General features: G+C 46.7%; 1 protein-coding gene across 2 annotated transcripts; it reads right to left on the bottom strand.

Annotated features, from left to right (window-relative positions):
- Positions 1–46948: 46948 nt before the first annotated feature.
- On the bottom strand, positions 46949–262944 carry DNAJC14 (DnaJ heat shock protein family (Hsp40) member C14). Of its 2 annotated transcripts, none has more exons than XM_069653711.1 (7): positions 262845–262944; positions 166784–168497; positions 166145–166251; positions 94196–94315; positions 92435–92595; positions 92149–92251; positions 46949–47420 (listed from the first exon to the last, which is right to left on the bottom strand). In XM_069653711.1, exons 2-7 carry the CDS (start codon positions 168431–168433, stop codon positions 47186–47188), a joined length of 2376 nt encoding a protein of 791 aa, XP_069509812.1. In that variant the 5' UTR covers positions 168434–168497; positions 262845–262944; the 3' UTR covers positions 46949–47185. The 2 variants fall into 2 exon arrangements, with proteins under 2 accessions (XP_069509812.1, XP_069509813.1); XM_069653712.1 differs by having other exon boundaries at positions 262883–262932.
- Between the last annotated feature and the right edge of the window lie 25414 nt (positions 262945–288358).

Here is a 288358-nt window from a genome sequence, read left to right as displayed (position 1 = left end):
CATGTAAGCCGAAAATGTACTTGTCCTCTACGCCCTGACACCCTCGGGTCTGGTGCGTGTTACAAATAATAAAAACAAAATGTGTCTGTCATAATGCCTACCCCCGGGCATCCGGATCAAGCCCATCAGCCGCGGGAGCAGGCATCCAGACATTTACAAAAACCCCAGCTATAACAAGGGGGTTGTCCTACCCTCTATGAGTTAAAGGAGGTGCAAAAATGAATGTAATGCAAACTGGTTATGGACCCGTATGAGTGCCCATGTAATTGGGGCAGCCATCGTGGGCAACAGCACACTCACTGTTGTTAAACACCAGACTCTTACTCATATGGAAAGTGTCAGCGTTTTATTATTCATCGGCTGATGCTTTATCTTTATAAAGCTGTTAAGTACATGATAACATTTAATAGTGTACAAACACCTAGCTGTAATATACATTCAATGTTCCAGGTCTTACAAATGGCCTGCAGTGCCAACAGTACACTTGAATATTTATCAGGCAGTTTGTTAGTAGGTGAGATGTGCCAATATAGTTTAAGTGCAGAAAACACAGGGTGAAAAGATGCGGTTTGTGGGAGACGTTGGTAGTAAGTCTCCTGAGCCCGGCTAGTCTGACCTCATATATGGCCAAATGCCTAACCCCCTGGCATCCGGATCAAGCCCATCAGCCCCGGGAGCAGGCATCCAGACATTTACAAAAACCCCAGCAGCCCCAGCTAGGGGCTGTCTGGGTTCGGTCCTGGCGCCGTAGGCACCAGGCTCATAAAAAAAATCAGTCCTGGCGCCATAGGCGCCAGGCTCATAGACATTACTTACCTCATGCAGACCATGCTGCAAATAAATCAAAGCCAACGTGAGGCCTGGATGGGACTATTTTACTACAGGGACTATTTTTTACTTGGGTGTGGTCCTGGGGAACTTCTTTCCTGGGACTACTTTGGAGGCTATTGAAACCACGCCCGAACAGCAGCACATGCTTTGTGTTATTCTGCATCCAGCAGCGTGACTCTCACCGTGCCTGCAGCCAGCATCCAGTCTTCTGCCACGCCCGCGTGCCTACAGCCAGCATCCAGTCTTCTGCCAAGCCCGCCTCGAATCCGGAGCTCCTACAATAAAGAGGAAGAAAAGGACAAGGTTAGAAAACAAACTTATTTCAAATTCCTCACCCGATTCCGTGATCCATTTCATCTCCCGACCTGGAAAGTACATCAGTCCTGCACGCGTCGCTTTGCCAGCTCCAGCATGGCGCCATACTCACCAGTTCTCACAGCCTCTTTCGATCCGGCACTGTCTCCATCATTTCTTCGCCGTACTCCGGCACCTAGGGGCACAAGAATAACAAGGTGAGCCAAGGGAATCAACAAATACCTCTTACCACCATAGACTTACCTGATTTACCACCGGGGGTATTATTCTCCATATCTTCATATTCCGCATCTGTAAAGAGGGAGAAAAACAACACGTTAACGCATGCAATAGTTACCGGACAGCGTTGGGTAACACAGACTCTTACCTGAACGCCAGCAGCAGCTACGAGACCTTCTTCTCACAAACTCAGTTGCAATTTAAGGAAGGAAGGGGACAAGAATGAACATCGGCACATTGAACTCTTTGAACTTGATACTTACCAATCCCGCCTGGGACTTCAGAGTCAATGCTTACCGGAACTCTCCCAACGCCTTCAAACCAGTGAAGTAACTGATATCTACGCGCCCCTGCAAGACACGCAGGATGGAGAGCTAATCTTTTACAAACATAAGGTGAGTGTCATGATCTCTGCTTCCAAAGGGTCAGGACTTACCCAACTCCCTTGGAAGCAGACCCATAACCCCGGTTCCGGGTGCCGGCCAGTCCCAATTGGGACCTTTTGGACCCTGTCCTGGCGCCAGTGGCACCAGGCTCATAAATATGCCCAGTCCCAGCGCTGGAAGCGCCGGGCTCATAATGCTTGGGTGGACTTACCTGCAGCAGACCATGCTGCTTACTTACCTGCCAGTTGAGCCCCTGATCCTCTTCTGTTTGGGACTACTGTTCCTGTTGGGTGGGGCAGGAGCCACTCCCTAGGTTCAGAACACTGGAACTCTTCTGGAAAGCAGGAACTCTTTTCTTACCTAGGCGAGGCCGTGGAAGGAGACACCTAAGCACTACAGGAGGCTATTTAAACCACACCAGATGGATGAATCTTGCTTTGCGTTATTCTGCATTCTCTGCAGCAGAACGCTCACCGTGTCTTCTGATCCTGTGCCTAAGGGAACAAAGGCTTACCATCCTGGAATCCAGTCTTCAGCAGCACCTATAAAGACAAAGAAAGAACAGGTTAGCACTACGGTCTTCAGTGGCAGCGCATCTCTTACCTGGTCCAGCGGCTGTCACCAACGCCTCGCGCTGCATTCCGGCATCTGAAAGACAAAGGCTTACCGACTCTTCGCACGCTCCGGAGGTCTTCGCGTTGCATTCCGGCATCTGAAAGACAAAAGCTTACCGGCTTTACGCACGCTCCGGAGGCCTTCAACGCTGCATCCCGCATCTGAAAGACAAAAGAAGGTGCGTTTAGAGACATTGGGCAACTTTACTACTCACGTGCCATCACTCCTTCCCACGCCGAAATCAGCGGGTATCCCAGCACCCTTCAGCTTCTCTAAAGCTCCGAACTTGTACCTGCAAGGTAAAAGAGACAGTTAGTGCGCATCGTGAAGCAGGCAACAAGCGCTCACTTACGTGCTTCCAAGCGCTTCTATTCCTCACGCGGGTTCGATCCTCAACTCTCTTCAGCCCGCCATCCGCCATTGCCGGAACCCTGCAAAACAAGAGGTATCATTACAAAAGAACTTTACATAAGTCAAAAGCCATACTCACGTGCTCCTCGGCACCGCTCCACAGCAGCCACGCCTTACGCACTTAAAGACTTTTAAGACATTTGAAGTGCCCAGAACTTACCGTTCGTGCAGTAAACGACAGACAGCAGTCCTCTGAGGTCAAGAGGCCTGCACCCTTATCCAGTGAAGAAACTGGTTACGGCACCCTGCCCCCGAGGCAGATGGAGAGCTCGGCGTTCACCTACCTAAGGTGAGATCGTTAACCTTTGGGGTCCTACAGGAGAAGAGAAAGGGAAGAGGAGAGAGGTACCCAATAACCCCAGTTCATTAATCCCATATTTTCTATCTGCAGACATCTTACTCTCCGAGTCAGACACACAGTGCACAGAGGTCCAGCCCGAGGAACCAACCGTGTGTTACACATCACCTTTGAAGACACGGCATTCACCCAGTCAAGACCGGCGCCTCTGCGGGAATCAGGTGAGCGTTACAGAACGCAAAGCCCACCGCAAAACTCCCACCCAGGCGCTATGGAAACCTCGGATACCGACCAGCTAGCCCAGTTACTTGGGGAACTAAGAGCAGAAGTGCATGCAGCCCGCCAGGAAACGAATGCTCTAAGAAGGGAACTGATTATTTCCAAGGAGCGAACAGATGATCTCGCTAGACAATTGCTACAGTCACAAGCCGGACAAACTCAGTTGCCCGCATCAGGGGCAAATCATTCTTCAACATCCTCTACGAACCCAGTGCAGATCAACCTACCCGGGAATGAGCCTCTGGCTCCGCCCGAACGATTTTCTGGTGACCCAAAGAGGTTTGCAGTATTCATTAATCAGTGCCGCTTGCACTTCTTATGCCGGCCAGCAGCCTTCCCAACAGATCAAGCTAAGGTAGCTTTCGTGCTTTCGTACCTCAGTGGCAGTGCGGCAGATTGGTCGATCCCTCTAGTTAATCAGGATGATCCGGTTCTCCATGATTTTCAAGCTTTTCAGCTCAGCATGGAAAAACTGTTCGCAAGACATTCACTGGGGCAGGCCTTGGACAATGAGCTCCTTTCATTACGACAGGGTAATCAAGACCTTTTGGCTTATATTGCGTCTTTCAACAGACTGATAGTGGAAACCCAATGGCCTGAGGACAAAAGGATTATGCTGTTTTATGGAGGTCTATGTGGAGAGCTCAAAGATGTGTTAGCCCAAGTAGTGAATCCCCCGCAAGACTGCTCGGACTATATTGACTTAGTCGTTCAAATAGACCACAGACTACAGAACAGGAAGGCCGATCGTTCCAAGTTTGATGCTCGAGTGTTTTCCAAACCACCAACTCCTACCAAAGGAGCAGACTCCGGGGAACCCATGCAAATAGGGGGCCTGAAAGGACCACTAACCCAAAAGGAGCGGGAAAGGAGAAAACAGTTGCAATTATGCCTCTATTGCGGAAACTCGGGCACTTTCTTCGAGACGGTCCGGTGAAACCAGCCAAGAAGGCAGTAGGAGCTCCAGTTACCAGGGTCACAAACTCTGAGCAGGGAAACGACCTCGCCCGACAAGAATAGAGGTCCTCTTGCCGAGCGTTAAAACCAGTTCCGTGACCTCGCATTTCGTGATACCTATGGTCCTCATTAGCCCTGAACGTCCGGATCGATTACATGCGATTGAAGCTTACGTCGACAGCGGTGCCATCGGCAATTATGTGGATCATGAAATGGTATTGAGGATGAATCTGACTCTTTGTCCAAAGGCTGTAAAGGACGTCATTACTACGGTGGATGGTACGGAGATAGATTCCGGACCAGTAACGCATACCACCCAAGAAGTGACGTTAGTAAGTCAAGATGGACACTATGAGAAAATCGTGTTCGATGTGATCAAGGCCCCTCAGTTCCAGATTATTCTAGGAATTCCTTGGTTAGAGAAGCACAATCCTCAGATCGATTGGCGAGCAAGAACGGTTCAGTTTCCAGAATGTGTCTCCATTTGTTACCCTCGACCTGATGTTGCACTGGCAGCAATTTCTTCGGAGGTTCCCCAGTTACCTCCCAAATACCTAGAATTCCAAGATGTCTTCTGGAAGGATCAAGCTAACTCTCTACCTACTCATAGGTCTTATGACTGTCAGATAGACCTGATACCTGGATCTACCCCTCCTTGTAGTAGAATTTATGCCCTCACCGAGCCTGAGAATCTTCACCTCCGACAATACCTGGATCAATACCTAGCGAATGGGTTTATCCGTCCTTCCAAGTCCCCTGCTTCCTCAGCTTTGTTCTTCGTTCCAAAAAAAGAAGGGGACCTTAGAACTTGTATAGATTATCGCGCCCTGAACCAGATCACCGTTAAGAATAGATATCCGTTACCTTTGATCCCTGAACTCCTGGACCAAGTCAGAAAAGCATGCATATATACAAAGCTGGATCTTAGAGGAGCCTACCACTTGGTACGAGTAAAAGAGGGCAATGAATGGAAGACGGCCTTCCGCACCAAGTATGGGCTATTTGAATATCAGGTCATGCCCTTCGGACTTTGCAATGCCCCGGCCGCCTTTCAATATTTTATGAATGACGTCCTCAGAGAGCTCATAGATGTGTGTGTCGTTGTCTATATTGACGACATCCTCGTTTATTCTTCATCGGAAACTGAACATCGGAAACACGTGAAAATGGTCCTCGAGAGGTTGCGTCAACACAAACTTTTCGCTAAGTTGGAAAAATGTGTTTTCAACGTGACTGAAGTTGAATTCTTGGGATTCATATTATCACCTAGCGGAGTGCGTATGGATTCAAAGAAGGTCGATGCAATTCTCAAGTGGCCTTCGCCATCCTCCGTAAAAGGTGTTCAAAGCATGTTAGGCTTCGCTAACTTTTACCGCAGGTTTATCCCCGAATTCTCTCGAATAGTCCAGCCCATCACCGCCCTGTTAAAGAAAAACAAACGTTTTGAATGGTCTACCGAGGCGGAACAAGCTTTCCAGAATTTGAAGACTAAATTAATCTCTGCACCGAACTTAAAACATCCTCGCCCAGAACTCCCCTACATTGTTGAAACTGATGCTTCGAGTCTTGCCATGGGAGCAGTTTTATCACAAAAGGACCCAGTAACCAATCAGTTGCATCCCGTGGCATTTTGGTCCCGCAAATTCTCGCCTCCTGAAATCAATTACACTATTACTGATAAGGAACTTCTGGCTATCAAGTCCGCCTTTAAGGCTTGGCGGCATTATCTTCTGGGGGCCCGACACACCGTTACTGTGATCACAGATCACCGTAACCTGCAATATTTGAAAACCGCAAAAGCTCAATCCTCTAGGCAACTCCGTTGGGCACTATTCTTTGCCGAGTTTGACTTCATAATTACCTACCGACCTGGTACGAAAAACGGTAAAGCTGACGCCCTTTCTCGGATGGGAGTGGAAGAACACTTGATCAATCCTAAACCTGTACCTATCATTCCCGAACAAAGAATTCTGGGTGTAATCGCCACACAATCCATTGAAGAAGTTAAGGATAAAGCCAGGCAACTGGTAACTCCAGCAGACATACAGAATTGGCATCTGCAGGGAAAGGACTTTACGGTGAAGGACAATCTATTGTATTTCCAAGGACGGTTATACCTGCCCAGCACAGATTTACAGAAAAAGGTAATCTCCTGTTATCACGATTCTTTAATGGAAGGACATCCCGGTATGGCCAAAACCTCGGAAAAGAAGCGCTACTTCTGGTGGCCGTCTTGGAAAAAAGATATCAGAGACTTTATAATGTCCTGTGGAGTATGCGCCCAAAACAAGAGTCAAAAGGAAAAACCAGCCGGCCTCTTACGCCCTATTGACATCCCACCTCGCCCTTGGCATACGCTTTCTATGGACTTCATCACCGATCTACCTCCATGCTCCGGATACAATACGATCTTAGTAATCGTGGACCTATTCTCCAAGATGGCGCACTTCATTCCACTCAAAGGCTTACCATCAGCAGCAACTCTGGCCCGAGAATTTCTCGAAAACATCGTCCGACTGCACGGTTTTCCTTCGGTTCTAATTTCGGATCGAGGAAGTCAATTTATTTCTCATTTTTGGCGAAGTTGCTGTCGGTCGGCTCAAATTGATGTGAGACTTTCGACCAGCCACCACCCCCAAACCGACGGACAAACCGAGAGGACCAATCAAACTCTGGAACGGTATTTACGCTGCATGCTGCAACAAACTGAAAAAACTTGGAAAGATATCCTTTGGATAGCCGAATATGCCTACAATAACTCTGTCCACTCGGGAACCGGGAAGACCCCGTTCTTTCTTTTATACGGTAGTCACCCTCGAACCTCGGATTTGGATCCACTCCAAGATCTTGGAACACCAGCAGTAGACCACCTGCATTCTACAATCACCCAAGCCTTTAAGGAAGCCGTTTCTCACCTTCAAAGGGCTAAAGAACAATACAAGAAAGGAGCAGACCAACATCGGAAGGAAGCCCCCCAATATCAAGTAGGAGATCAAGTCTGGTTATCCACCAAATATCTACCTCTAAAAGGACCACGCACATTCAACCCAAGATACCTTGGTCCCTATTCAATCACTACCATAGTAAATCCGGTAGCGGTCAAGTTGGACTTGCCCCCTCATATGAAGATACACCCGGTCTTCCACGTCTCTCTACTAAAACCCGTGCAACCTAAAACCCGACTAACTAAATCTCCAAAACCTATCCTAGTTGATGGAGAACTCGAGTTTGAAGTCAAAAGTATCCTGGATTCTAAGATCTCCAAATCTAAACTATTTTACCTGATTGACTGGAAAGGTTACGGCCCCCAAGAAAGGTCCTGGGAACCTGCAGAATATGTCCACGTGCCTCGTCTAATCGAAAGATTTCATCGAACATTTCCTAACAAGCCCAAACCCCCGGAGAAGCCCGGTTTGGGAGGGGCCTTGAGGGGGGGGTGCTGTCATGATCTCTGCTTCCAAAGGGTCAGGACTTACCCAACTCCCTTGGAAGCAGATCCATAACCCCGGTTCCGGGTGCCGGCCAGTCCCAATTGGGACCTTTTGGACCCTGTCCTGGCGCCAGTGGCACCAGGCTCATAAATATGCCCAGTCCCAGCGCTGGAAGCGCCGGGCTCATAATGCTTGGGTGGACTTACCTGCAGCAGACCATGCTGCTTACTTACCTGCCAGTTGAGCCCCTGATCCTCTTCTGTTTGGGACTACTTTTCCTGTTGGGTGGGGCAGGAGCCACTCCCTAGGTTCAGAACACTGGAACTCTTCTGGAAAGCAGGAACTCTTTTCTTACCTAGGCGAGGCCGTGGAAGGAGACACCTAAGCACTACAGGAGGCTATTTAAACCACACCCGATGGATGAATCTTGCTTTGCGTTATTCTGCATTCTCTGCAGCAGAATGCTCACCGTGTCTTCTGATCCTGTGCCTAAGGGAACAAAGGCTTACCATCCTGGAATCCAGTCTTCAGCAGCACCTATAAAGACAAAGAAAGAACAGGTTAGCACTACGGTCTTCAGTGGCAGCGCATCTCTTACCTGGTCCAGCGGCTGTCACCAACGCCTCGCGCTGCATTCCGGCATCTGAAAGACAAAGGCTTACCGACTCTTTGCACGCTCCGGAGGTCTTCGCGCTGCATTCCGGCATCTGAAAGACAAAAGCTTACCGGCTCTTCGCACGCTCCGGAGGCCTTCAACGCTGCATCCTGCATCTGAAAGACAAAAGAAGGTGCGTTTAGAGACATTGGGCAACTTTACTACTCACGTGCCATCACTCCTTCCCACGCCGAAATCAGCGGGTATCCCAGTACCCTTCAGCTTCTCTAAAGCTCCGAACTTGTACCTGCAAGGTAAAAGAGACAGTTAGTGCGCATCGTGAAGCAGGCAACAAGCGCTCACGTACGTGCTTCCAAGCGCTTCTATTCCTCACGCGGGTTCGATCCTCAACTCTCTTCAGCCCGCCATCCGCCATCGCCGGAACCCTGCAAAACAAGAGATCATTACAAAAGAACTTTACATAAGTCAAAAGCCATACTCACGTGCTCCTCGGCACCGCTCCACAGCAGCCACGCCTTACGCACTTAAAGACTTTTAAGACATTTGAAGTGCCCAGAACTTACCGTTCGTGCAGTAAACGACGGACAGCAGTCCTCTGAGGTCAAGAGGCCTGCACCCTTATCCAGTGAAGAAACTGGTTACGGCACCCTGCCCCCGAGGCAGATGGAGAGCTCGGCGTTCACCTACCTAAGGTGAGATCGTTAACCTTTGGGGTCCTACAGGAGAAGAGAAAGGGAAGAGGAGAGAGGTACCCAATAACCCCAGTTCATTAATCCCATATTTTCTATCTGCAGACATCTTACTTTCCGAGTCAGACACACAGTGCACAGAGGTCCAGCCCGAGGAACCAACCGTGTGTTACACATCCCCTTTGAAGACACGGCATTCACCCAGTCAAGACCGGCGCCTCTGCGGGAATCAGGTGAGCGTTACAGTGAGGTTACTAAGGGGATATCGGAGGTGATTAGTGGGGGAGAGCGAGAACAGTTGGGAGGCCATCACTAAAACCCACAGGTGGCTAATCCCTGTCTCCACTTGCAGGAAAATACTTCTTCGGGTCCAGCAGATAAGACTAGGCGGGCCAGTCCAGACAGTCATCTCTGCACTACGCATCACGTTGACAGACACCGCAGCTGTCCGGGTCTGATCGACACCCCTGTAGGGTCCAGGTGAGCGTAACAGAACATGAAGCCTTTCTAAAAATACCCTCCCGGGTGTTATGGAAACCTCGGAAACCGACCAACTGGCCAAATTATTGGGGGAACTAAGGGCGGAAGTACATGCCGCTCGCCAAGAGACTAATGCCCTCAGGAGAGAACTGATTGTCTCAAAGGAGCGCACTGATGATCTGGCTAGGCAACTACTGGAAAACCAAGCTGGGCAAACGCCCCTACCTGGATATGGGGGAAACCCAACCCCCGTTTCATCAAGCAATCCTGTGCAAGTGGTTTTACCAGGAAATATTCCGTTAGCTCCACCCGAACGCTTTGCTGGGGACCCCAAAAGGTTCGCCGTGTTTATGAACCAATGCCGCTTGCACTTTTTATGCAGACCGGGAGCCTTTCCAAATGACCAAGCCAAAGTAGCCTTTGTATTGTCATCCCTTAGTGGCAGTGCAGCGGATTGGTCCATTCCGTTAGTCAACCAGGATGATCCTCTTCTCCGGGATTTTCAGGGTTTTCAAAGGAGCATGGAAAAACTATTCGCCAGACACTCACAGGGTCAAGCCCTGGACAACGAACCTATATCCTTACGACAGGGTAACCAGGATCTGCTAACCTATATTGCAACCTTCAATAGGTTGGTGGTGGAAACCGGGTGGCCGGAGGAAAAACGAATTACATTGTTTCATCGTGGACTTCGGGGAGAACTCAAAGACGTCTTGGCTCAAGTTGTGAACCCACCTCAGGATTGCACAGAATTTATAGACTTAGTGGTCCAGCTAGACCACCGACTTCAGAACCGAAAGACTGATCGAGCTAAGTTCGAGAATCGGGTATTGGTTAAACCCAACGTTGCCCCCAAAGGAACAGTTACATCTGAACCTATGCAGATCGGGGGGGTTAAAGGACCCTTAACTCAAAAGGAAAGAGAAAGAAGACGACAGATGTAGTTGTGGCTGTACTGTGGAACCTCAGGACATTTTCTACTGGATTGCCCTACAAAACCACCCAAGAAGGTGGTAGGAGTTGCTGATAAAAGCCACATAGAGCCTGATTCAGGAAACGACCACGCCCGACAAGCGTAGAGGTCCGCTTGCCGAGCTTAAAGAAGGACACTCAGACCTCGCATCTGATCATCCCAATGGTTCTACTTGATCCCAGGCAGCCATCACGTATGCACGTAGTAAGGGCATACATAGATAGCGGGGCCGTAGCAAACTATATGGACCACAAATTGGTGTCAAGGATGAATCTACCTCTTTGCAAAAAGACCACTTTGGATGTCATCACCACAGTTGATGGAACTGAGATTGCCTCGGGGCCTGTAACTCATTCCACTACAGAGATGACACTGTTGTGTCAAGATGGGCATCGAGAGACTATTGTGTTTGATCTAATCAAAGCCCCACAGTTCCAGATAATACTGGGGATGCCATGGTTGGAAACACATAATCCTTGTATAGAATGGCGAGAGAAGAGAATAACCTTCCCGGATTGTGCACACACCTGTTACCCGGAGAAAACTTTGAACAAAGGCCTGGCTACAGTCGTTAACCCAATCGTGCAGTTACCTCAGGAATACCAAGAATTTCAGGATGTTTTTCAAAAAGAACAGGCCAATACATTACCTCCTCACAGATCATACGATTGTCAAATCGACCTCCTACCCGGTGCAATACCCCCATGCAGTAGAATCTACGCCCTCACGGAACGTGAAAATCTTCACCTACGGCAATACTTGGACCAATACCTTGCTAATGGCTTTATTCGTCCTTCCAAGTCTCCTGCATCCTCAGCTTTATTCTTCGTGCCAAAAAAGGAAGGTGACCTTAGAACGTGTATAGATTATCGCGCATTAAATCAGATTACGGTAAAAAAACGATACCCATTGCCTCTGATCCCCGAATTACTAGACCAAGTAAAGGATGCTTGTATCTACACTAAGTTAGATCTCCGAGGGGCATATCATCTGGTACGTGTCAAGCAAGGCGACAAATGGAAGACTGCCTTTCACACCAAGTACGGATGATTCGAATATCAGGTGATGCCCTTCGGGTTGTGCAATGCACCAGCAGCCTTCCAGTATTTTATGAACGATGTCCTTCGTGAACTCATTGACGTCTGTGTCGTCGTATACATAGATGATATTCTAGTGTACTCCTCCTCAGAATCAGACCATGTTAAGCACGTGCGTGCAGTCCTTGAGAAACTACGCCAGCACAAGTTATATGCAAAATTGGAAAAATGTGTTTTTCATGCTACGGAAGTTGAATTTCTTGGATTTATCCTGACTCCAAAGGGAGTCCGAATGGACTCTCGAAAGGTGGACGCAATTCTCAAGTGGCCATCACCCAGTTCAGTCGAAGGGGTACAAAGCATGCTCGGATTTGCTAATTTCTACTGCAGATTCATTCCGGACTTCTCCCATGTTGTACACCCCATCACAGCACTTTTGCGAAAAAACAAACGCTTCTTGTGGACCGAAGAGGCTGAAAAGGCCTTCCAAGAGCTGAAAGCGAAATTCACATCAGCACCTGTTTTAAAGCATCCACGCCCTGAGCTTCCATACATAGTAGAAACTGATGCATCCAATTTAGCCATGGGAGCTGTCCTGTCCCAGAAGGATCCTGAAACCGGTCAACTTCACCCAGTAGCGTTTTGGTCCAGAAAGTTTTTAGCACCCGAGTTAAATTATGCGATTACCGATAAAGAGCTATTAGCTATCAAATCTGCCTTTAAGGCTTGGCGGCACTACCTTCTTGGTGCCAGGTATACCATTACCGTAATCACTGATCACTGGAACCTGCAGTATTTAAAAACAGCCAAAGCCCAATCATCGCGACAACTTCGATGGGCATTGTTCTTTGCCGAATTCGATTTCGTGACCATTTATCGACCAGGCCGCAAAAATGGCAAAGCAGATGCCTTATCCCGAATAGGAATGGGAGAAGCATATGCAAACCCGGAACCGGTGCCAATAATTCCCGAGCAAAGAATACTTGGCATAACTACTCTACAGACACTAGAAAATATTAATTAAAAAATCCAACAACTCTTCGATCCAGCAACCCTGCAGGACTGGGTAAAGAAAGGCCCGGACTACTCAGTCGTCAATGACCTACCTTACTATCAAGGGCAACTATTTCTACCACAGAAGGAAATACAAGAACTAGTAATATCCAATTACCATGACACCCTGATGGAAGGGAACCCAGGTATCGTAAAAACTGAAGCGAAAATTAAGAGACAGTTCTGGTGGCCCACTTGGCGAAAAGACGTAAAGTCATTTGTGATGTCTTGTGGCATTTGCGCCCAAAACAAAAGCCAGAAGAAAAAGCCTGCTGGCCTTTTACAACCTTTGGATATTCCACCTACACCATGGCACACCTTGTCTTTAGACTTTATTACAGATCTACCTACATGTAATGGATTTAACACCATCCTAGTTATTGTGGATCTTTTTTCCAAGATGGCCCACTTTATTCCTTTAAAAGGATTACCTTCCGCTTCAATTTTGGCCAAGGAGTTCCTCGAAAACATTGTTCGAATACACGGATTTCCTTCCGTATTGGTTTCTGATCGAGGCAGTCAATTCATTTCACAATTTTGGAAGAAATGTTGTCAATTGGCGCAAATCGACGTGAGGTTATCAACCAGTCACCATCCCCAGACCGATGGTCAGACGGAGAGGACCAACCAGACCCTTGAACAGTACCTACGTTGCATGCTGCACCAGACCGAAAGCAATTGGAAGGATATTTTATGGATTTCCGAATATGCATACAATAACTCAGTACATTCTGGAACCGGACAAAGCCCCTTCTATACCATATACGGACATCACCCTCGAACCTCAGAACTCGATTTGCCTCAGCACTTAGAAATGCCTGCAGTTAGTCATTTACACTCTACTATTACACAAGCCTTTAAGGAGGCAACAGAACATTTGAAACAAGCGAAAGAGAAATATAAGAAAAATGCTGATCAACATAGAAGCGATGCTCCACAATATCAGATTGGGGATCAAGTTTGGCTGGCTACAAAACACATACCTCTAAAAGGAACTTAGACTTTTAATCCTAGGTATTTGGGACCTTACACTATTAAGGCCATTATGAACCCGGTAGCCGTCAAGTTGGAATTACCCTCTAATATGCGGATCCATCCTGTCTTTCATGTTTCACTTCTGAAACCAGTTCAACCCGGGACAAGACTTGCCAAACCACCTGACCCCATCCTAATAGATGGAGAACCTGAATTCGAGGTAAAGAATATCCTGAACTCTAAGTTGGTTAATCAAGACTTTTTTATTTAATCGACTGGAAAGGTTACGGACCACAGGAAAGGTCGTGGGAGCCTAGTGACCACGTTCATGCACCTCGGTTGGTTAAGAAATTCCATCGGAACTTCCCAGACAAACCAGGGCCAAGGGGAAGAACAACTTTAGGAGGGGCCTTGGGGGGAGTGCTGGCATGATGCCTACCCCCGGGCATCCGGATCAAGCCCATCAGCCCCGGGAGCAGGCATCCAGACATTTACAAAAACCCCAAAAACAAAGAGGTGATGGCTGGAAGGTTTAGACTGAATCTTAACCACTGGCATTGCTCGGGACAATCCTCCAGACCATCGTTCTTCGCCTGCCAAGCCATTACAGAAGGGGAAAGACCATATGCAAATCAGGCTTGGCCCCACCCCAAAAGGGGAAGTCCAGCCCGAACTGCTAGGTCACATCCCTTCTGCACGAGACCACAAGCATCCCCAAACATGTTTCACCCTTGTTGGGGCTCATCAGTGAGGAGTAGCTTGGGTCTCTAGGCCCAGCAGGCACGGGACCCACGTCTGGGCATACCCGTCCCACTCGGGGTGACAAAGCAAAAACAAAGAGGTGATGGCTGGAAGGTTTAGACTGAATCTTAACCACTGGCATTGCTCGGGGCAACCCTCCAGACCATCGTTCTTCGCCTGCCAAGCCATTACAGAAGGGGAAAGACCATATGCAAATCAGGCTTGGCCCCACCCCAAAAGGGGAAGTCCAGCCCGAACTGCTAGGTCACATCCCTTCTGCACGAGACCACAAGCATCCCCAAACATGTTTCACCCTTGTTGGGGCTCATCAGTGAGGAGTAGCTTGGGTCTCTAGGCCCAGCAGGCACGGGACCCACGTCTGGGCATACCCGTCCCACTCGGGGTGACAAAGCAAAAACAAAGAGGTGATGGCTGGAAGGTTTAGACTGAATCTTAACCACTGGCATTGCTCGGGGCAACCCTCCAGACCATCGTTCTTCGCCTGCCAAGCCATTACAGAAGGGGAAAGACCATATGCAAATCAGGCTTGGCCCCACCCCAAAAGGGGAAGTCCAGCCCGAACTGCTAGGTCACATCCCTTCTGCACGAGACCACAAGCATCCCCAAACATGTTTCACCCTTGTTGGGGCTCATCAGTGAGGAGTAGCTTGGGTCTCTAGGCCCAGCAGGCACGGGACTCACGTCTGGGCATACCCGTCCCACTCGGGGTGACAAAGCAAAAACAAAGAGGTGATGGCTGGAAGGTTTAGACTGAATCTTAACCACTGGCATTGCTCGGGGCAACCCTCCAGACCATCGTTCTTCGCCTGCCAAGCCATTACAGAAGGGGAAAGACCATATGCAAATCAGGCTTGGCCCCACCCCAAAAGGGGTATTGGTTTCTGATCGAGGCAGTCAATTCATTTCACAATTTTGGAAGAAATGTTGTCAATTGGTTCTTCCCAGACAAACCAGGGCCAAGGGGAAGAACAACTTTAGGAGGGGCCTTGGGGGGAGTGCTCGCATGATGCCTACCCCCGGGCATCCGGATCAAGCCCATCAGCCCCGGGAGCAGGCATCCAGACATTTACAAAAACCCCAGCAGCCCCAGCTAGGGGCTGTCTGGGTTCAGTCCTGGCACCGTAGGCACCAGGCTCATAATAAAAATCAGTCCCGACGCCATAGGCGCCAAGCTCATAGACATTACTTACCTCATGCAGACCATGCTGCAAATAAATCGAAGCCAACGTGAGGCCTGGATGGGACTATTTTACTACAGGGACTATTTTTTACTTGGGTGTGGTCCTGGGGAACTTCTTTCCTGGGACTACTTTGGAGGCGATTTAAACCACGCCCGAACAGCAGCACATGCTTCGTGTTATTCTGCATCCAGCAGCGTGACTCTCACCGTGCCTGCAGCCAGCATCCAGTCTTCTGCCAGGCCCGCGTGCCTACAGCCAACATCCAGTCTTCTGCCACGCCCGCCTCGAATCCGGAGCTCCTAGAATAAAGAGGAAGAAAAGGACAAGGTTAGAAAACAAACTTATTTCAAATTCCTCACCTGATTCCGGATCCATTTCATCTCCCGACCTGGAAAGTACATCAGTCCTGCACGCGTCGCTTCGCCAGCTCCAGCACGGCACCATACTCACCAGTTCTCACAGCATCTTTCGATCCGGCACTGTCTCCATCATTTCTTCGCCGTACTCCGGCACCTAGGGGTACAAGAATAACAAGGTGAGCCAAGGGAATCAACAAATACCTCTTACCACCATAGACTTACCTGATTTACCACCGGCGGTATTATTCTCCATATCTTCATATGCCGCATCTGTAAAGAGGGAGAAAAACAACACGTTAACGCATGCAATAGTTACCGGAGAGCGTTGGGTAACACAGACTCTTACCTGAACACCAGCAGCAGCTACGAGACCTTCTTCTCACAAACTCAGTTGCAACTTATGGAAGGAAGGGGACAAGAGTGAACATCGGGCACATTGAACTCTTTGAACTTGATACTTACCAATCCCGCCTGGGACTTCAGAGTCAATGCTTACCAGAACTCTCCCAACGCCTTCAAACCAGTGAAGTAACTGGTATCTACACGTCCCTGCAAGACACGCAGGATGGAGAGCTCATCTTTTACAAACATAAAGTGAGGTTACTAAGGGGATATCGGAGGTGATTAGTGGGGGAGAGCGAGAACAGTTGGGAGGCCATCACTAAAACCCACAGGTGGCTAATCCCTGTCTCCACTTGCAGGAAAATACTTCTTCGGGTCCAGCAGACAAGACTAGGCGGGCCAGTCCAGACAGTCATCTCTGCACTACGCATCACGTTGACGGAGACCGCAGCTGTCCAGGTCCGATCGACACCCCTGTGGGGTCCAGGTGAGCGTAACAGTGTCAGAACATAACAGATTTCCGCTATGTGTTCCTCCACAGTTAAGCTTTTTATCAGGACATCATCCACATAGGCCAGGTTACCCCTTTCACCCAAGTCGGGATTGGCCTTATGTAGGAAGATGTTAAATTTGTTGCCGGAGTTGATGTATCCGAAGGGAGTTCGGGTCCAGGTGTACTGCTGCCCCCCAAAGGTAAAGGCTAGCTTGTATTGGTCCTCCCTACTGACAGGCATGGACCAGTACCCATTAGTCAGGTCAATGGCAGTGTATACCTTTGACTCCTAGATCTGGGCCAGCCCCTGGTCAATGTAGGGGAGAGGCCATCGGGAGATGTGGACCCGTTTATTCAGCTCTCTCAGGTCAGCACAGAGTCTCCACTGGCCGTTCCGTTTTTAAAATCCCCAGCACCAGATGATTAAAGGTGCTGTGGACTGGACAAATTATCCCACAGGACTCAGGGTTTTTGATGATTTCCGGCAGGGACTCAATGGATGCGAGAGGCAAGTGGTATTGCTTCACAAACACGCCATTCCAGGGTCTGTGGGAATTGTTGTAGTGTGGATTTCGGTGCGACCACAGTCATACAAGTCCACCGCAAAGAGATCTTGAAAATCTAAGAACAACTGTTTCAACTTTTGCTTCCGGTTTTGCTATCTCAGCGGCCTCCTCTAGCTGGGTGGAGAGGTCCCTGGTTAGAGTATTGACCTGGACAGAGGGTTTGAGGTAGGAGAGGCTGTCATTGTGGACCTGGAAGATCACCTCATCCTGCTTGATTTCACAGGTCACCTCTTCCTCACCATAAGGGCAGGAAGAATACACCAGTAAATTCCCCCCTTGCTGAGTGAAGATATTGTCTGATGGTAAGTCATTGTCACCATCATTGTCAAAACAGTCATTGGGGATTGGTCCTATCAGTTCATTTCCTAGATCCATGGAAAAATGTTGGTCATCAACCGCCATTCCAATAATGGTGCCTGCGCCCAGAGTGATACTCTTAAGGTCGCTGTTATCCATCAATATTGGAATGGTGTTGTGTTCTACATGGACTAATGGTGTTGGGTTTAACCCCAACCCCTGCTGTTGGAGATGGGCGTTGAGGTGCACATATGCGTCAGGATTTTGCAGATTCTGTCCTCTTTTAATTCTTAATTCAAGTGGGAATAGTCGGGTCCATCCTGGGATGGTGACCTCCTCCCCAATTTGAACTTCAACCGCATACAGCAGCAATTAGGCTGACCAAAATGCTTTTTCTGAATCATCAAAGTCCATGGGATTACCCCCTAGTCGGGACCAGGCTTTGTAATTTATCAGGTCCAAATTAATGGTAAAACAATTGAGAATGTCACTGCCTAAATAAAATGCAGCAGGGACATTTTGCACGACCCAACTGTTGTGTTCCATGCTTCTGTTACCTATAAAAATGTTACACCTGCTAGACAGGAGATGTTTGGAATTGGGAGTTTCCAGGCCCATTTTCCCACTTATCAATTTAAATGTGGGAATGACTCGATCCTTTGGGAGGTGCCTGAACGTGGCTTTGCTGATTAAGCTCTTACCATTGTTCCTGCATACTTGAGCATACTTGGGCGAGAACAGGCTCCTTCCCCTCATTTAACTGAATAAGGATGAACAACTGTTCTCTGATTTTCCGAATATCTGCTAAACTTTGCGCTGATTTCTCATCACTTTTGACTATAGAATTGGGATTTTCAGATGGTGAATCAGTATACAACTTCAAAGTGTTTCCTTCCAGTGTGGAATGTCACTTGAAACTGGAAGGTTGATTTTCAGAAATGGAGAGGAGTTCCCATCACCAGTTTGTTGTCCGACAGCAATTATTGTCAAGTCAGGTATTTGATTGTTCTGGAAATATAACTCAATATGATCAGGTTTTGGTTCAACCAAGTGTGGCATGTGCCATTTAAACAAACATGGTTGACACTCTGTTTCAATTTTATTGGCTTGTTAGTCTGAGCCCAGAGGACCTTGTTCACACAGTCTATTAACGGGCACAACCTGCGTAGGATGTCATTCCCTAGTAGACAGGGTGTGCCCACTGGAGTCACGACTATGACTGGGTGTTTCACTTTGTATTGCCCAACTTTTATTTCCAAATCTGTTCTCCCCTCGACAGGAATTTCATTCCCGTTGAAGTTTTGGAGTTGTCCAGGAAGAGGGGTGAGAGGGATCTGACATCTCTCCCTCCTTCCTGAATTTAGCTAATCAAAGGCCCATTTTGACAGAAGAGTGGCTTGGGATCCAGTGTCCACCAGTGCTGCAAATGTACATTGCCTTGCACTTGGACCGGGCATAAAATCTACCCTCTTTCTCCTCCAATGGGCAAAGGTAATTTGCATTCTGGGTAAGCTGGGTGGTCAATTTCTTTATTTTAGACTCCGACACAGGAGTAGTTTGGGCATAATCCTGTGTTAGAGTTTGGGAATCTGAAAGAAAAATTGGACATTCTGATATTTGGGAAGTTTTGGGCTCCCCTTTTTCTGATTCTGGGCTGCCCCACCCTTTTTGGAGGCAGTCACCAGAATTCATTCGGGAAGTTTGGGAATCCTCTTTTAATGCTTGATTCCCTGGATACTCATTCTGGGGGTCCAGGATGGGCGATTCTGAATCAGTCCCCACATCCACCCAGTCTTCATTTAGATCTCTTGGGACCCATTTTCCTTTGGGAGGAGTTCCCCCGCTCCTTGAAGCAGATGTATTTTTTCCAGAATCCTCTAAGGATTCTTCCCCTTCAACTGGAGGACACTAACTTCCTCCCCAAAATGGGCCTTTTGGCTGTCTTTATTTCGCCTAGCCACCCTCTGTTCCCTGGGTTGCAGATTTTCGGGGGCAAGAGATTTTTTGTTCCGGTTCCTGGGTGTCTAGGGGCTTTTCACGAGTAAGGAAGGAAGCTTCCCATAGGGCTTTACACCCCTCTTCCCCCGTGCATCCTCCTCTGGAGCCAGTGAGTTGTCAGGGTTCTCTCCCCGTCATTGTTCTGGGGTGCCAGACCCATGGTTTGTGGGGTTCTGAGCCGCCATGTTCATCTGAGGGTTCTGTTGAGCCCTCAACATGCGACCCAGATCCTGGGTAAGGTTTTGGACCTGGCGCTCCATTTAGGACACCTGTTCCGGCTGGTACAGGGGTCTCTGTTCAAATCTTGTTGGATCACGGGAAGGGTAACTATACCTTCTCCCTTAGGACCCTGGATATTGTGAATTTTGGTAACCCTCCACCCTTGGCCGCCCCTCTTCTGGATTGGCTTGTCTGGTTTCCCGAAAGCGGGGAAAGAAAGGAGGGTTGTCCTGGAGGTTGGGGTTTTGTGGGTACCGGGGAAAGAAACTTAACCCAGCATTTGGGGTTTACTGCCCCCCTGAGGGAAGTTAAGAGGGAAGTTTCCCGGGGTGGTACTTATCTGATTGGATCCCCCCTTGGGCTGGGGGAGTTCATACATTGGTCGGTTGCCCTTGTATCTGGGCTTTATATATCAGGGGAGTTAGGGGTCCATTGGTGGGATTACATCCCTGACCGCCACCTGTTTGCGATTGGCCTGAAGGCCTTCTGGGTCTCTGATTTTGCCGATTTTGTGTAGGTACATTTTTAGGCTTCCCCATCTCTAGGTCTAAAATGGGGGCAACCTTCACCTCCGCTACCTTAGCAGTAGCAGGGGTGTTAGCTGGCTCGGGGTTTTTGGTCTGGTTCTTGTTTTCTGCAGGTTTTTGGACTTCATAGATGCGGGTCGCCTGCTCTATGACCCAGTCCAGAGATCTTTTATCATGGAAGTCCCTCACCAGCTGGGTCATAATATACTTTGGGAGCGCATTAAATAAGGTATTTATTAACTCCCTGCTGTCCATGTGCACCCTCCTAGTGGTTTGTGCAAAGGCGCATTTTAGCTCCTGCACAAATTCTCGTGGGGCCTGAGCTTCCCCGCACTACAGATTGTAGGCCGCTTTGCAAGCCTCTTGGGAGTTTCTGTGGCCGGAAAAGTGTTTCAAGATGGCCGCCCTGTAAGTGGACCATCTTAAATGGTTCTGGTCCTCAAGTCCAGCAAAGAAGCTGGAGTACTCTGGATAGAAATTCCATTCAACATACTCTATGTAGTCTTGGATGTCTTTCAGGTGGAAAGTGTCCATCATCTGCTCATAGAGTTCCAAGTGTTCCCAGACAGAATATTTTGCGTTTTTGTGGTATGGGGTTATGACACTCCTAATGGCCTTAATCTGCCTAATGGGGTCTTTTGCCATAACTCTCTTGATTCTATTTGCCTTCTTTGGTTTAGTCACCAGAGTCCACTCGCCCACAGACTCAGAGGCGCTGCTACTTGAGGTCCCCTCATGATCATCTAGGCGCTCCCTGATTCTTTGAGCTTGAGAAGGGCCCGCAGAATGGTGGGGCCTAGTTTCTACTCCCGAGGCGCATAGGAGAGTAGTCTTCGGACTCCTCCCTGCTTCCAGGGTTGGCGGACGATCCCCCCCCACTGCCCTGATTGGCTGGAGGTCTTCAGGATGTTCTCATGGGGCCTCTTTTCCTGCTCCTGAGTAAATTGAACCAACTGGTCCCTTTGGAGGTAGTGCTCCTGCAGGTCTGATTCCCCCACTCTCTCCTTCTAGCTTTCCTGGTCAGAGACATCAGCCTTTACATTTATTTACCTGCATAGGGATGCCCTTCTATCAATTTCTGGGGCACGCTGACCTGTCAGCTCCATTATGCTAGTCCTATTAAATTCTGATGGCCTCATGGCTTCCGGCTCATATGAACCGGTAGCCATGAAGTCAGTAGTGCGCAAAGGATTAAATGGGTGCAAGTCCCTTAGTATAGAGGTTATCATACTATGATCAAGGGTTGCCCTGTCCCTCTCTACCTGTTCGGGGTCCCTACAGTTTGCATTAGATCTAGGATGCTTCTATGACCCGCTCTTGCACTGCCACTTTGTGAGCCCATCATTCTCTTCACAGAGGGCCTCGTTATCTCTTTGTTCTGCCTGTGTAGTTTGGACACTCTGAGCCCATTTTTGTTGCAGGAGACTCATCTCCTGAGTTTGTGCATTTTTCTGTTTGGGTATTCTCTTCCAGAGCACCTTATACCCGTCTGGCGCGCTCCAGTAGATTCCCATACTCTGTTTTGAGTTCAATTAGTTTCTGGAGGGCTAACTCACTTCCCTGTAACCAGTGCTTCAGATACGATTTTGAAGTGGGAGTATGTTACTCCCTATTTTTAAACTTTGAGAGTAAATGTGATTTTAAGAGAGTAAAAATGACTTTTCTCCTTTGCAAGAGAATAAAAATATATGTGAAATCCAGCGACATGTGCAAAAACTATGGAAATCATTACTATGCGGCAGCTTTCTGAATTGTGACAGAATACACCTTTCATTATTTCTCTAAGGTCTTGCCATTTGATCTCTCCTGTATATATTAAAATGTTGGACACACAAAAACCTAGCCAAAGTAAAGCAAACATGAATTGTATTGTGTGTTTTGAGGTTCGATAGAAGAATTGTCTTTTGATGTTTAATGAAAGTCCTCATTTCCTGGAGCTATTACTACCTAATGGTATGCCAATGTTATGATACAACAGTGCAAAGAGGCAAGGACTCCATGCTAAATTCTATACCTAATCTCATGGTCAAATGGTTATTTATATAGCGCTGTACATAGAACATATTTATCACAATCATCACCAAACCGAAGTCGGTACTCTTTTATCGACCTTGAAAGGATGAAAGGCTGAGTTGGTCATGCCGGGATTCAAAACCTGCAACCTACCAATCACGCAGAGATCACAGCAACGGGTGCTCAAACGCCTGAACTATCTTATTGTCCAATATCCTTCAGAGGTCAGTTAACGGAGTATTGACTGTGGTTTAAAACGGTTCCTAGATGCTGGACGAACCATGTATGAAGCGCTATATAAAGTTAAAGTTAAATACCTATCTGGATTATCACAGGAACAGGTTTTGCTGAGTTTCTATTTCAATTACAAAAAAACATTCATTTGTGTTTTTGAACAGTGCTTGCACTTCCTGGAGAGTAAGGTTTTGGATGTTTTAATTGTAGTCTTGAAGATTTGAGAGGCTAGAACACCTGTGACTGGTGTAATGACAACCACTCACCCTTGGGCAAAGACTCTGCTTCCACTGACCATTTATAGTAATGTACCCCATTGACTGCAAGGTTGAATGGATGCAAACTAGACCTTGCACAGCCATCATTTTACAAAGTTTTTATAATTGGAGTTTAAATTTAATTATGTGCGAACATGATCTGCCTCCACATGATTATGCACATAGCACAGGAACTCTGAAAAATACAAGTTGTGCAATACTGGTTTGCTTTCATGGGGGGGAAAAGCATCATTTGGTTTATTAATTCTCAATTGCAACTTAGTTTTCCCCATCTTATTAATTTTACAATCCTATAATGCTAGGAAACTAAATATGCACAGTGCTTCTGTTTGCTCCATGATCAGCAGCACAGCAGAAGCTGAATGGAAATGACCCATTCCTTTTATCGCAGTGTGCAGTTTCTTTTTCCGAAAGGCTTCAGAGAAATACATTCTGTTTCAGAGGTTTTTATCCATGGCTTGTAATTAAATCCATGTAGATAAAAATCAAAAGAGGTCTTGTGGTTTGTCAAGTAACCTGACCTTTGCACTGCCCTCTGATCTAAACTTGTGTGTAAATATACACAGGAAAATTATAAAGCTGTCGTAGTTACAAGATTTTCATGCGTAAAAAGGCCTAGTACGCACCTTATCTGGAGGCCTGCCTGTAACTCTGTTTTTAAATTGCTTACTTCCTGTCCTAGGGCGTCTTTCTCCTGATTTAGGGTGCTCCTCTGTTCAGCCAGGTCATCCCTTTGTTTCTCGATGGTATTTAATTTCTGGCGCGCCTCATCAAATTCTGATTGAGAGTGGAGGTCTCTCATAATTAATTATTTTCCTCTTTCAATTTCTCTATCTGATCTTTTATCTGCTCTGCGCAGATGCTATTATAATTTATTTGTTGATTTAACTTCTGTTGACTCTCTTGCAGAGTCAACCTTTTCCCTACACTCCTCTTTCAATGCCTCTAATTGGGTCTCTTCATCTGCATTTTTCTGCCTTTGGAGAGCCAAGTCCTCTTTTAATTTTATGTTGTAATTTCCAGATTCTACCTCCAACTCTTGTTTACTATTTCAGATTGATTCTGTGCAAGAGTTGCGTTTTCCTCATGCTTTTCCCGCATCACTCCCACGTGGAGATACACGTAGGCTGCGATTCTAGCAATTTTGATTTGCTCCTCTTTAATTTTTGGGGTCATATATAACTCACTCAATGCTTGGTGTAGCAGGCTGCCGTCCTACCAAGTGTCCAGGTTCATGGCAGTGACCTGTTGTGTTATTTCTTCTAGCCAGACTTTTTCCTCTTGTTCTGGCCATTCACCTCTGACAAATAACTTGTGCAGAAGGTGCTCCCTAGCCATATTGATCTCTACTACTGTCATTTTGGACATGTTCTTTCTTTATTAATGTATTTATTTATATAAGGGTAACCTGTATTCTATTGCTTTCTGTCTATTTTGGGGTTGATTTAGCTTTGATTTTAGACACAGGCCTGGTACTTAGAGTATTTGTTTCAGGGAGGCGCTTCTACAGTGTAACACAGTATTCCAACTACACAAAGCATCACTACCTTGCAGGTTAGTCTGCTGTGTTAGACTGCCACGGGTGGTAACCAAATTCAATCCTTGGCTATGAGCCCCAAATTTGTTAAGGATTTCAATCGGGTGACACACACCTTGGCCTCAGCCTAGTATGTAGCGCCCAACTGAGATGCCTTTTTCTTTATCCTATGCAAATTCAATTTGAGATGGTACACAACTCGTATCACACCCTCTTTTTCAAATACCCTGGATCCTAAATGGGCCATGAACCAGGCGGGTTGGTGAAAATGCAATATTTTATTTATTTTTAAAATTCAAAGGAAATCAGCCAATTTTAATATGGGGCAGCAATCACCATTGGGGGGATAATTACAATGGAAATGGAATCAAGGCACTCGGTTAACCTTCTAGTAGAACACGTATACAGCACACATGAATAGGAACACTTTTTGAATTAGGAGAGATAGCACATATTTTATGCAGACCATTGCAGTCCAACTCTGCAATCTGTGAGACCTTTTTTTGTATGTTTAATAATCTTTTGTCATTTTCAGTGTGAAATATTAGGCCTAAAATTCTGTAACTTTACACGTGCGTGCGTACATACTATCATAGGGCCTATTTCTGTTAATTTTTAACGTTCCATCATATGTCCTTTCCCCATGATTCACATTCTTCTGGCGTTCGTGTCCCATACATGCTATCGACAGCCAAGACCTGTTATTTGAAAGCTACAAAAATCACATGTAAACCGCTAAATTTTCATATTTTTGCAAAGTCCTGCTTCAAAGATAACAGTATTTAAAGTTTATTTATAGAATAGTCTCTGGAAACAGATGGCCGGTCCTTGGTCCTGTACTGGACCATTTCTTTTCTCTTCAGCTACCACCATAATTTCCTCCAGAGTAAGGTGGGGGGTTTCCCAGCTTGATTGAAGGTTTATTGCCCCTGCTCCAATTCACATTTCCGTGTCCTGGAATTTCCATTGTAGAGGGTTCAGCCCAGACCAGATTCTGTCCAACCTAGTAATTATCACTGGGGTGTTAGTATCTACTGAGAGGGCACCTTTTGTTTCTGTAATCCTCTCAGCAGAAACCTGTTTTTGACTGACATGCCCCCCTGAGGCAACTGAAGTTTGATTCAATGGTATTTATTTTTGTTCTGAATTGGAGGAAAACCTGCTGAATAGAACCATTTCATACATTGTATTTTCACAGTACAATCCGAAGAAGTTTTTGTTCAACATAGTACTCTCAAACAAGCATTTTTCTTTAGTTTGCACAGCCCATTTTTACACATGTGGTGCAAGCTGCTAGCACTTTGATTTCAAATTCGGTTTTTGACTTTCCATCTGGATTCCGACACTGCTTGGCAGCCATACCTATTGAAGGCAGTAGTTTATTTGAACCACCTATGCACTGAAATTGACATAGCCCAGAGCTGGAGTTTCTTTGAATTACTGACCATTGGCACTTTGTAACTTAAAAAGTGAAAATGTTTCTGTGCAGCAGAAAATGAAGTTTCTTTGTTGATTTTTCTCAGATTTGGTTTGACAGAGCCTGTCATTCAGGGGTCATACTTGGTTTTGCTGACGTACAATGGAGATCTGAATTGGCATGGCAGGGCCTTATTAATAACAGTAGTTTGAGGAAGAACAGATAAAAATGGCACCAGAGCAGCATCATTTTAAGGTAAAATACCCCCTTTTCAATGGGGACTTTGGGGCTGGCAGCAAAGCAGTGCTGCTTTTTCACTCTATTTCTTTTGTATATGTAAGAACACACTGCAGGCTTCCTCAGTGTGCCCCCTTGTTCCATTCAGCCTAATATGTGGTGGCTAGATGGTGCAGCCATCTTTTTGTCGCTGCAAAACACAGTTTTGAGGCCATGGTGTTCACAGGAGCCAGGGCAGCCATTTTGCAGGTGACTGCAGATGCGCAGCTTGGTGATGTGGGAAAGTACTGCTGAGTGGCTAAATATATCCCACAGTTGTTGGAGTGAGCAGCTTTTCCATGGGACTCACTGCATTATATACCGAACTCCAACTGCTGTGAAGGTGGAGATCAACACGAATTGGATTCACCTCAGTGATAGCGGAAGGTATAACTGCACCTCTCCATTGGTACAAGAGCAGGCATAAAGTTAAATACACCCTAGGGATCAGCCATTCATTCCAGTGAAAAGGGGTGTGCAAATAAAGATGTGGGACTTTAATTTCTCTGTCCAGAAAAAGAGAAAAATGTACATTTATAATGCGTGTTAAAATAAGCATTTTTATGGTCCTTATTGTTCTTTTTTCATGTCTAAAGATGGCAACAAAGGTAGATCTCGAAGGTTCAAATGTGTCTAGTTTTATAGAACTCAAGGACGTATTGTTAAGAGAAAAAATAAATGTTAACATTGATTTTTTGGATAATGGGGCTTATGAACTGGATCCCACAACAAATGCACATGGTTCTGCAGTGGCTAATGTTCGATATTGTCACACGAGGAAGGTTGGGGGAGAGTGATCAGTATCATACTGCTACATCTGCTCTCCCAAGGGTGTTTATCCCAAATTAAGTAAAGGTAGCAGATGCAATTTGCCTAGTGCACCTAACATTGTGCAGGGTCTGGGGGTAGTTTAAAGGGCAGTCAGTTATGGCATCAATTTTACCCATCGATGAAAAATTCAGTTGCCGATCGTAATGAGCAGAAAAATATATGTTGTATCCAAACAGCCCAATAGAATCTAGAAGGGGCTATTTGTTCGAGAGGAGGAAAGGGTGAAGCATTCCGCATTATCTATTTGGGCTTTTATCTTTATTCTAAGCCCAGTTGGAATACTTTATATTCTAATTTAAGCACACAAATATGTTATTTCAGTGTCCAGATGAAGCATATAAAATTGCGATTTTGCCAGTTTTCCTTTTTCCGTTAATAAAATATTACACTGGCAAAGTAATCCCGTTGTTCATTCAAGGCAGTGAAATCTGGAATATAATTGACCTGCCTAAGTGCAGAGTTTTGGAAGGGATATTCTGGATTAATAAAGGTACTCAGCATGGTGACTACCTTACTCCTAGTCCATAGTCCCCTTTCCTCCATACTTTTGGGACATTCTGTCCTGTGGGACGGGACCGAAGCACTTTTTGTAAAAAAGCATCTAATTGAAAAATGCGTCTTTCTTCTCTTTTTACACAGGGTACCGCATGCAGCCATAACCCTGCCCTCCTTAACTCCCCCCCAGGCATCTCCCTTCAGTCCTTTTCTATCGCCAGGTCTGAGACCATTTAAGCACTAATAGAGGATACTTAATAGAGGGAACAACGGACGGGCGTATGGAGGAAAGGGGACTATGGACTTGGAGTAAGGTAGTCACTACGGTGAGTAACTTTATTATACTCCTATGTCCTGTCCCCTTTCCTCCATACTTTTAGGAGATTACCAAGCACTCCTTACAGGATAACGGGCGGATGGAACTCCTTTACTGAAAGAGGTTTTTAAGAACAGCTTGGCCGAACTGAGCATCAGCCCTGGAGCTCAGGTCGAAGCAGTAATGCTTCACAAAAGCTGATGGGGAAGCCCATGTGGCTGCCTTGGCAATTGTTTCCCAGGCAATATATTTTGGGAAGTCAATGGCAGCTGCTTGCCCAGCACAAGATGGGCATACAGGAAGCAATCCATCGGTAGATAGTTACCTTCGAAGCCGGCTTTCCTTTTGGGTCCCCGAAGGTCACCAAGAGCTGGGAAGAGCTCCGAAGATTAGATGTTATGTCAAAATAAAACTTAAGAGCTCGCCTTACATCCAAATTATGCAGAACCCTCTCAGCATCTGAAGCCGGTTCTGGGATGAAAACTGGTAAGGAAATAGACTGGTTCAGATGAAAAATCAGATACTACCTTTGGAAGGAAAGAGGGATTGGTCCAGAGGACAACCTTATCCTTGTGAAAGGTGAGGAAAGGATGTTCTACCGACAAGGCCTGAAGTTCGCTTACACGCCTTGCCGAAGTTACCGCAATCAGAAAGGCCATTTTCCATGAAAGAATTTTCAAGTCTGTCGTAGCCATGGGTTCGAAGGGTTTATGACATAAAGCAGTAAGGACCACAATCAGATCCCACTTAGGATGCAGGGTGCGCACAAGTGGATACAGATGCAATAGACCTGCAAAGTGCCTTTTAATGACAGGGTTTGTTAAAGAAAAAGAGCAAGAGTCCGTGGACAGGTAGGTGGCAATAGCCGACAAATAAGTCCTACAAGACAAAACATGCATGCCTGAAGCTGCCAGATGAGAAATGAAAGAGAGCACCGTGTCAATAGCAGCTTCTCTGGGGTTCAGCTTTTTTTGCTAAACACCAGTGACAGAAACAGGGCCATTTGCTCCTATACTGAGACCTGGTCGAAGGTTTTCTAACCGCTTGGATAATACGCATATTATCCGCGGACAAATTGAAACTCTAAAGATTTGAACTCAGGCACCAGGCCGCCTGATCGGTGAGCAGACTGACAGATGCTGAAGCTCCGAAAACCAGAATCTGGCTGGCCACCACGGGGCTATGAACAGGAGAGTGCAATTCGACGTGTTCCTGAGCTTGCATAGCGCCCAGTGAATTAGGGGAAGAGGTGGGAAGGCGTAGGCCCTCATGTTGTGCCGCAGAAGCTTGAGAGTATCCCCCAGGGAAGAGGCTCGGAGCCAGTTCCTGGAAGCATAAAGAGGAAGTTTCCTGTTCAATGACGTCGCAAAGAGGTCCCCATTTGGAGTGCCCCAATGGCGAAAAAGTTCAGAGAGGTTCTCTGTGTTCAGCTCCCACTCGTAGCTGACCACCGCTCGCTGGCCGAGAGAGTCTGCCGTTACATTCAGCTGGCCCAGAATGTATACTGCCAACAACCAAACACTGTGCTGATTGGCCCATTCCCAAATCTGAATGGCTAGATCTACAAGGGGAGGTGACCTGGTGCCCCCCTGCTTGTTGACGTAAAACATGGATCTCGCATTGTCCGTGCGAATGTGGACCACCTTGTTCACAATCCCTGGCTTGAAAGCTTTGAGCGCCAGGAAAATCGCCAGAAGTTCCAGATAATTTTTGTGAAATTGTCTGTCCTGCAGCGACCACAGGTCGAACACCTGAAGATGATCCATCATCGCGCCCCAACCGATGCAAAAATGCTCTGCACTGTATCTATATATACTCCATGTACGCCTGTAACAAGTAAGATTGCTTTCAGCGCCACTATGCCCCTGGGCAGATATGCGCTATACAAATCCAAATAAATAAGGGAGGAGTCTGTCGTAATGGTCACCTGAGGCGAGGGCTCCTGAAAGGGCGCACCCACCGACAGATTGCTGGAAGAAGACAATTAAAGGAGATCTGTCATCATGTAGGGTGGAACCGGGATCATTTTGGTGTCCAGGTCCACCGCCTTAAGCAAGGAGCTCCGAAGAGCCAACTGTGTAAGGCACATCTTGAGACGCGCCAGGGGAAGAGCAAGCGTGCACGAGGCCATGAGGCCCAGAAGCCTCTGGAACCATCAGGCAGACATGCTCTCCGACTGAATGAAGACTTGACACGTGGTTAACAGATCCGCCATCCTGTGCACCGTCAAGTACACCCTGCAGTCGATCGTGTTCCAACGGAAACCCAGGAATATCAGGTCCTGAGAGATCATCATGGAGGATTTCTGCCAGTTCACCGACAGCCCAAAACTGAACAGGAACTGAAGGAGGGACTGAAGATTGCTGAGTCTTTCACCGGACAGGGACTGTGCAGAAGCCAGTCGTCCAAATATGGATACACATGAATACCCTCTAGCTTTAAAAAAAGACGCAATGACTGACATCTTTGTGAAGACACGCGGTGCAGAGCTGAGGCCAAAAGGGAGCACTCGAAACTGATACTGCTCCTCTCCCAGGGAGAACCGCAGATATTTCCTATACAGGATCCAGATCAGGATATGCATATGAGCACTGTGAAGGTGCACAACGCTGAGCCAGTCGCCCTTCCGAAGAGGACTTTATTTGGCAGCACGTAATCATCTTGAATTTCTCTTGGGGAAGAGAAAGGTTGAACTGGGAAAGGTGGGCAGGCCAGCCTGGTTGGGTTTTGTGACCGTAAACAGACGAGAGTAGAAGCCCTTCCCTCGTTCCAGTAGGGGAACGGGTTCTATAGCCCTGAGATCTAGAAGCTTCTGGACCTCGGCTCTGAGGGAGGGTGTGCTTGACTGCTGAAAGGGAGGATTGAAGGGTGGGGTGGGGTGGGGTGGGGTCTCAGCTGAAGCCTGCCCGAGCAATGGACAAAACCCACTGGTCGTCGGTGACGGTTTGCCACAACTCCAGGTGAGACGAGATTCGTCCTCCCACCGGAGTCTCGTGCGAGCGCCAAAAAATATAATTTTGCAGACTTTTCGGAGGAGAGAGACTACCTGCCCCTGAAGAAGAGGCTGCCGACTGAGAGAAAAACTGCCCATGCGACTGACTCCGGCGGGAGTTACCCAGCAGAGGATCAGTTCTGCGCGACCTGCGATCTTGGAACGCTCTAAAGCCTGAAGACGATCGAGATAGGAACTCAGATCACCGACCTTCGACTGGGGCCTTCACGAGCAGCGACAGACTTGGCAGTTTGCATGCTTGCCTTAGTCTTGGTGAGCTTGTTATCCGTTGAAGAATGAAACAACTCTTTGCCATCAAAAGGCAGGTCCAGAACTTTATCTTGACCTCCTTCGAAAACTTTGTTGCATGAAGCCAAGCCTGATGAGGTGTCTGTTACGCTCACCTGGTATCCCACGGGGCGCCACACGATACTGGATGGAGGTCTAAGCGCTATCCCGGACCCCTCTCTGCTTGGTTATGTGCCAGACCTTGGGTAGCGCCTATAACAGGAGAATGGAGGGTTAAAATACTGGTTCTGTGATGGGTTGTCTCCCACCTCCCTCTGGTCCAAATCCCTCCCTTGGGGTTATTGCTCACCTTAGGTTTTTGTGCATTGAACTCTCTGTCCTGCGTCTCTGTGCAAGGGTGCGTGGTTGGTGCGGCCGTTCTGTGGACCTAGTTGCATCACTGGTCCGTGTGCCCTTATGTTAGGTCCAAACCGGCTGCGATTCCGACTTGCTGGCTTCCATGCGAGTTATAATGTCTTTTCCGTCTTTATTCTGTCTCTTTCCTTCCCTCTGTTTTCTCTGTCTTCTCTGCATCTTGCTCCACTACGCTGTTCCCTGACAATGTCTCTTTGCTTTCACAGGGATGGTTGCGATCTTGGAGTTGCCGCGCTGATTGCGAAGACCACAGTGAGTTATTGATGCGCAGAGCGCTGCGCTGTTTATTGGTGTTAATTGCTAACCTGTGTTCTCTTCTCTTTGTACAGGTTGCAGTGATGTTCCGGAGTGATGAGCGATCGAAGCGCTGCTTGCCCAGGTAAGTGCTTTGTTAATGCAGACCTTGTTCCTTCTCCCTTGCAGGTTGGGGTGAAACCCAGAGATGGGCGAGGTAAGAGAAGCACAGGATGGATTCAAGACCGGTTACTTCACAGCTAAGTGTTCTTGCTCGCTAATGCTGTTCTTGTTCTTCCAGGTTATTAATGGAATCCGGATCTAGGGCTTCAGGATCTGGCTGCTGGAGAAGCAGATGAGCAGGAGTTGGACATGGTGAGCGTTACGCTGCAGGAGTGCAGAATAACGCGACACATGTTCTGCTGTTTGGGTGTGGTTTAAATAGCCCAGGCCAAGTAGTTCCAGGCCCAGCCAAACCCAAGACACTACACCGCATTGCTTGGTTCTAAAGAACTGAGCTGTGTAATAGGCCTCCATGTTGGATTAAGGTCCAAAACTGGTATTGCTTTATTCCTGATATTGAGCCTGGTGCCAAAGGCGCCAGGACTGACTCCAATTATGTTTCTGATGGAGTTTTAAGGCCCTTGGGGCCAGTGTGAAGGGCTTTAGCCCCACTGCTGGCAGGGGGCTGTTATACCTGAGGGGGTCAGGGGCATCGATCGTGACAGTGTCTACCCTCAGCATGAGGCCAGGGGCAGAGGTGTCAACATGATGCACAGCCTCCAGCATATCCTGCGCCAACACTCTAGCATCTGACAAGCCGCCATTAAAGTCTTCTAACCTGTCGACAGGAATGAACTCCTGGAAGTCAGCCAGATATCTCCAGAGTTTCATATTCGCCGCTGCCAGGATTAGCTCTGCATTGGCCTGATGCAATTACAGCGCCGAATTGACAAAAGTCTTCTTGCCCAAGGATTCAAGCAATTTGTCCTCCTTGGACAAAAAACTTGAGCCGCAGCTGCGGAAGACACAGAGGCCAGCTTAGATTGCAAAGTTGCGGCCGCTACCACCATCGAGGACGGGAGCAGGCACGACGACAAGGCTTCCTCAGAGATGTGATGCCTGTTACAGGCTTCACAATTCTTTTATTTATGTGCAGCCTGGAGTGGGGTTTATCCCAGACCTTGCAGGCCTCGGCCAGGACGTCTCTCAAAAGGAATAGGTCGGTGCGCTCCTGTGGAGACAAGGTCAGTGCCCCCGAAAGCACCCCTTCCTGCGGAGCAGGTGCTTCAGGCACTGGTATGTCAAGGAGTGACATTATGTCCAGTACCCAGTTGTGAAATTCTTGTACAGAGGGGCTGGTCCTCACTGTCCTGATCTGCCAAAGGGTCGTCTAGAGCATCCAGATGCCCCGACTGCGACAGGCGTCAGATTGACATCACGCTCTGCTGAAGAAATGTCCACTGGTGAAAAGGGAGGCAGAGGCGGAAGAGCCGGAGGAGGGCTGGGCGGCAGAGGAGGTGCTACCGCCAGGGCGACAGGCGCCATGACAGGAACTATCGGGGCAGGTAACGGAGTCTGAGTGCAGATTTCCCTAAAGAGGCCATTAAAGTACTCCCTCATGGGATCAGAGTTCATTAGACTATGAAATGTCCCTAAAAAGGCATCCTCTGCCGATGCCTTAGGCACCGGAGTGGACAGAGGCCTCTCATGAGGAACATAACCCCACGAACGTAGAGAGGAGGGCTGCCAAGAGGGCCCACCACCAACCCGGGTCTACATAGACCAATAGGTAGGAGGAAGCAAGACCGAATGTGGTAGTGGCATCCGAGCACACTAGTCATAGGAAGGGCGGAACAGATTCACACTGTCGTGTAGATAAGGTTGTCCACCAAAAAGAAGGTTCCCAGCACCCGCCGACGATAGCGTGGGTGTGAGGGAAGAATCCAAAATGGCAGCCATTTTGTGAACATCTGAGTATTGCGTTACATGTGTAGATGAGGCAGTTGACTCCACAGATTGGCCAAGGGACTTGACTGAAATTTTGGCCTGGACACAAGGATCCTCGGCAGAGCCGGTACTTTGGACGTTAACTGGACATCCTGTCCCTGGAATTAGCCTCCAAAGGAGGAACCTCAGCAACGCCGGTAATAGAGGAGTTATGGTCGACGACCTCTCCCTCTGCCCCCTCAACAGAACCGGTACCACCGCGAGCACGGGAAAGTTGAGGAATCCACCTCACAGACAAGACCTTTACAGGCCACCTTAGCCTTGTTAAGAGGAACCTTGGAACAGAGTTCTCTCTTACTAGCTCCCTCGAGAGGGTCCTCGAACCGTGGTTTGGTACAGAATACCTCAACCGAGGCCTCAGGGCGCACCCCGGTGTCTGTGTGGAAAGCTCCTGACAAGGAGACCTCGGAGCGAACTCTGGTACCCAACACCTCAGCTTGACTATGCTGGCTATTAGCACCTGATCGGTGAACCTCGGATCGCGATCCGGGATAGGCAGGCCCCTCGCGGAAACCCTCTGAGAAAACCATGGTACGCGTATTAAGCCTGTGAGGCACCTCAGGGAAAACCCCGATAGCAGAGCTTCTGAAGCCCCTCCTGGATCTGGATGACCCCGGGAAGTAGTCCCCCGGTCAGGGTGCCCTGAAAAGTAAGGCACTTACCAGGTGTCTTCTTTCCATCGATGAAGAGTTGGAAATGCGGCAGAGGAACCTTCTGGAAGTTCTTCTCCCACCGAAGAAGACAAAGTGCTCGGTCCGAAAGGGAGTCTCAGAAGAAACACGAGTCCCAATGGTGATCCGGTCCCAGACACTCAAGCAGAGAGAATGGGGATCCGCCCTAGCGAAGCGACGCTCGCAAGAGGTATAAGTGGCAAATCCCAGAAGCTCCGGCATAGACGGAGGACTACGTGACCGCAGCACCAGAGCAGGAGAGAAGGACAATGTGAAGGAAAAAGGCTACCCGGTGATGCTAGTGCGTCCAGCCCCGACTGCGCGGAGAAAAGGACTGAAGTGAGATGCGTGGGGTGGAGCTAAGGAGGGTGGGGTTACGGCTGCGTGCAGTACAAAAAGTGCTCCGGTCCCGTCCCACAGGACGAAATGTCCCAAAAGTATGGAGGAAGGGAATAGTTTCTTACCTGTAACTCCATTTCTCCAGCATTGGTATCTTTCATGGATTCACATGCTTAGAATGTTCCCCGTCAACAGACTGGGAACCCTCGGTAAGCTTATAAAGCCTTTTCCCCTAGGAAAACGTTTGACACTTTTGTGTCCTATCTACGTCGTTTTGGGCCGCGCGCACACACCCCACTAGGACGTAAAGGTATAAATGCCCCGCCCCCGTGGCTCCGTTCAGATTTCGACCCCTCCAAAGTGGAACGGGGTGAAACAAAAACTACAAGATGATTGCATTTTGGGGAGGCCGGAGGGCGCATGTGAATCCATGAAAGATACCAATGCTGGAGAAATGGAGTTACAGGTAAGAAACTATTCCCTTCTCCAGCATTGGATCTTTCATGGATTCACATGCTTAGAATAGAATGCACAGCAGTGAACTTGAAACAATGGAGGAGGTGTAAATGCAATCCAGCACCCACCCCATCCTGCAAAAGGCGAATCATGATCACATAAGATTCAAAATGAACAACATGCCACAGTACTGCACCGAGTAATATTCATATAAGCCAAAAAAGCATACATAAAACACACGCGTTTACCTCTATGCGTATATTCGTACAATATATATATATATATATGCATATACAAATACATATCCAAACCAGCATAGACCCTTCTCGAAGAAAAAGGGCTTACCTTACTGAAAAAGATGTCGCAAGACTGCTCGTCCCATTTGTATCTCGTCTGCATGCTGTCATTCGAGGCAGTTGTGGCGGGTGAATGTATGGGGCACTGACCATGCTTCCGCCCTGCAAATGTCCGTCAGTGGAATTGACAACGAAGTCGCCCATGTCGAGTGAGCTCTTGGACGTCCTTGTAGCGGTTTTCCCGCTTTTGAGTGACAGAAGGTAATCGTCGACGAGACCCATCGGGCCAGTCCTGGTTTTGAAATTGCCTTCCCCTTTGCCGAAGGCCCATATGCAACGAAGAGTTGCTGCGTAGATCGAAGTTGTTGAGTTCGATGAAGGTAACATTTTAGAGCTCTCTTGACATCCAGGGTATGCAAGACCTTTTCTGCAGCTGAGGAGGGAGTCGCGAAGAAAGTGGGCAGGACAATGGATGAATGTTTATGATAAGTCGTAGGAAATTTCGGGCTGAAACGAGGACTTGTTGACAAGATCATTTTGTCTTTGAAAAATCTGAGATATGGAGGGTCTATGACCAATGCCTCCAACTCTGAGATCCGTCTGAACGATGTTATGGCTATCAGAAAAGCCACTTTCCATGATAAAAACTTCGACGACGTGGCCATTGGCTCAAAGGATGGTTTCATTAACCCTGCAAGTACCATGTTAAGGCTCCACGTCGGTGGAAAACGTCCAGAATAAACCTCTCATGAAGTGTTTCACTAACCTGTCGCTAAACAAGGGCGTTGATTTCTTCCCTCTTGTGAACCTAGAGATGGCTGCCAGGTGAACCTTTAGTGATGAAAAAGACAAACCACTTCGCCAAATGTAGTAGATACGGGAGAAGCTGTTTCGGAGTAAGCCTCAGAGGTTCCACTCCTGCCTGTCCTTGGCACCATGTACAGAATCTCCTTCACTTACACCTGTAGGACTTGTTGGTGGATGGGGCCCGTGCAGCCTGTAATATCTTCCGACAGTCCGAGGGAATGTTCAAGGCACCAAATTCTGAAAAGGCAGGAGCCAAGTGTGAGGTTGAGGCTGCTCGGGTTGTGATGCCACACCGTTCCTTCGTCCCGGGACAAGAGGTTGGGCACCTTTGGGAACGTTATCGGGTGATCCGCTGACATATGAAGCAGGTCGGAAAACCATGGTTGCCTCGGCCAACACGGCGCTATCAGGATGACTTGGCACCTGTACCTGCATATCCACTGCAGAGTTTTCCGTATCAGAGGGAATAAGGGAAGCCGTAGAGGAACTTGCCCGTCCACGGGAAGGAAAACGCTTCTCCCACCGAATCTTCCTGTGGCCACCTGCTGGCGAACATCACACACTTCTTGTTCGCCTTTGTGGCGAAGAGATCCAGCGGAGGTCGCCCCCATTTCTCGAAGACCTTCGACAATTGATCAGTGTCTATTTCCCACTCGTGAATCTGGTCCATATTTCTGATGAGCGAGTCCGCCTGCTCGTTCCTCACTCCTGGAAGGTGATGAGCTACGATGGATACATCGTGTTTTAGAGCCCAGTGCCACACCTTCTGAGCCTCGATGGAGAGGGTTCTGGATCGTGTGCCGCCTTGCTTTCTTAAGTAAAACATTGCTGTGGCGTTGTCCGTCAAAACTCTCACTGTGGATTCCCTGATGTGAGGTAGGAATGCCCTCAGGGCCCAGCGGACCGCTCTCAATTCCAGAACGTTGATGTGCAGGAGAGATTCCTTCTGAGACCAACGGCCTTGTGTCTGCAGAGTGCCCATGTGCGCTCCCCAGCCAGTTAGGGACGCGTCCGTCACCACAGTGAACCGGAACTCCGGCTCCTGCAGGGGTACTCCTTTGGAAATATTCTGAACTCTCTTCCACCACCGAAGAGTTGATAGGAGCTCGTCGTCGTCGTCGACGGTGAGCCTGTCTGACCAGAGGCCCTGAGCCTGCGTCCAACAATCCGCCAAAAACTGTTGCACTGTCCTCATGAAACGACGGCAGTTGGGCACCAGAGGAATGCAGGACGCCATAGCTCCCAGGATTGATGTATATTTTCTCACAGACAGTCTGGAATTGATTTTCAACTGACTTGTCAATCGACTTAGCCTGGTGATCCTGTCGAGGGATGGTCTGACTAACCCCAACTGGGTCTCGAACTGTGCCCCTAGAAACACCAAGCTTTTTGACGGCGTTAACGAGGATTTTTCGAAGTTTATTGCAAGAGGCTCATGGTGTCTTGTAGACTCCTGTGCGTCAACGCCGGGGAGGACCCCCTCACCAACCAGTCGTCGAGATACGGGTATCCATGGTGGCCTTGCCTTCTCAGCCAGGCTGCCACCGGAGCCAGGCATTTTGTGAACGTTCTGGGGGAAGATTTCAGTCCAAAGGGAAGAACTGTGAACTGGTAGTGAGTCCGCCCTACCACAAACCTTAGGTACTTCTTGTGTCGCCGACACATTGGTATGTGGAAGTACGCGTCCTGCAGGTCCAGAGACGCAAGAAAATCCCCTTCTTGAACTGACCTGATCACCTCCTGGAACGTGAGCATCTTGAACTTTGTTTTTCAACGACTTGTTTAGCTCGCGCAGGTCTAGGATGGGACGGCACTTTCCATTTGGCTTTTTCACCACAAAGAATCGGGAATAAACCCCTTGACTCCTTTGGGACAACGGGACCAGTTCTATAGCCCCTTTTTGTAGCATAAGTGCTACTTCCTGCAGCAACACGCTCAGATGTGATTGAGCTACACACGCCGGTGGAATATGCGGAGGGTTGCTCTTGAATTGCAGGGAATGTCCGTATTTTACAGTGTCCAACACCCATTGATCTGTTATTAGCTCCCATTCATTGATGTAACATGATACTCTGCCCCCCAGAACGTTCCGTCCGTCATTGCTGGCCCTTGCTCTGTTTATCCCTAGTCGATGACGAGTAACCTGCTCTCTTCTTGGGGGTCTGCTAGTCCCGGCGACGTTTAGCTGCTTGCGAAGCTCGCCTGTATCCCTGAGAGGAATATGCTGGCCTACCGAAGGGTCGGTCCCTCGATGCTGAAAATCTGGAATTCCCTGATGCTCCTCTGAAGGGACAAAAAGACCGGAAACTCCGACCACTCTGGGGGGCCCCCAAGGAACGCGCCATGTCCGAGTCCTCCTTCATGCCCTTCAGGGCTTCATCGACCTTCTCGCCGAAGAGGAGGTCTCCTTCAAAAGGCATATCCAGTACCTTGTACTGCACCTCCGGTCGGAAGTTGATGCATTTTAACCATGCCTGTCGTCAGAGAACTACGCCGTTGTTCACCTGCTTAAACCCCGACTCTGCAAGGTCTACTACGATGTTTATGGCATGATTTGAAGCCTCCTCACCTTCCCTGACCAGCAACATAGCTGCTTTTCGATGTTCATCCGGAAGGTGTTCGAGTATAGGCGCCAACCGATACCACATCTCCCTGTCGTATCTAGCAACTATGGCGAGAGAATTGGCCGCCTTCACTGTGGTAGCGCCTACAGACAGGACTTTTTTGCCGAAAGCATCCTGTCGTCTAGCATCACTTTCCAGGGGGGTTGTACACTTGTGTTGAGCCCTTGCCTTTCTCGCCGCCGCCGATACCACAGAGTCAGGTGTTGGTTGTGAGTAGAATCCGGGGCTTTGAATTTTTTCTCTAGGCGACCCTTCATCGCTGGCTCTGAGAAAGGGTGACGCATGGTTTGAAGACCTTCCTTCCACACATGATCCAGGATGGGCACTGAAAACAACGACCTTTTTTCCCATGTGGTCGAAAAGAAAACAGTCCTTCTTTTCTTCTTCTAGGGCCAGCCCGAATTCCGTGCAAGCCCTGGCCATCATGTTGTGAAATGACCCGATATCGTCTGGGGGAGACGGCCGAGCCAGGCTCCTCTGGGTTTCCAATTCTGCATCGGACTCCCAGGTCGGATCCCTGGAGGGGGAAAGGGAGACCACCGACGACGCTCTGCTACCCGATTCCAAATCCAACAGTTCCCCTTCCTCGTGGCGTGGGGCCGAGAGATTTGCTTCCGGAGGCCCTGCCGCGGGGGTTAAAGGTGGTGGGCGGCGAGACGGGCCCGGGTCGTCGACGACTGACCTTGCCAGAGTTGTTCGAGGCAGTCTGTCATCCAGTGTCCTCAGCAGTGTTTGCAGCGTGGATAAGACCTCCAATGATAAAACTGATTGCGGATTGAGCAGGGGGGGCAGAACCCGGAATGCTCCCGGAGAAAGGTGTGGTAACTTGTAACCCCAGGTCTGCAGGGGCAGCTATCCTTTCACCCTCGTCTCCCGAGGACACCGACAAGGCCTCTTGCTGTAGAAGTGTGTCTGGCAAAATTGGGTCGTAGACCTCTCGACGCCAGGCCTCTTGCGGGATATCCGTCGACGAAGCGATAGTCGGCCCAATCCAGGAACGATTGATGTCAACTGCGTCAGCGGCAGAGAAGTAGTTGACGACTGCCCAACCGTCGACGACGATGGTGGTCGCGCAGGCTTATGCGTTGCTCCCGCCTTTTCTGAACTCGACCTGCGTTTCTCGGTCTCTCGACTCAAGGTCGATCTATGACGATCGCCCGAGGAGGATTTCGATTTTTCTTTGTCTTTTCTCGCTGAAGATGAGGACGAAGAGGCCTTCTTCGAAGAAGAGTCCCTGGAATGGCCTACCGTTGATTCCTTGTCCACGAGTCGAGATTTCTTTACCGGGGGTTCCGATGACGATGAGGGGCCCCTGAAGATTTAGACACCGAGGCCGCGCTGCATGTGGAGCCCACTTCCGAAGGCGGGTATGCAACAAGTCTGCGACACCGATCCTTAAGAGTCTTCTGGGAGAAGCCCTTACATATGTCGCACTTGTCAGCCGAGTGATGAGGGTGCAGACAGTAAATGCAGTCCATATGTCCATCCCCCTCGTACACCTTCTTTAGTCCGCACGTAGCACACGGGCGGAACAGTGCTTTTCCCGACATTAGGAGAAAAACCGCAACAGCACAACCTAACCAAGTAGAAAATACACAAAGTGTTCCCACTTTGGAGACAGTTGAAATCTGAAGGGAGCCGCGGGGGCGGGGCATTTATACCACTACGTCCTAGTGGGGCGTGCGTGCGCGGCCCAAAATGACGTAGATAGGACACAAAAGTGTCAAACGTTTTCCGAGGGGAAAAGGCTTTATAAGCTTACCGAGGGTTCCCAGTCTGTCGAAGGGGAATATTCTAAGCATGTGAATCCATGAAAGATCCAATGCTGGAGAAAGGGGACGGGACGTAGGAGTAAAAGGTTTTAGCTCTGCCAAACAGCATGGCACTTAGATATGAACTGGGTCTCATCTCTATTTTGTTGTTCGCTTGTTAGGCGCTTATAAAGGAAATATATTCTGTTTCAAAGCACCCACAGGGCAACAGGGAGGGAACATGGAATAGCAGTACAATTAAATACAAAAATTACAGAGGGGGACGGGACGGCCAGACCCACTAGGCCTCGTGGGTTTTCAGAACATGCAAGTGCAGAAACGAAGAGGGCAGAGGGGTAAGTGCTGTGGTGTCCTTGCTCGAAGGGTGAGCCGCAGAAGAAGTGCAAGGTATGGTGCTATGCGGGCAGGAGCCGCATTGGGTGTAAAGACCGAATCTCCAAGGCTCGCATTCAATGGAGCCAACTACTGTCATGGTTCTATGTTCATTTATTGACATGCTTTTTTATGGGTTTTTTTGCTGAATTTTGTTTTCTCCCAAAAAAAAAAAAAATCATCAACATTTATTTCCTTTTTGGGGTTGGGGGAAGTTTGCCCCCACTCCACCACAGCCCCATCAATCTAACACTATTCCCGACCCCCCACCTCTTATGAACCCTTGCAGACAGCCCCCAATTTTATTTTGATGAAAAATAATCGGCAACAAACATCCAAAAAAATGTATGTCAAGGAATGGACGTCATACCGCTATCATACCATAAAATGTTGACTCCATCACATTTGTCTATATTTGAAGATCATAATTGAATGACCCAAAGAGGTCTACATGAAGAACAATGTCCTAGTGGTGCAATGTGAAGCCACCTCAACTCGATTTTCCGTTACCACAGAGTTAAACAAATTATGGGAAAGCGATTGGGTGGACACCAGGGATGACCTGAGTAAATGTAACCTATCTAAGGAACTGTGTCTGACTGAAAAGAAACACAGTCGCTAGTTACCATGTAAAATTGCCCAACAAGAGCTTTAGAAACACATATTTGCGATTTCGTGTACACCTACTTCCCATAGGGGAATTTATAAAATGTATTTAACAGAATGATAATCGAATTCTTGAGGACAGTCCTGTCTGCAGATTGTGTAGCCTTTCTCTGAACGAGGCCTGGAGGCACTTACTATTGGATTACTAAGACGGTTACTTTGGTCCATTCATTGATAGGGAGAGAGCCTTTTCCAGAAGGTGTCACAATTGAATGCTATTTGTGGGTAATTACCAGCCAATGCTACAAGCTGTAGTTAGATTTTTTAACATAGTTCTGGAATATCTACTCTCACTCGAGATGGAACGCTTAACCAATGAAATACAATGAACTCTTATCAACAATAATTGAGCGTGATGTATGCACGTATTATAGATGCATGGATTTATCTACTTAAACCCACAAAATTAGATTCGTCGTCTGTGTTCTTTGTAGGACGTTTAATCAATTCATATGCATTGTTTTTAACTTTTCTGTTCATTTTTATAAGATAATGTATATAAGGTATTAAAAAAACCTAAGCAAGGTGGGTCTGTCTGTAGACACGGGGGGGACTTCTATTTTTCAGGTAGTGCAGTCAGAACTGATAATCGGTATGTTTAGTGCCCTGTTCTCTCCCACCAACCCCGATTTCTCTTACACTATGGTGCTTTGAAGCTGTATTACAGCAGTAATAAACACTATGGAGAAACCGACATTCTTTCATTGTCTATTAAATGCAGTTGATATTCACTACGGCATGCTACCTACAATTATCTGATGTTGCTCGGATCTTGTGGTTACCTTCTTGCATGCACCTTTCTGGGTTTCGGTACAACACTCGCGCAAAAACCTGCAGCCTTTCTCCTGAGCTTGACGCTTTCAGTACAACTTTCAATTGTCCAGATCTTAACTGGTCGTCAAGAACTATATGGATCACAACCAAGAATCCAGTTACCTACATGCACAGCAACACCAGGCCCCTGATATAAACTAGGCTGCCACCACAATTCTACAGCCTTAGGTATCCCCATCGAAACCACACAAGGCAATGAAATCAATACACAGACGTTTCTCTTTCCTCAAATCATAGAACTTTGTTTTTTTAATTTAACAAAAGTGATCAGAAAAGCGGTACATGGTCATTTAAAAAACCTATCAAATGAGATCCATGAATACAAAATAGATGAACGCTGAACAAAGCCCACAGACAAGAGGACGCAATCAGCACTGTAATAGATATCTTTAAAAGTGATTGTCCAAGATTTATAATCTACGTTTTAAATACATTTTAAAGGCTGCTGGAGGCTTGCAGGGTCTCCCAAAAGAAGCTGAGCGATGCTGGATCTTTCTGTCCAGTCGCTGAACATCTTCCCTGAATACTAGTCTTTGTTGGCATGGTAGAAGCCTGTGCAATCATGTGGCAACATTAGGTGATGGATCTTCTGAGTGATTGTCATCAGCCCAGATGTTCCTGGTCTCTTGATCATGGTTCCTTTTTATCAGCCCACAAACACATTGGTTTTTATCTTGAGTGAAGGCAAATAACTCTTTCAAACTGTATGAAATACATGCAATTTGGTACAATGCCCACAAGCACAAGTACAGGCCTGGCAATTCACAGGGTTATCATTCCACCTCAAGCCACAAACTCTTGCTTCATAAAAATCTACAGTTACAATCCCCAAAATGAAGCACACAAACAGCCAGGAAGCTCCCTGCCACTAGAATTTCTGGAAATTTGGATGACCAAGATATCCAGTGTCTCATATCAGTTTCCTTAATACCCAAGCCTCACTCCTCAAAGATGCCCTGGAACTAGTGGACAGAGGGTGAAGCTGAAAACTGTAGTCACTATGCCAACAGTGCCATGCACTCTGTACCCCCCCCCCCGGACCCTTTTGAAGTGGGACAGAAATTTGAGAATGAAAGTTGAAAATGACCATGAAGAGGGTGTAACAAAAGCCTTCTCTGCCCACATACCTGTTGAGTCGCCACATTAAATTAAATACCATGCTCCCAACAAATTCTGGTCAGGTTGGTAGAGGCTACAGCAAAGCATACACCTTTAGGCAAATCAGAAGACTTTTCTGCAGCTGTATGCCACTGGAAATCCTGTGGGGCCTCTATAGTAGTCATTCCAAGCCCCTTTGGCTTCATGGACATCTCCCCATTTCATTAGTCTTGTACTTCAGACATCCGCAGGCTCACCACGGCTGTGACGTGAGACCAGTGGGGAATGATTTTCAGTGCAGTTCCCCTAACCTTATTCTCAAAGTACAACACAGTCCCCAACTGCCTCGGGTTGCACGGGCCATGGTCTGTATGCCGCAGGATGGAGATTGAGGCAGTTTTACAATTAAGTAGCCATGTGAAGGGCACTCTACTAACAAAAGCATGTGAACTCCCTCAATTGCAGGGTATTCTGATGGTAAATGATGTACAATCTGCAAATCCACCTTCTCAGAACATGTCACTGAGTAGGGAGCCTCCCAAATATTGTGCATCGATAATGCTCTCTTACTGGTTCTTTCACAAAAACAAAAAAAGTAAAATGTATGGGTTCAGCATTGTACAAAGCAGATAAGTCTCCCCAGGCCATAAGCAAGTGAAATTAATAGCTGTATATCAATGATGCGCTCAGCCCCCCTGAAGCACAAAAACAGAAGACAGCAAGGGCACAGCAGACCCAGAGGGGAGTTAAAGATCAGGTAATGAAGCAGGGAAAGATTAGGGACATGGAATAGAAAGACCAATGTAACGCTGGTAAGCAAGTGTATATAGAATCTGGTCAAGGTGTACACTAAGGTCCTACTTCAATGTGACCCTATTAGCCATTAAGCACCAGTGCCACTCCTCTCCCAAACAGTTAATTTCTCCTGGTTCTGCTCCCCATTCGACGAGATTTGCTCCACACTTGGTTAACTTTGCACCACCCCCAGGCAGTAGCTAAAGTGGGATTTCACTCTGCTCACACCGGTCTCTACTACAGAAAGAATAATTCCCTAGCTACAAAATCAGATTTACTTTTAAAATGAGTCTTTACTTGTAGAATTCTTAAAACCAGGAAGTAGTGGATTCTCGCGTTGGTACCATTTTGAGGCACTCCCTGCTTTGTTAGCAACCCTAACGCCATGCCTGAAGCAGACATGACCACACAAGTGTTCGATTTTAAAAGTAAATGGTAGTTTAAACCAGGAAAGTTATTGCCCTTCAGCTGAAAACTAATTCTGACACTATCCAGCAGCATTCAGACGCCAAGCTACGGATTAGCAGGTCAGGCTCATGCATCACAGAGCATCTCTCTTCATAAATCCCTGCCTGAATTCAAATCAAGCATGTTGGGAAAGCTTGGCCTGAGGCATGCCAGGGCATCTTGGGCCTATGGCCAGCAGATTCCACCCAATCACAAAGAAGAAGTCCCTCTACTTGTAGCCTGCCCCAAATGTGTTGCACGCTCTTTAAACACTGAGGGCAAGCACACCAGACTGGTAGTATTAAGCTTAAGTGGAATGCAATCTGGGAATTGATTTCTTGCAGAGCAAGGGTGTGCACACAAACTTGCATGCCGTACGTTCGTGGGTGTACCTCAAAATGCACTCAAGGTGGTCAAAAAATAAGAAGGACCTGTTGGGATAGGTGAACACAAATACCGAAGTGCAAGGGGTTTGCTGCTAATCCAGAGTGTCTACACGAAGCAGCTCTGGAACAACCCATCACTGGCCCATCAACAAAGATTACCTAGTACGATAAGCAGGCTGGTGGTGCCAACCCTCAGTACGAGTTGCAGAACTTGGTTTTCCTCAGCCATTCATCACTGTGAGAGGGAGCATAAACTGAATGGGAAGCATTCTTTCACAGCATCAAAAATGCAACTTCCCAGAACATAACCATGGCAAAAAATCACACTGTTTTCTTATTAAGTCAGCAAATTCAACAGTTGCAGAGAACAAGGGACTAGAGCACCCAACTCCCGTGTCCATTTCAGGTCCTGTGATCCATACCTCTTCAAAACAAGGCGGAACATCAAACTGAGTATGGGGTCAGGGGGATTGCTACACAGATCATCAAACGTAGGGATGCACTTCACTATTCTGCAGGTGCGTGCACATCTGTCCTGCCTTGCTGCATTGGTTTCATTTCAGCTTGAATACCTGATCTGATTTAGAAGGTAAGCAGAGTGCTAATGGTGTACATTCTGGGCAGGTTGTCTTGAAAATGGATGCTACGTTAAACGTGTATCACTCATTTGTAAATTGTAAATGTTAATTCTTTAAAAACTACAATATTGTATATATTCGTAGATTAATAATGTGTAGGACTGTTTCAGCCAATGAAGAGCATTGAGGAAGCAGTTGAAAGGGGGTGGAGGGTCTCCAACTTCAAAATGGGGGGAGGGGGGATTTGATTCACACTCCAATTTGACAAGTGCTGGAACACCCAGGATGTGCTCAGGCCATGGGATCTTTATTCAGAGGGCATATTGGGGTCTATTGCAGAGAACCCGTCATGCAGCATTGACTTTCAGTTGACTTTCGCAGGACACCTGTAGCATGGCTCCAGATCTCAAAGGATCAAACAAACATTTGCTCCCGGCATATCTACCAGCTGCCAAAACATATTACAGTTGAAGGCAACCAGTTGGGCGAGGAACCACCTGCTGGGTACAAGCAGGGCTGGGGCAGAGATGGCTGAACAGGCAGTGTATGCCAGGCCTTATTCTATGTACAGCATACACTTGCTTAGAGAGCATCTCGACTATAGAAGTCACAAAGCATCGCCAGTTGGAATAACTTCACCCCTTTGCCCTTAGGACAGATATATACCCTAAAAAGAGGGTATTGTCTCACAAAGCATATACATACATGTGCTAATCTGCAGGGTAGTGGGTCTGTTCCCCCTTGCCTTCTAAAATCCCTGCAGAAAAAAGACTTGATTTGTCCTAGAACATACCCATATTGAAAACCAGCATGTTCTGCAGTGGAAGCAGAGCTAGGGATGTGCCATGCTTCATACTGTGCTCTTTGCTGTCTGAAAGGAGTGTAGCATCCCAGCAGCAGATTGCTCATAAACCCTCAGCCCGGTGGGATCCAAGTCCTAACACCAAGGGACTGACACAACAGACTGTTTAAGATGTTTACCAGACTAACAATCCCTTTATATGATCAGGGTCCTTCATTGTCCACTTCACATGTGTACACACTATTTAGGGCACTATGGAGAGCTTGTACCAGCTAATTCTGCATCAAAGCCTTTGAAGCACAACCCCCTTTTTGCCCACCATCAACTTCAAATGCACTTTCTAGAAAGATCCCATTCTGGACATTCTTCAGAAATTCTTTGGTACAGAGAGAAAAGGAAGTTGTTATTTCAAACTAGAAGTAATTGATTTAATAAACTTAAAACTTCATTTCTTCTTCGATATGAAAGAGGAGGGGGAAAATCGGACCCTTCCGAGACAGCCCTTTAAACAACACACAAACACGCTGTTGGTCAGCTGGAAAGCCACTTTCTCCTTTTTGGGGATTTGATGTAACAATAGTGCTTTTGTCCAGTAAATAGTCTGACTTAAAAGAATCATGCCACTGTTTGATGACTTCTATCTCTGAAACGGACGCCTGACTTTCTTCCTCCTTTTGGGCTTGGTCTCAGTTTTCGGCACACTTTCTGGCTTAGGTGGGGCTGGTGGAGATGCACCATGGGGTGGTGGAGTCTGTTGTGGGGTGGTGAAAAGGCCTCCTCCATTGGGCATCGGTCCAGGAGGGCCCTGAAATATCCTGTTAAAAAGGTCCTGAAGGTCTGCAGCTGAAGCAGGACTGCTCTCCGGAACAGTTCTAGCAAAGAAAAAGAAGAGAACTGTATTAACAGAAAGCCATGGTATCACAAGTATGACACTGACACAAAAGGTACAATTTGAAAACCTGTATTGAAGTTTCAATGGGGTTGGAGAAACTTCTACTTTGCCCTATAGCCAGGAGGGGAGTAGTTTCGACAATCAAATATTAACAAAACAGTCCTAGTTGAGTCCGTTAAATCAAAATGGCTCAGACTAACAAAAATCTAATGCCTGCCCTATATCTAGTACAAAAGTGTGAATCTGAATATATTTATGTAAAGGAAAGTCAGTGTTCAAAAGAACATATATTCAAACTAAAAATCAGGATGGGAGACCCACACTTTTGAGATTCAGGATAATTTTAGTTTAATCTCTGAATTTTGGTGATGATACATATAATACATCAATTGTTAGCATAATAACAGACGGACGGACAGTTGTACATTTGATATGCAGGTGTACCACTAGGTACCACCCTCAAGAGTGTGGAAGGTGCAAGCCTTCTGATTGTGCAATATCTCTTGGATACACAGTTAACAAGGGTTTACAACACAAGAGTGAATGCAGCCCAGGACCTCAGTTGGTCCATGGGTATTGCCATAGGGAAAAAACACAACAGGTGCGTACAAGTATGCAAGGGGTGGAGTTGTGTGATGGATCGACACTGTAGTGTTTCGGCCACAGGGTACGAAGACTGGACATAGGTGACTGGGATGGCCTTCTTCAGGATGGAGGTGAAGGGATTAAACACTGTCCGTGGGGTATCGTGAACCTACAAGCGGTGCGCCGGTAAGGGCTTCTGAGAGTCTTCAACCATGATTTTTTGTTTGAATATACGTTCACCCTCCTGGGCAAATCAGGACCTAGCCAGGCGCCCTGTATTATTACAGTGTTCAAAAGAATAAATGTGGCTGAGTCAGCTCTCCTCCCCATGTTGGACAGCACAGAGTAAGGCGGTCTCTGTAGACCAGATGACACTCTGGCTCAGGCTCTTCAACACAAAGGCAGTTTTAAAACATGGATCGAGGCCCGCCTGGCCTTCCACACTTTCTTTCCAATTTCTAAAATACAGTTCACCAAAAGGTACACAGTGGTCCCCCTCTGTCGGGCTCAGACCTCTTCAAATCAATAGCTCACAACACTTGCAAGGGTTAACTTCCCCAAACTTAACTCATATCCTTTAGGGGTTTCCCTTCCCCTAACTTATTACACTTTCGAATGTGCATGTCCTTTTTCTATAAACCTCTGCAGGACCACTTCGACTTTTCAACTTTCAATGCACACTCCCATGTTATTTGCCCCAGTGCTTCCTCGTCTGGGTAGTTCACTATATCATGCACCAAAGTTCAGCATTCAGCTTTTTTACTTTCCCGTTCTCTCAGGATTAATTTGAATCACCTTGTTTTCACAGGTCATTCACTTTATCGCTACAAACACTTCACTGAGCCTTTCGAGTGGGCTACTTCCTTTCGCCAGACCACTGCGTTACTCAGTATCGCTGCATTTACAGCTGTTATTTCTAGGTTCATTTGCAGGTCTGCCTTTCTTTGCGTCTCATCCACACACGTGCATCCTTCAATTATGCGATATAATGTTGCCAGTTCAATCTTTCTTACATGTCTCTCACGTCGCTTGCCAACTTACCGGCTGTGTGATTTTCTTTCTTGCCTTTTCTGTCTTCCAGTTTAGGAGTCAAGGTTCGTACCACAGGCTTGGCCTCGCCAACTCTGCAGTTCACCTGGGAGGGTCACTAGCGTTGTTGAAACACAATGCAGTATTCTTGTTTGGGATTTTCCCTTCTCCGTGTACCTTTCACTGCCTTTTGGAGGCAACACTGCCTGCAAGGGAACTCCTGGGGTTCTCCACCCTTGGCTCTCGTCCCTGGGTCCGTTGCTCTGCTCAAGTAGGTTCGTCTTCGGCCCATAAATTCTGCTCTTACTCATGTTCCTCCTTGCTCAGAGTGTCTCTCTATGTTCCGCCTTTTATTCGTGAGAGTAGATTTATCCCTGTGAGGAGAGCTAATTGGTATTAGATATAGACACTTAAAGTCAAGTGCCTGACTTTGCCTGACCCAATTAGCAGGACATGTACAATGCGATCTGTAAGGGTTAGCATTGTTACTCTCAATCGCCCTCTTCCTCGGCTCAGTATTGGAAAGGGGGGGGGGGTGTTGGGACATCGGAGAATCCTATGAAATAGGAGGCATCATGGGTACAGGAAAGGGAGGAATACCGTGTCACACCATAGGTTGGCTCACCCTCCACTCCCTGAATCCCCCTCACCCAGGTGATCCTTCCACACTGGTCCACGCCCAGGGTCTGGGTCCAAAGGTGATGGCCGTGCACTGGCCACCTGCGAGAGAGATCCCCGGGTCTAGTAGGTGAGATACTCCTTGGTTTCTCCCCACACACACACAAAATAAATGCAACAATTTGCCACATCACACTCAAAAGCAAAACATCACAAGACTCTGAACAAACCGAGGTTAACCATACAGTTCATTGAATGCTGACCACATTTCATATAAGTGAGAATTCTCCCTCTTCATGTACACGACTTTCTCATAATTTGAAAGCATAAGCAAATCATTCAGCCAAGTATCTAACTGAGGTTTTGACTTGCTTGTGAGCGAAAAACAAGCACTCTCACAATCCAAAATGTAGTACCAAAAATAACCCTGAAGTCATGTCCCTCTAAGGTATTACCCACTATGCCTACCGTGTCAAGCACACCCATCCAGAAATCTTTAACCGTCAAACAGTCCCATAGTATATGTGTCGGTGCCCCCCCCCCCCTTTCCTTCCCACATGCCCCCCCCTTTCCTTCCCACATCCAAGCGTCCAGTAGAAACTACCCATAATTTGTTTCTGTACAACGCGTAGATTAAGATCCAGTTTTGCCAAAGCTTCAGTTTTAGTCACCTTATCCCACTCGTCCGGGGACAAATCATAACCCAAATCAATGCACCATTTCTAACACAGTCTGTCCCAACCATCGTTTCAATTCCAGTTGGCATTAGCCTAAAAAAGACACCTTTCGGGCAGAGTATCAAACATCACACATAACCTTGGTCTACCCACCAAGGAAGCATTTGTTACAGCAATTCTCTCGGACAATAACTTGCATATGTCTAAAACACTTTTTATCCCTTGCTTGCAAATTGTATTTATCACAAAAAACAACAAAACTAATCAAACAATCATCTTCTAAGAAGTCCTTCACTTCTAGAATGACCTTACTGATCTACCTTTTCCAACATAACGTCTTTTTATACATTTGAAGAGCTGGATTGTACCACACAGTTACCATTCTCCTTCAACCATTCAACCAATATCTTACATGTGAGCGACTTGCAACTGGTTTATAGCTGTGGATGTAGTTGTGGATACCTCATTAACCGAAATCTCTTACTCCAAAAATAAACTATTGTCGTCTGACAATGTTGGTAACTCAGTTTTACTTAAGAACCTATCCACGTTATTATGAATTGGATTAAAATCTTCAGTATATCAAGACTCGTAAACCTTAAAGAAATCACATATTTCCTTATTAGTTATAACGGTGGACCCATCCTCTTTAACAATATTTGCGACCACAGAATGGGTTGCATAACCCTTAAGAGTACTAGCAAGTTACTCCCCTCCATCCCCCCCCACTTCACCACTCTGCCAGAATGCTTGCTTAACAAAGAACAAGCCTTTCTCCACCTCTTGTTCTAACTTACACTCAAGAGACCCCTTCAGTCTAACAGGGTCCAGTCTATCACTCTCACTCTTTGAAGTGCATATGGGTTTTGAGCCATCAACAGCGCCGTTTTCTCTGCTGAGCCTAGTTTCTTAAGGTGTGAGATCCGACTGATCTCACCCCTGATGGTGGCTTTAAAAGTGTCTAAAACAAAATGGGTATCAGCAGTACCAGCATGATCAAGAATAAAACATCTCTATAAATTCCCCAAGGCCCTTAGAGGCACTTTCATCTTTCAGGGCATTGGCATTCAGATGCCATCTCCCGTATCCGAAATTAAGTGCTTTGATGGTTAGCCTCAGCATGACGCTTGCATGATCCGAGATCCTCTTCTTTTGAAGATCTACTGTAAGAACACCATCAAGAAGTGATCTTGAGAGGAAGAAAATATCCAATTGTGTATGTGAATCATGCACTGGCGAATAGAAGAACAAGTTACTTTCTTACCTGGTAACGTTCTTTCGATGGGATGGTCTGACGACGTATTCCATACCTATGACAGGTAATGGCCACAGCTGGGCTGCTTCTGAAAATCTTTGGCGTCTGCGTCCTGTGTCAATGACGTCGATGTGCAGTCCCCGAGGACCTCCTCCGATGGCTGACGTCACCCGATGTGATAAGTAGGACGCACAACGCCCATAGCCTCAGTTATAGTTTTTTCCCAGAACGTGTGCCACCAGTTTTCTGCCAGTCAGACACACAAGGCCTTGCGGAACGCAAAAGAAATTCTGCAGCGGGGAAGGCAGGGAGGGAGCGCTATGGAATACGTTGTCGGACCATCCCATCGAAAGAACGTTATCAGGTAAGAAAGTAACTTGTTCTACGAGGGGATTGGGTCCTCCGACGTATTCCATATCTATGACAGACTCCCAAAGCAGTACCAAGCAAGGAGGTGGGAAAGAATTTAGAATACAAATTTTGCATGCCCAATCAAATTGCGGAATAGAGAACTGCCTTGCCAAAGGCCAGATCTTGCCCTCTGATGGAATCGAGGGAATAGTGACGTACAAAAGTATGTACTGAAGCCCAGGGGGCTGCATCACAGATGTGACGAATAGGAACTCCCCTCTGCAGGGCAGTAGATGCAGCCACTCCTCTGGTAGAATGGGCCCGCAAGTCAGCCGGAGGGTCCTTACCCGCCAAGCGGTAACACTCGGAGATAGCTAAAATAATCCAACGAGACAAAGTCTGTTTCGTCACAGCTTGTCCCAAACGCTTTCCAGCGTAACCAATGAAAAGTTATCGTCCACTCTGACCCGGGACATGCGCAAGATATAAAAGCTCAACGCTCTCCTAGGATCAAGCATATGGAACCTCTCCTGTTCCTTACCAGGATGTGGAGGAGGATAGAACGCCGGAAGAACAACCTTCTGGCTCAAATGAAATTCTGACACCACCTTCGGAAGAAAAGAAGGACGAACTCTAAGGACAACCCTGTCCTTGTGAAACACATTGAAGGGTGGCTTAACTGAAAGTGCCTGTAACTCACTCACTCTGCGAGCGGAAGTAACCGCAACCAAAAACACAGTTTTCAGAGTTAACAGCCTCAAAGGGCAAGAATGTAAAGGCTCAAACGGAGCACCCATAAGAAACTTAAGAACAAGGTTCAAATCCCAACCTGGCACCAGAAAAGGTGACGGACGGAACATATTAGTGAGCCCTTTCAAAAACTGTGAAATTAAAGGAATTTTAAAATAGGAACACTCTTCAGACAAGCTCTTAAATATGGACAGCGCCGCCAGGTAACCTTTAATGGTCCCCACTTGCAAGCCCCTGTGGACCAAAGAAAGCAAAAAAGACAGAACCATGGGAATGTCACAATCAAAAGGATCCACATTCTGAACTCTGCACCAGTCGCAGAACTTTCTCCAACGGCAACGGTACAGAGACTTAGTTGCCGGCCGCCTGGCCGAGAGCAACACCTCCATCACGTCTTCAGGGAGGTCCCAATCCTTATACCTCAACCTTTCAGATTCCAAGCTTGAAGATTGAGGGATCTGACATCTGGATGGAGAACCTGACCCCCCTCCCGTGAGAGCAGATTGTCTCGGTAGGGAAGACGACGTGGAGGGCAGATGGACAAGTCGAGAAGGTCCGGGTACCACGTCGGAGCAATGAGGATCATCCGGGAACCAAACCTCCGCAGCACTTGCGGGATGACGGGGACTGGAGGAAACGTGTACAGCAGTGGGAATGACCACTCCACCACGAACTCGTCTCCTAAGGCTCCTTTTGGAGGAAATTCCCACGAGCAAAACCTTTCGCACTTCCGGTTGACACTGGAGGCGAAGAGATCCACTTGAGGGGTCCCCCCAAAGGGCAAAGATCTCCAGGAGAATCTCCTGAGCCAGCTCCCACTTGTGAGAGATCGAACTCTGCCTGCTCAGAGCGTCCGCAGTCTCGTTGTCGTCTCCGGCCAGATGAACAGCCGAGATCAAAACTTCCTGCTGGATGGCCCAGAATTCGAGCTGCATCGCCTCCATGCACTGCGGAAGCGACCCTGCCCCCCCCTTTTTGTTGAGGTAGTGCATGGCCACCGTGTTGTCTGTTAGAATCAGGACACTCTTTCCGCGCAGAGTCGGCAGAAAAGCCTTCAGGGCTAGCCTGACAGCCCTCAGCTCCAACAGATTGATATGGAGTCTGGAGTCTGGACTCCGACGGAGACCAACGACCGCTGACTGTCAACTCGTTGGCATGAGCTCCCCATCCCGTGAGGGATGCGTCCGTCACGATCGTCACCTCCGGCCAGGGCAGCCAAAATGGGGCCCCTTTCATCAGATTGCCCTCGACGGCCCACCACAGAAGGTCCCGGGCAACCGAGGGCGGCACCTGAACAGGGTCCGACAGCCTGCCGGAGGACTGCGACCACTGGAGCTTGAGTGCCCACTGCAAAGATCTCATCCGCAGACGAGCCTCTGGCACCAGAAGAATGCAGGATGCCATGAGGCCGAGCAGTCTCAAGAATTCGGATGCTGGGAGATTCTGGGCAAACTGAAACTTGTGCACCATCTGCTGAATGTGAAGAGCCCTCACCTGAGGAGGAAAACACTGCCCCAGGGACGTGTCGAGCACTGCTCCGATGTACTGGAGCCGCTGCGTTGGTGTGAAATGGGACTTCTTTAAATTGAGTGAGAAGCCCAGCCTGTGAAGGGAGTGGCAGGTGACGGACAGATGATCCAGGACTTGCTCAGGAGAGCTCCCCCTGATCAACCAATCGTCCAGGTAGGGGTAGATGTGAATACCCCCTTTCCTGAGATGCGCTGACACCACCACCATGAGCTAGGTGAAAACCCTCGGGGCGGAGGTCAATCCGAACGGCAGGACCCGAAACTGAAAGTGCGAGTCGCCAACAGCGAACCTCAGGTACTTCTTGTGCTTGGGAAGGATCGGCACATGGATGTAAGCATCCTTGAGGTCGAGAGACACCAACCAGTCCTGAAGTTGAAGGGCCTGGAGGACTTGAGAAAGAGTCACCATCTTGAACTTGTCCTTCCTGAGGAGTTTGTTCAAACCGCGCAAGTCCATGTGGGTCTCAATCCCCCGTCTTTCTTTCAAATAAAAAAATAAGGGGAATACCATCCCTTGTTCCTCTCCGCTACAGGCACCAGTTCTATGGCGCCTTTCTCCAGCAGGACTTGAATTTCCTGCGCAAGGAGCGGATCCAGACTCTTCAAAGAGAGGTTCCCTGGTGGATTGTCGCGAGGCCTCTGCCGAAAAGGAAGACAGTAGCCGTGGGTTATGATCTCCAGAACCCACACATCCGAAGTAATGGCTTGCCACTCTACAAGATGCTGCGCCAGCCTTCCCCCAACCGGCGAACCATGGGACCTGGCCTCATGACTGAGTGGTAGCGGCTGCGGCGTTGCCTGAGGGCAAAGAGGCAACTGCCCGAGCGGCCATAGCACCTCGAGTACCTTTGTTTCCACCTCTGGCACTCTTACGATGGCATCTTTGACTGCTAGCTCCTCTAGCTTTACTGAAGGAGTAATAGCGAAAGGAACCTCACCTCCATTGCTGTCCCCTAGGACGAAAAGGCGGAGGTTGGCAAACTGCAGCGCCCAACGATTTTGCTGCAGCTTTGGAGGTCTGCAACCTCTCAAGGCTCTCGTCAGCCTTGCTGCCAAAAAGGTGTTCACCGTCAAAGGGCATGTTGAGGAGCCGGGACTGAACATCAGGAGCGAACCCAGACTTCCGCAACCACGCAAACCTGCGCATTACGGTGCTCGCCGCCATGGACCGGCTGACACAATCCGCCATGTCCAAACCCGACTGAACGGCCTCCCACATGGCATCCTTGCCATCCTGAACCATAGCAAGGAAACCCTCCCCTTCGTCCCCTTCGGGAATATGATCAGCCGCTAAGGCAACACAGTTCCACAGAGTGTGTGTGAAACGAGACAAGGCACATATGGAGTTGGCCGCCTGAAGCGCCATACCCCCAGAAGAAAACACTTCCTTCGCCCAGCCGTCAAAACGTTTGTCGTCCCTATACGGAGGGATGATAGGATACGACGCCTGCTTTGCCGGGGCCGTAGCCGCCTGCACCACCAAACTCTCCGGGGTGGGGTGGCTAGACAAGTAGCAGGGGTCGCTACTGGCTGGACGGTATTTTCGCGACAAAGACTTGCCCACTGCCGGGAGACTCTCCGGAGCAGTCCAAGCCGCCGCCGCCACCCTTCTCTGCAGAGCCATATGAAAAGGCAAAACCGGGTCAGTGGGTGGACCGAGATCAAGGATGTCCGTGAGATCATCCTGAACGAACTCCCCTGGGGGAGCTGACCAACCCAAGTACTCGGTAACCCGAGACATAAGGCGCCGATATGACGAATCGGCATGAGTGCCAGGCTCCGGCCGACAAAACTCCACCTCCGGCGAGGTGTCCAGTCCACTGGCATCATGCAGTGAATGCCTCAGGTCATCAAACTGGCTATGGCCCGAGATAAGGTCATCTGGAACGTAACCGGAACCAGGCCGCCATCAAAGCCTTCATCACCCTCTGAAATGTACTCCAGGCGGGGAGAGGAAGACCTCTGCAACCAAAGCAGTGCCGGACCTTAGCCATAGCCTTTTTAGGGGCAAACCCCGTGCCACGGGGCCCCTCCTACACCACCACCTCAAAAGGCGTCGAGGGCGCCGAACGAGTCGGCGTCGACAGAAAAGGCATCGACGTCGAGCAAATCGGCGTCGACGTCAGCTGCAACGCCTCCAGCAGCTGCAGCGTCGACACAGTCCTCGAAGCCAGAGCTCCGAGCGTGTCTCTCGACAACCTGGGCGCCGACGACGACCCCCTCGAAGACGGAACCTCGAGAGAAATCGTCGACCTCTGCGCCACAGGCGTCGACGTCTTCTTCGAAGACGGCACAGGATCACGCGGTCTCAAGCGCGTCGAGGGCCAGGACCTGGAACGGGCATGGCGAGAACGGCTACCCTTGTCTGAGCGGGACCTCTCCCGCGAGCTGTGCCGACCACCCGAGTCTGAAGGCGTACGGGTGGTGTCTCTCGTCCGGCGCCGACCGACCCCACTCGGAGGCGCGGATGGACCGGTGCCCTGCGATTCTAGAATCGCTAGCATCTGCTTCCCGAAGGAAGCCCATTCCTCCGGTGTCGCTTGCATGGAGGGATAAGCGACCCGCCGACGGGCGGAGTCCTCGGAAGAGGACTGGGAAGGCGACCTATGCCGGCGCTTCCTGGAATGCCTAGAAGAGGCGGAGGAGTGGCGCGACCGACTCATGGAAGGAGACCCACTGGACTTCCGACGACGACGCAGAGAGTCACCCCTCGAGTCATCGGTCGAAAGCCCCGCAGACCTCGACTTCCGGGGCTTAGACACCCAGCCTACCGACAGCTTCTTCTTGCGCTCCCGCAAGGCCTTTGCAGTGAGCGACTGGCAGTCGACACAGTCGTCCGTATCATGGGCCTCCCTGAGGCACCAGAGGCAGGCGTCGTGCGAGTCCGTGACCGACATCTTGGACCCACAGTCCCCGCAGTTCTTGAAGCCCGGACGTGGAGTCGAAGATGAGAAAGACATCGCCACAAACAGGTCTTAACCAACCGAACAGGTTCAACGAACCGAGAATAGAAAACGGCAACTCCAACGAGTCGAGGCGTACCGGGATTCATGAAGCGAACACGTTCGCGGAAAAAACGGAACTGAGGCTATGGGCGTCGTGCATCCTACTTACCACATCGGGTGACGTCGGCCGTCGGAGGAGGTCCTCGGGGACAGCGCATCGATGCCATCGACGCAGGAGCCAAAGATTTTCCGAAGCAGCACAGCTGTGGACATTACCTGTCATAGATATGGAATATGTCGGAGGACCCAATCCCCTCGAACGTGTATTCTCTCTCCGCTGGGTAATTGATTTGCCAGATATCGCTAAATTAAGGGTTTCACTCAGTCCTCCTAGCTCTCTTGCCACCTGAATATCTACATGAAGCAGATTGATCTAATGCGACACCCATAATACAATTCATGTCCCCTCCAAGGATCATAACTATTTTCCTATTTCTGGAGTTGCAATGTCAATTCCTTGAAGAATGAACCAGGAGCAGAGCATGGACCATAAACCGTTCCAATACTCGCATTAAACCCTTCAGACCCTTCAGATTCCAAGTCAAACAATTAAAAGGATCTAAAAATACTCTAAAAGCAAGATAAAAAAGGGATGAAAAAAAAGACAACACAGCTCTACCTTTTTACAGACCGAAGACGGTAGACAGAAGAGATGAACAAAGGGTAAGGCAATGGATAAATCAATGCAACATGTAACAAAGGTCTGAAATAATAAGAAAAAAATAGGAAACAAACAAGAAACACAGAACTTAATACAACCATAGCAACCCTAACATACACAAGGCTGAACAAAGTACCGCTACATACACAATAAATAAAGGAGAGGCAAATCGTTCACTTCAGGTCGCTTCACCTGTTAACCACTATGACAATTACAAAACAATCTGGTAAGAGTACCATCTACTATGACCAAGAGAACAAAATGAAATTAATAAACAAACGTAAGGATTATCAGTAAATCAGTAAAGTGATTAACCGACAACTTAGTGTGCAGCCCAAGAACATAGGATAAGATATATCTATAGAGTTTAAAAGTTAAATAAACGTATGTATAACAAAACAAGTGATACATGTTGTCACCTTAATACACATCGAATCATTAACAACCCTTTTCAACAAAAACAAAAGTTATGGCATGCCATCAAATCAATGCCTTTTAAGGTCTGTATTACTCCACTGAAGAAGTTCAGCAGAATAAACCAAATGCGTTTAGGCCTTCATTTGTTTAGCCTGGAGTGGGTTTGAGACATTACACAGATACTGTGCTATATGATATGATATGGCATTTATAACGCGCCTATACATAAGGGTTCCATGGCGCGACGAGGCAAGGGAGGGGGAACAGAGGGAAGACAGACAACAATTTTACTAGGCCAGGTGACATTGAGATCGTGCAAGGGGGGGGGGGAAATGTGTGAGGGGGAATGGCTCGGGGGCATTGCAGTGCATAGGATAACAGTAAAATGAATAAGGACAATAAATAAAAAGTGCATCCAGCCAGTGGCAAGTACGTGGGTAAGTGCAGACATTAGGTGTCAAGTGCTGGAGGGGGGCTGTATGGATACAGAAAACAGTCTCTGAAAGCAAGGGTTGCCGGGGGGGGGGGCAGTGCAGTTGTGTAACTGGTGGGGAGGGGACCTGGGCCCGAGATCAGAGGGTAGCCAGGTAACCAGTGCAGTTTCAGTTTCAGCCAGGGGATCAGCAGGGGAGAGGAGGAGAGAAAGCAGAAGCAAACAGAAAGGTCTTGAGGTGCTTCCGGAACCGGAGATGGTTCTCCTCAAGTTTCAGAGAGGCAGGGAGGCTGTTCCAGAGGGAGGCTACATCAGATATGATCTACCACCATCCCGTTGCTTGGAGAAGCGAATGGCCCTGAGGGAGTTGGAGGCGGATGGGCGAAGAGCTCGAGAAGGAAGATATTTAGAAAGAGAGAGTTGAAGGTATTGAGGCCCCAGAAGGCCTTGTGGACAATGCAGAGGGTTTTGAACTTAATCATTGCAGCCACTGGGAGCCAGTGCAGAGATTTCAGTCCTGGAGAGATATGATCCCTGGGCTTGAGGCCAAGGACAAGTCTCACAGTCCTGTTTTGGATGAGTTGCAGAGGGTGCAGAGTAGAGGCAGGCAGATTTAGAAAGAGGCTGTTGCAGTAGTCCAGCCTAGGGAGAACCAGGGCTCTGGAGAATGTGAGCTTCTGGGGGAAGGAGAGGAAAGGAAGAATACCTCTGAGGAGGTGCATCTAGTAGTGTGACTGCTTTGCACTTTTCCCATAGAGGCATTTTCTAACGTTGCAACTGTCTCATTCTTCCTGTTCTGACTTTTTGAGGGGATGCCAAGCCTTCAACTTCACTTCCCCTACCTTTTGCTCATTTGTTATGGGGAAACGGATCAGTCCTTCTTACTATCCATACTGGTAAACTTGTTTCCTTTTTACCATTTGCATCTTTTAAACGTTGCACACAGCGTGTTAACAATACAGTGCACTGTAGATACTTTTGCATCCCCCTAGCTTTTCACACCTGGGGACCTTTGTCAAGCTGGTGGCAGAAGATGCATTTATACGTTTGCTTTATTTTTAGTGTGCACGTTCGAGTTTACCACATATGCCTACTAAACGTGACTGGTGCACCAAGATGGCCGTGCCAAAAGACTTTTGCTCGTTCTTTGGCCATATAGGTTGGCTTTCTTCATACCGTGCCAGGTCAGGAAATCTCTTACAAAGGCCATGCACTTGCCTGGCAAAGCGGCTGTTTTCACAGGCTAGTGATGCATTTGTGTGTGGCCCAGTAATAGCGGTGGACTGTCTAGTTCCATTCCACATCCGTGGTGCCAGAGTCTCTAGGTGTGGGGCATGAGTGACACCAGTTGTCCCTGATCAGACAACTACTGGCTGTTTGAATGCTGCAGATCCTTGCCATTGGTGGGCTTGGACCTCACTCCAGCCTGAATTTTGGCTAATAAGAGGACTGCTGCAGCCATTTCTTCATATCAGCGTTGGAGCCAAGAATACCTCATAGAAGAACAGCTGACTGAAGATCTGAGGAAGACTCCTGAAGAGGCTTGGCATCCCTTCCTTCGTCTGGCCTGGTGAAGCCCTGTTGGATTACCTGATCTTCAAAGACCCTCTGCGGTGCTTCAGCCTTTGGATGAACTAGTCTCGACGCCTTTGAGGATCCAGTCGTCCTGAACCTTTGGGAGTGTCCCTGGACCACCCAGTGAACTGACCAGCTCTCTGGCGGCCTACCTCTCTAGAAGGGCCGCTGTTCTGCTGTTGCACAGGGAGTTTTGGTAGTCGCTAGCTTGTGGTACAAGTAGCCTTCTCTCAGAGTCTCAGCATCAAGGGATCCTGTCCTAGAAGGGCTTCTGTTACCGTGACTGAAAGGACGCCAGTCACTGCCTGTGTGTGGAGACTGCCGCTGGAACTTCCCTTCCTCCATCCTGTGAAGTGTCCTGAAGAGGCCTGCATTGGTGAATCTTGCATATCTTCTTCGCCAGGGGTTGTGTCTTGCTGCTGTACCTCACCTTAAGAATCCTTGCACCCACAGCTCCTGGGCACCTTTCACTGGAATCAACAGCAGAAAATGAGACCTCCAGTGACGGAAAATCGGGGTCTGGGTGTGTGGGGGTTAAGTAAATGCAGTACATATGTTCCCCCCTGTCCTCCATAGGATAACATTTGGAACAAGTCCCTTTGTCCCCTAACCTTCCGTTCCACTGTCTTCTAGTCACTGAACCTGGGTAGCAACTCCTGAAATAGAAAATATGATTTATTTACCTTAATATTTTTGAAGAATATTTCAGCCCCTCATCAACACAAGTAAAATTATAACTTACCCGCAAAGGCTCCTGGTGATAAGCATTGTGGCTCCTCTGACCTTTGGGCACAAGGCCCAGTTATTCTTAAAGATTGGACTGCTTAAGTTAGGGAAATCACTTGTGAACTGGTTCTATCATATTCTGCATGTGTTGAATAAGTTAACTGAATGCATTTATGAACCCATGGTGAATTTATATGGCTTACATTACTTATCGTAATCATATTTATGATGCTTGTATCTGCTTAGAGTCACATGCTTTGCATAGGCCAACATCGAATGGTAGGGGCAAAGCATTGCACATGTTATTTTCAAAGTTCGAAAAGAGACGGCGACTAGGTGTTTTTGTAATAATATTCCTAGTATGAAGTCTACTGTACCCATGATCCCTCACACTCCGAGGTCCCTCAGATTGTTTTATTTCTGACACGAGGGAGTATGGAGTGTATGCGTGGAGAGTAGTTAAGTTGTGATGAGGTGTGCAACATCTATGATTTGCCTTAGAACCTTCAACTCCAAGAGGGGAGGAAGAGCGGATGCATGTGAATATACGCTGATACAAGCATCAGAAATAGGATTACTGCAAGTAATGTATGCCTTCTGAGGCTTGTGGATCTGCTTAGAAATCGCATGCTTTGCATAGATTAGTGAGCAGTACTTGGAGAAGGTGGTGGGATGTTTGAAGGTAGAGTGACAAAAAGATGTTTTAACACCGCCTGACCCACTTTTAGAATGTGTATCTAATCAGTAGTGTTGTGTGAAGGTATGACCAGAACTCCAAGTGGCAGATTTGCAAACGGCATCCAAGGGGACATTTGCAATGATAGCCCCTGTGCCCAGAGTTGAGTGTGCTCTGGGCTTTAAGGGTAATGTTCTCTTGGTAAAAGAAAAACAATGTTGGATGCATCTGACAATCCATTTGGAGATAGCCAATTTAGAGATAGGATCCCACTCTCCCTGCGGCTAGAGATACAAAAAAAGTCTGTTTTTCAAAGTGGTTTATTCTTTTGAAGGTAATACATGACAGCCCTTCTGACATCTAAGGTATTTAAACTCCCTCTGCTGCATTCTCTGGGTTTTGGAAGAAGGCAGGAAGCACCATGGATTGTTTTACATGGAACTTTAAGAATAATTTTGGAGAAAAGCATGTAATTGTGCGTAGTACCACCTTGTCAAGAACGACAAAAGGATTTTGCAATGAAAGGGCTTGTCATTCACGTACTCTCCTTATTGATGTGATCTCGAAAAGGATAGCAGTTGTATGATAGATTGGCTTTGTGCATTGGCTCAAAGGGGGCCCCCATGAACTTTGTAAGCACAACACATTTAAGTCCCAGCCGGGAGTTGGATTCGAAACTGATAGGTATACTTGTTTTAACATTCTCCATGAATGCTTTCGCCACAGGCACTTTACACACCAGTAAGCTTTACTTTCTGATGTGGCTGAGAGAGCCGCTGGGTACACTAAGGGACTTAAAGACTAATCTGGAGTCTAAGAGATATAATAAATATATACTATATATGAAGGTGAGCAGACAATTGGGTTGATGTTACGTGCTTTACACCATAAAACAAAGCGTTAGCATTTGTTAAAATAGCAGTGTCTTGTATTAGGCGTGCATGCTTCCTTTGGAATGTCCATATACCTTTGGTTTAGGTTTAGATAACCAAATTATGACCTCAGGAGCCAAGCTGCAAATTTCAGCGTCTGAGGGTTTCTGTCGAGTTTTGCCCCTTGGTTCTGTGACATCATATTGTATGGGCATGACAGTTTCATTGGCGGGTAAAGCCATTTTTAGTAGGTGTGAAAACCACATTTGTCGCGCCCACATAGGAGCCATCAGGATTAAGATTACTTGTTCCTGGTGTAGCTTGTGGCCTATCCTGTTGAGAAGCTGAATTGGGGGAAAAGCATACCCAAATCTCCCTGAACAGTATATTAACAGAGCATTCCCACTGGATCTTTTGTAAGGAAGGCATGGTATCAACAGTAAGACAGACAAATTCAAGGGTGTTTATTGAACTTCAATCGTGTTTGAAAAACGCCTATCTAATCTGAAATTTAAAGATGGGGGCAAGCTAGGACCATCAAATAATAACGCAGTCGTAGTGGTGTCTTGTCAAAATAAAAGGGCTTATACTAATAAACCCATTGCCAATCCTTACCTCTAAATACACATAGTGTGGGAAACAATGTTATGTAAAAGAAAAAAAGTGTTCAAGAAATCATGTCAGTATATTCAAGCCGTAGGCTTCCCTTCCCTATGTTTTCAGCATGGGACAAGGCGGCACGCTCGAGCTTGGCACAGTCTCGGTCTTCTCTAGCACAAGGGTGCAGTTCAAAACTTCAACATCATGGCCTTGTATGCCAAAGTCTCTTTGCCATTCAAAGTCTCTTCTTTCAGAGGGCCTGATGCAACAAAGTTATTTTCCTTTTAGTATTACGCATGTATACAATTTTCTTAGGAATTTCACTATTCAACTTGGATCCCACTCTGCCGGGCTCAGATCCACTTTGACACAAAAATCTTGAATCAGTCTCCCTCCGCCGGGCTCGGACCAATTTATCTATTTTAATACAAATTTGCTTTAACCCAAAGCTTTCAATTGAGGTATACAGTGTTTATATTGAATCTTTTATATTGAATGAACAGGTATCGAATTTTTTATAACGAAAAATTTTATGAATGCATTTAGGGGTGGGGTAAAGGTTTAAATATTTTTGGGAAACGGTCAGGGTGGGTTTTTAGGGGTGGTAAACATGGGTTGGGGGACCCCCCCCGAAAAAAAAAAAATAAAGTGCATTCTCTATACAAGTTTGTTATAAAATATTCAATATATGTTCATTATTTATAAATGTTTTCGGTGTAAAGACATGTAACCTCAATTCATCTCCCTCTGCCGGGCTCGGATCAACTTTATCTACTTTGCAATAAACTTTCTTTACTGTATCAACATCGAAGACTTTCAATGGTGCTTAAGTTTTTGTTTGACCTGTCGTAGGACCACTTAGATTCGCAATTCTTTGCCTTTCTTTCACTTTTGTCCCCTCTCAGCTGGATACCTTACAGAGACCTTCGACTGAGCACACGCTCTGTCGGACCACTCTGTCAAAGGTACCGTATCTTGGTTTCAAAGTTCAATCACTCATCTGCAGCACAACTTTACTTGAGTTGGTTATCACAAACGTTTCAAACAATGTTCGTTCCAGTGCTCGCTATACAATGTTGCCACTTGCAACCTTGGCTTCAACACAGACCAGTCCTGTATCGGTCTCCACAACTCAACGGCTGTGTTGATTTCGCTGTGGCGTTGCTTTGTACTTGGAGCCAAGGACAGTACCACAGCAGTTGGTGATTCTCTCAGTCTTGATTATTGATGCAGAAGGGCTTTGGTACCTCCGACACACAATGCAGAATTCTTCAGCCTGGTTTCCTGGTCGTATGCCTTTTATTCTTGAGGTTTCACGAAAGTGACGGTTCCCTGTCGAAAAGGTCAAGGGAACCTCCCTCCTTGCAACCCCCTTCTGTTTCGTGTTAAGTCTGTTTTCTCTCATAGCAGGCTGTCCATGAGAAAGGGTTTGTATTGTTAAACGGGGGGTTGAGTTTCTAAATATCCTACCTGGTAGAATGGGGGTAAAGGTGTTACAGAAAAGGGGATACCGCGTCTCACCATCTGATGTCCCACTTCCCTAAGACTCCTCACCCAGGTGATCCTCCCGCAGTGGTCCACCGCAGGAACATCAGTGATGGCAGTGTCCTGGCCACCTGGTTGACATATCCCCGCGGACTAATAGGTGAGACACCTTTTGGTTTCTCAAAACGTGCTTGGGGATACCTGGATGCTTAGTCGTGGCATTGTGCGTTCTCTTGTGTAGCAAAGAGATTTGTGCCTGGAAACCCTCAGTTTGTGAAGGACATCTGCATTCAACTACCATTCATGTTCCGAGGACATTTCTGCTTAGTACGTCTGCCAGATACTTGTGTTCCCTTGAAACATGTTGTACTAGGAGAAACCTGTTTTTTTAGTGCCCACAGCCAAATGTTCTTGGCTAGTTTGGACAGCACTGGAGAATGTGTTTGTTTATGTAGAACATGGCTGTGGTAGTGTCTGTTAGTATGAGTATATTTATTTTGACTAGCTGCAGTTTGAATGCTTGTAGAGCTTTGAATAATGATGGCAGTTCCAGATGGTTTTTATGCTTTTTGGCTAATGCTTGTGTCCACACCCTGTGCATACTTTGAGAAAATGAGCTCCCCATCCGGTTAGGGATGCGTCTGTTGTGAGAGTTGCTTCGACTGCTGGGGTGTTGAATGGCTTGCCCTTTAAAAGGTTCTCCTTTGTCCACCACTGCAGACATAGGACCAGAGGACACAAAACCACCACTATTGTCCCATAGACTGCTTGCTTGCAACCATTGCTTTGTTAACCACTCTTGCATTGGACGCATGCGCAGGCGGGCGTGCAGCACAAGGTAAATGCAGGAAGCCATCCTTCCCAGAATGCGCATGGCTTTTCGCACGGTTACCTGATGACCGACAGCATAGTGAGGGGTTTGAAACAGCATGTTTTGTACCCTCTCGTTGGAGGGGAACACCAGGACATCTCCTGTTCGAATGCCCCCAGAAACTGTTTGATTTGACTGGGCACTAGCCTTGACTTTTTCTCATTGATGGAGAAGCCTCACTGAAACAGCAGATTGACAGTTAAGTATTTTACTGACACAACTGTGGCACGTTTCCTGTTATTAGCCAATCATCTAGGTACAGCTATACTGGAATTGATTGCCTCCGTAGGTGTGCGGCCACAACTGCAAGGACATTTGTATTAGTGCTGAGGCAATGCCGGATGGTTGAAGCTTGAATTGGTAGTGTTTGTTTCCCACCTTGATTCTTAGGTATTTTCTGTGCGCTGGCAACATTGAAATATGAAAGTATGCATCTTTCATGCCTAGTATTGCCATACAATCTCCTTGTTTTTAGTAGGGGGATTACTTCCTGCAGCATTGCCATCCTGAATTTTTGTGGCCTAACATATGTGTTTGCAGGACACAGGTCTAAGAAAGGGTGCCTTGTAATATCTTTTTTGGGATCAATGAGGTACACTGAATAAATACCTTTGTTTTCTTCTGGAAGTGGAACCAGCTCTATTGCTCCCTTCTGCAGCAGTGTTATAATTTCATTGTTCTAAAATCAAGTGATGTTCTGGATCTTCTTGATAGAATTCCTAGCAACAGCTCGCCCCCATCCTCTATAGAATTTCCATTGGCCACAGTTGTTAGCACTCCAAACCCAGACTTTAAGGCCCTTGGCTCTGAAATGAACACAGAGTATTGTGTATTACCATTGTGTATTATTATAACTCGCAAGTAAAGTGGTATTGTTGTCTGCGCGGGTTAAATAGGCCCCAGAAGTGGTCCCTTTTACAGAGGGCATATAAAATGTTACTAGGTGGTGTCTCTGCATTAGACAATGGCACACCCAAACTTTTTTTTTGTGGTGGTGTCGACTGGCGAATCCGGCTTTACATGACCTCTAATGTAAAGTGGGTCTGATGGTGAGAAAATCTTTTCTACCCTGGGGTTAAGTGCAAGAGTTAATGAAGGTGTCAGTAATAATGGGCCAATTCTATTATTAATAGATTGCAAAAAAGGAATAGCCTGGGTGATTGCGTTCCTCTCATTTAAAATGTCCACAAAATCAGTATATTCCACTGTTTCTCGAGTTTGGATACTAAAATGGCTTGCCGTTCTCTTTAGAAGGTAGTTAAACAAAAGCTAATCATCAATGGGGAAAATGTGACCATCTTCTGGTGTAACATCAGGAGTCTATAATAGTGATATCTGGATCATCTTGATCATACTCAGTGGGATCATCTGGATCATCATACCATTTGTCCTGATCTCCCTTCCCTTGATCTTGAAAAAGTGGAATCATGAGAACCTAGTGTGTCATGAGGGGTCTGATCAGTAATGCCAATACAGGCATGCGTGGGAGAGGGATGATGCCTTGAAGATTTATGTAAAGGTTGTTCTATTTCTAAGTGTAGTGTATTGGGTCTAATTGGGTAATGTTCCATGAACGTGACAAATGAGGAATCTTTATCAATAGTGTCTTCGAATTGTTGTCTAGACCAGGATCCAGTTTTAGGGGTTTCTGGTAAAGGGAACACAATAGCTTCAGGGTCTTCAATGGGGAGGTTGCTCTAGTATATTATTCTACTACCTTCTGTGTGACAGGGTGTTTCCCTCATACTTTTCAATGGGGTTTTCCCTTAGTAAAAGTGTTTTGAGATTTTGACGTATGTTTCAGCAGTCGCAAACACCCATCGAAGGAGTTGGTTGCATGTCAAGTGGTGCATTGTAATATCGTTTTTGGGATTAATTAGGTACACTGAATAAATACCTTAGTTTCCTTCTGGAAGTGGAACCAGCTCTATTGCTCCCTTCTGTAGCAGTGTTAGAATGTATTGCTCTAAAATCAAGTAATGTTCTGGATCTTCTTGATAGAGGATGGTGGCGAGTTGTTGCTAGGAATTCTATCGAATATCCATTTGTGCCCGTTTTGTTTTTTCGCCTTGTGCTAAACACGTGCTGAAGTGCAGCAGGCTTGTGACGCACAAGATCAGCTGGCGGGAGGCGCTTTCCACCAGCATGCAGCCTTCTTTTGATGCATCCGTTAAAGGAGAGTGTGAGAGAGAGTGAGAGAGAGTGAGAGAGAGTGAGAGAGAGTGAGAGAGAGTGAGAGAGAGTGAGAGAGAGTGAGAGAGAGTGAGAGAGAGTGAGAGAGAGTGAGAGAGAGTGAGAGAGAGTGAGAGAGAGTGTGTGTGTCGCCAGGAGTGTACGCTAGGTTCCTTTAATATGCCTTTGACCTCAGAAATGGAGCAGTGACTGCCTTGGCTTTCTTGGTCTGATACAAAGGTGCCAGTAGTTGTTTCTGATTTGACCATCATAGCAAGGCCCGTCCACCATTTGGTGCGTGGTTCTTTTAAGTGTTTTGGGCCTAAACAACGTACATGTTGCACTACGCGCCCCTCTGGATGGTCCTGGGGAAGGCATTGGTTGTACTCTCGATAAGTGTCTTTCCACAGGTACTTTCTGTTGCAAGATGAACAGAATTTAGAAGGAATGCTCTCCATTGTGAAATGTAAAGAGAAAGGCAGCTAGACAAAAGCAGTGTATAAAGGATGTCAAAGGATGCATCCTCTAATAGATAATCAGTCCCCCAACTCTCCCTACTGCAAGGCTGAAGCCTGGTGCCGAATTGGAGGATTTGTAGAAATCAGCAGTCGAAAGGTCTTCAAAGATGCTAATCGAAACGTGCATCAAAGTGCAACTGTCAACAAGCCTCTAAAAGTTATTAACTATGAATGTAGCAGCGCTACGGACTCTGCGTATACAAGACTGAACCACAATGGCAGAAAAACACAATATGAGGGACCTTGATGCGTGAGGCATCATAGCTACAGTAGATGACACATTAGGGATAATATTACAAACACGCCCAGTCAACGTCCCTTTTCGAACTTCGAAAACAACATGTGCAATACTCTGCACCTACCAACCAGAACAGCTAAATCCAACTGCCTCCAAGTACCACGTTTCAAACTTTCCACCATCGGAGGACATAGCTTCCCAGTCAAGGCTGCGCAACTAACTCCCTACTTCCTGGCATTAGAGAACCTCAGTCGTTCTCTAAATTTAGACAAAATCTAACTAACTGGCTAAAAGAAAATGATAAATAATCATCTGATAACCATTCTCTTGACACCTTATACCCCCTACCACATATAGCCCTGTGCATATTGATTCGTTTACAACTTGTTAGTCCTTTGGGCCACCCTCCCTGAAGTTCTCGGATTATATTACTCTAACTCTACCTGCGCATGTAATTTACATTGCATATATGCGTTATACTTCTTGTACCTCATGTACCTACTGCTGCCTAAGCTGCCTAGGCATTTGTGCTCCTTGTAATTATACTGTATAAATGCCTGTGTATTTCATGTACTTATTGTTGCCTATACATTTCATGTACCTCTGTAACCAAGCTGAACGTATCCTTGATGCCGCAGGGTCTGGTGCGCATTATAAATAATAAACTAAACCACTAGATGTCGGCCTATGCAAAGCATGAGATTCTAAGCAGATCCACAAGCCTCAGAAATGTTTATTATTAAGTATTGTGCGATAATATAACCTACTAGTTTCCTTTTTCAGTTTGTTTAGAAGGCCTAGAATAATTGTATTTTTGCACATACCTGTTTAAATTGAATTATTTTGTGCTACATTGTGTGGTCTCATTGAGGGCCCCTCGCCCCACTCTCCTGTGAATAGCCTTGACTGCTCTTCCCGTTTATCTTGATTGGGTCTTGGCTAACCTCTGAGTTCCCTGATCATTACAACTAGGGTAGCCTCTAAAATCTGTCCACCAGGCCAGATTATAGAAATTCATCTTAACCGCCAGCTTCTCTCCGGTTTGGTCCAGAGGACGAATCAGCAATACTCCTTTCTGGGGCTTTTCCTACAGCAACCTCATTGTTGGAATCCTGCTCCTGAGCCCGTGGATGTCGTAGGAATCAAGAATCTTGGTGAGCACCAACGCATCTTAGAAGACCGACACCTACTTCCAGAGCTGTTCACTCAGACCCTTGGCTGAGTTTGCAAAGAATCTTTATTATTCCGTTCTCCCAGGGGACTGCTGGTCCTTTTTTCACCAGCGCTGAAACTTCAGGGACATCTTGAGTACCTTAGCCATAGATCAACCCAGGAACAGCACGCTGCACCCTGGGATCCATTTTTTATTTCCTCTGTATTGCTTCATCATCCCGATATGAATTTGGGTGCTCCTCTCTTTGGATCCTCAGGTCTCATTTATTTCAATTGAACTGCTTTTTCCAAATAGAGAGAAAAAGCTTTACTTACTGCTTAAAAGCTCTTTTCATCCTCAGAAAGACTTTACAGAACTGCTGTTAGGTTAGATTTTCATATTTATTCTAAATCTCCCTCACCCCGAGCACTTTTTGCCGGACTTGTGGATTATTGTTCTACTAGTGTGAAAGCCTGTGTACACAATACAAAGTGCATGAGGAAAGACATTTTCATATTGCCCATATATTGTGTGGTATACTTGATTGTAAATGATTTAATTCATGTTCATAGAAAAAAAAATACGTTTTAGGTTTTCATCAACACAGAAGGCCCACTATATATCCTAAGGCAGAAGATACAGTTGGTTTTCATTCACACTGTAGGACCATATTTTACTAAGGCAACAGCTCCCTTTAGCGATGATAACAGGCGAAGCGGGCAGTCTCTACTGCGCATGACCGCATTGGACAAACATACATTTGGCCTTTTATTACATAGGATGTTCTTGAGTGAGTGGGAACCTTTTCCCTCCCACTCACTCTTTCTTTTACTCTATCCATGGAAGTCATTTTTGTGACTCTCCATACTTTATTTTGGGAATCATACTTTCCTATACGTTTTTTGGCATCTACATTTTATTATTGCAATGCACAGCACTTTCTGTGCAGCATTGCTGGGGAGCCCATTGGGCTTCCCTTTTTATTTTCTCTTGAGTGCCTTGTGTGCACTACTGTTCCCAAGGATAGAAGGATACTTTTTATCCTTTCTACAAACCCCATTGTGAGATCAGCCCACCCCACCTTCTGTGGAGTGCTAAGGGGTTACATAGTATCCTCTTCTCACCGATTCTGTAACATTTCTGTTACAATCCTTTACTTACTTTGCAGAACACATGTTCTCAAGGATAGAGAGATATTTCTACCCGCTCTACATTTTATATTGCGAGATCAGCACATCCCACCTTATGTGGAGTGCTGAGGGGGGATCCACTGTATCCCCTTTCTCACTGCTCCTGCAACATTTTTGTTACAGTGACAAGCATAACTTTATGGCTGGTGGCAGTGGACGTGTTCTATCGACTCGTGTGATTTTTACTCGCAGCCTTTCAAGCCAGCCGTGGTAATATACAGAAGGGTCACCATTCATCTAGAAAGGTGGCTGCATTCTTTTCTTTGCCTTTTTCCATGTGCTTGTCCTTTCTTGGCCCTTCTGCTGTCCTGGGATGGGGATGTCCTTGTTTGATTTATGTTTCTGGCAGGAACCCTTTGTGTAGCCCACCAAGGTTCCAGAGTTTCTTAAGACAGCAAACGAGGGACGAGTCTGAAACTTTGCAGCCCTTTGTTTTCTGGCATGCCTGCCTCGAACCAGTCCTAACTGGGAGGCTGGCTGCCCAGCCGCCCTACAAGATTTGAATGTAGCATGTGTGCTGATTGGCTGGGTTCCTGGATAAATGGCCTTGATCTGGAAGCTGAAGATAAAAGTCGACCACTGGAGCTGGATCTGATAGGAAAAAGAGAAGACGGGTGTAGCTGATTCCAGCGACCGCAGATGCCTGCTGTGTAAGGGCTGCCTGTTCTGACCCCTTCTTCCATGAGACAGAGGAGTACCGAAGATGACTCCGGCCCTTAGACTGGTCGGACCAATCAGTCTTGAGAAGACCTGCATTTCAATTTTAAAATATTTATACCTAGATCTCAGTCCCTACCGATACATTTCTTGCCCTGTGTGTGAATAACGCATACCCATGCCTAGTTGGCGATGGTGCGCCGCCTACAAGGGGTATGTGAATTCTGGCCCTCAACTCTCTCACTACTTTCCTAAACTCTGGTAGTGGATGCACAAATCTTGGAGATCTGTGTCTTCGTTTAGTGGTACCGCCTCCAATCTATGTGTCTTATATTTAAAAACTATATATATGTTAAGACCCAGCCGGGTCAAAACACCAGCTGGATAGAAGTGTTTCTTTCAACAAGTAAAATAACTTCATATTATTTAGGACATAAAAAATGATGAAGTCTGATTTTTACAAGCCCATTCCTCAAGTTAGTGTAGGGTCTTGGAGTTGTAGTCATCAGCCTAACAGCTCTATAAACAAGTCAACCGGTTTTGGCGGATCTTATGACTAGCCGCCTTCTTCAGGATAGAGAATTATGCATTCTCATTGGCACCATGATTTCTTCAATAGTATCCACATCTTCAAAGATTTGTGGGAGGTGCTTCTGATTACCCACGGGCCTCTGGCTTGTGTCCCAATCCCTATAGGGTTACAAAAAGGACAGGGGGAAATTATAAGTGCGGTGTTGGACAAAGAATATAGGAACAGTCTCTTAGATTGAAAGGATATAACCTTAGTTAGAAAGTCATTAAATTGAAAAAGGACATTGTGGCTTTTTTCCCACGATAAAAAATATCCATACACCACCAATGAATACTATGAGGAAGTAGAAAAGAACACCAATGTCCCGAATAATAATGGCCCTACGAGAGGTAGACAGTTTCAATCAAAGAATAGACCAAGGCCAGGCAACTGGAATTTCTCAAGTGGGAGTTCCGATAAAGGTAGATCGAACAAAACACTACGCTTTGAGGATCAAGAACAAAATCGAGGGGGGAAAACACAGGGTTTTCAGGCCCCACAAGGACGCGGCAGATCCAGAGGGTGGTGGCAAGACCAGTCCCCCATAGTCACCAGGAACCGCGCCAGAGGGTGGTACGATCAACACCAACCCCAAGATTAAGTCCTAATCTAGAGAACTCAGAGAGAGAATCTCTAGTTGGGAATCTTTCAGACATAATGTTAACACAAGATCAACTACAGGTACTGGAGAAGGGGCTCTCATTTGTACCTACAGCAGCACATGACCCCTTCCAAACTAGAATAGAATTGACCCAATTGATGAGAAAAATTCGGCTCAAACAATATTTTGCTAAAAATACTCATGAGACAGCACGAGATGTTACACAACTGCACAACAAATCCACCTTCTATCCCCCTCCACATGCTATAACAGAATCTTTGACATTCGAGAAAATCATTTTGAAGAAACTCGGGACTATTGAGAAGGAGCAACGGACATACTATAATAACATGACCAAGAAAGAGAGAATAGCCCTGTCCGAATTAAGAACTAATGATAAGATCATAATAAAGTCTGCCGATAAAGGAGGAGCAATCGTCATCATGAACAAAATAGATTATAAGATGGTGAATGTCTTAGTTGAAGACGCTAACACATACAGAAAATTGGGGAGTGATCCAACAGAAAGATTAAGAAATCTGATAAACGCCATTATTGAGGAAGCAGAGGCAGAAGGCCATATTAGTTCCAAAGAAGCAGAATTTTTAAGTCCCAAACATCCGAAATGTCCCGCATTTTACGCACTCCCCAAAATTCATAAAGGGATATTGCCGATAGTATCGGGTATTGGCTCTATATTGGAACCTCTGTCTCAGTTTGCCGATTTCTTTCTCAAAGATGAGGTCTTAAAGATGCGATCTTACATAAAAGATACAACAGCAATTCTTGTGTACCTTGAAAATCTCATCTTAGACAATCCAGATCTATTCATTGTCACTATGGACATAGAATCACTGTACTCCAAGATTCCTCAACAAGAAACTTTGAGAGTCATCGAAAAGGTCCCGACAGAAAAAATAGACAACTTAGACATGCCAATCAATCTGATTCTACAACTAGCAGAGATTGCGCTCATCAAAAATTATTTCCTAAAAGAAGACACATATTATGAGCAAATAGCCGGGACAGCTATGGGAGCGACATTCGCTCCCACACTGGCTAACCTATATGTTGCCTCCTTTGAAGATAAATATATATACCCTGCGAATAATCCTTTTTTCAAACATATTGTCAGTTGGCGTTGTTACATCGATGACATTCTCATGTTTTTTGAAGGAGATCATAATACCCTTACCAATTTTATCACATGGATCAACGGTTTAGACCCATTCCTCAGATTTACTCATGAAGCAAGTAAAACTGAAGCAGCGTTCTTAGACCTTCGTATCAAAAGAACAGGACACTATTTTGAATCCACGGTGTTCCGCAAACCTACTGACAGGAATTCTCTGTTAGACTACTCCAGTTTCCATCAAAGAACCCTGAAGGAAAACTTGCCCTTTGGACAATTCCTCCACTTCAGGAGGAATTGCACCACTAAAGAAGAATATGATACACAAGCACAAATACTAACATCCAATCTGAAGGAAAGGAGGTACCCTCAGAAAATAATAAGACAAGCCCGTAAAAAGGGCCAGGAACATACCCAGAGCTGTCACCCTCACACAACACGGGAAAAGAGAAAGGAGACCGGATGTAATTACAGCAGTCTTTAGTCACTCACCCGTGGTCAATCTTCTCAAAAAGGAAATTCAAAAATCATGGCACCTACTCAATGTAGACGATGACAACACTCTACCAGAACCTCTCTTTGCAATAAAAAGAAGGAAAAATCTCAGGGATAGCCTTACACACACCTACCAAGAAATGAAACCCCCGGAGACTAACACCATCTGGAATACACCAAGAATGGTGGGACACGCCCCCTGTGGGAATTGTTCAGTGTGCCAATTCACAAAATGCACAGTTACAATAGATATTGGATGGAAACACCTGTGGGAACAGAGGACCTTCACTGATTGTAACACAACCAATGTGGTGTACCAAATTTGCTGTCCTTGCAAGATGAGGGACATTGGCATGACCACAAGAACCATAAAAACCTGCATTTGCGAACATAGATCCAATATCAGAACTAAAAGATGTACTGCCCCACTCGTGGAGCACTACATGAAAAAAGGACATTCAGAAAATGAGCTAACATGGACCATCTTAGAGAAGGTGTTGGTACCTAAAAGAGGAGGTAATATATCAGCAATGCTTTTGCGAAGGGAACAAATGTGGATTTTTAGACTGCAAAGCCACAAGACTGGCCTAAATGAAGAAATCTGCTGGCAAACCCTGGCAGTGCAGTGAATTACTTGGTGCACAATCCTTTTGCCAAAAACACAAACCACACAATTGGCGTTTGAATTTGATCTATAGCCATTGGAACCCTGGGTGACACCATATCTAACGCAATAAACCAGGCAGTAACTGCGTTAACCCAAGAATCAGCACTAATTAGAGTTACTGGGTACTCTATCAGCAGTAATAATGCCACAGCCCTTAACAAATCAAACAAAACCTCTGCATAGAGTCACGCAGCTTTACCGGACCTGTGGGGCTATTAGCCCATAACAATATAATGTCGGATTTTTAACAACCCCATGATACGAAAATCATTATTACACTATAAGAACAGATAAGAGCCATGTGTTCTTTGTTTGATGTAAAATCAAAATCAAGAAAATCCAGTGGGTTGAATCGTGGAATGTATGAATCTGTGAAACCACAGGATTGTAACATAATACACATCATGCACCCACAAAAGACACTTTCTTGTGTCCCATTTGTAATGCTGGTAAACTACACAAAATTAGGCACTGATGGAGCCAATACGCAATGTAACAATTCATTGGACTTAGAGTAGCGAGGCAACTACATTTCCCATCAGCCTTGGGGGATTGTAGTAGTTCTGCCCCCGCTAGCGATCTTAATATAGTCACCGTCTGTTGATGAAACAAAAGTAACGGACGCGTACTCATCCGCTCTATGAACACCCAGCTTATGAGAGAGGACTACATCTTCGATCAGTTGTTGGGGGGATTGCATTAGTTTTACCCCCGTATGTGATCGAATATTGTTTACAAAATAATAAAAATGGCAGGCACGAGACATCCACAATTCCCATCATCCGTAGGGAATCGTAGCAGTTCTGCCTCCATTAGTGACCTAAATACGACCATCGTCTGTTTATGAAACAACAAAGATGGCGGACGCGAACGCGGCCGCTGTATGAACAGCCGAATTATGAGAGAGAACTACATCTCCCATCAGTTCTGGGGGATTGTAGTAGTTCTGTACTCACACGTGATTGAATACGGCCCCCGTCTCTTCATGAAATAATTAAAGTGGCAGACGTGAACACGGCCGATTCACGAACAACCACATTACGAGAGAGATTACCCCGCAATTGAGAGGTAAGAGATCCTGGACTGTTCACACTTGGAACCGAGACTAGAAATCACTATTACGGCCTTTGCCCGCTATAAGTTCCGAATAAGTTACAGATCGGATCTATTTAATTGGCCACTACTAGAGCATTGCCCGAGTGTTTTTGGCACTGCTCTATGAGTGGCACGAATAGAAAATGCACTTGGCATAAAGTGGTGTGCACTCATTTCTCACTCTGATTGTTATGTCCAGCCACAGGCATTACATGCACGCTAGCCACACGGGAAAACCGGTGATTAGCATTAGGCGGGCACTGGTGCTGTAGAATGACTGGCTATTGATACCACTAACCATACTGGGAGACTATAATACATATGAGTGACTGGAGTTATATTCCATCTCCGCTGCTATTTACAGTGTGATCCCCCAGCACAATAGATTTTAAACTCTCCTGTGGTTTAACTCCACAGGGATAACCACGAGGAACAAATGGAGGAGACTGGAGATAGTAGACATCCAATACCTAACCACACCCGCCTCAGAGCCTAAGTTGTGGGACCCTGACCGGACAGGTACTTTTTCAGAAATACGAGTAACTGATATGCCAAAAATAGATATACACAATATCCGGTGAAGTATAAGACATACTAAGTTACCTTTCTTACAGGTCACCAACGCAGGAAGACGCTAAAAAAACATAGTGGCACCCGCCAAGACCTAATGATAGAAAGTGAAAACTATGGTAATATCCTTTCAATCTAAGAGACTGTTCCTATATTCTTTGTCCTTCCCCGCACTTATAATTTCCCCCTGTCCTTTTTGTAACCGTATAGGGATTGGGACACAAGCCAGATGCCCGTGGGTTATCCGAAGCACCTCCTACAAATCTTTAAAGATGTGGATACTATTGAAGAAATCATGGTGCCAATGAGAATGCATAATTCTCTGTCCTGAAGGCGGCGGCTAGTCATAAGATCCGCCGAAACCGGTTAACTTGTTTATAGAGTTGTTAGGCTGATGACTACAACTCCAAGACCCTACACTAACTTGAGGAATGGGCTTGTAAATATCAAACCATCATTTTCTATGTCCTAAATAATATGAAGTTATTTTACTTGTTGAAAGAAACAGTTCTATCCAGCTGGTGTTTTGACCCGGCTGGGTCTTAACATATATATCGTTTTTAAATATAAGACACATAGATTGGAGGCAGTACCAATAAACGAAGACACCGATCTCCAAGATTTGTGCATCCACTACCAGAGTTTAGGAAAGTGGTGAGAGAGTTGAGGGCCAGAATTCACATACCCCTTGTAGGCGGCGCACCATCACCAACTAGGCATGGGTATGCTTTACTAGGGGGGTATGAGTTATTCACACACAGGGCAAGAAATGTATCGGTAGGGACTGAGATCTAGGTATAAATATTTTAAAATTAAATAGATAATGTCTATTTTGTGTTGTAACTGTTTGGACACAGACAGAGAGCGGAAGCCCTCTGACTCTTACTGTTATTGACCTGCATTTCAAGCCATAGCAGAAATATCTGTGACCTTCCTGGGCTGCAAACTGTCAAAAACCTGGGACCTCCAGGCTGAGTGCTGTGCAATAACCACCGATGAACAAATCTCCCTGAAACTTCAGTGGACTCCTGCTGGACCTCGAAAAGTAAGAGTGCACTCTTTGAGGTCCCTTCATGAGGGTGCTGGACCGAGATAGCGAGGCGAAACGATCAGAGGACAACCATTCTGCATCTGGTACCTTGAAAAGGGTGCCTCATCCACAGAGCCGTGTGAAGCACCGAAGAATCTTCTGCTGGGAGTCCTTCTACCCGACGGCTGCAATTTCCCATCCAGTGTCCTTTCTTTCGTCACCACGGGCAAAAATCCAGAGTCTGCGTCTTGTGCTGCTGCATTGTGAAGGGTTCCATGAAGTAATGTCCCTGCAAAAATGTCTCCTGACAAAAAAGTCACAGTTCTTTGAGGAGACATTATTACATTGAACATGCGGGGAGCAGAGGACATCCCTGCAACCCGTCCCCACATATAATGTCGCCAATTGCTTTTCCCAGCAACATTATGTATGGGGACATTATTACCCGATACCTTGTGAAGGCATCTGTCTGCAAGCTCTTCTTCACTGCTGAGGTACTGTGTGGCTTTTGGGTAAATACTCAACTGAAGTTGTGTGGCTCCTGTGTTGCTAGGGTGGTGATTAGTGTAGTTGGGAGTTCGCCCAGGCCTAATGCTGAAACACATGTAGGGAGCCTTCTATGAAGTCCCTGAACTCTTCAACTAACTCTAATGTCTTACTTGTCAGATGAAAAAACTGCTGGAACTCTGACTCTCCTGCATTTGTGCCTTATCCTGACCTGCCTAATGTTGGCCACTGGACCACCAGTGTCCCCCTTCTGCCTCTGAGAACACTCATGCTCTAGATTAGGAAATCACTTCTAAAGTATAAGGCCTCTGTGTAGAAATTATAACAAGTGTTGCAAAGTACTTTCTTGCTATGCGTTAGTGCTGTAACTGCATATTCCTGAAATAGAACAAGTTACAAGTGTTACAAAGTTATTACTTACCTGTGAATTGCTTAGTGCCATTCTGAAAAGTAGGAGAGAGAGTGCCAGACCCTTTTTCCCACTCATGTATTTTAATGTGATTTGAACACTTTCTTTTGGTTGTGGTGTCTCATTTTCATAGGCATCATCTTTTTACATTGCGTCAAACAGCACCGTCCGTGCAGTGGCACAGGGAAGTCTTTAAGATTTCCCAAGGTTTAAATACCTGCTCTTGGATAAACTACTGTTTCCAAGAGCAGTAAAGTGAAATTGACTTTACTTACATTTGTAACTTTCTAGACCCAGCACACACTATCTTACAATAGGGTGCGGGAGGGGTTACTTATTATCCCCTTTGTCCAGTTCGTGTGCGTTGCTTTTTAGTTGGCCAAGAGCTCCAGGAAGATCCTCCGGACTCCCAGAAAGCAGGACTGACCGAGCTTCAACCACCTCAGAGTGCTGGACCCCCAGATGCAAGGAAAGACCATCTCGACAGCCAAGAGTCTGCAGTGATGCTATTTGCTTAGACGCGAGGTGCTGAAACCGCGAAATGCCACTGAATAGAAGTTGGTCCTTTTCTGTCGCCGACCATCCCACTGCAGGAGTCCTCCAGACGTCCTCCCTCTTGTCCCCACGACTGAGGCCTAGGAAAACAGGATCTGCAGAGCTGCACAGAAACAGAAGCCAGCCAAAGCCCTTTTCTTCTAACCAAAGGTACTGTAGTCTAAGAGAACTTACCTCTTGTTGTAACCTTGTTTGTCCTCTGCTGAGACTCATCTTGGTTGCTCTGTAGAGTTGCTGTCAGCTTCTTTACTTCATAAGCCTAATCAGCTTGTGGCCCTACTTTTATTTCTTATTTTCGACAAAGACTTCTACAACATTGTGCAAGACTTTGACCTACCTGCAAGAAGTGCTTCAGCTCACCTTGACTTCTGTCCAATTGACTTTGGCCTAGCCTGGCTCCCTGAATATCTCTTCTTCCCTCTGACTATGCGTTCAGCCGTCCTTCTAGGAAGGGGTTAACTAACTTTGCATTGGGGCGTGGGGGGTTATCAAAAGTACTCACCTGCTTCAGAATATTTGTGCAATCTATTGTGTTATTCTAATAATCTGTTTCTTTGACACACTCGTAAGTATTGCCCTAAATGCAACAGTGATAGATTAATGTCCCCAGCACCCTAACTATTGAAGTCACCTGAGGGTGTAGGCAGTGTCTGTGGGCCATCCCAAATGGTTATTTGCTGAATTAGAAAACTAAGAGTGTGTATTCTGAAGTGTATTTGTGTGTTGCTTTATATTGCTCCCTTCTGAGGAAGGCTTATTCAAACTGACTGTTAAATAATTGTTTAATCAAGAAACCTTATGTGTAAGAGTATATTTGAATACTTGGCACTGTGAAACTAACTCCCCTACAGTTCACATTGACCCCTCTTTAGATAAGCCTGGCTGCTCAAAACGCTAACAACCTGTGTAGTACAGACTTATACCAAAGGTTGGGTTCCTATTGCCAGGAGGTCAGGGTTGTTGTAGTGCACCCAAACGGTATTGCATTCAATCGTGTCCAACAATAACACTGGGTTTTACTCACCTTGAATTGCATACTTCTATGCTAAATGTGGTTATATACTTTGGTTTACTTAACATAAGTATTGTGTTGCTTTTTATATTGTGTTTATGACTTATAGTACTTATCTTTCAAAGGAATTCTCCTTGCCTGTGTATGTATAAAATAAACCATTATTTTTACAATTGATCTGTATATAAGTGTTTCTTTGGACCACAAGTATGCTGCAAGTTATTTGTACCTTCCTACAACCCTCTCTCCCTCCTAAAATAAGCCTGGCTTCTCTGTCATTGCTACCATAATATCAGGTGGTACAGTCCCTTACTAAGAGTTGGAATTTCTGTATTGCCCAAGGTATAGTTTTATAAAGTCCCTTTGGGCGGACTTTAGAAAAACTGTCCTAACAGCAAGTTGTACTTGCCTGTAAATGTAGTGATGTTTATCTTTGCTTTTTCTATATAAAAATTATATTTTTCATAGAACAGATTGTGCGGACATTCCCTTATTGTCTATGTATAAAAGTATTGGCTGTATCTTCTGAGCACCCTGCTTACTTCCAAAAAGTTAGGATTGGGCTGCTCTACCAGCCTAACCCCTTTGTGAGGCCGATATACTTACCCGTGAATCAGGAGAGTACCTGGATACTGGAAACACGCCCAAGGAAAATTCCCCTAATACCTTTGATAATCACTTATGTTTCCTTATTCCGAGTGGAACAAGCTTAACATTGTTTGTTGGCTAATTTCCATGAAGAAACAACCTAACAGGCGATGGTTACTCTAACTGCCTTCATCATGAGAGAGTCTACCATACGGGACAAAGAGCAGGTCTCCAAATAAAACAGAGTGCTTGGAAGCATCCTAAGGTCACGTCAACTAGACTGGGAGAAGCAAGTCCCAATTAATGCAGAAATCTGATAATGCCTCAGGACTAAAGGATGGGACTGTATGTAGTACTAAGTTACCCATGTGGACGTTTATATGATGATCAATGGCTAATTATGTTTGTAGCTTGGTTTCTCACTATGTTGAGCTGTACACAAAAGAAAGGCAGCTTTCCACGAAAGGAGATCAATATCATAGAATGACATACGCTCAAATAATGTATGCCTAAAAGAAGCCAGAACCACTGTAAGCTCTCACACTGAAGCAGTAATCCAAATTGTTTTGCTTTGAATGCATCAATCCACCAAAACAGTGATTAGAAGCCCAATTGTCCTACAGACAAAAGCCCAGGTTTATTGAGACACTTCACAATGATGGAAAGGAAATGTTAATAAGAACTCACCAAGATATTCATATCTGTCAAATAAGGTGGAGGCCAACACATTATTAACCGTCCTGTTGCTTCACAGTTGGGAGGCAGGGCAGGTGCGTGTGATGCTAAGCAGATACAAGCCAGAGAAAGACGACTACTGGGTAAGTAATATTTGTCTTCTGGGGCTTGCAAATCTGCTTAAAATTCACATGGTTAGCATAGATAAGCAAGCAGTACCTGAGGTAGGTGGTGGGCAGGCAGCAGAGAAAGCACTGCTTGACCCACTTGTGAATCAGCCCTTTTCTGTAGATCGACACATTGGTGGACATTGACAGGTGCACTGCCACAAGAGCAGGAAAGGAGGACAGGAGGGGTTGTGATGGAGGCTGGTTGAGGTGGGGGCCAGATGTGAAAGGGACCTTAGTGCAAGATGGGCCCAGATCAGGACAGAGGAGCATCAGGAGAGACCTCGCAAGCCCAGCACCTCAATTCAGGATAGAGATGCCAACTAACCAATTCTACTAATTTCCACCTCTGCACAGCACAAACCTCTCAAACTCCAAACCAAACACAACAACAAACCTACAGCACAACAAACCGCACAAGCATCGCTACACTGCAACACAAAACAAAAACACACAGACCTCCACAACAGTACATGTGGACTACCGGCTGCAAACACCCCAGGCCCAGCCAACTGACCCACCGGGCTGTGGCCGTCAACAGCACATCACTGCTCTCTTGCACTTTTCCTGCTTCCTCCCACTAACTCACCCTCCCTTCCTCTTTTAGAGCCGTCAGGGGACCACTCCGGTGGGGTGGTGATAGTGCGCGGTACAAATGTCCATTAACAGTAGTACATGTATATACTGAACTCCCGTTGCAGCTTTACAGATATAACGTCACATCACATTGGCTCCTATGCTATGTCATCATCAAGAAACTTTATTCGTCCATCAGGCCAAAGTAGATCCTAACATAACAGAATGATTACTTTAACAATAAATCATGTCAAGAAAGATTTTAAAAAAAGACACATTGGTCAATAAAGCATCAGCCTTGATCCCCAGAACCTACTGCTCGCCACAGGGCACAGTAATGGGAGAATCCCCTTTTCTATTTTCACAAAACAAATCAAGATCCCTTAAGTATAGAGCCACTATGGTTGCCATTTGTCCTTTTCTACTGTGGTGTTAGGTTATATGATATGATTGGGTATTAATCACGTTATAAATAACCTGAGGTTTCTAAGTGCAGACCCGGGGATCGAACCTGTGGTGCTCTGTGTTGTCTTGCATCCAAGGCGAGCACGTTGCCCCTGAACTATCCTCCCAAGTTTACACCAGATAAGACAGAGTTTTGTGGGAAATGTCCAGGTAGAGTTGTATTCAAATGAGGAAAGGAGCCAATTATACAATTCTGCTGTTTGCTGTCCAGACAGGGTTTCGAGCTCTGGCCAGAATACCAATGGCCACTCTTTGGTCCCAAAATTCCAGCTTAACGGATTTACAGAAATGGCCACCTCTATGGCAGCTCACTATAGCTTCTCTAGTCACCAAAGTACAGCCCCTTACAGTACGGGGCCAGGGCAAGCATTTATTAGAGAGAGCATCCCTTGTTTCTCACGCTGGTTGGGAAGTCATTTCAATACCCCGCAAAGAAATACTATAGCCCTCCTTGGCCTCCCGAAGACACAGTTACTGGTCATGCTTTCCCTTGGGAAAGGTCTATATTTATTTTAAAATGTTTTTATTGGCATTTCAAATTTACAGCAAACAGTCAAATTATAAATGCTTCTGGAGATTGTGGAATGGGAAGGGGTAAAGGGAGGAAGGGTACGGGGAGGAGGGAAGGGAAGAATGCCAACGAACAACAAAACCTTAAACAAACAACTGAGGTTGTAAGGTCCGGGTATGCCTCTGGAGCTTCTCTGGCAGCAGAGCGGAGTAGGTGTATAGTCTGTCTCTCGGGGGAGCTGCGTTTACTGGGTGGGGTAGATCTGGTAATCCTGGGTTTTAGTTCCATTTATATGTCCAGTTTTGCCGGCCAGCATGGTATTGTTCATGGGGGTTTGTCATCCGACGGGTGGAACATGTCCCCTAGCAGTGATTTCCAGGCTTCATATGTCATGACTGGACCTTCTCCGGTTTTTATTATTCCTTCTCCCCATAGCATGGTTTCCGCTTTGGACCAGTGTTCTAGTTCCTTAAGCCATTTAGTGTAGCAAGGGCCCGTTGGGGATTTCCATGTCATGGCAATTGCCCTTTTAGCTTGTATGCAGGCCATGTCCATGAGTTTGACAATGTGTCTAACCTTGCTTAACCGGGGGTAGGATGCTAGCAGGCATTCCTTAGGTGTCCACTTGTATCGGGTCAGACCGACTTTCCTGCACGCTTGTTCAACTTTGGTCCAGAAATTCTGCATCTTTGTGCAGCTCCAGAACATATGCGCCATTCCCGCATCTTCCAGATTGCATCGGGGGCATGGTGGAGCCAGGAGATTGCTAAATTTCGCGATTCTGCTAGGGGTCATGTAAGTTCTGTGAAGCACGTTCAGCTGAATTAATCTGAATCTCGCATTTCTTGACACTTCTCTGGAAAACTGTAGGGTTCTTTCCCATTCCTGTTCGGTAATGCTTGTTCCCAGGTCTGTTTCCCATAAGCTCTTTAGTGCTTCGCTCTTGATATTAGGCCCGTCAGTGAGCTGTGCGTATATCCTGGAGGTTGTTTTCCAGCCGTCACCAAGGTTGTGCATTAGGGTGAGGGACTGGTCCGGTTCTGGTTCCTGTGGCCATTCGCTCCATTTTTGTTTAGCCACTTCCCTGATTCTCCGGTAACGAAGGTGCTTGCCCTTCGGAAGTTCATCCTCAGTTACTAGGGAGTCTAGTTCTCGAAAGGAGTTTCCTTTGTACATGTCTCCCAAGATGTAGACGCCATGCCTTTCCCATAGTCTTATCAGCGCCAGTTCATCTCTATTAGAGCAGATGTCGGCAATGAGTGGTGTCTCCGTGGAGTATGGGTTCTTTAACTTCTGCAGTTTCAGCACTCTATCCCATACTTTGTGGACCAGCTGGATGAACAGGGGAACTTTCGCCGTGTATTTCCAGCGGACCCAGAGAATTTCCTTTAGTAGCACCGGTGCGATCAAGTGGCTCAAGAGGCCAGTCTCCGAGGTGGAGTCATCCGCAAGCTACCTGGCCACAAAGGTGAGTTGGGTAGCCAGGAAGTATCTTTCTAGATCCGGGAGTTGAACTCCGCCTGACTTATATGGAAGTGTTAATGTGCCAAGTGCGAGCTTGTGTCTGCAACTCCCCGACACCAAGTCCTTCAGTAGTGTGTCCAGCTGCCGAAAGAAGGTGGCCGGTATGGAATAGTGGATGTATAACATTGGGGAGAGGGGACATCCCTGCCTGGTGCTTCTCTGTATATCCCAAGGTGCAGACACCGTACTTCCGGTTTTTACCCTCGCCCTTGGTGTATTGTATAAAATCTCGACCAAGTGGATGAAGTAGCCGCCCAAGCTGAATTGTTTCAGGGTGGCTAGGAGCCACTCCAAGTATATGGAGTCAAACACTTTAATGGCGTTTAGGGAGATTACTGCGTAGGATTCTTGCAAGCCTGTTGTGTGTGCTATAATATGTTGTAGCTTGCGCAGGTTTGCTGCTGTGCTACGGCCCGGGACAAACCCATTTTGATCCTCGTGTACTAGGGCCCCAATAACCTTGGATAATCTGTTGGCGAGTACGGTAGTGAGGATTTTTACGTCATAATTAAGGATGGCTATAGGTCTATACGAGCCACACTCAGTGGTTGGTTTCCCGGGTTTGGGTATGGGAATCACTAGATTCTCATTCATACTGTCTGGTAACACCCCAAGTTCGAAGGCTTCCTTGTAGACTTCGTGTAAAATTGGGGTTAACTCAGCTGCAAACGTTTTGTAGAACTCTGGGGGTAATCCGTCGCTCCCAGGGGTTTTACCGGTGGACATCGCTTTAATCACCTCCTGTATGTCTTCGGTTGTGAGCTCCTGATTTTGTGTTTCCCTTTGGGTATCCTCTAGTGTGGGGAGGCCTATTTCGTCCAGTGTATCGTAGATGTCATCTTGGGGAATCATGGTATTGTGGCTGTATAAGTGCGAGTAGAGGCCTTTGAATGCCCCGTTAATCCCTGTTTGTGTAGTATGTGTAGTACCTGTCTGGTCGTGGATTTCAAAGATTGGGGTTTTCGGATTCTCTTTCTTGCACAGCCACGAGAGTAGACTGTTTGGTTTGTCTCCCTCCGAGTGGGTCTTGGTGATTTTTGTGGCATAGTCAAATTTAGCTAGTCTGGCCCACGCTTCTTGGCAATTCTTCCTTATTGTGGCCATTTCTCTTTCAAGTTCTGTGGATTTATCAGGCGAGGCTTCCAGTCGTTTGATCTTCTCCTCCGCGCCCTCTAGTTCTTCCTTGAGCGTCCTCCTGATCCCGCCGACACTGGCTATGACCCCCCCCCCTTACTACAGCTTTCAGGGCTTCCCAGAGAGTACTCCATCTGTTCACAGTTCCTACGTTGTTATCCATGTATTCCACTATTGTGTCGCGAAGCTCCTCTTTGAACGCCCTGTCCGTTAGGGCGTCCGTTGGCATCCGCCACATCGGTATGGGGGGCCTGGGGCCTTTCGGTTTCCATACCATAAGGAGCGGGGAGTGGTCAGATATGGTGCTGCCTAGGCAGGAGGCAGATTCTATTTGAGAGAGGTGTGCTCTGTCTATCAGCAGGTAGTCTATACAGGTGTAAACCTCGTGCAGGGACGAGTAGTATGATAATTCCCTACCTTCATGATGCAGTTCGCTCCACACCTACGACAAGTCCAGTTCTTGTATGTTTTTCCATAGGGTGGAGGAAAGTTGGTTCGTTGGTACCGTCGGAGGAGCGGATCTGTCGAGAGCAGGGTCACTGACGCAGTTCAAGTCGCCTCTCTGTAGGGGGCTAGCTTCGATTAAAGTTTGGTGAGGTACGCTGCAGTTCCACAATTGGGGAGGTACGTGTTGACCAAGCCCACCTCTTTCTGTTCGATACATCCTCAGAGTATGAGGTACCTGCCCTCCGGGTCTGCCTCCTTTGACCAGAGTTTGAAAGGCACCTTGCCGCTTATCCATGTGTGGACTCCCTGGCGTATTTGGAGTATGTTGTTCCAAAGCCCTGACCACCCCACCAGTCGGGGATACAAGAGTCTACCTCCGCAGTGAGGTGTGTTTCCTGGAGCATTGCGATGAAAACAAGCTTCTGTCTCAAAAAGGATTTTATTCTGTTTCTGCGCATGTAGGACCTCATTCCCCTGACGTTCCACATCAATATCTTGATGTCGGCTGCCATGTTTGCAGAGTTGGCCCCCTGGCCGGTTGTGATGTGCCCCTCAGCCCCGTAAAGTAATTGTGTTGAGGACTATAGGACCTTTTGACCTTTGAGAACAAAAAAAACAAACCAAACTTGTCCAAATGGACCAACTGCACCCAGCAGTCGTGCAGTTTACTGCTTTGCTTGGGTGCCCCCGCTTTGCCAAGGCCTTTCCAGGTCATCTTGAGCGGGTGTAATGCGTCAGCACCATGCTGTCGCGAGTCCGTTCGCTGGGGGGATGTTTGAGGTCGGATTGGTGGGCCGACTCCCTCCTGCCTTGTGTTATGTAAACCATGTCTTACGTTGCGCCGTCCGTTTGTTGTTGGGTGATCCTGTGCTGTAGACTTGGCGGGCGAGTCACGGTGTCATCTCCTCGCCGTCCGTCAGGCTATTGTGCTCTAGCCACATAGTGGCCGCCGCCGGAGATTCCAGAAAGATTGCTCTGCCTTCGTATATTATCTTGAGCCTCGAAGGATACATTAGCATGTATTTGATATTTAACTGGCGCAGTCTGGCCTTAATTGGAACAAAAGAATTCCTTGCCCTTTGTATTAAAGGCGTATAGTCAGGGTAGATGGCGAACTTGGCATTGCCTCTTGATTTCCCCCACCTTCCTGGGAGAATTTCCCTGTCTTGGAATTTCAGAATTTTGGCTATCATGGGGTGTGGGTAGGATCCCGGTGGTGGCTTCTTCTGCAGGGTCCAGTGCGCTCGCTCGACTGCAAAACATTTTGAGAGGTGGGCAGCACCTATTTCTTGCTGTAGGAGGGTTTCTATGAAGTTGGTGGGGTTGGGACCTTCCATTCCCTCGGGAATTCCAAGAAGGCGCACGTTATTGCCTCTGGAGCGCCCTTCGGCATCTTCAGCTCTTTCTTCCAAGAACTTGTTGCGTTTCTCAAGCTCTTGGACTCTTCCCTAGTATGTCTTTGAGGGACTCAGCCGACTCCTTCTGCGCTGCTTCCGTGGTGGAAACGCGGTCTGTGAGGTTGCGTAGGTCTTGTTGCAACAAAATCACGTATGCCCACTGATGGCCTCCAAGATTTGGTTGTCCTCATCTTTCTCCACAGATGCTGTAGGACCGGGGTCGGGTTCCTTGTCCTGTTGGTCCAGGTCTTTGGGTTTGCCTGCCGTGAAGGACTCCATAATGGTATTCTTAGTTTTGCCCTTGATGTTCGGCATAGCTACTTGTGGTGCACCGGCTCATCTGCTGGGTGGGGCGATCTCTTCGACACCTGGGATCCAGTCGAGGGTCCAGTCACCAATCGTGAGTCATAGGTGACTGCTGTAGAGAGAGCTCCCAAGTGCGGTAGTGGGTTGACACTAGGTTCACCTGGAGGCTGAGGCGGGAGGCAGTTGGCAGATGGGGGGTGATTACAGGTTAGCTTTCGCAATATGGCGTAGTGCCTTCGGTCCTAGTGCGGGGAATTCGTTGCAGTCTCTCTGCGCTTCCTTCTGTAGTGTGTGCCCCAAGGAAGGGGAAAGTAGACCCCAGGGGGTTCAGTGTGTCCCTGTCTGGTACAGCGGAGGAACACTAGCAGGGTCCGGGCCCACCAGCCAATACAGTGATCCGAGCTGTGCACCGTTCTGTGGGTCTGGGCTGTGTTCTTTGTGTGGTCGTAGGGGCCTGCCAGCTGCTGTAGCATCCTGGCAGCGGGGGGCCAAACGCCCCGAGGACCGCCGTGTCCCAGGTGCGTGCAGCTTAAGAGCAAGGCACCGCGGATCGGATGTGCTGCTGTGGGAGGCACCAAGCCGAGGCCAGTAGTGAGGGTGGCAGGCTGCCAGATCTGGCGCCGCTCGGTAATGTAGAGTTCCTTAGTATCTGTTGATATGCAGAAGCAGCGCGTATGTAGAGGTGTCCACCAAGACTTACAGGTGATAATGGGGTTTACCGGGTGCCCATCTTGAGGTGTGCTGAGCGCGCAACGTGTGCACAGAGTTCCTTGATGCAGTGATTTTCTCTGCCGGTATGTGATGTGTTGATGGGCACAGGCAGCAGTGTGCAGCCAGTGAAAGTTCTGGTGGCTCTGGAGCAGCGGGCAAACAGCTGCTATAAGAGCGCTTGGGCCAAATGTCAGATGAGCGAGGCAGCAACCAAGATATGTTTGTAGGACCAGGTTTACTGTAAACTGCCCACGGTCCCAGAAGCAAGGAGCCTCCTCGTTGGGCCGTCTGGTGAGCGGGTCCAGTTTGCGCGAGGAGAGAAGGTGGCCGGTGATGCTGTCGGGGCGCTCCGGGTGGGTGAGAAGCCCGACCCCGACAGTGTGTACAGATCTTCCAGGGGTGCTGATGCACTACCCCGCTCGGCACACTCGGCCCTCCTCCCACTCGCCGGGTGCCGGCGGCAAACTCTGGGTAGATAATGCCCGCGGGGGCCCAGGAGGGCAAGGGGGTGCTGGTACTGGGATTCCGGGGCCGAGAGACAGACCCGGCCGGGGCCTCCCACCCTGGGTCGCGGGGTGCCGCTGCGCTCTCCTTACGGCCCCTCCTTCCTCCGGGGCTCAGAGCCGGAGCACCGCGCCATCTTTGGACACGGAGGGGCCGCGTTTCAGAAGCCGCGTCCTTGGGTTCCTGCTATGTTTGTAGCCCAGCTCTCCCGTGTAATGTACATGGTATTCGTATTGGGGGCTTTAATACCTTCCCTAGGTCTGTTCTGGTGAGCAAGTTACTCCTCTTGGGGCAGTATCACATTGGGGTGCATATTGTCTCGCAGTGAGTAATGCCCTGGGAATGTCTCACATGATCAGGTTTGTTGGAGACAGATTGGTCTTCAGGGCTCATTTTACCTTGAATGTCCAACTTCTCAGGGGGTGCCAGGGGTAGTCGGTAGGATCCCTTTGCGTCCATTGGGCCATTCGAAGGCTCCCCCCATAAGACCCACCCTCATCCCTCCCTTGGTCTTCTGTCATGACCAATAGTAACTTTTTAATGTCTGCAAGTTCAGCAAACACTTGTTTACAGTTACATCCCTGAACACTGCAATCCTCCTTTACAGGTAACAGGATCGGGTATGACATGCATTACTTACGGTAATAGCATTTCTGATGATTATATTTGCTTAGATTCACATGCTGTGCATATAGTCAGACATTTAGTGGTAATCGCAGAGTATTGCATCTTGTCTTTCGAGGATCGAAAAGGGACAACATGGGCATGGCTGTAACACTATCCCTAACGTGACATGTAGTGTAGCCAAAATCCCTCACGCGTCGAGGTCTCTCCGATTGTATTTCTTCTGCAGTGAGGGAGCCTTATGACAATCGCGAGTACAGAGAGAGAAGTAGTAGTAGGATGTTTCATCCATACGAGCGGGAAGGAAGGGTGGGCTCATGTGAATCTAAGCAGATACAATCATCAGAAATGCTATTACGGTAAGTAATGCATGTCTTCTGATGCTTGTGAATTTGCTTAGAATCCAACTCTAAGGATGGGCACCATTCACACTGGCATGGGCTGTCCAATCCCTGACAGCTTCTGGCTGACACATATGCAGGGCAACAGACCAACATTGGCATGGATGTGGATTGGAACCAGACAGTCCCAGCCTCCAGATGCGGCCACAAAAACATTTCACACGAAAGATGGAGCTATCCATTAAAGGCAAATCTGGCCCTGTGAGGGCAGGAAGAAGACCAAACTACAAGATAACCAAGGAACCAGCAAAAATCTCTTGGAATGACTATTTTAGAGTACATGAAACTCTAAATGTCATTAGGCAGACAATAAAACAAAAACGATAAGAAATGATTAGCTGCCACTAGCCCGTCCCAGACACATCATGGAAACAACCACAAAGTTTCAAATAACAAAGTCATAGGAATAAAGTGCATCTACCGCAGATTACCTTACTGTGATGTGTGCAGGAAAAAAATTACAGAATGTTATAATGGAGAACAGAGTTCTCCTGCACCGATAGCCATAGGGTCCGATTAGCTCTCCCAAAACAGATGAGTTTAGCAAGGCAATCAAAATAAAAAGGCTTCACTTGCTTATAAAAGTCAGAACAGATAATATACAGTAGCAAAATGTTGGGGTGTCCCATTGATGTTTGTGGAGGGAAAGTAGCAAAAAGTAAATCTTTCCTGACAAGTACATTTTTAGTTCAGCTGCTCCAGTTGCCTGACTTACTGTTATTTTGGCATACATGCAAGCTATTAGGATGCTTTGAATTGCATGGGGGGAAGATCTTGATGACCCGATGGGGTCAGGAATTGCCGACTGGGGAGAACTGACATACGGAGCTTGCCATCTCTGCAAGACTTAAAACCCAAGATTTTTCAGGGGGAGACAAACTCCAAAAGTATAAAAGATGTCTGCCGTTGTCTAGCATTAGTCAACGTCGAAAAATTAAACTAAGTTCATGGGACTGTTGCAGCGCTTCTTAAGTACAGAGGACGCCAAAGGACCACTGCTGCTGTGGCAAAGCTGGGGCACAGCTGTGCTCCCTGGTTGCTATGAAACCTTTTATGAACCCCAGCTGCCCACGAAGAAGTTCAAAAATAATTAGGAATGTGGGAGAAAGGTGTCCTTTAGAAAATAAAGTTCTCTGTAAAGCCCTACCAACCGCTAGCATAGAAATAAACTCTGGCATTAACTGTGAACCTCCTGCCATGTTGCTATCAACCGAAATAATAGGCATGGTTAATGTAAGAGACACCAATAAGGTCAAGGGCAGAAAGGTGTAAAATGTGTGTTGCTGGGACATTCGCTCAATGGCAACAATTCAAATACAGTGGTGTGCAGAAATGGAAGGAGTGAGCCTCATCAGGTAGGGAATAGGGAAACAAGACCAAACGGGGCTCTAACATGTTTTAATTTCACTGTAAGGTAATCCTCGATGACAGTGATATTCTGTTTCCTATGTTAAAAAGTGTATGTTTTCGGAGGATTCAGAAAGCATGCATCTTTTTTCTTCGCTCAAATCCCACCTACCTTCCAATAAAAAAAATAAAAAAACACACATCCAACTCAGCTGTATCCAATCCTAGTGTTTTGAAGGAATATGCAAGCTTAAGTATCAATGGATGAAATGAGTGCAGGAGCTCATCCTCTACCTGGAAACATGGCATGGTTTGCCATCACATCTAGGTTTTACATGCACATTTCTCGGCTCTACAGAGACAGAAGTTCACTAATTCCATCACAGTCCAAAACTGAAGGCGTTAATCCATGTCTAATGTCTAACGGTATGAATCATACTCTGTGCAGTGAGGCTTTTATTCGGCTTGAAGGATGCAGGCCGAATGAACACCCTTCCAATAAAGGGCGAAGATCAATGTGATCGCTATACGAATTACAAGACCAATATTAAGTAAAATGGCAAATCATTCCACAAAATAAACCTTGTTCCAAGACCATGCAGACAGACCTCCATACAAACACAAAAAGAATAGGATGTGCTCACCTCGGACGCCCAGTAGCCCCTGAATTCTTAGAGCCAAACGAGATGTGGTATGGGACACGATGAGTATCTGGAGATATTCCCACACGTTGGCAGCCAGCCCACTCTGCGGAGACAGGAAAGAGAGGTCACATCACTAGTAGAAATGAGCTGCATGTTGCCAAAGTATATGACGATTCTGGACATCGGAATGTACACAGGGAACATGTGCAGTGCTTCCGAGCATTACTTTCGAATGACCAAGCACAGCAATCGTAGAGAATGACGTGCTGTGTTACAGTCTCTGTACCTGTTATGTCATACACTTTGCCATCCATCATGGCAAAGTAGGTTATCTTGAGCCCCAGCATGCTGGACTCAGCCCAGAAGTCGCCTTCTTCAGCAGGGTGGCTCTTGCTGCACTCAGCACAGTACCGAGCAGCCAGGGGGTCTCGCTCCATTTCAAACCTCCTAACACAAAGGTAGAAAGTGCTAGTTAGAAAAGAGAGCCCATCTACCACCAAGTACCCATTCAAACATTACTTTTCTTCGCACTAATGGTTATGTTGCATTAACAGCACACACATACACACTCTTCCAATTTGGATTGTAACAATATGCCCTTTATTATTCATTGTTATCCTCATATCCTACTGTCTAGAAACAACCTCAACGCATTACCACCACAGGGTTCCTCTGCCCCCCAGGGAAAATCTAAACTTGCAAGTGAGGTTTGATGTGGTTGTGTTTTCAAAGTGCAACCAGACATCCCAACAGGAAATTATGAAAGGGGATATGGGTGGAAAGGCACAGGTTTATCGTCTCAGTATTCAACATAGCACCTTTGTAGCTTGCATCAAGTTTAGTCAACCTGCCAAAAAAAGGAATCCACACATCCATATCAACGAACGGACCCCTGCAAAGTCACCTTGAACCCAGTAATAGGCCAGGCAGATAAATGCTAACAGTATCAGATTTTATATTGTGATTTATGCCAGATTCCTCCTGCTTCTAAGCACTGGAACAATAGGTGCAATTATTCAACTAAACAGCACTCACTTTATCAACTTCAAAAGGATGCAAGACAGTCAGCCTTGTCTGAATTTGACCATCTGATGGCAGGTTGTAAACAGGCTAAGGATGCGTGCGCTAAACTCAGTAAGCTATTTTACCAGCTCCAATCGGTAGCCTAATTGCCCAGTGCAAGGCCAGGTACAGTCTTTCGCACATTACAAACAATTCTTTGCTACACACAGCATCTTCAGCCCATGTAAGGTCTGGCGCACATTTTCGACCTGCATTTGGCCGGTCGTAAGGATACTCTGACCAAACCAAATAGAGCACTTTGGTTCATCAACATGCACACGCCACCCCAGCGATATTCCAGGCAAATATGATCATCCATGCCGGTGCTAGGCCAGGCATGCAGTATAAGCCGCATACACCAGGGCGGTGTATGCGGCTTACATGTCAAGCACACAGTATTATGTGCACCTCCCCACCAAAACATGCTATGCTATATGCTATGCCAGGATTAACACCCAAGCTGCTGGTCTGAGCACACAGGTTATTAGACCCCCATACTATTCAAAGCACACCGGATTGTCAAACCATTTCACCTTTAATACCTACTCTAGTCCTGGCCCACAGGACCTACACCTCTATGCTTGGCCAAGCATACAGGATCTTCAAACCCCTCGCCATATCAGGACGACATCATCTGTAACCCCAGAGCCAGACCAGTTATTTAATTTAAGTGTCCATGGAAGGCCAGAGATCGCATCAACAATCCTGTGCTACGTAACACACACAGATTAGATCATCCATCCTGCAGTAAGCCATAGACACCCAAAAGCAGACCAATCAGTTGCCAGTCACCCATGGCACAACTTTGTCTGCTTTCTTTGCAAAGTGCTCCTTCAATCAACATTTCATTCAACGTCACAAGAAGACACTGGTTTAATGCAAAAGCAGAGCTAAGCCATATCGTTAACTCGGGTGGAACATTGGTATTGCTGATCTGCCCAGTCTGTGCTGGAGCTCAGTACAGGTGGCTCTGCTGCAGACTTACTTGTGCTTGCCCTGACATTTGCTGCACATCATGGTGTTCATCGCCTCCTTCAGGTCATCCTGTAACTTGCTGAGCAGTTCATTCATTGACTTGGCCAGCTCGCTCTCCGACATTCGCTTTCTGTGGAAACAAACAGAAGTTGGTGAATACACACCCTACATCTCTTTCCTTATCAGGTTGCTGAAATCATGCTTACCTGCATATGGTAGAATGGCATAATTTTACTCCAATACAATTTTTGCTAAATACAAGCATTTTAGGGTTCTGCTTTAAGTTCCACTCCTAGTTGGTGATTCCACACCTCCCACCGAGCCAGAACTAATAGTATGCACTGGTATGGTATTGTTTATTTTTATGGCACTTATACACAGGCAAGTGTTTCAAAGTGCTCCAGGAGGGTGGGAACACAGGGAAAAAAGAATGTCAATCAGAGCCCTTGAAAATCTGAGACGATAATAGTCTGCACTGGCAGAGTAAGTGCATAAATACATTTAACAGTATGGGATATAGCAAATAGGCCAGACAGCGATTCTGCAATTTTAACAGTATAATTAGGCGTGAAGATCGGGGAGAACAGACCGACTATCTTCAGGCTTGGTGTGTACGATTGAGCAAGTGCACATAGGGTCAGAGGGAGGGGAGGGGGGGGTCAAGTGCACCTGGTCGGTTGAGACTGGGGTAAGTGCAGAGAGAGCCACTCTCTTGGGTTAATTTGTCAGAGCACCGAGTGTGGGTGGGGTGTAGGGCCCTGAGTCAAGTGCGAGAGAGGACCGACGGGGTGCCGGGGACCAGTGAGACTCTGAGGTACACCAGACGGCAAGTCAGCAATGCTGTAAGGAATAGGGGGGAGAGAGGGAAAGGACATAACTAGGTTAGCAGGGTAGAGGGAGAGAGAAGGAAGAGGATAAGAGCAAGGTCTTGGGAAGTTTCCGGAATTTCAGGAGATCCGGCTCCAGACAGAGGGCGGCAGGGAGGCTATTCCAGAGGGAGGCATCTCCCTTCAAATCTCTGCTTGGAGAAACGGCTGATTCGAAGAAGGTTGGAGGTAGATGAGCAGAGGGCTAGTGAGGGACAGTATTTAGGTAGGCAACATTGAAAGTAGGTGGGTCCCAGGCCCCAGAAAGCCTTGTGAACAACGCAAAGGGTCTTGAATTTGATCCTTGCAACCACAGGGAGTCAGTGGGGGGATTTTCAGCGCCGGAGAGAGGCGGTCCCTGGGCTTGAGGCCAAAAATAAGTCTCACAGTTCTGTTCTGGATGAGTTGCAGAGGGTGCACGGCAGAAGAAGGGAGGTTGAGGAAGAGGCTGTTGCAATAGTCCAGCCTGGAGAGAACCATTGCTCTGGAGACAGTGAGCCTCTGGGGGAAAGTGAGAAATGGTACAGTACCTCTGAGTAGGTGTAGCTGATAGTTAGACTTTTTAGAGATGTCTGAAATGTGAAAGGAGAAGGAGTGTGTGGAATCAAAGATGACCCCAAGGTTTCTTGCTTCGCAGGAGGGTGCAGGTGCAGGGCCAAGGGAGGCCGGCCAGAGTAAAAGTGGGAAAGAGGGTGCAGGGGTCCGATCTCAGTCTTATTGGTATTGAGGCAGAGGTTGTTTGGAGCACACCATGACTGAATAGCGGACAGTCAGATATGAGCAAGGAGGAGGTGGTGGTGGTGGCTGAGGGTAGCCTGAAAGATAGTTGCGTGTCATCCGCATAGCAATGGATGTTAGAGGTGAAGGTGGCAATCACAGCCATATAGATGTTGAAGAACCAGGAGGATAGGTTGGATCGCTGGGGGACACCAAAGGTTGAGAGAGTGATAGTCAAGTGAAAGGCTCACAGTTCCACCTGGGATGGGCGGTTCGAGAGGAAGAAGGTTAACCACGCCATAGCCTGCCCTGTGATTCCCATGGTGTCATGGGGACGTGCGATTAGGATGTTGTGGTTAACCGTGTCGAAGGCAGAGGAGAGGTCAAGGAGAATGAGGATAGATGGGGTGTTTGTGTCAAGATTTTAGAGCAGGTCTTCACGGGTGTTCAAACGAGCAGTTTCCGTGCTTCTGGATGCTCTAAAGCCAGATTGATGGTCATGGAAGCTACCAATAGATTCAGTGTGTAGGGTCAGCTGAGAGATAATCCGTTTCTCCAGGAGTTTGCCCAGGAAGGGAGTGATGGAGATAAAGCAGTAGTTTGCCGGAATGGAGGGGTTGGCAGAGGGTTTTTTGAGAAGAGGGTGCACAAGGGAGTGCTTCGGGTGCAGTTGGGAAAACTCCAGTGGAGAAAGATTGTAGAGATCAGCCAAGGCTGGGGTGAGGGAGTCGATATTGTCTTTGCTGGTTTTTGAGGGGCAGGGGTCGAACTGTTTAGATGAAGCCTTCATAGATCGGAGTGATCTGGTAACCTCATCCAATGTGACAGGCGAGAGTGAAGAGAAGGTAAGTGGAGGGGCTTGGGGGGGCAAGGAAGGCTACAGTGTTGGTGTAAGCTGTGGTGAGGAAGAGCTGGTAGAAAGGATGTCTTGGGTTTTTGTGGTGAAGTGCTCAGCCAGGGGCGAGCAAAAGTCCTGGGTGGGTGTGAAAGAAGAAGATGCAGCTGCAGGATAGGCCAGCTCCTTGCAGACTTTGAAGAGTTCAGCTGTGTTTGATGCAGCAGAGATGCGGGCTTGAATAAAGACTCTTTTCTTGGTTACCTTTGAAGGAGGCGGCAGGTCAGTTTGTCAGACGGCTCGCCCGATGCATTCCATTTCCGCTCAGCTGCCCTACACTTGCGTTTAAGGGCAGCCAGGTCAGAGTCGGACCAAGTGTTGCACTTTTTGGAAGGCTTCACTCTGACCCTCATGACAGGGGCAAGAGTGTCAAGGGTGTTGAAGATAGAGAGATTGAGGTTAGCGAGGGCTGTGTCAGGGTGAGAGTCAGCCAAGGGAGTAGTTGGAGGAAAGTAGGAGAAGGCAAAAGCAGCCACTGTCCCTTTTTTCATGGTTCTGGTAACTTTGAAGCCAGTGGCTGTGCCGAATGTATTGCTGCAAGAGGAGAGCTTAAGTTGTGTAGAGAGCAGAGAGTGGTCAGTCCAAGTGAGGGAGGTAGTGAGAGGGATAGAGAGAGGGATGTCAGTAGAGATGAGAGCATCCAGGGTGTGCGTGGGGCGAGAGAGTCGCAAAGGTTGCAGAAAGGACCCGAGGATTCAGGAGAGTCCATATGGATGTTCAGATCACCCATCAGGAGGAGTTGAGAGGAGGAGGAGTAGGGAGGAGACCAGGTCAGCCCATTCAGAGAGGAAGAGAGTGGAATGACCTGGTGGCAATAATGAGAGAAGAATTTGGGGATAGTGAGAGAATGCAAACTAGGCACTCGAAGGAAGAGTAGGCCCGAGTAAGGATGATGGACACAGGTATCCATTCTGGGAAGATAAGCGCCACTCCCCCACCTGTCTTCTTAGGCCTGGGCGCAGAGAGGATTTTGTAGCCTTCAGGGAGGAGTGCGTCAAAGCTCGTGACAGAGCTGTCCTTCAATCAAGTCTCGGTGATGGCAAGCGCATAAAGATCCATGTGGTTGAGGAGGTTGCAGATGTCAGTCGAGTGTTTAACGGCAGAGCGAGTGTTGAGAGTGGCAATGTGGAGCAGCTTGCCATCTTTGAGGGTCTTCCTCGGGTGGGCAGAGGGGGCGGTGGTCCCCATTGAGGGTGGCAAGAGGGCCAGGTGGATAGTGGAGGATGGTGAAGGAGCCAAGGCTGACACGGGAGCCAGGACAGTAAGGCAAGGCAGGGGCACCTGTACAGAGGCAGAAGAAGGCACAGAAGCCAAGGAAGCCTGTGCAGAGGAGGAAGGCACAGAAGGCAAAGGGAACTGTGCAGAGGAGGAGAAAGGCACAGAAGGCCAGGGGGATTGGACAAAGGCAGAGGTGAGGTTAGGGAGGAGCATGTCGAAGAGAAGAAGGTTGGGTCGAGGAACCTGAACCATGACGGTTTCATTGATATAAACATTAATGACTCCTCTGGAAATGGCGAAGAGGACAAGGAGAACCTTCCAGCGAGTGCCACCATTAATGGGAGAAGAGGCGATGTAATATGGAAGGTTGGAGGAGATGGAAGGTTGCGTTATACTTGCACTCTTCTCCAAATTCCTGGCATGGTCATTATTGACGGGCTTTTGTTGTCAAAAGATATTTTGCATGGAGCAGTTTTTATTGGTTGATTTTGCTGTTCATCTCAGCCTCCTGAGGAGTGTTTATGTGTCATTCTTTTCACACCTTTTTAGTATCACCTCACCTCCCTTTTCTTACAGCTTCATCGACTGTTATAATATATCAGTAGATGAGGAGGGTCGGCTTGCTTTTCTTTTCTCCTTTCTTGGAACCACTTGGGAAAATGATAACCGATGGTGCATGAAAGCTAACCTTACACACAAGTTTCCTCTGCTATGTGGTGCAGAATGGCCCCCACAGGGGGCACAGTTTACATCAATCAATTATTGTTTCTTAAAAGTGTTTTAAAAAACTCATATGTAAAACTCTGTACAAAATGGAAAAAAGAGCAAAATTATCCATGACACTCAGAAACCAAATCAAAACAGCCAGATCCAAAGGAAGGAAATTGAACAGGTCATACAATATTTCTTTGCAATGGCTCTGTAGTTGCACATTACACCACCATACCTGGCAATGGGGCGAGTAACTGACCATTTGGAACTATCGTACACATAGGATGAACACCTACCTGGTAATTTGTGGGCACGCTCTCGTACCACAGTATATCTGGCAAAAGATATATGTGCCTGAGAAGTCGATGCATTTTATGCCAATGTCCAGGTGATTAGCTCACAAGTTAAGCGGTTGCTTCATACATGGGCCAACCTGCACTTCACTGCTTCTAATCTCAGGGCAGAGGTGACTCAGCCCTTCATCATTCAAAGGGCGATACATTTAGTGCCATTATCTTCAGTAATAGGTCCTGCTGTAATTTCTTCAAAGCGGGAGGAATCCAGAATGAAGCACTTAATAAATAAACAAATTATGTTGAGGATTTATTTATTAACATTTATAAAGCACACAGCAGCCTGTGGGCATCGTGGCACTGTTACAGACAGTGTTGTTAATTGCATAAAAACATACTTAGTTACCAGAGAATACATAAGACATACTTGGTTACATGACAAACCATAAGAAATACTTAGTGACATGGGGAAAGCCTGAGGAGGGGGCGGGGAGGAGCAAGAGTGGATAGGCTGAGTTAATTGAATAGTGTGGTTTTTAGCATTTTGCGGAATTCTGAGAGAGAAGTCTCAGCTCTGAGTGCGTTGGGTAAGGCATTCCAAAGTTTGGGTGCTATATGTGGGAAGCCAATCCCCCCGGCTTTGGCCCTTTTGATGGATGTGATGCGCAGTAAATTGGTGCAGAGAGTTCTTTTGGAGCATGAAGAGGTATCTCAAGGCTTAAGCATTTATGCGTTAAGGTGAGGGTCTTGAAGGTTATCCTTTCCTTTACTGGGATCCACTGAGCAGCTCGCTGAACTTGCGTGGTGTGGTTTCTTTTGGGGATATTTAGTGCTGCTCTGAGAGCGTTATTTTGGACTATTTGGAGTCTGTTTAGGTTTTTTGCTGAGGTGCCTGCTAAGAGATCTTTGCAGTAATCTAGTTTGGCCCCAATGGTGGCTCTAGCAATAGTGAGGCAGTTCTGGTTAGATAGGAAGGGTTTTACTGCGTTTATTTGCTTTGTGGTCTGGGCAGAGGCAATGGCACTGACCTGTCGTGTCATGGACGGGGTGGAATCTAAGAATACACCTAGTGTCTTCGCTGATGAGGAGACAGGGATAATGGAGTTGTCTACGGTGAAGTTACAATATTGTTGGTCAAGTTTGGACAATATTTCCTTGGGGCCTTAAAGAATAATCTCAGTTTTGTCTCCGTTGACACAACCCATTAGCCCTCATCCAGGCTTTGATGTTGGAGTATATCTGGAGGAGTGCTGCAGCGTCTTGGTCGTACGAGCCTGAGAGTGTGAGGAGTACCTGCGCATCATCAGCCTTATTGGTATATGCTAGGCCGAGGGAGTCCAGTTTGTCAAAGAGCAGTTTAATGAACAGGTTGGATAAAGTGGGAGCTGTGCATGAGCCCTGGGGGACCCCGCAGTGGATGGTGGAAGGAGCTGCATTGGCCTGGTCTGAGAAAACCTTCATAACTCTACCTTCAAGGAAGGATATTATCCAATGCGCAGCACCGGGGAGATGGGAGGTGAGAATCTTGTGATCAACAAGTTCAAAAGCGTCCGAAAGGTCCAAGAGTAGGAGGAGAGCTGGTTTGCCTCTGTCCCTTATTTCAGTGATTCGATTTTTTAGATCCAGAAGGGCGGTTTCAGTGCCATTGCCTTTGCGGAAACCTGATTGCTTTTTTCTGAGGATGGTATTGGATTCAAGGAAGAGTTGGATCTGGTTGTGGGCTGCTTTATCCAGGATTTTGAGGAGAAATGGGATGGTGGTGATGGGACAGCAATTGCTAGGGGAGGTGGGATGCGTGGTGTTTTGTTTTTAATAGGGGGCAAACCCAGGCCTCTTTTAGGATGGAAGGGACAATGCCTGATGTAAATGAAGCATTAATGAATGCCGTGATGATAGGAGCCAAGGAATCGGCCCATTCTTTAATAATGTTGGGCGGACAGATATCTCCTTTGTACATAGAAGGCTTGAGATGTTGGAGGAGTTCGATGACTTTTTCGCTTCTGAGACGTCACGGAAGGAGAAGAGAAGGTCGGGGGGGGTTTGGTTTGGGTGACTGGGCTCAGGGAGATGGTCATGATTGGGTAGTGCTTTGAGTTGTGCCTGTATTTTTTGTTTTTTCGAGTAGATCTATTTTGTTAAGCAAGACTTCTTGTATGCTGGAGCACCATGCTTCATCTTTAGTGATCTCGTTGGGGCTGGTGGAAGAGGTGATAAGGTGTTTGAAAATGGAGAACATTTCTTTAGATTTTGAGTTGGCCTTCGAGATCCGAAGGTTGAAGGAGTTTCGCTTGGCTTTAAAGATTGCATCTTTATATTGTGTGGATAGCCGTTTCAATTCTTCCTTGATTAGGATTGGCATGCCATTTGGATAGTGCGTTACGTTTACTCGTAGCTAGGGCCGATCACCCGAGAACCAGGAGTTGGTGTGCATGGATTTTTTCTCTTTTTTGCATAGCGTCAATGGCTCTGTTAAGGGTGTCAGCGTAGATGTCTGCAAGTGTATTAGGTTCACTTGCGGAGGGGGTTTGGTTTTCAGGGACTTTGAGGAACGGTTGGAGGTTCTCCTTAGTTTTTGTTGAGCTTCTGAGCATAAGTGAGTGCTTGTGTACTGAAGGAATGATGAATTTGATACAGTTGTGGTCAGTCCATGGGAAGGCCGAGTTGGAGGTGATGATGGTCTGCCACCGAATCTAGGATGCAGCCTTTGGCGTGAGTTGGGCTAGTAACTTTTTGTAATAACCCTAGAACTTGGAGCTCTTTAGCTAGGGCTGTAGCTGCTTTTGTCTTTAGAGTCGCTAAGACCTAAATTGAGGTCTCTGAGTAATACGGTTTTGGTGGAGTTTTCAGCTTGTTTCCTAGTACGTGGAGCTGTCGTCCTTGGAAGTCAGGGGCTGTTCCTGGGGGCCTGTACATGATGTGCATATTTATGGTGCAATTAGGGGACAAATGAAGTTTGGCTGAGAGGAGGTCAGTGTTACTTTCCCACGGGTGGTTGCACAGCCTGATGGACAGCGCATCTTTAGTAATGAGAGCTACTCCTCCTCCTTTCATGAGCTGTCTGTCTTGCCGGAGAATGGAGTATCCGTGTGGGAGGGCTAGAGATGGCTGGGCCGGATGCCTTGTTAGGGAGAATTCTCTTATAAGGCTAATTTCCCAAACCTAGTGAGTCCCCCAGCAGCTTTGCTGGATTTTTGGGGTTTGTTTTTTTCTCCTGCTAAGAGTGAGACTCTCTCTCCCACTCTTAGGCATGATTTGAGGTATGTCTTTGACTCTTTGTGTGCTTATGGGCTATGGGGTTTTCTTTCTGCTCCATAGGGTACCATCTATTTTTTGTGTGTGTTACATATCACCCTCAGTGCAGTAACACAGGGGTGTCATAGTGACCCCCACTATGACACCCCTGTGTCATAGTGGGGGTCACTCCATACCCTGGGACTGACTACTGTCTCCCAGGGCATGTAAAGTCACCATTGACTTTACTGTCCTAAATTGTGAACAGAACCAGTACAAGCCATCATATTGTGGAAGTACTGGAAGGGGTTAATTATATTGCCCCTGTGTCTGTTTTCAAGGGGGCACTATCCAGTCCTCCCCTTGTCGAGTTTCTGGCTGGTGGCAGTGGTTACCACGTGAAATATTCCACCGGAATATTTCCAATGGGATTTTCCCATTGATTTCAAACGCACCACTTTTTGGTGCAATGTTAAAGATACCGCCGGTTTATTTATTTAATATTAAATTCACGGTTGGGTCTTTTTGCCAGAACTCTTTTCTAAAATGGCGTTCGTGTCCATCTCTAACTCTGACCAAGGTCGAGCCCTTTGTTCCACTTTTTGGCGGGCTTCTCTACAGAAGCCCTCCAAATGGTGCCACTCTGTCTGGGTTCCACAGGATGGGTGGGGAGGGGAATTGGCACCCTGGACTGCGTTGCCTTAGCAACTCAAGTCGCACTCTGTTCTGAATGGGCTACTGGTGAGCCACCCGGCTCACCACTTAGCATGTTTGAGTGACAGCTAGGCTGTTGAATGGGGTTTTTTCTGCATAAAAGCAGGGCCTTTGGGACTGGAACTTCAGAAGTCACCACAGGACCTAAGAATCCGAAGAGGGAAGAAGCTGAGCCATCCGCAACGACGACACCACCGGTGGAGCCCTGCTGCAACAAACTCACCACTTTCCCAACGACAAGAGAAGATCTTCTGCTGGACGAGTCTTCTTCCTCTGAGCTGGTGGGACCAACCAGTTTGCCCTTTTCGCCTTCCAAAGATGTCTCTTGGTCGAATCGCCCGTGCCAAGCACCCCGGCGGCCGGATAGCCAAGCTTCAGCACTTTGACCGCGGATAAAAGGAACACACCTTTTATCGACGAACTCTGTGGCTGGTTGCATCCCTGTGCAGTGCAACGACTCCAGTTTCCTCCTTGACGAGATCCTCTCTTCCCCTGGTCGAAACAACGAACTGCAACCACTGCCAGGAACAACTGCCACCGCTGGAGCTTCCTCTCTGTTTAAGGTACTGTGTCCTGCCTGGCCTCCCTTTCTTCGGTTTGCCCAAGGTGAACCTTAAATCCTTGGCTTTCCAACTGGGTTGGCCCCAGACCTAACTTTACCTTCTTGAATCGCCCCAACCTCTTTTGAACATTCTGCAAAGACTTTTAGTGCATTTTAAACCGTGTGATCCTGGGCACATTTTGCTTTGCCCCCTTTAAAGTGGGCCTGGCCTATGAACTTTGGCTCTACAGTCTATACTGCCTTTATTCCCTTGCTGAGAAAGTGTTGGGACCGGTTTTATTTCTATGCTCTGTCTTTTTCTCTCCCTTTAACTGAACTAATAGAGTGCCATCAGGTTATGCGCTCACATCTGTTTAACAAATCGTGGTGTTTTAATCCTGACTTGTCTAATAGTTATTAAGGGAGGTGTGTATACTTTACCTGACTGTGTTTTAACTTGCGTTTGATTTAGAGTGCTAGTATATTGCCAAAAGTGTGTTTTAAATAAATAATTATGTACTTTTTATACAAAGCTCTGGTCAGTGTTTGTTTGCTCTACTGTGTTTTCAGCCCTATTGTGTATACTCTATATACTGCCTTACTCTTCTTGAGAGAAGTCTGACTGCTCAGCCACAGCTACCAGGTAAATCTGGGTGATACAGACTTCTACCAATAGGGTTTACTACTTACTCCTGTAGTCTTAATCTTTTTGCAGTGTGCACAGGATTCTGCCTAACACGCCTCGTGCAGCCATGTCTTCGTGATGGCCAGTAGGTCAGGGTCATGCACAGAGATGAGGTTGTTAATCTCCAAGGAGTGGGCGGAGAGAGCGCACATTTGAGCATGTGCAAGGGAGTGTTCTTCTTAGAGAGGGGGGAGGAGAAAAAGGGGAGTGGGGGGGTCACCAATAAGGAGGGCAAGTGGATTTGCATGTTAGTTTGTATTTTGAGCGTACGGGTGGCATTGGTAGGGATGGAGGGGGTCCTTTGAGAGGGTGTCCTGCGTAATGTTGCAGGCAGGACCTCACGGTCCTTGACCGTAGCAGTGCCTAAAGTAGCATAGGCGTGGTGGGTGTGTGAACCCAGTCTGAGATTCCTCCTTGCTGTGGGGCTTGGGAGCAGTGATGGTTCAGTGCGTGACCGAAGCCTGGTTGTCATAGACCTTAGGTGGGCCAGAGGGCAGAATGCGGAAATAGGGCTCCTAAGGGATGCAAGGTTAGTTGGGGGGGTGGGGGGGTGTAAGAGGCGAGGATCAAGTTGGAGGTAGGCATTGTGGATGGAGCAGTGATCATGTAGGTGTGAAAGGAGAGTACTAGCGCTAGCAGAAGGTGCCGGGTAGCGGGGGTGCGAAGTGTATTCCGATGCGTCAGCATAAATGAGACTGGTGGCTATGCAGCGGGATACATTGGTGATTAGTGGGTATGGCCAATATAGTTTGGCGAGCAGAGTAACAGGGCAGGTGACGGGCACAAAATGCAGTGGGCAATAGTAAGTGATGCTAGTACAGCTCTGCGAGCAGAGTAACACGGCAGGTGGCAGGCACAGAATGCAGCGGTAGATAGGGGCAGGAAGGATAAGTCTTACGGGCAGAGACTGAGGGGTTAGGCCGTACCTTAAGCGTGTTCATATGCATGTGTGGTGGATCCGGCTCCGCAACATACCGAGGTTTCAGCGTTCAGTTGTCAGGAGGAAAGGGAGTTGGAGTGAGGTGGAATATTTTTTTTAAAGCACACTGGGGAGCAGGGGAAAAGGGTAAAGGTGCAGAGCGAGCCACAATAGTGTTGACCGTATGAAGTGGCTGTGGGAGTACTTACGGGGATAGTGGGCGGTGGACTGAACAGCGAGTCCGGTCGATAGCACATACGGCTACGGACAGGCACAGACAGACTGGGCCTATGCTCAGGGGGCCTTGGGCGAGGGGGCGGGGGTAGCTAACGCCATCCCGTGGCCCTCACAGCCAATAAAGGAGAGATTGAGAAGGTTGCTAGGCAACCATCATTAAACAAAAAGCTCTGCTTGCCTCGGTGGCCATCTTAGGTGGTGCAAGGTCCACAGAGACACGGCTCCACGTGTGGGGTACACAACCCCAAGATGTACATCTGTGAGGAGGCAGAGAGGGGCACTTGGGGGCAAGTACTGAGGCTGATGCCTCAAATGTTACGAATCCAGCTGCTCCTGCAGCGTGTAGAGTCGATGGGAGGATTCCACATATAGCTGCTCCAGCAGCACGCGGTTTCAGAGGGAGAGAGGGAGGGAGGCTGCTCCGGCAGATCCGTGAACCGGGCTCCTGCCAGTGGATCTGCATCAGGATGATGCCTGGCATAGGATTCGAGTATCAACATTTGACTCAAATACCTAGAGTTTGATGGCAATACCTAGCACATGATAAAGTGACCATTTGATGGGGCTATACGGCATGATGCATCAATACATGATGGCAATACAAAACAAATATTGACTACACAAATTTGTTTAGTGAGGATATTTAACATAGTTTGTGCGCAGTATGCCAAGGAGACACAGAGCACCGCAGAAAGAACATTTATCATAGTAGGAGCATCTCCATTAGGAGGTTCTAAAACATATAAAAGCATGATATCTGGGTTCTAGTCAAGTCCACATTAAATAAACCACAATGCAGGTTTCGAAATTGCTGGGAGTTATTTAGCTCTTGCTTCTAGCCTGGGAGGGCCTGGTTAATTTAAAACCCACATTTACCAGGAACTACTTTTGGCTCCGTAGGCCATCAGAAGGCTTACATGCATCAATAAGTGACCTTAACTTTGAATGTTTTAAAATGTAAATAAAGAATTATGTGTGAAGGGATGGACATAGGAGACAATGACAGAGGTAATGGATTTGTTGCCAAATGCTATTATTTAAATAATAAAAAGGGTTGGAAAAATGACTCACCAGCCATAACTCTATGAGGGGGTTCCCTACCTTAACAAAACTAATGAGACAGTCGTCAGGATGTCAAAAATAATGTTCACCATCCTGTGTTCAAAACCTAATCCGACTCTCCAACTCTAGGTTCTACAAAACATACAAGGAGAAAAGAATAGTGTCCTTTGGCTGCTTTCCTGCAGCCTTCCTCAGTTTGACTATACAAAGTCTCAATATGCAAGGCCACCAACTCAAAGTAATATTTGTTTACTTGTTGGTTTGTTGCCTTTTAAAGGAAGTGGTCCAACAATGCCAAGGGGGCCAATCCACTTCCCCTGGTCCTTCCAAACCACTAAGTTGGTGAACATATCTTTAAACAGTGTTCTCCTGGACTATGCCAGAGTTGGCCTATTCTTCTGCCAAGAAGTATTAATTTAACCTCTTAAGCGCCAAGAACGAGCTATCTCATCCTTGACATTACGTTTGTGTTGCCAAAGACGAGACAGCTTGTCCTTTTTGGCACTTTGCTTTGTGTGATCCCTGCAAACCAGGGATTGCACAAAACTGAAATCCAACCCCCTGGCTATGTGAGGGGGAGGTTCATCCTCACGGCCCGGAGGTTGGATTTCTTTCAGTTTCACGTCGGCGTGCATAATGCACGCCGACATGAAACAAAGTAATTTTCACTGCTGCAGCCATTGTCGGCTGCCGCTGTGAAAATGATGAGCCTCCACCTTTCTTCCCCTCGATCTGCAGCACTATTGTGCCATTCAGATCGAGGGAGGAGTCGTTGGAAAGGGGAGACTCTCCCCTTTCCAATGACACCTTCCTTTTTTGAAGCATTGCTGGGTGTGGATCCGTGCCCAGCAATGCCACTAGACCACCAGGGATGGTTTGTGACTGGGGGGGGGGGTCTGCTTAATATGTAAGCAGCCCCCTCTCCCCCCGGCCCCCAAAGCATGGGGCCACACTTATTGGCACCCCTGAGGGCAGATGGGTGATTATCTGCTGCCAGGGAAGGGGGTAAAAAAAAAAAAGAGGGAGAGAGGGAGGCTGCTAATACATTTGTGGGCGATTCACGCAAGTCAGACCTCTGTGGATTCTCGCGGGCGTCTTCTTTTTGGAAATGCATGGGGTTCCCTGTTTTCCTTGGTGGCTTCGATACCCTAGGCCCAAATCTGTAAATTGTCCAGATGAGCAAAATCCTGCAAAATCTACTCTGCCGAAAGACTTTGGGTTACCAGTGGTTTAGCGCCCAGGTAGGTGAACCCACACATGTGGGGTACCGTTTTCGTCGGGACACCTGTGGGAACGCGGGAAGGTACGACATTTGTTGTGTTCGCGTGGTTTTTATGACGTTTGAACACATTTGCAGCTGCCCTTTGTCACACAACCCTTTAATTTCCCAAATGTGACCTACATTTAGTCGCTGCTTTAGGCACTAAACACCTTTGTAACCTGCACAAGTCACCTACCCTTCAAAAGGTCTGCCTGTGCTCTTTCAATAAAATGCATACTTGCCCTTCCTCACCACATTTGTTTTCCTTGTTTACACATGCTAAGTACATCTGTTTAGCCCGTAAGCATAAATATCCTGTTTATCATGGCTCAGTTTTTGGCTTGTGGTATTGCTTGTGTTGTGAAACATTACGGAAAATGTGTGATTTCCTAACTGGAAGAGTCGGGGGAATGTAGCGGAGTATTGTTTTTCTCAAAATTCACAGAAGCCTTTGCCTTACCGGGCCAACCAAGTCCACTACATACGCTTTTTTCTGTAATTTTCCCGATTTTTTTTTATCAAACTATGGAATTTTTCCCTACATAGTAGTTGCCGGACCTGCACAAATCCTAAACTTGGAATTGTGTCTACTTTTCAGAAATGTATGCATTTCTGTCTTCACACTCAGCTTTCCTTCCATTCCATCCATGCATGTCCTATTGGAGAAAAAAGGCCAAAATCGCCTACCTCTGAAAAAACGGCTTGTAACCATATCAAAATATTTTTTGGTTTCCACTGAACCTGTTCTTGAAAGCCTGGAAAATGGGGAATTCGGCACAGCAAACCATTTGTTCCTAGCACTTACAAGGAAAAAGGCTTCTTTGTACATCATTTTTTTGTCATTTTAAAAAAAAAACATTTCTCCCTTTTTGGTCATTTTCTCTCACCCCCCCCTACAGCAAACTAGGATTCCTTGGTGGCGTTATGACCGCCTACATGTGGAGAAAAAGGGTCCAGATTAGGCTGAGGTATCTCATGTAACAAAAAGGTTACAAGGGATTGAATGGCGACATACCGAAATCACCAAAAAAGGCCTCATCACTGGGGGTGGGAGGGGAGGGTGGGACAGGGACGGGGGGTTGGAACCTTGGCAGTTAAGGCGTTAATTCCAAGAATTACTGGCACGAGGAAAAGTAGTGGTCTCCCTCTCTTTATTATACAAAAATGCATCCCATGCACACCTAAGTCAACTGGGCACCAGTCAAAGTATACGTCTCAAAGTACATAAGTGTTTTCCAAATTATGTGGTCCCCCAGCCGAGAGTCCACAACTCTTATAACCACAATAAATTCTATATGTCTTTCTATCGACCTAAAGAATTACATCCACTCTATTTTAGCAAAAAAAGCATCAGTATATTTCCTCATATTTATGGTACATTGAAGTGTTCAAACATGTAACAATATCATACACAAAGAAAATCAACCAACATGTTTAAATGTTAATAAACTCTATGCATTTTAGGTAGAATCCCCTTCATTAGGAGCAATCAACTCTTCCATTAGTCCTCAACAGTCTTCCTAGTGTGATACCTTGAAACAAACTTTATCCTAGGTAACAGACAGTCAGGATTCAGTAAAGGTCACAGAACCGAAACAGCTCTGCTGGATCTAAAAAATCAAATTACCAAAATCTTGTATATAGGTAAGCCCGCCCTCCTCCTCCTCCTCCTCCTCCAGACCTATCAGCGGCGTTCGACCTAGTGGACCACAAAACCCTCACTGATCACCTCACCCACGCAGCACATTTCTCCGACCAAGCTACTTCCTGGATCACATCATTCTTAGAAGGAAGAGCTATGAAAGTTTTCTCAAACACATCTAATGCAGCACCCACCATCATACACTGCGGTGTACCACAGGGATCGTGCACTGCTCCCACGCTGTACAATCTCTTCACAAAGCCTCTTTTTGATAAACTCGATGCACTTGGGATCGCATATACTAACTATTCAGACGATACCCAGGTGCTCCTTCCCCTAACAGGCTCTTATCACCAAGACGCCCTAGCACTAAAACCAATCTACGCCACAATTCAAGCTTGGATGGCCACTAATGGCCTTCGCCTTAACGGGGATAAGGCGGAGATCCTTATTCTTGGCCAAAATTCTGCACTAGCGCCAAGTTAGACAGTCTCTACGCCAACTTCAACATTGACAATTGTACCATCCCAGTCTTATCTGTCAAAACTCTAGGTGTCCACATTAATGCGACACTGTCCATGAATAAGCAGGTTAGCACCATTGTCTCCACCTCTTAAGAACCAAATTCATCAATGCCATGAAACCCTTCTTAACCAAGGAAAATTATCTTTCAATAGGTAGAGCTACCGTAGGTGCTAAGCTTGACTATTGCAACGCTCTCCTAGCCGGCACCTCCTTAAAAAACAAACAGACTTCAAATCACCCAAAAGAACTCACCAAGAGCAGCCCTAAGCATCTCTCAAAGAGACCACATTTCACAAGCAAGACAGTCCTTTCATTGGCTCCCTGGAGAACGTATCATTCAAGATTCTTACTACAGCACACAAATGTATCCACCGCACAGCACCGCCTTATCTTTCAGACACACTCCATAGACCCGTTTCCATCAGATCTACCAGATTATGCTACACCAACCAACTCACTGTACCGTGCGTTAATAAGGCTAAAGCAGGAGGGTTAGGTTTCCCACACTTGGCTCCAAAACTATGGAATGAGCTTCCCACTGCCCTAAGAGCAGAAAGTTCTCTCCCTGCCTTTAAAAAAAACCTAAAAACTTCCCTTTTTAACTAAAACGACCACTACTATTTGTATGACAAAATGTCCTTTGCAATTGTACATTAATCATGCTGATGTGTTTATGTGTAACTAAGTTTTTGTTCTCCCGTTGTAACAAGTGCCACTATGCCCTTTCGCTGCTGCACGCTCAACAAATATGATATCAATAAATAAATACCACCATCTGATCATTTAAGCTAGATTTTCTTACATTAATGTATTCCACTGCTTCTCATATAAATCTGGCATGATTAGTATGGTACTCATCTACCTGGTGAGGATCTAGGGCTGTAAAAGTATAGTATCCAACGTGTACTATGTTCAGGCCAGTCCTATGTATTGTCTCTGGTCAAAAATCTGATATTTATATTGGAAGGACAACAATACCTACGTCAAAACAAATGAAAGATGTGTGGTCATCTTTAATTAGTGAATTGCATTTCAGAGCCTCTTGGGTCACCTGTGACATAGGCGAGTGAATACTTTTAGAGCATTTTACCACATAAATGGATGACACGCAAAGTCTTCACCTGAGCTGTATAGATCCCAGCAAGGTAGAGTGCTTCTTCTACTTTGTAAATGGATTTTAGCTTTCTCACCACCATTTGTTTTGATGCAACTATTGTTGTCCTTGCAATATCAAATTTCTGACCAGAGATAGTTTTGACAGGGTACCAGTTCCCGTACATATGATATGGCATTTATAACGCGCCTATACACAAGTGTTTCAAGGTGCAGAGGACTGGCTTGAGCATAGTATGAGGTGGATACTTTACGTTTACAGCCCTAGATCCCCACCAGGTAAATGAGTTCCATACTAATCATGACAGATTTATATGGGCAGCAGTGGAATACATATGTGTTTTTCAGATTGCATCACACTAGGAAGACTATTGAGGACTGATGGAAGAGTGATTGCTCCTGATGGAGGGGATTCCCCCCGAAATGCTTACAGTTTATGAAAATGTAAACATGTTGATTGATTTGTTTTGTGTATAATACTGTTACATGTTTGAACATTCCAATGTACCATAAACATGAACAAATATACGGATGCTATTTTTGCTAAAATAGAGTGGATGTAATTCTTTAGCTTGCTAGAAAGACATAGGAAGTATTGTGGTTATAAAAAAAACAGTTGTGCAATCTCAGTTGGGGGAGCACATAATTTGAAAATACTTTGAGACTCAAGCTTTGACTGGTACACAGTTGACATAGGTGTTCATGGGACATGTGTCCCACAGTTTGTGGGCATTTTTGGATTATGTTGTATTCAACCAAGGGCCAGGGTTGATTTTCTCCCTTGCACCCTTCTATTATTATTCCGTTTTGATTAAGATATTTACATTAGGTGTGCTACTCACCATTTTGGTGTTTTAGACTCCCTCTACTTATAGGCACAGATATTGTATCTAGATCACACCTGTGTTTTTATTGTTGTAGCTGGTTGTTTCACTCTTCTGTCGCAGTACTAGTTTTCACCTATTAATGGGTTTGTTGGTTTGTACCAACCACCAATTACTTATTTAAATCTTGTCTGTGCTAAGCTGTTATGGGATCCACTTGGTTAGTTTCTCATATATATTTCAAATACTCAGCTCCCTCCCATTCCCCCAGGTGGTGCCTGTTTTAGTTTATCTGCAATACAGCTTGTTTCCCTGCTAGTCAACTGGTCCCAGTCAGGTACGCAGGCACCATCAGTACCAGCCTGCAGCAGCTTGTTTCCATGAGCTCTATGGATATTTCTGCAGCAGTGTTGCTGGCTCCGACAGGTACCTCCGTGGTCTGTTTTCCACCTGCCGTTCGCTGAGTTCTCCCGCTCGGCGCTGAATACCCTCTGGGCTTGCAAGTCTCCTCAGATTATTTCCCGCTTCAGGTCACCAAACCTGTATCCGACCTCGGAAGTCTGCAGCTGCTGGATCCCAGTCTCTGCCTCGCCTCTCCGGCTTGACTGTAGTAACGTGATCTGAGCAGCCGGTTGCTGAGCTACTCTCCGGCATTCGCTCCTCCATCTGCCCTCTGCTGCTCTGTTCCAGAGCCGCTGCAGGGGCCGTCCATTCGGTCCACGGCACACGCTCCCACAGTTTCTCTCTTCCTAGGTTTGCTCCTACTGCTTTTCCGCTCTGTATAGCAGCTTCTACCATTACTACTGTGTCTGCTTTCTCTTCCATTCCATCTTGACACTCTACTACTGTGGCTTCTCCAGTTTTGGCTACTTCCACAGCTGCTTCTATTAAAACCACTTCTCTCTTGGTTTAGCCGCTTGTCATGCTTTATTGTATGCATGTAAGAACAAACTAGAACGTTGAAAGTTGTTCCTTGCGTCCCCATCAGTACCACTTACATTTAGCACTGCTTAAAGTTGCACCCGAGTCTTGAGAGCGGTAAAAAGGTGTTTGCTTTCATGTTAGAAACCATAGTGCATAGTACTAACATGGGCAGATTTAGGGATGCAACCCCTGGGTCCATCACATTAGACACATTTAAATGTAATGATCAAACATAATAAGAAAAAAGTTCAAGTGTGCATCTCATGTGGCAGTTAAATATGCAGTGCGCTATGTATTTGCTCCTGGTTCCCCAGAGGTAGCCCCTGCCTACTGGGTATTTCCCAACACCAAGGAGCTGATCTTAGCTATTGCTCATTGAATGAACCCTGATAATGTAAGGGAGGGAGTGGGAAAATCTATTTGAGGCCATACTAAACAATAAAATGTACCGTTAGTGATCACAGATAATGGGCCTCATCAGGGGCTGGGCGGAGGGGCAAAACTGCAGCGGTAACGCTATTTCCACTGCATTACAGCTCCGCCCAATCCTGAGTTTCGGCGGAAAGTTGGAGGTAAACTCTCCACTTTCTGCCCATTTGCGGTGCTATTACCGCAGCGCTAATACCACTGGCGGCGATGGCCCGGTTCTGCCCCGTAGAGGCCTACTAACAGCCTTACCATAACTTGGGATCCGGTGCTAATAGCGTGGACTGAGTTGTGGCAATGCTATTTACGCTGGCGGTATCTCAGCGGATTTACCACCAGGATACCGCCATGGTTATGATGAGGCCCAATGTCCCAAATAAATGAGATAAAGATGAGACAAATTTGTTTTAATTTCACGCAGACTTAGGGTTAAGTCTCTTAGTTTCTTTTAAGGTGAGATTGTCGGCTACCCTTCCCTTAGGCTTTTCATCATCTTTGGCTCTGTGTTGGGTTATTAGAACACAACTCGCACCTGGCTGTTCCGTTTTTTATACAAGTGCACCACACGCTGTACTCTTTTGGTTTGGTCCAGTCCATCCCTTACATTCAAGAGTTTCAGAGGCATATCTCCCATTAGGCAGTACACTTGGGCAAGTGGCTCACTCCACCAAATACCACTGTTTATTTGGGGTCTTGGATGCGCTTGCTCTCGTTATGAGATATCTGAACCACAATTCTCATTGGGCTGTGTACCTGCGTTGTCAGCGCATCACACAGAAGTCTTGTTTTTCTTACTAACGGAGAAAGTGCGTAGGTTAAATAGAAGGGGGCAGACGATACAGCCTCGTTGGATGCCCACCAAGAGAATGGTGCCATCAGAGGTTGTATTTCAGGAGATAGACAATAATCTGCCTGAGGAGGCAGTGTTGTATCCTACATTCTGAAGCTGAAGATGGTGAGGAGAATGAAGGACTGGTCTCCCGTGCCCAAGGCTGACCAATGGTTAAGGAGCATGAGGATCGAGGAAATTTTGAGGTGATAGACAGTGGTGATAAAACAGAAGAAATGGCTCAGGCTGTTTCTGTAGAGCGACTGCTGCAAAAGCCTGATGGAAGTAGGCAGCAGCGTTCTCTTCAACATTAGTTTCTCCTTGTGGTGTCTCTAAGTCAGCCCCATCAACCTGTGAAACCATACTGTATGGAGAAGCCTGGTTTATTATCATTACCCATTTAGGGATCCAGTTATCCATCATTCATTCTGATTAGTAGTAGGATTAGTTATCCATAATCCATACATTATGTATGCATTTGTATTTGTTATATTGGTAGACACATGTAGAAGACTTGTTAAGACATATGTATTATGTATGCATGTAGAGACAGCATGCATGAGTGTGCACTTAGAATGTGCATAGAGTCTGCATTATGTATAGTGCTTGGGTTTGCGAGTGAAAGAGTAAGCACCAGAGAAAGCATGAGGCCTATGGCATTTTGAAGCCATCCTGAATGAGCCACACAGAAGCGCCAGGGACTGCGAAAGATGTTATGAGTTACAGTGTATGAGTAATGCGTAAACAGTTTGCTTGGCAGAAGGATAACGTGACTCTTGCCTTAGTAGAGACACGGAGAGCGCAGACAGAGATGGTGGGTGCCATTCAGGGAGTGCTTTGCCTCACAGAGAGACACGCAAGGATAGAGGGATTTCAATGGAGGAATATGGAATATGGGAGGATGGTAACAAGCACTGAAAGCATGGTACAAGAAAGGCTGAAATGTCACGAAGACCAGAACACGCAGTAATTGAACAAGTACAAGTACATGCATCACAGACTTTTAGGCACAGCTCAGATTTAGAAATGCTGACAGATAGACAGAGAGGTATTTTAGCTTAGAGAGACATGTAACCATGGATATGTATGTACGTCATTGAACAGTATAACCAGAGGTGAGGCTTTGGGAGTTTCTAGTTCTAGATGGAGATCGAGGGAGCTGCTCTCTGAGATTGAAGAGAAATGTTTGGCGGTGGCATAGCAGAGGCGTTTTAGATGGAGCTGCTCTCTGAAAGAGGAAGCATTGGGGAAGAATTCTGATGAGAGTTGATGCAGATCGATCTGGCAGAGAGAGGCCAAGGAGAGGCCCTGACTGACTGGCTGGTTGCAGAGTGGGAAACTTGCACATGGCAAGAAGGGGAGTATTGATCTGAATAAGACTTGTGCATGGGGAATTAGGACAGGCACTCACACAGAGCTTTGGCTGACATTATAGATGGGGAAATCAGACAGGGATTGTCTTAGAGAGTGTGAAGTGTGGTGTGGATTGGAGAGGAATGGTGTGGATTGGAGTTGCTATTAGATGGCTTGCATTAGAAGCTTGTAAGGCTTATAGTTATTGCATTGCATTGTAGATTTGCACCAAAAGCATAAAAAGGTGCAAATTCAAGATTTGCACAATAGTAGTGTTTGCATCATGCCTTGCTGTGCATGAATACATGTATTCTATTGTTATAATCGAAACTGACTTGTGTGCTTTCATTTTGTGTCCATTGTGCATTTTATTTCGTTTTGTGTCTATTCTTATGGTTATGGTAATAGCTTATGTTTGTGTGTGCATAGCATAGCAACTTAGCAGTAACACAGTGCACAATCACCCTGAGATACACGAGCAGGGGGGGCATAGTATCCACCCCGCCCGAGGTGTATTTGGAGAACTAACAAACCGAAGCCCAATCCTGTGCCAGAGGAGAACGTGGGAACCCTGCTTGATTGACTACTGCCAAACCCAACCGACTCACCTTTCAACTCATCTGGAAGTGACCCGCAACTGGGAATCCACAGATTTCCAATAATTTACCATCCAAAAGGTCCTTATGACACCACTGTGTCATCCTTGCAATCCTCAGTTGACGCTGCACAACATGCACAGCAAATGGTACTAGAACCCATCAACTGACTGCTACAGAAGAGCAAGTTACATACTCCTGGCAACTTTCTTTCGACTGTATTTTCCTCCCACGTATTCCTCATTTTATGATATCTTCGATACCAGCTTAAGCTGCTTTGGAAAAAATGGCCTTCCTCTCGACACAGTCGACCAGATGTCCGTCGAAGGCCCCCCATCTCAGATGACGTCTTCGCCGAGTACATATACCACGCGCAGCGCCTGTTGGCTTCAGTTCCGTTTTTTCACCACCCATATGCAGAATTACCATCACTGACAAGTGCCTTTAATTTAGGAGACCTTACAGGAGCGTAAAGTCTAAAGCTCGGAAACTATACAGTGGGATAGGTTGGGAGGGTGATGAGGAATACATGGGAGGAACATCCAGTCGAAAGAAAGTTACCAGGGTTAAGTAACTTGTTCTTTGAATGGATTGCGTCCTCCCACATATTGCTCCTCTTATGATAAGACTTCCAAAGCAGTATCAAGTTCTTTTGAAGGAGGGAGTATGAATTTGAGAGTTATTGTTCGTCAAGAATGGAGCATAGAATTGCCTTCCCAAATCCTCCCTCATTGTTACAGGTGTCCAAACAGTAATGTTTTGTAAACTTGTGGATGGTTTACCAGGTAGCTGCCTTGCAGATATAACTCCCCACTGAAAGGCAGAGTAAGTTGCCATGCCCTAGTGGAATTAACCCATAAGCTTTCTGAGGGATCTTTTGCAGCTATCCTGTAGCACTCCGGAATAGCTAGTATGATCCATCTGGATAGAGTTTTTTTGGTAACTGACAGACCCAGTTTGTGTCCTGCATAACCAATGAAGTTGGTCGTGCTGTCGCAACGTTGGCATTCTTGAAACATAAAAGCTTAGCGCTCTCCTTGGATTGAGTCTATGAAATCTTAACTCTTCCTTGCCAGGATGAGGTGGAGGATAGAAGGCTGGAAGCACAATTTTAAGTGCTAAAGGGTAATCCAATACAATCGTAGGTAGAAAAGAGGGTTTGTCCTTAAGGACAACCATACCCTTAAAGGTGGTAAACAGAGGTTTACAGGATAAGGCCCGCAACTCACTCACCCTGCGGGCTGATGTTATCGCTACTAACAAAATAGTTTTGTAAGTTAGCAACCTTAAAGGGCAGGAATGGAGTGGCTCGAAAGGAGCACATGTAAAAAACTTTAAAACCAAATTAAGGTCCCAAGTTGGGATTTGGAAAGGTGTAGGAGGAAACACATTTGCGAGTCGTTTAATTGAGTTATTATGGGTATTTTGAAGTAGGATGCCTCCTCCGAGGTGCGTTTGAATATGGAAAGCGCTGCTAGATAATCCTTGATCGTTCCAATTTGGAGCTCCAGATTGGCCAAATGCAGCAGACATAGTAACACTGTAGGTGTATCGCATTGAAAAGGGTCCACATCTTTCTCCCTACACCAGCTGCAGAACTTGTTCCAACAGCAGTGGTAGAAGGATTTTGTTGCTGTCCTGGCCGAAAGCAAAATCTCCATTACGCCACCCGGGAGGTCCCAATCCTTTTATCTCAGCCTCTCAGAAACCATTCATGAAGGCTGATTGTCTTCACCACTGGATGAAGAACCCGACCGCGAAGGTCCTCTCTTTGTGGAAGATGTATTGAAGGGCAGATGGACATGTCCAGAAGGTCCGGGGTACCACGTCCACCTGTCTAAATCTGGGGCAATTAGGATCATGGATTTCCCGAACTTTCTCAACCTCCTGATCACGTGAGTAATGACAGGGACTGGAGGAAACTCATACAGAAGTGGAAACTCCCAGTCTACTACAAATGCGTCTCCTAGAGCTCCTCTTGGGTGAAAATTCCTGGAGCAGAACAGTTCGCATTTCCGGTTGACCGTAGTCACGAACAGATCCACTTGAGGGGTTCCCCAAAGGGTGAAGATCTCTTGAAGGACTTACTGAGCTAGTTCCTACTGGTGGGAAACTGTGCTATGCCTGCTCAGAGCTTCCGTCGCTGTGATCTCTGCGGCTAGGTGAACTGATGGGTAGATTTTTTCTTGAATTGCCCAGAACCAGCATCTCTGCACAGTGGTAGTGACTCTACTCCTCCTCACTTGTTGAGGTAGCACATGGCGACTGTGTTGTCCGTCATTATCAGAACACTCATTCCACATACAGAGGGTAGAAAGGCCTTCAGTGCTAGTCGATTGCCTTCAGCTCCAAAAAGGTTGATGTGAAGTTTGGACTCTGATGCAGACCAACAACTGCGGATTGTCAGATCGTGGGCATGGGCTCCCGTACCCGTTAGTGAGGCGTCCTTAACTACTGTTATCTCCGGCCAAGGTTGCCAAAAAGGAGGTTGTCCTTGCAGGCCCACCACAGGAGATCCTGTGCCACTCTGCCTGGAACCTGAGGAAGGTCTGACATCCTGCCCAAAAATTGGGACCATGGAGATCTGAGGGCCCATTGAAGGGATCTCATTTTCAGGCGAGCCTCCGGCACCAGGAAAATGCAGGATGCCATGAGGCTGAGCAACCTCAAAAAGTGGAAGGCAGGAAGACGCTGGGCACTCTGAAACTTGGTGACCATCTGCAAAATATCTTGGGCCCTCACCTCAGGCGGCAAGACGTTTCCCAAGGATGCATCCAGGACTGCTCCAATGAACTAGAGTCTCTGAGATGGTATCATGTGGGACTTCTTGTAATTGAGGGAGAAGCCCAGTCTGTGGAGAGAGTGGCAGGTTATGCTGAGATGTCCCTGGGCCTGTTCGGGTGAACATGCCCTGATCAGCCAATCGTCTAGGTAGGGGTAGACGTGGATCCTACCTCCCCCGAGAGTTGCTGCCACTACCACCAGTAACTTGGTGAAAACCCTTGGGTGGAGGTTAGCCCAAATGGCAGAACTCTAAACTGATAATGAGAACCACCTCGGTGTACCTCGGGTACTTCCTGTGCTTGTGATGGATTGGCACATGAAAGTAAGCATCCTGAAGGTCCCATGATACCACCCAATCCTGGAGCTTGAGGGCCTGAAGGATCTGAGAAAGTGTGACCATCTTGAACTTGTCCTTCCTGAGGAATTTGTTCACGTACCTGAAGTCCAAGATAGGTTTCAGTCCTTCTTGGGGATTAGGAAATAGGGAGAATACCATCCTTTCTTCCTCTCCATCACAGGTACTAGTTCTATAGCACCTTTCTCTAGCAGGGTCAACATTTCCTGCAAAAGGAATGGTTCTGGAACATTCAGCGAATGGATTCCTGGAGGATGATCCTTAGGTCTCCATATGAAGGGGAAGCAGTAACCCTGGACGCTACTGTTTGCAGTGCCCATGCATCCGAAGTAATACCTCGCCATTATTTCAGATGTTGCGACAGTCTGCCTCCCACCGGGGTGTCGTGAGTCAAGACCTCAGAGAGGTTTTGAGGTGGCTGAAGTAGCGGCTGATGGTAAAGACGAGGACACCGCTTCTTGGGTGGGATTTGCACCTCTACCTCATCTACCACGAGGGAATCATCTTTGTCCTCTTTGACCAGCCTGTCCTCTCGCTCTTCCAACTGAGGAGTATTAGCGAGAAGACATATACCTCCAAGATGATCTGCCGGGGTGAAAAGACTGGATGCCTGATGGCGGCACCTGGGGGACTTGGCTGCCGCCTTCGAGCTCTGCAGCTTTCCAAGGCTTTTGCCAGCCTTATTACCAAATAAATGGGAGCCGTCAAAGGGCATGTCAATGAGTTTAGATTGTACATCAGGTGCAAACCCTGACTTCCTCAACCATGCAAATCTGCATATGACAGTGCTTGCCGCCATGGCTCTGCTGATGATGGCAGCAGGGTCCAGACCAGGTTGCAGAGACTCACACATGGCCTCCTTGCCATACCTTATCAGGTTCAAAAAGCTGTCTCTTTCCTCTCCTTCAGGAATATGATCAGCCGCCATAGCTGCACAGTCCCACAGTGTGAATGTGAATTTTGCAAGATCACATGTAGAGTTAGCAGACTTTAAAGCCATACGAGTCAACGCATTTATCATCCCAATCAGGGGGTATGGCTGGATATGCAGCTTGCTTGGGTGCAGATGTAGCCACTTCCACTACCAGACTTAGCGGAGTTGGATATTTTGACAGGTAGCTACAGTCCCTACTGGATGGCCTGTATTATTTTGTGAGATTTTTATTTACTGCAGGGCTGGACTCTGGCGCCTCCCAGTTTGCCACAACCCTTTTTTGGAGAGCCATCTGAAATGGTAGTATAGGGTCATATTGAAGACCTTTGTCTAATATGTCTGTAAGGTCGCCTTGCTCAAATGAGGGAGATGGTCTACTCCATCCTAGGAACCCTACAACTCTGGACATTAGGCATCTGTATGATGCATCTGCATGATCAGCCGGGCCCGGTTTCCCAAAATCTAGCTCTGGAGAGGTGTCTACTGTGAAAAACCAGAAGGTGTCTCACTCACTAGTCCCTGGGGATCTGTCATCCAGGTGGCCAGGACACAGCCATCGCTTTTGGATCCAGGTCCTCAGTGTGCATCAGTGCAGGAGGATCGTCTGGGTGAGGGGTTTTCGGGTGGTGGGAGACCGGATGGTGAGACACAGTATCCCCTTCCCTATAACACCTTTACCTCATACTACCAGTAAGGATATTTAGTAACTCTACATCCCCCCCCCAAACCACTTTTACAACAACACTTTCTCACGGACAGCCTACCCGAGCAGTATACCGGATGTGTCCCAATACAAGGGTTAGGCGAGGTCAGGCAATTACTGACCATGAAACACACCCGACTTCCATTAAGCTTCCCCACACAGATAAAAGGCAGAGCACGAGACCACTCAGAGAAGCAAAGCACATGAGGAAACAGCAGTTTCGAGACGGCATCTGAACGAGAGAGGGAAGACGGCAAAACAGGAGGTGATCGCAAGGATGGAAGTTCTCTTGACCTTTTCGGCAAGGAACCGTTACTTTCCAGAGACCTCGATAATAGAAAGTGCAAGACCAGGAAACCAGTCTGAAGAAACCTTCATTGTGACACTCCCATGTCAATAATCAAGGTGGGGAGAAGCAGCAGCCGTGGTACTGCCCTTGGCTCCAAGAAGAAAGCAGCGTCCGTGAAATAAACACAGCCGCTGAGTTGGGGAGACCGAAACAAGAACGGTCTGTGTTGAAGCCAAGGATGCAAGCAGCAACATTGTATGGCGAGAGCTGGAAGGAACATTGTTAAAAGGTGTGTGATAAGAGACGCAAGTAAAGTTGAACTGCTGATTAGTGACTGAAATTTAAAGCAAGATATAATAGCTTTGACAGAGTGGTCAGGCACCGCGTTGGTGCTCAATTGAAGGTCTCTGTAAGGTATTCAGCTGACAAGGAGCTAAATTGAAAGTGAGAAAAAGGTTATATCGAGAACAGAACGAATAATTGTGAATCAAAGGGTCCTGCAATGGATCAAGCAACATCCAGCGCACAGTCGAAAGTCATCGGTTTTGATGAAATAGAGAAAGTTTGATAAAGAGTTGGTCCGAGCCCGGCAGAGGGAGGCCAATTGAAGGTTTTGTGTTAAGGTAGGTCTGAGCCCGGCAGAGGGGGGACCATGGGTGAACAGTAAATCACCTGAGAAGTTGTATGTGAAATCCTAAGAAGAAAGGAACTTATTTGTTGTGTAGCATCAGGCCCTCTGCAATAAGAGACTTTGAATGGTAACCTATTGTCAATCCCCAGCACTGCCAGAAATGTCATTGGGCCTAGTACAATAGTTGCTTGTTATGTTCCTCTTTCCCCCCACCCCACCAAACCCCCTCTTCCCTCACTTATTGCCAATCTCCTGCACTACTAGAAATGTCATCAGGCCTAGTACGATAGTCGCTTGTCTGTCTCATCTCCTTCCTCCCCACCCACCCTCCCACCCTCCCCTCCTTAATCATTGTCAATGCTTGCACTATCTGAAATGTTGTCAGGCCTTCCACTATAGTTAATTTCACATTCTTAATGGCTCAAGGCCTTGTAAGAATGTTATTGTATTTTCCCTTGCTCCTCCCCCTGCCGTGAAGCATTTCCAAACACTTGTATAGGCGCTATACAAATAAACTGTCAAAGAGACTGATGTTGAAGTTTTGAACTGCATCCTCGTGCTAGAGAAGCAAGAGTGTGTGCTAAGCTCCAGTGTGCTGCCTTGTCCCATGCTGAAAACCGCTCGACTATCCCGACATATCATTTTTTGAACCCTTTCCTTTTGCATAACATTGTTTCCCACACTGTTTGTATTTAGAAGTAAGGATTGACAATATGTTTATTAGTAAAGGCCCTTTTACTTTGAGAGAGTCGACTAGGACTGCATTATTTGATGGTCGTAGCTTCTTCTCATCTTTAGATTTACGATTAGATAGGCGTTTTTGAAACCCAATTGAAGTTCAATAAACACCTGTGAACTGTGATCACTTGTGTCTGTCTTACTGTTTGATACCATGCCTTCTTACACTACCCCACTAGCTGTCTGTAGGATGGATGTCATGTAGCACCCTAACCATGGTCTCTTCTGAAATTAAGCATCCAGTGACATAACTATCTTTATGAATACCAGGGGTATTCAATTGAAGATCACTTGGAGGGGTCTCATCTGAAATTTCATAACCCTCATATATTGAGGATAAGGACCTGAACAAATCTTTTTTAGTTAGAGGTTTAAAAAGCTTTGTTTTTTGAATTTTTTTTTAGGCAAAGGCGTCAATGAATGTTCAGCCGACAATGTTTTTTGCATCAGCGTTGTTGGTCCTTGGACTTGTGGTTCGAGGGACTCAACCCAGCAGTTTCGTCAACGATTTGTCATTGAGTACTCAAAGACTCTCGAGAAGCCTTAGGCTTATGACCCGAGATTGAGGGCACGCAGGTTTTTGCCTTGGCCTTATGCTCGTCATCGACCGTAGCATGTCCACTTTTCTTATGTTTCGAGGCGGCCAGGGCCTGTTCCTCTAAGATTTTAAACATTTTCTTTCTAAAGAGGCCCCACTCGTCTTTGGAGGAGGATTTAGTCGGCCAGACTACACTCCTTTCCCGAGAGTTATCTGAGAAAGAGGAAGAAGAGGGAGATGTATGCCGTCACTTCAAAGTGGAGTGTCTGCTCCTTGAGTGGGATAGATTCTTTTTTACCTTTTTTTGTGAGGAGATGAATCTCTCGACTTGTGGGATGACTCAAATTTCGAAGGAGTGGATGGGGATTTGGGGACAATCCTACCCACTGACAGTTTTGCTTTTCAATCTTTTAAGGCCTTACCGGTCATCGAGCGACAGTCACCGGTTTCGTGCTAGACGCCCAGGCACCAGATGCATATTTTATGTGGGTACGTGATGGACATTTTGGCGCTGCATATTAGGCACTTTTTGAAGCCCATCCTCAGAGTATTAGGAGTCGAAGATAAGGCCGTCTCGAAACATTTTCGTGGAAAACTGTGGCGTGCCGTAATTCTTTGAAGCAACCGCATTTGCCAAAAAATGGAACTCAAACAAATAGGTGCTGCACTTGTTATATGTAGTCAACAATGACATCATCCGAGATGGAGGCACTCGAGGAACATCAGGTTGACTGTCTCGACACACAGCGCCCTGTGCCGAGAAGAAGAACAATGTTTCCGAAGCAGCTGAAGCGTGAAACGAAGATATCATAAGATTAGGAATACGTGTACAGGCACAATCCATTCTAAACGCTTTCTGGGCACCAGGGATTGCTCGCCTGAATCTCAGGCACAGCTGACATGCTTTTTCCTTGTAAATTGTTTTAATCTTTGGGCATCTTTCCATCTGAACTCCAGGAACTGCTCCTTGGGGAAACTTCACACAAAGGTAACCCTTCCTACACCAAGCATTGCCCTTACTCTGAGTCTAACTGGTCTCCCTTGCTCTCACTTAACATGCTGGCTAAGATCAGAAAACTATTTACACACATTACTGCATTTTCCCTTCTAGGAAAGGCTCCTACTGAAACTATTACTTGGCATCTTTTGCTTTATAATGTTGATTTACTTGTAAGTGTAGTGATTTTCTTTTTTCCTTTTCATATAGAAGGATTATAGTTTTATAAAAATGCAGTGTGTGAACAATTTCTCATTGGGTGTAAACTCCAGAGCTAGACCTGGTTTGCTCTGTCAAAAATACCACATGGGGAGCCTGGTGAGCTTGAGGCAATCACCAATAGTACCCAAGCAAAGAAAATACACCTAAAGGCCCTGGCCACAGAGTTTAAGGAAAATCTCTTTACCAGTGACCTAGGCTGCGCAGGAGGCAAGGAAGCGTGGGTATCTAGGATGATGGGAAATGATCTGAGAAGACACGGCTCAGAGTTTTGGGCTCAGTTTCCAGAGTCCTAGAGGATAGCAGAGTCAGAACCACAGGATCCAAAACAAAAAAAGGCCCACTTTAGAGTGACCCATTGCAATAAAGGCAATGCAGCAGCGACTAGGAGCACAATGGTGACCCTGAAAGGCAGGTCAAGGCAAGTTCAGTGGAGGCAAAGGTAAAGCACATGGCAAGAACGAATGGTCCCTCAAAGAACAACTATACGAGTGTGGGACAAAGAGTCCCATAGCAAAGCAGAGGATTTCTTTACTGAATTGGAAATATGTAGCTAACCATATTCCCGCTACATTTAAAACAAGAATTATACATTGAATACTACAATGAGAAGAACAAATTACTTACCCCTGGTAATGTCCCTCCCACGTATTACTCGTCTATGATATATTCCAACCAGTGTCAGCTGCTTCATAAACTTTTTTTCTCAGTAGAGGGCACTGTGCATTGCCTACTTGATGCCCCTAGACTGCCTCCATCCGCTCTAGAGCAGGACGTCACTGATTGTACATATAGCACGAACTGCTCAGTTCTTCGTTTTTCCCTTCTCATAAGTACAGACAATCGTAAGGCCATAAAATGACCAAGCGTTGGAAGAGAGGAAGGTGTAATAATACATGGAAATTCTCCCAAAGGAAGAGGGGTAGGATGGGAGGGGCGATGAGGAATATGCGGGAGAAACATTCAAACAAAAGAACATTACCAGGGGTAAGTAATTTGTTCTTTGAATGGATTGTGTCCTCTCATTTATTCCTCATCCATGATAGACTCCCATAGCAGTATTATGCAGGAGGTGGGAACAGAGTATTTATTTAGAAAGGTTTAAACATGAAGACGCTTCCTTAGTTATGAAATCTAGACCAGAATATACAAAAGCATTGTCAGTCTTTGTGGAATGTACCAAAATGGCCTGCATACATCATTAATATCCTTTCGATCAAATCATTAGAAATGCTAACGCAACAATGAGGGCGGAATTAAAAAAAGCTTAAAACAGTAAATTGCTTTGACTATAAAACGATAGCCACTAACCTTCGCACGGAATATAACAAATTTGTAAAACAATACAAAGCGAAGAAGTTACAAGAAGCAAACAAACAAATGTTAGCAGTCCTACCAGTAAAATCAAGTGCTCAAATTTGTAACGAAGGGCCAAATGTAGGTACGTCAGCACGTATGTTAAATTCCATATCAGAATCTACATGGACATCTTTTTCTGACGTTTATGCTGACTCGACAGAGCTGACAGGGTTAACAAATACACTCCAAAATGACAAAGTCCACTCCATTTCTTAGATATCAATTTATAAATCAAAAAAACTAAGTACATCCAGAGCTCCGAGCCTGTCACGCTCACCTGATTCCCACAGAGGCGCAGGTCTGGCTTCGAGTGCTGATGCTTCTTCTATGGTGAAGCGCAGGACTCTGAAGATGGACTCACTGGCTCGCAGGAATATTCCCCTGTGCGTGAAAAGGGAGTATTACCTACTGACGGAATAATGCTCAAGCCTCCCACTCCCTTCCAACCCTCCACGATACCCTTCCTCGATTCCCTGTGAAGTCTCACCTTAGGGTCTGGAAGGATGAGTTCTCCATCCTGCTTCGGATGCAGGGGCGCGTTGAAACCCAGTTACTTCACTGGATTGAGGTTTGATGGGAGTTCAAATAAGCTTGACTATTCAGGTAAGGCGCTGTAAGAGTTCTGTAGCAAGTTCAAAAGTTCAAGCTTAATAATAATGTTCATTGTCTTATTGCAGCAAGCGCTAACGCTTATGTCTTTTTCCCCTTAGGGGCCGGGGTTCGGAATGCCGGAGATATGGCGCCGACCCGAAGTGAAACGTGCAGTTCCAGTAAATGACAGTTAAGGTCTGGATGAGCGTTCGGGTAATGTCTTTGCATTCGCTCATTCAATGTCTTGTCTTTTTCCCCCATAGGGGCCGGGGTCCGGAATGCCAGGAAGCGGCAGGACCCGAAATGAAATGGGAATGACCCAACAGGTAAGTCTTAGAAGGAAACTCAGCTTTCCTTATTCCCTTCCTTCTCTCACCTTGTGTTCTTGTCTTTTTCTCTCTAGGCTCTGGGAAGTGGCTGCGGATCCGGATGATCGCTGCTGAGGATGGAGGTGCCCAGGAAAGGTGAGTGAAATGCAGCGCTGCAGCGATCGAAACGAAATGCTTTTAAAATGATGTCTTCCCTTTCAGGATCGTCGGTGTGAAGTCTCTGTGATGCAGCTTTAGCAGGTAAGGTCTTCTTTCTCTCCAATTCTCTCTTAGCAGGTGACCCAGGATGCTGACAGGCGTGGCTGAAGTCCAGATGCAGGAGCTGACATGGTGAGCGTCCAGCTGCGAGGAGCAGAACAACGCGAAGCGTGAGTTGCTGATCGGGCGTGGTTTAAATAGCTTTGGAAGAAGTTCCAGGTATGTATCCTTCCACCGATCAGGTATGTATCCTTCCCCGACCACACCCAGGGGAAAGTAGGTCCACAGGTAAAGTAGTTCCATTCAGGCCTCAAGAGGGCCTGGATGTAGCAGCATGATCTGCATCAGGTAAGTGCACCTTAAAACACTTGAACACATGTCTAGCTTTATGAGCCTGGCGCCTATGGCGCCAAGACAGGGGTCCAACATGAGCCTGGCGCCTAAAGCGCCAGGACTGTGTCCAAAGGGCCCCAGCTTGGGCCCGCTGGCACTTCCCTGGGGGAAATGATGCCTGCCTCTGGGGTTGCTGGATCGGACCTGGCTCCTTGGAGGTAGGCATCATGACAGTACCCCCCCTCAAGGCCCCTCCCAAGGTTGTTCCCTCCGGGGGTTTTGGCTTGTTCGGAAATCTCCGGTGGAACCTTTGTATTAATCGAGGTGCGTGAACATGGTTACTAGGCTCCCACGATCTCTCCTGAGGTCCATATCCCTTCCAGTCAACAAGATAGAAGAGTTTGGACTTTAACACCTTGGAGTCTAAAATGTCTTTAACTTCGAATTCTAATTCCCCTTAAATTTGAACTGGGTCTGGAGGCTTGGACAGTCGGGTCCCTGGTTGTACTGGCTTCAAAAGTGATGCATGAAAAACTGGATGAATATGCATGTTAGACGGTAAATCCAGTTTAAAGGCCACGGGATTGATTATAGCCTTGATGGGATAAGGTCCTATGAATCTGGGATTGAAGGTTCGCGGGCCCTTGAGGGGTAAATGTTTCGTTGCTAGCCATACCTGATCTCCTACTTGGTAAGGAGGAGTTTTACTTCGGTGCAAATCGGCGTTTTCTTTATACTTTTTCTTGGCTTGCTGTAAATGAGTTGCAGCTTCTTTGAAGGCTTGGGTTATTGTGGAATGCAGATGATTTACTGCGGGCATTTCCAGGGTCAGAGGTGGATCTAGATCAGAGGTCCGAGGATGGTGACCATACAAAGTATAAAAAGGAGTTTGACCGGTTCCAGAATGCACTGAATTGTTGTATGCATATTCTGCGATCCAAAGGATGTCTTTCCAATTTAACTCGGATTGGTGTAACATGCACTGAAGATATTGCTCGAGAGTCTGATTGATTCTCTCGGTTTGTCCGTCAGTCTGGGGGTGGTGGCTGGTGGATAGCCGCACATCTATTTGTGCTAGTTGGCAACACTTCTTCCAAAAATGGGAGATAAATTGACTTCCACGATCCAAGACTAATATGGAAGGGAAACCATGTATGCGAACTATATTCTCCAGAAATTCCTTGGCCAAGGTAGAAGCTGAAGGCAAACCTTTTAAAGGGATAAAGTGGGCCATTTTGGAGAATAGATCCACAATTACAAGGATAGTGTTGTAACCAGCACAAGGAGGCAGGTCAGTTATAAAGTCCATTGACAAGGTGTGCCATGGTGCCGGTGGAATATCCAAGGGTTGAAGTAGGCCGGCTGGCCTTTTCTTTTGACCCTTGTTTTGGGCGCAAATTCCGCAAGACAATACAAAAGACTTTATGTCTTTTCTCCAAGAAGGCCACCAGATGTGGCGTTTGATTTTTTCCTCCGTTTTAGCGATACCAGGGTGTCCTTCCATTAATGATTCAAGTTCTTGCAATTCTTTACTAGGCAGAAACAACCGCTCCTGGAAGTAGGGTAAGTCATCCTTAACGGTGTAATGAGGACCCTTTTGACTCCATTCCAGTAAGGCTGAAGAGTCTAGAAGTTGTTTTACTTGCATTTGGATGTCCTCAATAGTTTGCAATGAAGTTAGGCCTAAGATTCTTTGTTCTGGTATGATTGGCACAGGTTCTAAACTCGAATTGGGTTCTTCCATGCGAATCCGGGATAAGGCGTCCGCTTTACCATTCTTGCAGCCAGGGCGATGGGTAATTACAAAATCAAATTCCGCAAAGAATAGAGCCCATCGGAGTTGTCGTGAAGATTGAGCCTTGGCCGTCTTTAAATACTGTAAATTTCTGTGGTCCGTAATTACGGTGATGGTGTGTCTTGCCCCGAGAAGGTAGTGACGCCAAGCCTTGAAAGCAGATTTAATAGCCAGTAACTCTTTGTCGGTAATTGCGTAGTTGATTCAGGAGGAGAACATTTCCTGGACCAGAAGGCCACAGGGTGTAGTTGGTTAGTTTCCGGGTCTCTTTGCGACAGGACAGCTCCCATGGCCGAACTGGATGCGTCGGTTTCCACAATGTAAGGGAGATCTGGGTGCGGGTGCTTCAATATAGGTGCAGAGGTGAATTTGGTTTTCAGGTCCTGAAAGGCTTGTTCAGCCTCAAGAGTCCATTCAAAGCGTTTGTTTTTCTTTAGGAGAGCTGTGATGGGTTGGACTGTTTGGGAAAATTCCGGGATGAATCTTCGATAGAAATTGGCGAAGCCGAGCATGCTCTGAACTCCTTTCACCAAGCTAGGAGATGGCCATTTGAGGATGGCGTCCACCTTTCGCGAGTCCATTCGGACTCCTTGAGGTGTCAGGATGAATCCGAGAAACTCCACTTCTGTGGTATGAAAAACACATTTTTCGAGCTTTGCAAATAGTCTGTGCTGGCGCAATTTCTCAAGAACTGCCCTAAAATGTTTTCTGTGATCGGATTCTGAAGAGGAGTACACCAGGATGTCGTCAATATAAACAATGACACAGACGTCGATAAGTTCCCGAAGAACATCATTCATAAAGTACTGAAAGGCGGCAGGTGCATTGCACAAACCGAAGGGCATCACCTGATATTCGAAGAGCCCAAATTTGGTGCGGAATGCAGTCTTCCATTCATCGCCTTCTTTTAAACGCACCAGGTGATAAGCTCCTCGGAGATCTAACTTGGTGTACACACAAGCGTCTTTCACCTGGTCGATAAGCTCAGGGATCAGGGGCAGAGGATAACGATTCTTAATCGTTATTTGATTTAGGGCGCGATAGTCTATACATGTTCTAAGGTCGCCCTTTTTTTTCGGCACGAAGAACAGAGCTGAGGAGACAGGAGACTTGGACGGGCGAATAAAACCATTGGCTAGGTACTGATCTAAATTCTGACGCAAATGTAGGTTCTCAGGTTCCGTAAGAGCATAAATCCTACTACAAGGTAGTTGAGCATTGGGTACCAGATCGATTTGGCAATCATAAGACCGATGGGGAGGTAACGTGTTTGCCTGTTCCTTCTGAAAAACGTCTTGGAATTCTTGGTATTCTGACGGTAGCTGTACAGGGGTGGAAGTTGCTGAGGCTAGACCCATAACTGGATTTCTTGGGTAACAAGTTGGTTCACAATCAGGAAAACTTATCTTCTTTGCTCGCCAGTCAATTCTGGGATTATGCGTTTCTAACCAAGGAATTCCAAGAATTACTTGAAATTGTGGGGCCTTGATCACATCAAACTCGATTGCTTCCCGATGTCCATCCTGACCCACCAGTGTCATTTCAACAGTGGAATGCGTTACAGGCCCTGAGGCTATTTCGGTTCCATCTACTGTAGTAATGACATCTTGGGTTACTTTCGGGCGGAGAGGGAGCTTAATCCTGGAAGCCAATTCACGGTGTATGTAATTTCCAATAGCTCCACTGTCGATGTGTGCTTTTATAGCATGCAACAGCTGAGGCTGTTTTGGGTCCACGAGCACCATTGGCATGACAAAATGCGAGGTCAAAGAGTTTGTTTTCAAGCTCGGCAAGCGGACCCCTACGCTTGTCGGGCTAGGTCGTTTCCCGAATCAGGTGTCAATAAATCGTTATCAGTGACTCCAACCACCTTCTTAGGTGGTTTAACCGGACAATTTCGAAGAAAGTGACCGGAAGTCCCGCAATACAGGCAAAGTTGCATTTGTCGCCTTCTCTCTCGTTCCTTCTGTGTTAATGGTCCTTTAACACCGCCGATTTGCATAGGTTCGGATACCTCGGTACTCTTGGAGTTAGCGTGGGTTTTGATCGGTACTCGGGTTTCGTACTTGAACCGATCTGCTTTTCTATTTTGAAGTCTGTGATCAAGTTGAACCACCAAGTCTATGTAGTCTGCGCAGACCTGGGGTGGTTCTACTATCTGAGCTAGAACATCCTTAAGCTCTCCGCGCAGGCCTCGAATAAACAATGTGATCCTTTTGTTTTCTGGCCATCCAGTTTCCACGACCAGTCTATTAAAGGTGGCAACGTAGGACAGAAGATCCTGATTACCTTGTCGTAAGGATAGCAGTTCGTTATCAAGGGCCTGTCCTTGAGATTGTCGAGCAAACAATCTTTCCATGCTGGCCTGGAAACCCTGAAAATTCTGGAGAATGGGATCATCCTGATTTACCAGTGGAATAGACCAATCGGCAGCACTGCCACTGAGGTAAGATAGTATAAAGGCTACCTTGGTCTGGTCGTTAGGGAAGGCCCCGGGTCTGCATAGAAAGTGTAAACGACATTGGTTCATAAAGACGGCATATTTCTTGGGATCCCCCGCAAAACGTTCAGGCGGGGCCAAAGGCATGTGTCCAGGTAGATTGATTTGTACCGGGTTATTCAAACCCATTGATGTGGAAGTATCTCCGGAATTAGGTACGGGAGTGTGCCCTGCCTGGGCCTGCAATAACCTTTTGGCCAGGTCATCTGTTCTTTCCTTCGATAGGATCAGTTCTCTTATGAGAGCGTTAGTCTCCTGGCGGGCTGAGTGCACTTCTGCCCGTAATTCCCCCAAAAGCTGGGCCAGCTGATCTGTCTCGGAAGTCTCCATAGCGCCCGGGTGGGAAATTGTGGGTAGGCTTCGCGTTCTGTCACGCTCACCTGATTCCCACGGAGGCGCAGGTCTGGCTTCGAGTGCTGATGCTTCTTCTATGGTGAAGCGCAGGACTCTGAAGATGGACTCACTGGCTCGCAGGAATATTCCCCTGTGCGCGAAAAGGGAGTATTACCTACTGACGGAATAATGCTCAAGCCTCCCACTCCCTTCCAACCCTCCACGATACCCTTCCTCGATTCCCCGTGAAGTCTCACCTTAGGGTCTGGAAGGATGAGTTCTCCATCCTGCTTCTGATGCAGGGGCGCGTTGAAACCCAGTTACTTCACTGGATTGAGGTTTGATGGGAGTTCAAATAAGCTTGACTATTCAGGTAAGGCGCTGTAAGAGTTCTGTAGCAAGTTCAAAAGTTCAAGCTTAATAATAATGTTCATTGTCTTATTGCAGCAAGCGCTAACGCTTATGTCTTTTTCCCCTTAGGGGCCGGGGTTCGGAATGCCGGAGATATGGCGCCGACCCGAAGTGAAACGTGCAGTTCCAGTAAATGACAGGTAAGTTCTGGATGAGCGTTCGGGTAATGTCTTTGCATTCGCTCATTCAATGTCTTGTCTTTTTTCCCCATAGGGGCCGGGGTCCGGAATGCCAGGAAGCGGCAGGACCCGAAATGAAATGGGAATGACCCAACAGGTAAGTCTTAGAAGGAAACTGAGCTTTTCCTATTCCCTTCCTTCTCTCACCTTGTGTTCTTGTCTTTTTCTCTCTAGGCTCTGGGAAGTGGCTGCGGATCCGGATGATCGCTGCTGAGGATGGAGGTGCCCAGGAAAGGTGAGTGAAATGCAGCACTGCAGCGATCGAAGCGAAATGCTTTTAAAATGATGTCTTCCATTTCAGGATCGTCGGTGTGAAGTCTCTGTGATGCAGCTTTAGCAGGTAAGGTCTTCTTTCTCTCCAATTCTCTCTTAGCAGGTGACCCAGGATGCTGACAGGCGTGGCTGAAGTCCAGATGCAGGAGCTGACACGGTGAGCGTCCAGCTGCGAGGAGCAGAACAACGCGAAGCGTGAGTTGCTGATCGGGCGTGGTTTAAATAGCTTTGGAAGAAGTTCCAGGTATGTATCCTTCCGCCGATCAGGTATGTATCCTTCCCCGACCACACCCAGGGGAAAGTAGGTCCACAGGTAAAGTAGTTCCATTCAGGCCTCAAGAGGGCCTGGATGTAGGAGCATGGTCTGCATCAGGTAAGTGCACCTTAAAACACTTGAACACATGACTAGCTTTATGAGCCTGGCGCCTAAGGCGCCAGGACAGGGGTCCAACATGAGCCTGGCGCCTAAGGCGCCAGGACTGTGTCCAAAGGGCCCCAGCTTGGGCCCGATGGCACTTCCTTGGGGGAAATGATGCCTGCCTCTGGGGTTGCTGGGTCGGACCTGGCTCCTTGGAGGTAGGCATCATGACAGAGCCTACCATAAAATTACCGTCAGATTGACCTTTTGGACATTCTGGCCAAAATAAGTTGCGAGATTGCTTCTAAAAGATCTAAGCAAATGCCTAGCATCTGAAAAAATGACAGACCCGCACAAATCAGGGTTTGTTGCACGTCTGGGCACCTCTATTAATTTAATTACTTTGACAGCATTGAAAACCCAAGCTTCAATCACTAAACAACCCATCTATCTTGCATTTATAGATTTTAGGCTAGCTTTTGATTCGATCTCAAGGAAAGACTTATGGGGAAAAACTCATTCAAGCTGAGTGCCCAAATTATATTCTTCAAACTCTTCAGCTATTTTACCCAAATACTTCAATACAAGTCAAACTGACCCAACAGGCCTATCACATTCGGTAATGACATACCATGGCCTGAAACAAGGCTGTATTTTAGCTGCAACTTTATTCAATTTTTACATTAAAGACATGCAAAAACCCTTTCCAAAATTTGCGAGCTTTCCCTCCAAAACTAAGCAATTATCCAATCCTGCATCTTTTTTATGCAGACGATCTTGTGATAACTGATCAGAGACTGATAGGCCTGCAGAGACAGCTAACAAAATATGCTGAGGAAAATATGCCGTCTATAAATATTGGGAAATCAAACATCATAAAATGGAAAGCCCCAAAAAAAGCAATTACTCTTTAAATGGGCAGCAGGCGGTAAAAAAAATAGAGATTGTACACCAATATAAATACCTTTGACAAATAGTCAATGACGCAAAATCAGAGTTACCATATAAAAATGACCTAAGGTACAAAACTCAGTCTCTCATCTCAAGCAAAAATAGTCCATAGGAAATATAGTAAATTCTCATACCGACCAATAATAAAGTTCTATAAAGGCAAGGTAGTCCCATTAGTAACATATGGTGAGCACACAAAGCTGCCAGATTGGAATTATCGTAAAGGTTATTTTGGAAGAACTTACTCCCAATTCCAAAATCATTCCCTAGTCAAATAGTGCGCTACGAATTGGGATTAATATCAATGAAGGCAATTGTTTCATGGAATGCCTTGATGCAATACAGCTAATTAAGTAAAGAGTTACACCCATCATCGTTAATACCAGCAATAGAGTCTAGCATGAGTGGTAAACCGCTGCAGGCCTGGAAACTAGCATGTATTTCAACAATGAACATAGCGGATATGGAGCCAGAATTATAAATCGCGAATACGGTACGAGCCAAACTAAAACTTTGGTACTGCGATTGAATTGACACCTGACTAGAATGTACTAAATAGAAGTTATTCACTTCTGGTTTGTTCATGGAAAAAAAAACTAAAGACACTACCGATATACCTTGTGAAATTCCCTGATCAACAGCACCAAGCTCACATTATGCGGTTACGCTTTGACCTACGGCCCACAAAAGAACGATTAACCTTGAGAACGAGAGAACATTTAAATCCCACATGTCGTTTTTGTAATTTACCTAATCATCCAGAGACATTAAGGCATCTGCTGGTCGAATGTGTACATTTAAAAAGGACTAAGGTGATAATATTTTTACACATTTTTTGCGGAGTAGCGATTACTCATGCCACAGCAAATGTGGAAAATGATTTTCAATGGTTATCATTTATCCCTAAATTTAGCAACAAAAAAGTATCTAATGAAACTAAATATCTAGTAGATATTTTAAAAAGTAACAGACCAACATTTTAGCTTTATGGAGAAAACATTTTAGCTTTATGGAGAAAGTAGAACTCGGCCCACCTAAATCCATATTCATATTACTCTTGTTTTTTCTTTTTCAACAGACACATTTTAGATTTTTTACTCTTTTGAAAATTGGCAAGATTGTTCACATTTTGTAATGTGAACTTGTTTTAAAGTCAAAAGAATGTCAATATGTGAAAAGGTGTTTTAAAGTTAAAAGAAGCTTGATATTTGAAAAGTTGTATTTGCACAACTAAAACAAAGAAAAAAAAGAAAATGTATTCATCATTGATGGTTTGCAAAACAGCTTTCCCAAACCTTGCCTCCTGACCCCTTGAAGAATCCAGGCAGTAATGTTTTGTGAAAGTATGAAGAGAGGACCATGTAGCAGCAGTAAAAATATCCTGCACTGAAACCCTTCTTTGCAGAGCTGATGTAGCAGCCACACCTCTGGTTGAGTGCGCTCTTAAACTTAAAAGGAGGTCCTTACCCGCTAAACTGTATAACTCTAATATGCAAAGGATAATGTAGTGGGATAAGGTTTGCTTGGTTACCTCTAAACCAAGCTTGTGAATAGCATATGCCATAAAAATAATGTCGTTTTGTTTAAGTGTCGTCATTCTGTTGATGTAGAAGCTCAAGGCCCCTGCGAACAAGACAGTGAAGCCTCTCCTCCTCTATGGAGGGGTGCGGTGGCGGGTAAAAAAGGTAGGTAGCACAATCTTTTGCGCCTGATGAAATTCTGAAACTACATTCGGAAGAAAGGAAGGACGAACCGGCAACACAGCCTTCTACTCGTAAAAGGTGGCAAAAGGAGAATTACAAGACATAGCTTGTAACTCACTAACTCCCAGAGCCGAGGTAATGGCTGTTAAAAAGATAAGTCTTGAGGGGTAGCATCCTTGAAAGAAGTGAAGGAAGAGGCTCAAATGGAGCACCCATTAGGAACTTTAGTACACAGTTCAGATCCCAGCTGGGAACAATGAATGGAACAGGAGGGAAAACATTTGTTAATCCTTTCAGAAAATAAAAATATGTTAACTGCTCTGACGAGCGCTTCCAAATAAGACAGTGCTGCCAGGTAACCCTTTGCAGTCACAACTTGCAGCCCCTTGATGGGCTAATTGAAATAAAATAACATTTTTAAAAAAGACAGCACCACCGGAGTGTCACAGGAAAAAGGGTCAACATTCTTAACTCTGCACCAGCTGCAAAACCTGTTCAAACGGCAGTAGTACTGAGACTTTGTTGCTGGTCTTCTAGCAGAAAGCAACTCCTCCATTATATCTTCTGGGAGATTCCAATCTTTGTATCTCAACCTCTCAGAAACCAGGTGTGGAGGTTGAGTCCCCTGATCCCCGAGTGAAGAAAGCGACCTCCCTCTTGCGAGAGTAGAGGGACATGTCCAGAAGGTCCAGGTACCACATCTTTCTGGCCCAATCCGGAGCAATTGGGATCATTGTTTTCCCCAACTCCCTCAACCTCCTGATCACGTGAGGAATGTTGGGGACTGGAGGGAATGCCCATTGGAGTGGAAACTCCCGGTCGGCTAGTAACATGTCTCCTAGAGCTCCTCTTGGGGGAAATTCCCTGGAGCAGAACAGGTGGCACTTCCTGTTGACAATGGATGCAAACAAATCCACTTGAGGGGTTCCCCAAATGGTGAAGATATCTTGAAGGACTTACTGAGTTCACTCCCACTCACGATAGACTGTGCTCTGCCTGCTCAGAGCGTCCACCGCCGTGTTCTCTCCGGCTAGGTGAACTGCTGATGGAGAGATTCCTTCTTGCATTGTCCAGAACCAGAGCTGCATTGCCTCTCTGTGCAGTGGCAGTGACCCTACACCACCTCTCTTGAGGTAATACATGGCCACTGTGTTGTCCGTCATTATCAGGCCATTCTTTCCCCATACAGAGGGCAGAAAGCGCAAGTCCGATTGCTCTCAGTTCCAAAAAAGATTGATGTGTAGTTTGGACTCTGATGGAGACCAACGACTGCTGATTGTCAGATCATTGGCGGGGGCTCCCCACTCCGCGAGTGAGGCATCCGTTACTACTGTTATATCCGGCCATGGTTGCCAAAAAGATTCTCCCTTCAGAACATTGTCCTTGTAGGCCCACCACAGGAGATCCTTTGCAAGCCTGCTTGGAACCTGAAGTAGGTCTGACAAGTTGCCAGATAACTGAGACCTTTGTGTCCCGAGAACCCATTTAAGGGATCTCATTCTCAGGCGAGCCTCTAGCACCAGAAAAATGCTGGATGCCATGTGGCTGAGCAACCTCAAAAAGTCGAAGGCCGGGAGATATTGGACACTCTGAAATTTGGTGACCATCTGCAGAATGTGCAAGGTATTTCCCAGGGATGTATCCACTACAGTCCCAAAGAACTGGAGTTTTTGAGATAGTAACATGTGGGACTTCTTGTACTTGAGGGAGACGCCCAGTCTGTGGAGGGAGTGGCAGTTGACGCTGAGATGTAGGACTCTTTCGGGAGAACATGCCCCGATCAGCCAATCGTACAGGTAGGGGTGGACGCAAATCCCCCCCGCTCCTGAGACTCGCTGCCACAACCACCATCAACTTGGTGAATACCCTTGGGGCGAAGGTCAGCCCGAACGGCAGAACTCCATACTGACAATGACAACCGCCATCGGCGAACCTCAGGTACTTTCTGTGCTTGAGATGGATTGGCACATGATAAGCATTCTGAAGGTCCAGGGACACCATCCAATCTTGGAGCTGGATGGCCTGAAGGATCTGAGAAAGTGTGACCATCTTTAACTTGTCCTTCCTGATGAACTTGTTCAAGTATCTTAAGTCCAAGATGGGTCTCAGTCCTCCGCCCTTCTTGGGGATTAGGAAATATGGAGAATACCATCCTTTGTTCCTCTCCGTTACAGGTACTGGCTCTATAGCACCTTTCTCTAGCAGGGTCAACATTTCCTGCACAAGGAACGGATCTGGAACCTTCAAAGAATGGCTCCCCGGTGGATGGTTCTGAGGTCTTTGAATGAAGGGAAGGCAGTAACCTTGGGCTATGGTTTGTAGTGCCCAAGCATCCGAAATAATGTCTTCCCATTCTTTCAGATGTCGAGACAGTCTGCCTCCCACTGGGGTGTCATGAGTCAAGACCTCAGAGAGGTTTTGAGGTGGCTGAAGCAGTAGCAGTCGCTGTTGGTAAAGATGCAGCTGCTTGGGTGGGCTTTGCGCCTCTCCCTCGTCCACCACGAGGGAATCTTCTTTGGCCTCTTTGATCAGCCATTCCTCTCGCTCTTCCAACTGAGGAGTAGTACTGAAAGGATCTACACCTGCAAGATGTTGCAATGCAGTGAAAAGGCTGAGGCTGCCTAATAGCAGCATCTAAAGACTTGGCTGCCGCCTTCAGGGTCTGCAGCTCCTCAAGGCTTCCGTCAGGCTTGCTGCCAAAAAGATGAGACCCGTTAAACGGCATGTTAAGGAGTCTAGACTGCACGTCTGGTGAAAATCCAGACTTCGTTAACCACGCAAATCTGCCTATTACGATGCTTACCACCATGGCTCTGCTGACGATGTCAGCAGTCCAAAATTGACTGAAAAGACTCACACATGGCCTCTTTTGCCATCTTTTACAATGGCCTAGAAACCGCCACCTTCCTCCCCTTCAGGAATATGCTCAGCCGCCGCCATGGAAATACAGTCCCGCACAGTGTAAGTGAATTTCGCAAGGGCACATGTGGAGTTGGCGGATTAAAGAGCCATGCTGCCAGCAGAAAAGACTTTCCTTTGAGGGCGCTGTTGAGCAGCGAGCAGATTTAGGTTTAACCTAACGTTGCTCCGCTGTGGCCTGCATTATCCGTGGGAAGCATTCTACTTCCCCAAAATATAACACAGAAAATAACGGAAACGGCTGGCAGGAGACCGTAGCCACAGCTGTGAACAACTCTGATCGAGAAAACAGTGCAGTGGAAGCTCTGTTGTGGCGGCTGAGAGCGGTGTGTGGCGATGCCAGTTACGAGAGAAATGTGTATGCAGACGGGAGGCCCGAACAAGTGAATTCCTGTGAACATCTGGCTCTGTGGCCCGCATGGTGAGCGGAACGGGGGAACAAATCGGAGGAGGATCGAATGGGAGACCCATGGTCCCTACTGTGCCACCATCTGGAATGCTCGCCCTGAGCCCACAACCTGCTGCCTGGAGCCGAATGACGGAGCGGGATGTGCTCTGCCAGGACCGCTGCGCCACAACTTTTGCCACCAACGGCTTTCTCTTTCTGCCGACACCCGGAAGTCCAAACTCTCCACCTTAACGTGTGGTGCTGGTGAGGTTGTGCTGGCACCTGCATGGCTACAAGAACACTCAGTGGGTGTGCGCCTGCCCGAGATGACACCCTGCTGGTCCGCTGGTGAGTGAAGCCCTGATCGTGGGCTTGATGTACTGCGCAGTAACTCATACTATATCCATGTGGAGCGGGAAGAGTTCTTGAGGCACTGCCGCGAGGGGACAATCCTGAAACATGTTCTGCAACCTGTCCCCACACTGATCCTCCAGTGACCCTCCATCTGCTGCCCCGCACGGCGCTGCTGTCACCTGTAGTGGAAGCCCGGGGCAAATCCTCGCATTCATGTATGCAGTGCTTCATTTCCACATGAGGGAGGGAGGAAGATGGTCTCTCTACAACCTCAACACCCTGCTGAGGACTGATGTTGGTCCGGAGCATGCCTCTGTCTTGCTGGACCTGTGTGGTGCTTCCCTATCTCCCTCCAATAGTGGCCCTGGGCTTCTGTCCTCTGCTGTACCACCTCGAATCCTGTGGAGTGCTGTGCTCTCCTCTGTGTGCAAAGCCCCTGCTCCCCCTGTTGCCACCATCATTGTCAGGTTATGTCATGTTAAAGGGAATTTCTAAAGTGCACGGCCACCCAAAGGTATCATTGCGCTGGAGAGAAGAGGCACAAAGCCACAGCCAATGCAACCCGTCACCTAAAATAGATAGGTTTTTACAGCTTTTCTGAAGGCCAAATGGTTGCATAGCGAGTGTCAAAAGAGAAATAGGTCTAATATTCTGAAAGCCCTGCTACAAACCATGCCATTGATTCTAGAGCCTTTTCACTGGATTGGGATGGAATTGTGGGACTTCTGGTCCCTGTGGAGCATCACTATGCAACAAATCAGCAATGTGTTAGTGCCTTTCATTGCTAGAGGGGGAATTCCCAATGAAGTCATCACTGATCAAGGAACTCACTTTATGTCCACTATCCTCAAGCAGGTGTGCCAAACTCTGCACATAGACCATCTCAAAGAACTAGTTACTCTTACCTTGTAATGTTCTTTCGATGGGATGTTCCTCCGACGTATTCCTTATCTTAGATAGAAATCCTTCAGCTTTGCTGGCCTCGGAAAATTTTTTCGCCAGAGGGCGCTGCGCGTCGATGATCGCCGAGTCGATGACCCTCGACGGCCTCCGTGCCGACGTCGACGTCATCCTGCCTATAAAGGCCGCGCGCAGCGTCCGTTGCTCAGTTCCGTTTTGTAGTCCCCAGTAATGTTTTTGGATTAGACTAATCACCTTGAAGGAGCATAGGCTGCAAACCCACAGGAAGTCATACTGCGGGGATGGATGGGAGGGTCGATAAGGAATACGTCGGAGGAACATCCCATCGAAAGAACGTTACAAGGTAAGAGTAACTAGTTCTTCGAAGGGATTGTGTCCTCCGACGTATTCCTTATCTTAGATAGACTCCCATAGCAGTGGTATTGTGACTGGAGGCGGGAGTAATAAAAGTTATGTTACCCTTCCAGAATGGACAGAGTGTAACACAGCCTTGCCGAATCTAGTTTCTTGACTAGAGGAGGAATCCAGGCTATAGAATTTGGTAAATGTATGTGCGGACGACCATGTGGCAGCCGCACATATATCTCGAATTGGCACCCCTCTTTGAAGGGCTGAGGATGTTGTGATACCCCTGGTAGAATGAGCCCTTAGATTTTGAGGAGGCTCCTTTCCTGCCAATTTGTAGCACTCCAGAATGGCTAAAATAATCCATCTGGAGATGGTTTGTTTTGTTATTGGAAGGCCCAACTTATGTCCTGCATAACCTACAAAGAGTTGGTCTGCTTGTCTGATCTTAGCCAATCTGCTGATATAAAAGCTCAAGGCTCGCTTAGGGTCCAGCCTGTGCAGTCTCTCTTCCTCCTTCCCCGGATGAGGAGGAGGGTAGAAAGAAGGTAATATAATCTTCTGAGTGATGTGAAACTCCGAGACTACCTTCGGGAGGAAGTTAGGCTTCACCTGAAGAACAACTTTGTCCTTGTAAAAGATTGTATGTGGAGGTTTACACGATAAGGCTTGCAACTCGCTAACCCTTCTAGCAGATGTCAATGCTATTAGCAAAACAGTTTTGAGGGTGAGAAGCTTCAATGAACAAGAGTGTAGTGGTTCAAAAGGGGCACCCTTTAGGAAGTTTAAAATTAGGTTTAAATCCCATAAGGGAACTTGAAAAGGTTTCGGGGGATAAACATTAGTTAATCCTTTTAGGTATTGTATTACCAATGGAATTTTGAAGTATGAAGGCTCCTCTGCAGTGCGCTTAAAGATTGATAGCGCTGCGAGATAGCCCTTAATTGTGCCAACCTGTAGGCCTGAATTAGCCAGGTAAAGTAAGAATGACAACACCATAGGTGTACCACAAGAAAAGGGTTCAATATTCTTTTCTCTGCACCAGCTGCAAAATTTGTTCCAACGGCAGCGGTATAGAGTTTTAGTTGCCGGCCTTCTGGCCGAAAGCAACACCTCCATAACATCATCCGGAAGGTCCCAATCCTTGTACCTCAACCTTTCAGACACCAAGCGTGAAGGTTGAGGGTCTTGATGGCTGGATGGAGAACCTGACCTTCCTTCTGCGAGAGAAGATCCTCTCTGTATGGCAGTCGAATTGGAGGGCAGATGGACATGTCTAGAAGGTCCGGGTACCACGTTCTCCTGGCCCAATCCGGGGCAATTAGGATCATGGTCTTCCGAAACCTTCTCAACCTCCTGATCATTTGAGGAATGACAGGGACCGGAGGGAACGCGTACAGAAGTGGGAACTCCCAGTCCACTACGAACGCATCTCCTAGAGCTCCTCTCGGGGGAAATTCCCTTGAGCAAAATCTGTCGCACTTCCTGTTGATACTGGTGGCGAACAGATCCACTTGAGGGGTTCCCCAAAGGGCGAAGATCTCTTGAAGGACTTCCTGAGCTATCTCCCACTCGTGAGAGACTGTGCTCTGCCTGCTCAGAGCGTCCGCTGTCAAGTTCTTCTCTCCGGCTAGGTGAATTGCCGATAGAGAGATTCCTTCCTGAATTGCCCAAAACCAGAGCTGCATCGCCTCTCTGCACAGTGGTAGTGAGCCTACGCCTCCTCTTTTGTTGAGGTAGTGCATGGCCACTGTATTGTCCGTCATTATTAGGACGTTTCTTCCCCGTACAGACGGCAGAAAAGCCTTCAGCGCTAGTCTGATGGCTCTCAGCTCCAACAGGTTGATATGTAGTCTGGACTCCGATGGAGACCAACGACCGCTGATGGTCAAGTCGTTGGCGTGAGCTCCCCACCCCGTGAGTGAGGCATCCGTGACTACTGTTATCTCCGGCCATGGTTGCCAAAACATTTCTCCTTTCAGGATGTTCTCCCGACAGGCCCACCACTGAAGGTCTCGGGCTACTTTGACCGGGATCCGAAGGAGATCTGTCATCCTTCCTGAGAACTGTGACCACTGAGTTCTCAGTGCCCACTGGAGGGATCTCATTCTCAGGCGAGCCTCCGGCACGAGGAATATGCAGGATGCCATGAGGCCTAGCAACCTCAGAAAGTCGTAGGCTGGGAGATATTGGGCATTCTGAAATCTGATGACCATCTGCAGAATATCTCGAGCCCTCACCTCTGGTGGCAAGGCTCTTCCCAGGGAAGTGTCCAGGACTGCTCCAATGAATTGGAGTCTCTGTGATGGTATCATCTGTGACTTCTTTAAATTGAGGGAGAAGCCCAGCTTGTGAAGGAAGTGGCAAACATAATCTAGTTGTCTCTGAACCTGTTCCGAAGATACAGCTCTGATCAACCAATCGTCTAGGTAAGGGTAGACATGAATCCCTTCCCTCCTTAGACTTGCAGCCACAACCGACATTAGCTTGGTAAAGACCCTCGGGGCGGAGGTTAGCCCAAATGGCAGAACTCGAAATTGATAATGAGAGCTGCCAATTGCGAACCTCAGGTATCTCCTGTGCCTGGGATGGATCGGCACATGGAAATAAGCGTCCTGGAGGTCTAGAGATACCAACCAGTCCTGAAGCTGGAGGGCCTGAAGGATCTGAGAGAGAGTCACCATCTTGAACTTGTCCTTTCGGAGGAATTTGTTCAATTCCCGTAAGTCTAAGATGGGTCTCAGTCCTCCGTCCTTCTTCGGTATTATGAAGTAGGGGGAGTACCAACCCTTGTTCCTTTCCGCTACAGGTACCAGTTCTATGGCACCTTTCTCTAGCAGGTCTAAAACCTCCTGCAAGAGGAGCGGATCTGGAAGCTTCAAAGGGTTGTTCCCCGGTGGATGACTCTGAGGGATATGTAGGAAGGGCAGGCAGTAACCTTGGGCCACTGTCTCCAGAGCCCAAGCATCTGACGTAATAGCCTGCCATTCCGTCAGATGGTGAGTTAACCTGCCCCCTACTGGTGTTCTGTGAGGGGAGACCTCAGAGTGGTTTTGAAGCGGCTGATGCAGTTGCCGAAGGTAAAGTGGCTCCTGCTCCTGCGGGTGCGGCTTTCTTTCCCCTACCCCGTCCACCACGGGTAAATCTTCCTTGGCCTCTTTGAGCCGGTCGTCCTCTGCCCTTTCCATATGAGGAATAGTAACGAAAGGACCGTCCTCTCCACGATGATCCCGAAGGACGAAAGGTATTCTGACGGATAGCAGCTCCCAATGACTTGGCTGCTGCCTTGGACGTTTGCAGTTTCTCCAAACTGTCATCCGCCTTCTTTCCAAAGAGGGTAGAACCGTCAAAGGGCATATTCAAAAGCCTGGTCTGCACGTCAGAGGCAAAACCAGACTTCCTCAACCACGCATGCCTGCGGATTGTGGTACTTGCCGCCATGGCCCTGCTGATACTGTCAGCAGAATCTAGGCCAGTTTGTAGGGTCTCGCACATCGCATCTTTACCATCCCTGATGATGTTTAAAAATGCGTCCCTTTCCTCTCCTTCTTGGAGGCAGTCAGCCGCTGATGAAGCGCACTCCCAAAGGGTGTGGCTGAACCTAGCGAGCGTACAGGTCGCGTTAATAGACTTTAACGCCATGCTACAGGCAGAAAAAACCTTCTTAGCCATGGCATCATACTTTTTGTCATCCCTATCCTGCGGAGCAGTGGGGTATGCAGATGTGCTGCCTGATGAGGTTGCAGCCTGTACAACTAAGCTCTCAGGAGTAGGGTGTTTTGACAAATATTCAGGGTCAGAACTAGCCACCCTGTATTTTGTTGACAGTTTTTTATTTACTGCCGGGATAATTTCCGGCGTTTCCCAGTTTGTCAAAATCCTTCTCTGTAGAGCAGAGTGAAATGGAACCACAGGATCCTCCTGTGGGCCCTTGTCCAGTATGTCAGTGAGGTCATCCTGCTGAAAGGCAGGAGAAGGTGCAGACCAACCCATAAATTCTATGATTCTAGACATCAGAGCTCTATATGGAGTCTCCGCATGTTCTCCTGGGTCTGGTTTGATAAATTCTGCTTCAGGAGAAGTGTCCAAGCCACTAGCTTCCTGAAGTGCATCCTGAAGATTTTTTAATCCTCTTTCCTCAGAGGCGAAAGTCTCTGGCTCTGGTGATGTGGTCCTCTGTAAATCAATATCTTGGTCTGAATCCTCCCTTTCCTCAAAAATCGAGGTTAAAGGGGGATACTTTGGTTTTTGGAATGGTATAAACCCCATTTCCAATGCAGAAGGAGCCATCATCACAGGCCTTGAAAACGTCGATGTCGTCGACACCGACGTGAAAGTACTCGAAGGCGCCGTGAAAAGCGTCGAGAAATGTGTACTAGGCCTCGAGGAACTCGAAAGGATCGGAGTCCTGCTCGAGAACGACGTCGACGTTCTCGGCGTCGAGTCGGAGGTCTTTTGTCTAACCGTTGGCTGTGGAGTAGCCGTGGTTCTTTCCTTCACCGGCGTCGATATCGGCGTCGACGTCGGCGTCGACTCGATCGACTGATGCGCCGATGAATCCTTCGACAACGGCGTCGATGGCGCCGACCTCTGTTTCGAAGGAGTTTTCGACGATGGCGTCGATGATGCTTTATCTCCCGATGGCTCGAGGCGCTTTCGGGTTGACTTTTCCGCCGGGTACTGCGACTCGCGGCGTTTAGATTTTTTGGGTTTTTTACCCGGGGTATCACCCTCAGCTGTCTTCGAGGGGGACGAGGCCGCTTTCTCGAAGACGCTTAGCATCTTTTTCCTGAATTCCTCCCACTCAGCTTGCGAGCTGCGTTTTGTGGGGCAATGAACTCTCTCAGGAGAACTCGACGAAGATGACGAAGGGGATCTCCTACGTCTCTTCTTCGAGTGTCTCGATGTCGACGAGTGGTGGGAGCCACTTCGTGATCTAGAACGAGAGTGTTTTTTATGGTGAGGAGACGAACGTCTCGACTCTACCGAAGAAGCTTTCGAGGAAGTTAAAGTTGACCTACCTCTCTCGAGCTTCCCCCTACGCTCCTTCAAGGCTTTCGCCGTCATGGAAAGGCATTCCTCACACTCCGAACTCTGGTGCGTGATTCCCAGACACCACAAACAGACCCTGTGAGGGTCCGTCAACGACATTTTCTTCCCGCAGTCTCGGCACTTTTTGAAACCGGACCGAGGGGTCGTCGGGTCGGAGGAGGATGCCATCGATATCGAGGTTAGATATTATATCGAGAACTGAGCAACGGTGTTCCGAGGCACAACGAAGCGCGGAAAAACGGAACTGAACAACGGACGCTGCGCGCGGCCTTTATAGGCAGGATGACGTCGACGTCGGCACGGAGGCCGTCGAGGGTCATCGACTCGGCGATCATCGACGCGCAGCGCCCTCTGGCGAAAAAATTTTCCGAGGCCAGCAAAGCTGAAGGATTTCTATCTAAGATAAGGAATACGTCGGAGGACACAATCCCTTCGAAACCTCGGTTTACCATCCCCAAACCGATGGTCTGGTGGAGAGATATAACCAGACCATCAAGCGGATGCTGAGGCAAACCATGTCTCCTACAGACAAAGTTTGGGATTGGCTAATTCCCTGGATCCTCATGACCATTCAGAATACACCCCAATCTTTCACGATATTGGCCCCCTTTGAACTGCTGTTTGGCAGACAGTTAAGAGCCCTACTGGATATTCTGAGAGAGGAATGGGAAGGTCAAGCCCAGCAATAGGTCACACTGACAGACTATGCTCACTAATTGGCTGAACAGGTTGAGAAACTTCAGACTGTTGCTCACACTCATTTGCAGCAAGCCCAACGGCTACAAGAAACACAGTATAACAAATGAACATGACTGCAGAGCGTCCAGGTCGGTCAGAAGGTACTGGTCCTAATTTCAACATCTGAGAACAAGAGGTTGGCCACCTGGAGAGGCCTGTGTACGATAGAACAAGTTATAGGACCAGTCACGTATAAAGTAAGGCAGGAGGATACAAGATTCCTGCTGCAAAGTTACCATGTGAACCGTCTCAAGAAGGGGGTGGAACAGATGCCTAGAATAGCACTAATCAGCACAGAACACACACCCTCCATGGAGATGCACTTTGGCTGGGACAATCTGGGGATGGAGGCCCTACATATCAATCCGGACCTTAAACAAGCGAAAGGAGAGAGACTGAACAAACTCCTCCAAAGGTTTCAGAAGATCTTCTCGTCCAGAACACGAAAGCTGATCATGAAATAAACACGGTTCCATGTACCACAGTGAGATTACAGCCATATAGGATCCCTCAGACCTCAAATTCAAGTAGTCAACCAAGAAATTCGATCAATGCTGGAAATGGGGCGATGGAGCCCTCTCACAGCCAAGGGTGCTCCACAATTGTGTTGGTGCCAAAACAAGAAGGAAGCATCCGTTTTTGCATGGATTTCCAGAAACTGAATGAGGTGTCAAGGTTTGACACCTATCCGATGCCACGAATTGAGGATCTCCTGGATAAGCTGAGTAAAGCCGAATACCTTACGACCATTGACCTCTCTAAGGGATATTTGCAGATCCCGCTACGCACGAGTGATAAGGAGCAAACCGCTTGTGTGTCACCCTCCGGGTTATACCAGTTCACGGTTCTTCCATTTGGACTGCATGGGGTTTCGTCAACTTTCCAGCGTCTAATCAATTCCATATTAAAAGGGCATTTACTGTATGCTGCCTACATGGATGACATTATTGCATACAGCACATCCTGGGATACACACCTGCAGCATCTGCGAGCTGTGTTTGAGACACTACAGCAAGCCAGGCTCAATATTAATCCAAACACTACGTTAGCAGCGTTGTCACATACCAAGTATCTGGGATACTACTTGGGACAGGGTACCATTCGGCAAGACACACTCGAGGCCATCAACAAACTACCATTTCACGTCAATGCCAGGCAAATCCGGGCTTTTTTGGGGTTTGTGAAATACTACCGGAGATTAATTGCACATTTTTTGACTCTGGGGGGGCACCTTTGACTGATCGGCTACAGACTACCCGAACCCCGAAAATTACAGAGAACCAAAAAGAAGCTTTACAGGCATTTCAGAATCTGAAGAAAGCCTTGGCCAACCAGGCCATTCTACATTGTCCTGATTATTCTGCACCTTTCTTTCTACACACGGATGAATCTGGAGTAGGGGTTGGAGCCGTACTGTTCCAGACCAAGGATGAGTTGGACCAACCTCTCTGGTTCATCAGTCGGAAAAACTGCAGCCCCATGAACAGTCCTATGCCACCACTGAGAAGGAGTGTTTGGCTGTTAAGTGGGCTATTGTGTCTCTGCGATACTATCTCTTGGGCCGTCAATTCACCCTGCGTAGCCAGAAAAAAGGACACAAACCCCTGGATTTTGCACAGGTTTTTGGCCTTGCAAGCTTTCGAGTTTACGACTATTCATCGGCCGGGTAAATTGCTGGCCCAGGCAGATTTTCTTTCTCAAGCTCATGCCCTGCCAGAACGTCAGGGCTTGGTGAGGGGGGTTTGTGAGGATTCAGCAGCAGAGCAACGTAAGGAGATCGACACAGTCCACCAGAGCCAAGGAGTAAAGCATGCGAGTGACGGAGGAGGCACGGTTTAATCTGGAGGGAGTGTGGCTGGCAGGACAGTGAGGGAGCAGAGAGGCCAGCACAGGTGTGAATGTGGGGAGAAAGAAGATGTTAATGAGAGCCTTGGTTTTTTTGTGGGTGTGTCTGGGGCTGCAGGAAGCGAGATATGAGGAAGAGCGAGGAGGAAGGGAGGAGACTGAGAAGAACGCCAGCAGTGAAGCGTTTCGGTGGCCATGATGAACACACATGGAAAGACCGTAAGAGAGGCTGACAGAGGGTTGATAAGGCATAACTGGACTATTTGTAGATGCGGAACGCCGCCACAGAGGGAGTAGTTGAGACTGCAGGAGCTGGTTACTACAGATGCAGAACGCTGCCATCGAGGGGGAGGTTAAATGGGCATGAAAGAGTGATTGCAGATGTGGAACGCCGCCACAGAGGGAGTCTCCAGGCATAAAAAGGTGGGTTTTTCATTCACCGACACCATGGCAGTTAATTGAAAGAGGGACTGGGTCGGAATACGGTCATTGTAAAGTAACACCGACCAGGACAGAGGACAGACCACTTGATACTCAGAAGTTAAGGTGTGATGTAATAAAAAACACATTAAAACCCCCCACTTGGTATCAGAGTACGACTACTCACAAACCCCAGAGGGTGACAGGTAGCTATCCCCAGTCTTTCAGCAGGAACAACTAGGAGCAGGAACAACTAGGAGCAATAGGCAACACTCGGATTTACTAGGTGGGGGGGGGGGGGATTGAGGATACAAACTAGTACTTAGAAAGCTTCTGGTCAAGGCAAGCATCCCTCTTACCAAAGGTCAGTGTGACCTCTCACCGCCTCATTCACAAAGTGGGTAGTACATGGAGAACCAATGGACATGACCCATAGCCCTGACAGGCTCGGTGTCTGTAAAGGAAAATGCCCCAGGCACACCCTCTTACCCACCAAACAGTGGAGTACATCATCTGTTTCACTTTTCTGTTAGAAGAGCAACAGGACACCGCAATTAGAATATTTCAGCCTCCGGTATGAACATTATAAATGATCAATATGTTATTATCTTTGGAGCAAAGGTTGTAGTTTAGTTCACTAGACGTGCTGCCTTTTGTGTAATATACATTAAACTGAGTAATTTCGAAGTGATCTCATTGGTGGCAGTCAAAGGAAACAATACACATTTAAAGTAGAGTGATTTGTCTAGGATTTTTTAATTTATTTTTTTAAACTTTTTTTATTAAATTTCAACCAACAAAACAGTACCGACCAAATATACAGTGCAAGATACCATAATACAGTTTCGAATGCATACATCATACAATTTGATCTCTGCTCCCTAAAACCCACCCCCCCTACAAGCCCATCCAATATATTCACTCTGTGTTCACGCCGCGCGGTGGGGTCTGTTCTCCATTGGAATACGCCAAATCTGGCATTGTTCCGAACAATTCCGCTATCAGTAATTTCAAGCCAACAGGGTTCCAGCCTCTTCTTCCCCTTCCATCATACTGGACTCATGCCATACCATAGTCTCTGCTTCCACCCACTTCTGCAATTCCTTCCACCATATCTCCACCTGTGGTTTATGACAAGCTTTCCACCCCATGGCAATCCTCCTCTTAGCCAGCACATATGCCAAGTCCCTCAAATTGGTAACATGCTTCAGCTTCTGCGATCTAGGGAACCCCCCAATAGGCAGGCCCAGGCTGATTCTACAACCAGTGTGACTCCTTTATCCGCCAGTTTTTCTGCTGTCTCGCTCCAGAAGTGCCCAACCACAGGGCAGGACCAAAACATGTGTGTCATGTCAGCCTGTTCTTCATCGCACTTGGGACATGCTTGTCTGCCTTAATTTTGAAACCTTGATATCCTCAGGGGTGTCATGTACGCCCTGTGCGTAATATATAATTGTATTTGTTTCAACCTAGCGTTTCTCGACACCTTCTGATGATACCACAAAGCCCGCTCCCACATCCCATCTTACATTGGGGCTCCCACCTCAGTTTCCCAATCTAATCTAAGTTGCATTGGTTCTTTACCAATCCTAAACATCAGCATGTCATACAATCTCGATATCTCATGCCCTCCCTCTGTAATGTCATATATAGTGTCTACAATACCATCCGGCTCTGCTTCGAGAATAGTTTCGGGCCAAGTCTTCTTAATTTCCCGCGCCAATCTATGATATGTAATATATTGACCTACGTGCAGACCTGTTTCCTCGACCAACTCTTCAAAACCTATGATGGCTCCCTCCCGCCAAACATCTCCCACCGTTGCCAACCCCACTGATTCCCAGTGGTTTCTAATCCTCCGCAGTTGCACATCTCCTTTAGCCAGTGCCACCAGCGGTATTTGCGGGGAGCACGGAGCCGGGATTTCCATCAACCTACACGCGCAGTGCCAAATCCTCCACCCAAGCATCATCAATTTGGGGCGCCCCTGTATTTCTGTTTCGGATAACCAGATCATTTCTTTTAGGTAAAATGGGGCACAGTCTGCAGTAACCAATCTGGATTCGGGGGTACTTTCATCTGAGAGCCATTTAGCAACGTATTGCAGTTGGCCCGCTACATAGTAGGCCTCATAGTTGGGGAGCCTTATCCCCCCTTTTTCGTATGAGTTTTGCAGTTTCCACAATGCCATCCTGCATCTCGTTCCCTGCCACAAAAAGTCCCTGCATATATTGAGCTTGGCAAAAAAATTGCCAGGTATGAGGAATGGAATGTTTCCGAAATAATGCAAGAGTCTGGGCAAAACTACCATCTTAAGCATTGCACTACGCCCCATCATAGCTAGCGGCGGCTTCCCCCAAAATTGCATACTTTTCTCTATCCTCCCCACGGCTACCTCCGTGTTATGTTTATGTTCTTGTTCAACCGTATGATACACGTCTATCCCAAGGTACCGAAAGGTATCAACCGCCCAAGGGGCTTGTAATACCGGCAGCTGTTCTACGGGGAGTCCCCTATAGTTACCCAACGGGAAAATCACAGACTTCTGGGGATTCACAGCTATTCCAGACAGCCCCCCATACCGATCCATAACCTCTAAGATATACTGGAGATTCTCCTCCGGATACTGTAGATACAGTAACATATTGTCTGCATATAAAGAGATCAAGTGTTGCTCCCCACCCACTTCGATGCCTATGGTGTCATACTGCTGTCTGAGGTATATAGCCAATGGCTCCAATGCCAGTATGTATAACATAGGGGACCACGGGCATCCTTGTCTAGTACCTCTGCCTAACCGCCATTTCTCTGAAATAACAGCTCCCGTCTTAACTCTAGCGAGCGGCGCACTGTATAACATCTTTGCCCATCTTACATATCCGGGCCCCATCCCATATTCCGCCAGAGTTGACAGCAGCCATGGCCACTTAACAGAATCAAAAGCCTTTACCGCATCCAAGGACACTATTGCCATGTCACCCTCGTCCCCCCCCGCCCATTCAATGACTCGGTGGAGTCGCCTGTGATTATGAGTTATGTTCTTATTTGAAACATAACCTGTCTGATCCGGGTGTATGAGTTTGTCTATGACTCTTCGCAGTCTGCTCGCCAAAACAGCTGTTAAGATCTTGCCGTCCTGACTCAGCATCGATAGTGGTCTGTAGGAGCCACAACTATGCCCAGGTTTATTCGGTTTAGGGAGCGGAATTATAATTGCTTCCCTTAGCGACTCCGGTAGCTGTCCCGTCTCAAACGCTTCATTCAGCATCGGAGGGAGCACCTCTGCTATGTATGCTTCATAAAACTTGCTCGGAGACCCATCCGCTCCAGGGGTTTTACTAGTAGGCAATTGTCTCACCACTGCTTCCAACTCTTCTAAAGTGATTGGTGCATCCAGCACTTCCCTCTCTTCAGCACTTATCTTGGGCAGACCATATCTTCGAGTGTTTCTTTTATCCTCCCTAGATTATCCTCAACGTCCCCATACAGTTCTCTGTAATACTTGGCAAATTCCTGATTAACTTCCTCCTGGGTGTCCGCTACACTACCGTCATCCCTTGTTATTGCCATGATGGTGGGTCTGGGGGTTTCGTTCTTGTATAACCACGCCAGAAGCCGTCCTGTCTTGTCGCCACCCGCGTGCTGCCTCTCTATGTATTTCTTATAATTCAATTTTCACAACCTATCCCAATGCTCTCCACACTTCTGTTGAAGTTGAAGTATCCGCTCCGTATTTGACCCAATATCGCCATCCTCCCTTTGTGCTTGTTCCAAATCCCTGTCCGCCCCTTGCAGATCAGCCAGGATACCGCCTTGCAGACTTTTGGACTTTGCTATGGCCACGCTTCTCAACACTACTTTGAAGGCCTCCCACAACGTGCACGCCGAATCTACACTACACGTATTCTCCTCAAAGTAATTTATGATCTCCTCCCTCACCTCTTCTTTGAACACGGGATCCTTAAGCGCCTCTGCTCGGAGACGCCATGTCGGGATCCTTGCTCTCGGAGGGCAGTGTTGCCAGCTAACAATCAAGGGCGAGTGGTCCGACAGGACTCTCGCTTTATATTCCGCCCGCCCCATTTCCATTATTATGCCTGACGTAGCAAAGACATAGTCTAGTCTGGTGGACAGCTGTTGTGGGGCCGAGTAATGAGAGTACTGTCTCTCGTGGGGGTGCTTCTCTCTCCATACATCAGTCAGATCAAAATCATTGAGTAGCGCTCGCAACACCCGTGCCGCCGGGGCTGGTGTTTCCAACTTCTGGTCCGATCTTTCCACCCTTGGATCTAGAACACAGTTGAAATCCCCACCCCAGATTACAGCACTTCCCATGCAAATGCCAAGGTGAGCACTCAGGGTTCTAAAATACATCGCAGTATTCTGATTTGGAGCATATGTATTGATTATACTTATTTCTCTGTTCTCCACCAGACCCCCGAGTATAACCATCCTCCCGTCCGCTTCAGCAGTTTCCTGTAACCCATGAAAGGGGACATGCGGGGCCACCCAAATAAGGACCCCTCTAGCATAAGCCGAGTACGTTGAGCCCACCACCACTCCTTTCCATTTCTTCTTGATCATTCCCAGTCTCTCTTTTGTCAAATGGGTCTCTTGTTATGTCTTCGCAAGTATAACATAACCTTGTTTCTCTTCAAATAACTGTTTAGTCCCCCAACGTGATTATTTTAAGGTTCCCCATGGCTTGTCACATTTTCCACCCCCACCCCAACCGCGCAATCCACTGTTCGTACCCGTTCTCGTCTGTGTAGGCTCATATCCCAGTTCAAACTTCCCTTAACTGCACACACCCCAAACACCCCTCCCTTCCCCTCATCCCGCTCAACCACACCCAACTCCTCACGCCTTCCACCCCATTCCCAAAACTATATACACAACAAACTCCCCACCTCCCTCCCCTCCCCCGCCCACCCCTTCCCCAACAACCCCCCCACCCCCCCCAACTGTTGGCCAGCTCCATCCCTGGATCACAGGCACCCCCACATCTAGCCCTGGCTGGTACGTTCAGAGCTCAGTAGGGTGAAGTTGCCCTAATGGCCACTTCACTATTAACCTAAATAGGGGTGTGGGAACTAGCCCTGCCAGGCTCCTTAATAAAGCAACAGTCACAGTGTACATGATACCTTATCAATCCCTCTTCGGTCCCGTCTACGTTCAGGCCACCTCAATGACTATAATCAAGTCCCATAGCCTTAGGCCGCACCATCTTCTTGTGCTCACATCACTCCTTACTTATCTCGTCCGCCGTCTTCTTCCGTCTGGATATTAGGCTCCTGGGGGCAACCCTGCGTATCAAGCCAACCCATGGCGTCCTCCGGCGTGTCAAAAAAATAAAGTACTATTTCTATGAAAAACCTTCAGCTTCGCCGGATACAATAGCATGCATTTCTGGCCCGCCTCCCTCAGTCTCCTTTTAACAGCCCCGAAGTTCATTCGGCTCCGCTGCACCATCAGGGTATAGTCCGGATAGGCCGTTATGTTTGCCTCCCCACGCCTGATTGTTCCACCTTTGCGAAAGTGTTCTAGAATCCTCTCCCGATAGTTAAGGATGTTGGCGATAACTGCCCTAGGCGGATTGCCTGGCGGCGGCCTCCTCGTCAGAGCCCTGTGTGCTCGTTCCACTGCAAATCCTTGCGTTATCTCCTGTAGCAACATGTTCTCTACAAACTCCGTGGGGTTGTGCCCCTGTGTTCCCTCCGGTATACCCACAATGCGGATGTTGTTCCTTCGGGCGCGTCCTTCCGCTTCCTCCGCTCTACTCTCCAGGTTGCCCACTTTCTGTACCAGGGCATGCAGTTCTGACTTGTGTGAGGCGCAGTCCGCTGTGTTCAAAACTCCCTTCTTTTTCCAGACTCTAAGTGCGCTCCGACAAGGACCTTACGTCCTGTCGGAGTAGATTTACCTCCTCCTGCACTTCGCCGACCTTAAGGTCCAGCACTGTTTTCAATTCAGCCACAACAATTTCGAGCTTGGCCTCCCAGGCCGCTTTCAAGTCTGCCTTCAAATCCGTAATTGCAGCCAGAACCTCATGATTTGAGACCGCGGCGGCCATGCCACCTGCAGGGGGCTTATCTTTGCTCCTGGCACTGTCCGGGCCCGGCGTTGTTCTGGCAAATTCGTCTAGCATAGGTTGTTTCACTTTTTGTCTTGGAGGTTTGTTAGCCATGCTGTAGCAACCTTATGTAGTGGGTCCGCCCACCCTTTATACTCCACAAGTAGGGGGAGGGGGACGCACACCCCGTCCCAACGTTCAAGGCCTCACCCAAACGTGGGGGCCTCTGAACCTTAAAAGCTTTGCCAGCCTCCTCTGTGGCAGGTTCAACAGGTCAGCAGTGACCAGCAAGTCCATTCACTCCCTTCTACCCTATTATCTGGCCTGTACCGGGGCACATATGCTGGGCAGCCCCTTTGTATTTATTTAGCGCACAATGTTTGCGCTCAGAGGTACTGCATTGCCACGCAGAATATCATCAAGGTTCCGCGCGGAGCGACCAGTTCGCCGTCATTCAGTGCGTGCAGTTGTGCTCTCCCAGGAGGGTTTCCTCAGGTCATGTCGGACTGGCCATTATTGTCATTCCTCTGCTGCTTGGGCACCACCGGGGCACTCACAATGGCCAACACATCCGTATCACTGGGCGCGCTTATGATTACACCTGAGGGTGCGACGCTGCAATGATTGTCCCCCACTGCCCTCAACACGTGGATAAGGGCCTCTGAGTTGCTTCCTGTTGTATGTCCACACAGGGGGGTACTGGCGCCTGTCTTGTATCAGCCCGTTTCTCCCTTGTGTGTGTCCACCAAGGTGCTCATCCTCAAGCGCACCCAATTGCGTGTTACAGGCCACCATGTACTCATTAACTTAACAGCTGGACAGTCGCATGTGCAGGCGCTATTCGTGGGACCCACCATCCATTTCCCTCCCCTTTCAACGTTGGCGGCATTCGTATACCATTGCATGCCTTGCTCCGCTCCGTCTGGGCATGCTGTGGGACCCAGCGCGATCTCTCCTGTCGGTGTCCCGCTCCCGAACTCAGTTTCAGGCTCGGGAGCCACGGGTCCTATGTCTGTGGAACCGGTGTCCCTCTGCTTCTCCCCGCTCCTCTGTACAGGGTCGCAGGGCCAGGCTCACTCACCGACGCTCATGCCACGAGATATACGGCTTCCCAGCAAGGGCTTCGCTGGTCCACCTCTCGTCTGCCAGCTCCGTGTGCTCTTCTCCCTCCCCCTCCTGGGGGCACAGGCACACTTACAAGCCGCGGTCCGCCGCCCGTCTTCTTCGCGATTGCCGCACTTGGATACAATGTGTCCACCGCGACACCACGTCGGAGCTCCGCCACACAGCGCCGCCTCATGCAAGCATCTCAGTATCGACCAGGTTCCCGCGCCGTCCCAGCTGCACCTCAAGAGCTCTCGTCCTCGTCAGTTGTACCAGTCCCTTTGTTCTGTGCCGCCGGCCATTTTGGTTTTCTTCTCGGCCTAGATACTTCGAATACGTTCGCTCGCAACATAGTTTCCTCAGCACCTGCAGCCCTCAGATCGTTCCTATGCATGCGCCCGCATTTCATGCGTTAGGCCTGTCGTTTCTGGGTCCCAACACTCGGTTTTTTAACTGTTTAAGCAAGGATCATTTCGGATCGACGGGAGCCCCTCAGCAGACGCGTCCTCTCACATGGCCTCGTCGCCACGCCCCGATTTGTCTAGGATTTGCATGGATTGGTCAAGTGTGGAAGCAAGGGTTTCTTGTTGAACAGTTTGCAAGTTTGCAGCCTTCAGACCACACATACTCGTGTGCATCTTCAGTTTTGCACCAACTTGCAGTTGGCCTCTTTCACAAAGGTACTAGAGACAGGCATTTGGCTCCAAAACCCGGCTCGAGTTGGCTCTGGCTCCCCCCGCCTCTAGCTACTAGCTATGCTTAAAAAGGAACTGGCTCCCCAGGTTCTCTACATCAACACCATTTCTTACTTGCCAAGAGCCAATTATCAGTGATCATTGGAGAGCAACGTTCCTCTAATTATTTTTCTCTATGACCGGAACTGGTTGGCTGTTGTGCACACATTATTTTCCATGGGCGCAACTGAATAATAAGGTAAACCACTTTGTGAACATGCGTAGTTAGTGAGCTACGGTCTTTGTCCTCTTTCCATCCGCTGCAATCCTTTACAAATCTGTGTAAAAGATGCACCTCCCAACCATTTTTCCAAACACATAGGCTACAAAAATATTGTATATGTTATTATAAAGACAACTCATCAACTAGTCCAAGACTTCAATATTTGCCACAGTACCTAGCAAAAATACTCCTGTGCAGAGTAAAACATGTTTTTATGCCACTGGAAAACACTCATATGTAGTATAAAAAACAACTCTTTTCTTAACTGCAGTGGCTATCGATAAACTCTGACCGAATACAATATTTACAGATGGAATAATGGCAACTAAAAAGAATGCTTCAGACATGGCAATAGGAGTTCATGTGCCACTTTAATGAAGTAATTCAAAGGCCAGTAGAACAGTCATAGTTTGTGTAAGGAAATATAATATGCAATAATGATAATTGCATCAGAATAATTGCACCTCAGTATCTGATTAGCAGAATTTGTGACCCTCTGCTTACTGTCCACATTACATTGTCCTGTGACAACACTTACTCCAAAAAAGCCGTAGGAGGCATAATCACCATCAATTTGTACTCCATAAAAACAGGCAAATGTGCTAAAAAAAAAAAGGGAAACCATGAACACAACCGAGCCTACCCCCGGCTTTACCCACAAAGCTGCACTGATATTTTATCAAGTTAATTACCAGCTGAGCGGTGGCATAGGCAAGAATTCTTAAGATTGCTGCATGATCTCAAAGAGGAATTGTAAGAGGAAAGAATATTTTTTAATAAAGCATAAAATATCCCCATTACTTTTTTACTCTTAAAAATCATTTGAATCCAAGAAGGGAGCGAAATCCTATCAGACGCCTGCTTGCAACCCTGACATAGGAAGTTTCATGACAGGGCTTATAATACATGCCATAGTTGTACCCCCGTTCCTCACCACAGCAAGACAACATTCAAGAAGAGCCTTACTGAGGTTTCTTATGGATCCCTGTTTAAGAAATCTATAGGCCTTTTAAGTTAATGGCAGCAATGCTCAGTGGCACAACAGACTGAGTGCCTTCTTCTGTAACCAGGGACCCCTCTTCTGTAATTCATTGCTGTCAGTCAAGCATCCAGCTGAAACTTGAGTCACTAAACAAATAACCCATGATTATATAGAAAAGCCCTCAGCAATGCAGCATGGATACAAACAGAAGAACAAGTTACTTTCTTACCTGGCAACGTTCTTTCGATGAGATGGTCCGACAACGTATTCCATATCTATGACAGGTAATGTCCACAGCTGTGCTGCTTCGGAAAATCTTCGGCGTCTGCGTCCTGCGTCGATGCGCCGTCCCAGAGGACCTCCTCCGACGGCCAACGTCACCCGATGTGATAAGTAGGATGTACGACGCCCATAACCTCATTTGTAGTTTTTTCTCCCAGAACGTGTGCCACCAGTTTTCTGCCAGTCAGACACACAAGGCCTTGCGAAACGCAAGCTGCAATTGCAAAAGAAATTCTGCAGCGGGGAAGGTAGGGAGGGAACGATATGGAATATGTCGTCGGACCATCCCATCAAAAGAACGTTACCAGGTAAGAAAGTAACTTGTTCTTCGAGGGGATTGGGTCCTCCGACATATTCCATATCTATGACAGACTCCCAAAGCAGCACCAAGCAAGGAGGTGGGAAAAGAATTTAGAACACAAATTTAGGATGCCCAATCAAATTGCAGAATATAGGACTGCCTTGCCAAAGGCCAGATCCTGCCCTCTCATGGAATCGAGGGAGTAGTGACGTACAAAAGTATGTACTGAAGCCCAGGTGGCTGCATCACAGATGTGACTAATAGGAACACCCCTCTGCAGGGCAGTAGACACAGCAACTCCCCTGGTAGAATGGGCCCGCAAGCCAGCCGGAGGGTCCTTACCCGCCAAGCGGTAACACTCGGAGATAGCTAAAATAATCCAACGAGACAAAGTCTGTTTCGTCACAGCTTGTCCCAAACGCTTTCCAGCGTAACCAATGAAAAGTTGATCGTCCACTCTGACCTAGGACATGCGCGAAATATAAAAGCTCAACGCTCTCCTAGGATCAAGCCTAAGGAGCCTCTCCTCTTCCTTACCAGGATGTGGAGGAGGATAGAACGCCGGAAGAACAACCTTCTGGCTCAAATGAAATTCCGAAACCACCTTCGGAAGAAAAGAAGGACGAACTCTAAGGACAACCCTGTCCTTATGAAACACAGTGAAGGGTGGCTTAACTGAAAGTGCCTGTAACTCATTCACTCTGCGAGCGGAAGTAACCGCAACCAAAACACAGTTTTCAGATTTAACAGTCTCAAAGGGCAAGAATGTAAAGGCTCAAACGGAGCACCCACAAAAAACTTCAGAACAAGGCTCAAATCCCAACCGGGCACCAGAAAAGGTGACGGAGGGAACACATTAGTGAGCCCTTTCAAAAACTGAGAAATTAAAGGAATCTTAAAATAGGAACATTCTTCAGACGACAGTGCCGCCAGGTAACCTTTAATGGTCCCCATTTGCAAGCCCCTGTGGGCCAAGAAAAGCAAAAAAGACAGAACCATGGGAATGTCACATTCAAAAGGATCCACATTCTTGACTCTGCACCAGTCGCAGAACTTTCTCCAATGGCAACGGTACAGAGACTTTGTCGCCGGCCGCCTGGCCAAGAGCAACACCTCCATCACGTCTTCAGGGATGCCCCAATCCTTATACCTCAACCTTTCAGAAGCCAAGCGTGAAGGTTGAGGGATCTGACCTCTGGATGGAGAACCTGACCCCCCTCCCGTGAGAGCAGATCATCTCGGTAGGGAAGACGACATGGAAGGCAGATGGACAAGTCGAGAAGGTCCGGGGACCATGTCCTCCGGGCCCACGCCGGAGCAATGAGGATCATCCGGGAACCGAACCTCCGTAACCTCCGCAGTACTTGCGGGATGACGGGGACTGGAGGAAACGCGTACAACAGTGGGAATGACCACTCCACCACGAACGTGTCTCCTAAGGCTCCTTTTGGAGGAAATTCCCACAAGCAGAATCTTTCGCACTTCCGGTTGACACTGGAGGCGAAGAGATCTACTTGAGGGGTCCCCCACAGGGCGAAGATCTCCAGGAGAATCTCCTGAGCCAGCTCCCACTCGTGAGAGATCATGCTCTGCCTGCTCAGAGCGACCGCCGTCTCGTTGTAGTCTCCGGCCAGATGAACAGCCGAGATCGAAAATTCCTGCTGGATGGCCCAGAACTCGAGCTGCATCGCCTCCCTGCCCAGAGGAAGTTGCCCTGCCCCCCCCCCTTTTTGTTGAGGTAGTGCATGGCCACCGTGTTGTCGGTTAGAATCAGGACACTCTTTCCTCGCACAGTCGGCAGAAAAGCCTTCAGGGCCCTCAGCTCCAACAGATTGATATGGAGTCTGGACTCCGACGGAGACCAATGACTGCTGACTGTCAACTCGCTGGCATGAGCTCCCCATCCCGTGAGGGATGCGTCCGTCACGATCGTCACCTCCGGCCAGGGCAGCCAAAATGGGGCCCCCTTCATCAGATTGCCTTCGATGGCCCACCACAGAAGGTCCTGGGTGACCGAGGGCGGCACCTGCACAGGGAACGACAGCCTGCCGGAGGACTGAGACCACTGGAGCTTGAGTGCCCACTGCAAAGATCTCATCCACAGACGAGCCTCTGGCACCAGAAGAATGCAGGATGCCATGAGGCCGAACAGTCTCAAGAACTCGGACGCTGGGAGATTCTAGGCAAGTTGAAACTTGTGCACCATCTGCTGAATGTGAAGAGCCCTCACCCTGGGAGGAAAACACTGCCCCAGGGATGTGTCGAGCACTGCTCCGATGTACTGGAGCCGCTGCGTTGGTGTCAAATGGGACTTCTTTAAATTGAGGGAGAAGCCCAGCTTGTGAAGGGAGTGGCAGGTGACGGACAGATGATCCAGGACTTGCGCGGGAGAGCTCCCCCTGATCAACCAATCGTCCAGGTGGGGATAGACGTGAATCCCTCCCCTTTCCTGAGATGCGCTGCCACCACCACCATGAAAACCCTCGGGCGGAGGTCAATCCGAACGGCAGGACCCGAAACTGAAAGTGCGAGTCGCCAACCGCGAACCTCAGGTACTTCTTGTGCTTGGGATGGATCGGCACATGGAAGTAAGCGTCCTTGAGGTCGAGAGACACCAACCAGTCCTGAAGTTGAAGGGCCTGGAGGACTTGAGAGAGAGCAACCATCTTGAATTTGTCCCTCCTGAGGAGTTTGTTCAAACCGCGCAAGTCCATGATGGGTCTCAATCCCCCGTCTCTCTTTGAAATCAAAAAATAAGGGGAATACCATCCCTTGTTCCTCTCCGCTACAGGCACCAGTTCTATGGCGCCTTTCTCTAGCAGGGCTTGAATTTCCTGCGCAAGGAGCGAATCCGGACTCTTCAAAGAGAGGTTCCCAGGTGGATTGTCGTGAGGCCTCTGCCGAAAAGGAAGACAGTAGCCGTGGGTTATGATCTCCAGAACCCACACATCTGAAGTAATGGCACGCCACTCTACAAGATGCTGCGCAAGCCTTCCCCCAACCGGCGAACCATGGGACCTGGCCTCATGACTGAGTGGTAGAGGCTGCGGCGTTGCCTGAGGGCAAAGAGGCAACTGCCCGAGCGGCCTTGGCACCTCAAGTACCCTTGTTTCCACCTCTGGCACTCTTACGGTGGCCTCTTTGACTGCTAGCTTCTCTCGCTTTACTGAAGGACGAGTAATAGCGAAAGGAACCACCCCTCCATTGCTGTCCCCTAGACGAAAAGGCAGAGGTTGTCGAACTGCAGCACCCAACGACTTTGCCGCAGCTTTGGAGGTCTGCAACCTCTCAAGGCTCTCGTCAGCCTTGCTGCCAAAAAGATGTTCACCGTCAAATGGCATGTTGAGGAGCCGGGACTGCACATCAGAAGCAAACCCAGACTTCCGCAACCACGCAAACCTGCATATTACGGTGCTCATCGCCATGGACCGGCTGACACAATCTGCCATGTCCAAACCCGACTGAACGGCCTCACACATGGCATCCTTGCCATCCTGAACCATAGCAAGTAAACCATCCCGTTCGTCCCCTTCGGGAATATGTTCAGCCGCTAATGCAACACAGTTCCACAGAGTGTGTATGAAACGAGACAAGGCACGTATGGAGTTGGCAGCCTGAAGCGCCATACCCCCTGAAGAAAACACTTTCTTCGCCCAGCCGTCAAAACGCTTGTCGTGCCTATCTGAAGGGATGGTAGGATACGACGCCTGCTTTGCCGGGGCAGTAGCCGCCTGCACCACCAGACTCTCCGGAGTGGGGTGCCTGGACAAGTAGCAGGGGTCGCTACTGGCTGGACGGTATTTTCGCGACAAAGACTTGCCCACTGCCGGGAGACTCTCCGGAGCAGTCCAAGCCGCCGCCACCCTTCTCTGCAGAGCCATATGAAACAGCAATACCGGGTCAGTGGGGGGACCAAGATCAAGGATGTCCGTGAGATCATCCTGAACGAACTCCCCTGGGGGAGCCGACCAACCCAAGTACTCGGTAACTCGAGACATAAGGCGCCAATATGAAGAATCGGCATGAGTGCCAGGCTCCGGCCTACAAAACTCCACCTCCGGAGAAGTGTCCAGTCCACTGGCATCATGCAGTGCCTGCCACAGGTCATAAAACACGCTATGGCCCGAGATAAGCTCATCTGGTACCGTAACCGGAACCAAGCCGTCATCGGAGCCTTCATCACCCTCTGAAATGTACTCCAGACGGTGGAAGGAAGACATCTGGGGACCAAAGCTGTGCCTGACCTTAGCCAGAGCCTGTCTAGTGGCTAACCCTGTGCCACGGTGCCCCTCCAACACCACCGCCTCGAAAGGCGTTGAGGACGCCGAACGAGTCGGCGCCGGCGTCGACAGACACGGCCTCGACGTCAGCTGCAGCGCCGCCAGCATCAACAGCGTCGACACAGGCCTCGAAGCCGGAGCTCCGAGCGGGTCTCTCGACGACCTAGGTGCCGACAGACCCCCTCGGAGGTGGAGCCTCGAGAGAAATCGTCGACGACCTCGGCGCCACAGGCGTCGACGTCTTCTTTGAAGACGGCACAGGATCACACGGTCTCGAGCGCGTTGAGGACCGGGACCTGGAACGGGCATGGCGAGAACAGCTACCCTTGTCCGAGCGGGACTTCTCCCGCAAGCCGTGCCGACCACCTGAGCCCAAAGGCGTACGAGCGGTGTCTCTCGACCGGTGCCGACCGACCCCACTCGGAGGCACGGACGGACCGGTGCCCTGCGATTCAAGAATCGCTAGCATCTGCTTCCCGAAGGAAGCCCATTCCTCCGGTGTCGCTTGCATGGAGGGATAAGCGACCCGCCGACAGGCGGAGTCCTCGGAAGAGGACGGGGAAGGCGACCGATGCTGGCGCTTCCAGGAATGCCTCGAAGAGGCGGAGGAGTGGCGAGACCAACTCCTGGAAGGAAACCCACTGGACTTCCGACGATGACGCAGAGTCTCGCCTCTCGAGTCATCCGTCAAAAACCCCGCAGACCTCGACTTCCGGGGCTTAGACACCCGACCTACCGACAGCTTCTTCTTGCGTTCCCGCAAGGCCTTTGCCGTGAGCGACTGGCAGTCAACACAGTTGTCTGTATCGTGGGCCTCACCGAGGCAGCAGAGGCAGGCGTCGTGCGAGTCTATGACTGACATCTTGGACCCACAGTCCCCGCATTTCTTGAAGCCCGGACGCGGGGTTGAAGACGAAGTAGACATCGCCACAAACAGGTCTTCACAAAAAACTGAACAGGTTCAACGAATCGAGAAGAAAACAGCAAACTCCAAAGAGTCGAGGCGTACCGAGATTCACGAAGTGAACACGTTCGCGGAAAAAACTAAACTGAGGCTATGGGCATTGTGCGTCCTACTTATCACATCGGGTGACGTCGGCCGTCGGAGGAGGTCCTCGGGGATGGCGCATCGACGCAGGACGCAGACGTCGCGATTTTCCGAAGCAGCACAGCTGTGGACATTACCCGTCATAGATATGGAATACGTCGGAGGACCCAATCCCCTCGAAGGTGTGGTTTTCTACCCTTTAGAAAACAAACACATTTACTTCCCTAGAATGCCGAAACGTTTGACTTGGTTTTTTAACTTTTATTTGTTCATCATCAAGGAGTTTTCTCCTTTGCTCTTCCGCCTGTAACCCTTCTTCCCCCGGCTCTTGTGCTGTGTTCTGATACTAGTTGACAGAGCACTGTAAAATGTGAGGGATTGTAGCATTAAACACTCATTGGGATATTTGCATACCAACAATACTTTGCAAGCAAAATATATGTAAATATCCCATTACAATATTATGTGCATTTTGAGACAATGTAATGAATCTGCACGTACACATTTATTCTGCAGTTAATTTCTTGCAACATACGCCTACAACCCTATAGTATTATACAAGTGCTCAGTGAAGCGGTTTTCGTATAGCAGCGAGTTAAGGTGTATGCGCAATGGAACTCTGAACACTTGGAAAAGATGCAGATTGTGTAAAAACAATTTTAATAATAGAGGAGAAATGCCAGGCACAGTCCATATCCCTTTATCCTTTGTAGGCCAAGTAAATGATATTGCAATGTTGTTCTCCACTTATAGGGTAATGTTAGCGTCTACTCAAAATCCTTAGATGGCAAATGCATTTGAGTTTTATGATGTGTTAACTTGCAAGGGAACCGCTGAAAAGCACTTGCATAACATATGTACAAAGAAGAGGAAGCATTAAATGAGGCTACACATCGAAGCAGCCTGCTTACTGACAGTCAGTTTCCAATATTTGGCTGACAGTTGGGTTACCTAGTATGGGTGATGCTTTCGGTAAGGCATCAAAAAGCAACAGAAATGTTGGCACTTGAACGTTATTCATACCTACAACAAATATAAAGCAAGTGGATGTAGGTAAGTCTGGTAACCTTTCGTAGAGCCAAGCGAGGACGAGTCTACGTTGATCTAAATGTGTTCAGCGGGCAGAAGTTGGAGTGATATGGTAAAAGCGTGGTAGAGTCAAGTATCAGAGTCATGGGTGGGGAGGGAACATTATTTGGTTAATGTGTCCAGGCATATCTTGGTTAGATTCTTCTGTTCATGGAGCCAGTTTTTCATATTCGATTTTAACCTCTTGTGAGTGGATTCTGTTGTTGGCGTTTTTAGGTTTTTTTAGGTCACACTTGCCTAGTATGGTAATGCAAATGATCTGTACCAGAATATCAAGATTAGTTTGGTATTTTAAGAGAAAAATGCCTGGTAATTTTTGTGAAATCTTTTTGAATAGGTGAGAATTGCCTGTGTGCGCTGCTAAAAATCTTGAGCGGAACCCAGAAGCAAGCTGTGCAAGCGCACATGTGCACAGCTTAGAGGGAACTTTGTTGGAGAGTGAAATTTTGAGGCCCGACCTACGAGATCACCGCTTTCCTCCTGTTCATTACAATACAATTAAGCGCTTCCCTTCTGTTTGTTACAATAGAATAAAGCATTGTAGTGGACCAGGCTCCCCTCTGGAATGCATGCGAGTGTACATAAGCAACCTTGATGGATATGTTGCAGAAAGAGCATAGAGTTTTATTAGGTGACTTTTCCCCGCAGACAGAAGAAGCAGTAACTACAAAGGTCAGCTGTTGCTTATTCCTTCCAGCACAAAACGCATTGCTTGAACATGCAGTTTTGTGACCTAGTCTGTGGAGCCCAACAAAATAGCAGCGAGGAGCAGAAACAGAACAGCTGAAAACAAAACGGAATAGCAGCAGCTGGCTTGCATTACATTTCTTTAATAGCTGAGGCAAGAGTAAAGAAGCTTCCAATCCTCACTGATTGGCAGAGGGGTGGGGAGTGAGCTGGCATGTGTACATGCCTGCACCTGCGGTGCAATTTTGTAAGCATACATGCACCCTGGCATGCTACTCATTATTTGATAGTTAAAACTGGGATATGAAGCAGTTTTCCCTCCCTGCCAGTAAATGGCACGGCTCTCCGCAATTTGGCAATTTAAGAGACACGTTATAAGAGTGATACGTATTTTCTATGGACTAGAACGTTTCCTTACATGCTGAATACATTCCCCATTCCTCAAGTGAACCATAATCAGTGCAAGGAAAGATTGCTTCACACAGTAAATTATAAGGGCTATTATTGGTGGGCTTACTTTCCAAGAACGCTTTATGTGAAAGACAAGCTAAATGGAAACAGCTAGACTAGAGTGGCTTGCAAGCTACCCATTACAATAATTTTAATTATCCCTTATCGGTCTGACATTGTTTATTATTAACAGAAAGACTCAGACTTAACCATTAGGTGGCACAATGCAATAGCAAACAAACCTGGATAGAGAGCTCTATTTTTAACAGCATTTTTATTAAAGAACTTGCATGTGAAAGTTTTTAGAATGCAAAAAATTGTAATACACCAGGCTTAACCAACATTCTGCCTCAAGGAATCGAAGTGCAGAATGGACTCAAAAGGTTAATATTAGAAACAAACATGTGCATTCTCTGAGTAACAAAAGTAGAAATATTCTGAGATCCTAATAATAAGCTTTGATTGGCTGACGAAACCTATACATATGGAGCATGGAAAGCCCCAGCATCCTGAGGAAGGTGCAATGTTTAGTGGTCTCTGAATTCTAGGTGGAAATGTATGACCTAGCTAGACTGCTCACTATCAATTCGGAACTAGTCACCCTCGTGTCCCTCCCACACCTGCCATCTCGCCAGACTTACATTTCATATTCCTTGCGTTTTTCCGGGTTGCTTACGATGTCCCAGGCAGCTCTCACCACCTTGAAGGCCTCCTCTGCTCGTGGGTGGGTGTTCTTATCAGGGTGAACCTGCAGAAAACGAAGATAGTAGTGTGGGCAACGATAAACCATCCCTCCTTAGGTGTCCACAATGCAAGGTAACCTTTGAGGCATCTTCTTTTGAAGTGGAAGTAGAAGGTGATCTAATCGTATGGGACTGTGTCTTTCGTCATACATTACCGCTCTAAGAAAGCAGCAATTCACATCTCTTCTCCGAGTGTACCAAATGTGACATGTCTAATAGAAGACCAAGCACCACCAAGGACCCCAACGCCACTGTGACATCATGCCAGGAACCCAGCATCAGAGTGACAGCAGTCAAGGGATAGAGGTTGGATCCCCAGAGAGACAAGAGTTCTCTTCATGGTTTGCAATAGAATAAGGCATAAGTTACGGAAATGTAACTACGTAAAACTGAAAAACAACTGTACATAACAGATCAAATGAGAGAATTGCACATTTTAAACGAAAAAAGTTCCAGGTGTGTGCCCCAAAAAGCATTTATGAAGACGTATACTCTGTTGCAACTCTATGCTTGGAACAGATATAAATTGACACTTACCAGCACAGCCAGCTGACGATAAGCTTTCTTGAGCTCTGTGTCTGAAGCATTCATCTCTACTCCCAGGACCTGGAATGGGTTCAGCTCTTCTTCTGGGATGTCCGACAGAGCCAGAAGACGCTCCACCTCACCAGTGGATGGGAAACGGCAACCTGCACTGGGGGAGCCTGTTGCAGCTGGTGTCGTCCCTGCTTCAGTTTGTAACTTCTTGGAAGTCCATGGGTTCCACAACCACTTCCGCAACAGTCCTGTCAAATACTTGCAAGCCTTCCATTCCCTGAACGAGTCCCACGCTCTATGCAAAAAAGGCAGACCACAAGGGGATGTGGATCGCTTAGCACTACCAGCCCTGAAAACCTTCTCTGCTACTGATCCAACAACAGACTTTACATGCCGCCAGCAAAGTCGCAGACAGCCTATGAAGAGCATTAAGACCAGGAAAAGCAGAGCACAGAGCATCTTTAAGAGCCTAAATGCCACAGCCCCCCAGGAGAACCCCCAATGCTTCAGCTTCAGAGACAGGCTCCTTGTCCACAGTCCAAGTCCCTGAACAGAGTTCTGCAGAGAGACCCTGACAGAATCCAGGTTACAGGTTTTGAGGTGGCAAAACGTGTAAAGAACGATGGCACCCGATTCCACATACTCCCCACACCGGTGGGTGATAAAGACAACAAGGTCAATAAACATTCGGAAAGAGGAGACGCAAAAGATGGCCAGCTCCTCAACTTGCTTGGGCACCTCTGGTCGCAAGTGACGCCTTCCGTCCATGTGGCTTTTCTTCCGAGACAACCTGTGCTTTGTTGAAGGGGTGCGACATTCCTTCTTAGCTTCATCCTTCACTTCTTCTCGGTCTTTTGTGGCAGACCGGTTTCTCTGCCGCTTACCACCCTTTTTCCTGATAGAATGCTCGCCATGCTGTCTTTGCATCGCTTCTTCTGGTCCAACATCATCATATTGTGCCTCCTCCTCATCGTCCTCTTGGCCATCCTGTGACCCAAGTGGGTCAGGGCAGTAATGGTCTCCATGCTCGTAAGTGAAGTGGTGGCAAGAAAAACTGCAGAAGCAAGTTCTGCATGCAGAATACAGATGTTCTGGGTCCGAATTTCTACCCTGGCAGCTACAACTGGTGATGCCTGGTTTTGGGATGTTGTCGTCTGTTAAGCACTGCTTTTCATTCACTGACTGTGGTGACCAGCCACACCTTTCTCTACCAGAAAGGTCACAGTTCACATAACCAGGTATATTATGGTCCCCTCCTAGAACCTCTGGTGAATCATCCTGCTTCTGACTGCGCATATTCTCACAAACCAGCTCTTCCATCTCACTGGAAACCTCTTCAGTGGCCAGTAACGGACCATAGGTCTCCACTTCCAAGGGTTTGATGTGCCTGAGACTAGTGGTGCAGTCCCTGCTCTTGTGTTCATTGGCCATGTCTTTAGGACTACAATCTCCTGGGACAGGTGGTGCGCCATTCGGAGAATTGCTCCAAGAATCTCCCAATGTTGAAAGGTGGCTGTTTGCATGGAGTTGACTTGACTTGTAGTCAGTGCGTCGAGTATCCTCCTCACCAGAGGGCTCTGTACACCATGGATAACTGCTTACAAACTGATTCCACTTTCCACTTGCATCACCAGGGGTCTGTCTCTCCATGTTTTGCACCAGTCTCCCCTTGGATCTGACAGGACTCAAGTCACAGCCGCCATGATGGATTTCTCTGGGGGAAAAAGTACATAATTATGTTATCACACAATTACACGATAGGATAAATTTTTTTGGGCAGACGCTATATACTTCATATAATAATAAATACTTTATTGTGATATAATCCAGAATAGGATTTTACACAACTCATACATTTCTCAAACACACAATGATATATAAACAAAACAAACAAAAATATAAGCAGATACAGAAATACAAAATACAACATAAGAAAATACAAAATCTGAATAATCTAAAATATATTAGACTTATTTATACAATATTACGGATTAAATAGCACAGTCATGTTCATGTTCTCGAGGTATGGGAATTGGCCAGCCGACCAGTACCCATATCCCATCTAGAGAAGTATCCGTTTCCTTCTTATAACAGTCAGGTGGATCAATATAAACCCTGATGAAGGGGGCGGAGGGGAGTCCTCCAGATAATCGGAATACCAGCATCCAATATCGGTTAGATCATACCAGGAGTAGGGGCTTAATTTGTGTCCACACGCTAAAGAGCGCAAGCTGGAGGCCTAGGGAGTCGGTGTTCAAGCAGACATACCAGAAATCTTCCTCTCCTATCGCCTAATAATTATGGACCCATTTTCCATATGCACTCCTATATGTGGTACCCAGTTTAGGACAGAGTGATAGTACATGGCGGATGGATTCAAGTACTCCTGCTCCCTGGCAGATTCGACATAGCCTAGCCTCATGTGGTATCTTCAGCCGTGGGCCAATGATGGTAAGGACCGGTAACTGGTTAGTTCTTAATCTCAATAAGAAGTGTCTCACTTCAAGGGGCGGGCATAGGAGTAGATGGGCCTGAGGTTTTAAAAATCTATACATTACATGAGAGACTGTCTCATATCCACTCAATTTAGATAAGTGGTCTGAATTCGCACACCAATCCCACTTATTTAGTTTGTCCTCAAATGCTTTTTTTTGTTGGATATAAGGCAGGTGTCTCAATTTTTCATAGGATCCAATCAATCTCTCTAAATAATGATTAATTCAGCTCTTTGTAAGTACGGCCCCGTGGATGTTTTTCTATGTCATAGTTATTCCCTGCCAGTTTAAACAGTTTACAGCTAGGATCTGCTTGTGCTTTCAAGTAGAAAGAGCCTTGCGCATGTAGTGCCATCCCTCTCAATGAGATAAGGCCCAATTCTAAACGCAGATTTTGGACCGAACAGGAGGGTCCCAAGCCAAACACAGTACGCCAATAGTGGACTTCTAGGATGTTAAGCCATGTTCGATCTTGCATAGACAATGCCTCCAGGCCATAAAGGATGGCAGGTACAACGCATTGCTGGTACAATTTCAATATGCCAGCCATACTAAAACCTGCTGAATGAACCCTTTGAAAATGTACATGCCTGGAGACAGCAATTTTGCTCTCCGTTTTTTACGTCTTATTATGGCTTCATAGTCTGATGATGCTTTAAAGTCTAGCCCCAAACAGGGGTATTGCTCCACCACCGCAATTTTTCACATGTTGGGAGTCTATGCCAGTTCATCTGGGGCCCTTTCGTGCACTTGTCATTATTTTGTTTTTTTCCAGATTGATTACGAGGCCTAGCTGTGTAGAATAGACTAATAATTAATTCAGCATACTCTTTATGCAGACAACGTATGATCAAATAGGATCAAGTCGTCTGCATAGAGCATTCCTGGAATGGGAGTCTCACCCAATTTGGGAGGGCAATTTGACTTTAATGATATATGCACCAACAGGTCAGCTATATATAGGTTGTAAAGCATAGGCGCAGTTACGCAGCCCTGCTTTACACCTATTTTGGTGTTAATTTTATCGGACACTTCGCCTTGGTCGTTAAGTCGGACCCTAGTGGTGGTATTACTATGCAGGGCTATTAGTATATTTAGGATCCACCTAGGGCAGTCCATAGCCCTTTTTCGACCACAGGATATCCCGCCCAACCAGGTCAAAGGCACTGCTGAAAGTCTACAAAGGCAATATACAAAGTGGCCTCCTTACTACTTGTAGTATTGTTAATTAATTGGTCAAGGAGCCTGATATTATGGGTAGTACTAGCCCCTGGCCTAAAGCCCGTTTGGGCGTAGTTAAGAATCTGTTTTTCAGTAACCCAGGTTTCTATTTCTTTAAGAACCAAGGTGTTAAAGATTTTACTAGTTATGTCCAGCATGGAGAGTTGTCGATAATTAGCGGCGGATGTCCGCTCACCCTTTTTATATACTGGGATTAACACAGATTTCTTCCAAGAGGAGGGAAACTGACGGGTTCTACATATTCTGGAGTAGAGAGTAAGCAATACATGTGCCCAATTTTGTGAGACCCTTTTTAATACAGCATTGGCTAAGCCATTTGGGCCTGGAGCATTGGATGTTTTCAAATTCATAATGGTCTGTTTTATGATCTTATAACTAAGAGGGAGAGGCCAGGTCTTTAATCCTCTCAGGCTGCTAGTGTTAGTAGCGTTCTTTATTGAAATTAATGGAAATATACTCAACCCATTTTTCCCCGGAAATGGGGTTAAGGACCCTCAGCTTCTGTTCTCCCCCCACCTGGGCTAGAATATGCCAAATTCTATGGCTATTCCTACTACATAGGGCTTCGGCAAACTTCTGCCATTGGTTTCTTTTTAGTGTCTGGCGATACCTTCTTAACCACCTACGATAGTTTTGTTTTATCTCTGTGACCTCATTATTAACAAACCTTCGTTGACTTCAGCAGTTTTTGCATTCTTATAGCTCTTAGGGCTCGTCGCATCATGCGTTTCTGGTCTCTTATGTTTACATCAAAGGTTAATGTTCCCCCCTTCTTCCAACTCCGCCCCGGGGCAGGGCTACCCTTAAAAAGAGAGTTAAATCTGATAGCTAACATTCAATTTCCTCTGGGATCTTTCCCCTCATTAGCTCTTTAATTTTAGTATGGTTGGGGAAGGAGATATTGTTCATCTTAATGTTTCGCTGGGTCCACCTGATCCTGTTTCCAGCATGGTTAGGTATTATCGCTCTGCAAATGCCCCCCCCTCGGCCACTTCCCCACCTCCATCCACACTGAACGTTAGGGTGCCATGGTCACTGTAGTTGTTCAATCGAACACTTAGATGTGTCACATATCCCAAGAGACACTCAGAAACAGCCATGTAGTCAATCACAGAGCGCCTTTTTCCTACTGCCCAGGTTTCTTTGCCCGGTGTGTCCCCCCCTTGTACATCCATTTAGTAAAGTCAAATTCCATTCGTTAAGAATGTCCAACCATATTCTCCCTTTGCTATTACTCTGATGCAGGTGTATTTTACATATGTTCTGTACATAAGGATAATTCCCGCAGCCCTCCAGGTCAAGGCATTTGGCATTCAAGTCGCCACAAAGCATAATGCATGTCGCTTTTTCCTCCATACACCAAATGGTTAGCAATGTGTCAAGTTTATCCCACAGTATTTCAGTGTTCAACTCCCCAGGGGGGTCATAGATGTTAATGATCAGGATTTCATTACACCCTGCCCAACCACCCGGCGGGCTATCTGGATCACCAAGATATTTCCCCCCGGAATATCCTGATAGATCAATTTACGGTTATATGAAGAGTTAACATGTCAAAAGGCCCCCCTTTGGTTTTCGCATTTCTCCCCTTATTGCCATGGATTGATAGGTTATATAGCCATCGAATTCCAAGTCAAAAGTTACCCACGTTTCCTGTAATAGGAATAGGTCTGCTGTCAGTAGAAAGTCACGGGAGGCCCCCTCATTCAACCAATGGCTAAAGCCCCCCGTGTTACAGCAAATGATGGTCGATGTTCATCCTCTTTTTTTCTGAGCAGACATTCCTTTCCTTGTAACCACTCCCACCCTTGCTCACCCTCACCTCATCACTGAGCCTTTGAGCAGGTTTTGTCAAAGTTATTATGGCAGGGCAAGTGCATTTCGGACAATTTTCCAACTTCGACTCTGTCGGTATAGGCACATGCAACACATATCCTAAATATCCCAGCGATGCCCGATTCGCCCTTATCATAGATGCAGTTTCGGGCAAACAGAAGTGGATTGTTGTAAATTTCACTCCATTTATTTGTGATGGGTACACAAAATCTACATCACTTGGAGATGTTTTTACCTGGGTGTCGTGGGGTGGAATTTCGAGGAGGCGGATTAGCTTTCTCCAAACATTTATTAGCCTGTCTCCTCTGTTTCCTAGATGGATGAGCCCCAATCGCTGGCTCCCCCACAGCTGCCAAAGGAGGACCATTCTCCTCCTGGGTTGTAATATCCTTGTCCACAGTCGGCGATGGATTTACCCTATCCCGACTATTTTGCGGGTTGGCAGATGGCGGTGTTCCCCTCAGATCGATAGAGGGGATAGTGGGCATTTTATTAGGTGGTCTCAGGAGTTTGTGGAGGACAAGACTCACCCTCCCCTGTGCTTTTAGGTCCTCATCCATCGTTCCACATCATTTTAGTAAGATTTTAATGGCAAAATTGAGTGTGGCATTGCTCGTTTGTGAGGCTTTGTGTGTACTATACTCCGATTGTACAGGATCACGTGACAAGTTTTCTGAATGAAACATATTGGGGATAGCTGATAGGCGGGGTACCCTAGGAGGTATTGCAGGTGTAGTAGAAGAAGTCTCCGTTTAGGATGCTGATGACACATAGATGGGGAGTTCTTTATCCTCTGGCATTGGAGCTTCCACTAATTCCTCTGGCAAGGCTATGGTGGCCCCTTCCCTCTCCTGTATGTCTGATGCATTATCGCTAGTTACAGGGTGAGCCGGTATCTTTTCTCCAGCTTGTTTCCCCTCTTGTGTTCCCAACGTTCTTGCAGTGCATAGCACAATTGTAGTAGGGAATCATTGTCCAAATTTAAGGGGGGTAGCTGCCTTCTCCTTCTAATTGGGAGGTATTGCATTAATTCGGCCCAGTCGTGGCCCCTCCTTCCGCAGGTTTACTAGGGAAATAGGCATACAATGGTCCCATTTGAGGGACCATGAGCTTATCTCCAGTTTCTTTCGTTCCCCCGCTTTCCAAGGCCCACTATTGCCCATATCAGTCACTTTGTTAGAGCGTAGACCATAGGGTTTCCTTCCATGTGTTGTCGCTGTTTTATTACGGTTTGTTGCTTTGCCCGGCATTTTTAGTATCTTTATTACCGGAGCTTGGAGAAGAGGAGGGGTGAAGGAGGGGTGGGGTCCGGGGGGCGGGGGGTTTCGGTTGAGGTATTCGCTAACTGTTATTCCAGTAATCCACATGTATCAACAAAGCAGACCCACACCGGGGCCGAAGGCTATGGCAGTATAACTGTCACACTCCCAGGGTTCCCTTACGATGGCCGATAAACGGGAACCAAGGGCTATGGCAGTAATGACCGTCACACTCTCGAGGGTCCCTTACGGTGGCTGTCTGAGCAGTCTATATGGTCAAAATTGGCAGCAGCAGATAGTGTAGTATGGGCTGGGGCCTTAAAGTTTACAAAGTCATGTAGAAAAGTACCTGCAGGCGAGCATGAGATTTCTCCTTCCTTGCTCCTTCCCCGCTCCCAGAGGAACACGAGAAACACACTGCGCGCTCCGCGATGTAATCCCTATTTGAAGTCCACCCTCTCCAGAGGGAATAATGGATAGCAAGGACAGACTATTGCAGGTCCACAGCTCAAAGCGCCCTAGCCTCCAAACACGAGAAACACACTGTGCACACCACGCGCTCCGAGATGTAATCCCTATTTCAAGTCCGCCCTCTCCAGAGGGAATAATGGACAGCAAGGACAGACTACTGCAGGTCCACAACTCAAAGCGTCCTAGCCTCCAAACACGACTTCATATACTTCATTTAACAATGACTGATGTGTGACTAAGAGGACAGTACAATAGGTTTTATAAGAGGTCCTTGAATACATTTAGTTTGCAGGACTAGCAAAATAAACAGGCCATTAACAAATGTAAGGGTATGGCTGGGTTTTAAATAGCACAATGAAGTTCTGGGCAATGAGGGGCTACAGTGATATGGCACAACAGGGATCGAAATTGCTGGGAGCTATTTAGCTCCTAGTTATAGTCTATGAGAGCCTGGTTGGCTAGACAACAGCGACCAGGAGCTAAATATGGCTTCTCAGGCCAATTGGTGCTGTACAAATCTACCGAAGTAACATTAGCTGTATGTTTGGGAATGTGTATAAATGAGTATTAAGACATATTAAGACGACATTTCAAGCATAATGGGTCCTTTATGATCGAATCAAAGTTATAGTTTCATCTCAGATGGGAGTCAAATTTGTGTCCCACTATAGAACAGATCCTGGTTACCCCAAGGTTGCTCCTGCTTACTAGGTGATTCGGATACCTAGAAGCATCTTTGAGCTGCTGCTAATCAAATCCTTATGTTGACCTCTGCATAATATGAATACAGTTAGAAGGCTTCTGTTGAAGAGATTACGCGTTTAAATGATCTAAAAAAGAATATTTGGGTACCAAAGCCATAGTTATGGAGGGCACATTGGCAAAACTGACTGAGACAATTCCATCAAACTGTGAGATAGTTTAGCTTGTTTCAAACTTCAAACCAAGCTAACAACATCCCTCCTTCCCGGTTTTGCTTCACAAGGCCCTCAGACTAGGAAATTCCTGTTCAAAGCATAACTTGGTAAACTAAATTATTGTTGCCATTCTGAAAAAGCTGGTCTGCTTGAATTGAACAGTCTGTTACTAAAATATTATTAATGACTGTAGAGGTAAGAAGGATTTTATATAAAAACTAGCGGGAAGTGTATAATTTGCAAGGACGTGATAGACAGTTACTCAAAACTCTAATGAGGGTCATAGATTTTGTCACAAGTAAAAAAGTTACATACCGTCATCCATGTACCCCATCATGAGTAAGTGGATTACATTTATAAACACTACCTTGGCCTGTGTGTGCATCTGATCTCTGAACACTTAATAGTAGGCTTGTCCCTCCCCCCCTTCTGTGTTGTTGTAATGCATTTCCCTCCCTTGCTCCCTCCTTGTCCTGTGGGCGCTTTGAAACAGTATTTTCTTATTGTATACATGCCTAATAAGCAAACGATAAATACAAATAAAGAATTTCCAAATAGACAAATTAAGGCCCATTTGGCATTATACTTCTTTTTTAACTTTCAACCATTGTGTTTCCAAAAAGCACACAATGGTTTCTAAATTAAAATATTTTTAGATACAAAAAAGAAAAACGGGGAACAAGAGAGGCAGTTAATGTCAACCAGTTACAAAGAAACAACTGATCCAAAATGCTACATTGTGGCACAGTCCGTGTTGGGTTAATTTCTATATGAAATATGCAGAAATTGAATCCCTTTCCCGACTTTCTTCCAGAGGACAGTTGGATTGTTTATGGATTCAATAAAGCTAAACCTCATGGAGAACTAGGATTACAAACAAGTATTATTTCCTTCTCCATTGTGGGCTTTTCATTAATATTCATAAGCTTTGACTAGAATCACAAAAACATTGCCATAGAATATGAAATCAGTAGAAATAAATTAAGAGATGGGAGAAAACTACACCAAACGAAATTTACTTCTATTTACAAGGAGGCCAGACCATCTTGTGCATCTGCTCTGGCATCAATGTCTAAAAAGGTATGGGAAGACTCCTATATATCAACAGATTTTCTAACACAAATGTAAACGTAGAAAAATAGCCCACATGTGCACAATTCAGGGTACCATTTTTAGATAATAAAAAAAGTGATTTTCAAACAGTTAATGCATCAATTTGTGCAAAAAAGTTAAACAAATAGGCTCCACACTTTACAAGAAAAAAAAAAACATAACCCCTTAACTGCTGAGGGTTTTCACTCCCAGTGCTGAACCCTTTTTTGAACATTTCGGTATGTTGCAATCAATTCCTTGTAACATTTTTGTTACAAGTGATATCCTGGCCAAATTTGCACCCTTTTCTTCCCACAGCACCCACAATGATTATTCGTTTGCTGTAGGAAGGTGTGAGACAGTAACAAAAAAGTGACAATATTGTGTTTTTTCTGAAGATGCAAATAAAATTATGTACAAGGAAGCCTGTTTATTTCCTGTAAGAGCTAGGAACAAATAGTTTGCAGTTCTGAATTCGCCATTTTCCAAGCTTTCAAGAACAGGTTGAGTGGAAACAAAAAAACATCTATCAGTTTTGTGAGAGGTCGGCGATTTTTCCCTTTTGTTTTTTTTAATAGGACATGCTTGCAGGGAATGGAAGAGGAGGATAGGAGTGCTCAACAGCAACAGTGAAAGGCATACATTTCTGAAAAGTAGACATAATTCTAAATTCAGGAAGGGGTCATTTGCGAAGCTCAGGCAACCGCTATGTACCTAAAATCCCCATAGTTTGGGAAGAAATTGCAAACGTGACGGAAATAAGTATGTTCGGGACATGTTTGCACTTGTAAGGTAAAGCAATCCACTGCTCAATTCCCCCGACTCTTCCAGTCAGGAAATCACACATTTTTCGTAATGTTTCACTAAACAAACAATAACACGAGCCAACAATTGAACCATGGTACACAGTTTGTTTATGCCAACGACCTAAACAGATGTACTTAGCGTTTGAAAATAAGGAAAATTAAAGTGGTGAAGAAAGGCAAGCATGCATTTTTGAAAGAGCGCAGGCAGACCCTTTGAAGGATAGGTGACTTGTGCATGTTACAAAAGCGTACAGTGCCTAAAGCAGCAACTATATGTAGGTCACATATGGGAAATTAAAGGGTTTTGTGACAGGGTGCAGTAGGAAATGTATTAAAACGCTATCAGAACCAAGAGCATACAACAAATGTCCTAGCTTCTCCCACAGGTGCCCAATAGAAATGGTACCTCACATGTGTGGATGCCCTGACCTGGGCACAGAAGGAAAACGCTAAACCACTGGTACATCAAACGCCCTGGGGAAGACTGGACTTGGCGCTGTGCACAACCCATAGATTTGGGCCTAGGGTGTCGCAGCCACCAAGGAAAACTGAACACCATGCATTTCTGAAAAAAAGACACCTGTGGTAATCCAAAGCGGTCTAACCTGCGCAAATCGCCCTAGATTTTATTACCCACAAGTCCAAAAAGTAGTAGACATTTTCCACCAGTAAATCAGGAAATCACAATCACGCAGGCACCACCACATGTCCTACCTTCCCACAGGTGTCCCAACGAAAACGGTACCTCACATGCGTGGGTGCACTTACCTGCGAGGAACAGAAAAAAAGTCCAGCGGCAGTCCCAGGGAGCCCTGGAAGGGTCACTGTCCCTCTCTGAGGGAAAAGCTGCAGCACGCCAGAGCTCCAGGATGGCTGGGGGTTCTGGCCTCGGACTTGGGTACCTGTCTTCAATGTGGGTACACCGTCCACAAGTCCAGGCACGGTCCCAGGGATCCTCGGCAGGGTCCCCATCCCTCACAGGAGGGAAAAGCTGTAAGGCAACTCATCCACAGCTCTAGGGCAGCCAGGGGTGCTACTCCCGGACTTGGGCGTCTGCCTCGCATGTGGGTTGACCACCCCCAGTCCAGCATGGTCCCAGGGAGCTCCCGCAGGGTCCCCATCTCTCCTTGGAGGGAAAAGCTCGAACGTGGGCCAGCCAGAGTTCCAGGACAGCCGGGGGTACTGCGACAGACAGGGGATGAAATGACCCCCCAACCCCAAAATCTTTTCCCTGGTGGCTTAGTGCTCATTACCGCTTCCCGGGGTTGGCAAAATGGGACCAGACCCTCAATTTCGATCCCGACACCAGGGAAGAAAGGATATGCCCCTCCATGAGGCGGGGAGGGGGGATTCCTGAGGAGCTGGCGCTACAGGCATAGAGCCAACCCCCCTGATGCCCCCAAGTGTACCTCTGGCAAAATTGCCCTATGTTGTTTTGCCTTAGGTGCAAAACAGCAGTCATTTGCTCCCAATGAAGGCAAATAACATTAAGCCATCTTGTTGGCATTTTCTGGGGGGGTGAGGGCGTGGGGAGTTTGGGGGGCCCACCCGGGAGGCCCACCGCCAAGATCATATCCTTGACGGTTTAGTGGTCCTTGCTGCTTCCCAGGGGTGGCAAAATGGAACCAGAACCCCAATGCTGCCCCCTCAGTGAAGCAGCAAGGGTCTGTCTGTCCTTGCGGGGGAGTAATAAGGGGGCGGGCCCAAAGGCACGGGCCACCCCCCCTTAGGTATCCCCAAGCACTCCACTATAGAGTGTAATGTTGTTTTGCCTTCCTCAGGGGCAAACTGGTGCAAAACGACACCAATCTGTCCCCAAAGGGGGCAAAACAACATTGTGACACCTTTGTGGCTTTTTGGGGGTGGGCGGAGGGCTGTTTGGCATGAAGGGGCCCTTGAATGGGGCCAGACCCCCCCACTTTCGCCCCCCCAGAGAAGCAGAAAGGATCTGCCCCTCATTGGGGGGGGATTTCTCAGGGGGGCTGACCCACAGGCACAGGGCAAGCCCCCTTATGCCTCCAAGTGTGCCTCACCTTGGGAGTGTTCAATTTTATTTTGCCTTCCATGTGGGCAAATTGGTGCAAAATAGCACCCATCTGCCCCCCATAGAATGCAACAAATCATGGTGCCACCTGGATTTGCCTTTTTAGGGTGGGGGTGGTGGGCTATTTGCCCTGGGAGGGCCGCCACCCCCAAAATCTATTCCCTGGTGGGGCAGTGGATTGCTGGTCGAGGAGCGAATGTTCCTCGACCAGCAATCTGCTTGTGGGAGGGCTTGTTGGTAAGAGGAGAGTATCCCCTTTCCAACCAGCCCTCACCCAGGCAAATCGGGCAGAAGATGCCCAAGCAGCACTGAAAAACGTGTCTGCTATATTTACATGCTGAAGCCCATGTAAGTATAATTTCCTGATGTCGGCTCACGTAGCGTGCACCGACGTCATCATGGCCAAAACCTCCCCTCCCCCCGGGCCACATACACGGAAGATGAAGTCCTCCCCTTCATTGGCTGGGGATCAGGAGTATCACTGCAACAACAGGTGGAGGAGGGGGGCAATCTGCCCCCCAAGGTGGGCACCGAGGACGAGATATCTTGTCCTCCGCCCTAGAACTGACTGTGGAGGATGAGATCCCGTCCTATGCAGTTATGGGGTTAAAAGAGAAATGCAAACACAGCCTTTTCTTTGGGAAAAGACTCATGGGGCCCATTTACTAACTCTGACCTTTCCATGTTCAAGTTACGAAAAGCCATTTACTCGTACGTGCAGTGTAAGTAATTACCAAATCGGCATATTTACTAAGTAACTTCAGCGGATCTCACACCGTGCACAAAATAGGACCCAAGTCAGGTCTGATATACTAAGAAAAGCACGTAGAACCAAAAATACCCATATATCTTCTGTCAGCGGAACTCACGCAGGTGAAAGTGAACGCCTCAAAGAAAAATAAAGTAAAACATGACTAATACTCATGTACCTTCTCCTAGCATCCCTGCCGTTACCGCGCAAATCAACAAATGTACCTGCATATTGCGCCATACTTATACCATCAACTGCATGGTTTGACTTACAACACGAAAAACACACACTTGAGGACTGGTGGTGGGTAGCTGACCTGTAACTTTACCCAAAACATATTCACACATTACAGGAACAGGTTACGTACTTAGTTATTCAGTTGTGTCCAGGAGTGCATCCTATATGGCCCTCCAACCAATCTTCTTAAACCCTCATTTGAGAACTAAACCCTAGGGTGCAGTGATGCACCACTTATCTAGGGTTAATGGATAAGAGACAAAGCTTGCCCTAACTTATAATAACAATGTGCAGAACTGCAACAAGTGTTTAAATATAAAAACACCTTCCGGGCGTTGCTAATCAAGCCCAAAATATCGTTTGTAGTCCTACATGGTTCAGCTCATTGCTTTTAATGACTCCGTTTAGTAGCTTCAGAATGGATTAAAAACAAAAGCTAAAAAGGTTTCAAACTAATAATAAAGCTCTGGGTTGTAATGGAGCCGAGTACATCATTTACTATGCACAGCGGTTCCTTTTGGGTGACCTCCTAAGTACTTTGGAGGTCGCAGGAAACCCTCTCTTGGACCGACTGGTTTCAGTGGTATTTTGTAGATCTCACCACTTTCTTCAGGGCCGCAGTCCGCTTGTGGGAACCCGACTCCAGTTTGAGGCACAGGCTGGCTCTTGCGCCTATAAAGAAAATAGACCGGGGCAAGGAATGAGGGGAAGAGAAAGTAATAAACTATGTTAGCGGCTGTGGGGCATCAATGTTAGGTACCCAACCCTTATAACTTTAGTGATTCCCTCGACCTCAATGCCACGTCTTGCTTCAATTTCCTTTAGTCATAATGGCCTCTTCGGTTTTGGACTGGTCAGCCGTCCCGATTACCTAAATGTGAACAGCCTGCTACCTTTTTTGAAATATTTTGGGATTGATTAGCAACACCCGGAAGGTGTTTTTATATTAGACACTTCTTGCAGTTCTGCACATTGTCATTATAAGTTAGGGCAAACTTCTATCTAGATAAGGGGTGCATCACCGAACCCTACGGGTTAGTTCTCACATGAGGGTTTAGGAAGATTGGTTGAAGGGCCATATAGGATGTACTCATTGACTTACAACACTCCACGCACACCTCCCAACATCCGCTAAATGAATGCGTCCAAACGTACACCCTTTGGGCATCACACTCACTGAGACACTATGCCCCCAGCAGACCCCAAATACATGGATACTCCCACTGAAAACCCCTCAGTAAATGGACACACCCACCGAAAACATGCACACACCCACAATTCACTTGACACACCTGCACGTCCATACCCCATGGCCAAAAAAGGGAGAAATAAGGCAGAAAGTACACCACTGACTCAGGCACATTACATGCCAGACATCCAGACACTGACATCACGCCACGCATGGCGGAACATATGCCAGATGTCACATGAATATAGGAACCGCTGCGATAATGTCAACAAAGTCAACACAATGCAAGATAGACAGAGCATACACTTCGCACAATGACAAAGACACATATCAAGACATAAACCTACCAAACGCACACAGCGAGGCCACCATACATGCGACACACAAAACCAAATGTCGCACACATCCCATTCACAGTCTAACGCCTACACCTCCACCCACTATAAACATCACACATATGCACCCAACAAATGTATGTACCACACTCACTAAAGCAGTTGTTCAGTACCAACTTGTATGATGCAGACACATGAGCTGCGCATGTGTGGAGGGAATTTGGGACTTTGTGAGTGGAGGCCAGCACTGTGCACATGTTCACACATCCACACACGTCCACTGCACATACAGCATCACCACACACACAGGAAGAAATGACCACGTACCGCCTCAGTGTCACCAGCAGTTTAAATGCGTCCAAAACATCCACGCATTGGTCCAGTGTCATCGTAAGCCGTGCTTCATTGCAGTCACATCCCACATGTGCAACGCCCATGATGCCGGTCATGCCCGGCATGATGCATACACGTGCAACACATAGCAGTGAAGTCCCATGCATGTGTCAAGCTCGCACAGACAGAGCAAGAAGCTGCGTAGATCGGCCACTGAGGCATCCAGCAGACCAGGCCTCAGAAAACCCCCCACACTGGATCACACTCAATGGAAAGCTCAGGTATCCGTACATACATCCGCCTACATATGCGAGACATAGCCATTTTGTACACGACATATGCAGATGGATGCAATGCCAATCACGCCAGGCTTATCTACCAGTGGATGTCTGCTGCACAACATTCATCATGGACAGGTGACACTTGATGGCATGAGTCACAGGTGCCCATGGCACATGCAGAAACCTCCATGACGCAGTGCATCACACAGGTGAACCTGCATGTACACAGCATTGCATACCTCACTAGGAGGATGAAACAGTCCTTGGCATGTGCACAGGTTTCCCAGGTCATGGCACTGGCCCGTCTTCCCAATATGTACAATACCAAACGCCACCACCCAGTGGAGGCGTGAGCTACATCTGGTAGACGGATATGCCCAACTTGTGGTTGCGTGCCCATGTGCATGTGTCCGCGCCCCTGTCCTTGCGTCAGCGAGTCAACACTCCCTACATGCACCACTCCCAGCACAACAGTGAAGGGTGCTAATGCACACAGTAAAGCGCGCAGTGCCAATCAACATGTCCGAACATCTGGCTCAGCCTGGCGCCATAGCAGCAGAGAGCATGCCTAGCAACCATGGCCCTACCACCTCACAAAGGGTGACTGTGCCAGTACATGTGGGTGACACCCTACATGGAAGGGAGCAGCAGGGTCATGAGAAGCAGGGGCTGGTAGCCCACTTCAGTGGACGCAGGCGCCTCAATGACCAGAGGTGCCCAGAATGTTGGGGCACCACAGGCCAACAGCACACTGCCAGGCCCATCAGCACCAGTGTGCCCTGTCGAGCACAGCGTCCATACTGCCCCTGACCCCCCGGCCCACCCAATGTCCTGACGAGGAGGTGGTGGACGGGGACCTCCTCTACCATGGGACAGGTGGTGGACCCCAGTGAGAAGTGTGCACCAGGAGCCATGACTGCTGCCACCAGACACCTACCCAGAGCCACACGGCAGGCCAACTCCTCACCATCTGGGGATGATCCCTCCTCTCCAGCTCCTGTGTTGCGAAACCCCAACTTCAACCACAGAAGGTGGAGGTCCTGGGGTCAGAGGTGCTCAGTAGGAATGGGCACCTCACTGGTCGGAGCTCGCTGAACACTTAGGTGGCAGGACAGGCCAAGTCCTGGGCAAAGATTGCACGTTCCATCACTGAGATCAGGGTCTACCAGCGCAACGCCAAGGAAGCGAAGCAGCGCTGGGACGACCTCAGGCAGGCCATTGCCATCAAAGCACAGAAGCTGCTGGAGACAGGCACAGGCCATCCATCCTGGCTCATGATGCCGGCCCACATCAGCCACCTGGAACTCCGGGTCCTACGCTGGATTTGCCCAGAGGACTACCAGAGGCTCTCGTGCCTCGACAGGCCCCAGCACATGCCAGGTAGGTGTTCTCCGCCGTATCGGCCACTATGGCCGGTCACATGCCCTTTGTTTTCGCGGGAGTGTTCGCCACATGCATGTCTACACAAAACATCACGCTGGAAAGCGCAGTCTTCATATCCTTATGTGCCAAGCGTGTGTTACCTGTGTAGTCATTGTGTGTGCCACATGCCTCTGCTGTATGGCCCTTGGTGCATGCAGTGCTTCATGTGTCCCTTTCTCCTCTCTTGAAGCCTCCATTGCAAGTGAGCCCATGGTCCAGGACAACGCCTGTATATCAGAGCTGGGACCCCGCCCACAAGGAGGATGTCAGAGGTGGAGATGATGTCAGCTGTGGAGGTCCTGGTGTGGCACGATGAGACAGCAGCAGCTTCAGTCAGGGTATGCAGGGATGTGTGGCTCTCTAGGGATTACAGTAGCTCCATCTGCTGCGGATCATGTGTCTCCTCCTGCTCCACCTGTCGGCCCACCCATCGTCTGTGTGCCCCCCACCCAGCTGCATGAGATCACCTGGTCTGTTTCACATCCAAGTTCCCCACCAGTATCAATGGCAGTTCACACCTGTGGCCCTGCCCACCCAAGGGGCTGGCAGGGTGGGAACGGCCAAGGTGCCAAACACCATGTACACTTGAAGGTTATCTTCAGCACAGGGGCCATTGTTCACAAAGCCTCCCCAAACCCAGTGTCTCCAGGCTCCCCTCTCGCCGACCACGCCAGAAACAGGTCACGCATTCACATACACACACCCTTGTCCAACCCTTTATAAAAACCCCTGATATTTTGCCAGAGAACATCTCTGAGCATTGGAAGGCAACTCTTTATCGTGCTACCTGTTCTCCTGCTACTCGCTCCTCTGTTTGCTGAATCGAATTGTTAGTCATGGTAAGGGCAGTTCACCTATTAACTTCTCTATATTCATCTATTTCTGATCTTAAATTTTGTATCTATTTCGACCAAATGTACCTAGTAGTGTAATGTTCATTCATCTCAATGACTTTACCATTGTCTAATATTTGTGTTTTGATCTCGATATATAGCACATTTAATCAATGTCCATTGTAATAGAATGGCATCTTTCTTGCTTCAAACTCATGGTTACATTACAATTTTTTTATAATTTATATTTTTTTATACAGATCTTATAGATTTTTCAAGAATGCCTGCTTGTGTGGTTTTCGGCTGCCCTTCTAAGAGCCATGTCAAAAGTCAAGAAGATGAGTTTGATATTGTGGTTCTACGGTAGATGAAATTAAAAGTAGAGCACAGGATGTCTTGAAGGACTTGAGGGACAATCGATTCCGCATCTGCAGCGTGCCCTTTAAAGACAATATGTACGACCAATCAAAGTACACACAAAAAACATTGACCCAGAATTTCTCGTAAATTGCTTCCAAATGCAATTCCAACTTTATTGATGCACACACCGCCTCAGGTGAGTCCCGGATGATGAATTAGCTGTAGGCGGTGGGGTAGTGAAAATGTATCTTCATGAAGGGATTAGTGCTTTCAGTGTAAATGTACCTTACTAAAGTTTGCACATTTACCAGATTGTATTACAATTCCACTATACCACATTTTACTATACCTCTGTCCCTGGTTTATGGAGCCTCAAATGAAGTAATTATGACCATAGAAAACAATGCCATAGTGCCCTTCAAAAGAAGCATCATTTTTTTTCATAATCAGTTGCTTGACATGTCCATTTCTTTACGAGAGCATACTGACGGAAGCACAGATCCTCGCAAGTGACGAAACCACTGACACGTTCTGTATACCAATGGTAACCCCTACAGACATGCTGAAGTTTATATTCGACAGTTGGATCTTCCCACATATCTAATGCAAATCTAATTTTCCCTTGTACCACTTTATGACAATGCACTGAAAATGTCGGAGCAACATGCTGCATCAATTTTCTTTCCGGAGTCATCAACAATTTCAAGCGCATATCAGGTTATTTCATTTCACAAGAATGTATTATGCTTGGAATTTCTAATAATATGAAAACGTTTATGTATCCTGTCAGTTGTTTACGATAGGTGGCATTTATGGGTTTCTCTTTATATGTACCATTGTCTGCATCCTATTGTCTCAGTTCCATTTTGCTGTTTTCATCCGTACTAAAACAAGTACTGTGTTACAGGGGGGTGCTAGAACTTCTACTACAATTATATCGTCCTTTGCAGCTAGTCTAGTGTATGAGTTATGCATACTTACATTTCCCTTGAATGAAAGTAAATCCTACATAGGATATTATTAGACGGAGCCATGCATATAAACGTGCAGTGTTTCAAACTTTTATGATTTCAGTTCTAATGTTACACTTCCTCCCCAATGCAGAATACATTGCAACATTTTTTGAGGGCAACATTACAATCAGTATTTTCGCACGGTGATCTCTGATCAAGTATGCTTGCCATCTTGGATGGCTATCAGGTGAAATTTTAAATGTATATTTTGACTAAATGACGTACACTGTTGGCGAGGGTATATGTGTAAGCACTGTGTGCGATGACAGATTTTAATTTCCAATACGGTTTACTTTTTTTTAATGAATATTCTATTCAAAGAATCTACACAAAGTGTGGAATTAGAAATGGAGGAACAGAGGTAAACAAACTACTATTGGATACAATTGGACATCAAATAGCATTTGTAATAGATTTTCTATGTAGTTTTTTTTTTATTCAATCAAGTTGGTTCTGTTTGTAGATATTTAAATATGTTTGTTTGCATGTAAAAGAAATTTGTTTGATTTAAACCATATAAAACTTTTTTTTTCAGCTTGCTGGTGCGGTTGTGAAAGAAGACCACGGTTTCACTGAAAATCAAGAAAACAAGGGTAACTACCAAACAATTTCATTTTCTAGAAGTGTTTTGGCCTGTGTTTTCTACATAACATGTTTTTGGATTTAAAGTGCTATCGCTGTATGTGTGCTATACACTGAACATGTTTTTACAACACATCTCCTAGAGGCCCAGAAGGAAAAGAAGTATAAAGACACAGACAACAAATGAAACCAAAGATGTCACTTGCCAAACAGATTTCATCATGGAGCAACTACAATTTGAGGCGCAGCGTGACTTGTGATGCTTAAGCCCAATGGCCTGAAACTGAATGGAATGTGACCGGCAAAGCCAGCAAAGTGTTCTTGGACCATTGCTACAATGTGAGAACTCGACAAGATGAAACTGAATATAATGAAGATGCATTGGAATTCCACGAGGACCACTTGACACAATCTACACCCGCAAATAAAGGTCCACCCAATAAAAATTTGTTGTTGACGGTTTCTCCAATTTGTGTGCAAATAACACAAACTGATCCAACAGAGACTGGAGCTTCAATGCAATTGACCGAGGAACTTGCCAAAGATCTCCACTACAGTTTGTCCAGTTTGGGTGAATTGTCCACCACAGTTGTGTCACAAACCACATTAATGCAGGGTGATTGACTAATAAAGGAGCCAAAATACATTGTATTCGACAGCTGCCTGGTAGAGATTATACTGATGCTGAAATGTGTCCATATATTGAGGCAAGAAATATACAGGGAGACATTGGTGAATGCTTCTCATGTATTACAAGGCACTATCCTGAAAATCAAAGCCAGCTGTGTCCTCCTGCATGATAAATTTTCATGGTCCGCTCAACCGGTGCTGGGCAAAGTGCCAGCTGGAAATCTATTTTCAGCAGCTTTACTTTTCAGTGGCTCAACTTTCAGTAAGATATCCAGTTTGTCAATTTGTGGAATTTCAGTTCCTTGCTAAATCCCAGTACTACAAATATCAAAAGGGAATTCTTATTCCCTGCTATTAGTCATGCCTGGAAAATTGAACAGATGTCAATCAAAATCACATTCTCTGCCAAACGTTTCTGGCTAGCTGCAAAGTGTGACAGCCCCAAAGTACTGCACATACCACTTTCACGACATGGAAAGTAAAAAAAAAAAATCAAAAATGAGATCGTGCAGGTTTCCGAACGTACATCTTCTGTGGCCATGGAGAAACATGGTTTCATCAAATCCCTCCAACATCTTCAATCGAGGGGAATACAAATAGACCTCATAGTCACTGGCAGACATGTTTCAATAGCCAAGGCCATACGAGAGCAGTTTCCAAACATCTGTCATCAATTTGATGTATGGCACGGTCCCAAATCAGTCAATAAAAAAATACAGCTGCTGGTAAAAGGGGTTCGGAAAATATTTTAAAGTGGTCTCAGTCTTTGAGCAACCAGGGCTCATTGATGCACCACTGTCCAAACGTTCACTCAGACAGAAAACCAGCATTTTCACGAATGTGCACATGGACCTTTATCAGAGGAGCAGGAATGCAAGAAGAAGTGTTTGGCGCCATGTTCACCTCCACACAAAGCTCGAGAAGATCATGTACGATAAAACTCTTTCAAGAGACCTAAAAGGGACTCTAAGAATTCTGTCACACCAGAGATTTGGAGGTGTTCCACAATATGTGCCTAAAGTACAGACCCAAAAGGTTGCATTTCAGCATAGACAGTATGCAGGCCTGAACATTACTAGCTGTATTAGTGCACAATAAGAACTTAGGGAGAGAACATTCAAGAACTGCTGGAAACTTTGGGATGCTTCATTACACCTTGGCCTTTGCAAAATGAAGCAAAAGAAATGGGTGGCCAAGCCAATATACCAGAAAATGCAATTTGATTTTGTGAAAGATCTCACTTTGACTGTGTTGGCCATGCATACTCATGAAATCAATCCTGATTTTGTTCCTAGGACACATACAATGCCACAAAACATTGCAAACGAGCCCTGTCCACCTAAAGCTGAACTTGTTGAACAGTTGACTTCCCGGTATACATGATTTGCAGCAGTGTTCTTAATATGCTCAATTTAACACTTGGGCTATGTTCCCCAATGTTTATACATTGTACATCAACAATTGAATGCTATTAAACTCAAATTTCAAGGTTAGAAAAAGTATTGTGAAGTATTTCATTATGCTGATTTAATCCAGTGTATGATTTATTTATGTATATCTTTTGCCTTCCCTTCATTTATATTACTGGTCCTCGATCGATAAGACACATGTCTGGGGGTGCTATTGGCGATATATTGGGTTTTGCTTTTCATGAGCCCCACCCTGTGTCCTTCCCATGTGTTCTCCCTGCCTCCTCCACCACCCTTCCTCTTCTCTCCAAAACGTACCTACTGTATGGTGCTCTCTGTCTCTCCTATCGTTTCTAAATGCTTCTCTGTCGAATATTCTGCTCCCCTCACTAAATCAGGTAGCAAGAAGTTTAAAAATGACATCCTGTTCTACAATCCTTGCCTCCCTATCGCTGATACCTATCCCAGTGCTTCCTCCAGGCAAACCCCAACCTATGCCCATTTTGTCGTTACCTCGCCAGAACTATGGAATCTACATATGGTATCTGTGCTCTGTCCTTTCTCTTCTTCTCCTATTATTGGTGGCACACAGTTGGAGGCCCTCTTGCCCCAAGGTCAGGGCAAGGGAGCAATGCATCTATCTAACTAAACAACAGAAACTGATAATGCATAAATAATGGCAGACATACAATCTTGCATGAATAGGGGTACTTCGGTGACATGATCTTATATATTGGCATTCTAAACTTTACCCTTTGGAATATATTTGATACCACAAACTCTGTACCCAGGTGCACACCCTAAAGGTTTGATCTGCCATCTGCCCTGCCTGGGTCCTCAGGATATAGGTACACTTATGTTGCTTTTTTGGAGAATATATTACCACATAGGATTAGTGCTGTGATGTGGGCCCTTGACTGATCGGACCACGGGAGGGCCAGATGGATATCACTATGAAAGGAACGGGTCTGAGCTGGTGGACTCTGACACGGCGGGGTGGAAGCTTTGAGTGCACGGGGAGTTTAGTAGAGATGAATGGGCACTTGGGCTCATTACTTGTCAGTGTCTCACGTTTTCCGCAGAGCACATTCCTCCATGAGAACAGGGCTCACGCAGAGGTGGCAATGGGGAGGCGATGGTGTGGGCTGGCTGAGCGAGGCACTGGGGATGTGAGAGCTGCATTTGTACAGAGATGGATTTTTGGGTCTAGTAGAAATGTGTCATTGGGGCCATTTCAAAATGTTTTCCAAATGATGGGCTAGAAACTATAATGTATGTGTTATTTGCGATGGGGTGTGGTGTAACAGAAAGTCGCAGAGGTTGGCTACACCTCCCCCCTTGGTTATTGCATTTGTTATGTTTCAAGAGTGATGAAAGAGGGGGGAGGGAGGGCAAGGATCGTCTACTTCCCAACACTAGTAAGATTGCTGTCTCGGTCTTCCCTCTGTACACCCTGCATTGTCTCGTCACGCCTTGAAGCGCTTGTGCATAGGTGCGTTATAAATGCAATATCATTTCATCATATATCATTACCTTCAGTGTAACTGTTGTCCAGAAAAAGAACTAAATGACTAGCACTATTGATGGTTAAAGTATTTATGATAACGCGGCATTGGTGGATGCCAGCAATCAATTTGTTTATTTTCCGTGCATATTTCAAATGCCACATTGGTCGGCTGGGCTCATCGTTTCCATGAAGTGAAGGTCACTTCGTGTGATGTTGCTTGTGGGGAGTTCACACCAATGTGTCTTGTACGGTATGTTTAAGTTTTTGTGGCTTTCTTTTACTACATAAACAAAAGCTACCAGGCATACACGCTCTAAACAAGGTTGAATTGTTATTCGACCTTGGACGAAAGGGAGGAATCGCCATGGCTTGAAGGACAGAAGGTGTCTAATACCGGCAGAAATGATAACATTCACTATTTTGAAACTGAACATTGTAACATTTACTTTCATTCTATGCAAACCGTTGTTCTGGGCGGACACTCTGCATTACGCCAAGAGAATGGAACTACCAAATATAATGTAAGTTTGAACTATTCATTTTTTTGTTATTCGAATCAGCATTTAGGCTGCATACATATGGAACAATTAAACGACGTGCAAATATGTCATTTGACGATAAAAATATCGTCAACAATTTATTCTGCAGATTAAATATATACCATAAACTATTGAAAAAAGCAATCACGTTACTCTCCGGCTGTTTATAGTCTACTAATAATGTATATGTGTGTGCAGTTTAAAGACGAATGAGTAAAGGTTTCATTTTCTGACCGGTATTGCTTGCTTACATTGTTATGGGTCGTTAGTTGGAGCATATTGTGACAATTATTCATCGACGACTCGCTAACACAACCGGTATGCAGGCTAGTGATATCTAAACCACTTCGTCCCATGGCATATCAGGGTGTGCTATGAACGTTGTATTATTGGATGTGCCCGGTGCAGAACATTTTCCAAGTGGACTTGGTTTGGGTGGCCAAATATAAAGTTGCCAGTTCTGTTACATTTTTAAACCAGTTAGCAGGCGCCGCTCTCTAGACCTTATAATGCTCACATACACGTTGTAATGCCGCCTATGTGTTGTTCAATTTTTCCGTCAGCTTCCACATCCCATTGGGAGCTATACATACTCCACAGTGCTTATCTCTCAAGCACATCGTAGACTCAAACTTTCCACAATGTTTTCTGTGTGTTTCCACTGTTTGCTGTTTGTGTTCGTTATTAGATTTTACCCGGTGCAGAATTACAGGGTAAATGGATACATTTGAATAAAGAACGGTTACTGAAATATATTTTTATTATGTTTTCTACCAGCTACATTGTGCCATTCTGCGAATGCCATAGTTTCCAAATACGAACAGATGGTTTCTTCAGCCGGCAGTGGCAGATACGCCTAAACGGATGGATTTAGATTACGCTGATGTGGGACGATCGCCTGGGACCAATATGCCCTTTGGTGATACCAGAGACAAGGAGCCACCTGTCATTGTTTACGGTCTAGCAAGAAGCTGATGCCGAAGCCTTGCGATTCAATGTGCGTCGAACACGCATCTTCTCCCGAAAGGAACACTGTGTGCCTCATGATATGTTCTCAGAGCGTTTTTTGTGAAATAAAAGCACATTATAAATTTGGGACGCAGTATGCTGTGAAAGGATGTGTGTGTTGATATTCCGGGTTCTGCGTCAACTGACGTTAAGACGTAGGTGATGACTGGGCACGTTTGGCTACGCTGCACACAAACGTCATGAAAATAGGTGGAGATTATTGCTAGGAACAGTGATGTCAGCTTTAGGGGCGGGTCATATGATTTAGTGCCGCAGGGGCACTTGAATTTACGGCGATCGAGCCACTGATAGATTAGCACAAGAGGAAAACTAAGGTAAGGTACATAGGAAATGTTTTTTACGATCAATCACAGTGTGCTTAAAACCACATGCCCGAACACTTCAGGACAAAGACATTTTTGAGCGCACTATTCCTTTAAAATTTACACCTGAGGAGAACATTCTGGCTGCAGTTCAGGCGATTATTCATAAGAGGCCATTGGAAGCAAATAGAACTATACACATAAACACACCTTTAGCTCAACTGGAGGCTGCCACAAAAACTAGCGTGCCCAATGCAAAGGTATTACATACCAGATGGATTCAATGGTCAGCATCTCAACATGCTCCAGATGTAAAGTACCATTATAAGGCAGAATTGCAAAGACTGAGTGGATTGAGTTGGACAATGGACACAGAGCCTGACACCGCACGGCCTGACATGCCATTGTTTGATTTTTTTCCAGGTAATTTACTGTGATGGGTCCGTGATTCCAGCGGTAGGGACGCTGTCCAAGTACACTGCTGCATGCGCAGCAATCGTAGAACACTTCACACATGAAGAAGCATTTATACACACTGATATTGCAACAAAGCATCTGGGAGACATGTCTGCCCAGACTGCTGAAATGCATGGATTACTGCTTGCACACTGCAGTGCCTTTTCAAACCGACAGTCCTGAATTCAAAGTACAGTTCCCACATATTTCATTGAGACCATACCAAGCAGGGGATTACATGTATGAAAATCAGTATAAATTCCCTCCAGAGCCACATTATGCACAACACATGTACGTTGTAGAGTAATTTTTGACAGAGAATACTTTGCAAACATGACTGAACAAAAATGGTGGGAAACTGTACCTCTATGGCCTACTTGGGGTCAACAAGTTTGGCAAATCAAAGGTGTTCACACGTTATACATGGCATCAAGATTCCCACATACATTTGATATATTTCTTAAATTATATGCAGTTCTAGACCACTTGCAGTAATAGGAACCCAGGTTTCTACTATGAGTGGAAGAGGGCAGAAAGTGATTTCTGGGATGCATTTTATAGAGAAGCAAAAGAAAGCAATCACACCAACGATATTAGTTACATATCAGGTAGACCGGTGTTCTGGGCGGTTCAAGCTAATTAATGCAATAAAAGAAAAGCAGGACTCCGTGTGGGCCCATATAGGGCTTGGAACTCCCATAACACCTCCCTGACACAAGCTATATCCATAGGTAAACTGTGCCAAAGAATGCTTTCACAGTATCACCCAAGTGAGGTGATACAATCTCTAGAAAACTTCATAAAAAAGAAGAGATTTGGACAGCTATCATGCAGTTAGCCGCTGGTCTGAGACGCACCCAAAGTGGGCATCTCAGGAGAGCAGCTACCTGCACCACCTCTGACCTTAGTGTACCTTGTGAGGTGGAACAAGCGTCCATAACAGGTAGAATTTACACGTGGTCACAAGCAATAATGCAAATCCTGCAAACTGAAATTGAGGCAGTACAGCTAAGATTTCATGCTGCAGATTCTAATGATCAAGCGCTAAAACAGGGTTTCCATGCACTACGAGATGTCATCACAGATGTAGTAGGGTTGATTCAAAATGACTTATCTATGATTAGAAGCGACCAAGAAGCTGCAGTAAGTCTTTCTGAGGTAACAGATTTTTTGGACACTCTCAGCAGAGGGATCCCAGATTGTAATGTACTTTCATGGCCAGAACAAATACAGGCACTTAACTTGTGCAAGGTTGCAACACGTCAAGCAATGTCTGGCTCCACTTTCTTATTGCTTAGTGTACTGGCAAAGAGTGTAGTAGCATCATCTGCTTGGTCGCCAGGCTCAAAAAATTTGATTTTGCCTGAGCAACTCCTCCTATGATATGTGAAGAACTACATTCTTGGGGTAATGTGCATGGGTTAAATGACACGTGGGTCAGAGAAGATTATGTTGTACTGTATTTACATGCCCGTGTTTCACCATCCAGTCCTGAAATAACACTGTACCCGTTACGTGAATGCAAAGGCTCTACTCGAATGATGTGTACACATGCTGAGCCACTGAATTCCTGTGACAGTAACTCTAAATGCACACTGCATGTTGCACCAATTGCTTCCTTTCACAGTCAAGCGCTGTCATGGTCATCGGGCCAAGGTCACAGACCTTACAGGGTCACACACACACAGGGGGCCCGGATGGACAAGAACAATAAACAAGACATTCATTTGGGTCAAAAAATACCTTTATTATGGACATAGCACTTCATTTTGGGTGCACCATGTATTTAACATGCCAAGCCTAGTGGGCGTGCCCACCAGCGCAGCTATATAAGCTGCTCTGACCCCTGAGGCAGACTCTTTGCGTTATTCTGCATTTACACGCAGCACAACGCTCACCGCCGCCTGGGATTCCACTTACCTTTAGAAGTCCATTCATCTGCCTCCATACTTACCACTTGGGGGATCTGGCTCTCACCTGTGCGCGTCTTCGTGGTCATCTTTGCACATCTTCTTGACACCGCAGCTCACCTTCAAACATCTCCCGGAGCGCTGGCATCATCTGGCACCGCGGCTCATCTTCCATTCTTCAGGGATGCTGGAATATTCATCCTGATAACGCAGCACAATGCGCTCCACCCGCGACCGCAGCACCTGCACATAAAACAAAAGGCAAGGTTAGGCACTTAACAGACATTAAGTTTAAGGTCGCGCTACCACCAAACCTCACGCTTTCCCTTAAACCATCACTTACCAGTTGTCGGACATTGCGGGTTTCATCCATCTTCATCGCGGCCGCATTCCGCGTCCCCACAGCTGCTGTTGGCCGGAAATTCCACCTATCTGGAAGAAAGCAGAAGAGAAAACGTGTTTCAGGAATTAACAACATTGAGAGCAACAATACCAAGACAGAAAATAGAAAGAGGGAAAGACAAGAGACACTTACCACCAACCAGGAGGAGCATAGTCGCAGCTGGACTGGACTATACCCATCAGGGATCAGTGAAGCAACTAGATTGCATCCACAAGCGCCCCCTGCCAGAAATAGCAGGACGGAGAGCTCATCCTCCATACTTACCAGCTGAGCCTTATGGGCCGGTAAATGCCCACAGAAATAGCACCTTGGGTCGAAGGGTTTGGGAGGTACAGCAGTCACCAATCAGCGTACTCACATTTTCTCATATCCACGCAGGAGCAGTGTCACCAATTGTCGCCGCCCACATCTTGTCTGCAGTGGGAGAAACCTGAAGGGGGTGATCTAACCACTGGGAGGGCTGCAACCGTGCCCAAAGCTCCCGTAGAGACCAGGTGAGCGCGACGGAACACAAAGCCACTACAACTCTCTGCCTGGGCGTCATGGAAACTTCAGAGACAGATCAGTTGGCCCAACTACTGGGGGAATTACAGGCTGAAGTACATGCTTCCAAGACAGGAGACCAGTGCATTAAGGAGAGATCTTATTGTAACTCGAGAAAGAACAGATGACTTGGCAAGACAGATGCTACAGGCACAAGCAGGACAGGTTCCCTTGCCTGGGATAGCCCACGCTTTTCCGCCACAGCAATCAACACCGGTTCAGGTGGTTCTTCCAGGGGCAGTGCCTCTAGCCCTGCCCAAACGCTTCAACGCAAGCCAAACAAGTTTGCCATATTCATGAACCAATGCCGTTTGCATTTCTCATACAGACTTTCCTAATGATCAAGCCAAAGTTGCATTCGTACTCTCATACCTAGGGGCAACGCAGCAGACTGGTCAATACCGTTAGTAACCCAAGATGATCTTTTGCTTCGGAACTTTGGGGATTTCCAACATGAGATGGAGAAATTGTTTGCCCGACATACACAAGGACAAGCTCTGGTCAATGAGTTATTGTGCCTCAGACAGGGGAATCAAGATCTATTAACCTACATTGCAACCTTCAACTGCCTCGTAGCCCAAACCAACTGGCCAGAAGAGAAAAGAACTATGCTTTTTTATCGAGGGTTACGTGGGGAACTTAAGGATGTGTTGGCTCAAGTTGTGAACCCACCGGAGCGGTATGCAGACTACATACACCTAACCGTGGAACTCGGTCATAGGTTGCAGAATAGGAAAATGGACCGAGCCAGAACAGAAGGAAGGACAGTGTTTGTGCGATCCCGCAAGACCCACACTAAACCACATGAACAATCGGAACCAATGCAAATCGGTGGGTTACGCAGCCCTTTGACCAAGGCAAAAAGAGAGAAAAGACGACAGCAACAACTATGCTTATATTGTGCTAAAGCAGGTAATTTCCTCAGCGATTGTCCGGCGAAACCTACCAAGAAAATGGTTGGGGCAACGGACAAAAACGAGGAAGAAGTACAGGACTCGGGGAAACTCCAATGCCCGGCAAGCGTAGGGGTCCACTTGTTGAGCGAGAAAAAGGAATGCGTACAGACCTCACACCTAGTCCTTCTGGTACTTTTGGTGAATCACAAGCAGCCGTCAAAGATACATGCCTTGGAGGCATACATTGGCAGTGGGAAACTACATTGACCAAGAGCTGGCGATCCGAATAGGCCGCCTTCTTCAACAAAAGCAGAAATTGGGAAAATGTCACTGCAGTGGATGGATCTCCGTTATCATCTGACCCGGTGACACAGTACACCAAGAAAGTCAAGCTTCTGTTGCAGGACAGGCATCAAGAGGACATTCATTACCTTTGATCTCATCGGTGCTCCTCAGTTCCAGATGATATTGGGAATGCCTTGGCTGGAGACCCATAACCCTAGGATCGACTGGCGAAAACGAGTTCTGATCTTTTCTCAAGACTGTGACGACACCTATTACAACAAAGACGTCATCAACCTGAAACCCAAGAAAGGTATCATGCTGGGCTTCACAGGCTCTTTACCACCTGAATATCTAGATTACCAGGATGTCTTCCAAAAAGAACAAGCCAACATTTTGCCCCCGCATAGACCCTACGATTGCCAAATTGACCTCGTACCCGGAGCACAAATTCCCTGCAGCCGAACTTACGCTCTAGCTGAGCAAGAAAACCAACATCTTAAAATCTACTTGGACCAGTATCTGGCAAGCGGCTTTATCCGCCCATCCAAGTCCCCTGCTTCTTCGCCCCTCTTCTTCGTGCCAAAGAAGGAGGGGGACCTAAGGACCTGTATTGACTACAGAGCAATCAATCAGATCACAGTAAAGAACCAATACCCCTTAACACTCATACCAGAGCTCCTGGATCAGGTGAAACACGCTCAGATTTATACAAAGTTGGATTTGCGAGGGGCCTACCATCTTGTGAGAGTCAAAAAAGTGGACTAGTGGAAGACTGTCTTTTGCACAAAGTATGGCCTCTTCGAATACCAGGTCACGATGCCCTTCGGGTTATGTAACGCCCCCGCAGCGTTCCAATTCTTTATGAATGACATGCTCTGTGAAGTATTGGACATTTGCGGACTTGTCTACATAGATGACATTCTCATCTACTCAAATCCCAAGGAAGAACATGTTGGTCATTTCCGGGCAGTCCCAGAGAAGCTTTGACAACACCAGTTGTATGCCAAGCTGGAAAAAAATTTCTTACATGTGACCAAGGTTGAGTTTCTCGGTTTCATGCTCACACCACAGGGCGTACATATGGACACACGAAAGGTGGATGCAATCCTCCAATGGCCCTCACGAACATCCACGAAAGGAGTACAAAGTGTGCTCGGATTTGCTCATTTCGATCATCAATTTATACCTGGGTTCTCACAAATCGTACACCCAATTCATTCCCTGCTGAGAAAGAACAAGAAATTCCACTGGTCCACAGAAGCTGAAGAAGCCTTTCGAAAGCTGAAACTAGCATTTACCACAGCACCAGTTCTTAGACACCTTCAACCAGACCTGCCATACGTGGTTGAAACAGATGCTTCAAACATAGCAATGGGAGCGGTATTGTCCCAACGGGACCCGGAAACAGGACAGTTACATCCTGTCGCATTCTGGTCCCGCAAATGTTCTGCCCCTGAATTGAACTACGCGATCACGTATAAAGAACTATTGGCAATCAAGGCAGCATTCAAGGTATGGAGACACTATCTGCTTGGGGCAAGATACACAGTCACCGTTATCACAGACCACCGTAACTTACAATACTTGAAGACTGCCAAGGCACAATCCTTGCGCCAACTTCGTTGGGTGCTCTTTCTCGCAGAATACGACTTTATCATCACATATAGACCTGGAGTACGCAATGGGAAAGCAGACGCACTATCACATAAGAGTGAAGAAAAAGAGGCCTTTACAACTTCCGATCCCGTGGCCATCATTTCCGAACAACAAATCCAAACCACGAGTGCTGCTACCATGCGTATAGATGACTTAAAAACCACTTTGCAATCCCAGATGGATCAGACAACACGGCCGGAATGGCTTTTGAAGGGAGACCGGTATAACATCGAAAACAATCTAACATATTTTCAAGGACGGTTATATATCCCGGACAAGAAACTACAAACTCAAATCATCACAAACTATCATGATTCACTAGTGGAAGGACATCCCGGAATAGCCAAGGCTAAAATAAAGCAAAACTACTGGTGGCCCACTTGGAGAAAAGATATTGCCCAATTTGTTGCAACCTGTGGTGTCTGCGCACAACACAAATCTCAGAAGCAAAATCCTGCTGGTTTACTACGTCCCTTGAAGGTACCGCCAGCACCTTGGCATACACGATCAATGGACTTTATCACGGATCTTCTTCCCTGCAATGGTTACAAAACCATCTTAGTCGTTGTGGATTTATTTTCTAAAATGGCCCATTTCACCCCTCTGAGAGGACTTCCAACTGCATCGACTCTCGCTACTGTGTTCTTAGAACAAATTGTTCAGTTACATGGATTTGCATCAATATTGAATCGTGGGACTCAATTTGTTTCCGCCTTTTGGAGAAGGTGTTGTACAATTGCCAAAATTGACCTCCGGTTGTCCACTAGCCATCACCCTCAAACCGATGGGCAAACCGAACAAACTAATCAGACGTTAGAGCAGTATTTAAGGTGTATGCTACAGCACCCCGAAGACTCCTGGAAAAACATACTCTGGGTAGCCGAGTATGCATACAACAACTGGGTTCACACGAGTACTGGGCAAACCGCATTCTATACTCTACACGGAAGACATCCACAAACATCAACATTTGATCCACACGATACTTTGGAAATGCCAGCCATAAAAACCTTGCATAAAACCATCCCTCAGGTTCTTGAGGAAGCAATGGGACACTTGACTAAGGCCAAATAATGACAAATTGTTTGCTGACCGGCACCGAAAAGAAGCTCTGGATTACCAGATTGGGGATAAAGTCTGGCTAGCATCCACACAAATACCATTGAAAGGACCACAGGCTTTCCGTCCCAGGTATTTGGGTCCCTATACTATCAAAGCAATAATCAACCCTGCCACCATGAAATTGGAGTTACCATCTCACATAAAGATTCACCCAGTATTTCATGTCTCTCTCCTCAAACCAATGAAACCGGATACACGGATTAGTCCTCCACCACAGCCAGAATTACAAGATGGGGAAACAGAGTATAAAGTTAAGTCCATCTTGGACTCCAAGGTAGTTCGGCCCAAATTGTATTACCTTATAGACTGGAAAGGTTACGGGCCTCAAGACCGAACATGGGAACCCAGCAAACACGTCCATGCTCCACATTTAATCAAGCAATTCCATCGCAATAATCCCACCAAGCCAGGACCAGAAGGAAGAGGGGCCTTGAGGGGGAGTGCTGTCATGGTCATCGGGCCAAGGACACAGACCTTACAGGATCACACACACACGGGGCCCGGATGGACACAGTCCTGGCGCCTTTCGAACAATAAACAAGACATTCATTTGGGTCAAAAAATACTTTTATTATGGACATAGCACTTCATTTTGGGTGCACTTTGTATTTAACATTGGTACTTTCCTCTTTAAAGCAGCCCCACATGCACACTTGGGTGGGGCAAGTTGCTGTTGGGTTGCCGGACACGTGCTGACTCACTAGGAGTGGCAGACCAGCCAAGCCTAGTGGGCGTGCCCATGAGCACAGCTATATAAGCTGCTCTGATCCGTGAGGCAGACGCTTCACGTTATTCTGCATTTACACGCAGCGTAACGCTCACTGCCGCCTGGGATTCCACTTACCTTTAGAAGTCCAGTCATCTGCCTCCATACTTACCACTTGGGGGATCCTGCGCTCACCTGTGCGCATCTTCGTGGTAATCTCTGCAAATCTTCTTGGCACCGCGATACTGCAGCATGGCGCGCTCCCGTCGCGACCGCAGCACCTGCAAATAAAACAAAAGGCAAGGTTAGACACTTAACGACATTGAGTTTAAGGTCGCGCTGCCACCAAACCTTGTGCTTTCCGTTAAACCATCACTTACCAGTTGTAGGACATTGCGGTTTTATCCATCTCCATCGCAGTCGCATTCCGCATCTCCAGAGCTGCTGTTGGGCCGCAATTCCACCTATCTGGAAGAAAGCAGAAGAGAAAACATTATTCAGGAATTAACAACATTGAGAGCAACAATACCGAGACAGAAAATAGAAAGAGGGAAAGACAAGAGACACTTACCACCAAACAGGAGGAGCATAGTCACAGCTGGACTGGACTATACCTATCGGGGATCAGTGAAGGAACTAGATCCCATTCAGTCGCAGGACAGAGAGCTCATCCTCCATACTTACCAGGTGAGCCTTATGTGCCGGTACGTTCCCACAGAAAGCGCACCTTGGGTCGAAGGGTTTGGGAGGTATAGCAGTCACCAATCAGCGCACTCACATTTTCTCATATCCACGCAGGAGCAGTGCCACCAATTGTGGCCGCCCGCAGCTAATCCACAGGGGGAGAAACCTGAAGGGGGTGATCTAACCACTGGGAGGGCTGCAACCGTGCCCCAACACCCCCGCAGAGACCAGGTGAGCATAACAAGCACATAGTCTAACGATCTATATCTGGTACATTTTAATCAATCTTATTGTCATGTCACAGTGGGAATGCTAACCCTGATCACTGAAAATGCACAAGTTAAATGTTGTGGTTTCATTTTGAAGCCACCTAGATTGTTGATTGACAATTCACAGTTCAGTGGGTTCAATACTGGCCTATCTGTGATGGCAGCAGCAGCCACAAGTGCCCCACATAAAGGGTTAATTGCCTTGGACACAGTCATTATTAGAACACTGGCTTCATCAAGTGCGTTGTACTGCTGGCTGTTGGTAATACCTGGAATTTTTCTCATATCTCACTGCAGACACTGAAATCATGACATCGCAATATGAAGGGGCTTGAAGCAGCTCGTTTCTGGTAAAGAGCAGAACTTTGCAGACATCCTGGATACGAACAGTGTTCTCAATTTCAAAAATATTTCATTTCGTCATTGATCAGGAAGTCGTCTACGGTGTCAGACACTGCCAGATGCAGAGTTTGTGCCGAAGAATCACTTCTTGCCAAGAATGTGGGAAGTCAAAGTCTCACCACCAAGGCTTGCACTGTGGCGTAGCAGACTCACCAGAACATCTGTGCATAGACACATTTGCGGAATCCAAGGGTACTTCCCACAAGTATTCTACTGTGAGTTCATTGAAAGCCCTCCTGAAACCACGCCTTGTCATGGGAACATGCCAGAGCAAGATTAACTGCTCAGGAAATGACAAATGCGTCCAGTACACCCAAGGAAGCAGCTGGACCCTCTGTCGCAAAGCCTGACACAAGCCAACCAAAAGATGATCAATGCCTACATGCAAACCCTGAACCGCAAGGACCTCAGACAGGTGAGACAAGTGATGGTTTTCTCTGGTTCCAGGAGTACATGGCACAAGGAAATGGTGCCCAAGACAGTACAAAATGACGACATGAGCATCCTGTTTTTGTCCCCTCTGTGCTTCTTGACAGACCTCTGAAAAAGGCTTGCGGCTAATCCTGAGTTCAGAATGCCTGAAATTCTACAAAATTCGCCCGAGCTGGCCACTCAATCAGGGATTAAAGAACTGAAAATATATCGCATCATACCTCAAGATGCAAGTTTGAGTGCAAAGCAAACATATACAGATTGGATGACCTCCATGTGCAAATCTCTGTGGGTAACAAAGGCACTCAGATATTGGTTTATTTTCAAGGACACCGATTCAAACTATTGACAGTACATGCATGTCAGCACGTGCTCAAAATCACACAGTCCAGAGGAACTAAGCTATGCTGGTTGGTAACTGCTAATGGATTCTCTAAAGGAATCTGTGTCATATATTGAAGCTATTGCCAGTAATGATTTTCAGTTAACCTAAGTACTTCACATTGAATACATGCATCCTTAGCTAGGTCCAGTTGCAATATAATCGACTCATTCTGAATACCTCAATGTTAGATACATGTATTCATTCATGCTGGTGTTGGCAATTAGTGCTAATCATGTCAAATATGATGCAGCCGCTGATTTTTTGTGTATATCACACATGACATGCTTCTAGGTGCTCAGCAATTTATCAAGCAACTCATGTTAATTTTTGCATGCAGCAGCTACTTGCTAAAATATGAATGTTTACGTTTTCTCGTCTTTGACACTAATATAGGCAATCTTTTAATAATTATAGCTCCCAGTAGGTGTATTAATGACTTCACAAAACTACAAATCCTTTGATCTGTGTCAAATTGCCTTGAGGAGGGTGTTAAGAATAATGAGTCTGAAGATAATTTGGCTCACATCAGGCGAATTTGCAGTTTGCAGAGGAAACATTCAATAGCAGAGTGCTACATATGTTCATTGGTAAGAACGTACACTGTACAACAAGGCAGGGACATTTTGACAAGGGACAAACAGACACTTCGTTCAGATAATATAGTTAAGTGACTAAATAACACACATGCTTGTAAAGTAGAAAAACACACACACACTTGCCGTTTGGCTTCAAAGAAAGGCGATGAGCAGGAAATTGTAGCTTCCCCTTTCCAGCAGAGAAACCTAACCACAAGTGGCAAATTCCTGTCTTAAACGGATTGTAGCAAATTCAAGAGATGCTTTTTGCACCATTCAGTTCTGATAAGCAGCCAAGGACAGGAAGCATGACACCAAAATACATGCGCACAGTTAAAGGTGTGTGGAGGTGAGTGATGTGCTTTACCTCTTCAGAAGCCCACTTAATGGAGCTGAAGCTGTGTAGAAGCAATTAACATGCTTTACATGGTCAATAAACAGAAGTCCAATTACTATGGTAGAGAATACCAGGGCAGACAGACAACGCCGGTCTCTTGAATTTGCACATAGGTATGTAATATGTTCAAAGCAAAGCAAAGGAACTATCTTAAGTGCTAGGCTTTAACATTCCAGGTAGTGGAAGTGACGCACACATGCTAGACAAACCAATTCCGGTCTTAAGATATAAAGCGCAAGCTGACGGGGAAGAGCATAGGTTCACCCAGCAATCAGCAGGCTTACGTCGTGGGGGCTGGGAAGAGATTGATTACCACAGTCCCAGAGCAGATGCGAGAGAGAGAGAGAGATATGCAGGCACAAATGACAGGAAGCCGTGGTCGGGTCGTGTGCTGCACTTCTTGCCCTAAAGCATGAGTTGAATGTGAAGTCGAACTGTGTGCATTTTGAGACTAAAGGCGTTTGGTGTGTCACACCATTCCATACTATAGCATAGCACACCATAATAGAAATCCCATGTCACTCAAGCTGCTAAACTAAAATGGTTACTTGTTCTTTTCTCTATTAATGTAAACCATGATCTTAGCTTACACAACAGTTGTTTAAATATGTATGGTAATGTGCTATGTTATAGTGGCTTTTGTAATAGCTTCTACAATGCAAATTAGAGCTTGTAGGAGATAGCTCTGATACTAAAAATATATCACCTCACTATCCTCAGTGTCAATTGCATATTTGTGAGTAATGCTTCAGAATGGTGTCTATGTGATTCCAAAGATCTTCACACAATTTCCAGTTTTTGTTAATTTTGCTAAAGGGGCTCAAACACTCAGGAAGACTGTCCCAAGAGCTAGGCCAAACTCCTAGGGCACCCATTATCATAAATATGACTTCTGATTTCATGTCCACTTTCCACAGCCAACTAAGGTGGAGGGAAGGGGGCAGAAATTAAGCTCGACCCCAGGCAATTAAGTGATGGTATGTTAAAAGGGGTCTGATTTGTTCTGTTAAAAGGGTTGAGCCTTGCTGCGGTCATAGTGCAGGTGATAAATTGCTGCAGTATGTATCACTGTCGAAGAAGGTGGGTTGTTTGAGACAGAGTGGATGGAAAGAGGTGAAGAGCAAGATGGGCAGGGAGGTAGAGGACTTTGGCCGTAGGAAAATCTGATAGGTACAGGGTGGTTAGACGGTTGGGTGCTCCAGAAGATTTATTTTATTTATTGGGTATTTATAATACGCCAATACACAAGGTGTTTCAAGGCGTAGGGATGAACAAAAAAAAAAAGGTCCTACTAGGCCATGTGACATTCGGATCGCGCAAGCGCAGGATTGATTGAAAATGATCAGTTTGGGATGTAAGATGCAATCCAGGAAAGGAGGAGGCATGGATGCTGTGCTGGGGAAGTTCTGATGGAGAAAATGATGGTCCACAGTACCAAAGGCTACTGAGAGTTCGAGAAGGATGAGGATGGATGAGAGCTTGCAGTAGAGGGACAGCTGTGGGAGCCGGACTGGAGGGCGTCCCAGAGTTGTTAGAGGTAGCTGGTGATATGGTTATGGATGTGTTCAAGGACTTGGAGTAGTGGGGAAGTAGGGAGACGAGAGGTATAGGAGTTGCACAGGACTTATCAGGATGGGTACCATTGCAACTATTTGGAAGGAGATGGGAAAAATGCAAGATTCAAGAGGAGTTGAAGAGCGAGGAGGGATCGCAGGAACTAAGAGTTGCATGCGACCATCTTTTGAGGAGCTAAAGGTTGAGTCAGAAAGCAGATTCGGTTAAGTTCCGAGGGGAACGGGTGCTTAAGCGTTAAACAACGGGATGGGGGACAAAGAGCCAATAAAGGAGAGATCCACAGTGGTGGATGGGGGTTCATTGAAGAAGGTAGAGGGAGCAAGAAGGGCAATTAGAGTGTCCCAGATTTTGGAAATCTTAGACAAGAAGTAGAGGAAGTTTGTTGCAGACAACAAAGAGTAGAGGCGTGAGAACAGGGTGGAGTGCAGTAGAGCCTGAATACTAGTAAATTTTACAGGGGTCAGACCGAAGTGATCAGTTTGGCAACATAGTTGCATTTAGCTTTGTGGAGAGCAATAGTCAAAGAAAGGAGTGAGAGTATTGTAGGAGTTCAGGAATAGGGAGGTACAGCCTTTAGCCAGAAATGTAGATGGAGCTGCACGTTGGTTCCTTTTACTGATTGAATGATTTGTATAGCGCTGCCACTCACCCGGAGGTTTAAGGGAGCTAATGGACAAGACAAACATACACGTAATTAAGACGGGACGAGAAGTACCATTAGTACCCAGCACGGCGAATCCACGGGATACACTGCATGTGGATTGGCTTGTTTCTGAGCCTTAACACAGTGTAATCCCGTGGACGCACTTACGTGCATTCATTGCTGGGTACACTTTTTTCCCCCCAAGGCATCCTTCGAAAGGGAGAAGGGGCCACGCGTAGCCCCTTCTCCCTTTTCCAAGGTGGCCTTTTTTATTTTTATTTTGATCCCATTCATTAGTACCGAGCAAGTTGGCTCAAATGGTGCCCTGTTGTTCTGTACCAATAAAGCAGTACGCGCTTTCTAGTGTTCCTAGAATTAACGCGTACTGCGACGAAACCTTTTCAAACGCCAAAAGAAAGGCCGCTTGAAAAGATTTTGTCAGCCATTAGTGTTCTAGAGCTACAAACTCAGGAAAACTAGTTTCCCGAGCCTGCAGACCCCAGAATACTTATGGCAATAAGCCCCTCAATGGCGTGGGCCAATACCGCACACGGTTATGGGCCCCAAGGGCATCATCTTTGCTGGTATTGGCACGCTGTCTCATGGCTTATTGCCACAGTAGATTGCTGTATATCAGAGAGGACAATATAGTTAAACAAGAAGGTCTTTAATCTCTTCCTGAAAACCGTGATAGAAGTTTCCTCTTTCAGACTAAAAGCCAGGCCATTCTAGGTCGCCGGTGCTGCTGTATAAAAAGCTCCTTCCTTCACTTGAGTCAGCCTACAGACAGGATTTTTTAGTCGAGAAGAATTGTTGGATCTCAAATTATGTGTACTAGCTTTGGAAACTAGATCATTCTTAAGATATACTGGCTCTGTATTTCTCAGGCATTTATACGTAATCACCATGAGACGAAACAAATTCTTGTAACGCTCACCTGACTCCCACGGAGGCGCTGGTCTAGTGTGGGTTGCTGTGGCCTCTTCGAGCGTGATGCGCAGAACTCGGAACACCGACTGAACAGGACCCTCAAATCTTGCTTGTCTGGCCCGTAAGAATATCCTTCTGCAGATGAGAAAGGGGATTAACAGTCTGCAGAATAGTGTGCTTGCTCCCCCCTTCTCCCCTTCGTTCTTCTCTAACTTCTTCCGAAATCCCCGGTTGAAGCTCACCTTATGGTTTGAAAGGATGAACTCTCCATCCTGCTTCTGGTGCAGGGGCGCGTGTTTGTCCAGTTACTTCACTGGTTTTCAGAATGGCGCTGGCAAAATCCACTTGACTTTTCCGAGCAGAACGTCGTAAGTATGAAGATTACAAAAGTTAAAGTGTAGAGCCTCCTTTTCTGTTGCCTTCCTAACCTGTGATCTGTCCTTTATTTCAGGTGCAGAATGAAGGCGATGCGTTGAGGGATTGAATTGCCGATGGTAAACTCCGGTGAGTTAGCGATGGGGGCGATCCCTCTTAATGTCTTTATATTCCTCCAGTAATGTCTTTTGTCCTTTCCCCACAGGGGCCGGGGTGCGGTACCTGCCAACGAAGCGGCGCCGACCCGAAATGAGGAATGGTCCACCAACAGAAGACCAGTAAGTGTTATGGCGGAAAATTATGCTTTCCTCATATGTTCCTTCTGCTCACCTTTTGTCTCTTCTTCTCTCCCCTAGGCGCAGAGATGTGGCGACCGGTGCAGACAGTAGCGGTGGAGCCAGAAGAACTCCCGAGGACAGGTGAGTGAAGCCTGGCGCTGCAGCGAGTAACGCAGTGCTTTTAAATGAAAGTCTTTTCTCAGGAACGCTGGCGTGAAGGTTCCGGATGCAGGTAAGAAGTTTGATAAAATTCTTGGTTTTCACCTTTCTCTTCTCTTCTTTCCTTACAGGTGTTCCAGGATCGAGGCGGGCGTGGCTGGAGACCAGATGCAGGAGCAGACACGGTGAGCGTTCAGCTGCTTGGATGCAGAACAACGCGAAGCGTGAGCTACTGTCTGGGCGTGGCTTAAATAGCCCCCAAAGTAGTTCCAGGTAAGTATCCTTCCCTGGCCACGCCCGAGTGGCAAAATAGTCACAATGAAAAAATAGTCCCTTTCAGGTCTCAGGGCGGCCTGAATCTTGCAGCATGGTCTGCATCAGGTAAGTGCACAAACCACCTTCCTTTATGAGCCTGGCGCCTATGGAGCCAGGACTGATGTCCAATATGAGCCTGGCGCCAACGGCGCCAGGACAGAGTCCAAAGAGCCCCTATAAGGGGCCGCTGGGCTTTTACCCGGGGGCATGATGCCCGCTCCCGGGGGTGCTGGGCCTGGCCTGGTGCTCCGGGGGTAGGCATCATGACAATTCTCCTTAATGGGGAGCCAATGTAGGTATCTTCTTGCATCAGAAATATGGTCCCTTTAACTACGGTCCACAATGACGCTGATCACATTATTTTGCACCACTTGCAGTCTATCAACCTCAGAATTTGGTAAACCAATAAGGAGACTGCTGCAATAGTCAATTTGTGATCCAATCAGCGCTCATGCTAATGTTTCCCTACTCTCTTGAGAGAAAGGGGGCATGCATGGGACAGTAGCTTAATATAGTACGAGGCTGATGCAACCAGACAGCTAACTTGGGCTTTCATATTCAAGTTGAAGTTGAGTTAAACCCTGAGGGTTTTAACCTTTTTTGTCTGAACTGTACACCCATCAATCTGAAACTGGGCTACTCCTCTTCCAACTTGCGGGTTTTAGATTCCGTCCCCACTAGCATTAACTCTGTTTTGCTGGTATTGAGTGAGAGGCCATTGATGCACATCCAATTTTGTATTAGACCATATATCCTATTAATGTTCCACAAAGACACCTGTTAAAGGGATGACACAATGAGTGTCATCAGTATAGTTGGTAAATTCAATGCCATTATCATCTAGAAAGTAGAGGAATGGCACTGTAAAAATGGTATAAAACATGGGGGATAGACAAGCCCCCTGTGGCACTCCTTGGGCCAGTTCTTTAGGACTAGTGTCAGCCAGGGTGCTACTCGCCCTCCACTGACGTTCACAGAGAAAGGATTTAACCCATTGTGCCACAGAGGTAGAAAAACCTGCTACCTTCTCCAACCTGGTGACCAAAGATTCATGGTCCATGACGTCGAAGGCGTTAAGACAGGTCAAGCAGCATCAACATGCTTGTTTCTCCTTGATCCATATGGCAGAGAAGCCTGAACTTTAGATCAAGCAACGCTGTCCCCGTTCCATGACACTCTGTAAATCCAGATTGCAGGTGGTTCCGAATATTATATGATCTAAGATGAGCGAGTACTTGCACATACGCCACTCTGTCTAAAATTTTAAGAAGAACGGGAGAATTCGAAATGGGGCAATAGTTCAAAGGATCGCTCGGCGAGTGTTATCCAGGTGTTTTCAATACAACCAGACACACAACTATGCCTAAATGAAGCGTCAACAAACCTAAATAAAGTAGAGATCAAAGCCGAAGAGCAGGCCTTAATCGCTAAGGCGGGACAGATGTCCCCTTTAGAGTTTGTGGGTTTCAATTTCTCAATAATCAGCGCCAGGTCAGGTTCACCTATAGCTTTAACGGTGAACTGCTCTTCAGCTTTCCATTTCCTGTAGGACGTATTAGTGGTGTCGGGGTCTTTGCAGGTAATGGCTTTTTTCAATCAAACAATCCCCTCTTTAATTTTCTAAAGTTTAGAATCCATGGCTTCTTTTACTGAATTGCACCATTCCACATCTCTAATATAATATAGTAAATAGCAATATTTTCAGCATCCACTCTAAGTTTAATAGTACATTTCCTTTGACATTGTGTTTGAGGAATCAAGGGAGCAATTCTCTTAGAATGTCCTCGCGCTACGTGGTGAGGTGGTATCTGGCCAAGTGTACCATTAAACACGGGTCTACTGTGTGGTTTGCAAGTATGAACTGTGGCACAAGGTGAGATATGCAGGTGGGTAAACGTGAACACCTCACATCATGCAACTGATCTCTAGTTGTACCAGACAATGGCCTATAGAAATAAGGTGGTATATTTCTTTATGTAGCACTTAAAGAAATTGTATACTGTGTGCATGACATGTATGAAATGAGAGGGACTGGACAGTTGCTGCAAAGTTTCCAGAGTTAGAGGCTAATGTTTTGGAACCAGACAATAGTTAAGGCTATCCTACAGGTCTGCTTAGGGCCATGAAACATTAAAATGGCAGATAGTCTTCATATTTGACAGTAAAACTATTTGGTGCACTTTTCCCTTAAAAGGAATGGCTAGGTGTAGTGACATCTCTTGGAAAGGAGCTAAGCCTTTTCTTATGTTTACTTAAGGGTCTGGTGTGGGTGAGGACAAACTCCTCTTCCTGCCTGAAGGATCTCCTAGTCTCCAACCAAGGCCTGCCACTCACTGACCCCTATGCCAACGCTTCTTCCAAGCAGATGGTCACAGACATTTTCTTTGCCGTTTCCCCTCAGGACTTTTGGATTCCCCATATGGTCTCACTGCTCTCCCCTTTCTCTTCCTCTCCCATTAATGGTGGCACCCGTTGGGAAGTACTCTTCGCTTCCTTCCTTTCCCCTAGAGCAAGGGTGAACAACATATGGCACACACTGACCAAGTGCGGCCCGGCATGTTGCTTTTCCCGACCTGCCCATTCTTTAGGGATTCTGAAAAAAAGAAAACATGTACTGTAAAATAGTGTTGCTTACCTTCTACCCCTTACCCCCTCACTATTTCTCAGTAATCGGGGTTCCTGTGAGCGTACCAACGAAAAGTCCCAGGTGTTGCCGTACGAGGAGCGGCATTATTCAGGAAGTGGAGCCCCTATGAAGTAGTAGCAAAAGTGGCACGCTCCACAGAGCGTGCTCGCAGGCACAGCCTGTGCTGTTTAAGGGAGCTGCGAAGTGGGAGCAAAAAGCGCTACTGCAGAAATCAAGCACAGCACAGCAGCAGAATAATTATTTTGCCCAGCAACCGTTTCTGCGCCACGAGTAGTCCTGTGGCACTGCTAAGGCTGGTCCCACTAAGCTGAATTTATGTGGGCAGCTATGTCGTTCGTTGAACTCAATGGGCAGACTCCGGTATCATTCTGAATTGTTTGTTGGAAGAATTTTTACAGGAACCAAAACTTTCTACATGCTTCTTATGCACGGCATAAAGCTCTAGTTTCAAAATGAAATGGTGCAGAGGATTCGGTTTACCTTAAAATCAATTAAAATATCAATGCAGTTATTTGTATTTAAGCAGTTGGTTAATGGTTCCGTCACTGCCAGGACACAATTTACTTAGAAATGCAGGTAACGACTTGCTTCAATGGCAAGCTGCTGGACAGACTAGCTGCGTGCTGCGCTTCCAGTGTGCAGTGCTTGAGGGGCAGCAGTGCACAGGAGAGTTTGAGGGGGAAGGAGGGTGGAACAGATGCATGTCTTTTGGGAGGTAACTGAGGGGTTTGTTGCCATTGCGAGGTGTCTCGATGGCTTCCCTCCCGGGGTAGTGCAAAGCTGGCAGGCTTGCGGAGGGTGATCCTCCTGCCACTGCCAAGGAGAGGTTAGGGGAAGATTTATTTCCGCTGGGCTGCTGTTCTTTGAGGGGGGTATAACAGGTAATACGAGCCGGGACAGTGAGGGAGGCGCGCTGCATTGACTTATTGATGTGGTTGACCTCCCCATACCCCCCCCAAGATAATAATTTGACGGTCGGTTTCTCTTTTTTCATGGGCAGACCCTTCTTTCTCAGGGTGAAAATTGCTGCGAGTGGCATAGTGGGAACAGGTTTTCTGGGCAGCTTGTGGTCTTTGATTTAGCTCCAAAAGAGCGATTGCATGGTTGAAGGGGCATGGTCATTGGGGATGCGGAATCTGTGGTGTTCAGAGAAGCCCTGCGGTTGATACGTCAAGCAGGGTGGCACATTTGATGATGGCAGGAGTGGCGGTAGATGGAGGGTGTGCGGGTGCATGTGCTCCACCAATAGAGAGCCAGCACTGCGGCTGGTGTGGCGTAGCTTGTTGCCAGAAGGCAAGAGTAGGCCTGTGCTCCAAGTAATATTTATTCTATATCTGGCATGAGTCCTGAGGACCACACTGCCTAATGGTAGCCTGTGCAAGCAATATTTTGCGTCCATTTCCTGCATGGGCTTCCCTGAGCACTGCAAATATTTTTGGAAGAAAACATACCGACGCGCTAGTGGCTGACTGGCCACTTGGTCCAATTGTGAGAGTGATTCAAGTGCAGAAGTATCCTCAAGGCCAAGTATCCTTGTCACAGCTTGAATAGTGACAACTTGGGTTTTGAGGGGGCGGGAGTGTCATGGGGATGGTGTTTTGTTGAGGGGAGGGTGGCGTTTTGTTACGGGGGAGAGGAGCATGGGGTGGCGTTATGCTAGGGGGGCAAAGTGATTGGTTGGGGGGTGGTCATGGGGCACAGTGTCACACTCCAAGAGTGAACCCAATCAAAGCTAAAAACAGGCACAGATAAGCGATGTACCTCCTTTGCCTTTTGTGGAAACATGACCCAACCAAGGCCATACTCCCAATATGTCCTTATGAAAGAAATGATAAAAACGAAAAATTGTACAAAATGTAAGTTTGAAATACAAATAAAGACAGGTACACCTCAAAAACGTATTTTTTGTTTTATTTGTTAAATAAAAATTTGGGGGTTGAAAAAGCAACCTGCCACACCCCGCCCACCTACCACCCTTCCCACATTTACTTTTGGCCCACTATAGGCAGCATGCAAGGTACATTTGGCCCTTTGGCAAAATCAGTTGTGCACCCTTGCCCTGGGCCATCATTAATGTCTACCTAAATGGCATTGTCAGGGCCCTCTGCAAAACCTCCTCCTTCTTCTTGATAGGCATCTTTCGTCTCTCATCAACTTCCTCCCCTCTCCTTCCACTCCTTCTGCCATCCCTCTGTCCCCTTTGCCACCGCAGACGGGTGTACCGCACTTCTGTATCGCTACTCGGAAGACCTTCAAAAGTGGCAACCTGGTCCACTTAGCTACCCTCAACTCTCGCTCCGATTTCAAACAAACTGCTCAGCCGGACACACCTTGGATGCCCTCATCTCTGCAGACATGCTCATCTCCAACCCTCTCACTACTCTCTCCTTGTCTGATCATGCTCTCCTGTCCTCTCACCTGGACCTCCTCGGTCCCCTGGCTAAACCCCCGCCCGCACTGTCTGTGTCTGTCATTTGACCTATAAAGCAAGTGTCAGTTGCTGATTTTGCTGCCACCTTCATTCCCCCTCCAACTCCTTCCACTGACTCCAACAGAGCGCCCTTACTAACCTTCAACTCCCCATCTCCAACACTTTGGACATCCTTTCCCCTGGCATGAGGATCTGCATGAAGCCTGCCTCCAAGCGCAACACCTGGTATGTCTCTGACCTGGCTTCTCTGAACCACAAGTGCAGAGCAGCTGAGCAGAAGTGGCAGGCTTCAAACACATCCTCTGACAAATTGGCCTGCCGTCTGCTCCAAAGGCAATACAGACTTTCCATCTGCTCGAAGAAGAGGGCCTATATCCAAGCCCTCATCTCTCGGGCCACTAACACGGCTAAACATTTCAAAATCTGCAAGTAACTTGTCAATCCTACTGCAGTCTCCATTTCTCCTCTGCCTTCACTGGCCTCTCACTTCAGTAATAAAACTCAGGACATCCTGTCCTCACTCTTTTCTACAACAGATCCGTCTCCCTCGCCTGCCCTAAGGCCTTCCTTGGCACCCGCCACTTCATCATACTCTCGCACACGACCCTTCATCCTACTCTCCTCTCCCATATCACCTGATGGGGTTCCTAGACAAGTTCGCTTTATGAAAGTCTCATCCAAACAGGTGCTACCCTGCTCCTGCAGAACTATCAAGAACAACATTGTCTCCCTTGTTGTAGCCTTGGCTGATTTCTGCAATCACTCCTTTGACACTGAATCCTTCCTGCTACTTCTCAAGCACTCCCTTGTGCACCCTCTCCTCAAAAAGCATTCTGCCAAACCTTCCTATCCGGCTAACTACTGCCCTATCTCCATTAGCCCCTTCCTGGCCAAACTCTTGAGAACCTAACCACACTCAATCTGTTGGTTGTCTCCACGACCACCAGTCTGGCTTCAGAGCTGCCAAAGACTCAAAAACTGCACTCCTGAACACCCATGAAGAAGTGCTCTCTAATCTCAATTCCAACTCTGTTTTCATCCTTCTTGACCTTTCCTCTGATACGGTCAATAATGCCACCATTATAAATCGGCTCTGCAATACCGTTGGCATCACGGATCTGGCTCTGGACTGGCTAACCTCCTTCCTCTTTGACCACCTTCCCAGGTTCACCTGGGCCCTTTTCCCCACCACCATCTCACTCTCCACCAGTGGTGTCACTCAGGGCTCCATCCCTCTCGCCTTGCCTTTTCAACATCTACCTTGCCCCTGTAGCCCATTTGATCTCTGCCTTCTCTCCCAAGTTCCAGTGTTATGCATGACAACTCTCCTTCAAGCTTCTCTCTTCTGCCTCCTCCTCTCTCATTCCTGACTGCTTGCTATTCAGGCATGGTGCACTGCTAACAATCTCTGCCTTAATGCCAGTAAGAAAGAGCTCCTTCTCATTGAGACCCTGGCTCCCTCTTTCACTCCTACACTCTGGCCACCCTCCATGGGCCCCCTTCCTTCACCCTCCTTTAAGGCAAAAAACCTTGGTGTCATCTTCGACCCCTCTCTCTCCTTCTCTACTCACACCAAGGACCTTGCCAAGAAGGAACGCACTTTCAGCTGCACCTCCTCAGAGGCATTCTCCCTTTCCTCACCTTCCCCCAGAAACTCAATGTCTCCAGAGCTCTGGTCCTCTCCAGGCTGTACTACTACAACAGCGTCTTCCTCAACCTGCCTAACTCCTCCCTTCGCCCCCTTTAACTAGTAGAGAATAGGACAGCAAGACTTATCCTTGGCCTCAAGCCCAGGGACCACATCTCTCCAGCCCTAAAATCTCACCACTGGCTCCCGGTTGCTGCGACGATCAAGTTAAGGACCCTTTGCATCATCCACAAGGCTTTCTGGGACCCCGCTACATCCAACTCGCTCTCCCTAAATACCTCCCTGCTAGAGTCTCCTAGCTCCAACTCTCTGCTCATCCGATCAGATGCTTTTCCTAAGTTCCAGAAGACCCTCCTTTTCTCTTCCTCCTTCTGTCTCCCCTGCTAATGTCCCCCACCTCCCCCTGCCTCTTGACTGGCTGACTGGTTCCTTCAGATTCTAACAGGGCACCAGGCCATCCTCGACCAGTCTACCCCTGCACTTGGTCTCCCCTGACCCCCAGCCCCACCAACCTGCACTTGCCCTTCCCTGCAATAGCCTGGCTGAGGAGCCTTCAACCCACTGATCCCTCCCAGCCCAGTTTCTCACACTTAGCTCTGTTCACCTGGCTTCCCCTGGCACTCGCTTAATTCACCGGCACTCACCCCAGGCCCCCTCGCCGTCCCACTTCTTGTTACTGCATTTGCATGGTTCGAATGCCACAAGGCCTAGTAGGACCATTTTTTTTGTTTTGTCATCCCTGTTGACCCCCACCACCCTCACCCACCTTGTCTGGTTGTGCCTTAAAACACATTGGGTAGAGGCGCATTATAAATACCCAATAAATGAATAAAACTATGGATTTTGCATCACTGATTTGTGCTGCTCATGTGAACACGCATTGTAGCAGCCTTTATTTAATGCAGGCAGGATTTTGAAATATATTAAGTGCCAAATTGCAAGCTACCAAAGCAGATCAAGGATACTTGTCAAACAGTTGAACAAACTACTCTCCGCTACATCATGGGATGATAGTTCTGGGTTCTCAGCAGCACATAAATGTTTCGATGGTACGGTAAATTAAAATAGTGATTCAATATAATAATCAAAAAGAAACATGAGAGAATCGCAGAAGCAAAAGGGCTAGAAATGAAAAGGATCAACCTGTAAACTAAGTAAAGTCGCCACTGCGGTGGTTCTGGCATTCCACTTCTTCCCTCAATACCTGTTCTCACTCCTCTCAGAATTACTATTTAATTTGAGAGTTCAAATAGCCCCACAATTGCTTTTAATTGACCTCTAGGTGCATTTGAAAGATTGTGTGTTTTGGGCAGTTTACATAATATGTGAGCAACTCCCATGCAGAAATGAATTGCATTCCTATTTACAACCTATTACACACCAGATATATTGAGCACAGCATAAAGGAGGTATTTCCAGCAATGTAGACGTCCCAGAACTTTAACATAGAACAAAAGCAGAGGCATTAATTGCAGACTACACAAAGAGACAGCGCTGGTCCAACCATCCTGAATTAAACGCACGTAGATTAACCCTTTAAACTACAATTCATCTGCTAATCCTATAAGTGAACCATCTGCCAGGGATAACAAACCCGCAAAGAAGAAACATCTCAACACACATGGACTAAGCTGTTGTCAACAAAAAATATTTGAGTTATGTAATTTATTAATAGTATTACATCTAAAGCCAAACTGATGATCAGCACAGGTGAACCCCATAAATAATTTGGTCATTTTGAAAATGTTAATAGCAATGAGACTTCCTCACAATCTTTTGGTGTTATAGGACATGCTTGCACACCAATCAATCTGAAATAATGTTGATTATGTTCCAGTGTTAAAATGTTACCAGGGGAATGCACAAAAGATTGGACACAAAGAAGCATTGACGAAAGTACTTTACGAGGCTCCATGCTCTCTTCCATAGACGACCGGTCATCCTCAGACTAGTGCCACACACATGGTCCATATTCCTCCTCTGGGAGCAGTTATCGATTTTCTGCATTTTGTGGTTGTACGGATAGTTAACATAGTGGCCAGTTGCTGTATTGCTCTTTGCAAGACCGAATCCCCAAGTACTTCATAGTGTTCATGTTATTTTCTTTGAGTTTTCCACTGCAGATTTATTGGGTTCCAATACCCAGGTAACTGCAAAGTGCTTTTGCATGGCAGAGTTACCCACACTACCATAATTTTCCACAAGAGTACACTTGCCCGATTGTGTGTGTGTGTGTGTATAGTGCACATTGGATGCAGTTCTACCAATGTTTGAGAATCAGCTGTGCCCTGGGGTGAGGACTTGACTATTCGATCTAAAATTAAAGTGCCCACAACAGCTAGATTCCTGCATACGCCCCACCCACAAAGCATGCACAAAACCAAATAGCTAATGTGGCCTTCTTCAACAAGGGTCATGAGTTTTTTTTCTCTGTCTGGTTTTCGTAGTTTGATACACATACGGGTTTGAGCCAGGAAGCTGTTGGAGCACTTGAAGTTTAGCTAGTGGGCAAGATCATCATATTCAATTTAATCTACATACGCAAGTGGGGTGGGACCCACTACCTTAACACAACCATTATCATGAATTCAAGTTTATTTGGGCAAATGTTCATAAAACCACAGGGAAATCAGCAATACATTGTAAATCATATAGTAAATCATGTCATTGTATTTGCCTAATAGCATATGGTCAAATTCATAAGTGCTCTGATAATCGGTCCTCCCCATCATCTCTCAACTTAAATATCTTGGCTACTAAAATTGCTATGTAAAACACTCAATTCTATGTCAAGACCCGAGGCCAACATTATGCTCAACTTCTTTAGTGCCACTCTCCAGAAGCCATTCAAATCTTAGAACTTCATATATAGATTGTTGATTTTTCTTTTTTTTTTTTTACAACGTCATTGCAAAAACTCGAAAAAATGTCAACGAGAACTCCACCTACCAGGAGTGTCTTCCAGTAGTTTTACATTCCTGAAATTGGACCAATCAGGACCCCTCCCCCTTCCAATATGTCATGTGCTGACTAGGTCCCTTGCTCTTCTTTCTGCTACTCTCAAGCAGTTAAGTACTGATTATTGTCAGCTCTGTAATGGGGTTATTATATTAGGTTGAGTTAAGGTGTTGTTTAGTGTGTATTAGTGATTATGTCATTTAGTGAAGCAATAGAATTTATAGTACATGCAGTGGGATCATTTTATTGGTCTTTCTTTCACTGATTCCTGTGACAGCACTCCACGGGGTAAAGCGCAGCAGTCACCGTTTCATGCTCTCATGAGCAGTGCAGACAGCGTGCGGCTGCACAAGCTCAACCAAGACCTTGTCGGCCGGCATACAGAATTGAGCCAAGTCTGCGAACAAAAGTGCACACGCAGGGAGTGAGAGTCAGTGTGTGTGTGTGTCTCTTTCTCTCTGAATGTGCAACAAGCGTCTGATGAGGAGCGTCACGATGACGTCTGCATTGGAGAAAAGGCCATAGTGGATCTTTCCTGAGCGCATCTCTTCATTTTGGGAGACCGGATCACATACAGCATTGCTATAGTCGAGACGAGAACCATCTACTATTAACATATTGCCTGCATACATACACTGTGCAAGCAATACGATTGTCTGTGCATTGTCAGGACGATGTTTAAATAAAAAAAACGAAACAAAAAAAAAAAGGCGAGAGAATACTTAATAATAATTCAAAATGTAACAGGACTCCTGGAGTGAAGAGAGCCAAGAAGAGATTATGGCCGAGAACCTGGATGAAAGCAAGGATGAGTTTGTAGCTAAGAACCAAGGAGGAGATGTTGGTTGATGAGGGTAAAGATCCGACTCTCTGCTTTAAGAGAGTATTGGGGACTCCCTCGTGCAAGCTGTCTCACAAGGAGTGAAACACCTGCGGGACAGACTGGAGATGCTGGAAGCACTTATGGGCAGTAGAGGCTTTGATAGAAGATAAAATGGGCAAGGTGGAGAGAGCGACCAGTCCTGGAGAAGTATTATCTAATGTTCACCCTCTTGAAAGGGTTGAGAAACAGGGGAGTTAACAGACCCGGAAGAGAAAAACATTCCACTCGCACCTCCCCCAACCCCCACCCCTCCCCGAGTCAACCTACAGGGATAAGAAAGAAGCCTCAGGAGGTGGCTGGTGTGTTTGTGATGCTCAGAGACGCATTCCTAAGAAAATTGGCTACACCCAACCGCTTCAGAGGCCTCAGGCGGTATACTCCTTGCAGACCGATTACCAGCTACTAGATGCAATTACAACAATCAGGAGTGAAAGGGGCCATAGAGAAAGGGCTCACTCAGTCGAGAGAATTCTACAGCATATCTTCCTGGTGCACAGGAAAGGGAAAGCGAGGCCGGTGATCAACCTGAAAGGTCTCAACAGTTGGTTATAGTACAGTACAGACATTTCAAGATGGAGGGGATACATCTTCAGGAAAGTGGACTGGTTAGCCAGACTTGCCCTGAAGGATGGATATCTCACTGCACCAGTTGCAAGCAAGTATCAACCATATTTATGATTTATTTGGAAAGGACAGGCATGGAAGTTAAAGTGCCTACCGTTTGGGCTGTCTTCAGCTCCCTGAGCTTTTACCAAGTGTAGGCCGGTTGCAGTTAAGGAGGCTAGTGTACTTAGACAATATTCTCATCCTAGCGTAAAACAGGAATCGGCTGCTAGAGCAGGTGCAGTGGGCAAACACTTCGAGCCGCTAGGTTTCCTAACAAACAGGGAAAATCAAGAGCTCATTACAAGCAAATGCATAGAGTTCCTGGGATTTGTGCTCGACACCAGGAAAGCGACGCTGGATCTTCAGAGCAATCAAGAAGTATATATGAGTGGTTCTCGGGAAGAAGGATATATCACTTCGGAGTCTAGCCAGAATAGTGGGCTATTGGCTTCCTCGATACAAGCCATATTTCAATGACTGTTACACTACAGGGCATTGCAAAAGTTGAAGATCAGGGGGTCGGAGGTATCGTCAACTAGTGCCTCTAGACGAGGAAGCCAAGACAGAGTTGTGAATGTGACTACACAACACAAAGGCGTGGAATGGCCAAGCCATTTTCGGAGATGCAGCAGAATTAATAATAAAGTCAGACGCGAGCAGATTAGGTTGGGGCTCACGAAGAGGGCAGCTAGTGAACGGCAGAAGATGGTCTTAGGCATAGCTGAAGTTGCACATCAATTGATTGGAGCAGGTAGCAGGCCCTGTCACGGTAAAGGCGTTAGCAAAGGACAAAGCAAACTATACATCTCAGGGTGGATAATATATAGGCAGTTTGATACATCAACCACCTTAAGGGGTGGGGGGTGAGGTCCACAATGCTAGTGGAACTAGCGAAGGACTTCTAGCATTATTGCCTAGACAAGCATATCTGGATTATTGAATATCTGCCAGGAACCCAGAATGTAGTAGCAGATTGGAACTCCAGTCATCTGTGGGAGTCCAGCGATTGGATGCTACACAGAGCTGTGTTCGAGAAAATACAGAGCTTATGGGCTACGCTACACGCGGATCTCTTTGCGTCCCGTTTGAATGCTCAAATACTTCAGTTGGAGATTAGATGCAGAAGCCCTGGCCCCTTCAGGAAGGGGCGGGAGCAACACATTCCCGCCGTTTATGATAGCCAGAATTCTAGAGAGGATTTGCAGGGAGAGAGGAGAAGTAGTGGTGATCGCCCCCTCATGGAAATTGCACGCTTGGTTTCCTGTTCTGATGGAATTTTCCTTAGATTTCCTGCAGATGATTCCATCACGGTGGGACCTGGTAACGGACCCAACAGGGCAACCTCATCCCCCCATTCAGACGCAGAGCCTTCATCTACTAGCTTGCAGAGTTTCGGGCAAAAGTGGAGTATGCCAGGAATTTTGTAACAAGCTGCTCACTTCATCAAAGAATCTTTGGCCCCTTCCACATTCGGGAGTTATGGCACCATACAGCAGCAGAGTGTTCATCCCATTTCTGCCCCAACAGTGCAAGTGCTGAACTTTCTAGCTTCATTGTCACACGAGGGAAAAGCATTCCGGACAATTAGGGTTTATAGATCGTCCATTTCTACTGGGCATGAGCAGATAGAGCCCCTGTGAGGGAACACCCAGCAGTAGTCAGACTGCTGAGGGGTGTGAAGATCAATAGACCCTTTCCCCACAAGTATACTACTTTGTGGGGCGTCGATAAAGTCTTTCATTTATTTTCACAATGGCCGAGTAACGACCAGCGATCGAAAAGGCAGCTATCGAGAAAGCTAGCTATTCTGCTATGTCTCGTGTTGTGCAGTGGAGTAGCAGGAAAGTATTTTATCTGGATGGTGTAGCTTTTAACATCAGGAGACGCACCAAGGGTAATTCGACTGATTTCCTATCCAAATTTTCCAGACAAAGGGCCTCATCAGGAGTCTGGCGGTATCCCAGCGGCAATACTGCTGGGATACCGCCTGAGCAAATAGTGCTACCACTACTTGGTCCTGCGCTATTACCGCCGGATCACGAGCAGCGGTAAATTGCCATCCCCCATTGAGTTGTGGGGCGCTATTACCGCCAGCGGTGATAGCGCCGGAAACGGTCGGTACGAGGACATTTTTACCTCCAGCAAAAGCCTTGCAGTAAAACTCCCACTCATCGCCCAACTCATAATAGGGCAAGCCCTTAAACGCAGCGGTAATAGCATTACCGTCGCATTTAAGGGCTAACACCCAACTCATGATGAGGCTCAAATCAAAATTGTGTGTAGCTTAAAGTATTATGGAATATGAAAGTTTCGGCTGATGTCAGGCCGCCGAGTGTGTTGCAAATTCTAATTGCACATAAACGGTTTCACACAGTGGCTGTTGCTATAATAGCACTTTGGGTGAGAGAAGTATTGTTTTTGGCGGGAATATACATTTCAGTATTCGGCGCACATTCGGTCAGAGAGGCCATGGCATCTAGGGCATTTGCAGTAGGTGTGTCCTTACAAGATATTCTCAAGGCAGCAGGACTGCTCCAGCGACTCCACATTCAGGACTTACTATTTCAAGCCCGTTTCTACACTAGCAGCTACAGTGGTGAGAAATATGTGAACAAGCATAAGGCTTGCACCAGTCTTAAAATAGAATGAAGATTACCCAGGCTTACAGCACAGGGAGTCTTGATTCCATTAAAGACACAAAGGCGAACATTATCCCACCCCAGAATACGCAGGCATACAGTGGAGAAGAACAACCAATAGGTCTGTGTATCACATGCTTGATTGTGTTGGCAGCGTATTTCACGCCCTAATTGTATTTTCTTGTTCACAGGAGAGGATTAGAAGCCGGGGACAGCGAGCCACACCCTGCATGTCTTCTGAGACACGTCCAGCACTTTTTATTGTAAAATAAAAAAATACAAAAAATATATATGTAAGCTGTTATAAGATTTGAATGGCCTCTGCAGAGTGGCATTAAAGAAGTTAAGCATAATGCTTGCCTCTGTCTTTAATAGAATCAACACACTCTGTGCTGTAAGCCTGAGTAATATATCTTTCACGTTCAGCCGCCAGGTGAGAAATGGCATTTAACAGCCCACTAGTCCAAGCTTTTGCTCGAGCCTCAGCTTGGGCTGCGGGCTATTAAATGCCATGTCCGCTCCAGCGGCGGGCGTGAAAGTTAATCGGATCATTTTTGGTCTGACGGGAGATGCACTCTACGCGAACGTGTCTCCAGTCGGAGAAAAATAAATGACAAACAAAAGGCTGACGTCATTAGACTGGAAGGCGGAGTAGGTCCCTTTTCGGATGACGGCGGCCATTGAAAACATGTTTACAATGGCAGCCGTCATCCAAAAAGGGACCTAGTCCCTAATCACGCCCAGGAAAGGCTGATTCTGATTGGCCAGACTGCCTTTCCCATGGGCGAATCTTCATTATACAATGTAAAATACTTTCAAAATAACATGGCAGTCGCACAAGATTAAAATTCTTTTCAAACTCTGTAAAAAGGGACAACCTATGTGAGAAAAACATTGGGTCAACTCTCTTGCAATGCACCAATTTATAGGAAGTTAAAAATAAAAACATGTTTGCAAAGTTCTCCATACAAATACTATCATGCTAAAAACCATATACTGCCCAAACATTCATGCAGAGTTGGCCATAGCATAGACTACAGTTGCATAACTGTTACCCAAGAATATTAAGTGCATTGTTCAAACTCTGTCTGCCACAGGTAATTAAAAATTGTTTTCGCCAGGCATATTGGGAGATAAAAACATAAAATGCACTTAGGTCTCCTCACTTCCTACACATGCCACTGTCTCGAGTAACTATCACATACATTATTTGTCATGCCTTCAACGGGTAATAATCCCAATCTAAATTTAAAATAGTTGGCATTTGTTTTAATTATTTCTATTTCATCTATGTAACTTCCATCTACACCAGTAATCTAGTACAAATTGAAGAACAGCCTCTTCAGCTTAGGCCAAATCTCAGGACAGTCAATACTGATGGCTGAAGATTTGGTATGTCCAAACCATAGTAAGAATTGCATCAGGAATGTTCAAAACTTCTTTAAAGCCACCATGTATGGTGACAAGTTCTGGGAACTCCAGTTTTCTAATCCAATTAAGAGAATGCCTCAGAGATGATCCATGCTTATTACGCCAAATTGTCACTGCAATGTTAAATTGGGTGTACCCTCGTTTTATGGCAAGACCGGAGGGGAGCATTATTCATTAAACTCTTCCAGCTGCATATAAAAACATGAACCTTAAAAAAACTATGAACTCAAAGTGCAACATACAAACTTTCCGAGTTTCTGTAGTTACTGCTCAAAATGTCCTCACCGGGCTACCATAGGTCACCATAGATCCTTTCCTGCAAGTCCTTCCTCTTCCCAAGTCCTTCCGCTTTCTTTGCTGCTCAGCGGCAGAGATGAGTACCTATTTCGTAGCTCTTAGATAGATTGCTTGAAGTGAAATTATTTAATAGAAATTCAATTAAATAGAATTACATTCAAAGTGTGATAGACAGTGGGTGTGAACATAATCCCGGTGCATCGGGCCTTCTCATGTGCACAGGCGCCGTTGCTCGAATTTTGGGTGGAGCCTCAGTGGGAGGCGGTCCGGAACTCCCATACCCCTGCATGGCTTTTCTCTATAAGGGGCAATTGAGGGTGGGGGGGCAGCAGTCGGCGGAAGGTAAGTTGTGTGCCTCTGAGACAGCCAGCAGATTTACAGCTAGGACGTGGACTGCAACAGTGACAATGTGCACCGGGACCGTCGCCATTTTGAGTTCTGCATTCGGAGACAAGGCAGGTCCAGACGCAGAGCGAGACGTCTGAAATAAGCGATTCACAAAGATTTTAGTGCATTAGCCTGGGGGAAGACAAGACAGCTACAAAGTCACATAACTCCCTGCCCACAAGTGAAATACAGCCCCTGAGACTCGCTGTGCGAGCACCGCAGGACGCAGTTAAAAGTTAAAAAGAAAAATAATAATAATAAAGATTGAATGGTCAGAGCAGAAGGAGCAATTTCTGCAGGAGGAAGAGTATGAAGGGGATTAGGACTGCCCTGGCCTCCTCTCCTCCCTTAGCCTTTGGAATACTAGGATTCAAAACGCTGAGGGAGGCAATGAAGAAGGGTTTTAACCCCATCAAGGGGAGACTGGAGTCCCTCAGAGGGAGGTGATAACGAGCTGGAGGACAAAGGACCTTCAAATTCTAGACCCCTCATGCAGGAGGGAGAGAAAGGGAGTATGTCGATCCATCCATGAAAGGCGTGCCTCTCAGATTCCCTCCTCCCCCGGATCACGCGTACCACAGGAAGGAACTCCTTCCGTAAGCAGAAAGTGCAGTGGAACTGCGTGCAGCGCTTTCAAGGTGCACCGTTCTCCGGCCACTTGACCCCCCCCCCTCAACCCCCCAGCTGACGGGAGAAAAATGCACGAGCCGTGGGTTCTTCAGCACCAACAGGAGTTTCAATAGGAGAGATGGGCTTTCAGTCTGAAGGAGAGCTGTACTCTTTGGATGAAGAGCATAGGAATCCTAATCCAAAACGGAAACAGAAGGAAAAAGAGCAGACAAACACCCGGTGATCACAACATGTTTGATCCGGACCTCATTAGGTATCCAAGGTCCATGGGCAGCATAACGACATATAGGAATGTCTGGCTGCGCAATCCGTTAGACAAAGAAGTAAGGTAGTGTTGACGTGCAAGGTTGCAGAGACCCCAGATCTTGACCCTAACCTCCTCACCTTAGTGGACAAGAATCAGAAGGACCCTAAGAAGGGAAATGGCAGATCATGGCACATATGCCAGGGTATGTTGTTGGACCGGACAGGCCCCTTGGCAAAGATAATGGATCTGGCAGAGACATGGGCACGCCAGTGGATCATGCAGTCTTCACTATCTTGGCCCAGCGGGCGGTCTGCCTCCAAGGCAACGCAAACTGTGCAATATCACCCGAACACAGGAAAGGTCTGCTACTGGAGATAGATAAAAATAAATGGGGTGATAGCATGTCCTTGGAGTCTGGGCCGGCTTTTCAGAGAAGCATTTGTGAAGGAACTAGGAAGATACTTGGGAACCTTTGACGCCATCAACAAAGCACAGGCTTCCATTAGGAAAATATTCCGGAACTAGAGTTTAGGGGGAGACTGCTCATGGTAGGGGTCACTAGACCGAAGCGGAGCAGCCCAGTACTGTGACTATGTGCAGACTGACTACTCCATCCCAACCCGAGGAAGAAGGAGAACAGCAATTCGGCAGTATGCTAATACTTCAGATGAGAGACAAAGGTAATTACCCACCTGTAGGTGGCAGGACGGCGCAATTTCTGCAAAACTGGCAAAGGTTATCAGGCAATGTCTGGGTACTGCAGACAGTGCAGTGATGGGTTATCAGCTGGAGTTCTGGGTGGCTCCCGTCCAGAGGAGGAAGCCAACTCCAATAATATCGGAGACCGAAAACTAGCTGTTGAGCCAAGAGGTGAACAAGCTCTGGAGAATAAGGGGTGATTGCGCCTACTTACCTAGAGCAGGGAAGTTTTTATAAGCAACATGGTCCTTATCCTCAAAAAAGGCCAAGTCAGGCCGGTAATTAATCTAAGGGAACTCAACAAGTGGATTACCTACTGCCACTTCAAGATGGAGGGGGGGTCCACTTACTAAGGGGCATTCTGAGAGAACGAGATTGGCTAGTAAGGTTAGATCTGAAAGGCGCTTACTGGACTACTCCCATACAGCAAGGCCACAGAAAATGTCAGCGATTCGTCTCGTGGGGAACAGCATGGGAAATTACATGCCTGCTTTTTGGGCTGTCATCTGCTCCTTCGTGCTTCACCAAGTTAATGAGACTGGTGGTAGCAGCTCTATGGGAGTCAGGCATGAGGTTGTACATATATCTGGACGATGTGATCATCATGTCGCAAGAAGCACAGAAATTTCAGGAGCAAGCAAGCAGAGCAATCCGGGTGCTGCAGAGCTTGTGTTTCCTGGTCAATTGGGAAAAATCCAAACTGATGCCGGTGCCGACACTAGTGTTCCTGGGGTTTACGGTGGACAGCCAGAGGAGCACCTTTTAAAGTCCCAGTATGAAGGTAAGAGGGATAAATACATTTAAAAAACCTTTTTTTAAAAAGAAGATGAGCTCAGAAGCACACTAGGCAAGGCACACATTTCTCTCAAAGAGTTGGCGAGGATTGTGGGTCTTATAGAAGCACCTATCCAGGCGATCTTTCCCTGGTACCTGCACTAGAGAGGATACAAAATCAGAAACTACAGGAAGGGCTGGCATACCACGAACTGTTAGAGATAGACACATTGTCAAGGACGGGGCTGACTTGGTGGTTGGAGCACATGGAAGCGTGGAATGGCGTCCAACTTCGGGAAAGCAACCGATGTCATCCTAGAATCATGCACCAGCAGACTAGGTTGGAGGGCCAGATGTGGCGAGACTATGCAGGGTTCGAAATTCTAATTGGATAAGCAGGAGTTACAAGTGGCTTTTGGGTATCCCTCATTAAACAGTGACCAGGAGCTACCACTGGGTAAGAAGGAGCCAAAACATAGCATTCCACAAACCTAAATTCCACATAAGATGCACATATAGAATTCTGTCTGTTATTTATTACCCGTAAATCTTTAAACACTGTATAGAGGTGTGCTAATGTTTATTTATAGTCCCAAACACAGAGGGTTAAATTCGCACCAGTGTGTTTGTTCAGCATTGGTTGGCCTGGAGAGCCAAAAGTAGAGCCTGGTAGCTGTTGGTGCCAACCTAACCAGGCTCTACTAGGCTACAAGTAGGTGCTAATTAGCTCTGCTCAATTTTAAACCCTGCTATAACCAGCGGCCGCTGGTCCGATAAAGAACTGAATCTGCACATCAACTGTGTAGAGCTACTAGCAGGCTCCTTCGTAATCTGTTCCCTGTTGGAAGCCAAAGTAGGTATGTGCTTGATCTTGAGGAGGGACAATATCTCAGCAGTCAGATACAAAAACCACCTAGGAGTGGCCAGGTGCAGACTGCACATGGAAATGGCAAAGGGCCTTTGGCACTGCTGCCTGGAGCAGAGGATATCCATTACAGCAGAGTACCTGGCAGAGGCGGACAGCACGATCACCGATTGAATTCCAGGTATCTGACATACTCTAGCAATTGGAAGCTAGACAGGAAGATCTTCTTGCAGATAGAGAAGAGATGGGAGCCATTCCAGATGGACAAGTTTGCTTTGAGAAGCAACAATCAAGTGCCGCAATACTTCCGGTGGAGGACAGATCCGGGAGCAGAGACAACGCATGCCTTCCTGGATAAAGACCGGGAGGTACGTGTTTCCACCCTTCACAAAGATTATGAGGGTACTGACCAATTTGAGGGGGGAGAAGATAATCGCTAGTAGAAGTGGTCTTGTGGTGGAGTTTGCAGACATGGTTCCCGGTCCTGATGGAACTCCTGACAACTCGCTGAGAAGGCCTTCCTTCCACTATTACTGAAGAGGACAGCAGGGGAAGCACACACACTGGTGACCACAGGAACGGTGACCACAGGAACGCTGGAACTGCTAGCCTGCAGGGTTTCAGGTCTAGATGGATATTGCTGGGAATTTTGCAAGCAGCTTCAGAGCTAATAGTGGAATCCTGGGCACCCAGCACTGCGGTGAGCATAGAGTTGCGTTGAGTATGGTGCAAGGTTTTCCTCCCATGTCGGCACCTCTAGTAGTGTTACTGAACTTCATAGCAGGATATTTCCAGCAAGGTAAGGCATTCCGAACAATAGGAGTCTACAGATCGGCAATTTCCATGGGGCACAATTTATGCGAAGGGGTCTCGGTAGGGGAGCAGCCTGCAGTATGTAGACTGGGGGAATAAAGTTCTCCAGACCCCCCACTACTGAGAGATTCCTCCTTGTGGGACATAAATATAGTCTTGAGCATGTTGGAGAATTTGCCTGTTAACAAGGACCTATGGCTTAAACTGATCTCTACCAAACTAGCCATGCTGTTGTGCCTATTGTCATGCAAGAGTGTTGTAATATATAGAATGGGACCTCGGTAGTGAGGTTGGACAGATACACTTTTCTCGAGATCAATGAATACAACAAAAATTAATTTATTACAAAATTTACCACTATCTTAAAACCGTACAATAAATAAGAATCACCATCTTGACATCTTATTCATTCCACCTTTCATACCCATACTCACATATACAACCAATATCCAAAGATACAATAAATCAGGGTAGACCCTTCCGTAGAACCCTTTACATATGTATTCACACAATGTTCGATTTTTCACACCCTTGTCTCCTAATGGTGTGTATATCTGTACAATAGCTTCACCCGCTGATTGACAATTGTCTACATACGTTGGTCGGCCAAAAAAGGGCTTTCCAATGCAGCCAATCATTGATCCGACCTTCTTCAGGACAACAGTGAGGTATCTTCCCTCACATACAAAACACAATCTGGTGACCAGATTGTTTGTACATTCCATCATGAATGATACTGTGTTTTTATACATGATTAAAGTTACAGAATACTTTTATACGGTAAGAAATGGTTCTTGTGGCATAGATAATTGATTGATTAGGGTTGATGAACGTTTTTATCAAAGTGTCACCAGTCTAAGACTTTTGGGCGAAGAGAGGGGTAATGTAATGGGGTTTGTATGTTGCACTTTGAGTTTATTCAAGTTTATGGTTTATATGCTGCTGGAAGAGTTGGTAAAGAAAGTGAAGCATAATGCCCGCCTCTGTGTCTGTAATAGAATCAAGACTCTCTGAAAACTTCCAGTCTGGGTAATCTTTATTACACACAAGATGTGCTTGAATAACTCATGTGCCCTCCTAACTAGTCTAGTTTTTGCATGGGACAAAAACCCCAGTGATGACTTGACTTGTGCTCTGTAGGTTACAAGGACCGCTGCTGCCACTGTACCTTTCAAAAATGTTTTAACGAAAAGCAAGATTACAAGTCTGTAGCGCTTTAATTTTACAAAAAAAATATAAATAGAAAGCCGATTGCAAATGCAGAGCTCGGTCACCAAGGTGCACAGAACTGTGCAAGTGTGGTTGTGACAAAGCTCTGTGAGAATGATTTTGTAAATGAGGAAAATGAACTCTAGGACTCAGAAGATGACCTATAAAACCTTCTTCCTTCTCAGAGGATGACCTATAAAACCTTCTCTCTTCTAATGTAAATCGCTATTGTAGTTTTAATAAATAGTATATTTCACTGAGAAAGTTGCTAATTATTTTAAACTTTCTAATTTAGTGAGCATGCAGTTGAAGGTTTGTGATGAAATTTACAAGGCTTTATCTCGGAAACGATAAAAGATATGAAACAATTCCATATATGAAGGTTTCAATTCATTTGATCACGTTTAACAAAAACCCTACTCAGCACATTCATAGTACCACCCTAAAAGCAGTTACAACTCAAAATGAAATTATTATCCGTAACAGCGGCCATCTTGGATTAATGAAATCAAACGCGCCATCTTCTACAAATTCAGACAAAACACCTGATTGTACATTGTTGTATGCTTCATTATCAATGCATCCCCATACCCAGTAGGCATACCTTCCCCTTCATTCAAAATCCCACAGACTAGGTTATTGTAACAGATGCCCCTCAACTGTAAAAGCTATTCATCATACATTCCAGTTACCATCTATATTTCTAAAAGTGAAAATGTGTGGGTGGCTAGGTTTGTGGCAAAGCTTTGTTACTTATACAATTCCACACCATTTCACCAATCTGCACCAAAGATCCTCTTCAACAACGAAGTCTGGGGAGAGAAGCAATTGGAGTCGGTTTATATATGCTCAAATGGCAGGCAGGTTTGTTACGATTCCATTTTTGTGCAAGATTCTGTCAAGCTTAAAATAAACAAAATATCATTTCAGTGACAGTGCAAAGGATCTATTCTTGTCTAATAACAGAATTTCTTCTACTTACTGTTGTACTGTGAAGGGTTGGGCTCTTTCCATGCTGCCGATATGATGCCTATGTGGTCAGTTGACCACTCCACGTGCCGATGAGCTAGGTCCTCAGAGACCATGCCACAAAGAACATAAACGGAGGGGTGGAGGTCCAGTGCCTGCTACTTTGTCAATAGATCTGGTCTGGGAGGAATCTTCGGTGATCTTCCCGCTGTCAGAAGGAGAACAGAGCCATCAAGATCATGTGGAATGATTGACTGCCTCTGCACGAGACAACATTTTTCTAGAACCGGAGTTGTCGGAAATATGTAGAGGAACAGTCCATGCCAACTGATCGAGAAAGCGTCTCCCATCGAATTCGCAGGCATGCCTCTGTCAGAGGCATAAAGAGGCCACTTTTTGTTCTCTGTTGCAACTATGCCTCTGAACGATGGCATTAAGGGGTGACTTTGTCCTCTGTTGCAAAACAGTCCACCACGGAGGTCCATTCCTGTGAAAGTTGACAAAACATGTGGCTAGACGTTGCATTTGTACGGGGTGCGAGGGAGTCAACGCAAGGAAAATATACTGGTGTTGAGACCTGGCAGGTGTACAACAACCAGATTAATATGGCGCATGAATGGCCACTTTCCAATAGCTAAAGAGCCAGGGAGCATGTTCATCGTTGCTTTTTGATGTAAAATATCACAATAGTGTTTTCCGTCTGGATCAACAACCCGAGACCTTGGATGGAAGGAAGGACGGCCTTGGGCACAGAATTTTTTCATGAAGGGGTGCTTCTATATTTTTTCCTTCAAAAGGTTTTGAAACAGTATTGGAGGACTATGAATGGATGTGCAGCAGGAAAGACTTTCTCCAGATTTCGTCCCCTTGGAAACCAATGAGGATGACTGTTAGTGCTGGAGTGAGATTGGACTTCATGTGATTTGTGAAGAGACAGAAAATATCAGATTCGAGAAAGATTTCACAACTAGCGGTGCCAGATAGAAGGTTGAAACTCTGACCAAACAGATACCAACGTGCAAAATCCTTAATAAGTAAATGTCCTGCCACCACAGACACCAGTTGTGTTAACACCAACGAAGGCAAACATAATAACAAACTCTGAGAAGTTTTATCACATCACTTCACACCTCAACTAACTTTACTGACAACGTATTCCTTTACAAATCCAATTTAAAATGGGCAGCCTTACAAACAGACGATTATTGGGAGTGCAGGGTAAGTCCAGTTACTTACCAAATAAAGATTTTTGGTGCAGTAAGGACGTTGAGGGTGTGCTGTCTTGCAGAGGGCATTCTCTGAAGTGGGGTTTAGTCACAGCTATCTGGCAGCCACAGGCGTTGCTAAGTGGAGAGGGGGAGCGGGAGGGCTAAGAGTGCTATAGCCCCGGGTCTTTTGCTTGTAACCCCGGATAGCAGCTCAGGGGATACAACCAAAAGACTAGCTAGCCCGAGTCCTGACAGTCCCAACATTAGCCTAGCCCCCAATCCAAGACTGGAAATGCTTTTAAAACCGCTAGAAACTTTATAAGCATAATAAACTGGAATTAAAACTATACTCTTGGCTTTTCTATTTTACTTTTTTTAAAAACTTTTTGTTCTGGCGAGCTTTTGCGCTTTTGTTGCATTTTTCAAAGTCCCCTCATATCCTCAGGTGCTATATAGCAATGTATTAAATGAAATAACTCACACCACTGCATGTGACATAACTGTGTTATGCACATACAAGCAAATGCATTCGATATAGGAGAAAACCGAACAATACACACAATGGCACAAGAGATCACGTTTAACCACACAGTGGAAATAAGACGGTTCTGTGAGATATGTCTGCACATTGAAGGCTGAACAAAGAAAAAATGTCAATTTCTGGGTGGCGTGGGGCGCTCCATTGATACAAACTTCCTGCGAAGCCAATCCCGCCCTCTCGCACTGGTGGGAGTTCTAAGCAATCGGGGGCTAGGTGGTAACCTCCCAGTGGTCTCATTTCTCATCCACCACCTACCTTCGCTGCCCAAAGCATTACCCCTCAACCCCAATCACACTGACACACAAACAGTTACCCGCTGCTCCCCCGCTACAAATATTCTCCCTCCTCTCCTTCACAGACAAAGACAGACACAAAACAAAACCCTTACCTGGGACGAGACTTCCCTCTTTAAGCCATGCCCTTCAGCCCCTGTGTGCATCCAGGAGAGTGGCAGGCCGCTTTTATTAAGACGGCTCTGAGCGTTCTTTCTAAAGTGACCTTTTTGTTTTCGACCAAGTGAAAAAGAGGCAGCAGACCAAACACACATAATGACAATAAGATTCTAGAAAACCATAAGTTTAACACATGCACACTTGCAGGGGACAACAGAGAAGAACCAAAACAGCACAAAGAACAGGCAGAGCATAAATATAGATCAGCAGTGCAAAAGCATGTATGCTACCAAATGAGGTAGGATGGCATGGCTTGTGCACAGATAAACTGTAGGAACTGGGTTGAGAAGTGGAATGAAGGGGCAGGTTTCCCCTAGATCTCCATCACAACTGACACCACCTCTGCCCAAGTACCCGAAAAATGTCTTGCGTCCAGGCACAAAAGGCCTTCCAAAATCCACTCAACCACTAGCAAAGCCGAGTGTCGCTCCTCATGAAAGGTTTGTATGCACTATTTGCACTGTCTAGAGCTGACCTATAGGTGGAAGTAGTAAACCAGGTAAATCCCAATTACCTGAAGTCAATCTGTGGTAGTCTGCCATTCTAGCTGGTTGATAGACACTCTGGGGGGTTTGGTCTCTGGAGCAGCTCCGAGGTGTATCTGTATTGAGAACACCTGCCCTCATCACCCCAATTATCCAAGTGATAACACTTGGGTAGAGCTTGCCTGACCGGGAGATCACAAAGGCGGGGCACCGACACAAGAAAGCAAAGGAAAAAGTATCCATGTGGCCTATAAAGATCTTACATTACAACAGTTTGTGAAAATACTCCACATAAGACCCCCCAATGCCCACTCTGCCAATTGTCGGAGGATGTTTTTGGGTACACGATCCAGGCCCGGATAGAATTAATTAGATTTTGTTAATGTGTCTTGTTAGAGCATCGATAATTAATCAGAAAAATTATTCTCTGTCAATGTATGTATACCTCGAGTTTATAAGCTTGAACCCAAGATTCCGGCATGGGTGGTAACCCAGGCTCCAGTGCAGAGCCAGAGAACCATTGCGAGTAGTTTGAAAAACGAGCATACAGTGCAAAAGAGTTGTTTAATGGCGTTCTGATGGTGGGGCATTGTGGTGGGAGAGACCAAAGCTGAGAATGGGCCCTGGGCAGGGATGCCAAATGTACCCATGAAACGAAACAGCTTCTAGACACAGCCGCTGGCAGAAGGATAGGTAGCACCTGGCAGACCCAGAATGAGGCAGACTGTGATCAATTCAGCTTCCAAGGCTACAAGCTCAACAGCTTCAGCAGCAAGCAGTGGACTACGCTTTGAGTGACTGCACTGGCTGAAAATGGGATTGAGCCCACTATCCCAATCAACACGTCAGCAAGGGGATGTTTATTGCTGGGCATATGTGGTGTAACTGTGGTGTCCATAATTGGACAGTCCCACAGATCCTTACCATTGGTCGGATTTGGCAACCTTGAGCCTGGATTGTGGATAGGAAAGAGGATCCCCTGCTGCCATTCAGGTCACCCATTGGAATAAAGAAGCCAAAGAACACTACACTGACAACCAGCTATCTACTGGTGATGCCCTGCTGCCTCACCTGTGACCAGAGAAGACAGTGCCTTACACCTCTGGACTAGCGGGATCAACAGTCCTCCGTCCTGCACCATCTTGTGGGCTACCCAGGGTGAACAATTTGCAGTTGCCACTAGCCCTTGGCTAGAAATAATTGACTCTTAGCGAGTAAGAAATGGTGTGCTGTCTCGTGTATAGAATTGAGGTGGTGAGTGAATTTCTATGGCTGGCTGTAGCTTGCAACTGAAAAAGTTGCCCGTGGGCTACCCTTTCAATGACCAAGCTTCTCTGCTACAATGGTTACCATCTTGAGCTGGAGCTTGGGACTCTACAGATCCTTCACTTGTGGACCAAGAACTATTTTGCCTGCTGCTCTCCTTCAAGAAGAGGGGCCTGCTCGGAGCCTGCTCTTTGCCACTGTCATGAACAAAGTGTGCTGACTCTGACTAAGGTTTCTTCAATGCTGCACTTTGTCTGCCATGCTCTTTGGGAACCTCCTCATTATGGATTTCGTTGTGGCTGCTGTCATGCAGTGTCTGGCCCTTCCTGCTGCAAGTTTGCAGGAAATGTCCTGTAACTGAAAATCAAAACTACTGCCTAGCTGAACCCAATCCCACAACACCTTCAACCACTGCATCTGCGACCTTTGGTCCCCCACCAAAGTGGGCCGGTGACAGAAGTAAGTGTCCTCCGCAACTGAGCACCAAGAAGATCCAAATGTGCTATAGAGGGAATACGAGGATACTGAGAAGCTGACTGTTCCTAAGTTGATATCCAAGTGTTACCCAGTAAAGGGGGAGGGAGTAATCTGCATTATCATACGTTGGCCATGTGGATTTCCTGATGCCCAATCGTCTTTCATGGCCTGTGAGGATATAGCCAAATAAACTAGTTGAAAGGATGGTGGACTCTGCACTGAATAAAACGTATGCAGGGTCCAGTCTTTCATTTAGTTCAGTTTATGATAAAAGGATCAGGATAAATGATCTCTCGTGATGGAGAATGGAGAAGATTGTACTCTGTCTCTTCAGGATTTATAATCGCAAGTACACATGATGTCCAATACGGCAATGGATGTTACAGCAGTTTCGGTACGCCACAACATATACATATGGGGCTAGAACACTGATATTAAAAGAAGTAATTCTCCATATGCCATACCAAAGTGTAAGACTTTCCAGTGGTTAGATAAGAGTCCTTGCAAAGTAATGTTTTGAAAATGGAAAATTCTCCTTGCCATTTCAACAAAAGTCTAATACAGCTACTAAGATGGCAGCCCCGATTTTTTGTTTGGGAAATCACTCTTAACCATGGTTTACCTGACTGAGGAGCCGGTTCAAGGCATAAATGAGTTTTTCAAAACTGATCAGTCAAAACTGCCAAATGTTTTTCTCTTTAATAGCAAACCAACACATTCGAGTAGCAAATGTGTATATGCTTACTTGCAATCAGGGCATGCAATACACATAACCTCTTTGCTGCAGCTCAGGGCTACGATGAGAGGATGACTTTGTTATACATGTTACCAGACACTGCTACCCCGGTAAATTCAAGAGGGCTTCCCACTGGTGCCTCAAAAATATTTTATCTCTACGACACCCCTTATTAGGGATGGTCCACTGGAAAAGCCATTGTTTCTGACATGTGTTGACTTCACATTTCCTTCACACAATGCGTGAGACCAAGGGGCAGGATTATCGAACATTGACTACAAGAAGCTGACCTTATCATACAGTAACTTTTGTTGTGCGTCTAAGTCATGAAGTTACATTTCAAAAAATATTTTTTAATCTCTTATTATTCTGCATTCTGGTACTTGCAGCTTTCATTTAAAATAAACGGGAACGGAAAGATACAACAGTTGTTTTAAAAGGTTTCTATATGGATTTACATACTTTTCAGGTTTATGTCTGAAATTGTTACGTCAACGCTAGAAAAAAAAAGAGTATAGGTTTCAGAAAAATCTCCATTCCCTACTTCACAAGTTCACTAACGTGTGTGATCCTGGCCAAATAATTGTATTTCACTGTGCAGCATCTGTCAATTCCCCGTCAGCCGACATTTGTACACTATACAAAAAAGTCTCACTCAACGTACTGCTTCATATTTAATAACGTCAGTGAAATTTGATCTATTGCACATCAGAGTTATTTGTCTCTTGGCTTAATTCTAGCCACTTCTTGCAATGTTACATGATTCCCTTGAGTATCAAATACTACGTGTGGTGTCATTTTCTTTAATATCAGTTCCAGCGATGTCAACACCTATGCAAATCAGGGGAGCCTGCACGTCTTTTGTAGCACAGAGCCACGCAAATCAAACCTGGCCCTGCTTTCAATGGAAGGCAAATTTCATGTTTGGACTCAAGTTCAGATGTCCACATGAAAAATGGCTATCAAGTCCCTCAACCCCAATATAGTATGGACATACATATAAACGAAAAAAAGAATAGAAAAAAAAAGGACTAGCTTTGCACGTTTGGTCCTCAGGGTTCAGTATTGCTGGGAGACATTTAGCTCCTGCTTATAGCTTGGGAGAGCCTTGTTAGCCTGAAACCAACAGTAACCAGGAGCTACTTTTGGCTCCCCAGGCCACCTGGTGCCTTACAAACATGCATATGCAACGTTAACTTTTGAGTATTTCAGAAAGTTAAAGATGAATGAGGATATACTAGCAAAAGTACCCGTTCTTGCAATGGGTTCCGTTTACAACAAATCAAGGTTCCTGTAGGTCGCTGTTCCGATTCACTTACCGCTTAATGTGCGTTGCACCCTGAAGAAAACTCCATTAAGAATGGGCAATTGTGGCTGGCTGACATACCCCAGAACAGTCGTTGGGGTGAAGTGTGCTGCTGAATACTGGGACCTGCTGTGTTCTCTCCCCACCGGTCGCCTCGCCCTGGCATGGTGCAGTTTGTTGCAGTTACGAGAAGATTAGTAATAAACAAAGCACTAAATCAGGCTGTTTTCATATTGTGTTTCAGGCAACTGGAAATTTTAACATATCGAGAACCAGGCAAAGACCAAGTGTGAATTCATTGTTCGGCGTGGAATATTTTGTCCGACAGATTTTTAAAGTTTGCCAACAATATATGTGTGTTTAAATCCCCTGAATAAGCTCTCAAAATATTTTGAATTTGTGTAACGAGAACGAAACATGTTGGGTTTTATTATCAGCTATATGAAGATAGTTAAATACTAATGAAAGATTCTATATGTGAACCGTAATACAGTGGTTTTCACAATCAAAAACATTACTCATTTAATATCTTTTTAAAATACAGCCACGGTATAAAACCGATGCACAAGTCACTTTTGGGATGCACTAGTCAAGTCACTTTTGCACTAAATTTCAATATAACGCGTTTTTAGAGAACCTTATATGTTGTTTAAAGATTCTTTAGAATTTTAAGGTGGTCTGCCGATTATTGATTGAATTTAGAAGTCAGGAATATTTATCCTGGCTTGACAGTGTCCTCTATCAATTCAGGCCCTGCCAGTGCATTACCGTAAACCACAATTTATATAGCAGAACCAAAATGTATATACCAGAAGGGCCTATTGTGTAATTCTAGTCTTTTTTCAGGGACGACCGTCTCTGTGTTCCTTGAAGTCTCTCTAAAGCTTAGTGTGTAAAGTACGGCTATCGGCCGTGAGACTTATTTAGTCAAAATTCACAGTTAATCTAAGCCAGTTGCTTTACTCCATTACAATAGCTGTATTGCCCCACCTCTTGAATTTAATACGGCAGCAAACAAGGTCAAAGGTTATAAGGACCAGTATGCCACTGAACTACTGGCCAGGACCTCTGTTTGCGATAAGAGTGTGACGCTTCACAAGTTTACAATCTTGGGATGAATCATAAAATGAAAAAAAAATGCTTGATTAGAACCGAGCTACATAGGTCCATTATGATGAAATATTTGAGAAGTGGGACTCTACCACAGGGACTAATAGTGCGGAAACTAACCCATTTTTTTTCTTAGACAATAGAAATGTTATTATACAATGGAGCTATATAGCTAACAAGTGCGGTCATGATTGGATCATACTTATCATAGATACCGCAAAGGAGATGTCTGATAAAATAACTATTGATTTGACGAAATGAGGTGGAAGAAATTAAACAACTGGTACCCCTTGATGTTTTCAAAAAAAGATGAAGAAATTAAAAAAAGATATGGATGAATTTAAAGACATAACCATGAAAGAACGTGTTAGACAGATGAATATCTTTCAAATTTCAGCCATGAAAAGGCTTTCAGATATACTAAGGATGGGTGTGATCCATTTGCCAAACACCACCAACAACAATTACAACAGCAACAAAGAATAAAAAGGGTGAGATTTGGAAATACATGCTACAGTTCTTTTAGCTCCAGTGATTCCAGTTCTTTTAGCTCCAGTGATTCGAGTACAATCGATGACATACAACTTTAGAATCCCAATATGAGAGAACAGGCTCCCTCTAGAAATACAGGTAGTTACAATCAATAACAGGAGAGGTAACACGCAGAGAAGTAGAGGATGCAAGGGAAATGGTCAACACATTTTTTTAGTATCGGAACCAGCAAGAACAGATTGGGACTACGAACTACTACAGTCCAGGAGCAGACAGAACTACTAATCAATGTATCTACGTACACACCTCATAATGAGATCAAAGTATTTAATAAAGGTTTTGGTTTCATACCTATAACACCGTAAAACAGCTTTAAACAAAGATCAGAAATCCAACAACTGCTACGCAAGATCCATTTAAAACAATACATTATACATTCCAATTTTGACATACAAGAAAATGACAGTGGATTGCGAAAACCCTCCACTTTCTGTCCACCGAGTTCTAATCACTCCCCTAAAGCAATTGTCTTTGAAAATCAAGTACTGAAAGAAACTGCAGAGCTTGAATCTAAAGAGTACAAAAAGTATTTTCAAAACGTCTCAAGTGAAGAACATAGAGCAATGATAGCTAACAATGAAAAATAATGTATTGAGAAAGACTGACAAGGGAGTCATGCTAGACAGATCAATGTATATTGTCGAATGTGAACGTCAATTGGAAGACCAAACATTCTATGAAGAGATAAACACAGACCCTGCGAATGGACTACAAATAATTCCACGAAAGTTGAGAAAGCCTTTCAGAGGATGGATTTCCAAACAGGAGTCTGAGTATCGGAAAGCAGACAACCCTCTAGTGTACCCACATTTTATCATCTACCAAAAATACACAAAGCAATGGAAAACCTTGCACTTCGCCCAACTGTGTTAGGGACAGGCTTGATCCTCGAACCACTACCCAAGTTTGCTGATTTCAATCTAAAACCTTTCATGTTAGAAATGACTTAATTTATGCAAGATACGACAGAAGTGATTAACATGCATGAGAGAATGACACCCCTTTGATGCAACAAAAGTCCTATTAATATGTCTAGATATCGTGTCCTTATATACACGGATACCCCAGACTACAAGTCTCGAGATGATCGAAGAATTATTCTTGAATAAACATCAGAAGAGCCCCACACCAGACTCAATTATACTATGGTGTACTGAATTAGCCTCAACGGAAAACTATTTTTCGTTCAACAATAAATACTACCAGCAGACACACGGAACAGCGATGGGTTAAGATGTACCACCCACCCTCGCTAATCTCTATGTGGAAAGCTTTGAGCTGAACAAGGTATTGATGAATAGCAATCCATATATTAAGCACATCAAACTATGGAAATGCTGCATAGAGGACATACTATTGGTCTGGCACTGTGATATCACATCATTTGAGACTTTTTTTGAGTGGTTGAATAGACTAAACCAATTTTTGACTTTTACATCCACCCATAGTAAAAGTGAAATTAATTTCTTGGATATCACAATTGAGAGCGACACAACAAACAAAGTACTATTTGTCAAGCCGTATCATAAAACGACGGACAGGAACTCCCGGCTATTATTCGCAAGTTTCCATACTCGGTATACGAAAGAGAATTTACCAGTAGGACAGTTCTTATGTATACGACGAAACATTACTAACAAAATACCATATGTAGCAGAATCAAAAAAACTCAGTACAAAATTGACACAAAGAGGCTATCCCAAACAGATAGTAAAACTAGCATGTACGAGAGCTTGCAAAAATAACAGAAGCAATGTTAGAATATAAACACAAGGATAAAAGCAGGATACCATTTTATTTGTTAGTACATACAATCCCTGTCAAACCAGAACAGCATCATTAAGAAATACTGGTGAGTTCTACAGGGTGGCAATAGTCCCTTGGCTCCACCAAAATGCACCTTCAGAAGGGGTAAAAATCTTAAGGAAGTGCTAACTAAAAATGATATATACATATCTATAGAATATCTGAGAAGTATTACTGAATGCTGGGGCATGCAAAAACCTCAAGTTCACACACCATGTGGACAGTGTAAGAGCTGTGATCAGACTATAAAAAAAAAACCCAACGGTAGATCTCAGCTTAAATAGGCTATGGACTCAACTGCAACACTTCAATGGTGATCTATGCCATTAGATGTCCTTGCAATAAGTTATATATAGGTAAAACTGAATGGAAGGTGAAGATCAGAATAAGTGAACATAAAAGCTGCATACGTAATCAGGTATTGACTGCCCTTTCATTGGTATGGAACACAAATGCGAAGAATTACAGTGGACTATATCAATGAAGATACATCCCAGCGGTGACACAGCTAAGGATAAAAGGAAACTTTCAGAATAGGAGCAATGCCTAATCTTTCTCACTAATATTCATGAGATAGGACTAAATGAAAACAGAGTGGTCTAGTGTTTAGTGATACCATTCTGACTCTATATATGTTGACCGATAGGGTTTATAATACATCATAAACACATGACGCACATGATGAGATTTATCTCCTGTATGGCGTTGACCTGACCTGTTGTTGCTGATAATTACAGAACTCAATTGGGGACGGACCAGACGACACGTTAAGTCTTAAATGACTTGCATGTGACAAGCTAGTTTGGGTTTTGACCAATCGAAATCCAACATATGCTTAATAATTTGATGATATATATATATATATATACACACACACACTTAAAAAAAAATTCAATAATGTTCTCAAATATTTTATAATTTTAACAATTCGGAGTGATTATTGTTTGGGCATCAGTATATAAACACATTAATTAATATATGAAAAAACACATGTAAATGGAGGGTTGTAGCACTACCAAAAAAAAAAAAAAAAAAAACACAAAACATGCCACAAGGTTTCCCAGCACTCAAGACCAAAACACCTTCTTACAAAAATACTTCGTTTTTATTAATTTATAAAACAACCAACTGTGCAAATATGCAAGAAAGGGCAGGTATAAATCAAAAACCTCCCCATGGCATACAGGTTAAACAACACTCACCCCCCAGGGCGGAAAATCGCCACGCGTTCCGCCTGGATATACCAAGCTTCCTCAGGCTGATCAAACTCCACATCTTTGAAAACACAACACATTTAAAACATAAGGAAAGCAACTCGAGCGAACAGCTCCTCCCCCTTCTCATCATCTCTGATCACGTGATCGCGTAATACCGCGTTGAAAGTCACATAAAGCGGGCCGCCATGATGGAATGACTATGTTGTCATTGTGTTCACTGTGAACACAGTGTGCTGGCCATAAATTAAATGCCAGCAAAATATGTGAGTATTGGGGGAAAAGAGCTCTTCGCTCCACGCTGCATTTCCTTAATTAAAATCTTAAATTTCTTTACACATTTTCTTGTGTTTAATTGCGCCAGTGCGCCTTTTTGTAACATGGGTAGACCTCATCAACCTTGACAAGAGAGTCTCTCCATTACTTCCCTGGGTTTGTAGTGTTGTATTACAAGCTAAACACGGCACGGCAACAAACTTCATTAAGAACCATAATTAATATATGGATATCGATCATCAGTATAAAATAGAGTGGCATGTAGTTTGCACTTTATAGAGATCACCAGAAAAAGGCGACATTTAGTAATGGCCGCCACGTACAGGCTCATTCGGGAAACCTATTGCTCGTAAAGAAGTCACATGATACACGTGACTTGTATCATTACACAGACGGAGACCGCTTCCAAACCACTAATATTATGAAGCCACGCTTCAGTTAAGCGAGTTTAAAGCTAGATGAGAAGACGCTTTGCCCAATACGAACTCAGGCAAGTTGTTTTGGAGACAGCAGAAATACACCATTGCTGCAGCTTTGTTAACATGTAGAACTAATGTTACTCTAAATCGGTAGTTCATATGCAACTGAACCAAACGTTGCTCTGTGTTTTTGTAGATGGTGTTGAAAACAGTGAATTAAGAGTTATTGAGAATTAGTGTGACTACATTTTCCACACTCGATTCCCCACAGAAGGCTGCAACTTTATGGTGCCGTTCAACAAGAAATTCTGGGCACAGAATGCAAACTTGAGTATCATCAAGTGGCGTCTCCATAAGAATTATCATCTGGGTCTCAATGAGACCAGTAAGTATCTGGAATTTCCGTAGTTGCTAAAAAATCAGTTTGTAAATATTTTACCATAATAACTTTATTATCATTTTGCTATTACAACTGTTCACAAAAAAATAAATAATAATAATCAAAAAGAACAATACAGTGGTTCGGTATTCCGCCTCCTGCCACAGACCCTTGGGCAGTTATATATTACCATTAATGGATCCGCTCCAGTCCCGGTAGTCTGGGCCTATGGGACAAAACATTTTTGGGCCCTTTTGGTGATATAAACCTCTCCCTGCCTTTCAATCGCAACTTTGTCACCATGAATCTCTCATCGTTGGTTCTTCAGGAACTGTATATGCTCAGAAGTCGACTTCAGTTAACATCTCCGCGGTTGTGGGCTTGTGTGATGAGGTATTGCACATATGGGCCCCAGTTTTCTCTAGGCCTAGCTTGGGTGGTATGTCAGTCTGCCATATTCTGTCTCCATTTCATAACAATACAAAATATCCTCTCGCTGTTGCTCCATATTTGGGACCTGTGCTCTCCCCCACATCATTGCCACTCGTCTTTGGCTAGGAGCAAGAGTAACCCAACCACAACCTCCTCATTTGTCTTGGAATGTGCTTGGTATAACCCATTAATGAGACCATTGGTGTACGTCCCACCCTCTCCCCCACTATCCCACGTAGCATCTCAAACGCCTAGTCCCAGAATTGCTGCATTCTCGGGCACCCCCATGCTATGTGCAGAAAGTATGCCGTTGAGGCGGTGCTTCTTGGACACTTATCTGAAGTGTCCAGGAAGAATTTGTGCAACGTTGCTGGGGTGTAATAAAATTGACGTAGATATTTAAAGTGAATCCGCTTAAATCTGGTATTGAGAGCAACCTTCCTCATCTCCCTGCAGCAATATGCCCATGTTTCGTATGGTATGGTGCACCCTAGTGATTGTTCCCATTTCCTCTGGGATGAGTCGTCTCACCCTGCTCTAATATCCAGACTCGTATTGTAAAGAGTGGATACCACCTTGCTATTGCCAACTCGTCCAAGCATTTTGTCTAGCAGAGGGGATACCTGTGGTTCACTAGGGAAGGTGGGGAATATCTTTTTCAGGGAATCTCTTAGTCGAAAAAACAGAAACAGGACTAAGGACGTAAACGCCCTTTACTATTCATGTTAGTTAAACTTATTAAGTGCTTGTTTGCCCGAGGGCATCATGGCACTGAAGAAGAGAGACTACAGTCACAATCCTAGGTGAGAGCGTTGAGATGGGGGAACAACATATAGTCCCGCAGTAACAGAGCGTAAAGACCGCGTAGGAAGGTAGCAGGAGAATTTATCACGGAGACATTCAGCACTTTGGACATGCAGGGCACGGTGTACCAAGCAGAGGGCCTTAAAGGCAATACGCTGGACATCCAGCAACCAGTGAAGAGAACTGAGAATAGGGGATATATGGGACTCATAAGGGGAGCCAGTAGCAACCTGGTCAGCCATATTTTGCTAACATTGAAGCAGCTGTGTTAGACCCTTTGATTGAGACAAAGGGAGTTGCAATAGTCTAGGCGACTGAGCACAAGAGTAGAGTGGCAACTACTGGAGGATGTAAATGAGCAGGTATCAGTGGGAGTACCTTCCTCAGAATTCTGAGATGAAAGTGCCCCGCTTTACATGCAGCGGCAACTTGTGGCTCCATGGAAAGTGAGGCAGAGACTATTACAACCAGATTCCACACCCAGATTCCTCACCTTTTCGGCCGGGACAGGAAGGGGACCCAAAGAAAAAGGCCAAAAAGAAGATACCCAAAGTGAAGGATCAGGAAGAGAACCCAACACCAGCACCTCCATCTTGTCTCCATTCAACTTCAGCCATTTGCGGTTCATCCAGTCCCCCACGGACACCATGCACCGCCGCAAGCACACCACCACCTAAGTCTGATCAAGATCTAAATGGATCCGAATCGGAGTGTCGGCAGCATACGAATAGCACCTGATGGCGAAGGAGCGGATGAGACACACAAGAGGCCAGGTGTAAATATTGAAGAGGATAGGAGACAAGGCAGAGCTTTGAGGGACACCATAAATAACAGAGAAAATAGTAGAAAGAAAAAGAGGAAGTAATAAGAGTCTGAGTTCTCTCGGCCAGGAACGTGATAAACCAGGTGTGCACCTGGCCTGAAATTCCAACCTGAGCCGGGCGGTCAAGCAGGATGGGGTGGTCCACGGTGTCAAATGCAGCTGACAGGTCTAGTAAAATCAGGGCACCAAGCCCTCCTGCATCAACCAGCCTAGCCATGTCGTCAATAGCTGGGACCAGGACACACTGTTCACCAACCAGGTCTGAAACCAGATTGGGCAGGATCGAAAAGCCCCGTTGATTCCATATAAGACATTACCATGGGCGAGACCAGACTCAACAAGTTTCATAAGAAACGGAAGTAGTGAAATAGGGCGATAGTTCGAAGACACCAGAGGATCCAGCAAAGGTTTCTTAAGTAAAGGAATCACTGGGGAGGGCTTAAGTTCAGACAGAATAAAGCCTGTCTGGCAAGAGTTGTTAATCGCACCCGTAATCCCACATAGCATCTCATATCTCATCTATTGTCAAAAATTGCCCTTCCGGGAACAAAACCCTAAAGCAGGTTATGTTCAAGTGCTTCATGCAGCCCACATATCCCCTCTCGTTAGGAAATGCAATCCCTGGGATGTATATAACTGGGAGGAACATAGACTTCCCTCTTTGTTTTGCACTCAAGACGGTCCCACGACCTGCAGGTCAGTTCCACCATGTTGGTCACCTTCAAGGTCCGATCAGGCGATGTCAGTACAATCGCTCTCAGAAGGATTGGGGCTGCCAGAGCCCTCTCCACATGTCTTCTGTCCGCTTGATCCCCAAACCAATAGAGGAGAAACCTTACCTGGGCACCTTCATAGTACATTTCAAAATCTGGAAACGCCAGTCCCCCCGCACCTTATCTAATGGGGCCACCAATTTCACCCAGGACACTCGCACCTGCTTTCCCGCCAGATGAACCAGAGGATTTCTGAGCATAGCTCTCTGAAGTACTTGTTGGGGAGTGACAGGGGCACGTTATAAAACACATACAAAAAGCGCAGAAGTAGCACCATTTTTACTAACGATATCCTTGTAGAAGTTTAGTGGCAATTTCATCCACCTATTCATTGATGACCTGACCTTTTCCAGCATGCTTCGATAATTGCGCTTGTATAGTTTATCCGAGGATTGTGCAATATTTATTTCCCAAGTATGGCGTGTAGGTCTCATGCCATTGGAATCCATACTTATCGTCAAACTGTCTACTACCTGCTTCCGCCCTGGGCATGGAAAGGAATCTGCACTTCTAGACCTCAAGAACCAGCTTGATGAGATTAGGGATAAGGGAAATTGCACCTTGCTCTTCCTCCTAGATCTATCTGCAGCATTCGATCTGGTCAACTATCAAATCCTCTGCCAACACCTCATTACCCATGCCAACTTCTCCCCTCCTGCCATTGCATGGATTGCCTCCTTTCTGGAAGGCAGAGTCATGAGCGTCTTCCCAGACACAGCCAATGCCTCTCCCATCACCTGCAGCGTCACTGAGGGGTCCTGCATGGCCCCATTTTAGACTCCCTCAGCATAGCCTACACCAACTATGCCAATGACACACACATTCTGATACCACTCTCAGGTAATTACCCAGAGGATTCCAATACTCTCAACATTTACTCCACCATCCAGGCATGGATGGCAGCGAACCACCTCTGTCTAAACAGCAACAAGACTGAAATCCTAATTGTTGGCTCTGCCTATTCATAAGTCTCTCAATTCTCAATACACCTCCTTCCAGATCGACCAGTGCGTGATTCCAGTCTCAGTAAAGACACTCTGCATCTACCTTGACGCCTCTCTAACCCCAGCCAGGCAGGTGAGCGCCATTACATCCTTGGCAGCTTACGCAACCAAAGTCCTTAATGCAGCCAGACCCTTCCTCACAAAAAACTATTGTCTCACCATCGCCGGGCAGTCATTGGTTCAAAGTTAGACTACTGTAACGTCCTCTTTACAGGCACTTCCTCTGGCAATATGAGAAAACTGCAAATTGTTCACAATAATCCTTTGAGAGCAGCCCTGAACATCACAAAACGAGAACACATTTCCAATGCCAGAAGGGAAGCTCACTGGCTGCCCATCCCGAACGGATTTACGTCAAAACATTGTTCATTGCCCACAAGTGCCTCACCAGTACAGTGCCTCCTTACCTCACACAAAGAATCACTAAAGCCCATTCCCTGAGACCCACTAGGACGCCCTACTCAGATAGACTCCTCATGCCAAAAGTGAGTAGATTTAAAGCGGGGCTTCCCCTACTGCGCTGCCAAACCCTGGAATGACCTCCCCCACTCCCCGAGGGCCGAGAAATTCTACTGGGTCATTCGCAAAGCCCTCAAAACCAAGCTCTTCTAATCTCCCCTGTCTGACCACCTACTCAGCTCTGTTTGACACCCTAGCTCAGTATGCATGACCAGGATGTATGTAACACTTCCACTCTGCAACCATTGTAACCCCAAGTATGCTCCCAGTTTACTTTATCCTTTATATAGCGCAACACGCACCTAGGCCTCAGTGCGCCGACAAGACAGAAGGACAATAGTACAAAAGCATAACAGAGATGCACAACATAATCATTAAAAAAAAGGAACAGCATGACGGGGAAAAAGAAAAGAAGTGCTAAAACTTGCAGTACAAAAAAAGAAATCATTTCACAATAGTTCTTAGCTTGGTATGTGGGGACATGTTCTACAAGTTTATATTTTTGTTCAAAAACAACGGTAAACTACTTAATCCACATCCAATAATAATGTAGTCCGTTTTCCAGGGAACACCAATTATCAATCTGTGACCTCCGAAGGACTCAAAATCTTTTCACCTATACCTTGTATACTGTCTGACTAATTGTGTCTCCCCCTACTTGTACGTGCAACAGCGCCTCAATGCCTCGGGTTGTATGGGTTTCCAATGAGTCTTGGTTGGGGCCATAGAAATTATTCCATTTGAATATTCGGCCATGTATTGACCCATGTACCATTAAGGCATGCCCCTCCTGATCCTTAACCTGCAAAATCATTCGGAACCCAACCATATTTCGCAACAGTATACACATACATCCCTGGAGTAGGAGGAAAAATAACAATGACAACCCCATCCTTGCCCAAATTTCATTTCTCTCCCGGGGGTCAAATGAGTTTCAAGAAACGCTATGTCCACTTGATGACGTTGCATGTACTGTATAACCTTCCAGCATTTTGATGGACAGTTTAGGCCCCCCGACGTTCAACGTCATACTTTTAGCCATCTTGTTGTGACAATTTCCCAAAGTTTCCCCAATATGAAGACTGTAGCCGTGCAAGCCCTCCACACCCCCACCACCCCCAGCTGATTTGCAAAGCAAGGCGGCACCGGAAACCACTGCATTCTCCCAACTCCCCTCGAAAAACCCAATCCCCGCCGATCCGCACCAGCAACCCCAACACACCTGTTACCCGCCCACCCGCCTCCGCCCACCAACAAACGTGCTCACGCATGAGGATACACCAGGGCCCAGTCAGCCCTAGTTATTGTACATAGCTCTGACTGACAGTTGCTTGTTTAATCATTTTCACCGCTAGTTGCAGACATCTAGCGTTTGTTTTGTGGGGGATTATCCCTTTGTTCATAGTTTCCTCTGCAACGTGGCGCTCTAGGTGGCGATTCCAGAAACGTGTTTGTTTTCTCCAGGGTGTGGAAAAACAGCCATCGTGTTCCACTCTCAGTTTGGCGGGGAATAACACTGCCTATTTAATGTCTCTGTCCCAAAGTCCTTTCTTAACATCTATATAGGTCTTCCTGGATGACTGCACCTTGCCGGAGAAGTCTGGGAAGAGAAGGATCGATTCGATTCTCCTTGATATGTCAGGGAGCCTTTCTCCCTAGCTTTTCCCAGGGCCCCATCTCTATCCCGGTAGTCGAGCAGTTATTGGTCTCGCTGGTGCCCCAGCCACTGGTCTCTTTCCACTGGGGATGCAATGGGCTCTCCCCACAATAAATACCGCAGAGAAATATTTATTTCCCAGGATTTCCCTAATAAGGTCCTACACCATTGTCTCCATGTTGTGCTGGTCCGCTGCCTCGGGCACCCCTATAATTCTCAGGTTGTTCCTGCGGGACCGAGATTCAAGGTCATCATGCTTGTCCGCCAATTCCATGAGCGCTCTCTTAACAACGGCTCGGTCTCTTGTGGCAGTATGTTTTTCATTCTCGATAGTGGAAACCCAGCCCGCGACCTCATCTAGGCGCTCTCCATGTTTGTCCAGGCGTACCTGCAAATGGTCCACTTTGCATGTCAAGGTGTCCATCTTCCAATCTAGAGACTGTATGTATGCTTGCCTGCACTTGACCAAGCATCGTTTTGATGTCGTCGAGTGCTCCTCCTGGGTCCAACCCGGGAGAATGAATTGCAACTTCGACTGTTTGCCAGATTTCTGTGATTTCAACAGTGTCGCTTTCCGTTCGTGCTGCTCTCCCCGTTACGGTCGTGCCTCTGCTGTGCCTTCCCGGGGCCACTACACTAAACAAGAATATATGTAGCCCTTCTGACTCTGCCGTTTTGCGTCCTCCACCGTCTCACTGTCCCTCGCCTTTGGGTCTTCAAGGTGTTGGGATCCACTGCCCACAGTATCTGTCCATGTATTCATTTCCCTAGGTTCAGGGCCAGCACAACAACCGCTCCCCTCTCCCGTGTTCTACTACGCTTGAGGGAGTGAGGGGGAGGTGCCATCGGGAGCCAGGCACCTGCAGACAGTTTCTGGGCCTTCTACACTGTCTCTCATCTGGGGGTCACCGTATGGGTCGGCGCCCCAGACACTGGATTAGATGTACACTCAAAGATGGGCCCAAGTTAATCGTAGGCTCCTGTCTAGGTGGTACGTTCACTCTCTCCCTTGGTTGTCCAGGTGTGCACAGGCTGGCCTCCCTGGTCCGGGCCCTGCTCTTGAATTGGGACCTGTATTGCAGGATTACGCCTCCAGGGATGTGTACCACAGCAGGTAGCCCCCTATGTTCCAGTCCACATCTGGGTGGGAATGGGGAGGGGGGTGGGGGGAAGAGGCAGGAGCGGACCTTAGCAGCACAGTCTCTCCCATCCTACAGCGCAGCACCCCTGCCTAGGGATGGACACTCTGTTCGCCGCACTGTGTTCTTTACCCGTTGCTGGGTCAATGTCTCCAGCGTGGGCTGCTCCCAGCTGTGCCAATAGGTGCCCAGGGCCTTCATTGCTGCACGCCCTTAGGCAGCGCTTCCAGCGCATTCCCTATGCTCACCAGCGGTCCCCAGGCACACGGTCACTGACAGCTAGTTTGGTCTGCTGCGGTGTCCCAATCCAGCATCCAAACCTATGCTTCAACTCAGGGCTGTGCTCTCTGCTCAACACATGGGCTGTCACACAGGCGCTGCGGGACGGCCTCCTCCGTCCTTCACTCCGGCGGCAAGTCTCTTGCACCTCGCGTTGGACCTGGCAGGCCGGATTTACGTTTCCACACAGCCAGAGTCAGTGCTTCATTCTCCACCATTGAGGCATGCAGGTCCCCCAGGCTCCCTACACGTTCATGGTCCACACCATATGTCCATTATGAATGTGGCAGGTCGGGTTCCCTCAGTATTTATCCTGGGGCTGCTTTGAAGCTCACAGGACTGCAGCCATTTTGTCTGGGCCCTCTAGCGCCCTCCCATGTTACAATAATACTTAACGATGTGAAAATACAACCAAGTCTTGCAGTAAAAATAGTAAGCTTGGCTTTATATATTCTTTCAGGTGAAAGCCTAATTAAAAAGGCATTTGACGCACCTGTGCGATTGGAAACACAGACTGGTGGTAAGCATGATTCAAGTTATTAAGTTATGAGAGGATTGCAAATTAGTAATAAACACAGCACTAATTCAGGCTGTTTTTATATTGTGTTTCAGGCAACTGGACATTTTAACATATTGAGAACAAGGCAAAGACCAAGTGAATTAATTGTTTGGCATAGAATATTTCATCTGACAGATGTGTGTTTAAATCCCCTGAAGAAGTTCTCAAAATATCTTGAATCTGTGAAATGAGAATGAAGCATGTTGGGTTATATTATCAGCTATATGAAGATAGTTGAATACTAATGAAAGATTCTATATGTGAACTGCAATACAGTGATTTTTCACAATCGAAAATGTTAGCCATTATCTTTTTAGAATCCGGCTACAGTGTAAAATCGATGCACAAGTCACTTTTGGGATGCACTAGTCCCTTTTGGATTAAATTGCAATATAATGTGTTTTTAGAGAACCGTACTTGTTGATTAAAGATTCTTTAGAATTTTAAGGTGGTCTGTGATTATTGATCACATTTAGAAGTCAGGAATATTTATCCTGGTTTGACAGTGCCCTCTATCAATTTAGGCTCTGCCAGTGCGTTGCCGTAAACCACAATTTATATACCAGAATGGTCTATTGTGTAATTATATATTTTTTCAGGGACGACCCCCTCTGTTTTCCCTGAAGTCTCTCTAAAGTTGAGTGTGCAGTTCGTTGCACTGCAAATATCTCGGAAACCGTGCATCTTAAGGCCGTGAAACGTGGTTTTCGAGGGACCACCAGTTTTGTTTCTTGTGTCTTGACCAGTCCTTCTACGACCACATTTATGTTTCACCGGTTCAGGCAACCGTCTAATGTGTGAATGTGCTGAAATCCAGGGAAATGGTGGGTTGTCCAAATGCTATGTAGCCAGTCATGTCCAGAGGGTCCTAGCAGGTAACTATGCAAAATGTGGTGCAGATTGGTGAAGCGGTGTGGAATTGGATAAGGAATAACGCTCTACCACAAACCTATCACCCACACATTTTCACTTTTATAAATCTAGATATTTAGTTTTAAAATATTAGTGTGTTTGATTTGTTATAAACCTTTCACAAGGAAACAAAAATAATTTACACAGAAATCTCTAAAGTAACACATTCAACACAATATCAAGACTTAAAATTCGATATCCAAAAACGTATATACAAAAGTGATTTGCCGCAAATGTTAATGTAGCCAGCATTCTTTCAATTGAAAAGTTAGTTCATCATGTACAAATCGCTTAAAGTGGCTTGTGTAAACAAGATGTAAAGAGGAACATTAAATAAAAAAGTTCAAGATTGTCAATATTAAACTGACAAAACCTACATAATATATCTTCTCTGGGTCTTTTTGGCCTACATAATATATCTTCTCTAGGTCTTTTTTGGCGACTATCGATCTCCATAGTTGAATACAAATCGAGTTTTAGGCACATAAAAGGAAGCATTCACTTTTGTTTCGGAAACCTGCTTAGATACCCAGGCAAGATTTTAAGAGTGTTTTCCTTCACCATTGTATATGAGAATAGATTGCATTGGCGGACAAGATTCCTGGCTGTAATCCAGTTCCAAGCTCTTGGCCTGAACTGGGTTTTCGAGAAGATCCTACATAGTTAGACTCAAAGGCTCCAGGATCATTTTACAACCTGGTATACAACTATTGAGTGCTGGTGATTCCCTGCAGTGTGTTAGTTGATACAGATCCATGTATAAAGAATTATCAGGGGATCCAAAATATAAAACAAAGACAGTTGTTTCCAATCAATGGTGGCTTGGATCGAGAGCAGGCCAAGCTCATGTCTACATGATGCAATGGGTCCCGCGTTGGATAGGTTCAGAAATCTTTTCTAGAAATCGGAATCCACTTTAAACCAATTTATGGATGCAGTTCTGCCCCATACGTTATTTTTGGTAAAACCTGTTGATTATAAAACCTAATGGTGGGAATAATGGAGAATCTGTCAGATTTCCTGTTCATTTTCTTCACATGAGCCTCTAGGGGAATGGCTTGGGAGCAGATCTTTCCCATGCTATCTTCAGAGTTTAGTACATATTTAACACAATGGGTAAGTGCTGTGTGCATCTCATGTGAAAGTTAGATTTGCAGTGCATTCTGTACTCGCTCCCCATTCCCCAGCGGTAGCTCCTGCTTAATGGGTGATGCCTAACAACCAGGTGCTGGTTTTAGCCCCTGTTCATCAAATCTGGGTCCAGACTGTAAAAATTGGCAATAACAGGGTTTGTTTGTTTGTTTGTTTATTTGGTATAGCGCAGAAACCAAACCCGAAGGGGTAGCTGGGCGCAAACAGTACAAGGTTGCTTAAGAACTTAGTTACAGGAGAAATACACGTTATACATTCGCAGTTAAATCATGAAAGTGCAGTTTATACAGTTCACATTAGATCAACGGTAAGTATAGTGAGAAAGCAACGGGAAAAGAAGAAAAAAAGAAAAAGAGGAAAAGTGCGGAGCTAGGGTTAAGTCTAGTTGATCGGATGTCATTCAGCTGGTTGCAGATATCTAGTGTCTATGTGGGAGGGGGAGGTCCAGCTAAGTGTCATTGGCACGGATCCAAGTAAGGACTTTTCGCCTGAAACTCGAGTAAGGTTGGTCCATTCTGAGATCCAAGGGGAGTTTGTTCCAAGTTTGCGCAGCTATGATTGGGAAACTAGTGCCGCCGGCTGTACTCTTTTTGAATCTAGGCATCACTAAGGTGAAGGCGTTGGTCAGTCTAGTGGGACGGTTAGAGGTTCTCTTGTGGATTCTGTTGGCCAGATAAGGGGGGGCAATGTTGTTAAGACATTTGGATGTGAGTGAGAGTATTTTAAGGGTGATCCTGTCTTTGATTTTTAGCCAATGGATATTTTTCCTAAAGGTGGGGATGTGGGCTCTGTTAGGAATGTTTAAAGCTACTCTGATAGCGTTATTTTGGAGAGTTTGTAGTTTGTTAAGGATATACTTGTTAGAGCCTGCATAAAGGGCATTGCAGTAATCCAGCTTGGATATGATGAGAGCATTAGCTAATGTGATGCAGCTAGTCTCAGTTAGGAAAGGTCTACATGCTCGGATCAATTTGCAAGTATATGCCGTGGAGGATGCTAGTGAGTTTGTTTGCTTTTTGAAGGTGAGCGCTGAATCAAGATAGACCCCGAGGGTTTTGACTGCAGGCATCACTTTGATGACGTTATTGTCAATGTTGAATGCGGCATAGTTGGGGTCAAGTTTTTTGATAGCCAATGCTGAGCCAATGATCAGTAGCTCCGTCTTGTCGTCGTTCAGGCAGAGGCCATGGGATGCCATCCAAGTCTGAATGAGGAGATATATCTTATTTACTAAGTCCGTGTCTTCCAAGAAGTTACCCGAAAGGGGGATTAGAATCTGAGTGTCGTCTGCGTAGTTAGTGTAGATAACACCCAGTCTGTCCAACTTATCAAACAGGGGCTTAGTAAAGATGTTATACATCGTCGGAGAAACACATGATCCTTGGGGAACACCGCAAGAAACTTGTATGGGATCAGCGGCTGCTGAAGGTGAGAAGACTCTCATTGTCCGGTTTGCAAGGAAGGATTGTACCCAAGCTATGGCATCACTTGAGAAATGAGCGGCTGAGCTGAGGTGATTGCATAAGACTGCATGATCTACCAGGTCGAAGGCCGCAGATAGGTCAAGGAGGAGTAGCATCGCTGTTTTACCATTGTCCTTCAACTCGTCAATTTGGGTCTTGAGGTCAATCAAGGCTGTTTCAGTGCCGTGAAGGGGACGGAAGCCAGATTGCCGTGAACCTAGTAAATTGTTAGTTTCTAGGTAGTCCTGGATTTGCAGGTATTTGCATGGTTAACCATGATCATAGGTTTGGGCGTTTTCATTGAATTGACATGTAAAAATCAATGTAGACGGTAACATGCACAGGCACCTCAGCCTCAAATATGCACTACGGCTTCACACACACACACACACACACACACACACACACACACACACACACACACACACACACACACACACACACACACGAGAATTTCATATGTACATACATGCAAACCACTGCTTTTCACATGTGCACACACTGCCTTTCACATGCATGTAAACGAGAGCCCATCACTTCCAATGACATTGAAGTCTGAGTGTCGTGCAGAGCACAGAAAAGTTGGGCAAAAGAGTGGTAGAGAAGTGAAATAGAAGGCAATTCATTTAAGAAGCAGAGAAGAGGTGCGAGAGCGGAATGGATGAAAGAAAAGGGAGTGATACGAGTCGGAGGGATGGATAAAAGAGAAAAGTGAACACAGAGGGGGTAGAAAACCGAGATAAAATGACAAACTCGGGTGCAAAATTTGCATTAGCCATTGGCTAGTAATATTTGACTCTTGGCAAGTAAGAAATGGTGTGCTGTGTACAGAGTGCAAAATTTACACTCACCACTGGCTAGTGATATTTGGTTCTTGGCAAGTTGGAAATGGTGTGCTGTGTGTATCTATTGAATTCGGGTGGCAAGTGACGTAGGGCTTGCTATTCGCTTCCAACTTGAATTTTTCCCACCAGATATTAAACTTGATCAAACAAAAGCGAAAAATGCAGGGGGACACAGCAAACAGGACAGACAATTAAAAGAACGGCCAACTCATTTAGTCCCATCCCGCCAACAGCCCCTTTGCAATATTTACCTAAGAATTGCTAGCAGACCACACAGGTAGAATCCCAGACTCGTGTTGCCAGTTTACATCTCTAACATTTTGGCGTCGGCCAGAGACTGCATTTCTTTTTATATAGGCTATGTGTGATGTCAGGGAGCGTGGAGAACAGAACAACAATGTGCTCATATCCCCTGAAATTATGTTGCAGTTAGTGCAACATGATTTAGAAAATGAAAAGCAATGACTCGTTATTGCAACGTGAATTGCGATGCAATACTGCTTATCTTATGCCTTGAATTTCAGACTTTCAATAACCCTAAGCAGGGCACTACAGTGCATCCCAGCAAGCCAGAGCAATCAAGACTATGTGAGATGCCCACCTCCAGACACAGCCCAGGAGGAGGACAAACTAGGGATTAGTATTGATGCAAGAACATAACGTTCCACATCCCTATGTGTGCAGGATAGCTAAACACCGCTGGAATTTACGTGAGCCATTCGAATTTGGGAAGAATCACTATGCATCTCAAGAAGGCTGGATCAGCAGGCTTTCCTGGGCATCATTAAAGACTTACTGAGGAAACATGTTGGTTCCACAGAAAGAAAGAAATGCAATCTTGTTCACCAAGGTCTTTCTATTGTGAGGTGTATGTATCATATTGAATAAAAAAAGATTACACATGCTCACTCTGAATACTCCATTGCAGATGAAAACTGCAAAGAGGATCACCCGTTTGATCACGCTAGGGGCTTTTCCAACTAAGTTCGACCTTCAGGATGCTTACCATTACATTCCAAAACACAAGAGCTTTTGGAAATATTGCAGGTTCGATGTGCAGGAAGGCCATTTTCAGCTGATCGTGCTCCCCTTCGGTTTGACATTGGCTCCAAGGTTGCTCACAAGGATTATGGCCTTGGTTATAATGTATTTATAGCTCCAACAAATACATACAAATCCCTATTAAGAGGACTTGCTGATCCGTGCCAACTCATTCCACTCGTCTCTGTTGGAGAGAAACTGTGTGCATTCAGGCGTGAAATAATTCTGCACCTTGGTGAATTCGAAAAAGGCTCCTCTAATATCCAAGTTGATGGAATTCATAGGAACCCTATATCGAACAGAGACACAGGGAAAGTCTTTGTTTCACCCTCACAAGCATGGAAACTCTGGACAGGATATCCTATCTTTTGGGCAATAAGTTAGCCTCACCAGGAGCTTGTCTCTTAGGACATGGCTCCAGGTCAGCATTTATGTTCATGGTGCCTTGGGTAAGGGCAGCAAACAAAGTCCCTGGTGGGATGTAGCTAGACCAAAGGCATGCAACCTACGTCCGTACAGATGTTTTAGCCTACAACTCCCATCAGCCCTTCTACACATAGTCAATGGTGAAGGACTGCGAGATTTGTAAGCTAATTGATTGATATTTTATTTCTATCGCGCTCGTACACAAGTGTTTCAGAGCGCTGCAAGGGAGGGGAACAGGGGAGAACAGAACAGCGATCTTACTAGGCCCAGTGACATTGAGAACACGCAAGTGCATGGGAGAGGGGGAGGGGAAAAGTGCATGGAAGGGGGGAGAGGTGGAAAGTGCGAAGCAGAGGAGAAACAGATAAATAACAATAAATAAATAAATAATAAAGGCAACAAACAGTTGTAATGCAGCCAGCAATTTGCAAGTGCTAGGTTTAAGGCAGCAGACCGGGTAGGTCCGATAAGTGCAGGAAGAAAAAGGGGGGGGGGCTGTATGGGTACAGATACATACCCCAGTGCAAGGGGTGGCCCGGAGGCAGTGCGGGAGGGTGACAGGATGAGCAGGTACCTGGGCCCAAAAGACAGAGGGTGGCCAGGTGCACGGTGCCAAGAGACAACAGATCAGCAGGGGAGAGGGGGAGCGAAGGCAGAAGAAAAGAGGAAGGTCTTGAGGTGTTTCCGGAACCAGAGATGGTTCTCCTCAAGTTTTAGAGTGGCAGGGAGGATGTTCCAGAGGGAGGCTCCCGCCGAAGACAGATCTACCCCCAGCTCGTTTCTTAGAAAAACGACTGACCCTGTGTGAGTTGGAGGTAGAGGAGTGAAGAGCTCGAGAGGGGAGGTATTTGTGGAGGGATAGCTGAAGGTATTTTGGACCCAGGCCCCAGAAAGCTTTGTGGACAATGCAGAGGGTTTTGAATTTAATCCTTGCATCCACTGGGAGCCAGTGAAGAGATTTCAGAGCTGGAGAGATAGGTTCCCAGGGCTTGAGGCCAAAGACAAGTCTCGCAGTCCTGTTCTGGATTAGTTGCAGAGGGCGGAGAGTAGAGGCAGGTAGATTTAGAAAGAGGCTGTTACAATAGTCCAAGCTAGAGAGAACCAGAGCTTGAGATACAGAGCTTCTGGGGGAAGGAGAGGAAAGGCAGAGTACCTCTGAGGAGGTGCAGTCGGAAATGTGACTTTTTAGAGACCTCAGAGATGTGGGCGGAGAAGGAAAGGGTGGAGTCAAAGATGACCCTGGGGTTCTTAGCCTCGCAGGTGGGGGCAGGAGGGGGGCCAAGGGAGGCCAGCCAGAGAGTGAGGGGAAAGGATGGTGACGGTGTGCTGATGAGGAGGATCTCCGTCTTGCTGGCATTCAGACAAAGATCATGGGCGGCACACCAATCTTGGATGGCAGTTAGGCAATCAGAGATGAGAGAGGGAGAGGAGGTGGCAGAGGGCAGTCTGAAAATGAGTTGAGTGTCGTCAGCGTAGCACTGGAAATTTGAGCAGAAAATGGCAATGCAGTGGGCGAGAGTTGCCAGGTATTGGTTGAAAAGCCAGGGCGAGAGGTTAGACCCCTGGGGAACACCACAGGTAGAGAGGAAGATAGATGAAAGGAAGGACCCAAGTTGGACCTGGGAGGGTCGATCTGAGAGGAAAGAGGTCAGCCAGGCCAGAGCTTGATCAGTGATACCCAAATTTTCACGGAGACGGTTGAGCAGGATGGTACGGTTGACCGAGTCGAAGGCAGAAGAGAGATCGAGGAGGATGAGGACAGAGGGAATGTTAGAGTCAAGGTTGGTGAGCAGATCTTCACGGATGTTTAGGAGAGCAGTGTCCATGCTTCTGGCAGCTCTGAAGCCAGACTGGTGGTCATGGAGACAGCCAACAGAATTGGAATGAAGGTTAAGCTGAGAGATGGCCAACTTTTCCAGGAGTTTGCCAAGAAAGGGAGTAATGGAAATTGGACGATAGTTAGCTGGACACCTGAGAAGAGGATGCACAAAGGAGTGCTTCGGAGGGGAGGGGAAGGATCCAGAGGCAAAGGAGTGGTTCCAAAAATCAGCAAGGGCCGGAGCGAGGGTGTCAATGTGGTCCTTAATGGTTTTAGAGGAACAGGGATGAACCTGTTTTGAAGAGGCTTTCATAGATCGGACTTGTCTAGCAACCTTGTCAGGGGTGAAAAGAGGAAAGGACGAGAAGGATCGTGGGAGGGTGGCTAAAGGAGGGTCAGCAAGCGCAGATGGAGAGGGAAGAGGAGGAGTGTGGGTGGAGAGGGTGGACAGGATGTCCTGGGTTTTTTAAATTAAGTGAGAGGCAAGGGCATTGCAAAGAGCCTGGGAGGCAACAGGAGGGGTAGAGACTGCAGCAGGGTTGGCCAGCTCCTTGCAGATCGGCCGAGTTGTTAGATGCCACAGAGACACGAGCTTGAATGTGGATTCTCTTCTTGGTGAGGACAGAGAGTCGGTATTGCCTTTGTAGCAGGCGACAGGCCAGTTTGTCAGAGGATGAACAGGAAGTCCTCCATTTCCTCTCAGCTGCCCTACACTTAAGTTTAAGTGTAGCTAGGTCAGAGTCATACCAGGAATTGCACTTGGCTTTGGACTTCAAACGGATCCTCATGACAGAGGCAAGAACATCAAGCGTATCAGAAATTGAAGAGTAGAGCAGAGACAGGGCTGTATCAGGATGAGAGACAGCCAAAGGCGGGGGGCGGGGGGGGGAGTGGCGGCAAAAGCCTCAACTGACACACGCTTCATGGGCCGGATGTCCGAGAAGGTAGGTGGCAGTGTTGGGGTAGGCTTGACTTGGGGGGGAAGAGAGGGAGAGATGAGATGAGAGGAGGGAGTGATCGCTCCAGGAGAGAGGAGTGGTCAGAGGGATGGGGAGGGGGAGGTCAGAGGAGATCAAGACATCAAGTGTGTGCCCTGCAGAGTGAGTCGGGCCAGAGGGGAGGATGGACAGGGAGAGGGAGTCGCAGAGGTCACAGAAGAGTACAGAGGAGGAGGAGCAAGGAGAGTCTAAATGTATATCTAGGTCACCGAGGAGGAGGAGTTGAGTGGTAGAGGCCAGGAGGGAGGAGGAGAGGTCTGCCCACTCAGAGAGAAATGAGGTGATTTGACCAGGAGGCCGGTAGATGGTAACCACAGTAAGAGAATGGGTAGGCGAGAGAGAAAGCCTACAGACAAGGCATTCAAAAGAGAAGTAGGTCTGAGTGGGAATGATAGAGGCAGGAATCCACTCAGGAAAGATCAGGGCTACCCCCCCATATATAGATCCGGAGGGCCACAGCTTGCTCACCAATGCTCTAGACAAGTGGAACCAAGCATACAGAGACTTCAAGCACTTCTTTCCAGTGACCCAGCACAGTCGGATGATCCTCCAGTGGTGCCAGAGATCAGGATCACTGGAGAAGGGAATATACCTTGACTTTACTATACTTGTAGTTTTGACCACAGATGCCAGTGCGATAGGGTGGGGTGCACGCTGCATCACAGGATGGTTCAGCTGGAGTGGCCCATACTCCAATCGGCCCATCTTCAAACTGGAAGGAGATGGCATCAGTGAAACTGGCATATCACTTTCTACCCATCTTGCTAGGGACATCAGTGTTGGTGAGAATCAACAACACTTTCACAAAGACCTATATGAACAGACACGTGGGATTAGGAAAGTTCTCTTTAGGGGGGAGTTACTTCCCAGATTATGGACTGGGTGGAAAATCATGTGGATTTCCTTCAGGGAATCGGCATTCAGGGTGTCCTGAATACTGAAGACGACTAGCTGAATTTGTCCTCCCACTCATCCCTAGATTTTTCTCTGTCCAAAATGAAATTCTTAGGGTTCATCATCAAACTCTTTGCAGTCAGCTCCAATACCCAGGTGACTTGTTGCTTGGGGTTCAGAAGCTCGTGAAGTGGATGCCCTAGTCAATTGGTCTCTAGCAACTCCACCATTCTGAAGTTAATTTCCCCACCCTCTCGATAACCCTAAAAGTGGCAACGGCTACTCTCTGTAGGCTGTGACAAGCTGTGACTAGCAGCCTGGAAGTTGTAAGGCAGGGTCTGAGGAATACTGGCCTCTGAGTAGGAGGCAGATTTGGTTCGCCATTCTGGATGCCTATCCCCATGCAGTCTTGTAACCACTTCTTGATTTTTTGGCTCTGGTGTGGGTCCATGGGTATTCAATCTTTTTCCACAACAGTCTTTTTTTAATGTTTTGCTTAATAGCTTTAATAAGGGCTGACCGATACCATCTTAAAATCCAGTCAGCAGCCATTTGGGCCTTTAGGTTACTGTGTGGCAGGGTGGAGATTGCAGAATCCCTGGTTCCTAACATGTTCATGTCCTTTACTTTACTGAACCCTCTTTGAAAAAGTAGGTCTTCCACTCTGCGATCTACCACTCGTACTCAGGGCCTTGTAACTTAATCTGCTTGAGCCTTTGGGCAGGATTGAAATCAAGAGATTGTTGGTCAAGACATTGTTTCTGATGGCTGCACATTCTTTTTCACGCGTTTTGGAGCAATTGGGACTTACGTATGTAGTAACCATTGCTTTCAGTTCTTGACAGAAGTTTTGAGTCTTTGTCCCAGGCACAAGATTTTTACCAAGGATTTCTCCCGATTTCACCTTAGGTAAGGAGGTTATGTTACTTGGATTTATACCTCTGTCTGGCCTAGCAGGCAGAGAACGATGAGTCGTTGTTCTGGTACGGTTTTTTGGGGGAGGTGTGCGTGGCTATATTGGCTTCAGAATATAGAACTATCCATATCCTTTCTGTAAAAGGCCCATCGGAAATCCTCTAAAGGGCTCAAGGCTTATTTATTTTATTTGAATTTGTATCCAGCACTGCCCCAAGAGCCTTACAGGGTTCTTAAGTTCAGAAGGTGGAAAGTAAACAGGAAGTAACAAGTTTCAGGACAGGATAAGAAGAAAGGCTAGATAGGCAATGGCAGGGGAGTTTTTGTGGCTGGATCATGTGTGGGGAAAAGGGCATGTTTTGTCGTTTTTTCTGAGGGTGGTGATGGAGGATGCAGATGTTGAGTGGTAGGATGTTTCCGGCTCTGGGTGCCCACTGGGTCAATGTTTTGTGTGTATGTTAGTTTGCAGAGTGGAATACGTAGGATATGTTGGTTACCTTGTCTGGTGCTAAATTTCAGTTTGTTGTGGAGATAAGCACTGTATATACAATGCAGAGTCCTTTAATATTAAATTGCCATTCTTATAGGGTGCATTCGAATCACCATTTCTACAGCATATGAAATGCAGGGTGATTCTTCCTAGGTCAACCATAGGGGTTTGGGCATAACGGGCTGAGGCTTTCGGGTTCCATTAGTCAATGTCTCTAGGGCAGCAATCGGGGCTTCAACTTCTACTTTCATTCGCCACCACAAAACCGATGTGTTGTTGTCTGAATGATTGGTTGGTACATATGCTATTCAAGCAGGCTTGATTCTTTGAGAGGGTGACACTGAGAGGCTATTAAACACAGGGTTTGCGTACAGTCTTGCTGTTTTGGTCTTTATGTACAACATGTCACAATTGTGGGTATGTCCTCATGAAGTGAGGATTGGGAGGAGGGATGGTGTCCATTGGGGGGATGCCGTGTATCATCATACATAATCTTAGTTATTCAGGATCCCTTTTCTCGTTCAAATACAACCCAACAGGGCTGTCGCTTTACCTGTTTGGGATGTGTCAGGAGGTGACTGATGCCTCAGTAACCCTTACAGGTCAGGTGGGGTGGGGTGTTAGGGCGCATCTGTTAATTTATTTATTGTTATTTTTTTAACAGTCTGGGGGAGGTGCGGAAATGCATTGAAATTAGCATTTGGGCAACAGAGTAGACCCTAGGGTGACCAGATGTCCCGGTTTTGCCCGTGACTGTCCTGGGATTGGGACCTCTGTCCCCCTGTCCCCAAGAGTTTGTATGTTTTAAACGCTCTTAAGATGGGTTCGAACCTCCAACGTTCCAGGAACAAGCCTCATGCATTAACTGCTTGCACCACAGAGACAGGCTGAGAGAACAGCAAGATATGTAATGTCAAACAGAACAAAAGCACCTTTGCTATTCCTCTTTACATCTTTCTTTGTGTTATGATATATGATAAATACCCAGAGGTTTCGAAGCGTGGACCTGAGGATCGAACCCGTGTTGCTCTGTGTCGTTTTGCTTCCAAGGCGAGCACGTTGCCCCTGAGCTATCCTCCCGAGACAAAGTAGTTGAGATGTTCAACATTTTGACACTAAATATCAATAACAGTCAAGTTAATTGAATTATGTAGTTTAATAGTTGTACAATCAGTATCATGCTTGGTATAAACGTGCTTTTATCAACACTCAAAGCGCACCATTTGTATGTATTTACTGTGTGAATGGAGGTGGGGGATTCAGGGCTGGCGTCCTTCTTTTATGTTGTTGGCTGTCCTGGTTTTTTGTCTTGAAAATCTGGTCACCCTAGTAGACCCTGAGTAATGTGAATTACCCGAAAATCTTTGGCATTTCCTATCACGTCTAATACTTCCTCTCGACACCATACATTTACGTCGGCAATATGCCTTTCTCTCTCTATACAATGCGTTCCCGTGCATTCCTCTCTCTATAGAATTCGTTCCCGTGCATTCCACTCACCAACAACACATTTTCTTCCAATTCCGTTACATCTTTTATCTAAACATGCATTCTTTGAATTATATTCCTTCATCACCTTACACACATTTTCTATAACTTTTAAGATGTTATAGAAAAGCAGATGTAGCACTTCCGCTTTCCTCTTTTCATCATCTTGAAACTGCGCCTCGATGCCCGTGGGCTGTAGCGCGCTTTACAAATCCAATAAATAAATCATTCACGTCCCCATGGCAGAACTCCCCCCAACCCACACCCAAGCGGTCTCGTCTTTCTTTCCTCTTCATATTTCATTTTCTCCTTCGGATATCCAACTTTCTAGACGCTAAATAAACATCCTTTCCTGTATATTGACACTCATTCTGATGTAGAAAGAGTCTAACTGCAGGTCTACCCTGTCGCGCACACATCGTTAACCCGAGAAGTGCTCAAGTAATGTTTTGTTTTCAGTACATCTGGCTACTTTTCATATTGTAGTCAGGAGAGGGGGCTCGGCTTGCTGTGTAAAAAGAGGGAAGTGGGTCAGCCTAGTAAAAGTGCAGCCTTCTACAAGAACGACAACACCACCCTTCAGGAAGGAGACCCCAACCTTCCAAATCAAGTATGCCATCGCGGCAAAAAGTGTCTACCCAAGAAAACGAAATGCGTTCCCAAGGCAAGTAGACATCAAACCAAGAAAACAACGGTACCCCAACAATAGATCCCCATGAAAAACAATCTCCCAGTAAAAGGTGAGCGGCGCACATCCCCCAAACATAAACATATGTCTCCCTTTCCCCCGCCCCAGAGCATAGCCAATACGTGTATTCTCTGGAATTTGACACTTACAGGGTTTATCAGTAAGTGCCTTTTCGACAAGAAGGTTCGTATCGTTCGTTGGCAGTAGTATCCCCCAATACGTTACAAGCACTACCCCCACCACTTGAGAGAAATGCCCAAAGCTTCAGAGAAAAAGTGCACGCAACCTAAATCACTGCTGCTTTTGCCACACACCACTGTATGGGAATTACCTTATTAATCACAGATTTAGATTTGTATAAGTGCCCACCATCTGCACGGTAGTGTCTAGTTCCCATCCGAGAAACGGACCTTAGTTACGCCCCGTCTTTCCGTCATCACGTGGATTGCACGTTCAGGCGTCTCTGGAAAGTCACGTGCTACAGGATGCGCACTTCATTAACGTGTCCTCTAGTCTGTGCAAGGTCTGGCACGAGCGGGAAGAGTGGCGCGGCTTAGTACTTGAGAAGGGAAAGTCAGAGCTTAGGTAGGGAGGCAAAATTGGGGCTCCTGTAACAGGAACTAAAAGTAGCTCCTGGGGGTCAGGGATGTTACTCAGACCAGGAGCTACTCAGCATGACACTTGCTACTAAATTTAGACTCATAAATGCACTTGTAGGTGTCATGTTAGTGAAACGGAAGGCATGCACACGACAAGAGAAATAAAATAAACAGATCGCAAAACATGCTGATTTTGATTTGAATTTTTATCGTTTGGACCTCGACCAGTTGCTATAACAACTTCAATTTCATGTAAAAATGAGCTCATTACAGGCCTCCACAACCTTTCAAAGGCAGTGGCGTCTCCAGGAATCAAATTTTGAAGGGGGGGGAGGGACAGATGGGGCCACAGACAAAAGTAGGGGGGCCGCCTATAAAAGGCCAATGCATATAGTAAAATGAGCAATTATTCTGTAGTGGATACCAATAAACTGGTAACTGAGATTTAACGACTACAGCGCCGTCCGCTGTGCATGAACTTCCTGGGACACCTGCCTCTGCTGCCAGATACCCAGCTGTTGCCTGTTATAAGGATAGGTGTCATATAGTTGTCTATCACACCACAACTGATCAGAACACACACCTTAGGTCTGCGACACACACACACAGCCCAACCGCGCATACTACTGTGAAATATATAACCGTAAATTACACACCTGCAGTCTCATACTGGTGCGACAGTGCTCACCGTGCTTATGCAAGTTCCTCCCTGGATAATATCCTGCCACTCGTCTCCTTGTCATATACCAGCATGCTGTCTGTTTCACAACTAATCTCTCACCCAGTGATCTGTAACTCACATGTGCTGAAAGTCATATACGTACCATTTAGCCAGAGGCACTAAACTGGCATTTGCAAAGAAGAGGGGGCTTATTATATCTCCCTAATTCTAAGGCAGGCCCGGTGGGATAAATAGAAGGAACTCAGCCAAAGGCGGCAGTAGCCCCAGCAGAAGCAGCAGCAGCAGTGCTCTCCGCTGCAACGATTGAGGGGACATTGCGCATTTCAAAGAGTGTCAACAAAACCGAATGCTTCCTTGGTGGAAGTGAAAAAATGCATTATGTCTTTGTGTATTAGCAGGGAGGAACATCTTATATTGTATGTTTTAGGTAGCCTACGCTTGTCATGCAAGGTCTTCCTGCTGCTTGAACTGGAATGCTGTAGTCTGGCAACTTAGATATTCTGGCATTTTGAAATCTCAGCTCACCCTTCTCCCCAGCCACCTTCAGTATCAGGTCCCTGTAGTGTCCTTTCAATGACGGCTATGACCGGCATGCCGGAACAGGTTTGGGCAAAAAAGGTGCAGTGTGTAGTAGTTGCTCGTGCTTCCGCGAGCTCTTGTCTAAGGTTCTACAAATAGAATGTTGATGTGAATGTTCGGGGGGTGACGGTTGGTTGAGAGAGAGTAAGGAGCAGGGAAGAGATGATGTACGGAGTTCGGGTTTGAGAAATAAATACTTAATAACTTACCTGTGGAGGTCTCGTTATTACACTGGCGACGAGGATCTTCAAACCCGACCCACGCGCCTTGCCAGCCGTACACATCCTCTGGTACCTCAGCTGATTTCTGGGCTGCGCTCCCGGACGTGGTCGAGCGCGGCTCCCGGCGTGAAAAGTGTCAGCTGGGCCAGCGCTACCTTGCCTTCAGCGGCCGGCCGAGCCGCGCTCCCGGAGGAGGTCGAGCGCGGCACACGGCAAGGAGTGCAGCCGTGTTACGGCTGAGCGGCCGCTGCCACAAGCAGAAGATCCTGCCGAGCCGCGCTCCCGGAGGAGGTCGAGCGCGGCACACGGCAAGGAGTGCAGCCGTGTTTACGGCTGAGCGGCCGCTGCCACAAGCAGAAGATCCTGCCGAGCCGCGCTCCCGGAAGAGGTCGAGTGCGGCTTGCGGCAGGGTGCGACTGTGCCGTGCGGTGCACAAATATACTGGAGAGCGGCACAGGTGAGAGGAGGACCCTGGGAGGGGGCACAGTCCGGCGTTCTTCGTAGATGAGAAGACGCAAACTATACACGGATGCCCTGTTGTTCGGCTCCGCCCACCACATAGGAAGTTAACGGAAGGCTTCCTGTTCAAGGGTGGGTGTGTCTACATTACTTGAACTGCAAGGAGAGGAAAGTTAACTACTTGTGTGCCGACATTAGAGGTACTGCGCTTTCTATTTTCTACAAAATATAGAGGAGGGAAGTGACTGGAGCCTGCCTTTAACAGTATTGTGCATATGTGAAGGTGGAATATTCATCTTGCTAGTCTGCCGTGTTGAACATTAACCCGTCTGATATTAATCCTTGTGCGTATGGCCGTGTTCCAATTAAAGTATTGGGATATGAGTGGGTTGAAATTGAATTTCATGGCAGAAAAGCCAGAGGAAAACTGTATGTAGCTTGTAAGGGCGATCCGGTTATTGGATGGGAGGAGCAGGCTGCTCTAGAGATGGAGATTCGACCTGGCAAAGCTGTCCCGGTTTTGTGCGTAAGCAAGGAAAGAGAAGGTAGTTTGAGTGAAGGAAGTGTGTTGTCAGCCGATAATCTCCAAAAGAAATTTCCATCAGTTTTCTCCTCCGTCCTGGGCAAGTTGCGGGGTTTCTCACACAAGATCGTGCTCAAGAGGAATGCTGTTCCCGTTGTGCACAGAGTTAGGCGTGTACCAATCATGGCACGTGAAAGTCTCCAGACAGAACTTAAAAAGCTGATGGAAGCTGGTGTAATAGAGGAGGTAGAGTCATCAGAGTGGTTAGCCCCGGTTGTATTGGCACGTAAATCCGATGGTGGTATGAGGATGTGTGTTGACCTAAGAGATTTGAATTCAAGTATCTGGATAGACAGGCATCCCTTACCGAATATACAGGAAATGCTTTCACTTGTGGGAGGGGCATCTTGTTTCTCCACCTTAGATTTGTCATCTGCCTATCACCAGGTGGATTTGCACATTGAATCACGACCTCTTACATCGTTCATTACGCCATTTGGAGCTTTCCGTTTCCGGCGTATGCCATTTGGTTTGGCATCCGCCTCCGCTGTTTTCCAGCGGGTGATGCAAAAGTTGTTTTGCGGAGTGGATGGTGTGGAATATTTCCAGGACGATATCTTGGTGTGGGGCAGGTCACGTGAGGAACACAATGAAAGGATTCTACGAGTTTTGGGCATTTTGGAGAAGAGTGGTTTGACGGTCAAATTAAGTAAGTGTAAGATAGGGGTGGAGAGTGTGACTTATTTAGGACACACGCTGGATGCCAAGGGGATACATCCCAAGGCTGAGTTGGTGAAGGCGTTATGTGAAGTATCTCCACCCACCAGTAAGGACCAATTACGGTCGTTTTTGGGATTGGCCGAATATTATAGTAGGTTTATTCCCACGTACTCCGACAAAACTGTGGCCATGAGAGCGTTGCTCAAAAAGGGCGTACGTTTTGAGTGGTCAGGGTCATGCCAGCTAGAATTTGAAGGCTTGAAGGCTCAAGTGGACCAGGCTCCATCGTTAGCTTCCTTTTCTCCATCTAGGAAGACGGTTTTGACAGTGGATGCTAGTGAGTATGGTGTAGGGGCAGTTCTTGAACAGTGTTTTGATGGATCGTATCGCCCCATTGCTTTTGCATCTAGGGTTCTTAGTGAAGCAGAACGTAGATATGCTGTCATAGAGAGGGAGGCCTTGGCAGCTGTCTGGGCATCCAAACATTTTAGAACATTCTTGTGGGGAGTAGAATACACATTACGCACCGATCATAAACCCCTAGTGCATGTTTTGACATCTAAGGGTTTGTTCCAGGCATCGTCTAGAGTGATGCGCTGGATGGCAGACATGAGTGAGTATAATTCTAAGGTGGAGTACTTACCTGGCAGTAAAAATATGGTTGCAGATGGTCTATCTCGTTTTCCCCGGCATGATGTAAGTGCGGAAAACTCAAAACAGGCTGTGATGAGTGATGAATATGTGTTGGTGGCCAAGGTGTTTCCGGCAGTAAATGAGCAGGAATGGGGTAGAGAATGTGCGATGGACCCTGTGTTGAACAAAATCAAGACTGCTCTTACTACAGGTGCAGGCAAGGATGAATTGGACAAGTCGTTCGGACAAGTATGGACAGAGTTGTCTGAAGGTCCGTGGGGCATTGCCAGGGGTACCAGGTTAATACCACCTGAATCTCTTAAGGCCAAGTTGGTGGAGTTGGCTCATGAAGGGCATATCGGGAGATCCATGACGAAAAGAAGGCTGAGAGAAGGGTATTGGTGGCCCAAGATGGATGAGGAGGTTGAGAAGGTAGTTAAGGATTGTATGGCTTGTTCAGTCAGTGATAAAAGTAAGACAACGTCGCCCCAACCCGTACAGCCTGTGGAAGTGCCGCAAGAGGTGTGGTCAAAAGTGGCAGTAGATATTATGGGTCCCATGGACACCTTGGGTGGAGGTTTCAGATATTTTGTGGTGTTAGTGGACTATACCTCTAGGTGGGTGGAGGCCACGGCCTTGTCCTCGGTCACCACTGAGAAGGTGATTGACTTCTTGTCAGCAGTGTTTGACAGGGAAGGGGTTCCGGCTGGAATAGTCTCAGATAATGGTCCCCAATTTGTATCAGTCACCATGCAAGAGTTCTTCTCCAAACTAGGAATTCGTCACCATAAAGTGGCTTTGTACAATCCAGAGGCCAATGGATTAGTTGAACGGATGAACAGGTTTGTGAAGGGGGCAGTTCAGTTGGCCATCGCAAATGGTTTGCCGTGGTGCAGTGTGGTGACTGAAGCTCTAAAAGCCTATAGGGTTACCCCTTCTTCCTTTACTGGAGTGTCTCCTTTTGAGTTAATGAGAGGGAGAAAACCAGGATCTAAACTAAGGGTGGCCGCTCTTGGGGGTGGTGTACAAAGTTGCATCAACATGCAGGAGGTTCTTGACAAAGTGCGTGTTAAACAATCCAGTTTTTGGGAATCTCAGCTTAAAAAAAAGAAACCCCTGCGTGTACAAATTGGTGATCTTGTAGTGGTGAAAAATCCAAGATTTGTAGCAAAGGGTTTGTCCAAATTTATGGAACCAAAAATTGTGACCAAAGTAGGTCATGGATACGTTAAATTGCAAGATGGTACCAGATGGAGTTTGAGGAGGGTGGTCCTTGTTAAGGGAAAGCTGGCGGGTACTAAGGAACTGTGTAGTGAGGGAGGTGGTGATACAATAGGAGTTGATCCAGATTATGCCTCTGAGGATGTGGTTCCCCTAGAGAGGGATAAGGATATGGCTGTACGGGTTGGGGAGGATGCTCGGGTGGGGCATGGAAGGAGGCAGGTGTCTGCCTCGGAAAGTGATGATGTTGTGCCATTAGAAGGAGCTCATTGTGCTAAAGGGATGGATGTACATTCTGAGTGTGATTCTGATAAAGGTGCTTTTGGTTTGACTGGTGTGGATGCAAGGGTTGCGGAGGAGTTGTCAGTGCTCGCATCAGATAATGCAAGCATAGTTCCACACGGAAGGGGACAGTGTGAAAAGTCTGCCCTTGCGGAATCCTCCAACCAAGTGAATAATCGCCCAAACCGTATAAAGAATATTCCAGCCAAATACAAGGATTTTGTTTTAGAATTTGCAGATGATTAATGCTTGGACTGTAATCAATTATCAATGTTCCATATAGATAAATATGCCTCTTATTGCATATTAAGGATTCTTCCTGTCCAACCTTGCCTTACCTATGTTCATAATTAATGAATGTTCATTATGGAGGTTTACAGGGGGAGATGTGTAGTAGTTGCTCGTGCTTCCGCGAGCTCTTGTCTAAGGTTCTACAAATAGAATGTTGATGTGAATGTTCGGGGGGTGACGGTTGGTTGAGAGAGAGTAAGGAGCAGGGAAGAGATGATGTACGGAGTTCGGGTTTGAGAAATAAATACTTAATAACTTACCTGTGGAGGTCTCGTTATTACACAGTGCGCTCTTTCCACAAGAAAGGGACTAGAGAAGGCTAGGTGCCGGATTATGGCTACTGACATACATTTTTCCAGGAACATCTCAAGTTGCCTTCCAGAGGGCATAATTTTTTTTACCTCTAATCGCTTTCATTTCTTTTTCAAGGAAATGAGATCTACCACACTGATGAGCGAAGGATTTACAAGTCTGCACTGCACTCTGCAGCCTTTATGATCACCGTCCTCTAGCACCCCCTACCCCATCAATGCTTGTTTTTAACGGGAATTCATTGCAGGGAACAGATGAGAGGACACATTGCTTCAAAATCAAGTGCCTGAACGCAATGATACAAGATTTGAAAAACTGGTACTGGCTGCCAAAACTAGTCTCTCTACATAAGTGGCTGGCATGTTTGGTGAGGCAAAACAGTGATTTAGTCAACACTGTATACAAAAAAAACCTACAAGTACACTATGATGTGTCGTCATGCTAATGTGTGGAATCGTCGTGATTTCTAATTATTTCTTGTCAGGATTGCTGCTCTCATATTGGGGCTGGATCAATGCAGGTGGTAGGTACGTATGGACCTGGTGAGATTACCTTGTGCAGTGCCAGTAATCACTTCCAAAATGCAGAATATATGAAGTAATCACAACTTTTTAGTACTCCTGTTTTGCCTTCCCTTGATTGCTCAACGTGCCATTTCTTTGTGATGCAGTAACCTTATTGATAATTACGGCTTTGTTAATTGTACACTCATTTTCAAGACGTTTTATTTTCTAAATTGACAGAACACTGTTCCTCTCGTTTACTCACCCTCCATTCACGCATCTTATCCCATGACACATGTAACAGGTTTATCATTTCTGGTGTACGCCCACTTCTTCACACATAAACAACAGAAGAGACCTCGGTGTTCTTGAATTTACTGGACATATAACGCCTCCACATGACTGCTCTCATTGCATTGCTATTCATACACACACATGCTCATCAAACAGCGTGTGCTGAATATTTCATCTGGCTATTTCGGTCCTTTAATTATTTTTTATACTGTTGCTGCTAAACGTGTGCTGTTAGCCGTATGAAGTAAAATCTTATCTGTTGTGCAAAAAATCTTGACATTAACATGGGGCCACCTATCAACTTTTATGCGAGCGGACGCTGCCGGGGCTTGGCCATAACCCTAGTCAAATTATGAATGAGTGTAACCTGACTCTGCCTCTAACATTGCACTCACCGCCTTCCTCAAATCAGCATATGTTGGCTGGTATGGGGAAGGCTTTCCCATAGGCCCTTCCTCCTGTTCTTCCTAAGGAGGGGCGGAAGGTGAGGTGTCCCTCTGTGGCTTAGTCACTACCTGTTTCTTAACCTGTTTATAGCACTCTTTGGCTGCAAGCCCTCTCTTTTTGTATAGTTCATACATTACCCTGGTTTCAATGCCATCAATTTCTTCTTGTGGCACACCATCTTTTAACAAAGCCAAAAACATGTCCTTTCTGGACACTCGGGAGTCTCTACTATCTTGCCTTCTGCCTTCAGTTCTTCTCTCACTACGCCCCTCTCTCTCTCTGGGCTTGTCATCACTCTTGTCCCACTCCCCTAAGTCTACCAATTGCCGGATGGCATCCACTATTTCATCAGTGGGTTTGCCCGTCATACCTACGAGCAAAATCATAATGACACTTTTGTATGCTGGCGGTGCAGTTCTGATCACCATATTCCTGGTTGAAACTAAAAGCGGCACGGCCCCCATGTGTCCTGGAGCCTCTACATGAATTGCCTCCTTCATAGCATGCTCTCTGACCTTTTGAATCGCCTCTTTCAAATTGTACCACTTCTTTTCCTCGCTAGGCCAATCTGTGGTAATGTGGTACTTACGGTTACATGCCTGGGCTGCTAGGTGCAACAAAGACACCTGTGAATCTTGCCCATTGTCATCAGGGGGCGGCCCTGCCCTTAAGACCTCCTGTACATTGGTGTCAGTTGACAAAGGCAAAAAGCGCGGTGAGTCTATGGAATCTACCAACAGTCCTGCGGCGCCCCATCTAGCAATCTCACCATCCATGTCAGTAAAGGTTCCCCTGACTTTTGCCTCAAACGAGTAATGATTTCCCCAACCTCCTGCTGGGTGTAATCTTCCAGGATTCTGCAGGTGGGGTCCGGCACGCCGTCTCCTAACCGGCTTCATTGCCACTGTCTTTTGCTTCAGTTCTGCCTTAGAATCAGACTAATTTGCTGAGCTACTCTCTGGGCTTGTTGAGTCAAAAATGTCTCTATCTCACTTATCAGGGTCCTAATCCACACCTGCAGTAGCGATTACCGTTGTCACTTTCCTTTGGTTGACCCCCCTCGCCTCTTTTTATATTTATAGCAAGCTACCCTAACTGCAGCCCGCTCTGCCACAGCTTGAAACTTATCAACTTTGTTTTTAAAAGGTTTCATCAGAATTTCCTGCATCAAAGCTATTTGCTGCTTGGCAGCTAACTCTTTTTCCAATTGTAAAATATGCTCTGTCGTTTCCAAAGTTTTCTGATGCATTTTCCTATAGGCATGCAGGAGGACCCACAGCTGCCTGCCCAATGCAATGCATTCACGTCCCCTTTCTACTGAAATCTGCTGTAAACAAAACATTACTTCTGACGGAGAAGCTTCTCCCAAACTAGAGTCCCATGTTTCGCTCAGCCCCGCTCTGCACGCCCACACCTGGGCTAATTTATCATATGGGCTTTTAGCCCAAACTGGAATCATCACCTCAGGTTCACCGCCAGCGGGAACACCCTTTTTCCTGAACAAACTATTCATCATTACAGTAATTTGCAAAACCGCTTAAAAAAAGAAATTTCTTTCCACACTGCAATCACTTGCGCGCGCACACACACACACACACACACACACACACACACACACACACACACACACACACACACACACACACACACACACACACACACACACACACACACACACACACACACACACACACACACACACACACACACACACACACACACACACACACACACACACACACACACACACACACACACACACACACACACACACACACACACACACACACACACACACACACACACACACACACACACACACACACACACACACACACCATCTGCAGAGCAAAGAAAATACGTTGAACGCAGGTAGACGGAGCAATAACTCACAACCAGATACACAGTTAGCAAAATAATGAGCACTTATACGGCTATTTATTCATAGCTAAGAAGCAACAAGTGATAAAACAGAAATAAATCACAGAAAAGATAGAGAATTCAAAAGAAGATACATCACCGCGGGCGTAACTGAATCCTTCATCTTGCCAGTAGTGGGTGGAAGACCCCGGTAACAGCCAGGCAGAGAGCACAACAGCCCACAGGAAGGTAGGAACAAGGCGTCCCCCTCCGACTGAGGTCTTTGTGTTTTTTTCCATCTGACCTTTCCAGAGCCTCCCATTTATACATGCACTCCTCAAAAAAGGGGTGTCAATTTCTCGAACCTTCTGGCATTAGCACATGACTTGCGCATTGCTGAGTGACCGTTGGTTGCCGGCCGGATCAACCGACAGTAACCCTCAAGGAGCAAAGCTTCCCTCTTCTAAAAAACCACGGAAAACAATTCCATAACTCATAGCAAGACATAACAAACCCAGCCTTCTCAGCACAATGTCCTTGACTAAGGTCTGCATACCAGGCTCAGCAATGGATAACATTGAAAGGATGTCTTTTAGCAAACCAAGTGCAGTTTTCACTGAGGCATGGAATAAAATAACATTGAAAGCAGGTCTTTTAGCAAAGCAAGTGCAGTTTTCACTGAGGCATGGAATAAATATCCATTATAGCTCTGAGTGCCCCCAGAATGCACTGCACAACAGTGCCATGTTTTAGTTCAAGCATAACAGATGGCACGCTATCTTTCCGGAAGGCATGCTAGTGTGTAAATAGACCCTGCAGCTTTCTGGATGTTGCAAATGTTACTCTGAATTAGCCATTTGTGTTGTGATATGAAATGGTTGAATGAAAACCTAAATTTTGCAATGTCTACAAATGGCAGTCTGTTACATCAGAGTTTCACAGTTTATTATTGCACATTTAAAGTTGGTTTCAGCTTCCCTTGATGAAGCTAATACAGAGTCAATCAAGGCAATCAGTGTGGACACCCATCTTCAAAACATACCATTCGGCAGACTATATGATTACCCTTTACAGGCATGTTCATTACACCTGCAGCTCCTGCTACAGTATAGCTGATTAATCTTCCAGCGCTCGGGCGAAAAGGATGGTGTGTCAGAGGAAAAGAAGAAGGAAAAGGGTGACAGGGGAGATGTGGAAACCCTCGGCTGAGGAGTCGGACAGAAGATGGACTAGCGTCAGGAATGAGGAAACGACCTTAGGCAGAAGGAGAGAGTGAAATGTGTGAGAGACAGAGAGAAAGGAAGAGGTGCAAGAGATTGCGAAAAAAGTCAGTGGACAATTTACAATGTGGCACTGGCAATTGGGTCACAAAGCGTTTGTGAGGTAAATCACGATTCATACTGTATAACTTTACTCCAGCCAGCCAGCTCACACCACCACCATGACCATTCTCCTCCACACGCCTTCGCTGCCTGATGCTGCTCTGCACTCTGCTCTGGCTGGCAAAGCGGCTGGTGGACTTGACGTGGACCGACTGGTGCAGACTGCAAAGTGCACACAAGTTCTTCTTGGCACTGTGAGGAACATTCTGGAAATGCTGCTGGACCTGGGCCCGGGCCATGGGCATCATGAAATCATGGCGGCAGTGGCGCTGGGTGGCAAACTGTTACATTGTAATGTTACAGACAGTCCCGCTGGCGCCACCTGCTGCTCTATCCCCCATGGCCCACCGGATTTCCCCTGCATGCCATACTGAATAAAGCAATTGCAAATGTTGCAATTGCAATACACCAGCTCATGCATGGTCGGCCCAGGCTGTCCTCCAGCCAGGCTAGAGTCGAGTCTCCAGCTGCAGCGAGGCTCCACACAATGCAACTTTGTGCAAGGTGTTGCTATCAGCCCAGGCATCCAGCCAGGTAATGGGCTCACAGGCACGGGCCAGGCAGGGCCCCATGAGCGCCGCTGCTGCTGCCAGCAAGCTGTGCACATCCATCCAGAGACATTTCAGAGACAACAGCAACAAAAAAAAATAATAATAATCTTTTCAAAACAGGCCGAGGTGTGGCAGCCGAGGCTCAAAGGCCAGTATGCCCACAGTTGCCTCGGCTGTTTATTTTCCGAATGAAAGCACTTTACTATAAGTGCTGTGATAACAATCAGTGGGTGTGAGACGTGTGGAAATAAAGAGTTATGAAGTCATGAGTTAGGAAGTCACTTTACAATTCAGCTTACAAAAGGCTGGCTGGCATCTGAGAACTGAGGTGGGGGGGCACATGGGGGGTACATGATTTCAGAGGGGGGGCACTGGCCCCCCCCAGGTCTCCCCTAGCAACGCCACTGTTCAAAGGTATGGTGGTGCCAGCCCTGATTGGCCCCCAACCCCCTTTCCCAGGGTTTTGGGGGGGAGTCAGACAACAGACCATTACCCTTACTACCCACTAATAAACACAGACAATTTGTACATTTGGAAACAAAAAGGTCACATTTATTGGAGCAATAACACAATACGGGGGCAGTCCCAGCCCAAAATAACGTCATGGTTCACGACCAGAGACTTCTAAAGGTAGCCCAAAGCAGGGCAATGTCAAAGTTCTGAATGTTCGGGTGTACCCTTGCCGCACACGGCTTTAGCAAGACAGCGGACATACAGACATATGCTCCAGATTGTACTGCACGCAGTAGTTCTTCCTCGGGCCACTGAATCTTGTTGGTGAGGAATATCGTTTCCCTAAAGGACTCAGTGCCCCTCGTCCGAATTTGGCTTGAGTGCGGCCATCAGGAAACCGCCCATGGTTTAAACCACTGGATCACATTCCTCCCCGGCTAGGACTGCACCGAACTCCACCTGTGACAGAAATTGAACAATTAATACATGGTAAAAGGCAAAAACAAGCAAACAGCACCTACAAACATACACCTCGAAATCCGCTGAAACAAAAGTTACATGGTTACACATCTTGACCCTAATGCTCTCTCTAAGGTTAAAAAGACTACCTATGCCGATTTAGATACATCCTGAACATTTTAATAGTTGGCGCAGACAGTAACACTCCCATAATCGACATTTCCTAGCCACTTACGACCTCATGATCTGCTGAAAACAGAATTAATGGCTGTACATAATGTTTAGGGTTGATATCCAGGTCAAAGCACACCTACCAAATATCTGTCCCCTTTGTGAACCCAGTCAGTTCTAAACTAGCCAGAAAGGGGAGGGGGTGGTTGGGACTTCAGCCGGGGGGACTGGAAAGAGACTGAGCTGCCAGTCCCACTGCCTCATATCCGGTCCCCAGAAGCGCACCGGATGTGCAAGCCCCGGGGACGCCTCGTCCCCCAGGAGGAGGAAGGGGGGAGTTCCCTGCAATGGGCAAGGGGTGGCAAGAAGGGGTGGCCCGCTATGCAAGCTGTCCCTCTAGAACCCCATTCGGGGCTTGGACATCCCCTTAGCTCTCAACTTTTCATGTCCCCTGAGTGGGTGAAAACACCAGATTTTGTATTTGGCGGGTGAAATCCCATTGATTCCTATGGGCGCAGAGGGAGCTTGACAGGTGAGACAGCTGCCTAACTGGCGGGTCACACCCACCAAAAGCATGTGAGTTGAGAGGTATGTCAAAGGTACTAGGTTCCTCTGGCAATGCAGTCATTGAATTGCTGGCCCAACTTTAATTCATTGGTAACTGGAAGAATATTGTGTATAGTATTTTTAGTAGCACAAGTATTTTCTGAAAGGGAGTGTGGTGGCCCAATGAACACAGGACACCAGGATGAAGATAAGGAGTTTTATTTGGCACCTTGCAACATGCAGAGAAATGGCTGTACTCACAGTTAAGTCCTCGACAGGTCAGTGCACTGATGTAACTGTCTCTTGCTTATTGTCTTAGCTTATTTACAAGAGCTCCCATGAAACTCCATCTGGCAGTCATGGAATTATGCTGTATTGGGATTAACAGCACCAGGGAGTGTGTGTGCTTGATGGAGGCTTCATGCCTCACCTCAGGAGGAGTTCTGGGGAACGACCGTAGCACTTGCTGTCTGCTCCTCATCTGGCGCTTCTGTTCCTTTGCACACTTTGCGTGCGTGTTCTCGTAAGATCTCTGGGGTCTGAGATCTCACGGGACAAGTCTTCACATACCTCCTTTCGTAAGAACAGCTTTGGCCTACCCCATCATGAAGTCTCAGAATTTGGTTGGTCTTCTCTTTTCTAGTTGGGGTCGATTCTGGCTGATCTCTGCTTTAGGGGTCAGAGTGTTCCTGCCTGATGTTTCTCCTGAGCCTTGTGCAGCTGGTGTTACTTCTTGGTGTTGTTCTCTTGCTGAGGGTGCGGGGCTCATCATGACACTCTCACCTTGGATCTCTTCTTCCCTATCTTCCGACTCTTGCAGCTCCAGACCATCGGTTGATTCCCATGCTTTGTTGGCGTCTCCTACTCCCGGGGAAGCGCGACTTGCTGGCATATTCTTCTTGTACATGGCCACCCTTTCTATATTCCACCTTTTCCCGATGCGGGTGCAGATATGATTGGTGCCTTTCCGGTTTTTTTCAATGGCTTGGCTATACCTGGAGCCAGTTGTGGTGTCCTTGTGGGGCAGTCGTATTTTTACTAGATCCCCTTCATTGACTTGTACGGCTCTGGGCACGCCACTCTGTGGTTTCAAGACGTTCTTGCACTTCTGTATTCTCCACGCTATTTCACTCATGTCGAAGTCATCATCCTGCCTAACTTGGTGAAGCCACAGGAGTACCAACGTGAATGCAGCCCTCTTCACTCTTAACATTTGGAACAGCGAGATGCCCATAAAGGCATTGGGGGTCAGCCGGTGTGCGGCCACAGCCTCTTTGACTGTCTTATAGGGGTTCATCCCTGCTGCACTCGCTAGTTGCAGGGGTCCTTTGACGATACGGTTTGCTTTTTCCACCAGACCGGTTGCTTGGGGTGGTATAGTCTCGCTCTCAATTGCTGAATTTTGTGCTTCTTGAGGAAACTTTCCATGTCTCTCAAGAACAACTGAACTCTGTTGTCCGTGACAATTTCTTTGGGCAACCCCTCTCTTTGAAACACAACCTTGAGGACATTGATGACTGTGGCTGTGGTGATGTCTGGTATACATTCTACCTCCACCCACTTGAACAGATAGTCCACCATGACCACTCCATACTTGTTGTTGATCGACATGCCACCCAATGGGGCTATGAAGTCAAGCCCTAATTTCTACCACACACCCGATGGAACTTCTGTGGGGATCATGGGTGCTTGCCTCACTTTTAATCTTTTGTCACTTTTGGCACATTCGTGGTACCTCTCGATCATTGTCCTTACTGCTTGGTCCATGCCGGGCCACCAGTAGGCATCCTGCACTTTGTGTCGTGTCATGTTGCTGCCCAGGTGACCCGCATGGGCTCTGCATAGTATGAATTTCCTCATACCTCTGGGGGGAATAATTTGATCCCCTCTAATCACCAGACTGTCCATCTCTACAATTTCTCTGTTGACCTTCCAGTACGTTTGTGAGTCTTTCGGAACCGCCCTCTCGCTGGACCCCCCTTTGCACCCATTCTGCTACTCTGGTAAGGGAGAAGTCTTGCCTCATTTTGCCCTTCCAATGGGACTCACTCATTTCCCTGAATTCCCTATTTCTTAGGTCCCCAATTGACGCCACGATGTACTCATCCCCGAGGAACGTGGTACCTGGGATTTTGTGATTGAGTAGTCTGGACATACAGTCCGCCTGGGCGTTCTTCCATCCAGCAATGTGTGTGATTTCATATGTGTATTCTTGTAGTTTCGCTGTGATTCTTGCCAGGTGTGGTGCTGCGGTTTTTGTCCCTCTGGGACTCAGCATGTGCACTAAGGGCTTGTGATCGGTGACCAGACGAAACTTGGTCCTCCCACACATATGACCTGAAGTACTCCACTGCCCAGGCACATGCGAGAATCTCTTTCTCGATGGTTGAGTAATTTATTTCAGACACTGACAGGGCTTTGGATCCAAAGGCAACTATGTTTTCAGTGTCTACCTTTTTTTGGGTGAGTGTGGCACCCAGCCCCTAGGTGCTGGTATCAGTCGTCACATATGTTTCCCATTCAGGATTGAAAGGTTTCAAACATGGGGAGTGCAGAATCCTTCTCTTGGCTTCATTGAATGCAGACACTTGCTGCGAGTCCCATGTGTACTCCGCTCTTTTCCTTAGAAGCTCCCTCAATGGGGAAGTCATTTCAGAGAATCTGGGTACAGGTTTCGCATAGTACCCTGCGAGACCCAAGAACGACCGAAGCTCATCCTTCGACGTCGGGGCAGGGGCATCAACAATGGCTTGTAAAAGGTCCTTTTTCAGACTCATCGCTTCATTCGAGATACGGTAGCCCAGGTGCTCCACTTCATGCGCCCCAAATACGCATTTTTATAGCACAGGTGGACTCCTGCATCTTGGAGCTTGTGGGGGACTTGTGTTAGCACCCCATCATGCGTCTTCACGTCCTTGGCATACACAAGGATATCGTCCTGGAAATAAGACACATATGCCGCGGAGCAGGGAGTTCATCATTCTCTGGAATGCTGATGCAGCTGAGGACAAAATAAAAGGCATATGGGTGTATTGGTATGTGCCGAATAGCATGATGAATGCTGTGAGGGGACGTGATGCTTTATTCAGGTCTGTCTAATGGTAGGCGTCTCGCATGTCTACTTTGGACATTTTCTTTGCCTCTTTCATCATTAGAATCATTTCATTGATGCTTGGCAAGGGAAAACTGTCTGTGACCACTTCCAAGTTGTGGCTGTGCAGGTCGATGCACACTCTTAAGTCTTTTGACAATCTCTTTTTGATGAGGACCTAGCCATTCTGAGGATTCAACCATCTGAATCGTGCCCTCTTCGACCATCTTGTGGAGTTGAGACTCTAATGCCGACCTCGCCATCGCTGGGACAGGTCTGACTTTGTGCTACACTGGCACGGCGTGCAGCTTCAGCCAAATCTTGTGAACATCGTCCTTTATCTTCCCTGGCTCTTCAGAGAACAACATGGTAAAATAATTTTGTAAGTTCAATGCTCGTCCTGAGGAGACTCACAACACTTGGTCATCGGTGCTAGGGCCCATCCCAGCACTGCAGGACCTTAGGTCAAAAAATAAACTTTTGTTGTGGTGTGCCTGTCCTTCAACTCAAGTTTTGCATTGATGTAACCCAAGAGGTCCTCTTTGGCCCCCCCCAAAGACTGTGGGCTTGTGTCTGGTGCTTCTGATCTTTGCCAAGTCACGCCCCACCATATTTTTGTAAGTTTGTATGGGGAGGATAGTCAGATCTGACTCCGAGTCACCATTACCCGGGTTTCATTTCCGTCCACTCTTACAATGCAATGAGGTTTCTCTGTCCTAGTGCAAGTCGAGTTTACCACGATCACTGTGGGTCTGTTTTCTGCTTCCTCCTCATCACTTGTACCTCTGTCACCCTCAATGTACGCAACCTTCTTTTCCCTCCAGTTGCAGGCAACAGCAACATGACCAAATCTCCTACACTTGGAGCACTCCTTGTTCCATGCCGGGTAGTCTTTATCATTGGCTAAGTGCCTGGTGCTGGTGCACGTGTAGCATTTCTGGGGCTCTCTCCATTTGGATCCTCTCTTGTTGGTCGAGTCTCGAGACTGTTTGTCCCTGTGTCCCTTCCATTGGGCAGCTGCAATTTTGTGTGCTGGCGTAGGTCCGCCCATTTCTTTGCATCTGCTTGATGTCTCATCCTCTGCTCTTGCTATCTGAATTGCCTTGTCCAAGTCCAGCTCCTTCTCCTAGATTAATTTGTCCTGAACTTTGTGGGAATTGGTATGTACTACCAACATGTCACATATGACTTACTCCACATTGTCCCCGAATCCGCACAGGGCTGCCAGTTCTCTCATGTGGATGATATAGTCATCAACTTGTTTTCTGCTTTCTTGCCTTCTTGCTGACTAACTGCCTCTTTGTACACATTGTCCGCATCACCCAAAGCGGGTTCAGTCTTTAGGCATGCAAAAATGCGTTGTCTCTCAACACCCATGGCATTGAGTAGCATGGCTTTCTTCCTGGCAGCTGAATAGCCAGTACCTCCCAAAGCCTCCAGGTAAGTGGTAAATAACGGCTCCCACTGTTGCCAGGGAATAGCAGGCCTGCCTGGGGACTGGAGGGAAGCAGGAGGCAGCGTGGCGCCTTGCTTGCTTGCTGCGTGGGTCCATCACTGGTCCTCAACGCCAATTGTGTGGTGGCCCAATGAACACAGGACCCCAGGATGAAGATAAGGTGTTTTATTTGGCACCTTGCAACATGCAGAGAAATGGCTGTACTCATTTAAGTCCTTGATAGGTCACTGCAGTTGGCTTCACTGCACTGATGTAACAGTCTCTGGCTTATTGTCTTAACTTAAATACAAGAGCTCTCATAAGGCTCCATCCGGAAGCCATGGAATTGCACTCTTTATTGGGATCAACAGCACCAGGGTCTGTGTGTGTGCTTGGTGGAGGCTTCAGGCCTCACCTGTGGTGGAGCACTGGGGCACTACCATAGCCCTTGCTGTCCGCCCGCTTCTGGTGCTTCTCTGTTCCTTTTAGCCCCAATGCATTCCTATGGGAAAATGTATGTCTCCCGATTTCTCTGACGAAATCTCCCTCCCAGGTGGGTCGGAATGTTGGCATGTATGGTAAAATGTGACCTCAGAATCCAACTGAGTTACCCCAGATTGTCAAACTGGAATTTCAAGATGCTAAACTTGAATATATATATATTATCTAAATTGAGATAATACTGGGATGTTGAACATAATGCATAATGAAGGGCCGAAAATCTGAGCTGAACAGATTGCCCAACACATCATGAACATACAGCTTATTCTACAAGGGCACACCTGTGTAAGTTAAGAACTTTGCAAATACTCACATTACAAGAATTCAGGTTCACAGAACTACAAAACAAATGTTTAATGAATCACTCAACCTGCCAACAGCTGAACATATTTATGTGCTTGGTGAACTATAGGGTCCCCTAACTTTTAAGAGTTTACATATTCAAGTAGTATTTACAGTGATACAGAGAAAAGTTACCAACATTTAGCCATAGGTCAGATGGTAAAAGTAGCCTAAGTGCATTAAGGTGAAGCAAATTGCTGGACCTTTTAAATTACATGGTACTTATAATTTTGATTTTGTCATTAAAGCATGGTCAGGTTGTGACATTAAAATAGGCCCGAGCAGCAATCAAAAATTATCTGTCATTTACAAATGGCAATTTAGGGCATTTTAAAATTCATATGTTTAGTAATATTGTTCAAACTACCAGCTGTGGATTCGAAGATGGCCGCCGACAACAGAAAGACGTCTCAGCAGCTACTCCTGTACCTGTATCATCTCAGAAGCAGTTCCACCACCCCTGGAAGACTGGATTAAAGGGATGATAAGAGCGAAAAGGAGAGCAGGACCTCCCAGTGCCACACAAGGAGCCTGAAGGCAGAGATCCAAAGGAACCACCCTGGATAAGGCGGGAGAATCGGCAGAGCCCACAGAGGCGGACACAGAGTAAGGGCTCTGGAAGGCCCAGGAGGGAGACAGTGAAGGAACTTCCGTGTCTGTAATGGGAAATGCTGGTTCCCCACCACGGGCTGCCAGTGAACACCAGGGGTTGAATCACTCCGAACAGCAGCCAGCTGTGCTGAAGAGCCAACCGGAGCGGGATAGGAAGGGCCGACTCTGACACAGGACCGGGAGGTAAACGTCCCCCCAATGAGAAGCCACAGAGGAGGAGGAGGAGGTGGCCCAGGAGGGATGCACACAGACTGCTCCAACCAGTACCAAGGCTGGCCTAATTTGGAGGAAGGAGACCACACCAAAAGGTGTTTTTACCTTACGTGGGTGCTTCTGAGGAGAAGGAGGTGGATTGTAGCCGCACAGCAGGAGATCACGAAGAGACCCGCTCCGAGAGCCACGACACAAGGCCACAAGCAGTTGCAAGCAGGTGAGGAGGAGGCAAGACTAGCCCACAGCAGGGACACAGACCCTGGGGGGCCACATAGGAAGAAGCAGTAGGCAGAAGAAGAGAAGGAGGGGCCCCCGAATGACCGAAAAGTGTCAGGCACTGTAAACATCTCCCCAGGCCAGCAAGAGCGAAAGGGCACTTCGCCCCAGGCCCAACAGAAGGGGACAGCAGGCCTAAGCCCGGGGAAAGGCCTATAATAAAAAAAGCAAGGATAACAAGGAGGGTTAGCCCAGAGAGCAGAGATGCCTGAGGGCGCCAACGATGGGGAACAAACCACTGAAAGGACTGGAACAGAGGGAGGCACCTACAGGGACAATAACTCCTGTTCGGAATAGAGTGGAGGGGTGTTCTTGATCAGGGCAAGAACATTTGGGCAGGATGGCATCCAAAGTCAAAGCCAGGACCTCCAAACAGACCCCACCAGCAGGGGATACAATGGGCACCCTCCCCACAATGTGGGCACCAAATGTAACAAGGGACCTGGGGAAGAATATGCAAGCCCCCATGGATCGCAGAGACCCCATGGTAGCAGAATTGGTAGCCCCAATGTCCAGACAGGATTTCCATGATGACATGATGTAACTCCAAACAACCCTCGCCAAAGCATTTCATGAACAGTTCCAATTGATGGCACCGATCTAAATACAGCACTGCTGGAAATAAGGTAGGAGGTGGGCCAGCTGGGAGAGAGGACGGATATCCTTGAAAGGGGCTTGTAGGAGGTGGACAGAGACACAACAGCGAACAGTGAGGCAAATGAAAGGCTAAGGGTGGCAACCAAGAACTTAGAACTGCAAATGGAAGTCATGGAAAAGAAGTCAAGAAGGATCAACATCAGGATTAAACTGCTGGCAGAATTGGTGGAGGATAGAGACCAGAAGGGGGGTGCCACAGAAGATCTTTGCAGATTTGATAGGAGGATTGGAACCAGAAACAATTAAGTTAGATCGGATACATAGGGTGGGTAGGCTAACGAAGGGCCCCAATGCAAGACAAAGGGATGTCCTGGTGGCTTTCACCAGTTATGGACAAAAAGAAACAGTTCTTAGAGTGGCACGGGAACAGGAGCCAGTTTTGTACAACGGTCACTAGATTTCCCTATACCAAGATCTGGCAGCGAGTACCCTACTAAAGAGGCGACTTATGGGCCCAATAATGAAAGAACTAAGCAGGCATCCGATACAAATGGACCTTCCCGTTTGACCTGATATTCGTGTGGGAGGGGGTACAAGATGCATCGTGTCTCCACAAGAGGGGGCTGACATTCTACACCTGGATCAAGCCAAGAAAGGCAGGGAGAAACTCCCCAACCCCCCTCAGCCGGAGAAACAGGGAAAAGAGACCAAAGGAGGGGGCACAGAGGACGAATAACAGTGGATAAGACAAGCCCGCAATAAGCATCAATGAGAGGGGGTGGTGTTCATAGTCTCACAAACCTGGGCAGAGGAGCACAGGGAGACGATTCGTCTTGGAACCAATAAGGGCAGGGTTTTTGAGAGTAGGGAACATCCTGGGGTTGGGGGACGGGATGAAGGGGATAGGGGAGGAAGAGGGGATGGGGATTAGGGATGATTTAGGGGGTCAAAAGGTACAGGGGTAGGATCCAAGGGCAAGGGGAGGCACACAGGGTTTGAGGTCACCAAGTGGGGGGAGGGGGACAAGCAGTCAACTGAATGGGAAGAGAGTCAGGAGGGTGAGGGTCTACCACACAGGAAAGGAGGTGGGGGTTAGGATAGTACACAGAAAATCACCCAAATTCAAATGGTCCACACATAATGTGAGAGGGTCGAATACCCCTCTCAAGAGGAAGACATTTGGAAACTTCACCAGGACCACATGCCCAGATATACTGGTGATCCAGGAGCCTCATCTCCTGAGGAAGGACCATGCAAGGCTTAAACTGTGAGGCTTCTCCCAGATATTCCATGCATCTGGACCAACAAAGTCAGGGGGAGTAGCATTGGCTATCAGGAATAGTCTAGAATTGAGAGTATCAGGATCCAAGGTGGATAGAGGAGGAAGGTGCATTGTAATAGTGGACCACAAAGGCACCTTGTACACACTGGCCTCATCATATGCCTCCAATACTGGAGAGGATGCCTTCCTGAGGGACTTCCAGAATGTGTTGGAAAGCTTCGGGAAGGGACTCATTGTGCCTCATTACGAGGTAGGAGGTAAGGGATTACTGGCACCGGTAAGGGTGCCGGTGCCGGTAATCCCTTACCTCCATATTCCGAGGTCCCTTAGCAGGTCCCTTCCTTAACGCCTGGTCTGACCAGGTGTTAAGGACAGGACCTGCTACGGGACCTCAGAGCTAATAACGGTACCACAAATTGCGGTACCATTATTAGCTACTTCCCCATTCCCATTGAGCCCTATGGGGACTCAAATGGGAATGGGGAATGGTTCTCAGAATGGGGACTTACCGGGTCCTCCAAGGTTGGAATGACCCGGTAAGTACCCATTCCGAGAACTCGGACCCGGTATGCGGTAAGGAGGTAGCCATGGTGCTAATAGCACCATGGCTACCTCCTACCTCGTAATGAGGCCCATTGTCTTAATGGGTGACTTTAACCTGGCCTGGCACAGATACCAGGGTAGATCTGGGAGAGGAGGAACTGGGTGGGGGGAGGGGGGCAGTGTCGGCGGCATTACAAGGAAGGTTAGAAAGTTTAGGGCTACAGGACGTATGGAGAGGATGCAAGGGCAAGGAGGAGGGCTACACGTTCATGTTAAGTGTTAATGGAACACAGTCGTGAATTGACTGTGGGCCTCATTACGTGGTAGGCGGTAGCCATGGCGCTATTAGCGCCATGGCTACCCCTTTACCGCATTCTGGGTCCGGTTTCCCGAAATAGGGACTTTCCGGGTCATTCCAACCTTTGAGGATCCGGTAAGTCCCCATTCTGAGAACCATTCCCCATGCCCATTCGAGCCCCCATAGGGCTCAATGGGAATGGGGATGGAGATAATAACGGTACCGCAATTTGCGGTACCGTTATTAGCTCTGAAGTCCCTTAACGGGTCCCTTCCATAACGCCTGGTAAAACCAGGCATTAAGGAAGGGACCCGCTAAGGCACATCGGAATACGGTGGTAAGGGATTACCAGCACCGGTGCCCTTACCGGTGCCGGTAATCCCTTACCGCCTACCGTGTAATGAGGCCCTATATCTAGGTCTTGGCGGGCTTGATGGGGGCAGTAGAACATGTGGAGGTAGGTCCCTTGGGAATAGCAGACCATAATGTGGTGACAATGATAATGAATCTGCGGGGGTGCTCACCAGGGGTGTGGAAGTGGTGGGCCCCGGGAGAACTGTTGCGAGACCCATTCATGAGGCAGGACCTGGAGGGGAAGATCAAGACCTCTTCAAGCTAAACACAAGCTCTGACACAGGGGGAGGGCATCCAATGGGATGCGTTTAAGGCCACAATGAGGGGGAATTTATTGCAGCAAAAGCACACAGGGAGAGACAGTTGAGGGCCCTTGAGGCCCAACTTGAGGATCTCGATGAGGGAAGGAGACGGGTAGGGATGGCCCCCTCTATGTATTCACTAAGGGCTACAGAGAGGCAGTGCGACAACTAAATGTCCTTAGCACTAAGAGAGCCAAGGGAGCATTATTGTTTGTCCCACAAAGGTTCTATGCAAAGGCTAATAAGGCTGACACATTATTGGCAAGGCTATTGAGGGGGGCCGCGGGCAACAAAATGATTGAAGCAGTAAAGGATGACTCGGGGACCCCTCACTCCCGCACTGAAGACATTCAGGAATGTTTTGCAGGCTACTACACCTCCCTTTACACCTCACAAGATCCCCAGAGTCAACAGCAAGCAGACTACCTGGAGAGAATCCAGCTCCCTAGAACAGAAGAGGACACACAGGAGACACTAGGCCGGAAATTACAGAGGAGGAGGTGAGAAAGGTCATAGCAGGTCTTTCCCCAAATAAGGCACCGGGACCGGATGGCTTTACAGCGAACTTCTATAAAACATTCTCTGCAGCCTTGGTCCCTTACGTGACAAACCTATACAATAGCTTCCGCGAGACAGTGCGCATCTCGCCCTCCATGGAAGAAGCTAAAATAATATTGCTCCCTAAGCCTAATAAAGATCCTACCAAGTGCACGTCATATCAACCAATTGCGCTCATAAATAAAGACACCAAAGTGTATACCAAAATCTTGGCTAAAATGTTAGAGGGGCATTTACTGGCTCTGATTCACAAAGATCAAGCAGGCTTTGTGTTAGGGAAGCAGACTGCAGATAACATTAGACGCATGGGCCACTTGATAGAGAAGGCCCAAAGATGGTCACCCCATCGGTTCTTCTCGCCTTGGATGCAGAGAAGGCATTTGACCGTGTGGAGTGGTCCTTTTTGCTCAGAGTGGTGGAAAAAATGGGCCTCGGGGGACATTTTTTAATGATGGTCCAAGGCAATTACAAAACCCAGGTAGCTTACCTTTTGATTTATGGATCTGTGTCTCGCCCTTTCAAACTAAGTAGAGGGACAAAACAAGGGTGTCCGCTCTCCCCATTGTTATACGCGATTTACTTGGAACCACTATTGCAGATCACACGGGAGTGAGGGGAGCTACATGGTATTCCATTTGGGGGAATGCAGCATAAAGTAGCGGCCTTCATGGACGACATGCTCCTGTCACTCAATAAACCAAGAGAATCCTTAGAGGCATTTAGGGAGATACTGAAGTGCTTCCGGGATGTGTCAGGGCTGTGAATTCATTTTAATGAATCAGAACTCGTCCACCTCATAGTAGGGTGTAGGGAAGTGGCAGAACTGAAGGCGAAGTCACAGTTTATTTGGAATCCAAGGGAGGGGAATATTTGGGGATTACGCCATCGCTCTCTGGCTGTTACGAAGCTAACTACCCACCCATGTTGATGGCCATAAAAAGGGACTTTCACAAGTGGAGGCATCTTTGGGTTTCTTGGATGGGCAGGATGGCTGTGGTTAAGATGGTCAAACTCCCCTGTTTGCTTTATTTGTTCCAAGCAATCCCACTCGCGGTTCCATCCAATTTATTCAGGGATCTAGAAAAGGTGATGCAGAACTTCATATGGGAGGGAAAGAGGTTGAGGATCAATCGACAGCTTAGGATGGCCCCTAGGAGGCAAGGAGGGCTGGCACGCCCCAACTTCCAACAGTATTATGAAGCTGCACAATTGCAGATTACACAAGAATGGTTCTCAGGATCAGTGGGGAAACAATGGGTAGCAATGGACCAGGCAGTGGCTCTACATGATCTCAGGGAAGTCTTGTGATTACCACGTCAACATAGACCAAAGCATTTGTACCTTAGGGCCATAACCAGGCTGGTAGCGGACACATAGGACAAGTTATTAGGGAAATACGGGATGACAACCTTCTCCTCCCCCTTTTCCTCTATCTTCAATAACAGTGAATTCACCCCGGGAAAAGAAAGAGGGGCTTTTAGCCAATGACGGGAAGGAGGATGTGGGGTGATCCGAGACATGTACGAAACAAAGGCCCGCCCATCAGATCTTTTGTAGAATGCAAGCAGGAGTTTGGGGTGGACGAAAGAGAGTGGATCTGCTTCTTCCAACTACGGCATTGGCTTCTAATTAAAGAGATCAAAGCAGCGGCCACCCAGCACCTTACCCCATTTGAAAAATTCTTGATAAGACACAACAAGACCAAGAGCTTAGTCTCCAATTTATGTAAGATACAGGATGATGCTACTCCTCGGGCTTCATGGCCATACATGGCTCGTTGAGAAAGGATGAGTGGGAGAGACGTAAGGAGGAATGGGAGAAATTATGGAGATTGATCCCAAAAGCGATTATGTCATCCCAATTACAAGAAGCATGGTATAAGACTCTGTATGGTTGGCATTACACCCTAGCCCGCCTACATAAGATTTTCCCTGAGATGTCCCGGGAATGCTGGAGAGGCTGTGGGGGAATAGGCAACAGACCCCATATATGGTGGAAATGTCCAAAGATAGAAGTCTTTTGGAGGAAGGTTTGGGAGGCACTGGAACAAGCCTTTGGGGAGGGAGAGTTCCCCGGAGCAGATCTTACTAGAGCTGGGGGGGAAGGGCAGAGGAGGGAAAAGGTAGGGGGTTCAAGGCACGTATAGTCCTAACTCTGGCAGCAATTACACTCATAGCCCAAAGAATGAAAGGAGCAGTGGTACCCTCCATACAGGATTGGCTCCGCAAAGTGTGGGAGTTGGTATCGCTGGAA

This window comes from Ambystoma mexicanum, chromosome 3q, assembly GCF_040938575.1.
Source record: "Ambystoma mexicanum isolate Mex_15411 chromosome 3q, UKY_AmexF1_1, whole genome shotgun sequence".
NCBI lineage: Eukaryota > Metazoa > Chordata > Amphibia > Caudata > Ambystomatidae > Ambystoma > Ambystoma mexicanum.
This window is presented reverse-complemented; position numbering and strand designations above follow the sequence as displayed.

Excerpts from the sequence above, each read along its gene's own strand:
- DNAJC14 (XM_069653711.1), bottom strand. The coding sequence starts at position 168,433 with ATGGAGAGACAGACCCCTGGTGATGCAAGTGGAAAGTGGAATCAGTTT. Across the intron at positions 166,252-166,783 it reads ATCGTCAGCTGGCTGTGCTG|GTTCACCCTGATAAGAACAC; the intron begins GTAAGTGTCAAT and ends CGTTTTCTGCAG. Across the intron at positions 47,421-92,148 it reads GGGGCTACTGGGCGTCCGAG|AACTGTTCCGGAGAGCAGTC; the intron begins GTGAGCACATCC and ends TTTCTTTGCTAG.